At 42.6% G+C, this 288,358-nt stretch overlaps 1 protein-coding gene across 1 annotated transcript; it reads left to right on the top strand.

Annotated features, from left to right (window-relative positions):
- The first annotated feature begins 46,480 nt into the window (after positions 1–46,480).
- Positions 46,481–163,893, top strand: LOC125439411. Its single transcript, XM_048508516.1, has 10 exons — positions 46,481–46,673; positions 54,054–54,133; positions 57,144–57,262; positions 106,631–106,849; positions 107,989–108,241; positions 111,275–111,438; positions 118,645–118,804; positions 152,099–152,305; positions 161,918–162,065; positions 163,471–163,893. The coding sequence occupies exons 1-10, from the start codon at positions 46,481–46,483 to the stop codon at positions 163,488–163,490; spliced, it is 1,563 nt and encodes a 520-aa protein (XP_048364473.1). The 3' UTR covers positions 163,491–163,893.
- Positions 163,894–288,358: the final 124,465 nt, after the last annotated feature.

Raw genomic sequence — 288,358 nt, forward strand, 5'->3', positions numbered from 1 at the left:
GGTATTATCACTTCTTTCCAGCTTTGTTATTGAGGATACAAGGAAGAAGATGCAGATAGGCAGTGTCCATGTGTCACTCCACATGGTTCAGCTTGGGGCCATAGGTCAGAATAGGATATCTTTATTCATCTCTCTTAGTCCAAGATCAATTAAATAACTGTTTTGTCCAGGATTGTTCTCTCTGCTGGACTGAATTGTAGAGAGACTTGCAGTGGATTGTAAGCATGAATACTCAGAAGTCAATCCCACTGAGTTCAATAGGTTTTACTCTCCAGTAAGCATGCTCGGGATTGCACCCTTAAGGCCCTACACACAATCTAAGACTGCACGTTAAGGGATGTGACTGAAGCAAATGTTAATTATAATTCCTAATCCCAACTATGTAACCCCTTTTTGTTATATTTGCCTTTACTCTGGCTGCTAACCAGGACTTCTGTATGTTTAGTGCTGTCAAATTTCTTCCAATTTATGGTAACTCTATGAATTAATGACGTCCTATTGTTAACAGTCTTGCTCAGGTCTTGCAAATTGAGAGCCATAGCTTCCTTGATTGAGTCAATCCATTTCACGTTGAATCTTCTTCTTTCCCTGCTGCCTCCAACTTTTCCTAGCATTATTGTCTTTCCTGATGACTCATCTTCTCATAATGTGGCCAGATTATGATATCCTCAGTTTGGCCATTTATCTTCTAGGGAGAATTTGGGCTTGATTTCCTCTCTACTTATTTGTCTGTCTGGTGGTTCATTGTATCTGTGCTGCTTTCCTCCCCATTTCAAATGAATCAACTTTCTTCATGTGTTACGGCCTTAACAGGGGTAAGGATTTTATTAAAGGGATTCTCCACCAGCTGCTAAAAATATAACAGCACAAAAGTAGCAAAGGGGAATGAGCTCTCACGTTGGCAGCGAGAGGGGCCGAGAGGGGATCTTTTAGACTGTATCTACGGGGAGTGAATTCTGGCAATGAATATTCCACAGAGAAGCAAGAGTCCAAATTGAATTTAAATGTTTTATATAAATTTGTTTAAAAATACACACACCCAGTAAGACACAAGGGCACATACATTCAAGTTCCTGAGATATAGAAAGGTGTTAAAAATATAGATTGGAGATAGAAATGGAGGGGGGTTTTCAGGGAAATACGTTACCTAAATTCAGCTGAAGAAGATCTTGTAGAAGGCAAGGATTTCAACTGACCAGCATCTGAATCCAAGTGAAGGACCTATATCGTGTCTCGCTAACCACGGTGAATATGTGGGAGGTACAGGCTACAGTAATGAGCACATGTGTTGGGGTGAACTGACCTCTTATACTCTTTTGCCTTGGTGAAGAGGCGGGAACTAGTGCAGTTTTAAGTTTCCTTTTTTCTAAATTCTCTGGAATTTCCCATGCTGGGTTTAAAGGTGCTGAGGTAATTACTCAGCTCTTTTCTATTGTTCTACACCTTGGGACAATGGGAGCCACTTGGTCCTAGATTAAGTCAGGAATACACAGAATGGCTTTATGCTAAAGTAACTCTGATTTTTGGGCTGAGACATTAGAACGGGGAAAGGTGGGTGCTTTAGGAAAATTCATAACAATGGGAAGAGAAGATGCAGAGAAGCAACCATCTGTTGATGACTTGGTTTCCAGAAGAGATAGGGAAATGACAGTATCTGATAGCAAGTTGGCTTTAACAGTTTCTATAGCAAGGTGTGGTAATCAAGCATTCTAGTGACTCAAATGAGGCCTCCAAGTTATGCTGGAGTAACTCATTATCTTAGCTTTTGTTAAAGTAGTTTTGACCTTTTGACATGCTGCTACCTACACCCATAGGAGTGCTTTTGGCAACTGGCTTTTGCCAATATGATTTTAAAGCAGAAATATATATAAATAATATTCTGGGGGTCCTTTGGGTCGTTACACATGTCAGCTTTCTCCATTGTCTGTAATGGGGAATACTATGGCAAGAACTATCTTGATCACCAATGACACATCCTTACACTTAAGGATTTTTTTCTAGCTTTTTAATGGCTGCCCTTCCCAGTCTCCAGCTCCTTCTGATTTCTGCGTTGCAGTCTCCCTTTTGGTTGATGATTGAGCCAAGGACTAGAAACTCTTTTGGCAATTTCAGTTTCTTCATTGTTATCCTTAAAGATGTATGATTCTCCTGGAGTCATTCCTGTATGTTCAGCTGTCTTCCAGAAAAAAAAAGGGGGGGGCGGTATAAATGTAATGTAATGTAATGGAATGGAATGGAATGGAATGGAATGAATGAATGAATGAATGAATGAATGAATGAATGAATGAATGAATGAATACAAATAAAACAATAATTCTGCTTAGGCAGTTTTTGCTTTAAACTTCATCAGGAGCCATTTCAAGTCTTTACTAACTACTGCCAGTTATCTGGAATCACCAACATATCTCAAATCGTTAATGTTCCTTCCACTAGTGCTCATTCAACCTTCAGCTAAAGCTAATACAGTTTTCCTTATCTATTCTGCATACAGACTGAACAGATACGGCTGGCCTCCACACGGGCCAGAGCCTTTATGGCTCTGGCCCCAGCCTGGTGGAACACTCTTCCTCCAGCTGTCCAGGCCCTGCAGGACCTTGGTGAGTTCCGCAGGGCCTGTAAGACGGAGCTGTTCCTCCGGGCCTTTGGAGGAACCGGCCGTTGATGGTGCCCCCCCTTCTTTGGCCCTGACACCTGGGCCAACTGTCATCTCAAACTCACCATTCCTCCCTTTTGGAGGGGGAGGGAATTTTTAGAATTAGAACATTGGACGCCATTTCTCCCCCCCTTTAGGGGAGGGGAGGGAATTTTAATAGTAGACTGCTGAACACCATTTATCTTATTGTGATTTATTATATTTATTAGAAATGTTTTTACGGTTGTCGCTGCTTTTAAATGTTTTAGTTGCTTATATTGTTTCCTCTTGTGTTGTACACCGCCCAGAGCCCTCCGGGCTATAAAAGTTTAATAAATAAATAAATAAATAAATAAAATAAATAGGGAGATAAAACACATCTTTGTCCGACATCTTTGCCTGATTGGACCCCATTCTGTTATTTCATATTCTGTGCTAACAGTAGCCTCCTGTCCAGGATATAGGTTGCACATCAAAACAACCAGAAGTCATGGCACATTCATATATTTTAAAACCAACCATCATAATCTGTCAAAAGTTTGGCTCTAATCCATGTTCATGTTCAAACTGATTTTCTTCTGAAATTCTCTCATATGCTCCAGTAGCCAACGCAAATTTACCATATTATCTGTAGTGCGTATTCCTTTTCTGAATCCAGCTTGAACATCTGACTTTTCTCATTCCATAAATGGCATGTCTTTGTTGTAAGATTTTGAGCATCCAATAGTTGCTGCAGTCTTTGATGTTTTTTTCTTTCTTTATGTAATTGGAAGGTAGCTTGAGTGTTTCCAGTCTGTGAGCCGTTGTTTTGTTTTCCATATTTGTTAGCATATTCTTGTTAAAATTTTCACAGGCAGGCGCAGTTTCTGTGGTTTGCAATAGCTCTATTAGTGTCCCATCTATTCCTGGTGAGTGGTTTCTCTCAATTGTTTCAAGTGGTGCTTTCACTTCACTTTCTAAAACTGCAGGTTCATCCACAAAAGATTATTCTTGGAATGAATCTGTTATCCTTTCATCTCTGCTGTATGGTTCTTTAGTGTCTTGTTCCCCTCTTTTCTATATTTTGTCCTATTGATCTTTCAGTCTGCCTAACCTTGCTCTAATTTTTTTTCCCTTGATTTCTTGGTTTTTGTAGAACAGATCTTTTTTTCTTCCTTTTTTGTTATTCTCTTCTATGTCTTCACACTCTTTGTCTCTATGTGCCAGTTGCTAGAACATTGATTTTAGACTTCTGGCTCTATTTGTCTCCTTTATATCAACTAGGAGTCCTATTCCTATATTTTACTCCTCTTTTAATGCTCAATTTCCCCCCTAGGTTGACTGGGAAAAAATTCCTCAACCCGTTCAGATCCAACTGAAATGCTTACGAGGTATCAAGGACAAAGTGCCTCAAGGGAGCTACATCCTCAAGGCTTCTCTCCATGAACGGCTTGGCGATAAGGTCCTTCGTTGGGCCAAAATGGAGGGGCAGCAGTGGTCTGGATCAACACCCCCCATCAGACATAATGGGAACTTCTATGACGTGGAGATCTGTTTCGACCAAAGTGTGCACACAGTAAGCAACATTTCTGAAATCTCCTTTTATTTGCTCTGCTGGCTTAAAATACAGCTACACCCTTTGGGCTACAAATACACTTAATTGCCTCTATTGACATGAATAATCTTCTTCAAGAAGCCGTGTGCATAGGTTGAGGCTTTCCTTGCCCCTGCCCCAACAAAGCAACCTTCCTTACTCCTTTTTCTTTAAAAAGTGCCAAATATACAATGGACTGTCTCATTACCCATTGCCATCCAAGTTTAGATTTTGCTTGCCTTTTTCTTATCTATGCAGTTTGTCAGCTATGTAATTTGATTTGGGTAAAGTAGCTTTAGAATAATAAACGAACGAGGGGGGTGTATAGAAATACATGAGTGCCCAAATCCTTGTTTGAGTTTTTAGCTTCACTGACCCCCACATTTGCTAAAAAAGCAGCATTTGGATTCTTTTGGAGCACATCCAAGCACACTCGAGGCTGTGTTTTGCGACTGAAGCATGCACGTTTTGTTTCTAAGCCGTGCTGCATGGAGCAGGATTGTTGTGTGTCATTTGCTATAGTCTTAATGGCATTGAGGCAAAAGGCCTGCAACTGGTTGAATCGTTTGGTTTCGAAGAAATGTGTGTGATAAGCATAAATCTCTTTGTTCCAAGCTCATTGCTGCCTGAGGAGGGGAGGAAGCAGTCCAAAAAGAAGCAGAAAGAGACACAGAAAACCCCATTGGGTGGGTAAAATTTGGCCACAGCCGTTTTATTGGTGTGTTTGGCAAAAGGAAGCCGAGGCGCAGCATAGGGGACCAATCCAGCACGGGGCAGTGCATCTGCTGTCCCCCAGCAATAACTTTCCCCCAGCCCGATGCATGGGGGAAAACACCAATGCCTGGAGCAGCAAGATAGTGGGAGCCATCTGGGCATTGGCCTCTCTCCCCTTGCTGCCAAGGCGTGTGAGCCACCAGCAGTCTCTGCCTGGGCATGTGGTTCACCACCCTCCAGGCCTGTTATGGAGGCCTCCATCAAATGGGGAGGGCCAGCACGCAGGCTCCTCCTCCCCTGAACGGATCAGTCGCCACGCGCAACCTCGCTCCCACCAAAGTTTCCTAAGCCAACAACCAATCACACACAAACAATCTGATGCTGTGCTGCCAGAGGTCCATACCCCACTCCGACAGATGGATGCCGTCATTCCGATACAGAACCGGAAGGCAAAACGAAATGTCTAGGTGGGCAATGCGCCTGACCCCCCAGAGGTTGCACAAGGTGTGCCACTGTCTTATTGGTCCCGCATCTGGCTAGATCCACAGTTTCTGGGGTCAGTGCTCCACAACATACTTGACGCTCCAATAGGTGTGACCAGAAAATAGTACTCCCTGACAACCAGCGTGTCATGAATTCCGAGTCCAACACCATGAGGTGAGCCAGCAACGTGCTCTTTTCTGCAGGCATATCATTCTCTCCCAGCAGGGTGATCAAGGTCTGTCCCTTGCAGCTGCTCCATCCAGTATTGACAGCAAGGTTCCCAACGCATCCCTCTCGGTCCCATCCAAAACACAGTTGCATGCCTAGCGAGGCCAAGGTCTCTCTCCCAACCAGCAGATGAGATTTACTTGGCAGCCCAATGGACAATGCTGTCGCTGACAATCCAGATAGTCCTGCAATGGCCTGAAAGGACTGAAAGATGAGAAACATTAGTTCTCAAGCCAGGGGAATATATCCCTTGTATGTCAGGGGGTGCCAGAACCCGATGGCGCAGATCTGCTCCTTGGGGCAAACCCAGATGTGCTGCAGTGGTAGTTGCACCAATATGGAAGGAGTGGGGGCCAAACTCGGATGCCAGGAGCCCCATGTGGCCCAAACAAGTCCAAATGATGCTGCTAAATTGGAAGTGTGAAAAGCATGTGATAAGCACCCAGGGGCCCTGGGTCAGTGGCCAAGCGGAAAGGCTGTGTCTCTGACTTAAAAGGGCAATCCTAAGGGGGAAGCCCCAAGGACTGTTACAGTCCCAACACATACTGATGTGTCTTGGACTGGCAAAGTCAGATGCATAAGGAGACCCAAAGGGGCTTATAATCTTCTTTCCCTTCCCTCCCCCACAACAAATACCCTGTGAGGTGGGTGGGGTTGAGAGAGCTCTGAAGAGCTGTGACTAGCCCAAGGTCACCCAGCTGGCATGTGTTGTAGTGCACAGGCTAATCTAGTTCCCCAGATAACCTTCCACAGCTCAAGTAGCAGAGCAGGGAATCAACCCCGGTTCCTCCAGATTAGAGTGCACCTGCTCTTAACCACCATGTCACTGCGTAGTGGTCAGATATCTCTACTGACAATGGAGAGGTGATCCAGTTTACAGTTTCCTCAAGCAGAGTGTCTGGCCTCATTGAAACAAAGATACTCAGAGAAAGGAGGAGAAATTGCAGATCTTGATTTTTCCTAAGCATTAAACACATTTTTTTAAAAGCATACACATATGCACAGCTGACATAGGCTGTGATAATTTACTGACAGAAAACAGGGGACTAGAATACACTTCGACTTTACTTAGGATTCTCTGAACTGTGTTGTGTACTTTAATTGTATTAGTTAAATAACAGACAAAACTAAAAGCAATCCTGGAATAGAACAGAGGCATTCTGAACCATTTAAAATGGGAGGACTGTGCAAAAATATTTCAGAGCTCTGTTGTAGGTCATCATGTTGTGTAGTTTTAATGCATACAGGCAACTTCAAGTGGAACCTAAGGGAAGACGTTCCCATGAACAAATCGGAGCTTGCTTCATTTCGTTGTTCAGGAAGTACATGCAGATGGAAATCGGGGAAGTGCCATGCTAGGATCTTGGGATTTGTTACAAGATTAAATACTAGACAGTTATGAAGGGCTGAGTTTTGTTTTCATTGGCCCTAATGAGGAGATTGGGGGACACTCTAAATAAAGTTAAAAGAAAACATGCATGCCTGACGGTGAAAGACAGCTTACTTGTAACTAATACATTAGAAAGACTGTTCCAGAAGGCTCCATTGTTCCAAAAATAATAGCTCTCTAATGTCGGCAAAGCTAGTGTCAGCATGGGTTACCTGCTGCATACAAAAAGTACTGGTCATGTAAGCTAGTTCTGCCTTGAGGCAAGTCTGACTTGAACATCCGAGCTTTCCAAAATATTTTTTGTTCATTAGTCAGTGTTCTGTTCTTTGGCTTGTTGGTTTCACTTCCCTCTTCCTCACCTTCACTGTGTTCTTGCATCGCTTGTCAGGTTCTCATGCAAGGTGGTAGTAAAATCATTTTTAATGGTTTTCTTTCCTTTAAAATCATATACATACAGATAACATATTTTATAAGATCAATTCTATTAACCAATAAAATAATAAAAATGACACAAACAAATCATTTAAATGCATTTAAAGAACAAAAACCCAAAATATCGAACCTCTGGTTCATACATAATTATTTATCATTGATTTCTAATCAACATAATCATTCACTTCCACCCAAGTAGCTTCAAACTCTCATTTAGTATTATTATTAATTGCTTTGGCCTTTTTGCAAGACCCAAACTTATCCAATTATTATATGATATAGAGTGGTGTCCAGAATATATATAGATGCTTCGGCACACATGGGAATTCCTTGGAATCCTGCGGTTCTTCAAATCCTGCTATTAAACCTCAGGGATTCTACTTGGCCATACAATCAGATTTGAAAATCTTATAAGAATCTGCTGTATGCCCCATTCACTTGGGGAAATCATCACTGGGTATTCTCTGAACATTTCATGGTTGCTGAAGTACCACCACAGGACTTCCTAGTCTTCCATTGAAGTTACTCCCTTCACGCTACTGTAGCTTTTTATGGATCTGTACAGGGTGTTCTCAATATTGATGTGCCCATCTTTAATGCAATGAAAAAGTGATAAATTAAAAAATATTGTCAAAAGGCATGTGTTATCGATCAATAGAAACCCAAGACAATCACACCAAACAAACGTCTGTTTCACAGTGGTGACGGTGACATGCCTTCAGACTGACTCATGGTCATTGGAATTGTCAAGATTCTAGTAGTTCTGCATTGAAATAATCACCTGTAGGCTGGTCAATACCAAAAAAAATTCGGTAGACCTTGATTTGGGTATTTTGGGCATAAAAAAAAACATGCACTGAACTGAAATCATAGCCATCTGATATGCCTGAAAAATTCGGGTAAATCCGAAAGTACCCGGTCCATTGCTCTTATTATTTTGAATTTTTTTTTTAAGTGTTTTACACGTTTTGGCCTGCAGGTGCAATTCTTAGCTAGCAGCTACCTTTAAACTGCAGGTATCATCTGGAGACTGTCCTGGATGATTCTCCCCAAGTTTGGTGCGTTTTGTCTAGGGGCAATGTTATTGACTCCCTCAAAAGGCACCTAATCCCACTGTTTCCAAATGAAGCTACCAGGAAATGGGGCTACACTTTGAAGCCAGTCCATAACTTTGGACCCTGAACCAAACTTCACTAAACTTGGGGAGCATCATAGGGACAGTACCTGTATGATACCCTGAATTTTGGTGACAGTAGCCTAAAACTGCACCCCATATAGTCACCCAAAGAAATTTGCCCAGATTCTGTGCTCTGTAGGTGGGAGAGCTGGTTCCATTGAAGCTAATGTCAGGAGTGCACATTGTATAAACCCATTAAAATTCAGGGTCTTCAGGAGAGTTCTTGCTGACACTATCCAGGTTTGTGACCTGCTTCAAGGGGTCTAATGTCATGGTTAGGTCCATCTCCCACTGCCCCCCATAAGCAAAGTCTCCTCAAACCCGGATGGTGTTATCCAAAGACTCTCCTGAAGATACCCCTGAACATTTTGTGACAGTACCTGGATAAATGTGGCACCACAGCCTCCACCAGAAATTCCCATTGATGTTATCGGTAGGTGTCATTGTGTAGAATAGAATCTTAAGGCTTAGGTGTTTGCAGGGTGCATTCATTTTAGACATATCAGCATCAATTAAAATATCAGGTATCACTCAGAGACTGTCCTGATGACAATCAGTTTCTGTGCAGTCAGTTTGAAATGTTAGGACCTCAAAATGGTAGCCACCATCTCCTTAGCCTCATTGGAAACCAATGGGGATAGAGGCCCCCCTTTGAGGGTCCATAACTTTGGCCCTGAACCAAACTGCACCAAACTAGGGGTGTCATCAGACAGTCTCCTGATGATACCCTGGAAATTTGGTGCCACTAGCTTTAAAAATCTCGCTTTCATGTTTCACCGCCCTGCACATGAAGCCTCCGTTGGAGGAGTGAGCCGTGAAACACTCTAAACCAGCATTTTGTTAGTGACACTCAGTTAGGTATCATCAGGAGATCGTCCTGAGGATATCCCCAAAGCTGTGGCAGCTTGTCTAGGGGAATAAAGTTATGGACTCCTCAAAGGTGTAGCCCCATCCCTATCAGCTCCCATTGGAAATAATGGGGATAAGAAGCTGGGCACCCTTTGGAGGTGGCCCACTTGTCCAAACTGCACCAAACTTGGTGGGCAACATCGACAGTCACCTGATGATACCCCTGATAATTTGCGCCGATACATCTCTCAAAAAATGCGGCCCTGCAGGCACCCCCCCAGAAATTTGCCTCCAAGATTCTTTGTTCTAAGTGATTTCACCAGGTTTCCTCTAGCAAGAGACATCCCCCCAAAAAATAAGACATAATAGCGGTTTTGCTGAAGTGTGAAATACAAGGCATCCCCGAAAGTAAGACATAGCAAAGTTGGTTGTGCCATGCCCGACAAAACAGAACACAGAAAAATAAGACATTTCCCTGAAAATAAGACATAGCATCTTGGGAGCAAAAGCCAATATAAGACACTGTCTTCTATATCCAAAACACGGTAGCTGCATTGCTGTCAATGGGGAATTTCTGTAGAGGGCTGTGAGGTACATTTCTGAAGGTATGGTCACAAACTTTCAGGGTATCTTCTAGGAGAGTCTCTGGATGACACCATCCAGGTTTGGGAATTTGCTTCAGGGGTTTAATCTATGGACCCAGGTGCTGGGTAGGGTCCATCTCCCACTGCCCCCCCCGAAGTAAAGTTCCCCAAACCTGATGGTGTCATCCAGAGACTCTCCTGAAGATAAGCTCCTGAAAAGTTTTGTGGTGGGTTACCATGAAAATGTGCACTCCACAGCCCTCTACTGTGAAATTTATTGACAGCAATGCAGCTAAGTCACTGCAGAACAAAGAATCTTGTGCAAATTTCTCAGGGGTGCCTGCAGGGGTGCATTTGTAGATGTATCGGTGGTCAGGCCAGTGGTCATCAGGAGACTGTCCTGATGATACCTCCAGTTTGGTGCAGAAGTTTACTGGGGGGCCAATGTTATGGACCCTCAAAAGGGTAGCCTCATCTCCTTAGTTCCCATTGGAAAGAATGGGAGATAGGACACCCTTTGGGGGGGTCCATAACTTTGGCCCCCTACAATTCAAACTGTACTCAAACTTTGGATGGGCATCATCAGGGCAGTCTTCTGATGATTCTGAAAACTTGGTGCCAGATATGTTTAAAAATGCGCCCCTGCAGGCCGAAACGTGAAAACAAAAAAAAAAAAATGTTCATTCAGCTGGTGATCCGAATCCCATGGATTCGGATCTGTTAGGATTCAGACAGCTCAGATTCGGTTCCTGCTCGTCCGAATCCGTCCGAATCAGTGCAGATTCGGTAAAAATTCGGATTTGGACTGTCCGAATCTCCAACCCTAATATCACATATCTCATAATCTGGGTCAATAAATCGGAGTATACTGCAGAACTGGTTAAATGAATTCTATGGGTCAATATAAGACAAGGGCAAGTTTTATCCATTTTCATCAGATATTTGATAGGCTATTGTAAGTGAAATAGGTTAGTAGTATATTTATTCTGGATTAGGTTCTTATCACTGAAGGTGTGAGTTAAGGTATTGAATATGTTAAGTTATCAGATGAATAGGGACGGGAGAAGTTGTTCTTGTTGAAAACATGTATTTATTTTTTATAATCTTTTAGTCACCCTTTCTAAAATAGCCCAATGTAAACCATCAACAAAAACTCAAAAGTGTAATAAAACACAGTAATACGATGGTACAGTAAAACTTCGTTCACTGACACTTGTGGGGAATAGGAGATGCTGGTTAGTCAACTGTGCCAAGTACTTGAACTTTTTGTTGTGCCACACTTCTTAACCAAGGGAATCTGAAACAATGTCCCCCACCCCCAGTGGAATATGAATTAGATTCAAGGTTTGGGTTTTAACTGTCAAAGACCTGAGCAGTCTGGGTCTGGGACCATCTTTGGGACCTCCCCTCCACATACACCCCCCCAGAAAGCTTTATGCTGTGCCAGCACCAACTTGGTGGTGGTTCCTGGCCTTAAGGTTATCAGGTTGTCCTTGACCTGGACCAGATGGAACTCTCTGTCTATTGAGACCCAGGCCCTGTGGGATTGATCACAGTTCTGCAGGGCCTGTAAGACACAGTTGTTCTGTGGGGCCTTTTGATGAGAGCAGCAACAGCATTCCATCTGGCTGGCCTCCCTCCCCTCCCCTCCCCCCCCCCTCCCCTCCCCTCCCCTCCCCTCCCCTCCCCTCCTCCCTCCCTCCCTCCCTCCCTTCTCCCTCCTTCCCTTTTCTCGGCTTTATGTGGATATTGTAGATATTGTAGTGGATTATTAATTCCAATCGTAATTCTGAAATTTTTGGCAGCAGAGTTTTATAGTCCTTTAATCGGTATTTTAACGTTTGATAACTGATTGGAATTTTAATGGTATTGTATTGTCAAAGGCTTTCAACGGTTTCCGGAATAGTGTCAGCCTGGCGGTCAGTAATTTCAGTAGCAGTTTGTCCGATATTGCCAGAGTTTGTGGTTGGAGCCCTTCAGGACTTACGATACCATCAGATCCTCTGAAGATGCCAGCCACAGATGCAGGTGAAACGTCAGGAGAGAATGCTGCTAGAACACGGCCATACAGCCCGGAAACCACACAGCACCCCATTTAATGGCATTATTGTTGTAACTGCCCTGAATCCGAAAGGGGAAGGGCAGCTTAAAAGTCCAATAACTAAATAAATAAACAACCCATATGCCTAGTAGATCCCTCTCGTCTCAAGTCATAGAACAATCCTACGCAGTACGTAGACTGTCCAGAACCAGCTGTCCAGAGCCCAATGGGCTTTATTGATTCCTGACAGCTCGAAACAGTGCGAGAGGGAAGGAGGCACCCAGGGATGATGTCATCTGCCTGTCAGAAACCCAGGTAGGTGTAGAGTCATCAAGCTGACTGGCTGGAAAAGTGGAGTGGGGCACATATGCTTGAAATCATAGGGTATGGTGGCTGAGAAAGAGAGGTTGGCCTCTGGGCAATACCAGTTAATGGAGTGTTCTGGATTATCAAATCCTGGATAATGAAGCTTTTACTGTGTATCCTTTATATGGTGAATATAGAGAAGAGGTAACATACTGATATTTTTATTTTCATTTAATTTTTTTTGTTGCTTCGGAAAAATGAAAGAGATCGTGTCAGTGTTCACACACTATATCCAATGTCCGCTAAAAGCAATGATCCCTCTGCCATGCTATCTGCTGTACAATTTTGGGGGGAAAAAGCTACAGCTTGGCCATTTCATATGCCCATAAAGTTCTCTGATAGGAAAAAAAATGCATATATCTTTTAAAAAAAACCCTCTGATATCAATCAGAGTTAATATTTATGTGCCAATATGGCAAGGCAGCAATGCTGCAAGAGTAGCTAGGTACCATTTTGCTTTACTTAAGGGAAATCCAGTGTGAATAAAACAGCAACTTTTCAAACATGACATTTAATCCATGCATGTAAATCAAACCGTGGGAGGAATCTATTATTCATTATTAAAAGGGCACCATATTTTTATTATACTGAAAATGTAACCCAAATGCTGTGAAAAATTTAGTGGCTTCTCTTGAAGTTTCAGTGACACTTATCATCCAGTCATTTGGTGGGGGGCGGGAGGGGGGCTTGTTTTAAATAATAGCTACCCAAACAATAAGTTAAACTTTTGTGGTCTTGGAAAGAGTTAGGGAGAAGCATGTTCAATTTCACTGAAAAATAGGCAAATTTATTTTTAATGTAAGGCTTCCTAAATCCACATCATGGCACGGTTCCTCTGTAATGTTTGGTGTGAGATCGGCATGAGAAATATGGTTCATATCTCTTGTCATTATTAGTCACACCCACAGTTTTCTTCCCCGAAGTACTTTCTGAAAGCTACATATATCAGAAAACTGATTAACATGACCTAAGGTATTAATTCTTAAAATACGATGACACCAACATTTCCCGAGCGTTCTATTTTCTCTGTGTCAGCATCTGACTAGGAGCTAAGATGCTTTTAATAGCAGCACAATGAAATGTTGTTTGTTAAGCTAGAGGGGGGAAAACTTTTTCAACTGTTACTTCTTTTGTACAAAACTCCAACTGCTTACAAAATATGGGCGTGAAAGACTCACATGAGACTTAACTCAAACATTTGAAAGGCCGTAAAGAAAGTGAGCAGGCAAAATAAAGTTTTAAAAATGAGAAAACTTACGTTTCCAATGAGAGACATTAGTTGTTGAGGGGATAAACATTACTTGTTTGGTGAATGGAAGTATTAATCTTATGAGGAACATCTGTAGTACAGGAAAATCCAAAACTATTTGCCATTATCACGAACATTTTCAGCGGAACCTGCAAAGCAGAAGCTTTTTCTTGGGATTATTTGTTTCCCCACTGTCTGATGAAAACATCGCCTTACGTACGTATGTCCATGCTATCGAGTCACAACTGACTTGTGGTGACCCCAGCAAGGGGCTTTTATGACAACTGAGAAGCAGATGTGGTTTGCCATAAGCCTTCCTCTGCAGAATCCTCGTCGATGGTCTCCCACTTGACTTGCTTGACTTCTGAGACCTGACTATACCACGCTACCTGCCCTCCAGACATGGTGTTGATCCTTCACAGCCGAACAGGCTTGCCCTCATATTCCATTTCCCTCAATTATGTTAGACTCAGTAGTGGTAAGTAATCCAGCATGACTTTGAAAATCCAGACCTAGCCATCCCTTCTGCACATGCAGAAGAATAATGATCTTTTCAATGTACTTCTCAACGTATCTTTCAATGCACTTTGCAGCTGGATTTTTACTTTCAAAGGGAATAGCAAAATCCACCTGCAAACAGTTGTGAAAGTGGTGGGATTGAGAGTGCATCATTCTGGGAGACATGTGCAGAAGGGCCTCTGCTTAGAATTAAAGTGTTGGCTGGATCATCTACAGACCAAGTGCCCAAATTGTCTCAAACCCGCCTGGTTTATTGCCGCCAACCCAGCAACTTTAACCTGAATGCTGAGGTTTTGCTATAGGAAAAAAACAGTTGGCTCCCTCTTCCTCCGCCCCCACCTGCTCAAGCAGGGGCCAGCCTGCTCTATTCTCCAGCAAGACCCATGCGTACCGCTCTGTGCCTCTTTAGCATCTCTGCCTCCTCTGCCCCCCCCCCCCCAGGCAGCAGCCACCCGGTGCACAGGCACCAGGCCCGCCAGCCGAGTCCTTCCTCCTCACCGTGGTGGGCACACGTCGTGCTCAGTGGCCCCGGTGGCCAGCCTAGATGTCTGTATGTGTGTGTGTGTGTGTGTGTGTGTGTGTGTGTGTGATTTTCCGCCCCCCACATGACAAACTCTGTGTGCGAGTGCCCACAGAGAGGGCTCCGAGCGCCACCTGTGGCACCTGTGCCATAGGTTCGCCATCACTGCTCTAGACCATCAAGCTTGAGACCGTTTTGCACCCTGCATCCTCTGCCTGATTTCTCATCTCAGTTTCTAAAATTCAGGGCTTTGCTACATTGCAAGCCCACAGCACAGTTAAATTCCACTCTTATTATTTTAATTTAGGTCTTAAAGCCAGTCACGCCTTGAAAGAACAAGAAACCGTTTGAAGTAAACTTATGAAGCCCAATCCCCATGGTCATCATCGGGGTCACATGGATACTCATACCTGTAACAACCAGATTTCAGCAAGAACTCCCTACTGCCTGATCGCCGAACACGAATTCATCTGGTGCTCCCTCTCCCCCGATCGCATGTTTTTTCAAAACCTGCATGTATGTGCACCTTTTAAAAAAAACACGCACTGAATCCAGATTGGTGGGGAGGATCAGGGTTTCAATCTAGATTTCATTTCCTGCCGTTGGTAGTGACATGGAGTTTTCTAGCCAATCAGAGCGCAGTGGGGTGTGCGCGATTCGTGCGTAGCCCTTTTTTTTGTTTCGCACCGATGGAGGCTATGTGGAAACGAAACGTGACTCTGTGGAAAGTGATTTTTGGCGCAATTCCCACTGAAAATTTAATCGAGATACAACCAAGTTTCAAAAGAATCGGCACCTTTTTATCCAGGTTCCAACATCCTCACTGCAGCATGTTTCTAGTGAAGGCATCTAGGCCTGCCACTTGGGGGGTGCCTGCTGTCAAGGGTGCAATTGTTAAGCTAGCAGCACCAAAATTTCAGAGTATCTTTAGGAGACCCTCCTGATGATACCACCCAGGTTTGGTGAAGCTTGGTTCATGGAAGCCAAAGTTATGGACCCTCAAAAGGGTAGCCCCCATCTCCTATTAGCTCCCATTGGAAAACATGGGGGATGGGATACCCCTTTTGGGAGTCCATAGCTTTGGACTCCCTGGACCAAACTTTATAAAACCTGGGTGCTATTAGTGGGAGACTCACATGATGATACCACCAAGGTGTAGCCCCATCTATTAGCTCCCATTGGAGTGTTTTTTTCAGAAAGGTGCATATACAAGCACCTGGAAAATCCCATGATAAGGGGTGGACTGATCTGTGTTCCACAGTTAGGCTATGAAGAGATCTCGAGGGAATCTGGATATTTTGGGTGACTATCCCAGGATTAATCGCTACTGAGGAAAGCACCTCTATGCCAACTGTTAACGAAGGCTGTTTACCAAGGCATGCTTCATGCTACCAGCAGTTGTAAGGCGTGCGTCGGCGCATATGATGCTGGTGCATCCCCCCGGACTATTTGCACGATCAGTCCCGTTAGGGGTGGGGAAGACGGCGCAACCTGCACAGAGGCTGCGCCGTTGCCCAAACGCCTTACCATCCCTCAGACCTTCCGGCGCGTCACCCAGGCCAGGGGACACGCCGCCTGCCCTGCACAATAGCTCTGGAGTCGCAGGGCGTGGGGGCGTGGGGGAGCAGCAGTGGCGTAGTGGGTAAGAGCAGTGGCTAAGAGCAGGTGCACTCTGATCTGAAGTAACCGGGTTTGATTCCCAGCTCTGCCACTTGAGTTCTTGGAGGCTTATCTGTGGAATTCAGATTAGCCTGTACACTCCCACACACACCAGCTGGGTGACCTTGGGCTAGTCACAGCTTCTCGGAGCTCTCTCGGCCCCACCCACCTCATAGGGTGTTTGTTGTGAGGGGGGAAGGGCAAGGAGATTGTAAGCCCCTTTGAGTCTCCTAAAGGAGAGAAAGGGGGGATATAAATCCAAACTCTCCTTCTTCTTCTTCTTCCCCTGGCCTGGGGTTGGAGGGATGGTAAGGCGTTTGGGAAAGGGGGGAATGGTGCCTTCCATCCATTGCCGTTCGCACGGCAGCAGCTTCGCGCCGCTCAGGGGTTGCGAGGCCGCTGTTGCTGCAATGCAGCGGCGGCAGCCATGTGAACCCCTCCCCAGGGATGCTGTTTTTAGCTGACGATGTTTCAATAGTGTATTTTCAGAATTGTCCTATCATAATGCAGAAGCAAAACAGAAAACTACACATGGTATTTTACACCATGGTAAGGTTTTGCTCTCATGCTATTATAATCCAGAGACTCTATACCCACAGATGAATTAGGGCCTTTTTCTGATTCATATCAGTTGGTCGGGTGCTTTCTCTGAGCAATCTTGCACATCTGCCAGAAAGTACAAACAAATAATTTAGTTTTGTTACCTTCGCAGGAAGTCCACACTGCCTATTGCTGGAAAGGAGAAAAAACTGAGTGCTTTGCCTGTTATTTCTCCTCCCCGGACCTACTATAGATAGTGGGTATCTTCCAGAAAAAGAATTTGTGCTTACATAGTATCAAGAAAATCCTTCCAAAGGTGTTGAGACAGTGCAGTAATTAGAAAGTGGAGATACTTTGCACAGAAATATCAACTGGGATGGTCCTGTTTGGTGGGAATATTTGCTAACTGTTTTGGCTGTTTTGTTAGTGTTGCACCTCCCTCAAAGGTGGTTTTCAGAGCAGTGGATCCAAATTACAGCAGTGCACAATTGTCTGTTATTCTGACATTTGTATCATGTGCTCATTTGTCTTTTCCTGTGGCTCTGGGAGCAGCAGTGGCGTAGTGGTTAAGAGCAGGTTTAGTCTAATCTGGAGGAACCGGGTTTGATTCCCTGCTCTGCTGCCTGAGCTGTGGAGGCTTATCTGGGGAATTCAGATTAGCCTGTGCACTCCCACACACACCAGCTGGGTGACCTTGGCCTAGTCACAGTTCTTCGAAGCTCTCTCAGCCCCACCCATCTCACAGGTTGTTTGTTGTGGGGGGCAAGGGAAAGGAGATTGTAAGCCCCTTTAAGTCTCCTTACAGAAGAGAAGGAGGGGTATAAATCCAAATTCTTCTCTTCTTCTGTGTGTGAGTGCAGTCACTGGACAAAGTTTGTGCTTGATTGCATCAATTCTTCATTTTTTCCTTCCATACTTCCATTGCATTAGTTTACATGGTGAGTTTCAAACAGGGATCTGCTTTTGTTTAATCATACACAGTGTCGTATTCATTGAAATAATAACTGCCTATTGCCTCTCATTCATTAGCGTTTCCATTTTACAGATCAAAGATATGGTCCCACGAGATAAATTGTCTGCCTAAAATCTTTATTTGAATGCCTGAAAAATTCATCATACTTTTAAAATATATAATTAGGAACAATTGGCCACATTTGGTAATATTGAAATTTGATTGTATTGTTATGCTACATAGGTTTGGGAGTTGCTAGATGCCTAACTAATTGAATAGCAGATGTTCAAAAATCACATCTTTATGTGTACTGGGGCTTTGTCATTTTGGGACTGTAAAAGTAATGGGCTCTGTGCAATACTCTCCTAAGTTCAACTCCTGGGAAAAAAAACAAAGGGAAAAAAAGTAAACATTTATCTCTCTTTTAACTGTGATAAGCCCAAGAGCAAGTTGGACTTCTTAGTAGTTCGCTCGGTGGAAAAATCCCCAAACTGAACCTGCTAATTTGAAATATTCAAATAGATCTCATTCTCTCTCTGGAGCATTTCTGTGTTGAAATTCTGTAGCATATGGGGGAAGTAAAATATATGACAACAAAACTAATATAAAGCAGTTGATTTCAGAAATATTATCAAGAGATGATTTTAGCTCAATATGTTTTAATTCAATTAAATGCAGAGCTTCCCAGTACTGAACAACAAAGACATTAATGTGCCTTTGTAGTCTGTTCTTGCACAACTTGTGGAAGGTCTGGAATGTGGACCAACTGAGTGTCTTACACAACCATAGCAGCATTTCATGCCCAATTAATGCAGGTATATGTAACTACACATGAAATAAAGGGCGATAATAAGAGATGGAAGAAGAATAAAGTAGAGGAGGGAACATATGGTGGTGGAACTTATGCTTTGCATGGGCAAAGAGGCATCTCATATCACTTCCTGGTGAGAATTTCAGGTAGCACTGCTGAGAATGACCTCTTCCTAAGGTCAGCTTGAGATACTGCAGCGCCCGCTTGACTGCCCTCTAAAGCAACAGCTTGGCATCACTTCAGCCTGCCTCCCAGGAAATCTTGTAATATAAAATGTGTGATGTGACACATATACCGTATATACTTGTGTATAAGTCGACCCACATATTTTACCACAAAAAACTGGGAAAACTTATTAACTCGGGTATAAGTCGAGGGTCGGAAATGCAGCAGCTACTGGTAAATTTCAAAAATAAAAATAGATATCAATAAAATTGCATTAATTGAGGCATCAGTAGGTTAAATGTTTTTGAATATTTATTTCAAAGAAAAACAGTAAACTAGTTCTGTAAGCCCTGATTCTCCCTTTAAATCCACTCAGAAGCGGGGGTGATTTAAAGGGAGAATCTGGGGAAAATTTGAGGGTGCCTGTCAAGGGAGGAATGTTTATGTTAGCAGTACCAACATTTCAGAGAATCTTTAGGAGACCCTCCAGATGATAGCGCCCAGGTTTGGTGAAGTTTGGTTCAGGGGGTCCAAAGTTATGAACCCTCAAAAGGGTAGTCCCCCTCTACTATTAGCTTCCATTGGAAACAATGGGGATGGGAACACCCACTTTGGGGATCCATAACTTTGGATCCCTTGAACCAAACATCACCAAACTGGTATCAGTAAGAGATTATCCTGATGATACCACCCATGTTTTGTGAAGTTTGGTTCAAGGGGTCCAAAGTTATGGAACCTCAAAATGTAGCCCCATCTACTATTAGCTCCCATTGGAAACAATGGGGGATGGGACACCCCCTTTGGAGGTCCATAACCTTGGACCCCATGAACCAAACTTCACCATACCTGGCTGGTATCATCAGGAGTGTCACCTGGTGCCACTAGCCTAAAAACTGCGCCCCCTGGAGGCCAACAAAATAAAAACCCTAAAATATTTTTAAAAATACACTTCACTTGCGTGTAAGTTGAGGGGGGCTTTTTCAGCACAAAAAATGTGCTGAAGAAATTCGACTTATATGTGAGTGTATATGGTAGCTATATATATTTATAAAAATTTCCTACACTGTGTGGGGGTTACACTAGATGAACCTTGAGGTCTCTTCCAGCTTTATAAGTCTTAAAAAAAACCTGAACATCACTTGCCAGCTGTGCCTCCTTCTTTCACGCACAAACAATTTATTCTATTATTTTGGTTAATAGTGTATTGTTTTTAATTTGTTTTTCTTATAAATTGCTTTGGGAGCCATTATGTCTGAAAGAAGGTCTGCATATAATATTGCATGTAGTAAGTAAATTGCATTGCAAGTTCCACCTCTTTCAAAAGAATGGGAGGTGGGAAAGTCACATCATGATGACATCAGGTTTTTCTTAAAATGTTACGAGGAGGAAGGAGGCAAAGGAGAAAACTCAGGGCTGCTTTCCGCACCGGACACACACATAACCGCATAGAGATACCATTTCAGTCTAAAACGCCTCAGAACTCTTGAGCATCACAGCAGGTCTCATGGTTTGACTCAGTGCATTTCCAATGAAGGAATAGTGATAAGATATGAAAGTCCTCTCTTTGAAACCACTGCTGTTTTGGGAATTTGATTCAAAGCCTGCACTTATTATTATTATTATTATTATTATTATTATTATTATTATTATTATTATTATTATTATTATTATTATTATTATTATACACATAACAACACAGCACAAGTGTCTGGAATTCATCTCTGAATATCGAGTCCTTCCCAAGGACCTAGGATATTAGAGGTATTTGCGTGGAATGTGTGCAGTTCCTAGAAGTGCTGCTTTCTGCAGCATGTGGACTGATGTTCTGTCCAAGTTTAGGCTTTCCAGATGTTTTTCAAGATTTCTTTGGGATTCCTCCTAGGAGCACCGACTCTACTTCAGTGGGATTACTGTTGTTCTTTTTTTCTGCCACAATCGATTTCAACTTCAATTTGTAGGTCCTTGTACATTTTTGTGATCTTTTTCCCAGCCTCTTTGTCCTCTACTCCTCAGCTGTCAACTGGCACAGCAACATACCTTATGATCCAAACATGTTTTTTTCTCTATCACTGTTATGTCTGTGGGGTGTTGTGTGCCAGGAGTAAGTCTGTCTGTTTGTATTCTAAAGTCCCAGAGTATTTTTGCTTCTTCATTTTCTGTGGTCTTCTTGGCTTCTGTGCTCGCATTCAGGAGTCTTTGCTACAGGGCAGGCTTCCGTACTTCTTTTTTGCAAAGGTTCCAGTGCACCATTGCTGCTAGCCTATGCTGTGACGCCGTTCAAGAATATAGTCACGTTTGGGCTATTTTTCTTACAACAGCAGATGATGGTACCACAGTTTCATCACACCTTCTTTGCAGAGACGGGCACTTTGGGTCATTGTAAGACTCTTTCTCGGGATTCGTGTCTTCTATTGCATTTGTCCGTAACTAGCTTGCTGCCCTGGGCAGCAAAAAATCAGGCCTTCAGTTTCCCTTTCTTTAGAGTTCCCCTTCTGAGCCACTTCCCATGTTTTCTTGCTGTCAACCTTCCCTTCAATGTTCTTAAAGTTACTGCCCATGGAGTAGCTGCTTGTTTTAGCCACTGCTCCTTTCGATGTTTTTTTAAACTGTTGGACCTCTATACTCTTTTGATTCCTTTTTGGCTTTCCAGCATCTCAGCCTTGTGGACTCTCTTTTCAATCTGCTGGCTCTTGCACTTTCTTTGGATGGTATTCTTTCAGGCCTTCTTTTTTCTTCCTCTACTGAAGTTGCTTGATGTGGAGCAGTCCTCTTCCTCCTTCTGACCTTTGCTAGGGTAGAGAGTCTGTCTACATCACTTCTTGGATGCAGTGCTCGATTGATGGTCAAGTCAAGTAATTTTTCCTTGTTTTTTCTGTCCAGGATGTCCAATTTGGCTTCTGTGTCCAGTCAATTATGCCAGCAGTGCTTAGACATGCCACTACAGGCACCTCCACTTCAAGCATTAATTGCCTTTTATTGTATTTCCTCCATTTTAACTTTTGATTTCAAAATTTTTCTTACTCCTTCTAAGATATTTCTTCCTTCCTAATTGCGCCTTTTGACTTCTGCATGCTTAATGTTCTCTGCAATTGCAGTATCCCCTAAGTATTTGTAGCTTTCTATCTCACTGGTAAGCTTCTTTTATTTCTATGTCATTTCGGCATATTCACACCTTCGTCAAGATATTGCAGAAGTTTACCTTTTCACTGAGTTCCAAAGTTGCACACTTGTCAAGTTCCAAAATCCATTGCAGGAATGTCAGTGCTAAAGCACTCTCACGCCTGTGTTCAGTAGTGACTCAATCTCTGCTTTTGATTTTCCATAGAGCTTTTAGGTCATCCATGTATAGAAGGTGTAAAGAAATTTTTTTGGTGAGTTTCTTGCTGTCTGATATCCTTGACCTGTTTTCTTCAGAATTATAGAGAGGCGGAACTTCATGTAGCAATGATGAAGGAAGTAGTGGGGACAAGGGGAGTCTCCTTGGAATATTCCCCTTCCGGATGTTGATTTCCCTTATTCCTGCTCCATTGACTATTGATTAATTCTGTTCTTCCCAAGGTGTGCATTGCATTCTTTGACCATGAATTTCTTTGATGTTTTCACCTCGAGCTCCAATTATCTCCAGGCAATGAAGTATCCAACTGTGTGGCAGTGAATCGAATGCTTTCCCTGTAATCAGTCCAAGCTAAGCATGCAAGATTGGTTTTCCTTCTTTTGCAATTCTCAAGGATCATTTTATCTATGAGCAGTTGATCTTTTGTTCCCCTCACTGTTCAAGCGTTTTCGTTTCCTTTTTTGTTCTGGGGCAGCCTTAAGTTCTTTCCTTCCAGGTGGTCTTGTATTGCATCAGCTAATATGCCAGTAAAAAGCTTAAAGGTTGTTGGTAGGCAAGTGATTGGCCTGTAATTGCTAGGGATTGCTCCCTTTTTCTTTGGTCTTTCTTCATTATCAGAAACGTTTTTTCCCTGTTGTCAGTCCATTCTTCAATTTGGCCTCGTTTGCAGCACCTGATTCAACTGTTGGGCAATTCTTTCATGCAAGTTGGTCAGTTTCTTCAGCCAGAATCCATGTAGTTCATTTGCCACCGCCTGGGGCAGTCCAGTTCTTTTCTCACCTTTTTTTGCTCGTTTTCCAACCATATTTTTAGTTGTTATTACCCAGGTTGTCCATGTTGTTGCTGCTCAGTTCAGCCTCCACATCTTTTGGCCCAACTTGCATTTTTTTGCTGTTGTAGTTCTTTTGGCTGTCCCAAATGTTTCTCCACAACTCAATCGTTTGTTCCCTGTCTGGCTCTCCTGCGTTTCGTTTCACATCTCCTCTTACACTCTGGTAGAATCAAGCTTTCTGGTTGGAGTAGAAAAGTTGATTCTGCTTGAATTGGAGCAACCCTTGCTTCGAATCTTGCAATCTTCTTTGGAAACTGCCACCATCTGTTGCTTCCTGACCACCTCTATTGCCTCTCATTGAGTTTCCTCTTGTCCAGGTGGTACCCTCTCTTTTAACTAGGGTCTGCTTTTGATTTTGTCATTTTTCAGCTTCTTCTCCTTCATATGCTTTTCAGCTCTTGCTTTGGCATCCCATCGTAGTTTGCTGATTTTTTTTCTTCCCAGTCTGATTCTTTCCATACTTTTGGAAAAGTACCTCTATTTTCGGCCTTCTTTCTGGGTGATGAATCTTTACCCCTAGCTCTTTTAGTAATCACTACATTGCAGTGCTGTACATAAAAGCTGGTTTTGTTTCCATGCAGTGACATTGTTTGGATTCCAGCAATGACCTTTGTTTGGCATCCTTCAGGGAATTGAGCAGATCCTTCCTTGGAACAATTCCTTCAATGGTGGCAGCAATACCTTGTACTGTTCGTGCTTGTATTGCTCCACAAGTGTGTTCTAGGATCTTCTCTGCATCAGTTCTTCTTGCTTTTTTGTCAATTGGGAACTTTGGGTTGTTTGGGTTGGCTCGCTTTGGAGGTGTGAGGATGATTGTTGTTTTCTTCCTCCTCTTCCTCCTCTGTCTCTTGCCAGTCCTTGAATTGTTGCCAATTTTGTTGTAATTTCTTTTGAGTGTTCCTTGGTATGTTTTCAATACCACTGTCTTGTGCTTTCTGCTGGATTTCTGCTAGCTCTAGTGCACTAAAAAACTTTGTTCCTTTCTAATAATATATCTTCTTTGATCAAGCAGAGTCTTTGCTCCAGTAATTTCTACTGCATGTCTGGGTGAAGTTCTTTTCCAGGACTTGGTACATTCAGCTTATTGAGGTGCATCCACTTTTGATGGGTTACCCGATTTGTAGTAGCAAGCCATAATTTCCTCTATTCTCCTGCTACACGATTTTAATATCTTTTCGACGTTTGTTCCTGGTACTTCCAGTGTAGTCTCTGGCAGTCTTCAGCCCCTGGTTTCTGCTTCAGCTGAAGCGATCCACTGAGTCCTGTAGCCCATTTTCCGCCAAATGCTCTCAGGGTACTCCAGCACTAGACGCCGGGTCCTTGTTGGACCCGGCTAATTGACCCTAATTTCCATCCGGGGTATAAAAGTTTCTTTTTCTTGGTCTCTCACCATGGTTTTGGGGTTTTGGGCACATTTAGGTCTTTGGCCTCCTCACTTCCAGAGGCCTTCCTTCTGGTTTGGGTGGGTCCCTCCAGCACAGCCCTCTGACTCATTGGAGCACACAAGCCCCACCACCACACCAAGGTAGTGCCCTTTGGGGGGGTATTATTATTATTATTATTATTATTATTATTATTATTATTATTATTATTATTATTATTATTATTATTATTATTATTATTATTATTATTATTATTAAAATTTGATAAACTGCCCACGCCCGAAGGGCTCTGGGCGGTGTATAGCAAAACCACAACTAAAACAATGTGCATAATAAATAAGTGATAAATAGTTAAAATGCATAACTCAGAATAAGCAGCATTCTAAAACCCAGTAAAACAATATTAATAATACTAATGATGGCTCCCAGTCCCAAGGCCGGGAGGGGACAGACAATACCGAAAGATGTCACACTGGTAGTGCCAATGATGGTACAGCACGCAATACAGGGACATTCAATCTGCGGCTGGCCTCCCCAAAAGCCCGGTGGAACAATTCGGTCTTACAGGCCCTGCAGAAATCACTAAGATCCCGCAGGGCCCACACCGCTGATGGAAGTGTGTTCCACCAGGCAGGGTGCACATACGGTAACATTTTTTAAAATTGTCTTTCACAAAAATAAATGTTGTGTGCATGTATGTAGGAGATTCTCAAATGCAGCAGTAGAGCATACTCCCCAACCACCTACTGCTACAAATAAAATTTGACCTCAGTCTTGTGTAGAGGTCTGATTGTACTTTGGAGCCGCTCTGTTATGACCATTAAACCCCCATTTTCTTTCACCAAAATAGAACTATAAATGTTTACTCAGTTATTTGGAAACTTACTCCTAAGCTGTAGCCTAATACCATGAGCATAATAAGGAAGAGAGTGAGGGATGAACTTAGGGACATGCCAGCAGCTTTTGCTTATCTTTCCCTACTTTTCTCTCTTTTGTGAAACACAGCTAAACACCTTTGATGCTCACCCCTTTTTTATTTAAAAAGACAAAGAGTCTTTTCAAATATTGCACTGAAATCAGCGAAGAGACTCACGCTGGATTTAATGGGAGCTTGTTGCACATCAAGGCAACTTTTGGGGACTAAGTAACTGGATGCGTTGCATTCTTTTTTCGAAAGTTCATTTGCGTGTAATTTAGAAATTATTATTTTGATTTTCTCATGATTTGCTGGTTGAAAATGGTAAATCTGGCTTACATTTATTTGTTTGGGTTTTTTTGTTCGTTTTTTTTAATAGACTGCCCTCCTTCCCCTTGTGGGTTCAGGGTGGCTTCCAACATAAAATAACAATAAAATCCATCCAATATCTCAATAAACCTATAGCAATCTAATATAATTCCAACCAGATGGCATTAAAATTCAACAAGTTAGAATAAATTCCACACACTCCCCATTTTATACAATGTAAGAGGAAGTAGAAGAGAGACCCACTTGATGAAATGCCCTAGCTGCCTCAACCATAGGTCTGGTGGAAAAACTCCATCTTACAGACCCTGTGAAATTGCGTCAGATCCTGCAGGGTCTGGGTCTCATATGACAGAGCTATCAGCAATTTTTGATAGCACTTACTGCAGGGTCATGGCGTGTTTTAGCTAATACTTCTTCATATGTAAGTATTCCCAAAGCATGCTAGAGGAATGGTATAGCACAGTGGTGGCGAACCTATGGCACGTGTGCCAGAGGTGGCACTCAGAGCCCTCTTTGTGGGCACACGTGCCGTCGCTCCAGTTTGGGCACTCGGCAGTGGCATAGCACCAAGGGGGTGAGGGGTGCATGATCCACTAGGTGCGCACCCCTGTGGGGGCATGGCAAGGAAGTTCCGGGGGCATGGTGACGGTGTTTCAGGGCGTTCCAGGGGCATTCCAGGGCAGGGTGGGGCGGCAAGGGCATGGCAGGGGCTCAGGTCACATACGTGCCCCGGGTACAGTTTCCCCTTGTACCGCCCCTGGCACTCGGTCTCTAAAAGGTTCGTCATCACTGGTATAACATGTACTTTGAATAGAAATTAGCTTCAAAGTGTATGCCTTCAGTTATTGAGGCTTTGTTACAATTCATACACAAAAAAAATCAGTTTTAATGTTAAAAATGCTATTATTGCTACTACAAACAATGGGTATCCCAGGTTCCATCAAGCTTCAGTGTCACATGGCCATGTGCTAGGAGGGGCTGCCTCAAAATCGTGGACAACTTCAGTCATGGATCGACTGTTCCCTTGCCTTCATGGAGCATTCCTTGAACTGGAAGAGAACAGGCAGTTGATGCTTACACAAACATTCATCCCTTTGTGTCTACTGTATATTCAGGATTGGGTGAATGTTCCCATATCACAAACATATGGGATCCTACCAGTTTTTCACTTGATATCTTCCAATTCTGTTCCTCGTTGTATCTGCCTACTCCCATATGAACCTACTCAACAGCTTCAGACATCTTCAGAGGCCCTGCTTCAGGTACTGTTATCATCTGAAGCTAAATGTGCGACAACCCAAGAAAGGGCCTTCTCAGTTGTGACACTGAAACTTTGGAACTCCCTCCTCAGGAAGACTCACCTGTCTCCATCTGTCGATATCTTACACCAGCAGGTGAAGGCTTTTAAAAAAATGTTTGCTAGTCCTGACTAATTCTTATGTCAGGTTCCACTGGAATCAGATCTAATTATGGGGCTGTCTCACCTTCCAGGGTTGCTTTAGTTTGACAAGTATCCCAGGATAGACCCTGAGAACAGAGCAAGAAGAGGGGAATTCTCTTCACCCAATGTCCATACTTTGCTCTACCAATTACCTGTTCCCACCTGCCAAGTAATGGGATTTGCTATTCTTCCCCAGCTGCACTTGGGCATGCCTTTTAAATGCTTCCCCAAGTGAGGGCCATCCCAGGCTTAGCCAGTCCTGCCTTTGCAACCTGCAAGAGAGCAAAATAAATCTGCAAGAGAGCAAAATAAAGTTTAACAAATTTATTTAAGGATAATACGGGTACACAAGCACACAGTAATCAAAGCAGCAGAACATAGAAACAGTCTTAGGGACCCTCAGGGTTATGCAGAGTGGCCCTTCATCTCCCAGGACAAAGGGGAGCATTTCCTTTCCAGGAAAGACAAAAGGCAGACATCAACCTTAAGCGTTGAGTCGTTAAGCTAATGGTTTGAGTGCTTAGCCTGATGTGCTAAGCTGGGAGCGCCTGGAGGTGGGCAGAGTGCTGAGTCAATCATAACTATAAAACATTGGCAATGTAAATATGGTAGTCATTAGAGAGATATTAGTCAGATGAAAAAGTTTTGGGTTAATACAATACTGGCAGGAACACTTGGGGCAAACACATTAACAAGACCTTTGTTTTCGCAGGGTGGATAGTCCAGGGCTGGAGATAGGAATGCTTTCCAAGACAGGGCATTGTATTCTCTTAATCTTTTTAGGAAGCATATGAGACAGGCATTGACAATGAAGATATTGGATGAGGGCAAGTCCAGACAAGCTATTACTTTGTCCTTGTGGGTACACTAGCCAGTGCAGAGAATAGGGTCCTCATTTTGGCTTGGCGCTGCTAGGGACCCTATGGGTTGGCAGGATGAATATAGATACTGTTGTATTAAAGCAGAGCTCCCCACCCACCATTGGTCAGTCTAGAAACACTAATGTTGGTGAATCGTCCATGTATCTTAGTTGGTACCTCATGCAGACTAATTGGAAGAGAAAAAGGAGCAAGAGGATAGCAGCACTGTCAAGGTCCATAGTGGTAGCATTGATACCTTCCAGTTATGCAGCATGCTGACACTATGCCTAATTTAGCAATACAAGGAATGAATTCACTAACATTCACAAAACAAAATATACAGAGAAATTCAACAGAGTACATTATCCTCTGGTGTGTGAATTATTGCAGCATACCCTGCAGAGATCCAGATTCTCATCTCTTGCGGGAATTGCTGTAGATGGAATCTCCTCATAAGGTTGGAAATAAAATATTGGGGGGTAAAAACAGTGTGGAACTCAATGGAGGAAACGTTTTATTTCCTGTCTCAAAATGTTTTAAAAGATGTGTGTGGAAAGGGCCTAAAAGAATCAACCCAACAGTTCAACATTTTTCCCTGAAAAAGGGGTGTCCTAGGTGGGTTTTGTTTATTGCTGTGATGGGCTGTGATTGGCCGAAGAATTATTCAACATGCAATTCACTTTAAAGATAATGTAGGAAGAGTGGGAGAAAGTGAAGAGTCGTACGATGAAGTGCTTGTTTGCCTTCACGCTGAATTCAGTAATAGTATTTTGACTTGCATCATCTTTGGCTAACGTCATACTATAGTATTGTTGAGGGTAGAAGTGATGGTCCCAACATTTTTAAGAGGCTATTTTTCACATCCCTTGCCATGCCAACAGTGTTTCCCAATCTTTGGTCCTGCTCTGACCAAGTTGTGCATTTGAAGTCAACAGGCCTCTCCGTATGACTGTGTGCTTTTGCCATCAAGCCACAGCTGATTTATGCAGGCTCCATGGTGTTTTCAAGGCAAGAGAATAACAGAGATGGTTTGCCATTGCCTGCCTCTGGATAGGCTGAGAGCATTCTGAGAGAACTGTGACTGACCCAAGATCACTCAGCAGGCTTCATGTGGAGGAGTAGGAAGCAAACTCAGTTCACAAAATTAGAGGTTGCTGCTCATGTGGAAGAGCTGGGAATCAAATCTGGTTCTCCAGATTAGAGTCTGCCACATGTAACCACTACACCAAGAGTCTGCAAACTGTGGCATCAGATGTTCATGGACTACATTTCCCATCAGCCCCTGCCAGCATGGCCAATTGGGCATGCTGGCAGGGGCTGATGGGAATTGTAGTCCATGAACATCTGGAGAACCATAGGTTGCAGACCCCTGCACTACACCATTCTGGCTCTTAGAAGGCTTAGAAAGATGTAACTCTATTTAAGATTAGCATTCCAGCTGTTCTCCATCTAGTGTAATTTAAGCACAGAACTGCACCTCAATAGTGCAATCCTCAACTGAGTTGTATTATCTATCTATCTATCTATCTATCTATCTATCTATCTATCTATCTATCTATCTATCTATCTATCTATCTATCTATCTATCTATCTATCTATCTATCTATCTATCTATCTATCTATCTATCTATCTATCTATCTATCTATCTAGTTATTTAGTTATTTAGTTATTTAGTTATTTAGTTATTTAGTTAAGTTTCTGTACCACCCTTCCCCTTTTGTCTCAGGATGGTTTCCAACAAAAGTACATACATCATAAATTCACACAATCAATGGACTTAGAAGAGGATAAATGTGTTTAAAATTGCACTTTGAGTCTTGTTTATGAATTTGACCAAAGTATCAGTTGCCAATATTGGCAATAAATGCTTGCCTGTTCAAGAAGAAGAAGAAGAGGAGGAGGAGGAGGAGGAGGAGGAGGAGGAGGAGGAGTTTGGATTTATATCCCCCTTTCTCTCCTGTAGGAGACTCAAAGGGGCTGACAATCTCCTTGCCCTTCCCTCCTCATAACAAACACCCTGTGAGGTGCGTGGGGCTGAGAGAGCTCTGAGAAGCTGTGACTAGCCCAAGGTCACCCAGCTGGTGTGTGTGGGAGTGTACAGGCTAATCTGAATTCCCCAGATAAGCCTCCACAGCTCAGGTGGCAGAGCAGAGGATCAAACCCGGTTCCTCCAGATTAGATACATGAGAATCAAACCCGGTTCCTCCAGATTAGATACAAATACAAATACAATACCTTTAATGGCATATAAAAAGTGGTAAAATGCAAATTATGTTAAAACCAATTGACTAAAATTTACACAAAGGTTTCACCCTTGATCCAAGTGCCTTTGTTAAAAACCTGGCAACTGATTCAGTAGTGTTGGGATGATGGTCACTAAGCAAGTATGAAACTATTTCCTTGTCTGATCTCACTGAAAATTTCTTCAAGATGGCCTCGAGAAAAAGCAACCGATAGACTGCCAAATCTTTACAATGAAGGAGCACGTGTTCAGTTGTTTCGGGTTAGATTAGATACATGAACCTCCTACACCACTGCTGCTCCCATTTATTCTTTTGAAATCAATAGTCTCCATGCTCAGGAATATATATATAAAAATAAAATCAGAATAACGTAAATCAGATTTTTTTTGTAAGCATTATGACTTTGAGGTATTTAATTAAAACTCTCCTCCTCAATTGTGTCAGCTCTAAAATAAGCTGTGTATTTTTAAAAAACGAAACAAAATTGGACCATAGTGGTGTTGTTCCAAATAGCATATTGCCAATTTTTCTTTTTCACCAGGATGTTCCAGCTAGGAAGGATGGGAAACCTGGAGAGATTCTTCTGTTTGAGCTCTTTCTTCTTCGAGGGATCAATACCAGCATTGACCGAGTAGTGGGATGGGGAGCTTTCCCTCTGTGCAATAATATGTTTCACACGGTGGAAGGGAAGTTCAAATGTCCCCTTCTCAGGGGGCACTACAACTCCAAAATTGACCGGTTCAAAAAAATGGAAAATTTGATTTCCTCTGATTTAGATCACTGGCTGTGCAACCTCTATTTTCAGGTTAGTATGAAAAACTTTTAATAATCCTCTTGGTGGTCCTTTAATCATGCCACTTTTGCTCTTACACATGTGTTAATAATGCCTTACCTGATGAAGACCTGAATTAGCACACCAATGGGGTGAATCTTATACTGCAATGTTTGGAGTATTGTGTGCAGTTCTGGAGGAAACATCCGTAGCAAAGACAGCCCTGCACCTTGAACCTGGTGGATGCTGCCCTGTGGCAGACCCAAAAAACGGTGGATGGGCACAATCAATGAAGACCTACGGGCAAAGAACCTTACCCCAGAAGGCACTCGAAATTGTGACCTTTGGAAGAGACAGTTACAAAACTGACCCTGCACGTACAGGAAATCAGTTCAGGAGAAGGAAGAGGAAGAAGAGGAGGAGGAAGAAGAAGAAGAAGTAGTAGTGGTAGTGGTAGCGGTAGTAGTAGTAGTAGTAGTAGTAGTAGTAGTAGTAGTAGTAGTAGTAGTGTGCAGTTCTGGAGGTCTCACTTCAAAAAGGATGTGAGCAGAATGGAGCAGACGCAGAAGAGAGTGAGGAGAATGATCAGGGGCCTTGGGACAAAGCCCTACAAGGAAAGGCTGAGGGACTTGGGAATGTTTAGTCTGGAGACTAAAGGGGACATGATGGATCTCTTTTAAGAGTTTGAAGGCAGTGCCACATTTAACTACAGGCTTGGCAGGCTGAAGCCTAGGACCTCAAAATGTAGGAAGCCTCCAGCCAAGGTGAATAATATTTTTATACACTGTAGTCTGTAAACAACCTTTCAGTAATTTTCCTTTCACTCAGTTTCAGAAAAATACTCCCTTAAGCTGATAACATGGCACTAGCATTAATTTCTGTACTGATTTTATCCTTCCTGGACTTCACTGTAGTGGACCTGGTTTTGTGAGAAAGTCCCTTCATGTTTTCCTTTCTAACAACTGTTGAAGCTTAATTTTATTTTCAGATTCTAATCTAAGTATGAGCAAAAGAGGAATTGTGAATGGCAGAACACACTCTTCCATCTTCCTTTAGTTGTGAGGGTGGGGGGATTGGGAGGGACGTCCCAAGTGGAATAGCCTCTCTTCATCTAAATCCAGGACTGTTTGAAGAGATGTCACTTAGAGCAGGGCATAGAGCTGTCCCTGTTGGCAGCAGAGGACAGATGGGTATAAATTCTGGGGAGAAAGATTCCAACTGGCTATTAGGAAAGTGGTTTTTTTTAACAGTCAATCCTCTTGCAACAGTGGAATCAGCTGCCTTGGGAGGTGGTGAGCCCCCTGCTCCTCACTGGCAGTCTTTAAGCAGCAACTAGCAAGCACTAGACTGGAATGCTCTAGACTGATCCTACATTGAGTAGGAGGTTAGACTAGATGGCCTGTATTGCCACTTCCAACTCCATAATTCTATAATATACTACTACACTTCAACCAAAACTCTGATGAAAGCACCATCTCTTTGCCCTTCTAGTAGAGCAGGGTTCCCCAGCACGGTTCCTGATGGTGCATCATGGCACCCACTGATACTTTTAGTAAGTGGGTGAACCAGGCAGAGCTCTTGACCGGCAGGGCCACTGGAGATCCAATGGGTTGTACTGATTTTTTTTAAGTATTTGGTGGCAGATGCCAATGTAGTGTTGGTTTTATTCCCCATCTATTTTCTTTCCCAGCATATTTTGTAAATTACCTGCAATTGGGCTTCCTATTGTATGTGTGGCTCCATTTTGTGCAGAGGCTGTTTTAGAATTGGCCACCACCTCCTCCAGCCACTATTTTGTGGCTGCACCCTCACCCTATGTCAGAATTCCTAATATGCCCACAGACTCCAAAAGGTGGGGGTACTACTCACTAGGTGCTGGCAATGTGTTTGCAACTAACGGTGCAAACCTAAACAGGTTTACGCTATTCTAACTCCATTCAAAATGTGTGGGTTCAGCCGATTGTAATTCTGCTTCAGATTGTACTGTAAAGCGGTCCTGAAATTGTGCAGCACCTCGATTTAAGAACAATGTAGTATTTAAAACTTGACAATTATTTCCCTATTTGAATTTCAAAGTCAGCTTAGAAGATCCATTGAGGCTTATGGCTATGAGGAATAATTGATTTCCCGGATTCACAAATTGATAGACAGTTGTGTTTTTTAAATTATTATACTGCACACTGAGAGCATTTAGGGTATGAATTATGAGAATTAAGGAAAAACTAATGACTGAGGGGCCCCCTGCGGTGGAAGTTTCCAGAGAATCCAAGATCAGCCTTTTTGATTGAAAGTTTGAGGAACATTAGAAGAATAATTTTGCATATGGCTGACCTATTCATATAACAGGGCTTTCCCTTATCAGATAATTAAACTACCACGGTATTCAGATGAGCAGAAAGAACACGAACCAGTTCTGCCGCTTTCTTCAAGTGCACTTGTATATTCAAGCATTACTGAGAAAAATGGAGTTCTGAGGAACGAGGCAACAGGCGGACTGCAAGAGGATGGGTTGAAATGTCCAAGTCTAGCACAATGTCACTCAGGGAGCTCTCATGGATCGCTGCCAGGTTAGTGCCCTGCTTCTTAATCATTCCTGTATGATCCAGCCCATTTGTCTAGAAGAGCAAGCTGTCTTCCTTTGTTCCCATTCTTCTTCTTCCACTCTTTGATACTGAGAAGTTCCACCCTGGTTAGTGAGCAAAAGGGATTATTAAATATCTTTACAGGCACGTGTGTTTAGAGTGCAGTTTCTTCCTCAAGGAAACATCTGAGTTTGCAAAAACGGAACTGACCAGGATAAAATCTGCTTTGGCTAAAAATTCTCCATCTCTTAATTCATTGACAGAGGTTTTGGGGTTTTTTTTACTGGATTGTGGGGGAGAAGGGGACCCAATCCTGAATATCAACCTTATTTACGTACATTGTTCTTTGACGAACTCTAGCACATATTCTTCCTCTAACTTCAAAAGTGGAAGTAAACTTGTTGAGAATAAAAATGCTGGGAACATTTCATAGATTGCTTGCCTGCACATTCCATGGGTTTTTTCCGCTCTTCCTCAAGAGATTTACTGACCATCTTTGCTACTTATTCATTGTAACAAAAAACATAATCTACCAGGCAATTCACTGTTTTAAAGTGAATCTGTATTAGCAATCCAGACATGTGTTGCCAGTAGCAGAAATCCTCTAACCTTGTGCCTCTTTTGGATGTCAATGTTGTTTCCTGTTCATCTCATTTCCCCCCAAAAATCCTATGTAATAATTTATTTATTTTAAAAGCAATCAGATCAAGATACAAGCTTTTACATGTTTTACTAGTATTCCCTGTTTATTTAAAAATAGACACACCCACTTAAAGTGATACCAGAAAGAACTTTCTCATTTTTCTCCACAAAGTGTCCATGAGTTTGGGTTTTTTAAAAATGATGCTATGGATGCTTTTTAAAAACCCAAACTCATGGACACTTTGTGGAGAAAAATGAGAAAGTTCTTTCTGGTATCACTTTAAGTGGGTGCGTCTATTACTAAAAAGTGCTTCTATGGATACTTGGGGCTGTTCAATTATGCTTCTTTCATGTCTGAGGATACCTGCTTTTGCTGGCTATTGGCATATTTATCTGGATATCGCTACATTTTTAAATTCCCAAAACGTTTCTTTCATGGAACTATCAGTTGTTGACATTCTCTCTGTGTGTTGCGTTCTGAGCCATCATGCTCAGAGAGCCACTAAACACAATACTCTTGTGAGAAGGGAGGAGAAAGGATAAGACGTTGGGTTCCACTGTACTGGCAGGAGCATTATGTCTGTGGAGCGTGGCTTTCTCGTCTCCCTTCTCTCGCCTCACCCCAAAATGCCCTTCCTGCTGGTCCCCTTCCAGTGGAAACTCTTCTTGGGATCCAAGCCAATGTGTTGTATGGTATTCGACGATACAATATGTTCACAATTCTTCATTACTCTAACTCAGGAAATCAGCTTTGGAAGGGAGAGGGGAACTCAAAATCCCACAGTCCTCCTGGTTGCCCGCAGCATTTCATTCCTACTCTGTTCAGTGAATGTTTATAATTCATATTAAGCTGGTCTAGAATAAAAATGCTGAGAACATTTCATAGATTACTTTCAGAGAAGATTGTGTGCACCCTGCGCATACTACAAGACATTGACTTGCAAATTCACATACACAGAATTATAAGCAACTAACAGTTGAGCTTCTATGCGCTGTCCTGTTTACAAAATCTACTTGGTAGCTTAAGCTGCTTCCCGAAGCCCGGCAACTTCCAGTCTGCAAAGACTGCCGCCGCAGAAATCCTTCGGAATAATTTTCTATATCATTTGTATTTATTTATTTACTTGGAGCCTCCTTTAAAGATATTATTAGCAGTTAATATCCCCTGTGGGTTTGTTTTCTAATATGTATCAGCGCCGTGCTACAGTATGCTGTTTCTGCTGGTGATATGTTGCTAAGAGATTTAATAATGGGCAAACAAACACAACATGTGGTAATCCATTTCAAATTAAAAGTTTATTAAACGCTAGCTTGATGACTTTCTGGCTATTTACAATTAAAGGAGCAAACCTTAGGGAACTGGGGACCACGTGGTGAAACTTGTGGCTTTGCCATTTCGAAAAGAACGAATGCATCTAGGATCTACAGCAAGCTGTGGCCCATTGATAGAGTCTCTAAATACTGTATTTAATCTCTTAGGACACAACATAAAACTGTGCTAAAGTGACACTAATGCTGACGTGCAAGTCAGACAGCCTAAGCCCATTCTAAATAAAGATTGTGCTTACTGTTAAATCTAGACTCAGTGAGATATGGTAACACTGTAATAAAAGATTATCGTCACATGAAAGGTTTTGAAATAGTTGCTTTTAAAAACATAGGCCTATTGTGCATGGAATGTTTATCTCGGGGCTCTCTGCTGCACAGTGGGAACTCCTCGCATGTCTCCGTTTACGTGCAAGGAGGCACCCCACTGCCTGGTGTGTGGTTTGTTTGGTGAACTCTCACAGGTCTCTGCTTTTCCTGGCTCTCTTAACTCCACCCATCAACTCATTCTTAAAGGTGCAGATCTCATCACACTCGGTACTCTTAAGATTGCTGGCTTTGTCCAAGCCACTTAAATTACTGTTATATGGATATTGCTGTTATTGCAGTTATATCAATATTGTAGCCCCACGAAAATGAAAGAGTTCCCTGAACAGCACTCGGCTGAAGATGGGGGACATATCTAAGAACTGATATTCTCTCCCTCCTTCCCCCTACACACACACACACACACACACACACACACACACACACACACACACACACACACACACACACACACACACACACACACACACACACACACACACACACACACACACACACACACACACACACACACACACACACACACACAGACAGACAGACAGACAGACAGACAGACAGACAGACAGACAGACAGACAGACAGACAGACAGACAGACAGAGTTCCTGCTGCTGCTGCTGCTGCTGCTGCTGCTGCTGCTGCTGCTGCTGCTGCTGTGAGAGGAGAAAGAGGCTTGTTATTTCAATATTCCTGTAACAGAACTATCATTATTTCAATAGCTCTGATTAGGTACAAATGCTTGAACTTGAAATATTTTTAAAAGCCCTCCTAATCATGGAGAGGGCAGAAGTAGAGCAAGGAAGGCGGGTTGGAGCCAAAAGACAGGGCCATTTACACAGGGCCATTTGTTTCATCTTCCCTGCAAAGCAGGGGAAAAGGTCGCTCTTTGCCCATTCTTACAAAGAGTGGAAATTATAGGAACAGCCATGCAGTGAGTGCGAGAGGAGGGAAAAGGTGTGCATAACAAAAGCTTCAGCTCCTTTCAGCTGAAGAATCTCTCTTCAGCACAGGGCAGAGCACCAGTGGATAATCAGCCATAATTTAGGGCAGCTATGCTCTGAAAATGTTTGGGATCTATTCTCTGCTTGGGGCACCAATATGGATGATTATATAATGCCACCTCATTGTAACAACAGGTTCTATGAATGTGGAGGAGCAGCAGTAAGATGATTGTCAGGGGGGAAATGGGGAGGGTGGCACTGGATGACCTAATCTTTAGAGGAGGTTTACATTCATCTCATGATGGGCTAAGGATGTATGGAGAGTTTGTTTCCAGTTTTCCAGCCACCAATTATGAACCAGTGCTGACCCTATAAATATATTTTTCCACAATATGATATAATTTGCTACAGGATTTGTTTTTCTTTATGTGATTTTTCTTCAATTTAAACATTTATAAATCTGCCTTTCTCATGGGCACCTGAAACTTAGTTGCCTAGATAGGATTCTACCATATTGCACTTTTTGACTCTTACAATGCAATGCTAGGGAGAGTTACACTGGCCTAAATTCATTGATTTCAGTGGGCTTAGAGAGAAGGAGAGTTGCATAGGATTCCACTGTTAATTACCTACCATTTATGCATTTTTACCTAGAATAAGTCTCACTGAATCAAATGATTTATTAGAAAGTAAGGCCCTTTCTGCACGGGCCATTTACAGCACCCTAGGGATGGCAAAAACGCTGTCCCTAGGGAGCTGTTCGCATGGGGGGCGCAGCTGCATTGCAGCCACGCTGCCCTCACTCCCCCCCAGCGGTACGAAGCCGCTGTTTCCAAACCTCGCTCCCCGAGTGAGGTTTTCTGGAAACAGCAGCTTCCAGCCGCTGCTGTGCGAACGGCAGCAGCTGGAAGGCGCCATCCCCCCCTTTCCCGATCGACATACCTTCCCTGCGACCTTTCAGCGCATCGCCCAGGCCTGGGGACATGCCCCCCCTGCCCTGCAACTCCAGAGCTGTCGCGCAGGGCAGGGGGCATGTCCCCTGGCCTGGGCGATGTGCCGGAAGGTCACAGGGAAGGTACGTCGATCGGGCAATGGCGCAGCGCTGTGCCGTCTTCTTTGCCTTTACCGGGACCGTTCGTGCGAACGGTCCCGGGGGTGTGTGTGTCAGCATTGTATACGCCAACGCACCCCCCAGCGTGGCCCTGCGGAAACGGCCTAAGTAAGAAGTTTGCCTCTGCTCTAGATGGAAGCTCCCTGCATTCATCATGGCTAGTAGCCACTGATGGACCTCTTCTGAATGAATCTGTCTGACCTAAGCTTCTTGAGTCAGCAAGAGGGTGACAGTAGGGTGCCCAAATTCAGGTGACCCTGGCCACCTCAGAGACCCAAGGAGCACGACATCATTGGATTTGCATTGTGTCTGGGTTGGGTCTGGGTTGTGTGAGGTGGCAGAAGGGATCTTTTTCAGGGCAAGGGTTATATTGGTTCTGAGCAAACCTCACTGATTCAAGAATTGGAAGATGGCATTTGGGGAGAAAATATGCTTATTTTTGTTTTGGACACTTCCCCATGTTACATGCTCCAATACCTGATAGGGAGAGTAGGACATTTCCAACTAACCAGCTGCAGAAATATAAAACCCACATGAATTTTACCACGAGCACACAAGAGATAATGTTTAAAAGCAACCAATTCCAATTATCCCAGTAAATGATTTTTAAAAACCTGCCACCAACTTTCATAAGATCTGGGTGGTGCTAATTACCTACTTCTTATCAAGACACAATGAATACTGAAGGCAGAAGGCAGTATAGACCCTAGCAGCAGATGCCTTGGTTGTGAAAAAGGCATTGACAGCTCATTCACACTTAGAAGTTCCTGTGAGTTGAAAAAACCTTCCCACCTCTGAAAGGTAATATGATATTTGGAAAGCCCCTGCCCCCCCAAAAAAAATATTATCTTGCGTATGTTATCTTCCCTGGCTCCTATTTGGTCTCTGATTCAAATTCTGTACGGTGCTGATTTGATATTCATCATATAATAATTTCAGTAGTATTTCTGAGCCATTAGTCCCTTTGTAAATATGAAAAAAAACATTTATACTCAATTAATTTCTAAATAAACAGTAATGGTAGGGAGTGCAGGGGGAGGATGAACCAGGAAGTATCAGTTGATTTCTCAGATTGTATCAGGTTCACACACTCACCTTTGGGCTAATAAACTAGCAGAAGCATCTACAAACCAACATTTTCTTCCTTTTTTTTTGCATCTTGGGGGAGTTCTGTGGGCTTGCCAGACTGCTTCTGACAGTTTCAGGGTTCTTTGTCAGTTTCAAGAGGGTTTTTTTTCCCATTGCAAGAGTTGCTTTGTACTCCCTTCATGGTTTTTATACTGTTGCTCACTGTTCGGTGCTTGCATCTGTGGGACCAACATTACTAAGGCCCCTTCCGCACACGCAAAATAATGCGTTTTCAAACCACTTTCACAACTGTTTGCAAGTGGATTTTGCCATTCCGCACAGCTTCAAAGAGAACTGAAAGCAGTTTGAAAGGGAATTATTCTGCATGTGTGGAAGGAGCCTAACATAGTCTTGCTTGACCTCTGGATTATATACTATAGGTTTGTTCTTCTCTGGTTTGGTGTTAGTCCTGTTGAGCTTTCACTGTCAGAGTGCTTCTGGGTTCTGCTGGACATTCTGTACCTTGCCAGTCCTTCTTGCTCCCGCCCCCTTCAGTTTCCATTCCAGAGCTTTTCTGGTTTGCTGTTAGTCCTTTTGAGTCTGCACTGCCATAGTGACCCTGGGTTTTGCTGGGTTTGAGTACATTTCACTGGTTTTGCTGGGCTTGCAAAAATGCCTCCCATCTTGAGTATTCACTGCAGAGATTCTCTGGTTTGATATAAGTTTTGTTGAGCTGATATACTGGTATTGAGCTCTGATGGACATTCTGCACATTGCCATTCTTTCTCCTGGGCTTGCAAAAGTGCACGCACGCACGCACGCACGCACGCACGCACGCACGCACGCACGCACGCACGCACGCACGCACGCACACACACACACACACACAAAACCAGTTCCACTTCAGAGATTCTCTGATTTGACATTACTTTTGTCGATCTTGCACTGGCAGGGTGATGCTGGGTTCTACTCAGCTTGTGCACAGTGCAGTTGGTTCTGCTGGGCTTGCAAAAGTGCCCCCCTCCATTTTCACCAGATTCTTTGGTTTGATTTTGTTTCTGTTTGGCTTGGCACTTTGCCTTTTTGTTCTACTGGGATTACTGGGTTCTGCTGTGGTTCTGTTGGGCTTGTTGGTTCTTCATAGGAGGCATGATTTTCCCAGTGATTGATGCTTACATGCATGGCGTTTGCCTGGAAGCAGCTTGGAGGAGTTTTTTCCTCCATAGGAAATAATGGAGGATGATTGAAAGCACCTTGTTCGGGGGGGGGGGGGGGGTTATAGAATTGGACCCCTTTGTCCAATCTACCTGAAATTTTGGGGTTGTTTAAAGGACAGACACCAGTAGTTCTACTACTGTGCTTGTACCTTTAAAAGCAGCCCCCCAACCCTCCAGAAAAGTTCCCCATAGGAAACAATAAAGCCAATTTTTTTCAGATTTTCCCCTCCCCCATCTGAATTTAAATCCTATATCAGTATTGGAATTCAGGAATATCTGTAATATTGGTGGTTTTAGGTACAATGTACCTGAATTTTAAAAATGCCCCTAGTTAGAATACAGGATTAGAACCTGGGACAACGGGATTGAAATCTCCCACTCTGTCATGAAACTCTGCCAAGTGCCCTTGGGCCCATCACAATCTCTCAGCTTAACCTACCTTCACAAGTTTGTTGCTGTGAAAATTAAGTGGGGAAGACAATTTGAAAGACTCCTTCGGCTCTCCAATCAATGTAAAAAAGCTGGATACAATTAAAATAAGCAGAAACAATTATATGCTTCATTGTCTTCCCTTGGATTCAGCAGGATCAAAAAGAGCTCAGCTTTGGCTAAATTCCCTGCCATTTCTCCCATGTAGCCTTGCTAGTAAAAACCCGGTTGACTCACACTCCCTTTGGGTTCAGTAAATAATTTTCAGGAGGAGAAGTAAAAGCTTTAAACCGTTGTGTGGGTCTTTAATTGTGAATTTGTTTTGACAGAGCTGTTTTGCGAAGAGACGCTTGCTGACAGTGCAGAGCTGTTCTTGGAGCAAGGAAACATGTGGAAGGAATTGTTCTTTTCCATTTCACAGCTTGTCATTTCCTCCACAGGGCGACCTCCGACCTCTCCGAGAGATTCTGACACCCAGAAGGGAAGTATTCCCACTGTTGAAAAGGAAGTGGGAAAGCAGTTTAATTCCGTGAAAGGTTGGGAACAGTGCACGTCAAAAGAAACTCCGAGGGAAAGAGAGGATCAGCTCTTGAAATATTTCCATCAGGTTAGAGCTTTTTATCGCACCACATAATTTGCCAACGCTTCAGAAACAGATTTGCTTTACAAATTTATTTAGATTACAAAAATACACAGCTCTGCCCCCTCAATGATAGAATCTGTCAATTATTTCACCAGACTGATGAAGCCCTGGATGAATTTAAATCACATGTGAAGGATCAAACGAAGCCCTGCGGAAAAGGTAGAGAGAGAGAGTACATTTCACTGGCCTCAATGTGTTTGCAATTACAAGGTGTATGTGGAATATACTGACAACATCAGATTAGGGCTGGTGTTTCTATGACACTTTTACATCCCTTATATTTTATTTGGCTATTTATATTCAGGGATCAGGGCAACCCTCCCCCCCTTTTTCCCTTTCCCACCGGTAGTATTAGCAACATCTCTTGCTAATAGAGGTCTCCTTCCTTCTTAAATTGGTTTTTCCCTCTTCGTGCTCTACAGGCAAGTTTGCTTATTGAATTAATAGGCTAAAATCTTGGTAAGTGTTCCAGTGGTGAAGGGTGTTTCTTAAAAACTTTAAGATTCCCACTTTTTTCTAGTAGCAGTTGGGACATATGTTTCAATGTAGCTTGTAATTAGGACTCCGTGGCAGTCGCCTTTTCTTTTTGACAGTCTTCAGAATCTGGTATGCAGAGGTAGATTCTCTCAGAACATGACAGTCTCACCTCAGCCCCACCTACCTCACAGGGTGTTTGTTGGGGGGGGGGGGAGGAGTTTATAAGCTCCTTTGACTCTCCTTACCAGAAAGAAAGGGGGATATCAATCCAACTCTTCTTCTTCTTCTTCTTCTTCTTCTTCTTCTTCTTCTTCTTCTTCTTCTTCTTCTTCTTCTTCTTCTTCTTCTTCTTCTTCTTCTTCTTCTTCTTCTTCTTCTTCTTCTTCTTCTTCTTCTTCTAACTATCATGCTTATGAGGCTTGAAGACTTACATCCCAAATCAGCCTTTTGGCAGCAGATAAAGACAGGGCAATTTTTGTCAGTTATCCCTTCCCAATGCAGACACCCTCTTCACCTCCCCATCCCCACACTCAATATTTTTGGTGGTCTAATAAACATCAGAAGATTGAGATGGCAGGGAACATATCTTCCCCTAGTGCAGTGATGGCGAACCTATGGCACGGGTGCCAGAAGTGGCACTCGGAGCCCTCTCTGTGGGCACGCACACACAGAGTTCATCATGTGCGGGGTGGAAAATCACCTCCCCCACACACACATCTAGGTTGGCCTGGGCCACTGAGCATGATGTGCGCGCACCACGGTGAGCAGGGAGGACTCGGCTGGTGGGCCTGGTGCCTGTGCTCCGGGTGCCTGCTGACCGAGGGGGGGGGGGGAAACAGGCAGAGATGCTAGAGAGGCACAGAGCGGTGCACATGGGACTTGCTGGAGGCTAGAGCAGGCTGGCCCCTACTCAAGGGGTAGGGTGGAGGAAGAGGGAGCCAACCATTTTTTTTCTAAACTAAAACCTCAGCATTCAGGTTAAATTGCCGGGTTGGCACTTTGCAATAAATAAGTGGGTTTTGGGTTGCAATTTGGGCACTCGGTCTCAAAAAGGTTCGCCATCACTGCCCTAGTGGGACTCTTGTACTAGTTAGGATCCTAGCTTGAGGCTGTAGTCTACCATTTCTCCTTATCTCCTCTTCCCTTGGTTTTCAGCTGCAGGCTTTCTCCCTAGGGCTTCTCATATTTTGTGACTAAGAACTACTGAGCATGCTCTCCTGCAAGACAGCATGCACACCAGTCCTATATTTATCTCCTTTTATCCTATAGCCAGTTTAGAACAAATATGAATGGCGTTATTTTAAAGCAGGTGCTTCTGCTAATAGATCATGATAGATCGTGTGTGTTTGTATTTTTAAATGAATGTGTATGACTTTTTATTACTTTTAAACTGCTTTGGGACTATGTTTTTAGGGAAAGTCAGGAAAGAAATCAATTATAACAAACATTGTTTAAAAAAGGGAAGAAGTTTTCTTGTCTTTCTTTTTTTGGTTACACCTATTGCTGTATACTGATCCACCAAGATAGACTTAAGAAGCATGTTCTTAAGAAGCATGTGAAAGGACTTCAAGTCCTTTCACTTAACATATATCAAATAGAGCTTTGCTTTATTCTGTTTGCAATGACCCTGCTTTCTATGAAGTCATCCTTGAGGGTGGGAGCTGTTAGGGTAAACTTTAATTCACTGGTTTCCTGTTAAATACATTGTTCACCATCACGGGTACAGGAGAATCAGTGCCCTCACGATAAAAGCCCACCCAGAGTTGTGAGGCTAAAATTCAACCTTTCATCTTACCCCTTCCCATCACCATGTTTTTAGTTTGATCTTTTCAAACCTATTGGGATACTTTATTCCAGGCTTTAGTAGGCCAGCTTTTCTCATTGTTTTTAGGCTTCTGCTTTTCCTGCTTCTCGTTTTATCTTTGTTTTTTAAAGCTTCTCTTTCATAGGTTTTGGTTTTTCTTTGGTTCAGAAAAGTGGCATTGAGGTATAAGCAAAAGCATAAACCAATCACTTTTCATTTCACATCCACAACAAGATAATTTAATATTTCCCTCAAAATATGGACGGCCTTTTTTGTTTATAATTTTAAAAATATGCTTCATTCTAAAAATCAGTCAATCCACATTATGAAGGATACACGTCACAGTGTACTGATGTCCCCTAGTACTCCTTTCCCCACCAGAACCAGCAGAGCCAAACAAAAAAAAAGCCCTAGTAAATCCATGAAGATTTGAAAACATATAGGAACTGTATTGGCCAGCACTGGATCTTTTTACTGGTTTGAACAGCTACAGCAGATACTAGTTAGGGACAAGTCAGAGGCAATAACAGCATTGGTACAAACAGGTGAAACTGACCTATATTGTTGTGATAAACAGATGCTATGGAATCTTTGGCCATTTCCACGCAGCCAAAATATCCCGGGGGTGAGCAAGAAAAATATCCCTGTGCAGCAGAGAATTCTGCACGGTTCCCAGTGCTAACGCAGGCCTGCCCTGGTGTTGCCCTGCAATATTTACCTCAGCCCGGGATTTTTAAAAATTGCCAGTTTAGAGATCTTGGTGTGACCCTGCTTGTGCCTACTACCGTGCAAAAACCAATCGAGAGCAGGACCAGTTTATTTTTCCTGCCCAGCCTCCTGATCTCCCCGTCTGACATTCATTCAAGCTGCCACTCAAAAACAACAGCCAATCAGGACACAGGTCACCAGGCACGCTCGGAGGTGGTTTCAGCTGCCACTCCAAAACCACAGCCAATCAGAACATTGGACATCAGACATGCTCAGACATACTGAAGTCCGGGCTCGAGCAAAGAAAACTGGAACATTTCCTCCTGGTCCTAACTCTGTTCCTGGGAAGAAGAGGGGAGCCATGCAGAAGAAGAAACAGGGATAAATTGACGTGGGATATAAGACCCCGGTTCAAACCTGGTACAATTGTGCCATGCGGAAATGGCCTTTGAGAGCCAGCATGGTATAGTGAATATCCTATGAATCAAGGAACTCCATAAACAGTCTCTTTCTTTTTAATATATGTTTGGAATCTAAACACCCCTTTTTAGAAAAAGGTTCAGAGAACTATCTTTCCTCGCAGCAACATTCTGCTGCTTTTTGAAGGACAAGTTCCCCTTTTTTCTTTATTAAAGTATCAAAAATATCAGTCTTATGCTACATGTGATCCACCAAGCTATCTATTGTATTGTGTTGTAGTATGAGTGACTTCATTCTAAACAATTTCTTTTTTCCTCTTTTCCCCTCTTGGGAAATAGCTTTCTCAAGCCCCTAATGAACTACCCTACATGGCTGGTGGGTTGCATTTGGTTCATAAGCCACTGGTTTACAGGCCTGGGATAGAGCATAACTGGTGCCGGAATGGTTGTATTGTGAACCCAGAGCGAACAATGTGAGGTTTGTGTCATCTGGAACAGTCCTAAGAGAGATGACATTTATGTGCACTGGCTGACTTATGAAGCAATTGCTTTGAAAATACAGCAGGCTTTCCTTATATCACTTCCTACTCTATACAGCAGCAGTAGCGCTATGGCTTCTGGCTTGCAGCATCCTTCGTTGTATCTGCTATATGTAGGATGTAAACGTAATTACCTGATAAAATCCCAGAAGCTTCTCCCATCAATAATTCCTTACAGGCCATGTTTCAAAGGGAACTGTAACATTTGTTAAAATAAAGAGCACGTGGCCCTTCTTTCTCTATGCCTAGTCTTCTTTGTGTCTAGGATCTTGCAGAAGGGCTGGAGCTTGGGATTTTGGCAGGTCGTATGACTTTGTGCCATGAATATTCTCCAAACTCGCCAGCTTGTGTTGGTGAGATAATGGGTGGTGAGTCTGCAAAAATCAGCAAAACAAGTGGGCAGCACAATCCGGGGTGCCAAATTCCTCTCTGGAGCCAGCGCACCCATGTGCCAGCATGGGTGTCCAGAAAAGGGGCAGCTTGCCCGACCCAAAACCCACTGCTCCTGCCCAGGCCCACCAGTGCAAAAAGCAACACAAGTGTGGCCGGGGACATTCTGGGGTTGGGTTAGGGGGCTAAGCCAACCTTAACCAGCTTCCTCCTGGCCTTTGCCCACTGGAACGCCAGCACAGGGGATTTCACCACCCTTTGGGGTGGCGTAAGGCCATGCAGCCCGATGGAGGGAGGCTTTTTGTTTGTTTGTTTTCTGCCTTCCTGCACTGCTGAGAAGTCCTCTTGGAGACAGTGGGGCAGTGCCAAAGCAATACTGCGTCCCACTGCCAGGGCCTCTGGATAGGGCTGATAGAGAATGGGTAGGCACTGCTGTTTTTGTTTCAGTTTTTAAAGGAACATTCATCTCTGGAATCTACCTCCTGAAGTGGTGTGCAAGTCCATTCCCATAAATCTGTATATGCATAAACTGTACCATGTCAAACTGCAAGAGGGAGGTACCTTGTTTGAATACACCTCCACATTAAACTGCCCCTTGGTAAGGGAGACTTTGGAATTCTCAATAGGCAGAGCCTGTTGAACAACTATTGTAACTCACTCTATGGCTCATTCCGCACATGCAAAATAATGCACTTTCAAACTTCTTTCAGTGCTCTTTGAAGCTGTGCAGAATAGCAAAATCCACTTTCTAACAGTTGTGAAAGTGGTTTGAAAATGCATTATTTTGTGTGTGTGAAAGGGGCCTATGCTAGGTTTCCCTTGAGGCTGTTCAGGACATCCCAAACTGGTTCAGAATGCAGAGGCATGGGTTCTTACTGGGACCCCATCACAGGAGCCCATTTGACTTGTGCTCTGTCAGCTACGTTGGTTGCCAGTGAAGTACCAAGTGAAATTCAAGCCTATGGTCTTTACCTTCAAGGCCCTGAGAAGCCAGAGACCATCATATCTGCAGGACTACCTCTCCTAATATACCCTCAGGAGAGTGCTTTGCTCCATGGTTAGCAACTTGCTGGTGATCCCTGGCCTGAAGGATATCCGGGTGTCCTCAATCAGGGTCAGAGCATTTTCAGCTCTGTCCCTAGCCTGGTGGAATGCTCTGTCAAATGAGACCCAGGCCCTGGAAAATTCTCAGTTCTGCAGGTCTGTTAGATGGAGGTTTTCTATCAGGTTTATGATTGAGCGCAACAATGGTATTTCCCCATCATAATTGGCCTTTCTGTCCCTATCCTTTTTTCTTTCCCCTTTTCTTTTGCCTCATTTTATCTTCCTTCATTCCTCTAGTTAGGACATTTTAAGGCATTATTGAACACTGAAACTGGGATTTTAAACTTTATTGTGAGTTGCTCTGAGCCCACCATGGGAAAGGGCGGAATATAAATCATTTTTTTAAAAAAAATTTGTGTGATGGGCTCTGCCATATGGCAAGGGTAGGGCCAGCTTTTGACTTACATTTGTGGCTACTGCAAGTTTGCATTGGCTTCGTGATCAGCCTCTCCCACTCCCCAAGCTGCCCAAATTAAAAGACAGGGAGAGTCCTGATTCCTAAGAGTATCCCATTAATGCAGCGAGAAAGCACCTTGAATGACAACAGTCCACTGTGCATGTCTCTTTGCCAAGACTTAGTTCTGATACCAGCATGTGCCAGCTCTAGAATGTTGGTGCAATGTCTTCAGTATATGAATCGAAGCATCATGTCATATACTATTTGGAACCAGTGATTGTGATCTCTAGAAGCTTACTGGGTGGGGTATTTATGCCATGAAAAATGTCAACCTCTCATTTCCATATACGAAGTCTCTATTACAGGAACAGGAATCCCCCCTCTCCCAAGGCTGTGGGTGACCCTAAGAATCTGTCTTTACAAGAGAAGAGCAGGGGCCCCTGTTCTCAAATCAGTTGGAGCCTCCCAGAAGGCATCCAGGAGTTGTGTAGCTACAGCTGTTCTTCACTGATTTGTAGTTGTCAAAAATCTGATCTGGCCTTTGGGGTGGTAGCAATGGCAAGCCGTGGGCTCCAGATCAGAACTCCAGACACAAATTATATTTTAAAAATTGTATTAAAGAAAGAAGGTAAAATATAGATTTAAAGACATAACAGTAAACACAAAATCAAAGTGTACTACAGTTACACAATATAACAACAAAAACTAAAGTCTATATATCAAAAGAAATACTTGCAGGCAAAAGGTATTAGATATCTTCAGTACAGTTGCAAAGTTCCTATAGCATTTCAGGCAGAGTAAACGGCAAAGCATAGGACAAAGAGAGGTAACGTGACTGCTAACACTGATAGAACTAATTTATAGTTGAGGCTGGCCACATCAAATCATCATTGATTACAAACAGGATCGGTCTTGACCAGAAAGTTCCAGATGAGAGTAAAACCTTTCCAGTTAGCCTTCAACTGACCAATTCCAGCTGGAATGAATGAAGATGGCTCCACATTCTCTAACAAGCACTACAACCTTGGAAAGATATCACGCTCATTCCCAACTGACAAACATTTGTTTTCTGAACCCATTGAGCTCATGAGAAAGGAAAAGGGATTTTTTTTTACTAAGCCTTACAGCAAACAAAATGGATTCTCTCTTGACAGTAGCTCTCTTGGGTATTTATATAATATATGCTTATGAAATATGGCTTCAGTTATAGTAGAGTTGCCAGCCACCAGAAGGATCCTGTCGGTCCCCCAGAATTACAGCTCATCTCCAGACTTCAGAGATCACTTCCCGTTGAAAAATATGGCCAATTGTCCATGCTGGCAGGGGCTGATGGGAATTGTAGTCCATAACATCTGAAGCTTGGACAGATTTATGGAGGAGAAGTCCATCTCTGGCTACCAATCTTGATCCTCCTTGATCTGAGATTGCAAATGCCTTAACAGACCAGGTGATCAGGAGCAACAGCCGCAGAAGGCCATTGTGTTCACATCCTACATGTGAGCTCCCAAAGGCACCTGGTGGGCCACTGCGAGTAGCAGAGAGCTGGACTAGATGGACTTTGATCTGATCCAGCTGGCTTGTTCTTATGTTCTTATGTTCTTAGTGCCAAACATTCACCACCACTGTGATAGGCCCTTCCCAGAACTTCCTGGTGAGCCAGTTGCACCAATGGGGATAAATGATATAGTCCATTTAAAAATATATATATACAAATTGTTAAAACTTTAAGGACATGCAAATAAATAAAGGGAGACAACCTCCCTCAAAATTCACAAAAATGCATAAAATAAAAAAAGACTTTTAAAAGGGCTCCTGATTTTATCTGTACCGAATATAAATTCACTAAAAAAATCACTATTTGTTCTCTAGTTACAATTAAAAGTAAATTCTTAGTTATTCTTACTAATAAGGTTCATGCCTTTCTCTGTTGTATTTATTTACTTGTACTGCACCTCAAAACTGCAAACCACTAATTCATTCTTTTCTGTTTTATGCAAAAAAAGTCTATCAGGGGTTTCCAATGGTCAGTGAATATAGATAAGTCCGTTTCTCTGATCAAAGAAGTAATTTTGGCCTTCTCCACCAATTCCAATTGCTTCACAAACCATTCTTCTATTGTAAGTATAAACACAGTTTTCCACTGTTGCGCTCACAGTAAACTCGCTGTGGATGTCATATATACCCTGTTTCCCCTAATATAAATCATCCCCGAAAAATAAGACATAGTAGAGGTTTTGCTGAAGTGCAAAATATAAGGCATCCCCCTAAAGTAAGATATAGCAAAGTTTTTGTTTGGAAGCATGCCCGACGAACAGAACACAGAAAAATAAGACATCCCCTGAAAATAAGACATAGCGCATCTTTGGGAGCAAAAATTAATATAAGACACCAAAAGCTTTTTCCCCGAATATAAGACACTGTCTTATATTCGGGGAAACACGGTAAAAGCAATGCCCCCTACTTTTTCTTTCAACCTGTTTATCCATAAGACCTAAAAAAAAAGCTTTTGGTTTCAATTGTATATTAAAGTCGACCATAAAAGTCCTCTCATGATGCTGAGTTTTCCAACACATTTGAGATGTTTTCTATACATTTTTGCCAACTTCTTTGGCAGCAGTTACCAACAATATCTCCTTTTATAAGAATTCTCTTTAAGATTGGAACTTAAGTCCCTTTAATCACATTTTCTCCCATTGATCGATTTGTATGCTGTGCCCAAAGTTAACCGCATTGCCACAATTTAGCCCTTATGAGATGGGATGGTTTCAGAATGTAGCTGTAACATATCCTGCTTGAATAGTCTATGACATCAAAAAGTCCTTACATGTGGGACTTTAGCAGACTGGAGTGCAAACCAGGTTAAAAACATAATTTGCTAGTTTTTAAGATGCACATCTTTTAAAAATCAGGGGAATGTTTAAGCATGCAGTTTGCTAGCTCTGTTATGAAACAATGTAGTTAGTTCATGGGGAATCTCCTCCATTCTCATCCAGTTGAGCTGTAAGTCAAATGCAGCAACATTGCATTCTTGTACATTATTTATTTTCTTATTTCATTGATATTCCACTGTTCCTTCCAGGAATCAGGATGTCATAATATGGTTCTCTGAAAGACAGCAGGGCTAAGTGAGAATCTGAACCTTTTTCTTCTCCATCCTGGTTGAACACTCTTAGATGTATACCAATTTAATTCTTGTTGACACAGGCAGTAATCTCAAGTACTCTTTAAACCCAGTGATTTCAAAGATAGAGGCTGAACTGCAAATATTTAAATATAAGCACATTCCCTGCTTCCCCCTGTAGCCAAATAGCAGTTTTGATGTATGTGACTATGTACAGGTATGATCTGGAAAACAATGCAGAGCAAAGAGTTGAAAAGCTCTTTCCCCCAGAACCACAGCCTCAAAGCAAATTGCTCCCATCCCATACATCTCTCCTGTTGTCTCATCTGTGCTCCTGGAAGTAAGAATCGTTGATCATGTTTGGATGTAAATACAGAGAATGGAGAGATAAAATAGTTACAGCTAGCTGGGGAATGTTGGCTTTTTTAGTTCTTGACTGAGAAATAAGGCATGTTTATGCGTGGGCTATGGTTTCCAGTTGTACCTAGACATGTCAGTAGGATTTTCATTTTAATTACAATTTCTAGTGCAGCTGTTCTACTCTTTCCATCATCTCATAGTTGATAGGGCATCTAATTAGCACTTTATAGCATTTTGCGGTCAATTATAAAATGTTATAAAAAAGAGAGAGAATGCAGTTTAGCAAAGACAAACTGTGCAATTCTCATTTTTCCCCTCCAAGCTAATTTGCTGCCTATTGTATATATGAGAGAGAATTTTTTTTTACATAGAATTTTATAAGTCACATTTCCTCTCTGCTAACTATGAAAAACTCTTATGATTAAAAAAGGAATAGACTGGAGCCTTTAGATGTTTTTTTCCTGATTGCTGGCCCTATTAAAAACTTCTTAAAGTAATAGATAGGTTTAATTCCTCAAGCCAAAGAAAAATCATGGCATCTTAAGTATTTTTCCATATTTATTATATTGATGTGCCTGTAAGAAAGAACAAAAAGAAAAATCCAGGAAAGAAGCAAAATCTCTTGTATTGCAAGTTTTAAATGTACCAAGCTAAGGTTTACTTAATTAGAACCTCCAGGCAATAAAGGAAGCCTTTTTTAAATTCTGTGAATCTTAATATGCTAAATAATGCAAAGCTTCAACTCTTCAAGCATGAGACACACATCTGGCCGCTTAACATTTGAATTACAGGGAAAAAAAGCCCTCCGCTCCTGCAGTAATTTTCACGAAGAAAAGAATGGGAAATGTATTACAACTACATTTAATTTCATTTTAGATTTTCTTCCTGTTTAATTGCAGAGCATTTTGTGTGTGAGCATTCCCTTTATTTTATTTATGACACGTATTCTTTTCCCCTCCTGTATTTTTTTATTGATCTTTAATTTAAGCAGCTCCTCACTGTTTATAGCCGCTGAAGAATTACATTGTGTTTTACCAGGAAATCTATCTAGAATTAAAAGTAATGAGCTCAGTGATACAGAAAATAAAGAGAAGAATACAAGCGCAAAAAAACCCCCTTTGAAATTAAAGCACAGCGGCCCACAGGAAAATTATTAAGCAGCCGTATTTAATTTGTTGTCATCTTTTCATTCAGGCAACCAGGTCCAATTTATCTTCTTTCCCCTGCTTTTAATATGGGGCATATGTACTCTACTACTACGTAGGGGAAACACACTTCCTAAAGGGGAGTGAAAGATTCAGAAATGGTGGCATGGTACTGAATTGGAGGAGGAGGCTATGTTTAGAATCCTGTAGGGAAAAGGATGTGGGGGGGGGGGGGGAACCTGCCACAAAAAATGTTGCAGTCCGAATCTTGTCCCATCAGTGGTGATACATGCATTAAAAGTGGTCCAAGTGTATCTGGATGAGTATGTGTGCATGGTCATGTGTATCAGATGTGTCAGTTGTGCACACAAAATGTCACAAAATGCACACAAAGTGGCACACGTATGTCTGGATGAGTCTCGCTGTACAAATAGTTATGGGTATCAGGTGTGAGGGGGAATATGATTGAAGTCTATAAAATTATGCATGAGGTAGAAAATGTTGACAGAGATAAATTTTTCTCTCTTTCTCACAATACTAGAACCAGGGGGCATTCATTGAAAATGCTGGGGGGAAGAATTAGGACTAATAAAAGGAAACACTTCTTCACGCAATGTGTGATTGGTGTTTGGAATATGCTGCCACAGGAGGTGGTGATGGCCACTAACCTGGATAGCTTTGAAAAGGGCTTGGACAGATTTATGGAGGAGAAGTCGATCTCTGGCTACCCATCTTGATCCTCCTTGATCTCAGATTGCAAATGCCTTAGCAGACCAGGTGCTCAGGAGCAGCAGCAGCAGAAGGCCATTGCTTTCACATCCTGCATGTTAGCTCCCAAAGGCACCTGGTGGGCCACTGCGAGTAGCAGAGTGCTGGACTAGATGGACTCTGGTCTGATCCAGCAGGCTAGTTCTTATGTTCCTTATGTTCTTATGTGTGCTCAATGTCAATTGTGCATACTGGGGCAAATGTTTTCAAAACAGCATAGGTTTTTAAACAGTGTAAGTTATTTTACTGATTATAGCAATGCCATGGGTACTAACCAGTACTCATGTTGTGTGTACAATCCCATTCCAGGCTATTAACATTGATAGAATAGTTAGAAAATAAGCATTTTTCCTAGATTTTTAAAAATCAGTTCTTGCTGGGGATTTGTGGCTTTTTAAACAGAAGCATTAAATTTACTGAAGAAATTTGTGCCCTCACCTAACAACGCTTTTAGAAAAGAGATGTGCAACTACCGGCTAAGCGTTGCACATTCAAACACAAAACAAATAATGCAGATCAATAGATAGGCTAGTATGGTTCAGGTCTTCCATGCTAGCACATTCCTCAGGTGTATGGAGATTCTGTTGATGCAACAGTGGGGAAAAACGGGAGGACCCCAGTTCCCATATCTTGAAAACCCCTGAACCAGTTTGCATTTGGTTCAGTTCTTGGAGATCAGCGACAGAGGAGCCCACCAACGTTGCGTTCATTTGATCGCCAGTTTCAATCTCCAAGCATCATTGACAGTGTCGTATATGGCAAAGCCGTGCCCTTAACTGTAAAGACACAAATGTTTTACGGCAAAATCTGAAGTAGCATTACAATCTTCTAAGGCCATCAACTTCAAGGGACACAGAAGGGTGTACCAGTAATTCTGTTTAGGACTACCCTGATGAAACCTTTTAACATGGATGCAACAATGGCCAAGCTAGCAAACTGTGTGAATAGAAGATGGAGCCACAAATTCCAAAAGAAATTGAAAATGTACAATGCATGTTATTCTTCAAAATAAGATTGACAAAGGATAAGGTTGAAGAGATTTAAATGAAATAAGTGTGTAGAATATGATGAATTTTCAAAATGGGAAAAGTGCATTTGAATAATCAAAATAAGTTTTAAAAAAAGATGAAAATGTGATAGTATGTACATATAGCTTATAAGAATTGTGACCAGAAACTGATAGTAACCATGTGTAAATGTTCATCCTGTATTAATGTACCGGTATTTGATTATTAGAACAAGCTCATGATTTTATTGATCATCATTTATATAAATGCTCAGTGAACATCCATGTTCTTTTTTGTTGTTCTGCTTTATTGTCTTATTTTCTAATTGTTCTATCTTGTTATCCTGTATTTCTTTTTATATTCTGCTAATATAAAAATAATACTGAAAAAAATATAAAAATATTTTTATGAACATAAAATAATACTGAACATAAAACATAAAAATAATGCTGAAAAAATAAACTTCTTAATATGATTATGGAAAACAAGTGTCTTTTGGATAATAAACAGCTTTCCTCTCCCTTTTCTGGCTCAGGAAATGACCTGTATAAAATTAGTTCTGGTTATGCTGAAAAGTATTGTGATATGGTGCCTGTGAAAGAAGTTTGTTACAAGGTAAGAGTTACAATTCAAACTTTTCCTCCCCTCTCCCATTGTTTACTATTATTCTTTGTGGAATATAAAAATACGGAAGTGCATCCCTTAGATACTGATAGGGGGTTATTATGCATCAAAGTAGAAGGAAAACAGACATTTGCAAACTTAGCAAAGCCAGCACAACTTTTAACAACTAGTTACAGGCCTTCTCCTGAAGAGACTGCTAGAGACTTTGGCAAAATAACAACACAACCGTAAATGCAATCCTACTCACAAATTTATTCAGGTTTATTCAACAGTGGTTATTCCCAGTGCCTGGCAAATCCATTTAAACTGTGACTCTTTGAAGTGGCAATTCGATGGTTATTTTATGTGCTAATTTTCCTGTGCATTTACAAATCATTCACCCTTTGGCCCTCTTCTGTTGGCCCTCTTCAGGTTTCAGGGTTTAAAACCATGACAGAGAATCAGTTGAATGTCCTGGGAATATCTGGAAAATGCCTGAACCATAAACTAACATATCTGAACTACCATACTTAATCCTAGTTGAAAGTCAATTATTTTTTTGCTTTCAATTCACTATTGTTATCATCAGGAGGTTCCTGAATACTTAGCTAATAAACATGACATTGAAATACTAACAGAAACCATTTCAGAGGGTGCTCCGTTCAGAACGTTTTTGCAGATGACCCTCTGGGTGCTGGGGCCCAGAAAAGATTAATGGAAGAGCAGAGAGTATCATTCAATCATCAATTCCCCTCTTCAGAATAAGGGTAGTCTTGTGTCAGCTCCTTATGGAGTTTTTCCTTATCTTTTGTGAGGTGTTGGTAGTGAGGGTTGTGGAGATGAACTTGTCTGCTGTGAGAAGGCCTGCTCTTCATCATGTAACTTCTGAAAGGGTACAGGAGAGAAGCATATGGAAACAATATCTGGCAAGATAAGTTCAAGATCAATACATTACTTAAACTGTTTGGAGGGAGGCCTTGGTCTACATATCCTATTTACAGTGCTTCCGGAGGCATCTGGTTGTCTATTGTGGGAAGCAAGATTTTTAATAAGTTGGACCATTGCTCTGATCCAGCGAGAATTTTCTTAAGTGCTTATATCCCTTTTCAAGGATTATTCAGTATAACAAACAAATGAAATATGAAAGTAATCATAATTTCCTCCAAAATAGTCTTCAGCAAGCTAAAAAAAGATAAAATATCCTAAACTGCTTTTATTCAGAAAACCTTTCATAACCTAGAAAGTTTTCATCTGCTGGTAATAAAAATGTATGAAATTGGGAGATAAATGTGTCTTCCTTGGAAAGGGGTTTCATGAAGCGGGGGCCTTCTAAAAAAAACAACCTTTCTCCGTGTACATGATTCACATTTAATATGAAACACTGTGATAAAGTGAAATGGTAGATTAATTCAAGTTGATGGCAGTTCTAAATATTTTTATTGAGGTTATGGACATTTTCTTTTGGTCATACACACGGCCTCTAACACATTAAAAGCAAATTGTTCTTGTTAGATGGACGTATAATAGGTTACATTTGGAAGACTGATGTTTGGAGCCAAGTGGGGAACTTCCATGCATCAACCAAATTACTGCTATTTCTGGTCTTGTGATGTTTTGTTGGCCTGAAGAGCAAAGCAGTGACATCTCATTTGATGTTGTTCAGAGCATTTGTCCTGCATGTAATTAAGTTATTAACGTATTGTTGTTAAGGGGCGCAAAGTGCTTCTGCCCATGCAATCCTTGTGAGAAAGTGAATGCTTCCTGGGATCACACGCTCATGCCTTTGACAGAAGGCTTGCTTTTGAGTCATGTACATGATCAAACGCAGCGTAGTTCATGTGCAATCCATTTTAATGCCATTTTGTTTTGCATCTGAAGTGCTGTAATTTTGATTCATTCACAACAGCTAAACTTGCCAATTGTGCCTCAGCACAACTTGTGCGCTTTGCGTACACACTCAGGCTCATTCCGCACCTGCAGAATAATGCACTTTCAAACTGCTTTCAGTGCTCTTTGAAGCTGTGCGGAATGGCAAAATCCACTTGCAAACAGTTGTGAAAGTGGTTTGAAAACGCATTATTTTGCGTGTGCGAAAGGGGCCTCAGTTTTGAAATTTCAGTTTTTTTTAAAAAAAATTCAGTACTGATCAAGGAAAATTAATATAGGCTAATATAACCCACCCAGAGCAAGACTGGTATAATGGTTAAGAGCAGGTGGACTGTGATCTGCAGAACCGGGTTTGATTCCCCACTCCTCCACATGAGCAGTGGACTCTTATCTGGTGAACTGGATTTGTTTCCATGCTCCTACACATAAGGCTTCCTGGGTGACTTTGGGCCAGTCACAGTTCTCTCTGAACTCTCTCAGCCCTGCCTACCTCACAAGATGACTGTTGTGGGGAGAGGAAGGGAAAGGAGTATGTAAGCCATCTTTCGACTCCTTACAGAAGAGAAAGGAGGAACATAAATCCAAACTCCTCCTCCTCTTCTTCTTCTGCAATCCTAAGGACATGTTCCTGGTTTCCTGTGGAATAGCACGTGACTTATTTTTAGTAGGTTTTAGTCGGCTTCTTGCACCTTTTTGACCCAAGAGCACCCCCATTATCAGTGTAGACCTATATCAGCCAAAAGGTAAGTCCCGTCCACAGTGCTTCATGAAACAGTTCCATGTTGCTTCAGAGGAGGGTTCCTATTGGCTCACTGGCCAAGGCACAGCAAGCTTCTTTGGTGGCAATGTGGCTGTGCTGTCTCTAGCCATGGCAAAACTACCCTCCTTAGGATTGCACTGTCCATCAGTGAAAAACTGATGGACAGGGCATAAGAACCAGATGATGCTAACTGGATTTCCTTGCTTCTTATCAGCCAAACCTCGATGCTCCATTGCAGAGTTAACCTGATTCATTTGCATGTACATTCTCTGAAGTAATTCTCAAAAGTGGTAATTTAAATTGGAGTTGTGGAATCTTCATTGCCTTTGGCTACTTCACTGTCCCTATTTTTCATTATTATTTGCAATGAACCAGAATGACCGACCCAATAAATATAGCCACAGAAGTTGTGGGATTGGGCTTGATGTCGATGACGTTCCTTCACATCGTGCGTCTTACCTGGAGGAGCTGGAGGAACATAAATTCTCTGTACGGTGAGCAAATCTGTGCCTGAATTTATTTTTAATTTACTAATGTGAAACTATGTAAACTTTACTTGAGAAAGAGTGAAATTGAAACCAAACTACCTGAAAGGAAGATGACAGCGAGAACAAGGGCTGTTTTAATACTGCGGCTATGGATAATTTCTGGAATCAAAAAATACATTTCATGTGTTGCTGAAAGAGGTGCCATTTGATTGAGCCATAAAAATGAGTTTCTGGCTACTTGCGGTTATTAAAGACCCACAAGCACTTTTTTTTTCAAAAGTGTAGTAGCAGTTGTAACCACAATATTCATGCCTAGTGCTACTTTTCTATTTTCACTACCTCAACTTTGTCTTTGGTTGTCCAGTTAAATCCAATGTGCCTGCTCTTATAGCTCCTTCCTGATGATTCCCAAGTGCTTGCCACATGCCTCACCTGCTACTGTGTTTCTCCGAAAATAAGACAGTGTCTTATATTAATTTTTGCTCCCAAAGATGCGCTATGTCTTATTTTCAGGGGATGTCTTATTTTTCCGCTGTGACAAATGCCCATACCAGGCTGTGACAAATGCCCATATTTGGGAAGTGGTTTCCAGTGAGAGACTGCCCTGAAATAGTTAAGTCCTGCCCAGTCCTGATTGGCTGGAGGAAATTGCCTGGGAGAAGAAAAGGAGGCAGCTGGAGTGCTGGGGGTTCTTTTTTCTCTGGGGAGAGTTGGAGTGAGGGAGACTCGAGAAAAGGAGTCTGAGCCCAAAACCCTGTCAGGGCTGCAGCAAATATAAAAATTAGGGTGACCCTAGGAAGTTTCTAGGCAGGGACCCATTGTTGGTCATAGGACCATTTGAGAGCTTAAGCGAACTGTCTGCATGACAATAAGTACTTCTGTTCTTTTTGGTTTTGTTTTGTTTAAGTTCCTCAACCCTACCAAAGAAATGTTTGATGTTACCGTTTATTTTAAATAAAACCTTTTGTTGTGGGGCTATAAGGCAATACGGGCTCTGGTGTTTATTATTAGGGAGATCCTTAAAGTCAATAAGGAATAATTCCTGAGGGAATAACTCCCTGGGGCTTGGAACCTGAGAAAGGGGAAATCCTTTCTTTCCTTTCCCTCCCGTTTGGGGATTGGTGTTACACAGGCCCCTCTTCTGGTATACTCTAGGACAGGGATGGCGAAACATTTTGAGACCGAGTGCCCAAATTGCAACCCAAACCCCACTTAATAATCGCAAAGTGCCAACCGGGCAATTTAACCTGAATGCTGAGGTTTAGTTTAGAAAAAAACAGTTGGCTCCCTCTTCCTCCGCCCCACCTGCTTGAGCAGGGGCCAACCTGCTCAAGCCTCCAGCAAGTCCCATGCGCACCGCTCTGTTTCTCTCCACCATCTCTGCCTCCACTGCCCCCTCCTCAGGCAGCAGCTACCCGGAGCACAGGCACCAGGCCCACCAGCCAAGTTCTCCCTGCTCACCACAGTGCGTGCATGTCGTGCTCAGTGGCCCGATCAGCCTAGGTGTGTGTGTGTGTGGGGGGGGTGATTTTCAGCTCCGTACATGACAAACTCTGTGTACGTGCCCACAGAGAAGGCTCCGAGTGCCACCTCTGGCACCCGTGCCATAGGTTCGCCATCACTGCTCTAGGAGGCTTTACTCACTGTTCCAAACAAGTGACTGTGTCATTTTTAATATAGAAGTGTCCAACTGTATCCGGTTCCTCCCCAGTATTCCTAGGCTATGCAAAGGCATTCATAAAAGATTGCTCCAGTAGGGATGCCACTATACCAAAACAGATACAAAGAGGAATGCTATTTCCAGAAGCAGTGGGATCAGAGTTTCCCTATCCTATAATTTCCTCCCATCTCTCCACTGCCCCCCCCCCCCCCCGCATTTCCTTCAGCTATATTCAAAGGGGGCTGCTCCCTTCTTCGGGTCCCAGATCTTTCTAGATTAGGCTTCATTCCATTAAAATATAGTATACAGGATGATTAGCTGGGACAAAAACTAATTAATGAGCTTTAGGTCTGCTTAAGTTTCTATAAACATCAGAGTTTTAGATACGCTGAGATGCAATCTGAGCAACTTCCTTGATCTTTTATTGGAGCTGGTAAATCATTTATTGTGGTAGCCTTTTTTTATAAAATCCTGCTTAAAAATGCCTCATAAAGTCTATTTATCATAAAATACACTGCTACCAGCCATCTTCAAAGTTATACATGTACTGTATTAATTATCAGCTAATATTTGCCTTGAAAATAGTTTGGATTTTGCAGTATCCTGGCGCCCCTCTATCTTTACCTTGTAAATAAATATATAGAATACAGGAGCCAATATGTGTTTAAGACTGGACTGGACTGCCCTGTGTTTTGGGGGTTTTCAGAATTAACAATTACCACTATTCTCATTGTTACCAATCTATGCCCTCATAATACTCTTATTCAATGATAGTTCAATAATGTTTAGCGTCTCCACTAGTCAAGGCACTGAACCTTAGTGAACAGAAGCTTCAAGTCCCAGTGAACATACAAAAATCAATCCATCACCTTCTTACTTCACTGATGCTACAGACCTTATGATTTCCCATGTTTTGACATAGGGAAATTTTTTCGTGCAGGGGTGGCCAACCTATGGCACTCCAGATGTTCGTGGACTGCAATTCCCATCAGCCCCTGCCAGCATGGCCAGTTGGCTGATGGGAATTGTAGTCCATGAATATCTGGAGTGCCGTAGGTTGGCCACCCCTGTTTTAGTATATATTTAGTACATTCGTGTCTGATCGTAGAGTCAAAGCTACTCTGAGGAATCAGTGGTGTTGCCTGCAAGGGAAAGGGTTGGATGTATTCCCTGTCGCTGTTGCTAAGACCCACGTGGGAGAGGACTTGGCCATTATCAGGGAGTGTTACTTGATGGTAATGGAACTGGGGGGTAGACAGGGCAGGGCTGGAACCATGTTCAATTTCATAGGCTCTATAAACTTGTGGGGCTAGGAGTTAGGAAGCCTGGTATCAAATGGCCACTGTACTATGGAGCTTAGTAGTTGACCTGGAGCTACTTAACTCCATAGTAGACTGTCCATTTGAAACCAGGTCTCCCATCTCCTAGTCCAACACACGAGGCATCAAAGTATCATATCACACTGACCCACTCTTCAACCATAAGTGGGTGCTGCTAACCACTTGCTGATTTAGACCCTGTGAAACTGCACATGGCTCTAGCTCAGGGGTCTGCAACCTGCAGCTCCAGAGCCACATGCAGCTCTTTCATCCTTGTACTGCAGCTCTGCATGACTTGGGTCCTCTCAGCCTCCTTTGGAGAGTTGCCCTAAGGGTTAATGGGAAAGAGTCCCCGTTCCTAGAGAGGCAAAGCCCGAGACAGGTATCCCAAGCCACTTCCGGGTTCCCTGTCCCAGCTGCCTGGTTGACTGATGACGGTCCAGGGTGGAGCACCACTAGTGGATCCCCTTGAACAGGTGAGCAGCAAAGGGTGGGAAATGGGAGGGAGTTGCAAGAGTGCAGATTTTCAGTGCAATCCTAGCCTCAATCCACCCCCCTTGAATGGGGGGTCAAGGGTCGATCCTGCTTTGGGTGCCCTCATTTCCCCCTCCCCCGGGTCCTTCTTGGGGGGCAGGACCACATGGGGTACCCCAGCAGCATCACCTTGGGTTGCAGACCCCTCAGAAGCCCCACTGAGCTCCAGGGGCTTTCCTGGCGGATTGCAGTCTGGCTGAGTCCAGATAAGAAAGATGGTGTCAGGTTTTAAAGGAGTTATTACCTGCAGCCCTGCAAGGTTGCACTCATCGGGGCTGTTTGATAGGGAGGCGGGGGTGGGTGGGAATTGTTTGCTTCTGCATTGCCAAGGAGGGCAGGACCGCATGGGGAAAGCGTTGCACGTGGATCTTGGAAGGTTTACTTCAGAGTAAGCCAGTGGAGGGTAAGCTTGTAGATGGTTGTCGTGGGTTGTCAACTCCCGGCGGGCAAATCCCAGGACATTTGGGGGTAGATTCTCAGAAGCTGTGGTTTTGGGGGCCAGGGCAGGAGCCATGTTCAGTGAGGAATATGGCTGTCGAGTTCACCCTCCATGGCAGACATGGAGTTCTGTTATTATTTTTTAAGAGTTCAAAATGTTCAAAATGTGTTCTTTACATAAATAAAATATAATTTTCTCTGTAGCACTTCATGGATTTCATAAGCAACACACTATAATTGTTTATACAAAGCATGAAGGTAAAAAACAATATATTCAGTGTAATCGTCATTTTAAATGTCAAAAAGTCTTTGCGGCTCCAAGTGTTTTCTTTTACATGGAAAACGGGTCCAAATGGCTCTTTGGGTGTTAAAGGTTGCCGACCCCTGCCCTAACTCTACCCATGTGAAAACTCATGTGGTGAAAAGATGTGGTAACTGATGATCACATAATGAACCGGCACCTCCACAAGCACCAGGTACAAACTGAAGAGGAAAAAGTCATTTTGTGGTAACTTTCTAATTTTCAAAAAAAATGGCTTCAGGAACTGGATTTTAAGATACATTATTCAGTGTTGCAGCTCCATTAAATCATGTGGTGGTTGTCGAGGGAAAACACTGGTTTAAGAGACTGGTCTCCCAAAATAGCCTTTTTCAAAAATAGGATCGTATTCCATGTGATGACCAAAAAAAACCCAGGAGAGTCTGAAGGAGAATTAATTGTAAAAGGAGCAGCTGTAGGTACATTGTTTTAATACAAACAATAAAATTTGCCTATTTTATAACACACAAGTGATTCGACGTTGAAATAAATGCAGATGTTTCTTTGCACAGCATATTCCCTGTTGTGCTTCCTTAAATACCTTCACATATGCCTCATCCCTCTGAAACTGCTTGTCGTTTATGTCATACAAACAGAACAGATTGATTGTACACTGAGTAAGTAAGGAGCAGAATGAATTACCCGCTGGAATCAAATAATTGCCTGGGAGTTCAAAATATTTGAAATTAATCTTGGCTGCTTGGGAAAACGTCTTGTTTCCATGCCACGGCTTCACTGCAGTTGAAAAATATCCATTGCCACCATCTCTGTGGGGATTCAAACCTGAATCTCCAAGATACTAATTTGATACTCTTAAATGCTATACTGTACTGGCTCTGAAATCTGGGGTCCAACACTACTAAATAAATGGATAGATAAACAAAAATTACCATCGGCAATAAAAGGTTAGACTCACTGAACTTTCCATTTCTGAAAAGGAACTTGGGAAGGTACATAGATCTGTGTGTGGATTTTGGCCTAAAATAATAATGATTATTGAGTGGGATTCAGTGAACAATGGGCCTTTCCCCACTTACCTTAAGCCCCGTGCTGCTCTCCTCAAGTAGCGCGGGGTCCCCCGGCACTCCCCACGACAGGGGTGGTGACAGCGCAGCCACCCCAATGCTGCCGCTGTTGCGCCCCTTCAGCACGTGGCATCCCTGGTGCTGGAGAAAACGGCGCCTTTTGATGACCTCGCGCAGAGTCGTGGGGACGCCCGGGCGCGCGCCAGGGATGCCGCGTGCTGAGAGCAGCGCACAGCATAGGGGGGATCCTGGTCAGTGGGGAAATGCCCTATGAGAACTATGGCTGATAGAAAGTGGCTGGTCTGGCAGAAAAGGGAAGAGAGGGTAATGTTGCCTGACCCCTTCCGTACTGACCTCTGTGACTTTTTGTCCACAAATTTGCCCTGATCCCTGGTTATGCCTTGGGGAGGGGGAGGTTATAGGGAGCTGCTGGGGAAAGGACAAGGCATGGAAGATGAGTGCTGGTGCTCACAGTTCAATGTTAATTTTTGGCTTGCAGTCCACATTCACACACGCGCCTAAATATTTCATTTTCAAAACCCACTTTCACAGTGGTGCAGCTTCAGTCCTGCAGAAGAGCATCCATACAGATGTTTTCCACACACTTTGCCATCATTTCTTTTCCTGGAGGACTTTTTAAAGCCTTTTAAAAAAAAACTGACTCAGGTTCATTCCGCACATGCAGAATAATGCACTTTCAAACTGCTTTCAATGCTCTTTGAAGCTTTGTGCGGAATAGCAAAATCCACTTGCAAACAGTCGTGAAAGTGGTTTGAAAACACATTATTCTGCATGTGCGGAAGGGGCCTAGGTAACAATACTGAAATGGCGTCCTAACAACTTATTGCTGCCATTTGAAGCAAGAGGTGGAGTTATAGAAAAATGTCTGAGAGATTAGAAGATCTAGGCTGCATTTGTCTCTCTTGTCGTAGGTTCTTGGCCATGGTGGGGGTACTTTCAGCAGGAAGATGACTGACAATTTGTGAACCCCAGGCTGTTTTTTTCTCACTCTGATTCCAATTATTGGAGGCCTAGATATAGCTGGGATGGTGCTTTCAGCAGGAGAGGGAATTGTGGGAAGATGGCTGCTAGTTTCTACAACAGACTGTTTCTCATAGGTTCTGCCTGCTGCTGCTCAGCTGGGCAGGAAAGGAGGGAAGGGGGGATATCAGCCTTTTATTGACATTAAGTTGCTTCCAACACAACCTGAAAGTGACATCATCACATTGGGCAATGCTCCAGAATTCACCCAAAGGTTTGCTGGTGCAATACCAAAAAGGTAAGTCTTTACCCTCTGTGATTTCCCGCTGGTTGCCAGCTACAATCCTGGTTTATCTCTTTCTTATTGCAATTACATAAGGCCTGGACATTGGTGGGGCATGAAAGAGATGGCTCTGCCTTTGAAAGCTTGTGTATAAGTTAAGTGAGGAAAGGGGACAAAGCTGAACATTGGTTTATCTGGAATTCTAGATGATTTGCAAATGACCACAAAATAGGTAAGGGGTGTGTTTCAGTTGCCTTTCTCTTTGCACAGGAGACAATGGATTGGATATATTTTGAACTTGGAATTGATTGACAAAACCCATTTTCCGTCATTACATTTCTAACACTTCTCCTGCACATACCAGCAGAGTATGCAATCACCATTCCATCTGAATAGGACAACGGGTGTATGTTCTTGCTTCGGTACGCAGTGAGAAACCCGTATTGTTCAGGGTACATGGTTGCATATACCGAAGTGGAAATATCAGCCCGTTGCTCCATTCAGACAAAGCTGTGAGAGCCGCAGTTCATGAATGCACCCAATCAGAGGGCGTTTCCCCACTCACCCCGATACCCCCTATGCCGCGCGCCCGGGCGTCCCCATGACCCCGCACTCTGTGCAGGGTCATCAAAAGGTGCTGTTTACAAGAGCGCCAGGGATGCAGCGCGCTGAGGGGGCACGACAGCAGCAGTGTCGGGGCGGCTGCGCTGTCGCCACCCCTGTCATGGGGAATGCCCCGGGACCCCGCGCTACTTGAGGAGAGTAGCGTGGGGCTTAAGATAAGTGGGGAAAGGCCCAGAGTCCAACACTGGTTCAAATCCCTCAATCAATGGACATTCAGAATTTGTCATCCTCTGAATTGGGTGAGTGGATCGTTCTCAACTGCAGTCACTCAGTCTGGGAATGAGGAACTGTTTTGCTTTACGGGCTCAGGGCAGAGATCGTATCTCCTGTCCTCAGGATATCCAGGGAGGAGCTGGGCTGTCATGGCGACGTGAAAGCTGATAGTTCTGCTCGGCAAAGGCCATTGGACAGTTCTCTGCAGTTTGCTCATCAGCGCTACTTTTAATCTTATCTTTCCTCAAGGAGTTCAGTACGTTGTAGGTGGTTCTTCTCTTCCCCGTCTTATTCCCACAACAAAGCTGTCAGGTGCGTTAGGCTGACCCAGGGTCACTGGCAGTGTGGTCCTGTAAAGAGTTTCTCCTGTCAAAGCCCATTGATTTTGTCCAGATGTATCTTTCAGGAGATTGTCCATCCATGTTCTCCTCCATTCATGTTAGTGGATGCCGCAGAAAGCATAAGAAACAAAGTTACTACTGGGGCGATATCAATACTCAGTAACAGACCATACGTTTCCACATGAAGTCAGGGGGGGATATAAGGTAGGCAAACAGATTTTATGAATAGGATGCTCAATTCCAAAATAAAACTATAATGACTCTATCGGTCTCTTGATTTAATAGGAAGTCCTGTAAACTGGGAATTTGTTGCAGTTGTTCGTGAGTTCTCTGTAGATGTGAATTACATTCTCTGGCTGAACTTTAAAGAGACGAGGGAGCACTCTGGTGTGATTTAGGCAGGGGGGGGAAATCTTCTAGTGCTTGTTGCTAGATCTCGCCCCCTTTTGCCTTTTACTTTTCCACTGAGGTATAATGATTGAAACCACTCTCCACAGTTTGGTTTTGCAGGGTGTCGCTGGACTGTGTAAGACCCAGTCCTCTGGTTCAATCATTTCTATTTGCAGCATGAGATGACCTCTTTCCCCTGACAGCTTTTAATCAAACTGTAAAGAAGGAATGTCTCCAAATCAGATATGGATAGAGAAGTTTTTTGCCGAGCTTTTAACTGGTCACTGATGCATACCTTTGATATTGTTTGCCTGTAAATCCTAAAATAACAGTTCCCTTTGAAATTCACTCTGCATTAAGGAAGCAAGATCCCCTTGGAGCAGCAGTGGCATAAGAGGTTAAGAGCTCGTGTATCTAATCTGGAGGAACCGGGTTTGATTCCCCGCTCTGCCGCCTGAGCTGTGGAGGCTTATCTGTGGAATTCAGATTAGCCTGTACACTCCCACATACGCCAGCTGGGTGACCTTGGGCTAGTCACAGCTTCTCGGAGCTCTCTCAGCCCCACCTACCTCACAGGGTGTTTGTTGTGAGGGGGGAAGGGCAAGGAGATTGTAAGCCCCTTTGAGTCTCCTGCAGGAGAGAAAGGGGGGATATAAATCCAAACTCTACTCTTCTTCTTGATCAGCTGCATAAACCATGTGAATGATGGTTCCCCTAGTTTTGGTGCTCCATTCAAAATGTACTTTCTGAATCTAATACTTTTTTTTTTTTTTAGGGGGAAGGGGATTTTCTCACCGGAATTTACAGATTCAGATTTCTTATTCGAAGACTGGGCTAGCCGTCATTTTGCCTCTTTGAATTTGAATTCATTTGGTTAGCTGAGGCCAAACACCACGCGAGAGCAGCAGACTCCTGTTTTCAAAAATCTGTTTGCCTCAATCACGTATTAGCATGGGATATGATTTGAAGAGATGTGCAAATGCAGAAGTTAGATTTTGGGACTCTCTCTTCACCCGTGGATTTGTCTCCTGCAGTCCCTCCTTCAAGGTTTTGCTGCTTGGCCAGGTTTACTTTGGGCTGAGGGAAAAGACGTTGGGGGACAAACGCAAAGGATGTATTGTTGAAGACTTTCACGGCCGGAGTCACTGGGGTGTTGTGTGGTTTCCAGGCTGTATGGCCGTATTCTAAAAGCATTTTCTCCTGATGTTTTGCCTGCATCCATGGCTGGCATCTTCAGAGGATCCTCTGCAGGAGAAACATCAGAAGAAAATGCTACTAGGACATGGCCATACAGCCCAGAAACCACACAACACCCCAACTCAAAGGATAACTGTGAAGAGTTGTGGGAGACAGCTGAGTCTGCACTGAGAGGCACGTGCTCCTGGCCTTTGTAAAATTGTCCCGACCCCCCAGTTTGAAATTTGGAAGGTCTTTAGCATAAAAATAGGACTGTGTTGTGGGTAAAATTGGTGGCATTATCTTTAGCAAGAACTGCCCCAGACTCTCATATACAATGGTCCCAATCTCCATAACCACATGGATTTGAATCCAAAACCAGCAATTGACATTCAGGCCTTTCCCTCCCCGTTTCCCGCTTTTCCGTCATTCTTTTTCCCTTTCGCTTTCTTTTCATCTTCCTTTTTCCCTCTCCTTCCTTCCCTCTCCCTTCTTTTCCCATCCCATCCCATCCCTTGCTTTTTCCTTTTTTCTCCCTCAGATAGGGTTTAAGGAGTTGAGGGCCATCTTGGAATGAAATGGTTGGATTAAATTTTAATCTGCTATGTTGTCATTGTTGGAAATTTGTAATTGTTGGAAATTTGTAGTTAGAATTATATTTTAACTGATTACATGGATTTGATTGAAATATTGGAAACTACCTTGCACTTGTATGGGAAGAGACAGTATATAAACTTAATAAATAAGTGAATGTCCTCCCTGAAAATATCCAGCAAGTAAATCTCACCCCAAAGCCTAAATCTGGAATGATAATGGATTTTTTTCTTAGCAAATGTCCCAAGGGGAAAGTCTCCCATGTTGGATTATGTGCTGAAAATATCCTTTAGCAGCATAGCCTGAACACTCCAACACATGCCAGCTGGGTGACCTTGGGCTAGTCACAGCTTCTCAGAGCTCTCTCAGCCCCACCTACCTCACAGGGTGTTTGTTGTGAGGGGGGAAGGGCAAGGAGATTGTAAGCCCCTTTGAGTCTCCTGCAGAAGAGAAAGGGGGGATATAAATCCAAACTCCTCCTCCTCCTCCTCCTCCTCCTCCTCCTCCTCCTCTTCTTCTTCTTCTTCTTCTTCTTCTTCTTCTTCTTCTTCTTCTTCTTCTTCTTCATTGTTCAATTAATTATCTGCTCCTAGTAGGCAACTGGAGGAACCATGCCTCTTGGTTTTATCAGGATTCCATAAAACTTGAATGCAGATCTTTCTCCTGGACTTGCAGGAGACTCTGAAAGGAAGAATCAGACAGCAGACTTATTAGGTATCTGCCCTCATATGCATGGCTGTATTTTGGTCTCCCAATCCAGAGTAGATGAAGAAGAGGCTTTTAATGTGTTATAAATATGGTTTTAGACTTACAGTTTCAGATATATATTTTTTTATAATTTGCAGCCTGATCCTATGTTTTAGTACTGGGGTCTCCAGTATTACTGAACCTATGGAGATATTTGGAATCTTGAGCACATTGGGTGCCATCCAAAAAGGAGATGTTTTTGGGACCAGTCTGGGACCAGTCACAAAATACTGGGTGTTTCAAGGAAACATGTTATTTTATAATGGGTGCAACTGTTTCTGGATGGCTTCTGTTTGCAGACACAAAGGTGATTCCTCCTAAGTTCTTCTTGAACACCATGTGTCCCAATGAAGTGCAGGAAAGTCAGGACTGGCTTTGGGGAAAAGGCGCCAGGGTCCCCACAATGGAGACCACTAATTTAATACTTCTCTAGAGCACTCTAAAAGATAGCTATAATATGTAATGGTATGTTATTGAATTCAAACCAGGAAGACCACATCATTGTTGAGTTGAGAACATCCTTGGACCAATCACTGTCTCTTTACCTAAGTTACCTTTTGTAGTTGTTGGGAGAATAGAAGAAGAGTTGAATTTATATCCCCCCTTTTCCTCCTGCAAGGAGACTCGAAGGGACTTACAAACTCTTTTCCCTTCCCCCCTCACAACAAACACCATGTGAGGTAGGTGGGGCTGAGAGAGTTCAGAAGAACTGTGACTAGCCCAAGGTCACCCAGCTGGCGTGTGTGGGAGTGTACAGGCTAATCTGAATTCCCCAGATAAGCCTCTACAGCTCAGGTGGCAGAGTGGGGAATCAAACCTGGTTCCTCCAGATTAGAGTACATCTGCTCTTAACCACTATGCCACTGCTGCTCCTAGAATGAGATGGTTTTAAGGAAGCAACTTTGAGTGGGCAATGCAGCCCAGTAGCTCCCATTTGTGCTCCCGTTACCCCTCTTCACCACGCACAGCAGTCATTATGTTTCTTACTTGGAAGATACTGGAAGAAAATGTTGGCTCTTGAAGTATAGGGTACCCTCATGTGACCTGACATTTTCTTAATTCGTCTCTAGCCACACAGGGAAAAGCATCATTTTCAGCCAGGAATGCATATTCATTCTTTTTGTTAACCTTTGCTTCAGTGCGTTCCTGACAAGATTGTATGGGTATGTAGCTGCGTTTTAACAGTTTTTTAATTTCAGTTGTTGCTTGAAGCACTGTGCTGGAAATTAGACATTTTTAGTACTTCAATTATTGTTGATTTATTTGCCGTTCTTGTAGATACAGTGAATGTAGTTACTCAAGTAAGGTTATCTAATTTGGAATGCCAGGCACCAAATCTCAGTGTACATCTTGGCAACAGCAAGAAGACTTATTGACTTGAAATTTGTCATGCCAACAGGAGTGCCTTGTAGCATTTTGTTCACTGCTTTGCATTAAATAGGAGAAGATAGGAAAGAAAAGTAATTTATCGTCTGGTTTAATGCTGGACCGTAAGGAACTCTAAATTATGTGACATCTCAGCTCTGAAATGGACACCCTTCCAAAGCCCTGTCTTGGATTTCAACTGATTCTGTTGGAGCGATATATGATTCTTCATTCACTGTCCTTTTTCCTTGTCTTTATTCGTTCTCTCCCCCTCCTCTCCTACCAACCATCAGTCAAGCAACATACAACTTCAGAACCAGATTGCTGAATGATAGTACATGCTCTGGGGAATAGGTACTGCTTCAGATTTGGGTTGGATTCTCTTCCTAACTGGCAGCAACACCTTACCCTGGATGGCTAGAAAAGATTATATCAAAACTTAGACAGTGTGGTCTTGATCCAATGCAACTTTTGGAGATTGGAAGTAGCAGAGCAATGGGTATGGTCCACCAACGTCTTACTGACATTGAGATGCAAACAGATTTTCCCCAGCTACCTGTTCTATATAAACCACTAAAATCATGGATAGGTATTTCAGCTGCACCTTATCTATCTGATATAACATCAGCAAGAAGCCGATGGGCTTTTTCTAGGGCTTGCTTCGATGCCTTCCTGTCAGCTAATCTGATGGGACGATTCCAAAATATTCCAAGGCACGGGAAAACCTGTGTGTGCGGCTCAGGGGAAGTAGACTCAATGTCACATATCTTACTGCATTGCAAGTTACATGAAGGTGAAAGGAAGCTGTTGATCCAACCATTGTTAACTCGTCATGTATATCCATTCATAGGTAACTCAGATAAGAATTCTGTAAGAATATTATTAGAAGATCGTGTTTCTGCCATTTCACAGAAGGTAGCTAAATTTTGTATATTGGTACACAACAAGCGTAGTTCCTTACTAAGACAAAGAGCTGCACTGTGTGATGAGGACTGTAATAATGCCTGAAGCTAATGTTATTTATTAATAGATTTTATAATGGATTTTAATTTATATTATATTTTTGTATAAGTGGAGTGCTATGTATTCACATGTACTCTGATTTTAAACTATTGGCTGGCCAAAAGGCCGTAATAAATATCTATCTATCTCTTCCTAACTGGATTTGGATTCAGCTTCAGTTTAAGATTTCATGTCAAAAAAATTCAGTTTGCTATTCCAAGGACAGCTTTCTCCCATACATACCAAGCTCTGCTACCAAGACCTTTCAGTGTCTTCCTTTAGAGAGTTATACCTCTCTCTTATGAACATCACTGAATGTATTTCTTCAACCAAGATGGCTATTTTCAATGGCATTCCATCCAGCATCACAGATCTTCGCTATATGTCCCCTCTCCATCCCAAACTTAGCTTTTTTGTACGTGCCGTATGTTCTTCGTTAGATTTTACCATTTTTCTCTTCCTTTTCTACAATAGCTGACACAGTTATCTCAGGCCGTTTCTGCACGGCCCCCTCTCGCCCCCACGCCGGCAGGAGTTCCGTCGGCGTGGTGAAGGCTACTGCGCCGCAAAGCGTCGCGAGCAGGCAACAGGCTTACGACGAAGGCAGAGGCTGACTCCGCCTGGAGCCGCCTCTCTCCTCCGCCCACTTACTGTGTCTTCCCCTCATTAAGCCCCTGCCCGAGGCGTCGCGGCCATACGCTGCCCTCCGACCCTGGAGGTCGAGGAGGACGAATGAAGCGAGAACTTCTTTCCGAAGCGTGGGCTACAATGAGGTGAAGAAGAAAACGTCTTCCAGCGGATTGCGCACAGCGCCGCGGAAGCGATCCTCCCAACAACAGCGCACAGGGTTATTGTTTAGAGCGACTTGGCCGCCTGGAAGATCAGGCAGCTGCTGCGTTGCCTTGGCAGCACCTGTCGTGAAACGATGCAGATCACGACCTCTGTTAGCGAGAGAACAGGAAATGAAAAGTGACAATAACCAACAACCCCACAAGAGCTTTGCTTCCAACCAAATTATATATTGATGGTATAGCACATCTCTAGACTTGCATTGTTATCTGTTCGATCATTACTTCCAGTCAGTAGTGTGAATGTGACTGGCATGTTGCATGGAATAAAGAGATGTTGCTTGTTGAGAATGTTGGCCTGAATGTTGATGGGATTGTATATTTCCCCCTGGACTCAATATTTAACCTAAGTAATTGCCTCGATAATTTGGATGAATCAGGCTTTTGGAGAAGGAAGGTTTTCACCTTTCATTATCTCCTGTGTTGTTTACTATAAAGCCTTCTGAGATAGGTAGAAAACAAATAAAGAAGGAATCGGTTTGGGATTTCCCCCCCCCCCCCCCCCACACACACACTTCTTGTACTTTGAAGAGAAATTAAATCCAAGAGAAGCATACAATACAAGGTTGCATCCATAATGACTCAGTAGGCCATTCAATTTCCCTCCCCCCCTACATGCTGTCATTAAAGTTGTGGGCTTTTCTTGAACTCTGCCCTGTTAATTTCTTTCTGCTCCTACATAACCAAATGCTGGACACTGGAAGCAGGCAGAAAAAAATAGTTCAATTAAAAATAATGTTTGATAATGTAGCTTCTATGCCACTCAGTGGAGTGCTGCAATTCTCTGCACCTTCTGCGGTCCATCCTTTGATGATTAGCCCCACTCCCATAAATAAACCTACAGGAAAAGCTTGCAGGAAAAACAGACGAAAAGCAAGAAGTGAGCTGAGAAAATGGCACCAATGAAAAAGTGCAGGGAAGGCAGAGGGGGAGACATCCCAAAAGGACTGCACAGGCAAATGAAGCTGTTTTGAAAATGTTTCGACTAAAGAAACATTGTATTGTCAAAGACTTTCACGGCCGGAATCACTAAGGTGTTGTGGGTTTTCTGGGTGGTATGGCCGTGTTCCAGTAGCATTTTCTCCTGCATCTGTGGGTGGCATCTTCAGAGGATGCCAGCCACAGATGCAGGCGAAACATCAGGAGAAAATGCAACTGGAGCATGGCCATACAATCCAGAAAACCCCCAACACCCTAATTAATAAAATGTTAATTTATTTGTTCTCCCCCACTCCTCTCCTACCAACCATCCGTCAAGCAATATGCAATTCTGGCACGGAATCTTCTTGCTGTTCTGTTGCCAACGTCATTTTATGCAGAAACAGGACTCAGCTTCTTGCTTCTACAGGGAAGATCCAGCAAGAGATGAGAAGATTCCTCCTACACAGTAAAAGTGGGCTGAAGTTGTCCGAGATGGTCAGCCCAATCCACTCAGAGCAAACAAGGACAAGAAAGCACAGGCATGTCTACTATTGCCATAGTCCAGGTCATAAGATCTCTGTTTATATCCAGCATTCTCCTCTTCAACAATTAAATAGACTCACAGTGATCTTCAGCCATGGGTCACTCAGCTGCTGAATTGCAAACCCCCCTAGAGCAATCATGTTTTTTGGTAGGACCTGTTGCTAATGTGCATAAACATAAAGAAAGGGTTCCATATCTTTAGACTAGCACACATTTTTTGGAGCTGATAGAATTTCTTCATGGCTCTGACTTTTGACATGTCCCTGGTTCTCTCAGTCTGGAGACTGAGGTTCTGGCCTTGGTACCAGTGAGGTCAAAACTCTGGTTTCTCTTGTTCTTCCCACATGACTCTGAAGCTGCTTGCCTGCCTGTCAAATGCTCGCATCTCAGAGGGGTTCCTGGTCTGGAAAAGTTGATCACTGCTGGTAATAGAAAAATACCCCCCCCCCTTGTTCTCCTAATCTCACATATGAAATCTACTGAAATGTAGATTCCAAAGTAATTCTGCTCCACCCATGCCAGTTTTTGTAATTAGAGATGACTTCAGTGGTGGGATTCAGCTGGTTCGCACCACTTCAGCAGAAACGGTTGTTAAAATGGTGCTTGTAAACAACCAGTTGTTAAATTATTTGAATCCCACCAGTAGATGACATCATAAGTTCAAGTGATTAAAAAAAACCCTTCTAAATCGTTGAGAATATTTTAAGGAATATAGGAAGCAAAATAAATTGCCTTTTGTGCACTGAAACACTGTCAGACAACTTCAAGAAAGGAATTTGGCTAAAATATTATGTGTGCATTAAATACTGTCAAGACATTTCCCACTCATGGTGACCCTATGAATCAATGTCCTCCCAAACATCCTATGGTTAACAACCTTGCTCAGGTATTGCAAACTGAGGGACATGGCTTCCTTTATAGAGGCAATCAATCTCATGCTGGGTCTTTCTCTTTTCATTCCGCCTTTGACTTTTCTCATCATGATTGCCTTTTCAAATCACTCAACTTTTCATAATGTGACCAAAGTATGATAGCCTCACTTTAATCACCTCAGCTTCTAGGGACAGTTCAGACTTGATGTGATCTAGAACCCAGTTGTCTGTCTTTTTTGGTCCATGGCATCCGGGAAACTCTCCTCCAACACCATATTTCAAAATAAATCTGCTTTCTTCCTGTCAGCTTTAAGATATTATGCAACAGCATAATAATAGCCATACGCTTGGGATAGGATGGAGTGGGCAAGTTTGCACACGCTGCAAATGAAGATGGCATTGGTCTCTGTAAGAATATTACCTGGGCATTTTTTTTTTGCATCTAAAGAATCATAACATATTAGTGTCCTCCCCTGAATTCCTGCTTAGCTTTAAAATTGCTCTTGGATGAAGGCTGGAGGCAGGGACACAGCTCCTACTTAAGAATCGTCTGCCTAAAGCATCAGTTTTGCAATGTTTGTGGTATGGGCAACCCACACAGAGGCCGATCTCTAGAGTTTAAAAGAAACAGAAAGGTGACCACTGCATATTCCAAGTGGAAATGTACAAAAATAAAGTTACAGTATAATTAAAAAAATACCTTTAACTGTAGTCCAATGTAAGGATCAAGATACTGGTATGTTTCACACCTGCTGTGAATTTCAATACATAATTTCATGATGGAAACACAACATTTTGTTTTTGTGCTGCAGAAATCGCCAACTACAGTGATTTATCATACGATTACTGTGTCATTAATTCTGTGCCTATACCATAGGAGATCCTTATTGCTAGCTTGTCATTTTGTTTAATGAAGAAACAACATGGCTGCAAGCCTTCTTCATTGTGCTTGGCCAGGAAACTATTTTCATTTAAACATACCATAATTTGCTAATTGCTTATGTTCTCAGTATCTCAAACATTGCTTCTGGCATAAAGACTTCCTATTTAAAAAAAAGAAGCAGACACATTGCCAACTAATTAAATAGAGGCGACTATACCCATATATTTAAAAAAAAAACCCTGCAGAAGCTAGGTGAAACCTCATCAAACAGCAAGTACATTTGTATTTGATGGTTTTTTCACTGACGTGTAGAAAGGGGTTTGCTTCTTATGTAAACACCAATTTGTATGCAAAACTAATTGTGAGCTTACATAAATGCTGAAAAGTAGCATATAACTGAGGGAATATTGCTCTGACAAACCATAAGAAACTTTGGCTCGAAATGAAGCTCTTCTTTGATTTCTCCAGCAGAAGATGGTCTACCTCATAGCATGCAGGTTTCCTCCACAGAGTCATGAGTCCTCCCGGGGGTGGGTGGAGTAATCTTATTAGGACAATAGTGCTGACAAAAGGGTTGAAAATAGAAGCTCTGAATTCACTTGAGCCGAGGTTCTGAAATGACTTGAGTCCTTTTTCAAGGGAGATTTTCATGACTCCTGAGTCCCATCTAATTTAAACCTCAATTCATGAAAGGCCCTAGAAATCTTAGTAGCACCACACTCATCAAATGTGTACCCTACAACACATCCCAGAATCTTCTGCAATCTCCTTGGATTCCATATTAGACAATACAAGTGGGGACTCTTGATACTTGCAAAGGGGAGATCCTTCCCCCTTTAACATTTTTTACCCTCTGTAACTACTGAAGAGCATTCCACATTGCTGCTGATCCTGGAACAGCTGCTAGCCTTCACCTTTGGTCTTTCTGCATCTCCTGACTTCCCGCACCCCTGCCACCATCAAGTCTGACATGGCTCCCAGCCTTTGACATTGGGCCCACTGTGACTTCCAATCCCCACACCACCACCACCACCACTGGTAAGCATGGTATGGTTCCCCATCCCCAGTTATGAGCCTACTGTGACTCACATTCTTTTCATTGCTGCCACCAGTAGGCCTGGAACAGCTTCCAGTCTTTGCCACTTGACCCACCATGACTTCCTGCCTACCATCACCAGAGGAGGTAGGTTTGTTGTCTCTTCATGTGCAAACAATGCTGTTGTTTTGGGGGTTGGGTTTTAAGCTTCCCAATGTATTTTTAATGTTTTCGGATTTTTTTTTTGCAAAGTTAGGGAGTTTTCCAGCTTTACAAAAGTGTCTGTTTTATGTCAGTGTGGGCCCAAACTACAGATGGACCCGCACTTGACTATTAGGTACATGCAGACTGTCCTCACTAAAAACAACAACAACAACAACTCAAGATGGAAAGGTCTAAAGCAGCCGGTACACTGCGTTGGCCATGAGTGACTGACAGAATGGGTTAAAATATTCTAAATAATTAACAACATAATAATAAAAAATAGCAATAGAACTATATTTGACAATGCCTGTCTCGGGGGTCAACTGCCCCCCACCCTTGAGCCCCCACTTAGCATTTTAGACATTTCAACCTCACATACCAGAACAGCATGCCTACCCATCATCCTCTCAAGACTGAAAATTGCACGTTTAGATGCCCCTTGGTGGTGTTTTTAAAAAAATCTTTTCCTGATCTCCTTAATATGTTATTTTTGCGTACCGGGGCTGTTTAAAAACACTAACAGCATACAGGTCAGTCACAAGCCTTTATTGGCATAAAATAAACATACAAAATCAGCATACAAAATTTGCCCATTATTGCTCACAATTATAGACGCTGGTACTAAAATACTAAATACTAAAATATATACATGGTCCTTCTGTAACTATAGGACATTCCTTCAGCTAAGTTAACTCACTTAAACGTCATCGGATACTGACAGAAGCTAGCAAAATTACTGCTGGCTATATGTGGTCATAATACATGGACATTGGTTGATATTCATCTAGGCACCCCGTCTTCATTATTGTTAGCAGAAATTTTGCTACATTCTCACACACTGTGGGATCCATGTTGTTCAAAAGCATAGGTATCTTAAGAGCATCAGTTAGATTGTTATACAGAAATGGGATAAGTGCAGATTGTGACATTCTGATTTTTGCAAACCTTACACAATGAAAGAGGGTATGATCGAGTGTCTCCACCTGACCCATATTGCATGGACATAGCCTCCTCTGTTTATCAATTTGTTGATATCTGCCATAGAGCAGCATAGAAGGCATTAGATTGAATCTGGCCAGTGTTAAAGCTCTTCTTAATTTAGGGTTGGTGATCCACTGTAAATAATTGGCCATGTGTCCTTGTTCAATTGGAATAAGCAGGGTCAGGGGGGAACACGTTTTCCTCGCAGCTGTTATCATATCCCGATACTCTTGTTCTAATAGCTTAGTTTTCAAGCAGCTATATGCTTCTGATAGGGAAAGAGGGACTAACGACTCTAATGAAAAGCCATTCATGGAAACCTCCACCACCATTCCAGTGTTCCATAGTCTCACAACATCTGATTGTGCTGTTTTTGAAAACAGCTTTAGGTTCTAACATTAAAAAGCATGCAGAGAGGTATTCTCAGCCCAACTTACGGAACTTTTATTGAGCTTTCAGACTGAACGTGTTTTTTTTAAAATAATACTGCATTTGGGTGCATATTTGGCACACTGGAGTTATTTATTCCCTGCTAAATTTTCCATCCTTTTCCCAAAGGATCTTCACTTCTCAGATATTAAACTGCAGGAGACCTGACTCACACAGAGAGCACCTTCAAGAATGTTTCCCTTTCTGCACAAATACTTGAAAACATTTCGAGGCAGGAAATAAACGTTTCCTCCATGGAGCTCTGCACTGTTTTTACCCCTACATGTTTTATTTGCAGCCTCAAAATGTTTTAAATGAATGCCCTTTGAAAATATTTATTTAGGGTGTTGTGGGTTTTCCGGGTTGTATTGCTGTGTTCCAGTAGCATTTTCTCCTGATGCTTTGCCTGCATGTGTGGTTGGCATCGTCAGAGGATCTCTGAAGGTGCCAGCCACAGATGTAGGCAAAACATTGGAGAAAAGGCTACTGGAACACAGCAATACAACCTGGAAAACCCACAATACCCTCGTATTGACAATACATTTTATGAATTGGTACTCATTAACGGCCAACGTCTGAATCTCTTTTTCTGATCCATTGCTAGTTGCAGCTCTTCTAACTCACTCTCTTGAGTAATGCTGATTTTTTTTTTTTAAAAAAAGAAAACTTTGTTATATGTAAGGCTGATTTTAGTCAGTGCAATATAGGACTAGTCTTCCTTTTTATTTCTTAATTGGGATCATTTGAAAGGAGTCAGTGTGCTCTGGTGTTGCAATTAATCTTCTTCAATACTGTATGCTGCAGGACTCCTTGTGCTTTAATTTTTATTTCCGTTAAAACACGTCTATATGTAACTTTATTGTTTCTGACACTTAAATGTGTAGGATTTATTCTTCTGAGCTGGCAGCGGTCGTTCAGCGCTGACATTTTAACTATGACAATAATCCAAGTAATTGTCACTCATTCACTTAACTGGAGACATCTTTACTTCCTGAGAGAACTAATTAGAGTACAGTGTTACTATCTTTTAATTGCAAAAGTGTTTGCCTTTTCCCCCCTCCAGTTTTGCATTATGCTACTATTCTTCACAGCTCATGAACCTTAAAGAACCTTCTAATAAATAACACTGTACTGCCATCTTCTATACCCAAACAGCTCTTGAACCCTAGTAACAGAGCATCATCCTTATAACAAAGATCCCTGGTTGACTTCTGTGCAGATTAAAAAATCCACACGGTGGGGCCAACCAGGGCTAGAATATATAGGTTTCTCAAGACCCAAAGGGATCATAACACTTGTGAAACAGTCTGAAATGTTATATAAAAAAAGGCAGAAGGGAATTCCCAGAAAGGTAAACAGTGGTGTTCGCTTGTGAAACAAGTTCAGGTTCATTGTGTAGCTGCTGTAGTGACATCCAGTGTCATCTGATATTAAAGCTGAGAAGAGCTGAGAAGAGCTGAAGATAAAGGGTGGGGGAACAAAGGCAACAGGGATGGAATGGGAAGGGAAATAAGGGATGAAACAGTGGAGAAAAGGTGGAGAAACAGGAAAAGAAGCAGCAAAAAGATTGGGAGGAAGGTGAAGATGAAGCAAGCAGTCGCTGAGAGATGGAAGAGGGAGGCAGAGGCAGAATCAGTGGGAAGAATGAGTGGAAAACCAGAAGGGGAGGAGAAGATGGAGCAAGTAGCAGTGGGGTGACAAGAGGGGCAAACAGGGCTTGGGGTTAGAGCAGTGAACTCATGGATGCTTCTGCATCTGCATCCATTTCCCCTCCCTGTCCCCATTACTCCACTGCTGCTTGCTCCCTGCACATTAAAAGGAAGAGCTACCCTTTAAACCACAGGTCTCAAACTTGCGGCCCTCCAGATGTTGTGGACTACAGTTCATGCTGGCAGGGGATGATGGGAACTGTAGTCCATAACATCTGGAGGGCCACGAGTTTGACACCTATGCTTTAAACTGTTTGTAGTCTTGCCAAGGCAGACACAAATTGACTGCCATGGTGCTTCCCTCCAACATTCTACCCCTTCCAGAAAGTGATTGGCTACTGGAGCAGCGCTCCCATAGGCTCAGGTGCCAAACAACTGGTTGGTTGTTCAACCTTTTAAGAGCAGGGCAATCTCCTACCTATTACAGCCAGCTATGGCTGTTCCTTGAAAAGTGTTATCTGGCCACAGTGATCCATGCACTGACTGTATCCAAGTTAGATTACTGTAGTGCACTTTATGTGAGGCTGTCCTCGCGAATGGTCCAGAAACTTCAGCTTATCCAAAATACAGCAAACTGGCTATTGTCGGGGGGCAGGATCATACCAAGAATCATAGCTCCTCAGTGCTGAAAGATCCACAGTGGGTCCCCTTTTTTTTCTGGGCACAATTCAAAGTGCTGGTTCCAGGGGTGTAATGAGGCAGCCCTGGGCAAACTGTAGCCCTGGGCAAAACCTGAGTTGGATGCCCCCCCCCCCATGGGCGGCCACTCCACCACGACCAAAACATTTTTTGCACCAGGACATTGGTGACGTTTTTAGACATATCAGCACCAAAATTTCAGCATATCATCAGGAGACTGTCCTTATGCTACTCCCCAAGTTTGGTGAGGTTTGGTTCAAGGAGTCCAAAGTTATGGACTCCCAAAGGGGGTGCCCCATCCCCCATTGTTTCCAATGGGAGCTAATAGGAGATGGGGGCTACATCTTTGAGGGTCCATAACTTTGGCCCCCCTGAACCAAACTGCACCAAAACTGGGGGGTATCATCATGACAGTCTCCAGAGGTACCCTGAAATTTTGGTGATGATACAACCAAGAATGCCCTCCCTGCAAGAACATCCTGAAATTTGCCCAAAATCTGCTTTGAGTTTTCTGCATTGCTGTCAATGGGGTTGCAGGCTGGGGGGGGGCACATTTTTGAAGGCACAGTCTCAAAGCTTTCGGGGTCTCATCAGGAGACTGCCCTAATGATTCCCCCCAGGTTTGGTGCAGTTTGGTTCAGGGGGGCCAAAGTTATGGACCCTCAAAACTGTAGCCCCCATCTCCTATTAGCTCCCATTGGAAACAATGGGGGATAGAGGCACCCCTTTTGGAAGTCTATAACTTTGGACTCCCTAAACAAAACTTCACCAAACTTGGGGGGTAGCATAAGGACAGTCTCCTGATGACATGCTAAAATTTTGGTGCTGCTAGCCTAAAGACTACGCCCCCTGCAGGCCATAAATGGAAAACCACTAAAATACCCAAAAACGAACCCAGTATTTTGATGCCATGGGTTGCCCTGGGCAGCTGCTCACCTTATGCCAGTGGCTGGTTCTTACCTTTTAAAGTCTTAGGGCCAGGGTACTTGAATGACTGCCTCCTCCCATATTGTTTAGTCCACCATATCGTATGGGCTTGTTCCAGCTTTCTGTACCCTCCTCTTCAGAGATGAGGCAAGGGCCATTAAAGAAAGGGCTTTTCCAGTAGTGTCACTCCATATGGGACACTTTTCCTCTGGAGTCTAGTGTGGCACCTATATTGCTTTCTTGGAAGAGCTATTTTTATTTACCCAATCCTTTAATTAATTTCACAGGGCCTGTAAGACAGAGCTGTCCCATCAGCCTTATGGTTGAGGCAGCTGCAGTTACCTTACAGACCTCCTCCATTTACCATCAGCTATTATTTATCAATTACTAACTTTCAACTAGTCCCTGTGGTGTGGTAGGTTTTTACTATTTTGTAGAATTGAGAAGGAATTCGCCATCTGGGTTGTTGTATTTTTTCTTGGATATTTTAATTAGGCACGTAACTAGGTTGGTTGTGACATTACTGTTGTTATTGAAATGTCTGTGTGTTTGTTGTACATTGCCCTGAGCCTGAAAGAGGAGGGATGGCCTATTAAATGTAATATATAAATAAATAAATTTAATGAAGCAGATTGTTCCGATCCATTCCAGTCTTGTTCTGGGCTGGTTCTGGGTCTGGCATGACCTTGGTCATGCTGGTGGATGACATGCTTGGAGATGGACCGGGGGAGTATGATCCTGTTAATTCTCCTGGACTGCTGCAGCTTTTGATACCCTTGGTCATGGTATTGCTTTGGATCACCTTTTGTGAATGGGACTAGAAGGCACAGTTTTGTGGTGACTCGAAGGCCGTTTCTGCATGGCCACAGTGGGGGTTGGGTCGGCGTACATGACGCCAACCCAACCCCCCTTGGACCGTTCGCACAAATGGTTCCAGAAACTACCGGGACGACGGCGCCGCGCTGCGCCGTCGCCTGGTCAACCTACCTTTTCTGTGTCCATCTGGCGCGTCACCGAGGTCAGGGGACACGCCCCCCTGCCCTGCGCGACCACTCTGGCATCGCAGGGCAGGGGGCGTGTCCCCAGGCCTCGGCGATGCGCCAGATGGTTGCAGAGAAGGTAGGTCGACCGGGCACAGGGGGGAGGGATGGCGCCTTCCAGCCACTGCCATTTGCACAGCAGCGGCTGGAAGCCACCATTTTCCGTAAACCTCGCTGGGTAAGCGAGTTGGGAAAATAGCGGCTTTGCGCCGCTCGGGAGGCTTTGCGCTGCCCCATGCGAACAGCTCCCTGGGGACGGCGTTTTTGCCATCCCCAGGGCGCTGTATTAGGCCCGTGCGGAAAGGGCCTTTGTCTTCTCAAAGGTTGGTTTCAGAGTGTAATGCTGGGGGACTGTTTTTCCACCTCTTATTTTTGGGGGGCTTGTGGGGTTCCCCAAGGTTCCATCTTGTCCCCTACATGCTTTCTAACTCCTGTATAAGGCAGCTGGGAAGGTCATTCATTGATTTGGGCTGAGCGGCCTCCAATATGCAGATGACACTCAGCTCTACGTTGTGCTTTCAGCAGATCCCAGGGAGGCTGTGAAAATGGTGAACAGTAAGTAAAAAGATGCTAAAAGTCAGTCATAAAATAGTGTTAATCACTCTGGGGACATGAGAGCCAAAACCAGGATATGAATCTTAAAAAAAAAAATCTAAACCAATGTTTTATCATTCTCTGCCTGTTTGCATGCACTCCTTAACTGGGAAGCTCCACTTGCATTTAACATTTATTTAAAGCTTTTATATCCTCCACTATTCAGAAAATGACTTTTAAAAATGAAATCATGCAACACATTAAACATAATAAACACCAGCAGGATAAAATCAGCAGTAATATTCCTATAAAATAAAATCCCATAGCATAACACTGAAAATCTTATGTAAGACTTATTGTTATATTACACATCCCCAAGAGTTGTTATATTACACATCCCCAAGAGTTGACATAGAAAAGCAATTCGCAAGAAAACAATAAGCAGTTGCAAAATAAAATAAGAAAACAAAGTAATATAAACATTTTGTCTCCAAGCTTTTCAGCCTAATAGCCATCATCAAATCACTGGGAATAAAAATGTCTTCAACTGGTACCTCAATGTCAGCAAATTCCATACCAGGTGAATAGGAAGAGGTAAGATGGCACCATCCCAGAAGAAGCGCTGTGTATGGTAGTCAGCCATCCAGCCTCTGAAGAGCTACTCTATTGTGTCTGATCATTTGGGAGTGGGTGGTCTTTTAGATTATCTGGTCTAAGATAATTTAGGGCTTTAACAGTTCAGTCATAAGTAGAGTTCCATCTTTCCCAGACCATTCAAGTCAGTGGGTTGAGTATAGGAGATGTAATTCTGGGCTTTTCCACATGCCTTCCCCCTTGCAATCTGGTCTGGTTCCATACTGCTTCAATTTATCCCCTAATTTTCATATGCATTTTTATGCCTTTAGTTTTCACTTCGGTATTTTTGTTTCCCCTCTGCAGTTTTTCCAGCTCTTTTGAGGCCACTTTTACACCGATGTTTTAATTAAACCACTCTGCCAAGTCAGTGATTTCATTTTTTAAAAAAGCACTAAAATAGTAATATAACGCTGTAGTGTCATTTCCTACCTGTTTCCCCGAAAATAAGAGTCTTATATTAATTTTTGATCCAAAAGAAGAAGAAGAAAAAGAAGAGTTTGGATTTATATTCCCCCTTTCTCTCCTGCAGGAGACTCAATGGGGCTTACAATCTCCTTGCCCTTCCCCCCTCACAACAAACACCCTGTGAGGTAGGTGGGGCTGAGAGAGCTCCGAGAAGCTGTGACTAGCCCAAGGTCACCCAGCTGGCGTGTGTGGGAGTGTACAGGCTAATCTGAATTCCCCAGATAAGCCTCCACAGCTCAGGCAGCAGAGCTGGGAATCAAACCCGGTTCCTCCAGGTTAGATACATGAGCTCTTAACCTCCTACGCCACTGCTGCTCACCGTTAGGACTTATTTTCAGGGGATGTCTTATTTTTTCCATGATTTTGCACCCCCAAATGACAAGATCAGCTGAGTGGGGAAATCTGTATGTTTGGAGTGGGGCTTATATTTCAAGCATCCTCCAAAAATCCTGAAAAATCATGCTAGGGCTTATTTCCAGGGTAGGTCTTATTCTTGAGGAAACAGAGTAACATTCTTTTTTTTAAAAGCCCCATCCGACAGGGAAGGCCAAATCTACTTATGGGAGCTATGTATGGCCACGCCAGTGGATTTGCCCTCCCTGAGGAACTTGCTCCAGCAGAGGGGCGAATCTGCAGGCGGGCGAATCTGTGGCCCTCCCCTTGCTAAGACATAGCACCAGATGTGGTGCCAGTATCCCAGCACCCCACCACCAGCATGGCAGGGATGGGCTGGGGGCATGGCAGGGGAGGAGCCAATAGTAGTCAGCTTCCTTCCAGCCATTAGTCACAATACACCGGCTGCCAGTACATTAGACCACCAAAATAGTACCGTAAGTCTATTGAGCCCAGTGGGGTTTCTTGCAGCGGGGAGGTTTTTCCCCTTGAAAGCCTCCCCACAATGCCAGGAAGTCTCTATGAGAGCGGCAGGGCATCACAGCTGCTGCATCACAGCGGCCACCTGATCGCTTGGACGAGGCTGCTCATCTCTATTCCTTTCCCTTATGGCGGTTTGCTTTCCCCCCTTATATCTCCATGACAAGAACAAAAGGACATAAGTACTAGCCTGCTGGATCAGACCAGAGTCCATCTAGTCCAGCACTTTGCTACTCGCAGTGGCCCACCAGGTGCCTTTGGAATCTCACGTGCAGGATGTGAAAGCAATGGCCTTCTGCTGCTGCTGCTCCTGAGCACCTGGTCTGCTAAGGCATTTGCAACCTCAGATCAAGGAGGATCAAGATTGGTAGCCATAGATCGACTTCTCCTCCATAAATCTGTCCAAGGCCCTTTTAAAGCTATCCAGGTTAGTGGCCATCACCACCTCCTGTGGCAGCATATTCCAAACACCAATCACACGTTGTGTGAAGAAGTGTTTCCTTTTATTAGTCCTAATTCTTCCCCCCAGCATTTTCAATGAGTGCCCCCTGGTTCTCGTATTGTGAGAAAGAGAGAAAAATTTCTCTCTGTCAACATTTTCTACCCCATGCATAATTTTATAATTTTATAGACTTCAATCATATCCCCCCTCAGACGTCTCCTCTTTTAAAAAAAATGAAAGCTGGGAATTCAGAGAACCTTTTTAAACTTTTTATTATAACATATTCTTCACTATACATAAACTTATGGGATACCTTTTATAAGGATATAAATGCATATAATAAATGCACATAATGTAAGGATATAAATTTCTGAATTGCAAAAATGTTGTGTTATAAATGGAGTCCATTCTCCATTCGAAAGGAACTTATTTTCACCAATCTGCCATGGGCACTGTCTGCATTTACTTCATGGAGACTTTTGTGTGGGTGTAATACTTTAATAGTTGGGCCACTGGAGTGATTATTTTTACAGGCCTCTAATGCACTCTTTACTTTCCGTTCTTCCTATTAGAGGTCAGCAATTTGGAGACAATACAGAAAGCACATGGAAAAATTCCAGCAATTGTAAATGGGTTTGCTCAGTTTCTGTGGGAAAGAGAGTCTTTTAGAATTAATGAAAAGAAAAAAGCAGAAGTGACTCAGTTCAAAGTGACAGAAACTGTGAATATTCTAGTCCAGGAGTCTGCAACCTGCGGCTCTCCAGATGTACATGGACTACAAATCCCATCAGCCCCTGCCAGCATGGCCAATGTTCTAGTCTAAGCTCCAGCTAATTCAATTCAACCCCCCAAATTCACAATTCCGTAGCCATGTTTGTTTGTGGAGGCAGGAGGGGAGGAAACGAACATTTTCAGCATGTATTCCAGCATAAGTGTTCACAAGAGCTTGCCTCATCAGATGTGCGAAGTCTTGCAACTTCACTGGATAGATGTTACGATAGTACGATGAACGTAGGGGCATGCACTTCTTGTAAATTTTGGACCTTTTTAAAAAATGGCCTGACTTTCAATATGCTGAAATTTTGAGAAATTCTTGTAATGGAGCGGCAACAGTATTTGCTTCAAAATGTTCAGCATCTGAATCATGACCTTAACAAAGATCATGATTTTTTTAAAAACACCCTTAATACCATTCCCTCCATTCCCCCTCCCCATGCATTTCACAGTGGTATGCTCTGATTCTCAGAAAGATTGAAGCAATTGGCTTGCCTTTGGAATCACTCCTCATGCTTACGAATGTGAAAGCCTGCAGGTCAGTCAAGAACAGACTCTTGGATCTTGACTTTCATAACTCGATCCTTGTTCCCCTGCCACATTATTAATTCCATGTGAGCGTGGAGTTATGGCAGCATATCTTCGCATCTTGATTAATCCCACCCAGAGGAGAATCTTGGCTACCACACGATGTAATGTGTTGCCATCAACTCTTTTGGATGGGAGATACAAAACCGTGGAACGTTCTAAAAGGGTTTGTTCTTGTGATTTGGTGACTGTCGAAACACTTGACCATTCTTTGTTTGTATACCCCAAATATGATAAGATATGGATGAAATAGATGAACTCCATTTTTTTGCAGTGTTCCCAATGGCAAGATTCTTATAAAATTCCATATCTTCTAGATAGTTCTGATGCGCTTTTTTGTGAGAATGTTGCAAATTTCAATATTGAGATGAGTAATTTCTAATTGTTTTTTCCTCACTTGTAATTTCTCTTTATTATATATATCTGTTTTGTAAAGTTTTGTCTTTATATGCCAATAAAGGCCGTTGTTGTTAAATGTGCCCTATTCATTCATTCATTCATTCATTCATTCATTCATTCATTCATTCATTCATTCGATTTATAGGCCGCCTCACCCCCGAAGGGCAGTATTTTTTACGGTCTAGACCAAAGGTCCCTAATCTTTTTGAACCTGTTGGCACTTTTGGAATTCTGACAAGGCATGTGGCCACAGCCACAAAACAGGTGGCATAAAATGGCTGCCACAAAAGTTGGAACCCACCACGAAAGGGCTGCTGCAGCTTACCTGTAGTCACACAGGCCATTTCCGCACGGCCACGCTGGGGGGTGCGGTGGCGTATACAACGCCGACACAACTTCCCCGGGACCATTTGCACAAATGGTCCCGGTAGAGGCAGGGAAGATGGTGCAGCGTTGCGCCATCACCCGATCGACGTACCTTCCCTGCAACCTTCTGGCACGTCTCCCAGGCCAGGGGACACGCCCCCTTGCCCTGCGCGACAGCTCTAGAGTCGCAGGGCAGGGGGGCGGGTCCCCAGGCCTGGGCGACGCGCCGGAAGGTCACAGGGAAGGTACGTCAATTGGGAAAGAGGGGGATGGCACCTTACAGCTGCTGTTTCCAGAAAACCTTGCTTGGGGAGCAAGGTTTGGAAACAGCGGCTTCGCGTCGCTGTGGGGGGAGCGAGGGCGGCACGGCTGCGATGCAGCTGTGCCCCAATGTGAGACATCCCTGATCAACGTGAATATCTTTACCAGCATTTTTGCCGTCCCGAGGGCGCTGTAAAAGGCCCGTGCGGAAAGGGCCACAGTGAAGATCCTTGTGCTGTGGTGGCAGCTGCTGCCCAAGCCAACTTTTTTTTTAAAAAAAAATCTGCATAGCCAGTCAGATGGTCAATCAAAAGTCTTGCTGAGCAAAAGCCCCACTTGGCCCCATCCATTTTCTACAAACATTTGGTGGGCACCAAGAAAGGTGCTCTTGGGCACCACATTGGGGAACGCTGTTCTAGAAAAAAACAACCGATTCAAATTTAGAGGACACAAGCACCAGGAAAGAGCTGAGGAATGCTCTAATTAATGGGTAATAGGCCTATCCTGAGTCTGTAAATGGACATTATTTTGAATGCTCTTTCTCCCTCTTTTCTTGTTGCACCTGCTGTGTACAAGTGGTGGTGGTATAGCTGGATTGGCTGCAATTACAGGCATTTAAAATAATGTCCCTTTAAACTACGCAGTAGTGGTTAAGAGCAGGTGTACTCTAATCTGGAGGAACCGGGTTTGATTCCCAGCTCTGCCGCTTGAGTTGTGGAGGCTTATCTGAGGAATTCAGATTAGCCTGTGCATCCCACACACGCCAGCTGGGGGACCTTGGGCTAGTCACAGCTTTTCGGAGCTCTCTCAGCCCCACCTACCTCACAGGGTGTTTGTTGGGAGGGGGGAAGGGCAAGGAGATTGTAAGACCCTTTGAGTCTCCTACAGGAGAGAAGGGGGGGGGATATAAATTCAAACTCTTCTTCTCTTCTTCCAAACTTTAAGCTTTGGCTGATAGAGGGCAGGATATAAATATAATAAACCAATATATTATTTTCAGTGGGAGGTAAATGTAGACATCTAAACTCTTGAGATAAGGTCTACTGCCCATTATTTGCCAGCAGTGCTCCTGGTCTCTCCCTGCTCCTTTGCTTTCTGAAACTTAAAGCACTCCCAAATTGACAGGAGACAAGGAACTTCTAGAATATTGGTACTGCTTCAGGTTATTCTGAATATCCTCAATACAGCTGATTTTCATGCGCCTTAAATTGTAATTCTGAATTCTGATAAGTTATGCTGGAATAAACATTCTTTAAGGTGCCAGTGGACTTATGATTAATGAGTATCACATAGATAAATCCTGCTGATGAACACTGATTTGTTGAGACATCCCTGATCAACGTGAATATCTTTACCAGCAAATAATATGTGGAGGGAAATGGTTGTGTTGGTTGAGCACGATTCTGAATTTCTTGCCCCCACTTTCTTGCAGTGCAATATAATTCTTTGCTCCATGCCTCTTTGCCGTGGGAACTGTGGTATCACATGTGACCTCCATGGAATGCTATACAGACAATGTAGAGTAGTATGTTTTGTGGGGGCACCCATAAGCAGAAAGCCTTACAAATCATTGTCAAATTGTCACCTTCACCCCTCTTTTTCACATGTCGTTTCCCACTCTAGGAATGTGCTGAGTGATTCAAAAACTACAATAAAAGTGTACTGCTATAGGCATAAAATATGGGGGGAGGGGGGGCTTCCCTAAATGAAAATGAGGCATGTTTATGCAAAATGAAGATAAGTATTCCAGGCTTTCTGTGTTCCCTTTCAGGAAAAAACTGAACTTCATCTGGGAATCAAGTTTGGAGGGCAAGAGCAAATTTAAAAAAAAGGTTTTGATAGCCCTTTTTATTATACAGAGTGATGGTTGAGTTTTCTGCAATTATTTATTTATGGGAAATGACAGTTTAGTTACACAAGATCCTTCACAACCCATTTTTCAGGATGGTCTCTTAGAGCCAATTTCTTCCTTTGCATAAATTATATTTATTTTCTTAGTATTTATATAACGTTTTAAGTGTCTGAAGTGCTCCATATACATTATATCAGTGAGGTCTTATGGCAAGTGGGTGACTGGGAATTAGCAGCTTGTTTATGGCCATTAAATGGTGGAATCAGGTGAGATTATGGTAACAGAGGTTAGATCACTATAGGATACTCTGTGTGAAGCTGCCATTGACAGTGGCGGTTTCTGCACAGGCTGAAAGCAACAGCTTCAGCCTGGTAAAACACCATTTTGGTGGGGACCCTTTGCACAGGCGCTGCTGCCAAATCAATGCAGCAGCGCTCGGTGCCTGCCCAAACGGTGTTTTTGAAACTCACTTGGGGAGGGAGTTTTCTTGCAAACGCCGGCTTCCATCCACTGCCATGCGAACGGCAGCGGGTGGAAGCTGGCGTTTTCCCCTCCCCGGCCCCAAACGCTTCTTTACCTTCTGCTGGCAGCTGTTGCTCTGTTGTCACTCTGAGGAGGGAAGGGGACACGGCCCCTGGCCTCCGGTTCTTCAGCCATCGCTCTGGCCATGGGGGCGTGTCCCCTTCCCTCCTCAGAGCGACAACAGAGTGATGGCTGCCAGCAGAAGGTAAGGAGGCGTTTGGGGCCGGGGAGGGGAATATGCAACTATGTGGAGCTTGCTCCAACAGCTGCGCATCCCATGGGGCCGTTTGTGCGAATGGCCCCAGAGCCTGCATCGGCATGATTAATGCCAATGCAGGCTCTCTCCCTTGGCTGTGCGGAAACAGCCAGTGATTCAGAAAACTCAGCCCACAGTATAGAAGCAGGATTATTCCCGTGTTGATCCTCAGGCACCATATAATACCTGTCCTTCAAGATCTCCATTGACTGGCTGCTTATTTCTGGTCCCAGTTTGCCGGCTTGTTTCAACTGATAAATAGTTTAATAGCCTGGGCTACTTAAAGGCCTGTTGCTGTCGGCAGGAAGATTTGAACTGGAAGAAGATGTGACTAGATTGATAATTAACAATGCACATGAAGAAACCATGCACCAATCTTGCTGCATCATATGCATGCAATCATAAGCATTAAAGGAGAGGGGAGGAGCATTTGCAGTTAAGAGTCCTTCTGGGGGAAAAAAACCCTATTCTTCCAGCTCATGTGGGTCCGATAACTGCCTATTTATTTCCATGCCATGTTTTTATTAATTCGTGAATGGCTTATTGAACCTGCCAAAGAATAAGTTTGTGTCTTGTGGACCAAAGCCTGCCCTTTTTCACACAAAAAAGTGTCCCTTCAAAACTAGCCAAGGAAGCTTGTGCTACTAATAGAATCTGAACACTTTAAATCCAGCTAGTATCTTTAATGTTATATAGTTTCACTGGCAAACAAAAAGGACGTGGCACGAGGGTTTCCCCAGTCTTCCTCCCCACCCCCAACTTTTAATGCCGGAGTTCTGATTTCTCTAAACAATCCCCTTAAGCTATTCTGCAGCAATCCTAGTCCCCTACAAAAAAAAATGGAGAAGGTTCTCATTATGTATCCACCATGTCTTGATCATAATTTCTATCATGGGTGACATTGTGGTCCAGTTCTATCAGGTACATTCTATGTGAGTTCTTTCATACTGGGATAAAACCATGCAGAATATAGGAACAGGATCATTTTGCCTTGGGGGGAAGAGAGAGACAGAGGACACACCGTTCAAGGTGAATTTCTCGTCACATTCTGCAATACTGGGACATGCTAAAAAAGATTTTTTTAAAAAAAACAACAACAACAACCGAATAGCTCAAAAGGAATTAAATTAAGTCTTTAATGGCTGGATTTGCTCCAGAGCCATCAGCACAAATTACGCTCTGAAAAGAGGTGACTAGATACAATAGAACCCTGTAAAATGGAAAAGGAAATGGAATGCTTGCGTCACATGATTCATTTTGATGTGCTAAGTTATTCTAAGCCCATTCATCTTTCTCATATCAGTTGCATTTTTGTCTAAACAGCATGTTTTACTGTAACTTAACCCATGATTGTTTGTTTGCCATAACTGCATCGCTTCAGCATATTTGTAGTCTTTGGCAAAAACGTGCCCCCCTATTTTGATAATTCTTTCATATTTAATAGTTCAGGTTTTTCCATTTTGAGCAACATGCAGAATATTTGCTTTCAAAGGTTTTCAATATTTTTCCAAATAGTTTTTTCCCCCTGTAGTGTATTACAGCACTGTATTGTACATTCATTGAAATCTCTTCAGCATCAGTGATATGTCTTTGGAAAGATGCTGAGCTTTGATTGCCAGACTAAGTAAGTAGAACCACTCACTTCTAGTATTCTGTACCAATTCTTAATTAGTTTTGCTTTTTTTTAAAAGCCACATATAATTTATCAGCATAAGGCTTGAAGTGTATATTATATGCATGTTATGCTTCATTAAGAGGAACGTAGCATAGTAAATAAAAGTGGAACTGGGAAATCCCCTCTAGTTCAAGTAGCTCCTTAGCCATGAATTCATATTATATGCACTTTATGCTTTGTAAAGAGGGACGTAGCATAGTAACTAAAAGTGAGGCCGGGCTATCCTCTCTAGTTCAAATAGCACCTTAGCCATGAATTCATAGACTGACTTTAAGCAAGCCACTCTTTCAGCTTCAGTCTCTTGTCTGGAATATAGCAATGATAATGACAGTCTCCTGCCTTAATGGGGTATCCTCAGGTTGTGCAGCTTTGATAACTTGGAATATGCTGTCTTGAAGCCTGCCATGCCAGAGGTCTTCTGGAGCAGAGCAGAGGCCCGCAAGCTGAGTGTCGGGCATCAGCCCAGGCCAACCCTCTCATCCCTGAGGGTGTGGGGAAAGTGTCTTTAAAGGGAGCCAGACAGGAAGGGCTCAGCCCCTGGGGGTAAGTAGGACAGAGGGAAGGAATTTAAGGCCTAGGATTCTGGTGGGCCAGGGAGGAGAACACTGGCAGTCTGTGGCCCGACCTAGGGCCTGGCAGCCACTGGGTAAAGCAGGTGCCAATGCTTACCTCAGTAGTAGTCTGCTCTGAAGCTCCGTTAATGACCCTCAGACCTAGGGGGACAGGACTGGCAATCAGCTGGAAGGCAATGACCCCACTTGTGACATACCTACATAATCTTATCAGAATTTTGTAGGCGTTTTTCAAACATTGTTCCGGCAACAGCTATAGCTGTATCTTACCAATGTACTGTGTAGTTCCAATTATTTACCCATGGGAAATATACATTTTGAGTTGGATCCTAGAAGCCCAGTGAGTTGACATTATCATAATCCTGTGGTGTCAGGAGCCTTTCACCAACACAAGGCTCTTCTGCCAGTGGAGGAGGCTGTTCCATCAACAGTTCATTCGTTGTTGCAGGAGGAATGCCCCAGCACTGGCAAAATGGGCCAGCATGTTGGTTCCAATAGGTTAGTCTGTTGCAGCAAAAATAAACAGGATTCCTGTGGCCTCATAAGGAATGACCTGTTTTTATTGTAGCTTTAGCTTCTGTGAATTACAGTCAACTGTAAGGTGCATGCATTGAGCAGAAATGCTGAGAACGTCACGCCAAATGTGTTTGGCAGGCGAACATACCCTTTCTGACAGCCATGACCAACGTCAGCCAAGCTTCGTCTCTTTCAGTCATCTGACTTGAACAGTCAGGGAATGAAGGATAGAAATATTTTGCCTTGGTGGTCGCATAGCAGCTATTTCTACGTAACATTTCACAATGCAAAACAAATTGATATTCTTTCTTTAAGAACTGTTTGAGATCCTGGAGAGACATTGTTTCCCACTGAAAATGAAGTATAGGAGAACTGGGCACAGCCCCATAAGCCATGATAGTGGTAGTGTGGTAGTGACTTGAGAAGCCTCTTCTGATATGACCTCTGTATCTTAAGAGCAATGGGTTTCCTTCTGCTGAGGCATATCTAGGGAAAATGTAGCCTGGTACAAAATCTGACTTTTCCACCCCATCCTGAAGGGCAGCTGCCCTCCCCCCACCACAACCAAACAACTTTTTTTTTTGCACGAGGTCTTGAAGTCAGTGTATGGACCCAGAGAGGAGGAGGGGTATGCAAGGCGATTTTCTGCTTCCCCGTGTGATTAAATGGTCACACCCAGCTCCTTATGCTTCCCCCCAGTGATCTGCGCCACCGTATTAAGGAACGGCTATTCGACCAGGAATATCAACTCCTAGTTAGCAAAGCAAGGGCTCATTCCGCACATGCAGAATAATGCACTTTCAAACTGCTTTCAGTGCTCTTTGAAGCTGTGCGGAATGGCAAAATCCACTTGCAAACAGTTGTGAAAGTGGTTTGAAAACGCATTATTTTGCGTGTGCGGAAGGGGCCAAGTAGCCTGTTTCCCCCCCCCCCCCTCACTTTGAAATCATGCCCGGGAACTGCAGGACAGCTGCTTACTTAAACATCTTGCTCAACCCTAAGGCCCCTTCCGCACACGCAAAATAATGCATTTTCAAACCACTTTCACAACTGTTTGCAAGTGGATTTTGCCATTCCGCACAGCTTCAAAGAGCATTGAAAGCAGTTTGAAAGTGCATTATTCTGCATGTGCGGAATGAGCCTAAGTTTGGTGGTTATTCAAGAACAAGAACAAACACATTCACTCTTACCTTCTCCCTGGAGAGATTCATGGCATACTCACAGAAAAAAGCGTACATGTCCATATTGCTCAACCTCTGAGGAATCATTGGAGCATGTTCTATTAGTCTGCCCAAAATTCATAGATCTCAGACCTAGTTTGTTTTTTTCAACACCGACTTACTTGTGCCCTCCATATTCCAAATTGAACCGCCTCTTGAACAATGAGGATCCCAGGCAGTTGAAAATGGTGGCCAAGTTCCTGCTCAATATTGTGAAATAAGTTTCTGGCTCTCCTTATTTTCTTGAAGTTTGTACTGTATGAACTATGAGCAGTTGTTTTACTCTGTCAAACTCTGGATCATACTATTGCACAGTTTTATCTGTATTTTCTCTTGATGCCTAATAAAGGTCTTTGAATTGAATTGAATTGAAATGGTCACAGCCCAGGGACATTTGACCCCCTGTCCTTCTGTATATGAGAAAATCAAACCCATATGGAAAGAGTCCATTCATGGTGTTGCTCCTTTTCATACCAGCATTGCCTCATTTCTGGGAGGGGCCCCATTGCCACGGGAAGTAAACATTTGGTCAAATATTGCCACATTGATGTTACCAGAGCTGTGCAAAAGGGAGATAGACTGAAGTGGTTCTCATAATCAGTAGCTACCATGCGAAACAGCCGTCAGTCACAACAGGCAGCTGCACCATTTTGCCCAGTGTGACCCTCAGGCTTCTGTATGGGTGCAGCTCTTAAGAAGCCAATGTCTGAATTTTATGTAGATGCTGCTATGAACATGTAAGGGTTTTATAATGTTAATGTTTATATTTATATTTATTGTTTTGTCAGCCTAGCCTAGCCCTCCGAGGGTTGAGTGGTTAATGAAGGATGATGATAAAATAAATAAATAATTCTCCAACACCGGATGCTTATTTAATGCCCAAGATCACCCTAACACGAACCTTAATAATATAGACAGCACCTGGAACAATTGACCAATCATAATCTACATTAAGAATTGGCTCAAGGAATGGGTGCCCTATCAACCCCTGCTTGCATGACAGCAAACTTTTATTTTGACCTGGATAGTTTGTAAAACAGTGGTTTTGAAATAGTTATTTTCCCCATCTCTAGATAAAAGCTGCACTTAAAACAAAACAAAAGCTTTCTGGCTGTTTTCTTTGTAGAATTAATCTACTTGTGATGTGAGACTCTGACTAAGGCTTAGTGGGTCCCTTATCACAAGCAATCCTAGAGTCTCCTTCCCAAATGCCCTGCTTGCAGGAATGTGGATACTCTAGCTGAATGCACTGGTTGCAGTATTTGAGTTGATAATAGTTTCAGAATTTCAGACTGTACTTAGTCTAGAGGAAGATTACAGTTTTCCTTTAGATAAACCAAATGTCCTTGGGGAGATTTTCTGTGTCAAGGTGGGTAAGGTACCACATATCAGATTTAAGGGATTCTTGTAGCAGAAATCTCTCTCTCTCTCTCTCTCTCTCTCTCTCTGTCCCCCACCCACCCTGTTTCCCACAGCATATTTCACCATTATTTTTATTTAAAAATGGGGGATTTCCCATGTTTTACCCTCTAGGATATCTTTTTTAAAACTAGGGAAAGACTTCTCCAGACCAAATGAGATTAAAAAATGTGTTTCTTGACTTGTTTCTTCCATAAGCCTCTTTTCCAGTGCTTGATGGCACTCTTTTCTGTAAACAATATGTTTAATGTCCCACTTGTTTTTCGGTCATGGTTTAAGTCTTCTGGGCACTTTGGCCCTTTCCGCACAGCGGAAAGGGTGCTTCTCCACCGGCAGAAATTATGCCGGTGGAAGGGAGGGGGCTGTTCACATGGGAGCGTGCAAGCGGCCCCCACAGAGGCCAGCATAGAAGAGGCGGCTCCACATGGAGCCGCCTCTTCTGCATCCCCCCCTCACCTCATCCTCCAGCGTCTGGAGGACTGCAGGGACCCGTTCATGCTGCCCTCCGACCTCCAGGGGTCAGAGGGCAGCGTGGGCGGGTCTTAGCAGCCCTCCAGACCGACGATGGAGGATGAGGTGAGTGGGGGGGATGGGAAAGCGACGCCTTTGGTGCGGTGAGGTTCACACCGTGCCGATGGGAAGGCGGCGCTTTCCAAAAACCTCCCTCAGGAAGGGAGGTGGAAAGCGGCACCTTCACGTCGCTCGGGGCCTCACAGAATGGCACTGCTGTGTTGCAGCAGCACTGCCTGTGCGAACAGCTCCCCAAGGACCAGTGTTTTTCCGTCCCTGGGCCGCTGTTTTTGGCCCCGTGCAGAAAGGGCCTTTGAGTGGCCTTATTATATCCATGACCCCAGTTCACAAAATTTTGTTTACATTTATTTAAAATATGTATATGCCCGCCTTTCTCTTCATAGGGCAGGGCTCCTGGCAACTCAGAAAAACAGGCTGCGGGTTTAAATTCCAATGAAACTGAGCATACGGAAAACTTTGCTTCAAGTGAACGTGGCTTCTTTGACAGTTGTGCCTTATTCTGATTTGAGCCTCAGATTTCTTTGTCTTGCCAGTCACTGTTGGCCATCCAACTTCAGGCTTAAGTTGGGCAACAGCTGTGCAGCAACCATGCTTTTTAACACTGATTTTACGTATCAACCATTAACAAGTATGAAAGTAAATAGACAAACCTTTTCAGATAAAAAAAGCAAACAATTTTAATCTGAATGTAGACTGGATCTTGATATTTGTTACATTCTGAATTTCAAAAAAAGCTTTCCCTATCAATCATCAATTAAAATGACATTATTTTATTAAATTTAGTTTTCTTTTACAAAATACCGACTGATCATTGTGTATACTAACTATAATACCTACACTGATAAATAATAAAATACCCTAAGCCAGTGATGGCGAGCCTTTGGCACTCCAGATGTTATGGACTAAAATTCCTATCAGCCCCTGCCAGCATGGCCAATTGGCCATGCTGGCAGGGGCTGATGGGAATTGTAGTCCATAACATCTGGAGTGCCAAAGGTTCGCCACCACGGCCCTAAGCTATACTGGTTCCACCATTAAAATATTTTAACATCAATGTTAATATAAAACACTACTCCACATGTAGTTTAATTGACCAGTTACTTTTCTAACCTGTAAAAGACATCATTTAGACATATCAGCACAATATATAAAATATAACTTTCACTTACCATAAAACTCCTGTTTCAGTCACCTGTTTACAAGGCTGGTAAACTTTGCCATTGTACCTCTATGTGGGGCTGCCCTTGAAGACAGTCCAGAAGCTGGAGCTGGTGCAGCATGTGGCATCTAGACTGTTAGCCAGTACATTTGGCCTCACTTTCCCTATGGGGACATATTTTTTAAAAACTCTTTTGACTTCCCACACAGAGGGAAAGTCCTTGGAAGGGGCAGTGTCATGCTGGAATGGTGTCATCCCTTCCTGTCCAATAGCTCTGGATTGGGTTGTTAGTTTTTTATACATTTGTGCCCAAATATTCAAAAGTCTACTTCTTATTATATGGGCATCTTTTAAACTTGAACGTTTCATACATCCCATTTTTTCTGCCCATAAATAGCTCTGTATTTCTACATTTAAATCAGCAGTTTCCAGAACAAAGAATTGTTACTGGACTTTTAATCTAATCTGAAATCCAAACTAGTCCCACTGCCTGGTAATATTATTTAATATTAGGTACAACCAGCCCACCTCTCTTTTTTTTTATCTTGTGAGTCTTTAAATCTGATTCTTTATCTGGGTTTGACACTTCTTTAGAGTTTGGTCTTTTATATAAATTGGAAGCAGTTGAAACAAACAAACAAACAAACAAAAAGCTTCGATAAAACATTCATTTTAACAGCAGCAATTCTTGCAAGCTATGAAATTTTTAATTTAGTCCATCTTTGTAAATCTTGTTGCATTTTCTTCCTTGTTATTTCCTAATTGCCTTTAAATATATTGTTGAAGGCTTTCATAGCCAGAATCACTGGAGTGTTGTGTGGTTTCCGGGTTGTATGGTTGTTAAATAGTGTGTTATTTTAAATAGTGTATCATTTTCTCCATTCAAGTTAATTCCAAGGTATTTGACTCTATTTGAAGGGATATCACAACTTGTAATTTTACTGATGTCCATTTCTTCCTGTTTTGTTACAAATTTCAAAAAGAAATTGTTTTCTTAATTTTGTATCCTGGAAAATTTTGTATCCTGGAAAAATTAATTTTGTATCCTGGAAAAAAAAGTTGTTCTATTTGCTCCATCAAGTATTTAAATTATATTTGTGGATTGGTGATGGTTAATATTACATCATCTGAATAAATTTTCATCTTATATTCTTCTCCATGGACATTTGGGTAGCCTGATCCAGGGGGGAATTCCTCTCTGGAAGCAATGCAGGCCTATACCAGTAGAAATGCCATCCCCAGGGCACTTACCCCGGTGGAGGGGCAAATCCACTGGTGCACAGTTGCTGCGTCATCCTGCAAGGCCCAGCTGCAGCACCTGGCCTCATGTTGTGCTCCTGCGCTGCCCCCAGTCACATTGGCATGGAGGTGTAGTGGGAGTGTTCCCAGGGTGGAGCCAACCTTGGCCAGCTTACAATTTGGGTTTGGCACCAGTTGTGCTGCAGTCCCATCCCTATACTTACGTGAGTGTCATAAGTGCATATGGCTCCACTGGAAAAGTCCCAGTGGTGGTGGGGAGGTTTTTGAGTTTCTCCCATCCCCTTTCCACTAGGAAGGCTTCTTGGAGGCACCACAGCACCACCTCCAGAATGCTGGCCCTGCCATCCCAGTCCCTCTGGATTGTGCTGTAAGTTTAACTAACTGGTGGTGGTACAGCAGCAATGATAGTTTACTTCAGGAATAGAGGTCACTGGCTGAACAGAACATAACCCAGCAAGCTCAATCTATTGAGGAACAACCCAAGCTTCCTCAGGTCCACCACAGAAACCGAACCAAAAGAAATGAATGAACATTAGAGTAACCTTATGAGTTTGCAGAAAAGCAGTTTTGAACTTCAAGGGTAATTGTAGGAGATTTCTGAGAAAAAGAAAAAGCAAGCAATTTAGTGATGGACTTTGGGAAGGTTTGTGGGGAACATCTCACTCTACAATTTGTCATTATTACGTTTATCATCCTACTTTTGGATCAGTTCCCACAAATGTCTACTGAGGCCCCATTGGCACTAAGCAAAATCTAGTTGTTGTCTATGTGGCATGGAGTATGTGGATCTTGGATCCCATTAAAGAAATCAGGACATTTTCTTTCCTGAAAAGAATTCCTTTTCACTCTGACAGGATGGATTTTTTTTGGTCTCTGTCCTGAGATATTTAGTGGAGATCGATAAACTGTCAGACTCTCATATTTCTAGTTTTTCATTTTTAAACAGGGAGAAAGAGAAGAGCAATAGAAACAGTAATGACTTATGGCTGCTATTGCTCGTCTAAAATGCTTCAGCTACAAAAGATTTATTAAATAGTTTGCATTTTAGGGCTACCAGCATCCTCCCTGTGCTCTCGGTTATACCTGTGTAATTCTCCTTTAAGACAACTGAGTTGCTCAAGTATAACTGTAGACAGAATTTCTCCTGAAGGATCTTTAACAGAGCTGATGAAATATGAGCTAGAAATAACACAGCTTGAGTTTTAGATTCCATGCTGAGTTTACATGCCTGGCATTTAGGGGGGAAAATGTACTCGTAAATTGAGAAAATGCATTCTAGAAATCACTGGGATGCATTAAATGTTGAGCCCCATGATACCAGTTTTACAGAACTACTTTTTCAAAACGCATTTGCACTTTAAACAGTTTCTCCATTAGCTTGATAGGACGTATCCATATTTTACCTCAGTTTGATTTCTTTTCTAATAGGGCACATTTTGGGTTACATCCTCAACTGTAGCATTATTCAGTTTATCAGAAGTATGCCATTTTAGAGAAGTTGGACTTGACAATGTAGAGCAAATTTTCTAGGCATTCCAGTATTCCTGGCTTTCCTCTAGTTTTTTTCCCCCCTCAGGGCACATCCGATTTGTGGCGACCCCATAGCATTTTCAAGGCAAGAGAAGTTTGGAGGTGGTTTGTCATTGCCTGCCTTTACATCATAACCCTGGTTTTCCTGGGAGGTCTCCCTTCCAAATACTAGCCAGGGTCCGGACTGAAGGTCATCCAGCAAGCTTCCATGACATGAATAGGAATTTGAACCTATCTTACTTGAATGAATTATGTAATAACTTTTCTATTGTAATGGAGTACACTAGTACAGTAATAAGTCATTGTGGCTGGAACAATTGGTATCTTTTAAAACATGGTGAAAATGGCCTCAGCCATCCTCACCCCTAGACCTGGAGCCTGCTACTAAGCAGGCATACCCCCATATGCCAGGTAAGAAACTATCTGGCATCACAATCCTAGCCTTTGAATGTCTATGGTCCTTCTCCCTTGCCCTGTCACTTTACCATATCCTTCAACCTAATGTAGACTTTTGGAGTCCAAAGTCCATGGTCCATCAGTATACCCTATGTTGCTTCATCCTATGATCCCATCTAGGTGCCTCATTTCATGTGGCTCAGGATGCAGTGTCCCCTCTTCCCAATGCCTTTGGGAAGTGGGCTTTATGCATCTGTCTGTCTCCTTGTTGGTGTCATAGGGTTACTCCTCTCTTTCATTATGGTTCTGACCATCATCCTTCCTGTCCTTCTGCCCACTTATTCAGAATGACTGCATGCTGTGTCAACAGTGCCTCTCTTCCTGACAATATCATGACACATCTGACTAGGGTTAAACATCTGTCCAGGTTCTTCACATTATTACTGTGAATCATTCCTGAAGGACAAAGGTGGCAATGGAATAATGCTATGAAGGTGTCTTCTAAAAAGTCCAGCATCCAGAAATGTAGCTGGTTCAGAAATCAGTAGCAAGATAGTTTACTTACACACCGCATATAATACTCACTTTAAAACAGTTCCTCTGACTCCCAATTAGTTTCTGGGTGCAAATCCAAGGGAGGATGAGCTCCAAGTTCCCCCAGCTTTTTAAGTTAGGTAGATTATTGCAAGAATCAGGGCCCTCATGGTTTTAACACCTTCCTTGTAGAATTCTGTCTATGGAGTCTCACCTGACTAGCTCACACCCTGTGCTTTTAGGAGAGCAACCAAGATATTTTTTAAATTGAAAAGACCTTGGAGGTGAGCCTGAAATTAATTTAATGGATACTGGTTTCCTGCCTCATTTATGGTGTATGATGCATTGTTGTTGTGATGGTTTTATGACTGGATGCTATTTTTTTAAAAAAAACATATTAAATCCAATGCTGCTTTGTGAGTCCAGTTCCAGTGAAAAAGGAGTGCCTGTGTGCAAATAAGAATTTGGATAGAAATTGATTTTACCTTTGGATGCATTTTCAAGGCAGTCATTAAATAGTGAGCTACAGATAGGGTACCAGCCTTATCTTCACCAGATAGCAAATACATTAAATGATAATCGTGTGAACACATTGGAAAGTGGAAGATCAATGGATTAATAAAAGAAGACGTAGAATATGAATCACAAAAGGGGTAAGTTAAGTGTCTTTGCCTTTCGACATGGCAGATTCTCTGTTCAACCGGACTATCTCAGAGGCTGATTCTGCATGGGCCAAAAACAGTGGTGTGAAAACGGAGTGAAAACAGTATAAACCCTTTTACACCATTTTAAACCCATTTATACCATTTTCACACCATTTTCAAACTGCTGTTTTTGGCCCTTGCGGAATCAGCCAGAATCTGTCAAATAAGTCATTCAGGGGTAAGGCATTATGTCTGGCCAAGAAGAAAAGTCTTTGAAAGGTTGGAAAAGCTTTGTGAGTCTTTTTGAAGTGACCAAGGAAGATTGGGTAGAAAATTTTAAAATAAATATTAGGCTCTTCGTGAAATAGCTGTTGTGTCAACCAAGTGCCAAATTAAACTCTAGCTTTTTTGTGCTAGAGATGGATAATACAGGAGAGCTGTATTTGAAGACATTCTTTTGCAATTAGCATATTAAGGAGGTTACTTTGTTTTGCATCTTCTTGTGGCTTTCCAGTGCTGCATTCCTATACACTATCCCTGTAGCTAGTTGTATGATGTTTGAACGTACAAGTGAATTACTTATAGCAATACAAGCCGTGCTGTAAAAAGAAAAGCAGAGGGTTCTCAGTTATTAGGGGAAAGTAGTCTTATAACATGCCTAGGCCCGGTAGTTTGGATCTAGACCAGTATTTCCACAGGCACAAGTATTTCCACTCATATAGCATGATTTTTCCACTTCCTTCTTCCTGTGGCACCCCAAAATGCCCTCCAGTCAAGTTCCTGGAGGTCCTATGTCCCCCAGAAACAAGATTTAGGAGGATTTGGATTGGGAAGAACAGATGTCATTCATTGAGATTAGAAGTCTTTGCACACCCAGAAATACAAGTATAGATCCAAGGTCAAGTGTGGATCTCCAAAAGTTTACTGTTGGATTTCTGGATGCACATCAAAGATGCTGGAACTGCCTCTATGTGTTATCATCAAGATGCCACTGGCTCCATCCAGGCATATTATCAAGTGTACCTCAGCAGGGTCTACTCAATCAATTGTGCTTCTCCATCAAGTGTACCTATATGGATTCATAGTGTTCAAAAGCTCTGCTTGTCACATTCACTCCTTATAATTTTTGCTGTGTGCTTTTTAAAAACTTGGGGTTGCATAAGCAGCTATGGAATGTATCCATCATGCTGACCTTCCCTTTCCCTGTGTGAATGGGGATTTCATGGGAACTACAAACTTGATTGGTTTATCTAACCCTCTGAGGTGATTACAGCCCTGAGAAATTGATAACTATATTTTATTGATTTTACTTTAAATGTTGTAAACCACCCTGAGCCTATTTGGGGAAAGGTGGCCTATAGATTGAATGAATGCATACAAATACCCCATAACGTTTGAGGAGGCCCAGATCAGAAGGACATAGTACCTTCTTGTTTCACTAAGGAACAGACTTGCATGCATTTCAAGAAATTGGAATGAATAATTAAAAGTGGGAAATTGTTGGTTGTTGGATGTTCTAGTAAGATATCTTTTTGAAGAACAAAGTACTTCCACCTGCTTCAATGTTTTGAACTTTTAAAACAGCTTCTCAATATAAAAAGGATGGCTGGCATCATGCGTTGGCATCATGCTTGACACTTTGAGCCGCTCAGTCACTTGAATCAATGGGGAGAAGGATAAGCAGTTAAAGTTTTCAAAGGTCAAAGAAGCAACTGTCTTTTTAGCTTTGAATCAGCAAAGATTTTCCAGTTTCTTGCAGACATAATGCCAAGCTTGCATCCGCGCGTCTGTCTTTTCCTCCTCTTTGAAGGAGCACAGTAATTAACTAAAGGGCAGATCGCGCCACATTGAGCAGTAAATGATTGCACCGTGCAACTTCCTTTCTGTTTTCTCTCTGCTATGACAACCACTTTCCGAGCAGCTTTCGGGCTGCTTGATGTATAAAAATGTGCCAACCGGCAAAGTAGGACCATTAAACGTGAAGCTTTTTTTCATAGTAAAACAGAACTCTAGAATTGCACTGGTACCAATCCCCACACCACCTTGGATCTTGTTGCGGAGGTAAAATTCAAGGAATTTAAATAAGTCTGTGTCCTTTTAAAAAGCATTTTGTTTCTTTTATTATTGCCATTATTTTAGGTTTGGCTTTTCATTTGCTCTTGCTTTTTTAAGAAAAGAAAAAATGACATGCAACAGTCTCAGTAAATGTAATTTCAAAGATGACATCTGACCTTAGATATATGAAATCAACTGATGACTAATCCTAAACTTTATGTTATGTTAAATTTAATTTGTATACCGCCCTCCCCTGGAGGCCTCAGGGCGGTGAACAACATCAAATAATAGTACAACCACTAATACATAACATTACAATGCACCAAAACAAAATAAATAACAATAAACTCAGTAACTCTTAACAATATCCAGTATCAGGTTATCAATTATACAGTTAACCACATTTCAACTTGATAACCATCATTACAAAGATTTAGATCTTTGAAATCAGCAGTTGGTTAATCTGTGCTTCCTCAGTTATCTCATCTTTTAATAAACTGACTTACATCAGCTGTTTTTTCATATGTAGCTAGCTAGTTGTTTTCAAATTATGCTTTCTATTCAACCCTATATGTTGATCTTCAGTTCAATTCAGCCCTATATGTTGATCTTCAATTCACGGACTGATCTTTTAAAGGACCAAACTACAAGTGACGGATTCCACATGTGCATCCTCTGGCTATGAACACCCTTTTAGAAGCACTTGTATTTCTTCATGAGACCCTTGTCTAAATGAGGTGCATGGTGCAGCAAACCCAGGAGATTATTTCCTTCCCCATAGAAGAAGAGTTGATTTTACACCATACTTTTCCTCCACAATAAGGAGTCTCAAAGTGGGCTTACAACCACCTTTTCTCCCCATAACAGGCACCTTGTGAGGTTGGTGGGACTGAAAGAGTTCCAAAGAACTGTGACTAGCCCAAGGTCACCCAGCAGGCTGCACGTGGAGGAGCAGGGAATGAAACTTGATTCTCCAGATTAGAGACAGCCATTCATGTGGAGGAGTGGGGAATCAAAGCCGGATCTCCAGATTACAGTCCACCGTTCTGAACCACTACACCCCATGGGGTGGCTGCTTCTGCACTCAAAAATGCATGGGGAGAGAAACAAGAGCATCTAGAGCTTTCCTTACAGCAATTTTTAAGGAAATGCTAATGTTTTTGAAATGGTGTTGGTGGCCATGGGATGGCCACCATCGCTTGTAATTTGGCTCACAGAGCCGCCTGAGTCCCTGCTGGGTTTCTTCAGTTCTCCCCTGTTTCAGCCATTGAACTCCGCATGCCCAGATGGGGTATTTTAAGGTGACACCCTAAGCAATCACATGAATGCTGTTATGTCAGAATTGGGGGACAGCTCCACATCAGAGGTATTCAGCTCCACATTAGTATTCATATAGACTGAAAACCTGGAGCCTATCTTTTGTGTATTGGTGACTGCTTACAAGGTCTCCTACCCCAAACACATTTAAATGTAATGGAGCTGCCAGCTTGCAGTTCAAATTAGCTCTCATTGGAAACAATGGGTGATGGGGGCACCCCCTTTGGGGGTCCATAACTTTGGACCCCCTAAACAAAACTTTACCAAACCTGGGTGGTATCATCAGGAGAGTCTCCTGAAGATACCCTGAAATGTTGGTTCCGCTAGCTTTAAAATGTACCCCCTACAGGCCACAAACGAAAAAGACACTAAAAATACCAAATGCTAACGAACCCGAATTTTTCGGGTATATATTCGGATATCAGGGATCTGGCTGACTTGGCTATACCAATAATTTTACAGCAAAATCAAGCCAAATCCAAATTTTACTGGATTTTTTCAGTATTGTTCAAGCTTAATTGAAACTAGGAAAGGTGCTAAGCAAGGATGTATGCCAGCCTCGCTTTTATGTAACTTTTGTATTAAAGATATGGTGAAACGTCTTCATAACATGAACTTTCACCCTCCCAAAATTTGATGGAAGACACATTTCTACGGACAATGCATTCATCCTTTCAAGAACACCTATTGGCCTTAAAAGAGCACTGAAAACACTAGCACTGTATTATGAGCAGGACAAATCAGAACTTAATTATCAGAAAACCAAAATCATGGCATTTGCCAAAAGGCCAAGTTCCATTAATGAGCATTGATGGTCATAATAATGAGCAGGTTTCCTGCTTTGACTATCTAGGGGTAGTCCACTGCTTCTTCTTCTTGATCTTGAACTACCTAAACAACAGAGGACTTTTACTCTGGCGTGATTCCATGCCTCCCTTCAGCTGTCCTTGAAAGTTGATATAGGAAGATTTCTTACTGGGATAGACAATGTCCTTGTGAATCTGGACACGTAGAAACAATAGAACATGTGTTTCTCCAACGTCAGTAATATAAAAATATATGTATTAGTTTTATTTCACTACTGCTGCACTGATGTCCATGTCACACAGGACTGTTTTGTACTTCCCAGTGCCTGGCCAGCCCCGGTGTACCAGGACAGCTACTAGCGGAGATACACCACGAAAATTGTGGCACTTTTGTATTATCCCCTATGGGGAATTTTAATTATTATTCCCTGTGGAGGATTTTCCACAGGAGCTTATAAAAAATGGGGGGGAGGGGGCTTCCCAAACTGCAGGAAAGCTGTTTGGAGTGGGTGGGGTGGCACCGGACCATTATGGATGGGGCTGATAGTCTTTTATCTGCCAATATCATCATTCCCTGATGCCTACCCCCTTCTTAGTTTTTAAGCCTGTTGTTTCTTTTTAAAGTTTACATTTTACCTCACTTCCTTTATGTGCCTATACCCTTCTTGTGTTTCCCATCTTATCCAGAGGATTCTTTATATAATCCAGAAGTTTGCTTTATGTAATTTTTTAATTGGTTGTCTTTTATCTACCTTGTGCTGGTCCATGACCATAATAAGAACATAAGAACATAAGAACAAGCCAGCTGGATCAGATCAGAGTCCATCTAGTCCAGCTCTCTGCTACTCGCAGTGGCCCACCAGGTGCCTTTGGGAACTCACATGTAGGATGTGAACGCAATGGCCTTCTGTGGCTGTTGCTCCCAATCACCTGGTCTGTTAAGGCATTTGCAATCTCAGATCAAAGAGGATCAAGATTGGTAGCCATAAATCGACTTCTCCATAAATCTGTCCAAGCCCCTTTTTAAAGCTATTTAGTGGCCATCACCACCTCCTGTGGCAGCATATTCCAAACACCAATCACACGTTGCGTGAAGAAGTGTTTCCTTTTATTAGTCCTAATTCTTCCCCCCAGCATTTTCAATGAATGCCCCCTGGTTCTAGTATTGTGAGAAAGAGAGAAACATTTCTCTCTGTCAACATTCTCTACCCCATGCATAATTTTCTAGACTTCAAGCATATCCCCCCTCAGACACCTCCTCTCCAAACTAAAGAGTCCCAAACGCTGCAGCCTCTCCTCATAGGGAAGGTGCTCCAGTCCCTCAATCATCCTTGTTGCCCTTCTCTGCACTTTTTCTATCTCCTCAATATCCTTTTTGAGATGTGGCGACCAGAACTGGACACAGTACTCCAAGTGCGGTCGCACCACGGCTTTATATAAGGGCATGACAATCTTTGCAGTTTTATTATCAATTCCTTTCCTAATGACCCCCAGCATAGAGTTTGCCTTTTTCACAGCTGCCATGCATTGAGTTGACATTCCCATGGAACTATCAACTAAGACGCCCAAATCCCTTTCCTGATCTGTGACTGATAGCACTGACCCCTGTAGCGTGTATGTGAAGTTTGGATTTTTTGCCCCTATGTGCATCACTTTGCAATAAATAAAGACCGACTGACTGAATGTTCATGACGTCGCCCTTTATTGCTACTTATTTGTGTATTCTCAGGTGTCATCCTGCTGTTGACTCACGAGTGACTAAAAGGATCACCAAGCATATCTCTTTTGGGGTGCACGCAGCCTTTTCTGAACTTGGGGATGGACACTGGCACTCCTGGGACTTCTGGCTCATGATGATGCTGGCGGTTTTGTTCTGGTTTGTCCGACTGTATCTCCACTATTGCAGTCAATGGATTTTCCTTCAAGCTATCGCAGTTCCTGTCACAAAGTGAGTATTGATTTGTTCATTGTACTGCACAGTGTTTACAAGGAGAGGGGCTGTAACATGCTCATCCTCTTTGGATCTGTGATCAGCCAACCCAACACCCATTCACAGACTGAACAGTGAATGCTGTAAGTTGAACTTGCTGTTGTAAAAGAGAACACTTATTGATCCTCATGTCTATTCCGTTCACTGGATCTTATCCATTCTCTTCAGGGTCATATTGGGGGGACAGGGTCCTCTGGCCAGGGCTATCATGGCCCTGGGCTATCATCCTGTTCAAGGCAGCCAAATGAGCCGACTGCTCTGGCTTCATACAAAAACAGATGAGGTGGAGTTGGGACACAGATAACGCAACAAAAATCAACACCGTACCAATTAATGCAAAGCACTAGTAGACAAATAATTATAAACAATCGACTAGAGATTTGCTATTAACTGGCTCCATTCAAGGCAGGCGAGTTTCATCCTTCCCACATGGGGGTGTATCAGCTGGCTCACTTGCAGGGGCAGGTCACCTGCCCCATACACATCAGGTCTGGAGAAGCCAGTTCACTTGCAGGAGCAGCGAGAGATCTGTCATTTGCTCCTTCCCCTTCCACTGTTGGGGCAGGGGGTGAAGCAGTGGGTGGCCTACAGAATGAGGCCCTTTCCTGGGCTGTCTCTGTTTTTCAGTCTGTCTGGTCTTTCTATATACTTTCTGGTCTTTTTCAACACTTCATGTTCACTAGCCAATGGGCATATAGCTTACAACATGGCTGTTATGTGCAAGTAAAGATTCCTTTGTTATTGTTGCTGATGGTGCCAAAGCACCCATTGCTCAGGTAAACCAGAAATCTTGATGTCTACTCAAGGGAACAACACTCACATGGGAAAGTAGTGAAGGATTTAGCACCTAACGGTACATTCCAGTTGATCTCTATCCCATTGTGGTCATTGGACTACAGCACTTTTTTTTCGCCTTAGCATACCATAGGAAGCACAGGCAAAAACGAATCATGCAATTCTGTTTACGGCAGTTATTCTTGGATAACAAATCCAGTGGCTACTTCCTTTTCTTTTTTTGCTTGAAATAAATAATAGTACAGTCACACAGTATAAACATCAAGAAAGATAGCTTACCTCTCCCTCAACCTTGTTTTCAGATTCCAGTTCTTCCCTCACACAGTGGATTTGTGCTACCAACATTCTTTGGTACATACCCGTGAAGAGATGGCTGTCGTCGTGGTAGGACCTTTGACCTTGAACACAGTGATGCTTCTTATGGTTTTGATGAGATGGGCCTGTCAGCTGTTGTTTGGCTCATTCCCTTCTTTCTTGTCAAAGCTGATCATGACTTGGGGACTGTGGACAGTACTAGACCCCTTGGCAGTGTTTGTAGTGGATACATTCCTGGGGGTAAGTCACTTAAAATATCTTGAGCATGAGTCCTTGCTGTTAAGCTCATTTTATTCAGTGACTCCATCAGAGATATGAAATTTCACCCCTGGCAACCACAAACTAAAGGTTTTTCTTTTTTAAAAAAAAAATTAAACTACTTTTATATTATCAATCACAAAATTTGATTGAAAGGTGTATGATTTGTCTTCCTTTTTTAAAATAGACTGAAGTATAAAGTTGATATAGATACAGAGGTGGTATTGAAAAGCTTCCAATGGCCTTGAAGATCATAGCTATCTCTTGGAAAAGCCATGGAATATTTTTTAAAGACTGCGCTTAAAATGCAGCATTGCAGAACTGCTTCGGACGACAAAATATGTTGACAAATTTCCTATTTTTGTTCTATTGAACACACCTACAGCATTGTTAGTGCGCAAAATCACTTAAATTGTTGAGGTCTACAACAGATCTCTAAGGTGTTATTAGTATGACCATTTTCTAGGTTTAGATCTAAGGTTAACATACTAATGCACAGAGGGACTCTTTTGCTGATTCCCCTATACCTTCCCCACCCCATATGTCACGATTTTTGTGAGAATGATAAATTATCCAGTTTGTTCCCCCGTTCATGTGATAACTAGCACTGCAGTGAAGGCATGTGAGTGTAATAAACCATGCTAAAATGAGCACTTCCCATGATAACATAGAAACCCAGTTAAGATAGCCATTAAATTTCTAATGGTTTTGGAAAGATGAGGAATGGGCAGCAGAGGAAGCCAAGCTTGGAACACTTTGCAATGTGCATTAGGTTGTAAAGGAATTGCTTTGTGGGTACATAAGGGATTTGGGACCAAAAGGAATGCAGTAACAATAAGAATATTGACCTTTTGAAAATGTCCACAGACCTTTCGCTGCTGGTATCTGTATAGCAAAACGAAGCGATAGGACTCTTGATGTGGTAGAATGGGCTGGCCGTATCATTTCAATTTTTGAATCCCTCCAACCTCAGTAAATGACACCACATATGGGAAACAAAGTCGCGCAACAGAAAGTTTGAGTTTTGCCTTTTCTTCTCAAGTGCAGGGGAGTTTGAAAAAAATTACGGAAGCATTTAAAAATGCAGTCCCTTGTCGGACCGTTGAAGTGATATTGTCCACCCTGCTTCCTTACAAGTCTACCATCTGCATCCCTCACCGGACTGAGTTGGTTCTTTGGTAGAATCTTGAAACTTCAGCCAACCAGTCACGACAGAACTGTAGTACTCTAAACTTTGGAAGTCAGATTCACTCCCATGTGCTCAAGCGGCTAAGAATTACACCTGGAGGTAATAAGAATCATTTTCCCCACATCTTTCAGATTTATTCAAACAAATACAGGCCATACATCTTCAAATTGCAGTTGATGCTAATAAACCAGGTTTTGCCCTATAGATATTGCATTCACTAGGAACATGTTCTAAATACTTAGCAGAACATGAATCCTCCTGCTTCTGCTGTGTTTTTTTTTAAAGGAAAGCGAACATGAGGACTGATATTGCCTCTTCATCTGCATCAGTTACTGGTGAAGACCCAAACCAACCTGAAAATTAGACGTCTGAGAGCACTTATAATTTGACTTTGATTTGAGGAGTTATGAAAGATACGTCTTCCTCTGTACTTGAAAATTGGCAATATTTTCGACCAAAATTGCTCTCACAAGGAACACATTTGACTGGCTGAATACCAAGTGGAAGGGCAGATCCCATTTCAAAATGAAACGGAATCCCATACATGTGTTTCCCATATTCCTTCTTGTAAGCCCCCCCCCTGCCCCGCACCAGCCAACTTTGGCATTTTTTCAGCTGCTCTTTCAGATTTACTTGCCAATCAATTTATTTTAGATCAAGCATTTTAAAATGTTATGTTGTGGTAATGTGACATGAGTTACTTTAATGATCTAATATCTTTTAAAATTTCTAGGTAGCTTTAGTGCTTATGGAAGTTGGCAGATTGATAGCCCTGGAAAATAGGGTCCTGGGTCAACTCAGTTTCATTTTTTGATTATTAAAAGAAAGAGTGCAGATCACTTGACACTGCCCTAACAACGCCTCCCCCCCTCCTACCCTTAGTGACGTGAGGCGGTATTGGATACTAAAGAGAAGGCCTTGTCCCACAAACATCTGACATATTGCTTACCAATTGTGAATGGCAAAAATATGCATAGAGGGTTAGGGCATAACAGAGCATAAGCTAGCCACCAGAGCAGAGCCAAGTCAGAATTAGGATGCATGATAAGCTTTATTTCGGATCTGTTCATATGGAAAGATTTTCCCCATGGTTAATGTATCAAATGACTCTTAACCTTCTGCTTGTCAATCCTATTGGATTATTAATAATATTATTAATAATAATTATATTAATTATTATTAGTATTATTAATAATTAGTAATTATTAATACTATTATTGATAATAATTATATTAATAATAATATTCCCATTTTACAGCAGAGAATTAAAGACAAAAAGTAATGGCCAAGCTATGAAATGTAGTTTGTTCAAAGCTGACTTTAATATTGTATCCAGTGACTCCCCCAGTTGTCCCTACCATGTTAACTTAGTTACTTCTTTCATACTCTGCTTTTTTCTTTTCAATGGGGACCCAAAGCAACCCAAAGTTGAGTGTTATCTACAAAAATGAGTATTGACCGAAGAGCTTGTTCCTTTGAACTCTCTAGATTTTGGCACCAACATTATACAATACACAAATTGTTTCTATTTGGATTCTTGTAGAGACTTGCTGTTTCTGCTTGGATTCTTGAAGTGGTATGGGAAATTGTTGAGTCTAACATAAATGTGCATTGCCATGTATTTGCATGTCACATATTAAAATCCACATTTTGTACATATGTGCTTGCTTTAAGGAGATAAGAGCATCTAGTATCCTGGGTATAGGGGTTTGTGGGCTTCCCTATTCAGTTTATTACAGTCATACAAATGGTGATGATTGATGATGCATACTGAGAATTTATTTTCATCTTTGTTAACATGGTTCTTTTAAAAAATACCTTTTCAGCGCCTTCATTACACTCCAGATAAACCCATTGCTGATTGTGCCAAGCTGTACTGGCTGTTTTTAAGAACAGAAGGATCTGGAATCCCCGGCATATTGATCACCCTCCTGCTTTACACCATTCTGTTCTTCATTTCGGCGACAGTGTGGTACCTGTATTTTGTAAGGTGAATTCTTCTTTCTTCACTATTTAAATTCTCAGAAACTGCGATCATTATGACCTTGCAGTGCCAATGCTAGGAGATGCCAAGCTGGGTAGATAAATAGCATAGGGCAGTGGTGGCGAACCTTTGGCACTCCAGATGTTATGGACTACAATTCCCATCAGTCCCTGCCAGCATGGTCAATTGGCCATGCTGGCAGGGGCTGATAGGAATTGTAGTCCATAACATCTGGAGTGCCAAAGGTTTGCCACCACTGGCATAGGGTGTATAAAGGCATTTCAGCCAAGCCTCTCTTCAGAAGGAAATGAAGTCAAACCACTGAATGGCAAACAGGAATCATAAGAAATTTTCTAAATAGGCAGATTTTTTTTTTCATTTGGAGCATTTATTAACAAGGCTGGGGCTATGCACAAACCAGCAAGGTCTTTTTTTATTTCCATATGTATTTGGTTAATATTTTCATTTTGATATTTCTGTGGACTTGGGATGCCATTCAATTATGTTTGCAGTGAAAGAATAATTTGTATCGGCCGCTGATGGTTGCTGCAGAATTCTGTTGTACGTTGTTGCTGATTTATGTTTATGATATTACGCAAAAACTGTATCTTAATTTTTATTGATTTTATTTTTCGAGTACATTGAAGGCACAGGGTAGAAATGATTTAAATGATGAAAGAAATAAAAAAAACTGCCACGAAAAGATCAGCTTCCTTACAAGTCTACCGTCTGCATCCCCCACCTGATATTTTTTGATGGCTGTTGGATCACAACTTTGCTCTAAGTAGGCCTGTGTCTGAATAGTGCTTATCTGGAAAAGCTGAGAAATCTCATTCACATCAATAAGGATGAGCTGAAAATATATGCCCTAAATACCTTGTTTTTCTTTGTTTCTGTTCCTCCCTGGAGTTTCTATTTGCATGTCAAGCTGCTTCTGTCAGTTTCAAGTCTGTCAGTTTTGAAAGTTTTTTTTTCTTTGCCAGGGTTGCGGCTTGTGCTTGTTCTGCTGTGATTCTCCAGTCTGACATTAGTCCTGTTGAGCAATGGGTTCTGCTCTGCTTCTGCACATTGCAAAGCCCCGCCCCCTTGAGTTTCCACTGCAGGAATTCTCTGGTTTGATTTTGGTTCTGTTTGCCTTGGTACATTTACTTTTCTACTGGCATTACTGGGTTCTGTGGTGGTTTTGTTGAGCCTTTTCTGGTTTTTTCCCATCAAAGGCATGATTTATTTATTTATTTATTTATTTATTACTTAAACTTTTATACCGCCCCATCCCCAAAGGGCTCTGGGCGGTGTACAACACAAGAATATAAATACAGTTAATTAAATTACTAAAACCATTCAAACAGCGATAGCAGTAAAAGAGGCGTCCGCCAACCCCAATTTTAAAATTCTCCCCGGGGAAAAGAGAGGGGGAGGCGGCGAGTCATGTTAGATGATAGGCCCAGGTATAAAAGCCAACTAAGGGCCAACTGGGGGGGCACCGTTCAGCGGCTGGACCCTCCGAAGGCCCGGCGGAACAACTCCATTTTACAGGCCCTGCGGAACTCGTTAAGGTCCCGCAGGGCCCGGACAGCCGGAGGAAGGGTGTTCCACCAGGCCAGGGCCAGAGCCGTAAAGCCCCTGGCCCATGTGGAGGCATCATTGAGGGGCCAGGGACCACTAATAAATTGGCCTCCGCAGAACGAAGAGGCCGTGCCGGGACATACGGGGTGATGCGGTCTCGAAGGTACGAGGGTCCCAGGCCGCGTAAGGCCTTGAAGGTCAACACCAATACCTTGAAGATGATCCGGAACTCCACCGGGAGCCAATGCAGCTGGTGCAACACAGGCTGAATATGATCGTAGATGGCGCTGCCTGTGAGTAGGCGCGCTGCTGCATGTTGAACCAGCTTTAGTCTCCGGAGCAAACGCAAGGGAAGGCCCGCGTAGAGCGAGTTACAATAGTCTAACCTGGAGGTGACCATTGCGTGGATCACAGTGGCTAGGTCCGCTTGACCAGTGATTGGTGCTTGTAGGCATGTCTTTTGCACTAAAAGCAGGGAAAGTGTTTTTTCCCCCTCAATAGAAAATAATGGAGGATGGCTATGTGTATCCTCCATTCAGGGAGCCATAGAATTGGACTCCTTGGTCCAATATACTTGAAATTTGGTGACTGTTTAAAGGTCATACACCAAAATTGCATCCACTTGAAAATTTTCCCCATAGGGAATAACTTCCTAAAAAATTCAGAAGCCTGGAGGGGGAAAAACGTCAAATACTGTACTTGTATTTGGTACTATCAGGAATACTTATATTTTTGTGGTTCTATATACCAAAATCCAAAAAACGCTGGGTTTTTTTTTGCACAATCCCATGGCCCTTTCCGCACAGTAAATTTAAAGTGGGTCGCAGGTGGGATACATGAACCCATCCTCACCTTGGGCTGTTCGCATGGCTGACCTTCCCATGGACTTCCCATTGGCCGGGGTGGGGCTGGCCTTCCCATTGGCCGGGGCGCGCGCCTTTGCATGGAGGCACGTCTTTTTTTTAAACTTACTGCCCATTGATGTGTAGTTATGCAGGGGCAGGCACGCATGAACCCCCAGAGCCTTGCTGACATCTCATGTCCCCAGAAGTGTCTGCATGGCTCTGCAGATGGGAGTTAAAGAAAAGAGGAAAGTGCAGCCGCATAATGCGCCTCGTGCCCGGCCGTTTGCTCGGTCGCAACTGCGAGGCGCATTAAAACAAAAGAATCACACAAATCATGATTCTTGAAAAACCTGGGTGGGAGGGACGCAGAGCGAACTTGCGTTAAGAGCAAAGTTCCATGGTTGCAAAGTTCCAAAGTTGCATGGGATCCATGCAAAGTTTTCCCCAACCCGAGTTTATCCCGCCCTTAACCTGTGTTTATTGGCCTGTGCAGAAGGGTCCTGTGCAGAAGGGTGGGATAAACCAGTGGTGGGATTCAAATAATTTAACAACCGGTTCCGATGGTGGGATTCAAATAATTTAACAACTGATTGTTTACAAGCACCATTTTAACAACCGGTTCTGCAGAAGCGGTGCGAACCGGCTGAATCCCACCACTGGGATAAACAGGCAATAAATATTATAGCCTCTGTTGAAAGGACATCATTTAATGCAAAAACTTTGACAATACTGACATTAACACTCACACTCTCCGATTTCTCTGTGACCCAGTGAACGATATTGATGAAAATGAATGGTTTGCTTCCAGTAAATTCTTTTTTTTTTTTGGTCTTTGTATTGCAACAAGCAGAAGGGAAAAAAATATTCAATCTAAAATGCTACGTTTCTGGAAGCTGTACACAAGTCCAATGTACTGGTAGTCTAGTTAATTAGCTTCTGAGATGTTAATGCTGCCTTAATCATTGACTTAATAGTTTGGAATGGCTTCATAAGTTTTAGCTGCTGTCGTTTATTACTCAGGAAAATTAATTTAAATTAAAACATTTGTAAGGCAGATTTTTATGAGAATATTATGAACATCTTCATTGTCTGGGGAACAGGTGTGGGCTCATCAAGGATTCTTTCCCTTCTGGATCAATCTTTCCGTAATGTTTTACAATAAAGCAAAAAAGGTACTTCATTGGACAATGTATCTTGTCGAATTCTTCATAACAAAATAATAAAGCAAAGCATGCAGAACAGAACTGGTTACATTACAGAAGCTTTCTCGAGCAGTTTTCTTGGCAACAAAGACAAAGCACATAGCATAATTATACCTGGATTCTGAAAAAGAGCCATTGTTGTTTTATTGAGCGCTGAAAGGGCTATTGACGAAATCCTTTGAGTGGCTATCACTGGCACCTGGTTGCATGTTAAGATATTTAGGATTAATGTGTACAGGTACCTTTTTCGTACATAAACTCTGCATCTTTTATACAGATCTCATTCTGATACCTTTTTGAAGCCTTTACATTTTCTGTGGCAAACGAGTATCCGTAGAAATGATTCCCCCAGACAGAATCAAAATTTATTATTTTCTATGTGACCTGTGGTGTGTTCAGTTTCATACCATTCATTTGCACTCCACCTGTCTCCCCAGTGGAAACCCAAAATGGCTTGCATCCTTGTCTTCTCTGTTTTGTCCTTACAACAACCCTGTGAGGTAGGTTAGTCTGAGAAAGAGCGACTGGCCCAAGGTCACCCAGTGAGCTTCTGTGGCACGAGTTAGGATTTGAACCCGAATCTTCCAGATACTAGTGGAATACTCTTAACCACTGCACCACACTAGCTAGCATGTAATTGACATTTACAGTACAATCCTTACTAGGGCTACACCCTTCTAGATCTTCAATGGGCTTAGCAATGTATAACACTAGGGTTGTGTTGAGAGATGGTAGATGAAAGCAGGCACTCTGCAAGAATCCAGCTGCTCTGCTTGGCAGTGGAGTCTATCTTGGAAAAGCTTGGTTTCAAATATGTTAAGATCTCAGGCAACAAACAGAGGTATAATTCATCTTCATAGTATGAGAAAGTTTAAACACTTTTGCTCCTGATAACATTGTGTTCTCCCTTAGCTGGGAGAGCTTTAGTCATAGCTGTATGCATTTTGCAATTCAGTGCAGATGCAAAAAAACCCACAAAGTGAGCAGACTCCCATTTATAAAAGCAAAGTTCTACGGGTATAATATTTTTGACCCTGTCAGAGACCTTTCATACATTCTGTCACAACACACCATAGTCTCTAAACAACCCTTTTGCTTGCACTTTATTTCAGAATGCCTTAAGCCAGTGATGTCAAACCCAGGCCCTCCAGATGCTCATGGACTACTATTCCCATCAGCCCCTGCCAGCATGGCCAATGCAGGGGCTGATGGGAATCGTAATCCATGAACATCTGGGGGCCCAGAGTTTGACACCTGTGCCTTAAGCCAATAACTTGATCCTAGCATTGATTTCTCTATTGATTTTGTTCTTCTGGGCTTCACTGATATGGACCCCATTTTGTGGACCCCCCCTTTCCCTAGTCATGAAGGTGAGAGATTGGGAGGGGCCTCATGAGTGGAATAGCCTAGGGCCTCTTTTCATCTAAGCCCAGCAGGTGGGACAGAGAGAGTTCTGAGAGAACTGTGACTAGCCCAAGGTCACCCAGCAGACTTAATGTGTAGGAGTGGGTAATTAAGCATGGCTCTCCAGATGAGAGTCTGCCACGGTTAACCACTATGCCATGCATATATGCAGTTTACTAATGTGCTGTGGGAAACAAAACTGAAAATGTAGCACAAGTTCCAAAACTGTAGATGTATCCTTAGAATAGTCCATTGCCGGACAAGGCATTGTAAACCTTGTAAGACTCAAATGTAAGCACAGGATTATTTGCCTTATCATTACAAACTTCAAATAGAAAATGTTTGTGGCAACAAATTGACAGTAATTAAACAGCATTAAATTGTACATAATTAAAAATGTTCGGTTAACCAAGCAAGTGTAAACTGCATGCTCCATCTCATAGCGGGTACAATAAGTGGCAAATCTTTTGGAGCAGCTAATAGACAAAGGTAGTTACAGCCGTTATGTTTCAGAGAGCCATACCAGCAGGCCTACTAAGCAAGCCCTGCTTTTTGAGTCAGTGAATGAAAAGTAGTATGGATTATGAGGGGGTTCCGGTTCCGGCATCTCTGAAGCGGCTGCTTGAAAAAACTGCTCCAATAAGGCTTGTTAAATTTTCCTTATTTTGACTATTTACATTTCTATATAACTTGGTGCGTTCCACAGGGCCTGTAAGACGGAGTTGTTCCACCGGGCCTTTGGGGGGGCTGGCCGCTGATGTGCACCCCCTTCTTGTTCTCCTTTACACCTTGGGTCCCTTAACATCCATGGGGCCCACTGTTCCCTCTCTTGGGAGGGTTTTTACGAGGGTTTCAGGTTGGACGCTGCTAATTTTATATCACTGTATTTTAATGGGGTTTTAATGTATGGTTAATTGAGCCTATATTATTTATATTTGTAATTGCACAAGTGTTCCACTTGTCTTTTTGTTATTATGTTGTGCACCGCCCTGAGCCCTTTGGGGGTGGGGTGGTATATTAAATAAATGATAGATAGATAGATAGATAGATAGATAGATAGATAGATAGATAGATAGATAGATAGATAGATAGATAGATAGATAGATAGATAGATAGATAGATAGATAGATAGATAGATAGATAGATAGATAACCCTTAACTTATGCAAGTAACGTTCCAGCTGCCACAACTGCTCTACCCAGACTAAAATTTATGATGGGGAGCAAAAAGCAAACAAGAGATGGAAGAAAACTCCCCCCCCCCCCGCGTCTGCCAAACAACCAAAAATAGTGGACTTTTTCCAGGTACCAACAGCTGACCGTTTTGACATAGTACAGGTTATGAGGATCGAATGGCACCACAAGTGACTGAGACTGAAGCATGTCAAAGCAGATGTATTAGTTATATAATTTCCCCACTGGTGAGCATGGATCCTCTTGGGGAATCTCTTGCATTAAAAGTATTGTTTCCTGATACCTTCACATTTTGACTGATGGTTTGCATTGTGGCTTTCAACTTTCTTGAGCATTCTGTTTCCGTGACCATCACGAAGTGTGGCCAGTGGAAAGCAAATTTTGGGCCTATCATTCTTTGGCGGTTCCTAAAGCCTGCCGTTCAACTCATCCCAGCTTGTTTTATGTTCTCTGAGTACTTTCCCCCCCTGGATTTACTTCCATGTTTGAAACATTTCATTGTTTGATTGCACTTTCCTCTAAATGGCTAATTTTTTTTTTTAACATTCTGCATCCTGCCTTCTATTGCAGTGGAATCCCCAGATACCATCCTCTTAACTTCCAAGCACGATTTCCTCCATCTACCTCACAGTCCGTGCTACCAGCTTTTTAGATGTAGTTGCCTTGTGTATATGTGCAAAAGAAGAGGCGCTGTGATGTCACTTTGCCACACACACGCAAGCGTAGATTGCACATAATTTGTTCTTTCCCATTTTTTTCAAGCACATCTGTGGAAATATATGCTTTTTAATGTGCCACTCCTTCTGGCAATGCTACATGGAAAATTAATGTTGATTGATTATTTTTAATGTGGCTGCTTATAAGATTTTTATTGTAATGTTTGTTTTCTGCCTTGAGGGTCCTTGTTGGGCAGAAAGGTGGTATGTAATGTTAATAAATGAAAGAATGAATGGATGGCTAAGAGAATGAAAGAAAATAAGACTAGCATGCTTTCCATTTCAGAATGCACAATGAAGGCTGGTTGTTAGATATATACCAGCGGGTTCAGCATGAAGAGGCCCATTGCTTTGTTCCTTTTGACCTGGAAGTCTCTAACCAAGAGCTGAGCTACATTGTTAAAAAGGCAGAACAATGGAGAGGAAGTAGCGGTGAACGAAGAACTGTGAGTACAGGTCTCCAAGACCCTTGTACTATGCTGGTTATTTTATGGGAATTTTAGAAAGGTTGATTTACCTTTGTAGATGCCCCTAATATCCTGGCAAACATAACCAGTGATTCCTGCCTGTCAGTTTGATATCATGATCTATTTGATGGGAGAACAATATACAAACAGACCCACTAGCCATGAACGTTCTTCAAGAAACTTACAGTTTTCAAGTACAGTTTATTCCAGCAAGTGTTTTCCAGGTCCTTTCAGATATTGACATGGTTAACAGGAGTCTTTTTGTGTCATTAAATGAATGATCATTTGAGATGCCGTGAAGCTGTTTTTTTTCTGTCCACAGTACACTTTCTTTGAGTTGTGCAAATTATTTCATGATAATTCGAACCTTATGGATGAAAGAAGGGGAAGCTTGTTCAAGAAAATATTATTGAAGCTCAGAAACTGGGTGATACTTATTGTTATGAAAATGGAATTTGATTGCAAGAAGAGGCTTTGGATGTTACAGGGACTCCCGGGAGCTCTAAACTTGAACCACTGGGTATGGAGTACATGAGTGATAGATGGACTCCCCCACACTTACAACTGGGCATGGCTGAGCAAACTAAAAGCGGCAACTCTGTAGGTGTCCACTAAACCTGCAGACAGCTCGTCACCTTCTACTCATTAGTCATTACCAGGAAGGCTTCTGGATTATCTTCATAGCTAGTTTAGTGGGGAAATCAGTTAGGCCATTGAGCTGGCTCCAGGAGATCCCCTCTTAGGCACTGATGAGGTCAAGCAACAGCGATGCTTAAAGAAGCACTTGAGATTATTGAGGCCGTTTCCCCACTTTAATGACATTAGTTTTGTCTGGTCCAGGACATTTTTAGTGCAAGGGGTGTGTTCCCCGGGCTTCCCCACTGCCCCGCGCTCTGTGTGGGGTCATCGGAAGGCGCCGTTTTGAGCAGCGCCAGAATGACCCGCGCTGAGGGGGCGCAAGAGCAGCAGAGTCGGGGTGGCTGCGTTGTTGCTGCCCCTGTAGTGGGGAGTGCAGTTGGACCCCACGCTACTTGGCGAGAGTAGCGCGCAGCAAACGGTGAGTGGGGAAAGGGCCTGAGAGAATCTGCCATTTTTAAAGGAAACCTCTAAGGTTAACTCATAGGCCAACTCTTCAGCTGTGCTTTTGTTGTGGTAATTGGGGAAATGTGTTTCCCACTCTGTGTGTGTGTGTGTGTGTTCAATGTCATCAAGTCACTTTCAACTCACAGCAACCTTACGAATCACTGTAAACAGCTGTAAACTGCTGGGCAGCCCAATCTGGGGAGGTGAATGCCCCTCTGAAGGTGGTGTGGACCTATGCCAAAGAAATGTCACCAGGGGACTTGTCCTGGTGAAGGGACAAATTCTGTAGTCCCCAGCTGCTGTGGCACCCTGTGACGACCAGCCACAGCACCCAGTCTCGAATTGGCACTTCCATGCCACCCCTTGCTGCGTCAACATGAAGGGGGCATGGTGAGAGCATGATGAGAACATCCCGGGGTAGAGTTGACCTTGGTCAGCTTCCACCATTGGTTTGGGACAAATTGCACCATGGCCCCAGTCCTGCACTTATGTCATCCTTTTCAGTGGTGTAAGTACGTAGAGCTCCATTGGGGACATCCCGGAGGTGGGGAAAGTTTTCAGGTTTCTCCCCTCCCTGTGCCACTGAGGATGCTTCCTGGAGGCTACATAGTGCCACCTCCGGCCCACTGCACCGTCTGTCAGGATTGGGCTGTTACTCAGGTTTTGCAAACGGGGGGGGGGGGGCTTCCTCTTCTCCTGCTGCTTTCCACCTTTCCTACTATTATTGTCTTTTCCGGTGTGTCTTGTCTTCTCATAATGTGACCAAAGTCTGACAAAGTTTAGCCATGTTAGCTTCTAAGGAGAGTTCAGGCTTGATTTCCACATTAGGGTTGGTACATATGAAGACAGGGATTACTCCATGAGAAAGAAAGGTAAAGGGGAGAATCTTTTATAAAAGAACATTGGAATAATAATGATCCGTGTAAACGTCAAATCTCAAAGGCTTTGTTTGAAGGAAATTGGCAATTTGTATAATTATGCCACAGTCCGTACTGTAAACTATTAGTGTAGTTATTTTATTTCAGTTTCTTTTTGGATGACAGTTCAGCCCTGAAAAAGTATTTATTAAAGATAATGAGGCTTATCTTAATATGCTGTCACAGGAGGTGCTGATGGCCACTAACCTGGATAGCTTTAAAAAGGGCTTAGACAGATTTATGGAAAAGTCGATCTATGGCTACCAATCTTGATCCTCCTTGATCAGAGATTGCAAATGCCTTAGCAGACCAGGTGCTCGGGAGCAGCAACAGCAGAAGGCCATTGCTTTCACATCCTGTGTGTGAGCTCCCAAAGGCACCTGGTGGGCCACTGAGAGTAGCAGAGTGCTGGACTAGATGGACTCTGGTCTGACCCAGCAGGCTAGTTCTTATGTTCTTATCTACAGGAAAGTGTATTTAAAAGTCCACTTCAACTGGACTTATACATGTGCAACTAGCATTTAATGGTTTCTGGATTTCAGCAGATCATACCTGATCTAAGGCCTGCACAGGCCAATTAAAATGGGTTGAGCCCTTTTTTAAAAGTGTTGGTGGGGGGAGAGTTCACACAGAACTTGCTCCCAAAATGCTGCTAACCCACCTTAATGGCCAGAACTCGGGTTTAATGAAACTCACTAATTCTGCAAGTGTTTTCATTAAACCTGGATTGCAAACGCTTCCTGCTTGTCTGTGCGAACTATGGCAAGCAGGAGCACTCAATCCCCACCCCCTTCCCTCCACCGTTATGGTGGATTCCCTAGGCAGTCATCATTAGAAGGGATACTCTAATAGGCGGATGACAAGCCACGAAGGTTGGGGGGAGGGTGTTCTCAGTGGGAGGGATTCTCAGGTGGGGGCGGATTCTCGGGTAGGAGGATTCTCGGGGGTGGATTCTCGGGTGGGAGATTCTCGGGGGGTAGATTCTCGGGTGGGGGGATATCTCATCTACACGGTTTGCACAGTAACACAGCATTTCTATGTGAACCATGCTGCTTTCTGCCTCCAGGATCCCAGAGATCCCAGCTGGCTCCTACAGCTGCTGTACAAATGTGCAGCAGAAACGGGTTTCACAAACCCATTGCTGACTCTGCAGAAGGGGCCTTTGCTCTTCATTTCTCATTTTTCTTCCCAAGATGGAAAAAAAAAGATCCCATAACGAAATAATTTAGAATATGCCTAATCTTTATTGAACTGCAGCTGTAAAAGATACTCTTATTGTATAACAAGACTTGGGTCAGGCTTTTACATTTTATAATGTTTACATTGTTCAGATAAGCAATTTGTCATTGGTGGAAAGACAGTTATATTTTAAAAAGTATTTTTAGCCAGGCAGTTCATAGGGGGAAAGATCACTTTCTGTAGGCAAGAATCATTCTATTAATTTGTCTGCATGAAAATGATGATATTTTCCCATCATTAACAATTTATCACAGACTTTAAAAAAATACAAAATATTAATACGTGGGCTGCTAGGAGTCTGGCAGAACTAGAACAAATGCTTTTCAACTCTATTTTTTTAAATCATTAATTAGCATAAGGTTGATAAGATTAGGTCAGGATGTAGTGTTTTTCATTAAACCACATTTTTAAAGTTGTATTCATGGCTTGCTCTTGCAATTAAATAATGAGACAATGAGTTTTATATTATTGACCCAATTATTCCCCCATGGAAAAGTATGCATTTAATAAATGTGTGCCTTAGGACCTTCATTAGCAACACAAGGATAATAAGGTTTTGAAGTACACAGATTACATGTCAGCAAATATATTTATGTTATAATTGTTGGCGAGTGAGATGTCAGTGCCGGACCAAATTCATTCACTTATTTTGCTTATTGGTTGATCTCCTGTGTGACATGGTGGCTAATCATGTGGCTAATCAAGAAAGACACGTGAATCCCAGCTTTCAGTTTGCCCTGACTGTCTTATTTTAACCCTGATCCATACATTGTTACACTCTGTTCAGTTGTGCACACACAGGCTCCCCCAAAAGGTGCCGCACATTATTGCATAAAGCCCCCCTCTTCAGTCACACCTCTTACTGTGTTATCTGGATACCAGTACCAGTTCCACTGGCTTGGCCTCACAGCTGTGTGTTTTTGCCAGGGGGAATTCTTTCCTGAGTCCTGGCCCTTCTTTGGGCTGCTATCAGTTATCCGTTCGAAGAAAAGCAACAGCAGTAGCCCATATCAATGAGAGCAAGAAAGAGGTTAAATCGAAAGCTAGGAGTTTCTGATTCTCTTTTGCCAAAGCAAACAAATGTAATGGTGTGACATGATCAAAATGAGAAGGAGATGGTTTCAGGAACTCTGTCTTTGACCATGATGCTGGTCAGTGAGAGGGCTGGGATGATAAAAAACTTTCTGTGGGACTGAATGTAGCAGTTTTGAGTCTTGCTCAGTTTCTGGGAAAGTTCTTTATATTTAGTAAAGAACACAGATAAGTTAAAATTTAGGATCCAAACAACATAGTAAGTACAATGGGCTATTCCATTCTAAAAGTGGATGGTTAATTATCATGGAGTGTCATCCTCCCAAGGATAAGTTAAAGGCAATGAGGACTCCTTCAGTTATGACTTCCAGAACTTTACTAGTTGTACAGGGAACTATGGCTGTTTGCCAGAGGTTCTCTGTTATGGGCGTTTTCGCACACACTTTTTATTCCAGAATAAAAGCGAACCGCATTGATTCCTTACCTTTTTAATGTAGTTTTGTCGCTCGATGGCATTCACACATGGCCCGGTAGTCACACATCTTTCACTTGCTTCGCAACTCCCGGGTTTTTGCATTCCTCAGGAATGCGGCGCAAACGACGAATCTGATTGGCTGGCGTGCAGTCCTGGGGCAGTCCGGGGGTGGGGCCTAAGTTACCCTGTGAGGCGGGTGGGGCTGAGAGAGCTCCGAGAAGCTGTGACTAGCCCAAGGCCACCCAGCTGGCATGTGTGGGAGTGCCCAGGCTAATCTGAATTCCCCAGATAAGCCTCCACAGCTCAGGCGGCAGAGCTGGGAATCAAACCCGGTTTCTCCAGATTAGATACACGAGCTCTTAACCCCCTACGCCACTGGCCGGGGTGTTTTCTCAGTGGTTCTCTTCTCCCACTCTGGGAGAAGGCACAGGAATACCTTTGTTCCGTTTCCCAGGAGGACTTTTCAGCACTGGATCCTTGAGAAAGAGAGGGGGACGAAAACAGTGGAATGCCCTCTTCTCTACCCTACTTTAGCAGGATGAGAAGGGAAACGGGGGAAAAACCCACACGCATCCCACCCCACCCCCAAAGGAGGTCTGCAGGCAAATAAGGCACCCGTTGTGCATGACAGCACAAGAGAATATTCTCTGCTCCTCTCAAAGATGCAAGCCGGGCCTCTTTCCAGCCCTCCTTGAAAATCCGCATCCTTTAAGCAACATCTCCTAGGCTCCGCCAAAGCAAGCAGGCTTTCGCTTTCAGCCGCCCTCCATTCAGTTCCGGACAATGGGAGGGACAAAGAGAAAAGCAGAAAGGGGTGGTGGTTTTTAAGCACCCTTCAAGAGGCCATCTGTGGGTCGAGCTACAAGGGCATTACACGCATCGAACGATATGAGGGGGGGAAGTCGAGTGAGATGCAAAAGGAACAAAGGAATGTGCGCGCGCAGCCAGCACGCCCCGTCGCACTCCCATTGGATGGATCAAATCTCGTCACACGGTGGGCGTAAACCCTCGCTGCTGCCTGATCCACTTTCGCTCCACTTTTGTTTCGCAACTAGGCACCAAATTCTGGGGGGAAACTGCGTTTTCCAAGAAAGTTGCACAAGTATCGAGCGACAGGAAAAATGCGGAACAACGGCTGGAATGTGGAACAGAAAGGGGGTCGGGACACATTTCGGCTTAAGTGTGTGCAAAAAAATGTGTGATACGGCGACGACCTCACATGCCAGATCTGCAACATACGGTGTGTGCGAAAACACCCTATGACAACACTTCACCTTAGTAATGAGTGAGAGGTTCTAATCTATTCGGGGTGTATTTGTTTTTTGTTTTTTATTATCCAGAAGATCAGGAACTAGAATTAAATTCTTAGCAGGGCAAAAATAAAAATGAGCCAAAAATCCTGCCCTATTTATAACTAACCTTTATACATTGAAATGCAAAGCATGGTAGATTCTGTACAGAACAAATACAACATCTTTAGGACGTTATAAATACTGTTTGGGGGCAGAACTTCACACATGTCTCTTCTCCAAAATTAATTCAGACCGTTTTATTTCTTTCAACCTAATTTTTTCAAAAATCGCTCAACTAAATGATTCCTGCCCACTGAGAAAATGCCAGTAGGCAGGAAATGCTTTATTTCTCTTGCCCAAACCTCTTATTTGCATTTCCTCCACTTGTGTCTGCCATTTTGTATGCTGCAGGAGATTCTCTGTTTTGTTCTGAGGGGGCTGTCTATGAAGCTGCAGCAACACAACTAGAGAAGCTGCAATATATAACTATTTGTGTTGCCGTAGCTTCGTAGACAGCCCTCTGAAAACAAAAAAAGGAAAAATAACATGTGCACAGGATCACTAGGCTAAACAAACTTTATTCATCCACTTTTTACAGTGGAATAGCAAACAGATGGAGGTCGGAGGGCGGCATGGGCGTGTCCCTCCAGCCTCCAGAGCAGTGCTGGACAGGAAGGTGAGTGGAGGGGGCTGAACAAGAGTCAGCTCCGTGCAGAGCCACCTGTCCGGCTGGGGAGAAAGTTGGGGCCGCTCACACAATAGTATGCAAACGGTCCCCGAGCCTCCACCGGCATAATTTATGCCGGTGGAGCTGCGTTTCCGCCACCGTGCGGAAACGGCCTTTGAGAGAGCTACCCGAAACTGACTTCCATTGGGATCCAACTCAGATTGTGAGCAGAGCTTTCACTGCAGGACTACAGCTGACCACTCAGCGCCACAGAGCTCCTTTTGAAACTGTCAGCCTGCAATTAAAAATAAAAAAACACTCTCTGTGTGAAGAATTTTAAATTCTTTTCTCTGGAACAATAAAGCTTGAGTGTTGTATCTATGAAGATGACATGAGGCTTGCTCTTGAAATTGAGACTGATTCATGGCAAAATTTATTTTAATTGGGCCAGGGCTAATTTTCTCTTTCTAAAATGATATTATAGCAAACCATAAAAATTAGCCGGTGGTAGTTTTTTGAAAGGGAAATATATTTGTAATTAGCTTGAACACACAAAATTACTTGGGGGGATACTATCGATACAATTTTTGGCACTTTACACTAATTTGCATGCATTACTCTCAGGCCAAGTTATTACTATGTTAATAAATAAGGCATTAATATGTTTTATTTAATTGCCATCTATTTATTTCTCCTCAATAATGCATTAATTACCTGTTAATAGTTTAATGGTGAAATTTCTCTATTGCAAAGGGTGGCGTATTGCTTTCCATTTCCTGATAACAAGGGGATCCCCATTCTCATGCATGAAAGCATTTTAGCACCAACAAGCAAATGTGGAGAACTATTTAGACCTAAAATCCCAATGAAAGCATTATGGTTTCCCAGTGATGTTAAAGTGTGGCTGGTAGATTTTCCATCTTTCAAAGAATGTGTTTCCCAGCTAGTCGGGCAGCCCAAGTAACCCGTTGCCATCCTGCTGCCACCCGAGGGCTTTCTGGTAGCGCAGAGAGGCAAAAAAGCAAAATGATTTGTAAAAATGTTCAGTATAATTACTAACATTTGCACCACTGCAGCAAACAGCAAAGCTCTAAGAAATGCTGGCAGCTCTGTGATAAATCCATTTGGTAAAACCATTAGAGTTTCTGGCAGTTCTTAAAAGAGCAGTTGGTTTTTACACCCCACTTCCTTTTTCTCATTGGCTGATGTTGACAAAGTACTACCATGTGTCTTCTGGAGCCATGCCTATCATGACTGGTGAAAGTTGGTGTTGATGAGGAACAAGGCCCCCTGTTGGAAATCATCAACTGCTCCCTTCAACAGGGAGTCTTCCCCGGGGAGGAGGCAAAAGGAGTCAGTGGTTTGACTGCTCCTAAAGAAACCGTCTCTGGATTCTTTAGATACATGCAACTACTGCCCAGTTTTGAACTTATCATTTCTGGGTAAGGAGCAGCAGTGGCATAGGAGGTTAAAAGCTCGTGTATCTAATCTGGAGGTACCGGGTTTGATTCCCCGCTCTGCTGCCTGAGCTGTGGAGGCTTATCTGACTTATCTGGGGAACTAGATTAGCCTGTACACTCCCACACACGCCAGCTGGGTGACCTTGGGCTAGTCACAGCTTCTCGGAGCTCTCTCAGCCCCACCTACCTCACAGGGTGTTTGTTGTGAGGGGGGAAGGGCAAGGAGATTGTAAGCCCCTTTGAGTCTCCTGCAGGAGAGAAAGGGGAGTATAAATCCAAACTCTTCTTCTTTTTCTTCTAAGGTGGTTGAGAGAGCAGTCACGGGTCAGCTGCATGTATTTTTGGATGACACATTCATCTTAGATCCATTCCAATCTGAATCCCGCCTTGGCTATGGGATGGAAACTGTGCTGGTCACTATCATGGATGAGCTCTGTTGACAGATGGACTGAAGTGGGTCAGCAATGCTGCTGTTTGTAGACCTCACCACAGCATTTGACACCGTTCATTATCATCTTTTTACCCACCACCTTGCTGTTACCAGAATACGAGGGACAGCCTTAAATTGATATGCCTCTTTTATCTGGGAGAGGGGTTAAGCGATAGCACTGAGAGATTCCCTTGTGTGGGGGGTGCTGCAGGGGGCAATTCTTTTCCCAATGTTATTTAACATCTATATGTGACCCGTAGCACAGCTAGTCCAGAGCTTTGGGCTGGGTTGCTATCAATATGTTGATGATACCTAGTTTTTTTGCTGATGGAGGGCCAACCAGCAGCTGGCCCAAATATTTTGGCCAGTGCTTAGAGGCCAAAGAGGGATGGTTTAGAGGAGAGAGGGATGGTTTGGTTCTCTGCAATACTGGTGCAATTTTCTTGACAAACACCCACTCCAGAACCCAGAAATATTGCCTATTTGCCCCAATTGGAAACAGTGGAGACCAGGGTGGCTGCGAGTACCACAAATTTGGATGCCTTTGGTCAATCCCCTTAAAACTTGGGAGCTCTTTAGGGGAACATGAGGACTTATTTCCCTTAAATTTTGGTGCCACTGGCTCTAATAGACAGAGCTCCAGAAATATGTTCCTTCTGCCTAATTTTTTCATTCAAATTGTGAGATTTTTCCTAATTCCAGAAAGTTCCATAATTCCATTGTTTATTTTGTAAATACATAGAAGAACCCAAAAAGGCATTTTCGGATATTTCAAGAATTCTTGTAAGCACATCCCTAGTGCTATTAGTACTGCATCATCATCATCATCATCATCATCATCATCATCATCATCATCATCATCATCATCATCATCATCATCATCATCATCATCACCACCATCACCACCACCACCACCACCGTCATCATCAAAATGCAATTTAAGGATTAAAAAGCATTAAAATCCTAACACTAACATCTCATTTTAGCTCTTATTATTTATACAGTAAACAATACTACAATAGGATTGAGAGAGGAATGAGAGCCAAATTGGTAGAAAACCATTGCTAGCTGCCTCAACCAAAGACCTAGAGCAACAGCTTCATCTACAGGCCTTGCAGAATTGCATAAAGTTCCACCAGACCTCAATCTCATCAGACAGAGCATTCCACCAAGCTGGGGCCACATCCGAAAATGCCCCAGACTTGGTTTATATTTAGAATTGTCCTCCTTCAAGTCATACAAATCTGTCTGTCATAAGCAAAATTTTCTTTTCTAAGTTCAGAGTAGCAGCAGAGGCTCCCTAAACCAGAATTTAGTTTTGAGTCTTGTCTTCAAATGCAATTATCATTTTTTTTAAACCAGTCATCCAAATCTACTATTTGGCACGAGGAGGTTAAGAAAATGTTTATATGATACTTCAGACTTGTGTGTGTGTGTGTGGGGGGGAGAAATAGCTGTGCTGGGTGGGATTTATCTTGGGAAAGAGAGGTAAATCCTAATCTCAGATCTCATACATCAATTTGCCTTAAATTAGTCACAAGTAACTTCTTTGATTTTCATTGGGATTTAAGCATGATTAATTTCCTTGATGGGGATCACTGTTGATGTATATGGTACTTTATGGAGTAACAAGCTCCCCCCCCCTTCAAAAAAGAACTGATTGTTCATTATTATTCATTAACTTTAATATTCATTATTTTGGAGCTTAGAAATTGGGAAGAGTGAGCATTAAGAACCAGCTGTTAGGAGCACCTTGAATAAACTAGACCAGTGTGGCAATACATGTACAATTAAACATTGGTTAGTAATCCAAATTTTCTATACATTTGTGTGTGTTTGTGTTGTGTGCAGGGAGAAAGAGATTAGAAGGAGAAAATTAAATACAGGCTGGACAAAATGCGAGATTCATTTGTCCATAAAACAGCCTTGGAGGTTGTTGTTTTTTTAAAAAAAAATCTTTTAAACAGATGTGCACTCACTAAGGATTATTTTACAAAATTATAATAATGTAGAATGAATGTTACCCACCAGTAAACTAATGAAAACCATCTTGCAGGTTGCTTCTACGGTGTAATATATTGATGGCTTGATTTTCTTTTTGTGAATTAACAAAAGCAGAATAAAGTCTTGATGCAGAATGGCTGCACAAGCTACTCAAAGCTATGGATCCCTTCATGTCTGGATCTGAAGATAACATGACAATACACTTGGTGAGTGGAAAAGAGAGAAAGAGAGAAAAGACAAGCAACTTTCATGATCAAGTCACCTCATCTTTTCCTTTGCCAAATGACAGCTGATGCAATGGCCCCTTCCGCACACACAAAATAGTGCATTTTCAAACCCCTTTCACAACTGTTTGCTATTCCGCACAGCTTCAAAGAGCACTGAAAGCAGTTTGAAAGTGCATTATTCTGCATGTGCGGAAGGAGCCAATGTGAATTGTTCCACACTACAAACTCAAGCAAAATGAAATGTCATGTTGAAACACCATGGAGTTTTCTTTAGAGGAAACATTTATGAATTTCACTGTGCTTTCATGGGACATGTTCCCCTTATGCCACCCATTTCCGTTTTAATGAAACAATATGAACATTGGGGAGGGGGTTGGGGGGGGTGTTGCATGTATGTACAGCCTATTTCAACCCAAGAACATGGATTTATTTAGGTTTCTAAAATTTGCCAAAGATCCTTGCAAACTAATACTTGAAAACCCATCATGAACACATTAATTATGGAACGGCACTGATGCGGAAAGACCTAATTAATTGTCGTCTTGTCAGACTCCTGATTCCTATACCTGGAAGGGAGGTGTTAATTTCCACAATACTTAAACAGATATGCAAACTGTTTTGCTATATCACTTTGAACAGTGGAGAAGGAAAAGCACATGCTGCTGATAATTTTTGTAGTAATTAATGGGAAGCTTCAGAGTCATAGACTGTGAAGGAGTGGCCTGTCCACTGGGCCAATGAAACATTATTTATTGTTTATTTTGCTGTGGATTTTTTTCTGCCCTTCCTCTGAGAGCGCAGGGTGGCACAGAAGGAGAATAATAATTTGGATTTATACCCTGCTTTTCTCAGCCATAAGGGGCCTATAAGCAGCTTACAAGCATCTTCCCCTCCTCCCCTCTACAGACACCTTGTTAGGTTAGTGGGGCTGAAGAAGAAGAAGACTTTATTTACAGTCAATGACCAGATATATTACAAATCTCCAAAATATCTACAACAAAACAAGAATGCAGATCTCTCTCCCGTATTCCAGCACTATCCATCTATATATCATTATACTTTGTAAACACACCCAACAGCATAAAAATACTAAACAAAACAAAAATATCTAAGGGGGATACCATATTCAGATCATTTTTTTCTTTTTCATAATGAATAGACAGAATTTTGCTACCCATTTAGTAATATGGAGCAGCTCCTTGCCCTTCCCCCCTCACAACAAACACCCTGTGAAGTAGGTGGGGCTGAGAGAGCTCCGAGAAGCTGTGACTAGCCCAAGGTCACACAGCTGGCATGTGTGGGAGTGCACAGGCTAATCTAAATTCCCCAGATAAGCCTCCACAGCTCAGGCGGCAGAGCTGGGAATCAAACTCAGTTCCTCCAGATTAGATACACAAGCTCTTAACTTCCTACGCCACTGCTGCTCCTGAAGAAGGCATGAGAGGGCCCTGCAGTGGAAAGGGGGAATTGGTGGAAATGGTCGGTTAAGTTTGGATCCAATCCATTGCATTTTCCCTGTTGAGAAAGTTTTGGGGCGTTTGAATGGGGGCTGTTGACCTATTAGTTGTTACGTACACAATGTGAGCTGAACTGGCAGGTGACTGAGAATACTGCTAATGTAGCATCCAACACTAGAACCAGTCCTGAGAAAAGAAGTATAGCTACTCAGTCAACAAACCTACAATTGGACCATTTTCATGCCAATGGGAAACCCAAGGAAATAAGCCTGGAGAAAGAGAGAGAGAAAGAGAAAAGTGTAGTAGGTCTCCGTGCGGAATGGTGGACTGGGTATCTTCTAATCCTGTTAAGGAAAGGATGGGGCATGGGTGTCAGGGAAGGGAAGAAGGGGTATGGCATAGGGGGAGAAGAGTCCTTTGCTGTCAGGGTGCCTGTATTCCTAAAGCCATTCATATAGTTGATTGCCCTCAATGTACGTCTACAGCAGGATTTGGAGAACGCAACAGGCAATTTTTTCAACTGTGTTGATCTTGCATGTAGACAGTGAATATTCATGAGCTGATTGAAAAAATCCAAGTTGTATTGTTGAAAGCTTTCATGGCCAGAATCCTGATGCTTTGCCTGCAACAATGACTGGCATCTACAGAGGCATGTCATGGGAAGGAGAAGTTTATTTGCATTCCCACTTGAGAAGAACACAAAGCAGATACCCACCACACCAATCATGCCACAGAGAGAATCACATCTTATTTATTTTATTTATTTATTTATTGTTACAGCTTCTATACCGCCCCATCCCCGGAGGGCTCTGGGCGGTGTACAACAAAAAATATAAATAGACGAATTATAAAATCTTTAAAACAGCGATAACAATAGCAGTAAAAGTAATAATAGAGGCGTCCGACTAACCCCATTTTTAAAATTCTTACCATGAAGATGCCAGTCATGGATGCGGTCAAATAGTTAGGAACTAAAACAATGGCCACATTGCCTGGAAAAAAACCCCAATAGCCCAATCCAAGTTGATTTGAACTTTATAACCATTTATTGAGGCATGTTTCTCACCAGATGCTGTGAAGGAGTAGCCCAGTGCACCGAAGAGTAGACATTTGTCTTCTTTGTGGTCCTTGCTGTGCAAACAATCCATTTCTTTCCACGCACCCCGTATCCATTTTATCCCATGTAATCTAAGTTACATTATGATTTGATTCATAGCTGTTCTGTCTACAGAGATTAATTAGCAAGCAGGTTTGAAGTGTGCAAGTGAAAATATGATAATTAGTTTTCTGACAATGCTAACATTTCAACACTTCAGGTTGCTTGATAGTTCTGCATTTAACCAAAAGCACGATAAATCCTTTCAAAGCAGACTTCTGGCACATGTGTATAGATGAGCACAACCTATCAAGGACTCCTCCAGGGCCTGCCCTTTTGAAAGGAAAAGTAAGAGAAGTTCCTGGTTAATTGTGCTCTTTTTGATTTGGTCAAATAGCTTCCAAGTATAAGTGATATTATGAAATATATCTAATGCTGTGTTCCAGTGCCAGGAGAGGGTGGCAGCACCCACACATCAGCGAGATCACCCACATTCCGGTGTTTGTGCCCAGTGGTGGGATCCAAAAATTTTAGTAACAGGTTCCCATGGTGGTGGGATTCAAACTGTGGTGTAGCGCCAATGGGGATGAGCGGGGCATGATGGGGGCGTGGCTGGGCATTCCGGGGGTGGGCATTCCTGGGCGGGGCTGTGGCAAGGACACAGCCGCTGCGCCGGTCCTTGGGCGGGAAACGAATGCATGCAAGCGCAGGCTGCCACACACACCGGTGTACCTCCTGCTAGACTGCTTCAAGTACTGCGCACTACTGCTGAGAGGAGGGACGTAACTAAGGCAAAAATCACGTGGCAAAATCACCAATTAGTAACCCCCTCTCGGCACACACAAATAATTAGTAACCTCCTCTCGGGAACCTGTGAGAACCTGCTGGATCCTACCTCTGTTTGTGCCCCAGAGAGTGTAAATCCACTGGCAAAGCCTGCTCACCACTCCCAAAGTGGATTCATGCCCCCCCACCCTTTGGATGGGGCTCTCAGTGCCCTGTAAGTAATCAGCTGGCATACTAGCACTTAATGCAAACAAGGTTATATAACTTACAATGGCCTTCCCTTCCCACAACAGGCATCTCGTGTGGTAGGCAAAGCTGAGAGAATTCTGAGAGAACCATTACTGGCCCAAGGTCACCCAGCAGGCCTCATGAGGAGGAAGGGGGAATTGAACTTGGTTCTCCAGATTACAGTCTGCTGCTCGAGTGGAGGAGTGGGGAATTGAACCTGATTCTCCAGATTAGAGTCTACAGCTGTTAACCACTACACCATGCTGGCTCCCAATAGAAGCAAGAGAATGCATTCATGACTACCACACAAATAGAAAATACATGGAGTGTCTGCAGAAAAGAGAGCGGAAAGGTTTGCTTAGCTTTTCTGGAATAGAAGCAAGAGAATACATTCATGACTACCACACAAATAGAAAATACATGGAGTGTCTGCAGAAAAGAGGGGGGAAAGGTTTGCTTAGCTTTTCTGGAATAGAAGCAAGAGAATACATTCATGACTACCACACAAATAGAAAATACATGGAGTGTCTGCAGAAAAGAGGGGGGGAAAGGTTTGCTTAGCTTTTCTGGAATGTAGGCGCTATAAGGAGAGGCAGAAGCAGACGACGTTCCATCCCTGCCCCTCTGCAGTAGTCACTGCACTAGAAAAGAAGGGAGAATAATTTATTGCTGGGAAAGGATAGGGCCAAACACATTTCTTTTTCAAGGAAAGGAGACCCAAATTAGATGAATCCTGAGACAAACATGATTAAGAATCTAAGATCACTCTAAGAAATCAGTGGTGAGGATCACATTTCTGAAATCTCTCAGTATTTTTAATTTTATTTGAACATTTTGGTTCTATCTGCTGGTGATGGTGGAAGAAGAAGAAACATATTTTTGTAGCTGGTAGTCAGACGGGCAATCCTCATGTATGTGAGTTCGCTAATTCACATGGGTGGAAAAAGTAAGGTTAGGGGTCTGTCATTAAACTCTCCCCACGTATACCCTTCATTTTGCATGTTTGGCTATTTTCAATATTCATATTTCAGGACAGTTCTGAAATTTTGAGTTGGCTGATCTGGAATAAAAATGCCAAGATCAACTGGGGGCTGCACAGTAAGGTGGTGAGGAGTGGGTTTCTCTCCTTGCTTGTGTTCCATGTTTTTATTAAAAACAGTCTCTCCCTGCCCAACAAAGATTTCAAAAAAGGTGGTAAAAGTAACTTGTGTGCAATATGGCCAGACCTCCCTGAGTCTATTCTGCAAAGGATAATTTTAATTGTCTGTAAAATGAGGGTGTTTTTCCTATTTGTCTAAAATTCAGCAGGAGGGGAGGGGATACTCTAAATGAAGGGTTTGATCCATGTAAGTTCCATTTCAGTTGGATATTGAGGGAAAATGTTACAGGTGTGTTTACCAATGGAAACCTAAAAACAAAGAATAGAACAGAATGAAGAAAATGAATTGGCATGGTTAGCATAATAAACTAGAAGTGTATTTAAGAATCAACAAATCCAAAATGATTTAAAATCACCATGTCCAAAATGATCCCAAAACATGTTGCCACCTTCCTATGACATTTTATTTTCCTCTCTCACCTTTTCTACCTTTCAGCTTGTATCTCCAATGCACAGTTGGCTGACCATAATCTTAAAGTGCGTTTATTTCATCTTGATGGTATTACACTTCCTTACACCAACCAGGAAGTCTCCGTGTTTGTGCAGAAACCAGCCAAGAAAATGCCCCATCGAATATCTTACTAAGCAACTTCATTCACGTTAGAGACCGCATTCAACTTGTGAGGCTCTTTAGATGTCTGTGCCTAATATGAGCCCATGGGTTTGTCTGGGGTCTGGTTTTAATGAACCTTGAAAAAGTTGCCTGAGGTTGGTATGTCCCCTGACAAATATTAAACAGCTGGAATAAACAAGCAGCTCCATTGAATGCAGAACTCACTCCACATTTTGTTCTCAAAGAAAAAGAGCATAGCCGTTTATTCAGACTGACTGGCTCTAACTGGAAAACATAGTCACTATGAGTGCCACAGTCTCGAGCCAAACAAGTCTGATAGACTGGGGGGAAAAAATCTCCATTTAAAACAAACTGCATTTTGCTTCTATAAAGACACAGTGTGGAGATAAAGTCTTGAGTTTAAACTGTTCTGTGCTGGTTAAATATATGAATTAGGATGTTAAATATATAAATTAGGATGGTTAAATTCATAAATTAGGGTGGTTAGATATATACATTAGGATGGGCTACTTAGTAAGATTTAAGAACGTCTACAAAATGTCTTTTAAGTTTGGTTCCCACAGTCTTCAAGGACACAGTGGACTACCTTTGTTCTTGGGAGTCCAAGCTGGAAATTGTAATATCCAGCTCACTTCTGGCCTGTATCACAGATCTTGATCATGTTTGGGCATTCTACTGAAAAAGTCCCTAACATAGATTGAAGTAGCTCTTGGAAAACTGCGAAAAACAATGTGCGTTCAAGAGAACAGACTCAAACCCGATGCTGTTGTTTGAGAAGTCAAACATTTTTACAAAGTTTCTTGGGTCCCTAATTATTTGCTGTTTGCGTCTATCAGCTCTCTCTCTTTCCCCGCCCCCCTCCAGTTGTCTGCCAGATTGCAACCCCCTTCCTGAACACATGCCATTGATCAAGGGTCTTGTTAGCAGGCTGGGCAACTAGTGTGGTGTGCATACTTGTAAATTACCCCAGGAGTTAATTAAGCTCCGGTTTCCCCATCATTGTAACCTAGTCAGAACTTGAGCTTGGATAGTTTGTGAATGTTTCATACGAGAGCCTTAAACAATTAACACTTAAAGTTACACCTTTTGCCTTCTTTCTCTGCAGAGCAAACGCTCGGTTCTCCAGTGGAGGCCCAGATGCAAATGTTAACAGTTACATTGGATTATGTTACTCGCATCACACCTAGGGGTGAGAGACCCTCATAAATCTTCACTCCTGAGCGCCTGAGAGTGATTAAACAGTTTTGTCTTGAAGTGATTTTCAGTTCCTTCCTGAAATTCATTGTCCCTTTCCAAAACAAAGGCAGTGTACCAGCAGTCCCTAATAAGGCATCCTGGCTGGTCTTTTCAAAACACAGTGTTAAAACCAGGAGAAATAAGGTTACTGTACACAACGGAATGGTTTGTCACGAACAGATGTTCATTGCCAACCGTCAAACTTCTCTTTGGTGCAGTGGTGTGGTGGTTAAGAGTGGCAGACTGTAATCTGGAGTTTGATTCCTCACTCCTCCACGTGAGCGGTGGATTCTAATCTGGAGAACTGAATTTGTTTCCCCACTCCCACACATGAAGCCTGCCAGGTGACCTTGGGCCAGCTACAGTCCTCTGTGAACTCTCTCGGCTCCACCTACCTCACAAGGTGTCTGTTGTGGGGAGGGGAAGGGAAGGCAATTGTAAGCCACTTTGAGACACCTTACAGGAGATAAAAAATGGTATAAAAACCACCCTGTTCTTCTAAATGAATCCAGTTGCTGTGGCGAATCTTCAACCTTTGTTTGCAAGAAAGTTATTTGCATATGTGACTTTAGATCCTGACAGTGTTGTATGCAGGGAGTACTTCCACAAACAGAAAATGCGGGGCATTTTTGCAATTTTTCCCTTTTACTACAGGCACCCCCATTGTCCCTCACACTGTTCCTAGAGTCCACTTACTCCTAGAGGCATTTTTGATATAGTCCAATCTTGTCAGATCTCTGAAGCTAAGCTGGGCTGGTACTTGAATGGGAGACCAGCAAGGAAAGCATTGCAGAGGAAGGCAATGGTAAACCATCTCTGGGTAATCACTTGCCTTGAAAGACCAGGGCCAGATAAAGTCCAACTGATGCTATAAGCACAGGCCAACCTTGGTGCCCCAGCCCTTCCATTTACAAGAAGAAGAAGAGTTTTGGACTTATACCCCACCTTTCCTCCTGTAAGGAGACTCGAGGGTCGAATCCCCATTACCGTCTTAGCCAGGTTTCAGAACACAAACTAACCCGGTGAGGGGAGATAAATTACTGCTAAGGATATTAGCAACACAAAAGTGCAGTCTGGTGGAATAACAGGACTAACAGGAGCAGCAGTGGCGTAGGAGGTTAAGAGCTCATGTATCTAATCTGGAGGAACCAGGTTTGATTCCCAGCTCTGCCGCCTGAGCTGTGGAGGCTTATCTGGGGAATTCAGATTAGCCTGTACACTCCCACACATGCCAGCTGGGTGACCTTGGGCTAGTCACAGCTTCTCGGAGCTCTCTCAGCCCCACCTACCTCACAGGGTGTTTGTTGTGAGGGGGGAAGGGCAAGGAGATTGTAAGCCCCTTTGAGTCTCCTACAGCAGAGAAAGGGGGGATATAATTCCAAACTCCACTCCTCCTAGTGGAATCGTGGATGCCTCTTCCTAAGCTCTACTGGTTCCAAAATGGTCCACTTTTAACAGGATACTGGGGACTGGTAAAATAACTGCAGTCAAAAATAATATTAATATTGGAATATTTACACTGGGATATAAATGCTAGAAGAGATGGCCTCTGGTCCACCTCAGCTAGGTGTGTGTAACTATTCGAGAGGATATTGGGCTCACCCAGTTTCTTGTTGACTTCCCAACCCGCATCCATTTCTTCCCATTGAAGTGTAGGCAGGTTACGGTAGGACTGCCTGATATCTGACTTAGCGGGCATATGGACTGGAGTCGTTTATCGAAAAAGATCCCAAGGATCAGGCACTTCAGTTTCGAAAAGAGGTCTATTCCCCAAAACATCTAATTAAGCAGGAAGCACAGATAATTAGGAAGTATTTTACAACAGAAGACAATATAACAGGATGGGCTGGAGCGGGCAAAGATAAAACAGTGCTAGTCAGAACTAATTTACTCCCTACTGAGCATCCCCCGTTCTTCTTGTGTTGAGTCATTGGTTATTGTCTGCCCCACCTCTGCATAAGTTTGCTGATTCTCATTTTCCCAAAGCTCCCCTGGACAAAAGCTAGGCTGACAGAAGAGCATGTTGCTGTGCACCTCTGCTTCTTGGATTGTGAAATAGGGAATGCCTCCTGCTTCAGGCATAATGTTCCCAGTTGTCCATTAGAGGTTTACTTGCCCCCTGCCCCTCAATTTGGTGTTTGGGCAATTTGTTATTGGTGCTTTTAAGGTTAGAGCTGGCCTCTTCCATCAGAGAAGAAGCACCAGTTTAAGGATGATTTGCTATCTATTTGAATTTTTTTCAGGTCGTGCACCACCCTAAAAAATGCCCCTCTGCCCTTTTAGTGCCACTGGGGTGTCTAATTACCCATTCCAACAAAGAAATTCACATCATTTGGGGACCAGAGCAGCTCTCATTCATTGAAACAAATTCATCTGCCCCGAAGAACATCAGCATGTTCACCTTGCAAGGGTAATTTTGTGATACAGGTGTGAATGGCAGTACAGGTTTTAGATTACAGCTTGTTTTGGGTTGTTTTCAGGGTCAGAAAACAATCAGAGCATGAAGAGAGGAACAGGTGAGAATTAAAACTGGAAATGAATAAACAGGCTTTTAGGCCACGAAGACTGGAAACTTTTGAAACAAAAGGCTGGGTTTCTCAGTATGCTCTCAGTTTTAAGCACATAATTCTAAGCGTTCCTTTATTTTGCATAAAGGGGAACAGCAGCTGTATGGAACTTGTAATTAGACCAATCCCTCAGGCAGGAGCCTGAAATTAGATATTGCTGGAAACATAAATTCCTGGGGAGAGCCCATTGCCATTAAGGGCAGAGCTATTATCACCTGTTCTACCCTTCTCCACTTGTGGAATAGTCTGTTGATGGGAGATAGATTTGACGATCGGTTGTCTGTGTTAAAACATACGTATTGGATCATTTTCTCTTGTCTTTGACAGTGTCAGCTGCTTTGAGCATGCACTAGGAGCAGGAGAGCAAATTAAAAGGATCCAGATGAATGAATGAATGAATGAATGAATGAATGAATGAATGAATGAATGAATGAATGAATACATTCAGGACTGCAAGCAGAGCTGCCTTTAAATGTAATCTGGAAGCTGCAGTTAGTGCAAATGTGATTGATCGCCCTTTGGCTGATGTTGTCCACCATATTCTTATAATGCTCATTTTGAAATAGATACATTGGTGGCTGTTGGCTTCTGGGCTTAATTAAAGATGCTGCTTCTTACTTTTAAAGCCCTTCACATCCTGGAATCCATATGCCTGAAGGAATACCTTTCCCTATGTGAATCCACTCGGTAAGGTTGGGATGTAGTTGTGTTAATTACTATCCAGCCATACTGCCACCAAAATGTCAAGGTAGGAGAAGGTTATTAGGTATTTTATATATGAAACTTTTTTGTTATTTAATCTGACACTATGCTACCACCATGTAGAAGATGAAGAGAAGAAGAGTTTGGATTTGTACCCTACTTTTCTCTCCTGCAAGGAGACTCAAAGCAACTTACAAACTCTTCCCCTTCCTCTTCCCACGACAGACACCTCGTTAGGTAGGTGAGGCTGAGAGAGGTCTGAAAGAACTGGGACTGGGCCAAGGTCACCCAGCTGGCTTCATGTGTAGGAGCAGGAAAGCAAATCCAGTTCACCAGACAAGAGTCCATTGCTTATGTGAAGGAATGAGGAATCAAACCTGGTTCTGCAGGTTAAAGACCACCGCTCTTAACCACTACACCATGCTGACTCTTAAAGTAGTGCCTGGGCAGCCCAATCCAGATAGGGGGACTGAATACACACAGGGAGTGGCACGGGGCCACTCCAGCACATCCCCCCCACTGCCATGTAAGGGGCATCTTCTTTTTCCACAAGTGGCTTAAAGTGCACCATGACATTTTTGGAAAATAGTAACGAAGGCAACTTCATGCAAATTGAAATTCCTTACAATCTAGAAAAGGCCTGCGATGAATTATAGACTCTGTAAATTGTTTTTTTATTTAACTGAACTTATTTATTGTATAGAATGTTGTTCTTGGCCTGTTGTGGGTAATGTTGTTGTGTAATGTTGTTGCTGGCCTGTTGTACACCACACAGAGCCCTTCGGGGAGGGGTGGTTTAAAATCTAATTAATAAATAAATAAATAAATACATACATACATACATACATACATACATACATACATACATACATACATACATACATACATACATACATACATACATACATACATACATACATACATACATACATACATACACCAAAAACAATTCATAAATTTGTATAGCAGCACATTTAGTACTTGTTCAATATTGGGGAAAAAAGCTTAAGTTCTCCCAACCATTTAGTGCAATCAAAGAATCTATACAGGCTACATTACTCATCAGTATATCTGTGGCACTCTGATTTGGATGGCCCAGGTTAGCCCTATCTTGTCAGATCACAGATGCCAAACAGGATCACCTGTGATTAATTTTTGGATGGGAGACTATGCAGAGGCAGGCAATAACAAACATTTCTTGCCTTGAAAAGGCTACTGTGCTGTACATTCAGCAGGTGCAGACCTATTCAACTAAATGGTTCAGGTCTAGTGTTTGGAATAGCCAGAGGAGGCCCAGAGAGTACTCTCATAGCTGGTTTTCAGTAAAATGTGCAAATCAGCTCTGCAGGGTGAAATATAGCTAATTTGATTTTGTATTGCGGGGTTAATTGTTTTTAATATTTTAGCTGTGATATTGTTCACTGTACTTTATAAATATATACTTTATAAACTATATAAATATATAGAAAAGACGAGATGTAAATTTTTAAAGAAATGAAGTTACTGTTGAAAAGTTCTATGTGAAATTGACAACGCTGATCCAGTTGACCATGCCGGTTTGTATCTCTGCTTCAACATTAAGATCACAAGTTCTATGTGAAATTGAGAAAACTGATCCAATTGACAATGCTAGCTTGTATCTATCCCTCAACATTTTGTCACTAGTTCACTATGGCTCATTACGCACATGCAGAATAATGCACTTTCAAACTGCTTTCAGTGCTCTTTAAAGCTGTGCGGAATAGCAAAATCCACTTGCAAACAGTTGTGAAAGTGGTTTGAAAACGCATTATCTTGCGTGTGCGGAAGGGGCCTATGACAAAGATATATTTTTAATCCCTTTTGAAAATGGAGGAGGAGGGATAGGAAAAAATGGCTGAAGGAGAGCTTGGGCAATTACATAGGGCATGGATAAAGGCCAAGTGTTTGCAAAAACAACTTCCCTTGTCAATTTCTCTTGCTCCAAACTGTGGACACAATGTATCTTTGTCTTAACATTACATTACTAATTCAAGGTAAAATTGATAAAGGGAAGTTGCTTTTGCAGGAGGAAATTGACAAGGTATTGTTGCAGTAACAATCTTGTGCTACTGTAGCTCTAATCATGATGTGTTACTGTGCTCTAATTTGGCTGAAAAGTGTGGTTCTTTGTGTGTCAGGGTGGGCTACCTGTTTTTTTTCCTTTGGATAATGGTACCTGCTCAAATAGTTTTGTTGGCTTCCATTTTGTTCAAACTCTTGGCCCTTGTCCATTTCCTGTGCAGTTGTCCACCTCCTTTTAAGCCACTTCCTCCTCCCCCTCCTCCTCCATTTTCAAGAGGAGTTTGATACAATCAACCTGGTTTGTGTCTGTGCCCTTAGATTACATTTCTAGTGCAATATGACAAAGAGGAAAAAAATTAAACATCTTTTTGCAAGCAGAGGATAAGGGAGAGGAGAAAATGGCTAAAGGGGAGGTTGGGTGATTACAAAGGGATGTGGATAAGAGCCAGGTGTTTGGTAGGTTGGAGAAATTAAGGCAAATTCCACATGGGCCAAAAACAGCGGTGTGAAAATGGTGTGAAAACAGTGTAAACTCTTTCACACTGTTTTTACATTACTGTTTTTGGCCCATGCAGAATCCGCCAAAGACTGTTTCAACATAATCACATGCACAAAGGAAGTTGACTCAGAAACATTGGAAAAAATCAAGGTGAAAGTACTCAAGAAAATAGTGTGTGTGGGGGGGAGATGATGAAGGAAAAAGGTTTTCATAACCAAATGGGGGGGAGGACAATGTGGAATTAAAAGGGAAAAATGTAGCATTTAGTTGGCAAGATATGTTGCAACAACTCATGCAAAAAAGGCCCATGTCAGACATGTTCTCTTTTTCACACATTACTATGAAACTCTGTGCAATTCCACTTTCCTGTGACATTGGGATCTGACCTGATATCACAAGAGCAATAAGTCTTTTTAGAAATGTCAATTGCTAACTTGGTTCTGTATTTAAAAAAAAATAAACTAGCCATTCAAATTGTGCTTAAACATTTGTCAAGTCTTAAAAAAATAATATAAAAGTAGAAAGGAATAGCAAAAAATAAGGCTGGGTCTCACATTTGGCTTTTGAGAATAATACATATTTCACCAAAGACTGAGCTACAGGCAAAAAAAAAAAAATACTTCCATCTATGGGGTGTGTTCTTCATCCTGCATCACTGCAGCTGCTCTCCAACATTATAATTTGTCCAGGAAATGAAATGGTGTTTTCTGTAGGAAATGGCCACTGTTTCTCCTTCTCTTTCTGTTCTTTATGTTCAAGCCATGACTACAAATAGTGTGGTCAAGGAAAGGCCTGTGATGAATCTGCTCCGAAAAACTGCAAGCTGACACATTGTGAGGCCATTTTCTCCCAATAGCTAGTACCCAAAATATTCTGACATTGATTGAACATTGTAGCTGAGTTCATGTAGTGGAGCTGCTGGGTGGATAATGATGTCGACTTGGAGCAGAGTCACAAAGAGATGGATTTGGACTCACTTGCCCTCTGAATTATAGTTGTCATTATTTTTTTGCAGGGTTCTCCAAATCTTCCAAGGCAGTTCAGAAAATACTTATCCCTTTGTGGCAAGAGCAGTTCAACAAAGTTCATTGACAAAATCTCCAAAAGGATGCTTTTACTAATATAAACAATCAAAATCTAAATAGAAACTAAGTCAAATTCAGATTATGGTGGCCTAAAGTCTTTCTCAACCTGAAGAAAAGCTCAGCATGCAGCTACAGTTCCGGCTGTTTCCTTCTAAACGGTTTCTCCTCAGAATATGTTTTTCATAGACACACATCTCTCTCCAAACAACTTTTAAAACTCTCCTGAGTTTTAAATAAAGGCAGAGGTGGGATCCAACCAGTTCTCACCACTTCTCTAGAAGTGGTTACTAATTTTTTCTGAGTGCCGAGAAGGGGTGACTAAAGCAACCTCCCTGCCCAATAGGGACTGGAGGTGCGTGTGTGAGCGGCGCCACTGTTTGAATCCCACCACCATCGGAACCTATTAAATTTTTTGAATCCCACCACTAAATAAAGGTACATTGGCACAAGAGTTGTTTAATAGAGGGGATGCTGTTAGGGTGTCAAGCATATTTGCTAACATTTCTTCTTTAAAACTGCTTACAGCAAATCCTCCAGTGCTTTCAAAAAAATCTTTTCCCCCCACTCCATAACATAAGTACAACCTACTTGCCTTATAACGTCACAACATTCCGTGTTTCTCCACCTGTTTCTACGTTACTGCCAGCTGATTCACTGAGCGGTGGAGTATTGTGATATTGCCATAAGAGATAAGTTGCACTATTTTTTATTGAACTTGTTTTTTCCCCTCTACATTGAAAAAGTATGATAAAGTATGATCTGGGCCCTTGGCTCAATATATTTGTCTATATTTCTGGTGTCACCACATTGTAGTTTTCAAGTTCTACCAGAAGTTCCACAGGATTGGAAAACTGGATATCTGGTAGTTGGGTTCGTGTCGTTGCTACATATTTATTGTAAAATCTAGTTTGACTCTCAGTCTATAACAGATTTTCCCCAAGAATCTACAACTTATTTATTTACTGTTTTTCTAGTAGTGTTGACTTTAATTTTCTGCTTTTACAAAGGCAGCCATTAACAGTCCATCTGACTCTTCTTTGGAGGTCTGTCTATAGTGCCAGTCCTGAAGTTTGGCATTGCAACTAAGTATTGCTCATCTTTTGAGTAGCGAGGGAGAAATGGAGTGCAGTGGGCACCTGCCAAGCCAAGGACTAGAGATGAATAGCGCCCACATTGATTTTGGTATAATGGAGTGTATTAGAAAAATGTACCGGTTTTGTCTCAGGTATTTTCCTGGGGTATTAAATTGGCGGATTAGTTGCAAACAGCAGTCCTGATAAAGTCTCCTGTCCATCTTGATGGTTGGGCCTTTCTATTAAAATGACACATAAATAACCTATTATGTCCCCCACCCATGGAAATTCAAATGCACCTGTCAACTTGATAAAGTGCTCGCCTGGAGGGAAGCATTGTTTACATTTTCACTCCATTCTTCAGGAAAAAAAAGGGGGAGATTCTAATTATTTTTCCTACTGTAAATTAATGCTGACTATGATGCTTAGCATCTCTCTTTATTGTTATATCTTTGGGAAAGTTAAATAATAGAACTGATCCATCATGTATTATGCAACATGCATTTTATGACAGGCTTCCTCCTGATCTTATTTTGCCACTCTTCATAAATAATCACTTTCCGCCGTCTTCTCCAGCAGCTGGAGGAGACTTTGTTGGCTGGGGGTTCAGAATGGGGAGACTGTTTTGTTTGTTGTGGAGAATGGAAATGAGGCATGTACCCCATGCGCCACGGAAGCTTGCCGGGTGACCTTAGCCTTGTCACATGCTCTCAGCCCTGATCCTGGCTAATATTTGGATAAAAGACCTCCAAGAAACAAAGGAGCATGGGGCTCTTGTGTCCCTCTTCTCATGCAAAGCATTGCATATGATGTGTCTCTATGTACGTATGATGCATCTACCAGAAGAAGACATGGACCATAATGTTGATGGGGCTGATATTCATACATATCCTACCAGATATGTACATTGCACATATAGCCACTTTAGGTTAAGAGGCACGTATCAGCAGGAGGCACCCATCTAGTCAAACATTATGCAATGTAGACTTAAAATACTTGGGACTTCTGTGTAGGAGCCCTAAAAATTGCTTTCCTCTACATGAGTTGCACAATGAGTTGCACAATTTTCAGCTTCTGGAATCCATGTCATTGTTTAAAATGTCAGGAGGAGGGGTATTCATAACTGGTATTTCTCCAATAATCATTTCAAATGTGTTGATTCATGAATTACAGTCTTCTTTACGACTATATTTCTCTTGTTCAGGCCAAAAGTTGATAGCAACAGACAACCAACATGCCAGTCAATGAAGGAAAATGGTGTCCCCCACTTCCAGTCTGGAACTTTCAGTGTCTCTTTTTGAGAAATATACTTCGAGGTGAATTAAATGAGAGCACAGCTGTGCTTCATGAGATCAGGCCCTAACCACAGAGTCTGAACTTCTGTTGCTTGGAAGTATAAGTGAAACTTTTAAATAGCAAATAAATGAATGTTATCAAATAAACACACATTTTTATTTGCCTCTAGCTAACCTCGGAAGCTTATAACCATTTATTCATGAATAGAAGTGCCATTCCTCAAATATTTGTATATTGTTTGCATGAATACTTGCCTGTAGTGAATAGAAGGGATAACTTAACTCTTGCTTGGAATTGATAAATTGGGTACATTGTTTATCATAGTCTAGCAGACCCAAAGAAACTACTATCAAGAAGCACACGTGCACATGACCTTATCATGTCCCACTTTTGAGCTTGGGAAATATAGGAGGGGGAAAGCTGTGAGACTTAACACTCACTGAATGCCAAAAAATGCTACTTTCATGTTGAGAATTCGATATTAGCGTAATTGGAACTAGTGAGATAATATCATTTGTTAGGCTGCTTGTTAATTACTATCAGCACATGATGTCAAGAAAACACTGACAAGGTACATTGTAATTCACATCTTCAGAGCCTACACGATTGACATTCCCATGCTCATATCTGTAAACAATGAAATTGCACGGGCTGTGTGGGTAAAGTTACCTAAAGCAAAATACCCTCGACTCTGTTTTTCTTATTCTGTACTGCTTTGGAGTCTTATTTTTGGATTTCAAAGTGTTACCTTAAGATGCTTCCATCTTAGAAGCATGTCTCTAGGACTTGTGACAGTCATCAGGCTTGGATAGTTTAGGGGAGAGGTGTGGATGTTCTGGTCTTCCTGGATTATTTCTGTATGAATTATGTATTTATTTATAATTTGATTTCTAGACCGTCCTTACCCTTGACAGACTCAGGGCAGCTGACAACGAAACTAACAGTTGAAAATATGCAACAGGACTTTATAAAAGGCACCATAAAAATCCCTCACCAAGAAGTATTAATTAAAGGAACAGAGGAAGGAAAAGGGGGAAGAAAAGGGGAAGAGGAGGCCAGCTATAATGGAATGGCAGCCTATAAGAGGCTATGCTGACAGAGATCGGCCTCTTTCTAGGCCGGCGGCTGAAAAGGCCCTCCCATCACTCTCCATTATAAGGTTTATTGTATTGTTTCTTCATTGCTATGCTTTGTCACAGTTTACTGGGCGGTTGGGCATAAGAGCACATCCTATTTGGGAAGGCAGTAGCTTGCGTGCTGGACCTTCCCACATCGGGGGCCTCCTTATGAGGTCCGAGGTGGTGATGAGCTCATGTGGGCAAGCCTTGGGGCTGTGCCGAGAGCTCGCTGCCCGGCAGGAAGGGGTGTCACAAATTGGGTTTGTGTCCGTGTGGCACCTAGTAACTTCCTGTTCCAGTTCCCTTGGGGGATGTGCCGGACAGCAGTGCTGTCTGAAGGGCCTAAGGGGTCAGCTGGGGCTGCCCTATAACCAGGTTCAGCGGCTTGCTGCCTGGGGGTCAGGATGTGCTCTGTTATGCTCGCCCAGCTTCAAGGTTATCATTATATGTTAAATAAATTTGGGCTGCGGCCGATTACTTTTCCAACTAATATGTTGTGGTGTTATTAATGGAACGAGTCTCCACACATCCGCACGCAATGGAATGGCATTGCTGCTCTTAACCATAGGTCTAGTGGAATAGCTCTCTTACAAGCCCTGCCAAACTGCGATCGGACTGGAAGGCCCAGGTCCCATTGGATAGAGCATTCCTCCAGAGCCTTCACAGGCCATAGCCATGCCAGTCTGTCAGGATGCTTGAGACACCAGCTCAATGTTCTCTGTCTGCTGTCAATGCAGTGCCCTTGTGTCCATTGACAGATCTGTGGGAGCATCCGCCATTTTTCACCCAGTGCCTAGGCAAAGCATCAAGCATCCATGAGGCTCATAATCCTTCTCAGTGGAAGAAGGAAGGGAAGAATTATAATTGAGAATCACTGCTTCAGGGGAAAACTTCCATCAATTATATTTGCAAACTAGCAGTACAGGGAACCGGTTTTGATTCCCAGCTCTGCCACTTGAGTTCTGGAGGCTTATCTGGGGAATTCAGATTAGCCTGTGCACTCCCACACATGCCAGCTGGGTGACCTTGGGCTAGTCACAGCTTTTCGGAGCTCTCTCAGCCTCACCTACCTCACAGGGTGTTTGTTGTGAGGGGGGAAGGGCAAGGAGATTGTAAGCCCCTTTGAGTCTCCTGCAGGAGAGAAAGGGGGGAATATAAATCCAAACTCTTCTTCTTCTTCTATTAATAATTGTTTATTAATAGCGGAATAAAAACCTTTTTTGATGCACCTGTTACAGGGACAAAGTTTGTGGTCCAACAAAAATTGATACAAGGTAGGATTTTCCCCCAGTCCAGTTTTTACAACCCAAGTGGTGTGTAAACGGTGGAAGAAGAAGCACCTTGCTTGAATTGTTCCTTTCAGTGTAAATCCTGGGGACACGAGTCATCCAAGAGTTAGAACAGAGGATGAAACCTGGCTGTGGAAAAATTTCTGTTGCAGAATTATCTCTGTAGCACTAGAGCCGTGGTGGCAAACCTTTGGCACTCCAGATGTTATGGACTACCAATTGGCCATGCTGGCAGGGGCTGATGGGAATTGTAGTCCATAACATCTGGAGTGCCAAAGGTTCACCACCACTGCACTAGAGCATATATAATCAGTGAAAATCTCTTCACATTTCCATGTCAATTCAACCATTCATGGAACATATCTTCCCAGCATTTTATATATTCTATAAAAGGCCCTTGTTTTACATTGTGGAAGAAACCAATGATTTTTTTTTAAAAAAATGACAATTAACAAGATTTTTAAAAAAATTCTAAGCATATTAAATGTATGAGCTTTCCTCTTCCCACAAAATTGGCTCAAAGATGAGAAAGCTGCCAAATGGAAGAAGAGACAGAAGGTATAGATTGGGAAACCTCATTCAAGTGTTATCTCAGTCTTCGATCCATGTAATATTTTGTAATTATAACAACTTAAATGAGTCAACTGTAAAGGCATTCACATTCGGCTTAATTTCAAACGGAACTGTTTCCAAGCAATTAAAAGCATCATGTGTCTCTTTTAATTAAGCAATGCTGTGAAATATTCAACATTTTGAACTTGTTCTGGCCTGCCTCTTATCAGTGAATTATTGCCTTTAATTTGGTTTTCTGCCAAATGATGGCATTTCCTTAAGGATTGCTGGATGCTGTTGTGACATTTTTCAGTCTCCTGTTGGCTCTTGCAAATCCAGATCATCGTTGTCTTCAGTGCCTCTGACATGGCACATATGCACTGACTGTTCTCTGTCTTAGCAGATTTGTAAATCTATATTTGGCCTATGAAGGGATGAGTGGACATTTTGGGTTATTTTAAGAGATTTCAGATGACAGCAGACTCTTTTATTGTTTCTCGTTTTGCACTTCATGTTACTCAAGGCACATTTGATAGAATCCATTCTAGTCCTTAACAGAAATACATTCTGAATACCTCAATATGGAATGGACATATCCGCTTAAATTTGGAATGAGGAATTTGCCCATTCTCATGCAAGTTCATGACTCAAATATTGCTTTAAACCCCAGCTCTCTCCTTTCCCAAGAATGACCTATCTTCTTTTCTAGTGCAGTTTAGTGGCTTACAGAACAGTAGCTTCTGAATTCAGTTAGGCAGGTGTCAGTTAAAATTGTACCTCCTTCTTGAATTGACTAGCAGGTCTTAGAGATACCAAAAACATTCAGCTTCTGCTTTTCATCTACAATATGGATGGAATAAAACTGATTTACTTCACAGGACTGGAGTGAGAATTCAGTCAACATAATGTATGTGAAATGCTTTGAATGTTCTAAGGAGCATTATGTAACATTGAGTAGGTACAGCAAATAATGCAGAGGTTATGTTCCAAAACATATGGCTGAATTCCCACTGAAAATTTAATCTAGATACAACCAAGTTTCAAAAGAATCAACAGCTTTTCATCTAGGTTCCAACATTCTCACTGCAGCATGTTTCTAGTGAAGACATCTAGCCCTGCTCCTTGGGTGGGTGGAGGGGGTGCCTACTGTCAGGGATGCAATTGTTAAGCTACCAGCACCAAAATTTCAGAGTATCTTTAGAAGACCCTCCTGATGATACCACCCAGGTTTGGTGAAGTTTGGTTCATGGGGGCCAAAGTTATGGACCCTCAAATGTGTAACCCCCATCTCCTATTACCGTGGTGGCGAACCTTTGGCACTCCAGATGTTATGGACTACAATTCCCATCAGCCCCTGCCAGCATGGCCAATTGTGTCCTATTAGCTCCCATTGGAGTGTTTTTTCAAAAAGGTGCATATATAAGCAGGTCCAGGAAAATCCCGTGATAAGGGGGGGGGGAGTGCCAGAAACGGGATTGATCTATGTTCCGCTGTTCGGCTGTGAGGAGATCTTGAGGGAACCTAGATATTTCGGGTGACTATCCCAGGATTAATCGCCAGTGAGGAAATCACCTATGTAAACAGCAAAGAAAACGAAAATCAAGTTCTAATTTTTCAGTTGTCTTTTTGAAAACTGAAATAGTCATACAATAACGTGTGTGTAAAAAGTGCCATCAAGTTGCAGCTGACTTACAGTGACCCCTAGAGTATTCAATGCAAGTGATTAATCAGAGGTGGTTTGCCACTGCCTGCCTCGGCAAAGTCTTCCTTGGTGGCCTCCCGTCCAAGTACTGACCCTGATTAGCTTCCATGATCTGACAAAACTGGGTCTTACATTCCACATCCCATTCTTACGAATATTTTTGTGTATATGGCAACTAGAGCTGGGCAAAAATAAATAAATAAATCAGTTTTTGTTCAGGTTTGGGTTTATTTGATCCGAAAATTTTCAACAACCCAGGAAAAATGTTAATACTACGCATAGCCTTTTCCTGTTTTTTTCCAAAAAAAATTCAGGTTGTTAAACTTGAACCTGAACAAAATATGCATACCTCTGGACTCCATGTGGGTTTGGGAGGCATCAGGCAGTGCACAGCTGGTGCCTCTGAGACCCATGTGAATTCAGAGGCAGGCACATAGTTGAATGCTGAGCTCAGCCAGACTGAACCCACCATTGAACAGTGGGCTCAGCCTAGCTGGGTCCATCTTTAAACTATGGGCTTCACTTCCAAAGCCCACAGGTCCCAGCCACAGGACCTGGCCAGACCAAGCCCAGCGATGAACCGTGGTCTCTGCCTGGCCCAATCCAGGTTCGGCTCAGCCTCTGAAGTGCATGTGGCCTTTGAAGCCCTCAGTTTGAAGCCAAGCCCACCACTGAACTGTCAGTCAGGCCAAGCCCAGCATTTTTAGGTTGAAAAAATGCCAACAAGGAATTGCGGGGTGGTGGGGGGGGGGAGGGTTGTTTGGGTTTACCGAATGCCCAGTCAGGCCAAGGCCAGAATTAAACTGTGGGCTCAGTCTGGCCAGCTCCATTGTTGAACTTCAGAGGCAGAGCCTGCAGTATAACATTGGATCCAGCCAGGCTGCAATTACGGTAAGTGAGGGAAGGAGGGAGAGAAGAAGAAGAAGAAGAGTTTAGATTTATATCCCCCCCTTTCTCTCCTGCAGGAGACTCGAAGGGGCTCACAATCTCCTTGCCCTTCCCCCCTCACAACAAACACCCTGTGAGGTGGATGGGGCTGAGAGAGCTCCAAGAAACTGTGACTAGCCCAAGGTCACCCAGCTGGCATGTGTGGGAGTACACAGGCTAATCTGAATTCCCCAGATAAGCCTCCACAGCTCAGGCGGCAGAGCTGGGAATCAAACCCGGTTCCTCCAGATTAGATACATGAGCTCTTAACCTCCTACGCCACTGCTGCTCTCAGAGGGGTTTTCTTTCCTTTTTTTTTTAGTCTGAAAAATGGCAAACATTTTTGCATTTTCCAGGATCTGATTTTTCGGCTCATTACTGCCTTTTTCAGGTTAAAAAAGTGACAACAAGAATTTTTTTGGGGGTGGGTTGTTTGGGTTTACTGCCCACCACTATTGGCATCTGTAAAAAAAATCAGTCTCATAGTAAAATTGAGTGTTCCTAAAACAGTCTTTAGGCTAGCAGCTGGCCATAAAAATTACTCTTAAAAAGATGGGATGCTTTGGTTAAAAACCTGGGCCAAAGGAAATGTTTGAGTCTGGTGCTGAACAGACAATACAGGAGTTGCAAGGTAAGCAACAAAGGAAAGTGCGTTCCTAAAGCAAGGCTCTACCACTGAAAATATGTTGTAAAATGTAATTTATTTCTTTTTAAAATATTTTTATTGTATAGTTTGAAATAATCGTTCTATTTACATCTTCCTGATATAATTTCCAAACAACACATTTTCCCTTTTTTTCCTCCCACCCTCCCCTAATATTATGTTTTACTTTTCTTTAACCAAACAGCAGTAAATTCATTCGTTGTTGTCTTCTTATCTATATGTCTTTGACTCCCGTCTCCTTCATCCAATTCTCATAACTTGTCCATATCTTCATTCTTTCATTCTGTTTTTCTTGCCATGTTTTATTCTTTGATAATGTAATTTAATTTCTGACCCATTATTGTGACTGAAGTCTTTCTAGGAATGAATTAACCAAGGATCTGTTTTTTACTAGGTGGCAGTCTATGATTATGTCTGGAAAGATGGTACTAAGCAGCCTGATATCTCTAACAGTGACCTCCATCATCACGGTGAACAACAGAAATCAGTTAAAAACTCAGAAGGCATCACTGTTCATGTAGTTATATACACTGTTCACCTTGGGGGCTTCCAAGAACTGTACAGGCACTTTCTTCGACTGCCCAATGGTGCTATCACTGAGGTATGTCCAAATGTCTCCTTTCAATATTTTGAAAGAAATGTTCATATCAAAAGGATGCTATAGCCATTCATCCATATGTTCTGGGACATACTGCACTGTGATTTCTTAAATTAATTGCTTGACACCATTTAATTCCACACAAAACAGTTTTGGAAGAAAGGCCTTTTCTTTCACTAATATATATCAAGATAGGTCCAAATATGCAGCTGATAAGAACTTTAAGATGGAGTATTGAGCTTGCCTTCTCCTTTTCCTGTTTCCGCATATTGTTGGCAATGGCAATGTGATCTGTGGTGCAGCACGTTGCAGGAAGCTCGTAAACATGGTGCCTATATCACATCATACCTGACTGCAGAAAAGGGCCCAATGGGAGAAAGCTGAGTAGAGAGAGTTGAGTAAAGAAACTAAAATGGTGACCAGTTGCGTAGCTGAAATGGGATGGGGGCGCTACGCCCTGGGTGCCCTGGGCACATGCCATTGGGGTAACGTGGGGGGGGGGAATCACCACACCTCTCCCCCTTGCCCGCCCCACTAGGTCCAGCAGTTCGGAGCAGCCTCTGGTGTGGCAGGAGTGGAAACCACAAAGGTGCCCTTCCCATCCCCCAGGGAGGCCTCTGCAGGAGTTGGAGCTCGCAAGGTCTCCTGGGAAATGTACTTTCCCCCCCTGTGCCCCCTCCACTTGCCTTAGTTCAGCCGGCTGCAAAGAGCAGCAAGTTGAAAAAGCCGCCTGGTGGGAGCTGCACTTCCCAGGAGACCTCACGAGCCCCACTCCACCTCCAGGGAGGCCTCTGCAGGAGTTGGAGCTCGCAAGGTCCCCTGGGAAGTTTAGCTCCCACCAGGCTGTTTTTTCAGTCAGCTAAGGTAAGTCGGGGGGCAAGGGGGCAGGGTGCTGCGGGGGGTGGGCACTTGTTTAGTTGAAATCCCTATAATTTCAACATGATTTAGCTGTCTGACAGTTGTCTGCATAGTTCTCTTTTGTTTTGGTCTCCTGATCCATGAGCTGAGTTGAGGAACAAGGAACAATGCCCTGAAGAAAAGTGAGAAACACTTTTGCAGGAAATGTAGTTCTCGGAAGAAATACTGGGGAGGGAAAACAAACAGAAAAACAAGTTTGGGCTCCCACCCCTATTACTTTTTTGGTTGTTCCCACTACTAAAGTTTAAGAACTTTGCCTATTCCAGCAGTACATTGTGCGATAAATTCATGCCGTGTAGAACTCTACTTTTTTAACAATAATGTGTCAGCACTTTATAGGCTATTTATTTTAAATGCATGAGTAACACTGCATCGTACACAATATGAGGAGGCAAAGGGTATTGCTGAAAGGCAGTTTTTCAAGTTGGAGAAAAGCTAACAGTTGAGTTTTTGGGGGCGGGGGGAATCTTTTTATTTCAACTGTGTAACAGTCGCAAATGTTGAACACTCAACTTACTTTTAAACTTTCTTCCATTATTGAATATAAAAAGAAAAAATATCCTTTTCATCATGACAGCCTGGCATCTTATAGACGAGTGACTGCTCCAACCTAGAATCAGAAATAAAGAGCAGATTGAAATGTTTAATACAAGGTTTTTCTCCTCCCCAACGGAGATATATATATATATATATATATATATATATATATATATATATATATATATATATATATATAAAATAAAAGTTATACAGTTCACTCCTAAGCAGAGTTATATCTTTCTTGAAGTAAATTGGCTTAAAGAGATTCTCCAGAGCTCTTCTTCAGACTTGACATTTGGTAAAAAAAATAAAAGGATGTGCTAAAATGGTATTTCAGGCCATGATAGAAAAGCTCAACGCTCTATTGTTTGTATAAATCTTTTTTTAAAAAAAGATTGTGGTCTTTTCTGCACAAATTTCCTAAAATGTTTGTAAAACATTTTAAAAACATTTTCAATCTCCCCCCTGTTTTGTTCGCACTAATCCCTTGAAACGGTTCCAGGCCCCGCCTCATTATTTTTCCTTTTTAAAAAAGTTCTATGTTGAATTAACGCTTCAATACTTTTCACAATCTTGTGCTGAATTCTATACACCTCGTATACTCGATGCCTCGAGGACTGGCTGCCCAAAAATAAAAGAACTAACAGCTAAATACTGGCAATAAACAGGCTAGGGGGGGACCGAGTGAGTTCAGATGGTGCCAAGGAGGAAGTTCAAGGATGCAGAGAAGCATGGGAAACAGAGGGCTTTCCCCCACTTGCCACGAACCCCCTATGCCACGTGCTGCTCTCACCTGGGCTTCCCCATGACCCCACGCTCTGTGCAGGGTCATCAAAAGACACCGTTTGGAAGAGCGCCAGGAATGGCACGTGCTGAGGGGGTGTGACAGCGGCAGTGTCAGGGAGGCTGCGTTGTCACCGCCCCTGTAGTGGGGAGTGCCGGGGGACCCCGCGCTACTTGCCTACAGTAGCGCGGGGCAGAAGGTAAGTGGGGAAAGGCCCAGAGTCAATAGATTGCATAGCAACTGAAGACGTTTTCAAAACACTGAAGCCAGAGAATCACTTTAAAAGGAAATTCATTAAAAATGTTTTGAAGCTGGAAAAAAAACATTTTGGGGTGAAAACAATGTGGAACTCCATGGAGAAAACATTTTATTTCTGGCCTCCAAACGTTTTAAAAGGTTTGTGTGGGGAAAAGCCCTGCAGTAGATCTAGGGCTGCCATCTTTCAGGAGGAGCTTGGAGTTCTCCCAGAAATACTGCTGATCTCAACCCCCCTGCCTGTAAATCTCCCCCCTCCTCCAGCAGATGGATTTTTGCCACTGTGGCTCTATAGGCTACACACAAGCCTCTGCTTAATGTGATCTCTGCTTAATGTGAGCCTCTGCCCCATCTTTGCCATTTGCATTTCCGGCTCACACTTTTGACGTGGAAAGTGTTGGCCGGGCAAGAACGGCGAGGTGGGGAAAATACAGGGGTATTTTGATTAGCAAGCCTTTATTGGCATAGACAACAGTGCAACAATAATAAAAAACAGATTAAAAAACATATACAATACAGGAAATAAATATTAGGTCGAAGGAAACCTACTGGCGTTTAGTAATTTCCGGGAGAAAGTCTGCCACTATCATACAGAGAGAAGGATCAGGATTGTCCAACAAGTAGTGTAATCTAATTAAATCGGGGAGATGGGGTAAATGTATAGGAGTAAGATTCACATACTTGGATCTGATTTCCTTGAATCTGAGACTGTGTAGTAATTGGTGGGCCAGAGATTCAACTGAGCCATCGTTACATGGGCACAATCTTTTAGCCTTTTCTTGCTTCTTGAATCTGCCATGTAACAAGGCAGAAGGCATAACATTAAATCTAGCCCAGGGGTATTTAAAAAGTACCCCCTTGCTAGCAATTTCTGAAATTCATGAAGCAAAGGCAATACCACGTGGCGGTGCCGAGGAAACAGAGGGGCAGACATGCTGCTGCTCTGGGAGCCATGAGGAATCCTTGAATGCACAGGTATATTCCCCGTGCTCACACTGGTGCAATTTCGCCATGAAAAACCAGCCTCTGATTCATCCGACTACAAATGTTTCCTCACCACTCATCCCTTATCTACATGAACAATTTCAGATGGCAATGAGAACTAGGGGATAGAACAGTGGTGGCACATAGGTTTATGGCACTCCAGATGCTCATAGACTACAATTCCCATCAGCCAATTGGCCATGCTGGCAGGGGCTGATGAGAATTGTAGTCCATGAACATCTGGAGTGCCATAGGTTCGCCACCACGGGGATAGAACAACAGTCTTCATGGAAAATGTTGTGTTTGAGGAGGATTTGAACAAAGAAAGATGTGACACCATGAGTTAGATCGGAGTTCCAAATATCATCACCCATATAACCTTCCCAAAGTAAATATTTTCGTATTCTTCCTCATTCCTTAATTGTCTGATTTAGTAATGGATGGGATATTATTAAGTTTTAGAATTCTGCATTTTGATTTTGCATTTTGAAGTTATAATACTATAGATAAGTTGTCATCTGTACAGAGATAGAACTGGGGCAATGATTTTTATCTCGGCTTTGGCTGACTAGAGTTTATTTCTTATTAAGAGGGCAAAGATAAAGTCACTTTAACTGAATGAGAAATCAGTTCTTTAATAAAAGGCAAGAAAAGTGAAAGTAAACTTTGCACAAGAAACCTTTTTAAAGAGGATGATTTTTATCTTAAACGAATAAATTAAGCCAAGATTAAGCCTTTTCTAAACCCGGATAGGATGAAAAAGAGGTCCTCCCTCCACCCCACAAACGCTTGAAATGAAGCAAGTGTAATGAGATCAGACAGTTTAGGTAACTAACCTATTACTTTGTGACGCTATTTACATCCCTCCATATGCTGTGTGTGATGCTTAAGCTCTCTGGTACGTCTTAAAAAGTGAATAAAATCATCTGGGCGTATTTGAAATGCAAGATCAGATATGGTATGCCAAGTGACACTTAAAAAGAATGAAGCTGTAACTGTAGCTTATTTTCCGAAACACTCTTGACACTAATGCTAAATTGTAGCTTGGAATCATCAAGCATTTTTACCTTTATGAGGAAAGGCTTTTTACATATTTAACATAATTCTAGGGAAAATATACTGGCATTAAGTATAAAGATATGTACACTGTAACCAAAGGGCATGTATATTCCCCAGTAGAACACTTCTGGGATGTTATTGCCATTTGGTGTCATTTCCTAACAAATATAAAATACAATCGGTAAACAAACTAGACTTTAGATTTAAGCTGACAGCTGTTCCTTCAGAAGCAATATTCAGATATTTAATCTTCAGAGCACTGAATATTTTTGTGGCTGCTTGAGTAAAATATACTTTTATAAAATGCTGGGCGGCACGCTTTTATGCATTGTTGTTGGATCTGGGAATGACATATAAACAGCCTTCAAATAACTTGCACCAGCCTTTGAATAACTTGCGGCTCGTGAGCGTTTCCTGGTAAAGATAAACCAGTTGCCTAATGTTTAATCTTGGGAGGGGACCACCTTGGGGCATCTCCACCTCCACCCGCCTGCCCTTTTAAAAGAAAGAAATGTTATTCCATATACTGTGAACAATACCATTGATTTCGCTGGGATTGTGCATGTATGAAGAAAGCAGAGCAGAGTTTGTCAAAGATGACATTTGCTCATTTTCGTGCAGATGGTGAGACCCTTCTCTGCCAAACATCACACAACAACGACGGGCTTGGAAATGGATTGGGCCACAGCCCAATTTATTAATTATCAACAATAACCATATACATAGAAGCTGGGCAACAAATGGGTCGCAACATCAAGCAATCCCCAATCCGTATTGGGGCCACCTGCAGGAAGCTGGGAGCTCCAGGGGCAACCCCCCGGCTTCAACCCTTCCTGCTGCTTAGGGAAGCGGGCACCGGCTAAGCCTGCCGGCTTGCCTACCGGCCCACCTTCCTCCCCTCTTTGCTGGGGTGTCAGGCACCGGCTAAGCCTACCGGCTTGCCTACCGGCCCGCCACACCCCCCAGCCCTATACAGGGCACAAGCATGGAGAAGACCGGCCGCCTGGCTCGGCTTCTCCCCAGATGTTGCGACTCCCGCCCGCCGGGCTGCGACGAAATATATAGCAAAGCAGAACATGTGTAACAATTCAATTATAACGAGAAATAGGGAGGGTGGGAGGGTCACGCCGCTCCTGAGTCTCGGCAGCCAAGAAGGCCGAGCTCAGGGTGGTGGCTTCTTTATATAACTCTAGCTCCTGGCCCATGCCTTTACTTCTTGGTTGAGCCAATCGAAATGCACGAGATTTCTGCCAAACCTTCTTGTAAGCATTGAATCTCGTACAGCAACCAATTCCTTTGCCTATTTCTGCTCCACCACAGCCACAATACCGAAAACTGCCCCCGTTGAGTCGGTTGCTGCTATATGCATTAGATCTCTACATTAAATGCTTTTTGCGTTAGACTTGCACTTTATCCAGTCACAAGAGAGATAGTGAGCCTTTCCACTTCTGTCTGGACTAGATAGAGATCCAGCTGGCAGTGGTCCATCCCAAAGCACAAGGATATGCGGAGAGGGAGGAAATGAGAATAAGAAAACGTTGTCCCAATTGGAACCAAGCATTAATATAATGGTGGAAATGAATGAATATAGTGAGGCATGCAACAAAGATACATGAATGTTTCATAAATGGGATTGAAACATAAATGGAAAAAATACATATTTTCAAATTTGACGGTGTATTTAGAGGCTGGGCATTTAGAGACTTTTGAACCACTGAGGTCCATTTGGGCTTTCCAGCTGCTCGATCGTTGCCTACATCTATAGTTTAGTATTTTATGTATTTTAGGTAAATTATATATACGATGTTTTAAACTTTTATTGTTGATGGAAACCGCCCTGAGCCTTCGGGGGGGGGGGGGGATATAAATATAATAAACAAACAAACAAACAAATAAATAAATAAATAAATAAATAAATAAATAATAAAACGGACTAGAATTATTGAGGGAACACCTTGGGAACCGATACTTTCTGTCCATCTTTCTGTACTGTCTTCTTCCTTCCACATCTATTCAAAGTCTGCATATCAAAAGCTAACTTCCTCATGTATTTCTGCATCATTTGAATTGAGAATTTGTGTTTGAAGGTTTGTTCATAGGAAGTACAAATAATCTGCACTTCTGAAGAGACTTTACTCCACTTGAGTGAAATGAGTCTTCTTTGCTTCGGGCATATCTATAGTACATAACAAAAATAGGTGTGTCAAGATGTTTAATTCCACCAGGTTCCTCATGTGACTTTCTTTGAGAAGAAGGGAACTTTTTTTGACCAAAGCTAACTTCTTGTCAGGACTCACTCCACGTATATACTTAATTTCACATTTTAAACATTTAAATCTTTGCAATAATGTTTGTTTAGCATATCTTCTCGCTGATTCAAGTGAAAAACACATACGTGCACACTGTAAAGTCAAAGATAATTACCAAAGCAATATTAGTTCAGTTTACCTAAACAAAAATATAACCTTTTCATAAAGTACCTTGCAGCTACACAGATTGACAAAATGCATCAATTATAATTTTTGCTTACTTTTATAATTACACCATGAAATGAACTTTTGGACTAAGTTGATTAATTAAAAGGTTACTGTTATTGAGTCACTTTCAGAAACTACCACCTGTGCTTTAATTGCTTTAGTATTCCTACACTGTCCAATAATATCTTGGCACAATTGAGATCTATTTCTATGTATACATGTTACAGTTAATTGTATGCAAATTTGTTACAGCATTTAAAATGCTATGTGATTATTAGGGGTATGAGAGCAGCAGTAGTGGCATTTGATATATTACAAGTGTGGACCCACAACAAAATGTTGCAGATTGTTTTTGTTTTAATTGTTCTTCATGTGCCCCCTAAACTCATTCTTGTATTTGAACTGCACTTTGGAGCATGAATTATGCAAATGATGTGGAACAATTTAAAATAAATTTTCTATTAGCTTTACATGTCTCCTTCCCTTTTCCCCCCTCTTGCAATCTATTTCTTTACCACCATCACCACCCCAGTTGATTTTTCTTGTTGGTTGATTCTGTTTCCTTGTTCCTTTTCCACATAGTCACTTTACTGTCCCCAGTACATTCCTCTCCTCAAACCCATTAGTGTTCCCTGGCAGCATTACCTTTTCTCTGTCCCTCAGAGGGCTCCATCCTTTTCTCCCTGTGTTCCAGATATACCCTTCACCATGCAGATACATTTTTTATTTAGTCTATTGGGTTATGTAGATCATAAATGGGGGCATTATCTAGTACAATTTTCATATTTGTGAGTTCCATTATGGTAGAGTTACCTATATACTGTATCCATTGAATAGTTTACAGTCGTGTATATTGAAGTCCAAGGATGTGTCCCATCCTATCATTGACCAGCCCCAGACCTACTTAGCCTCAGCAAGATGACTATATTAAGTACTTTCAAAATATTTTGTGGAACCAAAAAGAAATAGTCTGTAACATAGGTCGTTTCCCCACTTAACTGCTGCTGCACGCTACTCTCCCCAAGTAGCGCGGGGTCCCCCGGCACTCCCTACTACAGGGGCGGCGACAACGCAGCCGCCCCGACACTGCCGCTGTCACGCCCCCTCAGCGCGCGTCATTCCTGGTGCTCCTTGAAACGGCGCCTTTTGATGACCCCGCACAGAGCGTGGGGTCGTGGGGAAGCCTGGGAGCGTGCCAGAAATGACACCCGCTGGGAGTAGCGTGCAGCAACCTTTGGTCGAGGTAAGAGGGGAAACGACCATAAACAAAAGAAGAAAGTATCTAGCAAAGGGAGGGATTTGAAGAAAGCGGGTTTGATTCTCGAAATCTTATATTCCAAAAGCCTTGTTGGTGTTTAAGGTGCTACTGGACTTGAATCTAGTTGCTCAGCTGCAGGCTACTCTTAGAGAAAAAGGAGGAAGTGTAACTGATGTAATGCTGGAAGGTAAAAAAAATGAAGCTTCCAAAAGTTCATAAAAAGGATGTTTTCTGCGATGAAAAATGCATCTTTAAATCAGTCCCCATGGTTTGGATCCAACCAACAGTATTAAGGCACTGGTCAGTCTGAACAGAATGGCATAACCATGAACCAAAGAGCTGGAGGAAACTCAGGCCTGAATTTAAATACTGATCTTTCCTATTCGGACCTGGCTTTTGCCACTCCCCCATGTTGGTATAGGCTCTCTGCTGTGTTCTTGGCCCAGCTTTGCCCAAATACATTTGGACTTTAAATCAGTACTGGCCTTACGGAACCACCCTCTGATTTAACTTGTGTCATGGTTGCATGTTCTGAGCAGGGAAACAAATTTCTGGCAAGCTGTTAAGATGCATCTGTGAATTTGAGGAGGACAATTTGCAGAATTACCTTAGTTTTCTCACAAAATTAGCTTGCCACCCTACGCCACTCGTTTGCCTTCTCTTCAATTTTTTAAAAGACATAAAGCAAAAAAGTGGGGAAAGTAAGCCTGAATTTTTCAAATTGAGGCATTTCTTGGGGGTATCCATACCCTTTCGGTGATTACCTATAAATCCAGCTATTACCTATAAATTACCTATAAATCTTGCAATCAGTTCGTATGATCGCTTCTTGAATGTTATTGTCCATGCAGGTGCAAAAGTAGTCAATGCAATGCAGTTGCTTTTTCTTCACATATAAGCAATGTAACATACAGGAGGCAAAGCTGAGTTCAAGTATATTCATGTTCTATCACTTTTATTTTCAGTTAAAGGCGGGAAAAACCCTAGGTGGATTCACCTTTCATATGTGCTTATTGCTTTGATCCTACTATTGCATATATTACTGAAGAATAATCTGTTCATAATAGCTCTCCTGTTATAGTGTTATTATGGCAGTGCTGTTTTAAAAAATTGTCACAAAACCCAGGAGAGGAATTCAACCATGAAACCCAAATTGTACATTGCCACAAAACTGGGTTATTGGCATGACAGTACCGAATTTCACACACAAAAGATCTGTTAATCTGTGGTTTCATTTTTTTTATAAAAAAGCCCAAAGTCTGCTTGCTTTTGTTTCTTTTAACTTGAGATCTGCGCTGAGCTGTGCCACAAACAATGTCTCCCGATCCCGTATTTTCCAGACTTTCTGTGACATTAATGGAATAAATTTTGTATACAATGAAGCTGGCTCAGTCATTCAGGAGCACGTAAGTGAAATGGATAATATGCTGGGAACTTCTTCAGACATCAAGATAAGGGAAAGAAGCAAGAGAACAGCAAGGTGGAAAGGTATTACTTTCAGTGACTGCAGCTGGCTTGTAACGATGAAGCAGAGTAAACACTAAGTGATAGTAAGGCAGAGTAAACACTAAGTGATTGTGAGGAGCGTTATGTTGAACAAAAAGACCCCTCTTGTTTTAAGTGATAGTTCCAGGGGATGTTTGCCTTTTTTTAGAGTGGAAACTGATGCTATTTTATCCCTATGAAGGAGGCGATCCATTGTATCTCCTACCTGGCATAGCACTTGCTGAGGGAACGGGAAGGAATGTGAATTCCACAGCAGATCATAACCTTACAAGTAGCAGTTGCCTGTTCAGAGGCTATGATCGGTAGTATGATGCCCAGTGTGATGCCCTCCCATTGTTGAGGCAAGTGGTTGAGGTGTCTTTGTTAAGAGCAATTGCTTATGATGGAGCTGCCTTTCAGTGGGAGCTTTTCTTCTTCAAAATGTCAACTTGCATGCCAAAAATAAGAGTGTGGGACCACGGATCAGTAGTATGTGTGTGGAAGGCCCCAGGTTTAATCTCTGCCATCTCCAGTTAAAAGGCTCGGAGCATCTGCAAGGTCTTGTTCTGAGACCCTCAGAGAACATCTGCCAGTCAAGAGTAGAAAATACTGCCCTTATAGTCTGATGTTACAAGGGAGCTTCATGTCATGTGTCTCTATGTATAATCAAAGCCCATGAAATTTTGTGCAACACTAACAAGGGTGCAAACCAGAGGTGGGATCCAGCAGGTTTTCACAGGTTCCCGAGAGTAGGTTACTAATTATTTGTGTGTGCTGAGAGGGGGTTACTAATTGGTGATTTTGCCACGTGATTTTTGCCTTAGTTACACCCCTCCTCTCAGCAGTAGTGCGCAGGACTTGAAGCAGTCTAGCAGGAGGTGACCTGGCATGCGTGGCAGCCTGCGTGCATTCGTTTCCCACCCAAGGACCGGTGCAGCGGCTGCGTCCTTGCCACAGCCCTGCCCAGGAATGCCCCGCCCCTGAATGCCCGGACTCACGCCTCTGTCGGTCAGCCCTCTGCCTACCAGCCGCCCCATTGGCGCTACGCCACAGCTTGAATCCCACCACCATGGGAACCTGTTACTAAAATTTTTGGATCCCACCACTGGTGCAAATCAAAATCATATGGAAAAAGGGCCCATAAGCCTGCCTGTGGCTGGCTTCATTTAAAATTGTCCCAACCTCAGAACATACTCCCAAGAACCTTGCTTTGGAAGCTTTTTAATCCCACAGCAGAAAGGGTGATGTCCTGGAATAACTGTAAGGAAGTAAGTGATGGATCCTTATGCCCTCCACACAGAGAGACCCAAAATTTTACTAGAGGTATAGGCTTGTTGCAAAGGGGGGCTGGGTTAGCTTGTAATATTTATGGTCTAAATAAGTTGATCATTTTCTTTTTCATTTTTAGGCAATCTTGGCATGAACTAATTCATCAATTTGAGGATGCACATATCATCAGGCACCGAACAGTCTTCATCATGATCAAATAAGATTTTTTTCATCTTGCATGTTTGCCTATACTGGATGATACAGATGACTTCAGACTGGGTTAAAATTGCAAAAATTTTTTGCTCTTTTTGACTTCGCTGTTTTGGCTCCTGGAACATGTACTGTGAACCACAAGAGAAATGTCGATTTTATTCCTAGGCTGTCCACTGATTATTAGCCTGTTGAGCCCTGATACCTAGTAAAACCAGGTTTTCTTTGGTTTGTTCAACACACACACACACTTACTACTCCTCACACAAGTAATAAATATACCACTACCAGTACATCTAGGCTACTGCCCACTAATGGGATACTGATCTCTGCACTCAGTAAATAAATAACAATCAAGGAGCTGTGTTGGATATTTTTGCAACTTTGAAAATTTGCTGTTAAAATTCCTGTAGACTGGAAAGACCTATTAAATATTTTAAAACCAGAATCTGGTTTTGAAGGATCCTTTTAAAAGATGTAATTTTACAAATATTGTTGTCTAAAAGTATTTATCAACCACATTATCAGCTTTCAATATTTTATATCTGTTTTATTACCGAATTGGTGTTCTGCCTTCTAATAGTTAATTTTGGGGAATTAGAGGATTGAAGGCACCAAAGCGAGAGGCAGGCAACAGCAGAATTCTCCACCAGTGTTTAGCGGTATCCTTCTTTGGAGATTTCACCCAGAAATAGCAAGGAGAACTATTGATATTGAAAAGGGGATTTTAATTTAAAAAAAACAAAAGAAATTACTAACAAACAAGAGCATTTCAGGCACTCAGAGCCTAAGAAAGCAAAGAGTGGAGTGAAGGTTACAGGGAGGAAATTGGTTTGGGTGATATGCTACCAAATCTAGAAAGTCAAGGAGCAGAGAGCATTGGACAGCCAGTGCATATTGATTTGAGAAGGGGACACACACTTGGACAGTCTGCTACCTAACTTTATAGTCTCTATAGAAACACTTTTTAAAAATTTCTAAGGCTTTACGGGATGTATTTCCTAAGGTTAGAACATGTGGTGATGATTCACTTCCAACCACTTTTCACGCAGGACTCAGTTCCAGCCAAGCCATGCGTGGAAGTGAGTCCTGCACAGTGATTGGCCCCACTGCATTCCTCACAGCCCAGCCAGTACCCCAGCAGCCCTCCCTCCAGCCCAGGAGTAAGCAGGGCCCATTGGTGGCAAGGTGCCCTCCCATCTGACCTGGCAGCAATTTCTTAGTCAATCCCCTGCCTGCTCTCCCCCCATCCCCAAACCAGGACCTGGTGGGGCGGCAGCAGCAAGGTGCCTTCTCACTTGGCCTGGCAGCAGCCCAGCCAGTCTCCCCTCCCAAACCCAAGTGCAGCAGCCTGTGCCAGTACTGTAGGGGGTGTTCCTGGAGGCAGAGCCAGCTTTAATCAACTTCTTGAGCCTTTTGGCCCCAAACACCGCCATTTGCCAATCTAGTAGTGGAATTAGGGCCAATCTTTTCTCTTTGTTCCTGCAAAGTTCAATTAATGCTCAGTACCTGGGAAGGTTATATTCTTATTAAATAATTCTTCCCCTTTGGTTGTAATTACTGTTAAATTCTGGCCTCACTTACCATATTCTTCCCCAGCTTCAGGCCTCTAGGTGGTGGTCTCTAGTTGAAACAAAGATTCTTTCTCTGGGATTCTCTTGGGATTCCCTCCAAACGTTATCTGCTTCTGAAATCTATTTCCAACTGAAAAGATGGCTTCTAGATCAATAATTCCAAACCTTGCAGGACAAACTTTGGGCGTTTTCCCACTTACCTTTTGCTGCGCACAAGTAGCGTGGGGTCTCCCGGGGCGGCGACAACGCAGGGCCCCCGACGCTGCTGCTGTTGCGCCCCCTCAGCACGCGTCATTCCAGGCGCTCATTGCAACGGCGCCTTTTGATGCCCCCGCGCTCTGCGGAAGCCAGGGCGCACACCTGGAATGACGCACATTGAGAGAAGCGCGCAGCAAAGCGGAGGGGAGGTAAGTGGGAAAACGCCCTATGTTCCCCCCTCCACTACAACATTAAATTTAAAATTAATCAGATGGCAGATTATTTGATCCTGACTTTCTGACCCTAACCAGAGGTGGGCAATTACCAGGGCACGTTGTAACTCTTTCCCTTCTTCAGTATTTCGAGGGAGGTTCACTAAGACTGCCCAACAAGACTGAAAATGCTCCCACTGTATTTCTGAGGTCCAGTCTATGGAACATATTCTGCTTCTTTATTCTAAATATGAGGAGTTTAGGGCCAATCTTTTCTCTTTGTTTCCTGCAAAGTTCAGTGAATACTCAGTACCTGGGAATGTCATATTCTTATTAAATTATTATTCCCCTTTGATTGTAACCTCTGAAGCCAAATTTCTTCTCAACATATTGGAATAGTTTACTCTGCATTGGTCTTTCTGGCATAGGAAATAACCTGATATGATTTGGTTTGTTAATGTCTGGTCTTTTCCCTTTTCTTTTTTTTCTTTTCCTTTCTAATGCCTAATAAAGATTTGTTGAGTTGAGTAGTAGTAGTGGAATGTATTGAATTAGTTAATATATGTATCTCCCACTCTCCCCACCCTAAATCTCAGATGGTCTGGTCCACTTCTGTGAGTGTCATCAAGCAATGTCTGACTTATGGCAACCCTATAGAGTTTTCAAGGCAAGAGATGTTCAGAGGCTGTTTGCCATTGTCTTCCTCAGTGTGGACTGAGAGAGCTTTGAGAGAAGTTTAACTGACCCACGGTCACCCAGCAAGCTTCATGTGGAAGAGTTGGGAATCCAACTCAGTTCTCCAGATTAGAGTCCACCACTCTTAACCACTACATGCTGACTCTCTGATTCACTTTTACATCTTTTGTACTCAACATCTTAGGAATACCAGTTCCCTCCATTTGAACAGAGTTCTTGGTTATTTAAGCCTTTCAACATTCTCTTTTGAATTATCGCCTTGCACAGGTTCCTTAACCATGAGGGGAATTAAGGCAATATTTTGTGAGAGTGATGTTTCATAATGCACATCAAATTTATCATGTAGAGATTCCAACTTTTCTCACAAGGAATCCAACCGAGCTACCAACATTTTACAACTTATTGTTTTTTCGAACATGCCTGAAATTTAGCAGCATTCCTAACTAGGAATGCTGGAAGAGTCAGAATATAAATCTGAATTTTTGCACAACACCTGAAGCTTATTTAATGGTACTTCTTCTATCATTCATGTCCGTTATAGGTTAAACTAATTTGATTCATAACCAGTGGGTATGACTGGCTTGACTTGGAGGCCAAAAGGACCAGCACTTGGAGCAGCTGTATCATATTATTTCAATAAATTTCCATTCAGCTTGAAAAGCACAATGTTTAAAGACAAGGTTGTGGTATGGGTGCTATTTAGTCCAAGATCAAAACTGACCTAGAAGCATTTATAGCAAGCTCAAGGAAAGTCAGTCAACTGCTTGTATGGATGTAGCATGGGAAGATATTATCCCCAATCTGAGAATTTTCTGTCCAATCATCAGAGGCAGGAAGTAGAATAGGGGTCAGGGCAGAGTTACCAACCTCAAGGTGGAGTCTAGAATTCTCCCAGATTTTCAATTGACCTGGAAGTAATAGCTTCATATGGCAGACTCTATGGCATGAAATCCCCATTGAGCCTCCGCATTCTCCATCTTTCCCATTCACTGCCCCAAGTGAGGAATTTCCCAAGCTTGCATTGACAACTCTAGTCAGGAAATATCCATAACTGCATGATTTTAAAGGATTAAATTCATGTTCCTGGAACAACATGATGTCCGTAGTGCTGATAGTCACTTGATCAGAATGGCAGCAAGGAGCCTGCTTTCCAGTAAGATAGTCCCACAATTATCCAGGGCTGTTATCCCTTATTTATTCTTTCAGTTGATGAATAACGATAAACACTCTTTTATGGTGCACTGAAAAGGCATCCATTCCATCTAGGGCAAGTTGTAATGCAGATTAATTTTTTTGCATTACCCTTTCATAAATCCTCATTGGTTGGGTTTTCATTGATAAGTATGGAATAAAATTTGGCTCTTGAACAGATTGTTTTCTCCTCTGCAGTTATTAGCAACCTCATCCATATCACTTTAGTTATAGTCACATAGTAATTGCCTGCCTATGGTGGTATTCCTTTTACAATTTCCTCTTGTACAGCTGAATATATGTAGTCATTACTGAAAAGTGTAAATAAGGAACCCTTTTAGTAGCATAGTTTCCCTAGGTACCCACTGTGCTCTTATTATCTACAACGTACTCCCCCATCTGTAGTTCTGGTCTATTATAGGATAAAGACATAAGTATGAATTAAAAATTAAATGCTTGTGTTGTAGACTGGAGAGCAAAGCCTATTAAAACATACCCGGCACACAAAAGCTCCCACTGCACTTAGATGGATTGCAGTGAGCGCCAGTTACAGCAAGCGGATGAAAAATTAGAGATTTTCATCATTCGGTTAAATATAGTGCTAAGTGGTATGTGCTAGCATTAAAAGCAAATTACTTAGCACTTCACCAATCACAGCATGGGATCGTTCTATTGGAAACAGTATTTTCAGGAATGCTAAGGCATTGTTTTTATTAAATATATCAGCTGGTAACACTGAGGGAGTTAGCTGAAAGAGGACCAACCAAGAGAGAGAGTGCGTGGATTATAATCTAAGTGAAAAGGAGATGGAAATGCCCAATCAATTGACATTGTTATTAATATTTCTGTCTACTGGAACTGTGTCACACATTTTGCTAACGTTTTGCAAAAATAATCTATAACAGTAGTAAGACGATTTTCAGGTGTGCACCAATCAAAGATGGGTTGCATCTGGTTTCTCCAAAATGCTATCTTGTCCCTTGTCAATAATATTTCTGGATAATCATTTGGCTGGGTTGGGAGGTAAAAAGTAACCAAAAAAGTTCCATTCCATTGACAAAAATCCTTTCCATTAACAGATGCAATTCATGGGCTGTACTGATGAACTGCCTGCAGTTGGACATGAAGCCAGGTGGAGTATTGATTCAGGTGCTCCACTTCAAAAGTTATTGGCAGTGCCCAAATGTGTATGATCAACTAGAGCAGGGGTCTGCAACCTGCGGCTCTCCAGATGTTCATGGACTACAATTCCCATCAGCAGGGCCTGATGGGAATTGTAGTCCATGAACATCTGGAGAGCCGCAGGTTGCAGACCTCTGAACTAGAGGATGTGGAAGCCGATACGGTTCAGCAAAGGAGAAGCTGCCATTTCAGTAAATAAAGATAAAACTGCCTTGCAAAGATGTGATAACTTTTCTGCATTCCATAATACTAGCAATTTTATCAACAAGGGTCAGCCACATGGGTTTGCCCTTTTTAAGGATGTGTGACTAATAAGTAGCTCAATTTGCTATTAGTAATATCAGCAGTCCTGTCAATTGGCCAGATTACTCCCAAAGAGATTACTCCCAAAGAGGGAGATTAGAATATCCTGTCTCCTCTCAATAGTGCCCTGCAGCAAAGATAACACAAATCATCCAAGATGCTGAGTATAAGCGCTTTAAAAAAAAAATAAAAATAAACACCCTTCCGTGTATTTGAAGATGCTTATGGAAGTCAACACTATAGGACTGTGTCAAAACAGTTTCCACTCTCACTTTAATTTCCTTCTCTGAAGAGAATTTTGGCCATAAATATTATATATGAAGTGTGTGGGATGCAACTGTTTATTATGGTATCAGTATACCCAGAAATTGCAATTACATACCTAGGCTACTTGATTATAGCTTGTGTTGTGAAATGCGCTACGCATTCCACATTTTGATAAACATATGTTTATTCAGAATTTATCAGGGATTTCTCACATAAAAATAATATGTGAAGAACACCCCTTCTTTCTTTCTTGTAAGGAGACTTAAGGCAGCTTACAAACTCCTTTCCATTTCTCTCCTCACAACAGGCCCCTTGTGAGGTAGGTGGGGCTGAGAGAGTTCTGAAGAACTGTGACTAGTCAGAGGTCACCCAGTAGGAATGTAGGACTGCGGAAACACATCTGGTTCACCAAATAAGCCTCTGCCACTCAGGTGGAGGAGCAGGGAATCAAACCTGGTTCTCCAGTTTAGAGTCCACCTCTCTTAGCCATTATACCACTCTGGAGAAGCTCTGTCATGTGATTCTTTAATAAAAAGGATTCAGGCACCTTTGGAAGTTTAGATGGGGGATCTACTTTTTCAATTAAGTGTTCCAAAGCATCATTTGCAGCCATTTGCCCTCACTGACAGCTTTGGGCTACAAACAGAGCAGAAAAATGGAACCCAAAGCCAATTTCCTCTGCTGGTAAGTGGAACACTTCTCTCTTTTGTGCTGGCTTTCCCAACGGTCAAAATTGACATGTTCATATCTGTTCACATATTGCAAATAAGAAAAATGAGTGTCACATTTCTAATTAACACACCTGGTCCTGTCAGTCAGGGTTCTAGGAGCGAGTTGATAGCAAGAGACTTCCAAATTCTGCCAATATGTTTTCAGCATATCCTTCCCTACTAGGCTTCTTGCACTCCAACCATCCTGAAGAATGTCACTTCAACTTTTCTTTTACTGCCTCTATTTGTTCATCACTTTGTTGGCTTAATGCCATTTCCTCATGCCTCACTCGCCTAACTTTCTGTCACACTCTGTTGTGACCAGAACATCGTGGTTGAGACACAACATTCACCACAGTGATATTTTTGTTTCTGTGTGGCACGTTTCATTCATGAGAGTCAGACATTGAGCGGCAATGGGGACATCTGGGGCAGTTTGTCCTGGCTGCGGCCATTACGTCACATGTCGGGGCAGGGGTGGGGCATTTGGGGGTGGGATGGGGCATGTTGGGGCCAGAGCGAGGGTGGGAGGGGACGCGTGGGCAGCTCATGCCCCAGTCGCGGTTCCCCCTCCCTTCATCACTGATTAGAGTTACCAGATGTATTTTGCATGATGAGTTGGCAGACTGAAATCTCCTTCACAATTTTTTGTGAAGATTTCAAATGAACTTTTTGTAGTCTGTAACATTTTGAATATTACCCTGACCTGAGACAAGCAATGGCAAACCATGTTTGTTTGTCTTTTGCCTTGAAAACCTTATGGTTGCCCTAGGCTACTTCCCCTATTTTGAACATTTGTACCAAGCTCACAGGTATCTTCCAAAGTTTAGTATCTACCATGTGGAATCACCCTTCTCATGTTCTCTCAGTAAGACCAAATTTAAAGATGAGGCTACTGAGGCAGAAAGAGCAAGCAAAATGGCTATGCATGCTTAACACAATATCCACAGGGCTGCGGTTCTTTAGCTTAGCTGTTTTACACAACTTGCTACACGTAGCACAGCTTAAACAAGGCCCTGAGACCAGGCATTGCCTCACTATCCCAGACGTTTAAATCAGACCTAAGAAGTAACTTAAAAAAGATGAAAAGTTGGGAAACTTCAGGTTGAAACAACTGAATGCATCAGAAGAAGAAGATGACATTTTATTTATCTCTGTTTTGATATTACCATGGAGCATATGTGATTTTTTTGTTGTTTTCTTATCTAGTTCTGCCAGTTCTGTGGCTTACACTAGTAGAAAACAAGTGAGATAACAGTGAATTAACTAGGCCTAACAGGATACTTCCAAATTATGTTCAGAGTGAACCTAGTTACTTGATGTCCCTTATCTGCACGACCTTAGCTGTAATTCAGTGCATCAGCTTTCTACTAAGGATGAGACTTACCTTAAATTCTGTACATCAGATGAAATTAGTACATTTCTAACGATAATAAAGAAAAAATGCCTTAAAACACCAAAACACAGTTATTTGTTGATAAATATTACAGAGTTCCCTCTGGAAATAAAAGTTTTCTGCATGAGAGTTTTCTCAGACTGAAGAGGAAAATGGCTGCCAGGGAATCCCCGGAAAATAGTCACACAGGTGTGGGAGTGCAGATCTGAAACCCCCTTTCGCATGAATTTCAACATGCATGAATTTCAACGTGTGATACCGCAATGGGTTATTAGATTACAGCTGTAACAGTTTGAGTTTTCTTTTATCATCTTTATGGAGATGACATGGATTTATTTTCCTTCATCTGCAGACTCAGTTGTGCAATTTCATGACTGATGGGTTGCTTATCAGAAGTTAATAATTGGCTGCTCAGACTATTTGTTTGATAACTCAGAACTGCTCAGTTTTGGTTTCTAGAAGCTAATAGGCATAGCTGTTTTTCTGACATTTGATTTTAATGGATGTTTTGTTGCTCCTGTCTCTTCAGTTAAATGTCTGGGTGTTGCATATGAGACCAGGTTTTCTCTTCAACAACATGATTTTAACTCCCTAGATGCTGGACTGGGATACAGCCTTTTCTAACTCTTTATGTTCTTGTGCTTGTACTCCTAGATAAACTTTGCATTGTGGTCTGAAGAATAAATTAAGACAGTCAGTCAATCAATCTTTATTGTAGTCATAGACTGGCAGAAGGTAGGTAAGATACAAACAATTTTTTGAAAATAAGATATAATAAAACAATAAATATATATCTAAAAGAATCTGCTGGAAAAATTGGGTACACAAGAAATATATAGAAACATAAAGGCCATGGGATAAGAATATAAATATTAAAAGGAAACAAAAATCTTAAAAACTTAAAAGGGGGATAGGCCTAGGGGAACGATGAAACTGGCAGATAGAAGACTACAACTATCAAGTCACAGTCGATTCTAGTAAGACAAACTTAACATTCATTAAAACTGATTTATATCACAGACCATCCTGCAATGTATTTCACGTGCTGCTACACAAAACCTGGTAACACTGTATGCTATGTTAGGATTGGTGTCTGTATCAACAAGGAAATATAAAATTGTCCCATGTGACCTGGAAATCTATGCAGCAGTGGCGAAATAAAACTGGCACATATATTGTTTATAATACTGACACTGGAGAAACACATGTTCTATTGTTTCTATCAGTTGACACAGATTATCAGACTCCATCAAAGCATAACAATGCCAAAACATACTATATAACCTGTCAGATTTGACATTAGTCCTGTTCAAAGGTTGAAAAATTGTACTGACTATAGGGAGGAGTGGAATTGAGCTCTCTGCAGTTATGCGTCCATACCTGTATGCATATAAACACAAGATCAGACTTCTTCTTTAGATGTTTTTATCCTACTTTTCCCTCACTGGAGATCCTAATCAATTGATTTTTTTAAAAAATAGAAGAATATAAGTTTTTTTTTTAAAGTACAGGCTGTGAGCCGTAAGCAAAGCCAAGGACCAAGAACTGCTTGGCTTGTAGCAAAGATGCATGCCTTTAATAGGTGTTTCAATCACATAGACAAGTCTATGCACGTATGTTGTATAGATGCTTGCTGCACACATATATTTATAAAAAAAATATGGCCCTTTCCGCACACGCAAAATAATGCATTTTCAAACCACTTTCACAACTGTTTGCAAGTGGATTTTGCCATTCCGCACAGCTTCAAAGAGCACTGAAAGCAGTTTGAAAGTGCATTATTCTGCAGGTGCGGAATGAGCCTATGCCACATTTCTACCCAATTTAGGGTCCCCAAGGCATTGAACAATTAAAAATATTAAAACTAGCATTACAAATACATATGTAAAAACAAAAATAGAAGGGAGGGTCAGTGAAACAACAGCAAACAAACAGGAAATTCTTCACCCTCTGGTGGAAGACAATAATATTGGGGAACAGACAAATCTCTCTGGTGAAGATGAGTTGAAGAGTAGATTTATATTCTCAGACATAAAGTCTCTCAAAGACTTACAAATGCCTTCCTTCCTCTTCCCACAACGGCCACCTTGTGAGGCAGATAGGGCTAAGAGAGTTCTAAGAAGACTGTGGCTAGTCTAGCAGGTCTCATGTGGAGGAAACAAACCCGGTTACTAGATTAGAGCCTGCCACTGATGTGGAGGAGTAGGGAATGAAACCCGGTTCACCAAATTAGAGTCTACTGCTCTTAACTACTACGCCACACTGGCTCTCAGTTTCAGGGTCATGACTGAGAATTCATTTTTTTCAGACTGCCAGAAATGTAGCTGCAAATGAGTGGGGCGGTTGGACCAAATGCCCTAAGATGATTATAGTGGTCAGGTAGATTAATAGTTAGCAGGTTCATGTGGTTGTCTCAGACTAGGTCAGTAGGCATGATCTTTCTATGTGTGATACTGAATCCTGATGCCATCGTGATGTCTCAGACAACAATTTGACAAAAGGCAATTTGATTAAATGGGCAGACTTTTTTTGAAAGAGGGCCAAGAATCGTGTGAAAAAAGAGATGATAACGTAATACTTTTGCTCTGTATTAGAAATGGTTAGAATATATCTGGGAACAAGTGACACTTGATATTTTCGATATACTAACCAAAAATAAGACGTGGCAAGATAAACAGAATGAAATTTTGAAGATATGGACAATATACGTGGACTGGATGAAAGAAGCTCAAGTCAATGAAGAAATATGGGAGAGGAGGCTACAGAGAATGAACTTACTGCTGTTTGTGTGACTAAACTATGAAGAAGAAGTAATGGGGGGAGGGAGAAAAGGGGGAAGAAGTATTGTTTGATAATGTATAAAGAAGGAAATTACTATAAACTGTAAAATTCAAATGATACAATAATTTTTTTAAAAAAAACCTTTTGCTCTGTATTATACATCTAACATTCCTATGGTATTGTCCCAGATCTAAAAATATTTCAGCTACAGGTATTGATTTTTTTTTTAAAAAAAAGGTTCTTCACTGAAAGCTGTTCTTAAGCCGGCTATTTCCTAATTGCATCTTGGTTTTATTGTTGGAACCTTTTCTGTCCCAAGAGATTTTTTTTTGGTCTTGCCATGGGAAACTTTCCTTTTAGAGCGCTCACCTTGTGAGAAATATTCATACAGCAATTATGCATAATATGCTGCTAGCTGCATTATACCAACCCTGATGGAACAATAATAATTTGATGCAATGTGGCATTTTCTGATTTCCAAGGTAATGCATGTAGGGCATACAAAATATTGTTATGTAGAAGTGTTTTAGAGCAGGACTGACAGCAATTTATACAGAAAACAGTCAACTAAAATAGGGCAAGGAGAAATTAGTTGAGGATCACCATTGTGGGTTTATCTCTTTGTCCATATATAAGCAAAAATATTTCATTCCATTTCCTCTCTCTGGCTGAATATTTATTGGCTCAGTTCGGACTCTTCTAGGCAGGAAAATATCTGTCTGATCTTTCTATTTCTCATAGATTAATTAATAGTGGAAGTTCCTGTCAAGGTCTTTGCCATTTTCTGTAACTCAACACACCCTTGCTTTTTGCAGAACTTTTTGGTTCCCTTGTTTAGTGAGGAACTAGAAACAATGAAGCAAGCTAGAAAATTGCTACAGTGTGAACAGAGGAAGTTCATAGGCTGATTCCACATGGGCCAAAAACAGCAGTGTGAAAACGATGTGAAAATGGTGTAAAAGGGTTTAAAACAGTGTAAAAGGGTTTATACTGTTTTCACACCGTTTTCACACTGCTGTTTTTGGCCCGTGCGGAATCAGCCATAGTAAATACTGCAAATGTTTTAAAGCTGGAGAAAGACCAGAATAGGGCAACTGAGGTCATTAAGGAGTTGGAGCACCTTATCTATAATTTATACAAGTGATATAATTTTAACGCAGCAGGTATATACTGACCCCCTTTTGTGTAAAAAAAATCTTAATACCGCCTGTGATGTCCTTTCAGCACATTCTATTACAGCTGTACAATGTGATGTATTTGCTCCGGAAGCCTGGAACGCTATCCCTAAATATTGGACTTTGGTAACCTGTTTGATCTCATTACCATTTACTCGCCACTTTCTGATTTTTGGGTGACTGCCAAAAGCCATTATTTTGGTTTTATTAACATTAATTACAAGATGTTCTCTTGTACAGTATGCTGCATAGATGTTTAAAGCTCTCTTTAGACCAATAGGTGTTCTGGATAAGAGGAGCGTGTCATCAGCATAAAGTAATACTGGTAAACGTCTAGTTGCAAGCTTTGGGGAATGATTCCTCTTATGTTCTACCATTCCATTTATATAATAATTAAATAGGATAGGCAGCAAGACACAATCCTGTCTCACTCCTCTGGATGTTTTTACTGGGTCAGTAAGAAGGCCCTGGGGGTTACATCTTACCCTAGTTGAGGAGTTGAGTTTTTCCTCTTCCTTTTGTTTTGTCCTGCAGTTGACATATTTCAGGAGATCTACACTGTCATTTGAGCTTCCACAGAATGTCACATCCATGAGAATTTTCTTATATTCCAGTTGAGGAGTTGAGTCATTCCTCTTTTGTTTTGTCCTACAATTGGAATATGCAGAGTCATTGAAGAGGGCTTCTTGCTATCTATCAGTTCTTGGATTAATGATTTTAGACTCTTAGTTATATTGTTTTGCTCTGCACCAATAAGAGTAAAAAGGATTTCTTGAGGTTTTCTTCCAAAACTTGATTACTAATCAATCCCTCATTTTCCTCTTTTGCTTCAGTGATTGGCCCCAACTGATTCTTCTGATCCATCTGATCAGTATGACTAAGAAATTCTTCATGAAGGTCATTATGTTTAAAGGTCCCATTTTTTGATCCTTTCCCCTTGAAATCTGAGGTACCACAGCTGTATTATGGAACACCCGAGTTGGCATGATCCCCTTCGTTTTGAGGTACCTCTTAAACTTAATAAAGTCGCTGGTATAGCAGCTGTCTTAAATGATAGAATCACTTTTATAGTAGTCTCTTATATCTTTCAAGGTTTCCACTGACCCCAAATCCAAATGTTTTACTTTCCTTTTCAACAACATTCTTTAGTGGCTTCTGGCTAATTGCTTTGGAATACAGTCTCTTTTATTTCCCAATCAGCAAACATACTTTATTAGAAGTTAATACAAGTTGTTGTGATTTTCCTATTTCATTAAAAATTAGGTTAGGGACTCTTGCATCTGAGCTACCATTTACTTCTCTAGACATTATCATATCTTTCTAATCTTGCAGCAGTATCTCTTTCATTCCTTTCTGCGTAATAATAGTCTCCATTTTACAGTTTAAATCTCTTATTTCTTTAAAAAATAAATCCTATAGTATCAGCAATAAAATACAACAATTTGGAATACTGAGTATTCTCAGTTACATCCATATTATTTCCTTTCTCAGTGTTTTCCAAAATAACATTGTTACAAGTTCCCAAGGTTTCCTCAATTACTGAGCATGAGCCTCAAGATAGTGCATAGATAAAACATGGAAACTGATGTGTTCATGGGAGCAAACATATGGAGTTGAAGAACCTGGTGGGCCACTGCGAGTAGCAGAGAGCTGGACTAGATGGACTCTGGTCTGATCCAGCTGGCTTGTTCTTATGTTCTTATGTTCTTAACCATAGTCTTGAGAATGCAAATGCAGCCAAACCATCAGTGGCATACTTAACGTGGAGTGGGTTAGATCCAGACCAAATTTTCCAGTGACACAATGGGACTTTCCTGCTTCCTTGTTCCACTGCAGACCACTGAGCTCCACAAACTGCAGATGAATGGCATGGGGAGAGTTTGCAGCCAGGAAGGGAGAATTGGTGGAAACTGCCACTTTAGTCTGGATCGAATCTAGTGTTCCAGCTGTAGGTATTGTCAGAAAGCTGATGGTGGTACATAAAATTTCCATTGAATTTTACCAGAACAGTTAAAAGTATAAGAGTAGTGGTATGTGCCATGGTGCCTTCTGACATCTTTCCTGGTGCCCACCAAATCTTTTAGAAAATAAGAGGGGCTAGGTAGAGCATTTGCCCAGCAGGGCCTCTGACTGGCTATGTAGATTAAAAGGCATGGTATTAAACAGGGTTTCTGCCTGAAATCAAATTGTTACTATTGGAATTATGTATAGCCTCACTCTTTGACATTTCACGATCCTCCTTGTGGCAGCCATTTTGTGTTTCATTCCAACTACTGTGCCAGCCATTTGTGATTGTGCCCAGCTTCCTGTTTTAAAATCCTAAAGGTGTCTACAGGCCCAACAAGTTTGGGGACCTCTGGGTTATATTTGTCCTAGTGCTCCAAATGACTGGACATTAAAGATTTTGCTTCTCTAAACTGAAACCCAATGGCAGCTTAGATTAAATTTTGCTATTACAAAATACAAGATACTCACCTGGAATTATCATTCCAAAACCTAATATTTCAACCATAATATAAAGTGATCCTTAGAGACTTACCACATGGTATAGCAACTATAATTGGGATAACAATGCCAACATTTGCAAATTAGACTCCCTGTGATGACCAAACTATTGTGTGTCCATTCTGTACCTAAATGAAGAGATGTTTGGCTAGAATTATGACAGAAATCACAAGATAATTTAACCAAGATATGATGCAAGAGAAAATGCATGAGAAATAGTATCCTGTAGGTGATATCCCCTTAAGTAGTGCGTGACAAATTCTTATTATGTTATGTCTTTGGAAATCCATATGGACCATTTAAAATTCATTGGTTTATCAATGTAATGCATACTGGAGGAATGTCTCTATACCACTTTGCTGATTTCACTACATGCACACAAAGCTTATATTATAGAAATATGATTAACTACATGAGTAATAGTCAGTTACAAGTAAATAATGAAGATGAATAGTTTCATTAAGAGAGCAACGTGGGGTCATTATGAGGTTCTGGTTGCTGCCCCGGATCTTTTGAAAAAATATAGTTCTCTAATGCCACCAATGTGAAAGGGCGATAAAATATCACAAGTAGACTCACTTAAGCTGGATAATATGCAGGCTGCTTGATTTGTATTGAATATGTGTCTGGTGGCTGAAACCCACTGTAATGAACTTGCCCACAAATCACAGCTTAATGGGAATCTACTTATACATATTGCTTAATTAAAAGTTGTGAGCTTATTAACATGTGTCTTTGGCACTGAGCTTTGGGGATGTAATCTCTGTGCCAATAAGACTAGGTTGTAAAAGTTTTATAGATTGACAATGATATTAAATTCCACACCCTAATAAGCTGTTATTTTCCCAAATAACAGTTCAAATTCTGTATATATATATATATACCTAAATGAAGAGATGTTTGGAAGAGATGTTTGGAAGAGAGGCAGCATACAAATATATATATATGTGCTGTTCTGGTGTGAACTGCCTTGAGGAGGCCTGGAGAGGCAGCATACAAATGTTAAAAACCCAAATAAACTCTTTTGAGAGCATATGTAACCAAAACATTTTAATCTTCAGGAAATCACAAAATGGAGCCATTTTCTAGGGCTATGCAAGCTCTTTTGGGCACATGGCACCTTCTTTGTGCACTAGTATCTTGATAGTACGTAGCTTGCTCTTAATTTCTCAACTGCAATATAAAACCTTGGTCATCCCACAGTCTGATATTGCCTGAGAAGTCATCGGGGGTGTCTCACAATATGAGTGCTCTTGTGGGAGAACAACCAATCTTTTCCCTTGACAATGCCAATAACAATTTTGATTAGTGAAACAGAGGCAGATATGAAGGGTTTACAGAGTCATTCCAAGCAGCGTTTGCACCCCTTTAAGTACATTGAAGTCAAAAGACTTTTAAAAGCATGTCTCAGTTCAGGATTACACTGGTTACCCTCTCCCTGTCCTGCACATGGCTGCAATTTATTTATTTATTTATTTATTTATTCATTCATTCATTCATTCATTCATTCATTCATTCATTCATTCATTTATATCTTAGATTTTAAACCGCCCACCCCCAAAGGGCTCTGGGCGGTGTACAGAAGGCCAAAACAATATTATACACAATAGGCCATTACATTACGCACCATAAAATACATTAAATAAGTTAAAACAATGTAATGATTTCTTAAAACCTAGCAGCATCAGACAGCATTATAAAATACAATATAAAAGTGTGACGCCCGATCCTAAGGCCAGGCAGGGCAGCAGTGCACTTTAGATATTATATTGGGCGTGCCAAGAGCGGAACAGCACGCAACACAGGGGCATCCTATGTTGTCTCTTAAAGAGAAATGGAGAAATCGTCTCTTAAAGAGAAATGGAGAAATTGTCTCTTAAAGAGAAATGGAGATCCATGACCTTCACCACTTTTCTTGTAACTCTGGGCAAACTTTTCTTTGAGCCTGATATTTTATAAAATTTAAACGCCATCATTTCAAAGTTGTTTTTTTAATATATATATTCAGTTTTAAATGGAGGGATTATGTATTTATTTTGGAAATGTATATGCCGCCTTTTCAATCCTGTGGGATGCGGCTTACAGCAATTAAAAAAAATCCAAGCAGGGGGAAGGGGCACACGTGCTGCAGAATAAGCCAACTCTTCTGTACAATTGAGCCCCCCCCCCCCAACCTCCTAGAAGCAGCCCAACTGGGGAAGCAGAGCACATGCTGCAGAATCAGCCATTGGGCAACTGAGCCTCCTCCCCTTCCCAGCAGCAGCCTGATTGGAGGAATGGGATGCACACTGCAGAATGAGCCATTTTTTCTGGGCAGTTGAGTTGTCCCACCTCCTGCCACCATCCCCTTTCTGCTCACCACCCAGGGTGCCTGCCCCTTGCCCCACCACCAGGATACAGCCCTGTGCCCACGACTGCTCAGTTCAAGACCTGGGGCCACCAACTCTGAAAACACCATGTTAACAACTTCTTTATAGCACTGCTCCCATTCCTTAGGTGTCACCCCAAATCACAGAGGTTCACTGCTCTGTGTCCCTGCTGTCACTATTTCCCAGAAACCTTTCGTATTATTTATTTCAGTCATTGTAATTAATCTTACCCAAGCCTGAACTACTGCCTGCCATTTCTGATGTTTGAGCATCCATCTCCATTCCTTTTTTATGCCTGAGCAAGCTTTCTAACTCGACAGGAGAATTAAATTTTCTGTATTGTCGCGCTGCCTGAGTAATTAACCGTTTTTCCTTTTTGCATTCTCGATCAACCCATGAACAAGAATGAAAGCCAATAGAATTCTTTCATTTTTAACCATAACCAAAAACCAATAAGACATTTTCATCCGAACAAGAAAATATTCTCATTTACATTGGAGGCTTTTTCAGTCTGGTTCCTCAAATTCTGAGCAGGTGATGTCGCAGGTAATGTTTAATACTGGGGAGAGTGGGGGTCCTTCGTTTCTACTATTCTGTCAGTTGATGTAAGTGGATGGGTAGACTGTGAAGTCTGAGGTAACATACAATCATATTTAACTAATAAAATTATTGAATCAGGAAGAGATCAAACAATACATGTAGGGAGACATTCACTACCCATAAAAAAGAGAAGAAGAAAAGTTTGGATTTATATCTCCCCTTTCTCTCCTGCAGGAGACTCAAAGGGGCTTACAATCTCCTTGCCCTTCCCCCCTCACAACAAACACCCTGTGAGGTGGGTGGGGCTGAGAGAGCTCCGAAAAGCTGTGACTAGCCCAAGGTCACCCAGCTGGCGTGTGTGGGAGTGTACAGGCTACTCTGAATTCCCCAGATAAGCCTCCACAGCTCAGGCGGCAGAGCTGGGAATCAAACCTGGTTCCTCCAGATTACATACACGAGCTCTTAACCTCCTATGCCACTGCTGCTCCCAATCCCATTTCTAAACAAAGACAATGTTTAATAAGGGTTGGTGAAACAATTATGTTATCTATAATACTCATTTCTTTTAGGACGTCCTGTTAATTTGTCTATTCCATTTTAAACAACTAAATTATTTTCAATAAGAAGTAGGAAATAATTGTTTTCCCCACCATATTTACCTTTTGGTCTCCAGATTTCCTCCCAAATAAAAAAAGGGAATGTCTCAATCTATCCAACATTAACTTTAATTTCTCCCAACTATTAAAGATGTCTTTCTTTATTGTCATCAAGGACATTCAATAATAAGCATTTAAAAGATTCCATCTGCACTAACAAAACTAAGACAAATGACAACTAGCATAAAACTCGCACTTTCTCAGTCACTTGTAGCCAAAAAAGCCCATATCAGTAAAGGCATAGATGGGGGCGCACTCCGTGTTTTCTACCGACTGAAACCAGTTTCACCAAATGGTTCTGAAGCGCTGACAATCTTTTAATTACATTATCTTGTTTACTTCCAAGAAGTTCCCAAATGAATTGAACAGTGGCATAGGAGGTTAAGAGCTCGTGTATCTAATCTGGAGGAACCAGGTTTGATTCCCAGGAATCCCAGCTCTGCCGCCTGAGCTGTGGAGGCTTATCTGGGGAATTCAGATTAGCCTGTACACTCCCACACACACCAGCTGGGTGACCTTGGGCTAGTCACAGCTTCTCGGAGCTCTCTCAGCCCCACCCACCTCACAGGGGGTTTGTTGTGAGGGGGGAAGGGCAAGGAGATTGTAAGCCCCTTTGAGTCTCCTGCAGGAGAGAAAGGGGGGATATAAATCCAAACTCTTCTTCTTCTTCTTCCCATTAGGTCAGGACAAATTCCTCTTTCTTCATTAAATAAGGGTTTTCCCTCTGAAGCAATCTCTTCCCTTTCCTGTGTGTTCTTTAATATTGGGGGGGGGGGAGGTATCATTTGCCCTCTTTGATTTTGAATTCTGTCCCATAGATCCACATGGCCTGCTCTGTATTTCACCTTGTTTAAAAGAAGATTGAAACAATAAATCATCTTTTAATCTTCCATAATCTACTTGATCCTGTCTAACCAATGGTTTCCTATATTGTTTTCATTACATAATTAGAATAAATATTAAAGTGAAAATAACATTTCTGGGTCACAATTTGAAAAGGCAAGTTAGCAGAGAAGAATTTAAGAATCCACCTCTCCCCATTAATTGGTCCATATACCCTTTCAATATAACACAGGTCAATGTGTCTGGATGGCAAGTTTAATATGTATGCCAAATATGTCTTCACCTGCTACTTTGTACTCCGATTTATAAATCTTCTTTGATATGGATACACTAAAACAACAATGTTTAAGGGGTCTTTTAACATGGGGCTAGAGTTATACAAAACCCCTGCAGAGGTTGAGCCATTCTATAAAGAAACATATTTTCTTGAGCTGTTCTGTAATGAAAAATTGTATTTTTAGAGGCCATTCTGTGATGAAATATATTTTCTTTTTACGTTGTAGCTCTCTTCTTGCCTTCTTTTTCTATCATCTCTATTTGGATCATGAGGAACGCTCCCTGATATTTCACTTTTATTTGAACATTAAAATAATTTAGAAAGTAATTCTAAGTAATCTTGCATTTTCAATGTGGAAGTGGCCTGTGAAAGAACAGACTTAAGTTGGTTCCCTGATATTCTTACCTCCTCTAAATATCATCTCTTCTTATTTCATTATTAGGTCTACACCCTTTGGCCCTTTGGCCCTTTCCGCAAAAACACCATCCCCAGGGAGCTGTTCGCACGGGCCGCGCCGCCCTCGCGCCTCCCGAGAGGCACGAAGCCGCCGTTTTCCGAACTTGCTTCCCCAGCAAGGTTTTCGGAAAACGGCAGCTTCGAGCCGCTGCTGTGCGAACGGCAGCAGCTCGAAGGCGCCCTCCCTCCCCCCTTTCCACTGTTCACCTACCGTTTCTGTGGCGGTCGGGTGCGTTGCCGAGGCCTGGGGACACGCCCGCCTGCCCTCCAACGCCGGAGCAGTCGCGCAGAATGGGGGGGCGTGTCCCCAGGCGACCTCAGCGACGCGCCAGACGGCCACAGAAACGGCAGGTCGACCAGGCGACGGCGCTCTGCGACGCCGTCTTCCTGGTTGTTTCTGGGACCGTTCGTGCGAACGGTCCCAGAGGGGTTGGGTCAGCGTCATGTACGCCAACCCAACCCCAATCGTGGCCGTGCAGAAACCGCCTTTGTTTCCTCCATTCTCTCCCTCTGATATTGAAAATCTACTAGTAGATTCTGAGATGTTTCTCAATTGTGGGGGAGCTGGAAGGTTCAAAAGATTCCTCCTCTTTTTGCTCATATTATATTCTTTCCACCTTCACTAGCAACAACTACCTGTTTTCAAGACTAGAAGTAAAATAAAGGCAGCTAAGCTTATAAATCAACCTACCCTTCCCTACCTGGGAGGAAGAAGGAGAAAATAAATTGGCTACTAAGTGTGCTATGGTGAAAAATGAAGCCAGATGAAATAATAAATACAGGCAACCCAGTCCAGGGGGAGGACTCGCCTTAGAAGGTGGTGCAACTCTGAACCGGCACAATTGGCCCCTCCACTGGCCCAGGTGGAGGGAGGAGATATGCAGGCAAGCAAGCCTCAGCCCCAACACTGCAAAGCCAGACATCCTGGCCATTGCATAGCTGTTATGGCATCCATAATAGATGTGTCATGAGGGAGGGGGAGCAGATCAGAGCATTCCTGAGGATGGAGCCAACAGTTGTTGGTTCTCACCCAGGTTTGTGCCCAATAGCACCACAGCCCTGGCCTAGGACTTACACCTCCCTTTTGGATGGGGTAAGTCCATTAGCCCCAATGAAAGGCTTTCTGGCAACAGGGAGGGTTTTTGCCGATTTCTCTCTCCCTGCATTACCAGAAAGCCCTCTGAAGGTGGCGAGGTGGCACGGCAGCTGCGCCATCCCCGGCTGCCTCCATTGTCTGGATTGCACTGTAAGTAAACTGTATGCTCTCCAACACAAAACTCAATCTGAAATCATCCCACAGTTCAAAGAAAATAAATGAACTGCAAAACTATAAAATGGGCGTAAGCATCCCACCACTACACTACACAGCTAGCTATTCTAAATAGTTTCAAATACACAGAACTTATGAAGTCATCATTTCAAAGTTATTTTTATATTCATTTTTAAATGGGGTGGAGGAATTATTTATTTAGGAAATGTACATGCCAGACCATTATCCATAGCATAATCAACCTTTGTCCATGAGCCTCTAGAAACACCACTGCTGCTCATCTTTTAGTGATTCTGACAAATACCACCTGGTCTCTCACCACTTTTGTTTGCTAGTACACCAACATTTTTGCAGGTAGATGTCAAACACATATGAAGCTGCCGTATGCTGAGTCAATATGGATTAGGTCTGAAGTAGAGGGCTTTAACGGCTCTGGCGCCGGCCTGGTGGAACACTCTCCCTCCAGCTGTCCGGGCCCTGCGGGATCTTGGGGATTTCCGCAGGGCCTGTAAGACTGTTCCACCGGGCCTTTGGAGAGACCAGCCGCTGAGGGTGCCCCTGCCCCCTCCTCTTTACCCCCATGGGCCCTAATACCATCAGGACCCATTATTTCGTATTAGGAGGGTTTCGTAAGGGCGCGGGCGATGTTTTAAGATATGACTGTTGTTTTAATTATATGTATGTTTTTAGCTGATGTTTTATCTGTACACCGCCCTGAGCCCTTTGGGGATAGGGCGGTATACTAAATTTAATAAATAATAACAACAACAACAACAACAACAACAACAACAACAACAACAACAACAACAACAACAACAACAACAACTGGCAATGACCAAGATTGAACCTGTGACCTTCCACAACAAATCAGATGCTGTTACCACAAAGTCATGGCCCTTCTCTGCTCGACACTGAATATTTTGGCATTCAAGCCAAAAAAAGTTGCTTATCTCTGATATAAATATAACAAGAAGTACTTCCACTTTGGGGTCCTACCTGCCTGTTTTCATTGACTGTAGCATAACATAAAGTGAACTCATATAGGAGCATACAGAAGTGTCTGGACGGCTTTTTCTTGCATATGTATGAGATGTCTCTCCGATGTAAGCTATTAATATTGTAGTATACGAACACCGCTTTTTTGCTTGGTAACATTGATATTCATGCTGAATATCATTCACATTAATCGGACTCCCATACTTCAGGGAGAAATCAGCATATTGCTTAATCAAGTCTTTTTCAATTTAATTTACTCACAATAATGTAGTTACGGTGATTTTCTCTCAAAAAATCTTTGTCTTATTATGGTTAATTTTGACACAACTATAGCTGATTAAGAAAGAAAAATCAATGAGGCTTTTCATAATATATTCTTAGTCCATAATTTAGATAAAATGAAGCACTCAGCTTTTAAGCTATTTTGTGTGTGTATGTGTGTGTGTGTTAAGTGCCGTAAAGTTGCTTCTGACTCATGGCAACCCTATGAATAAATGTCCTCCCAAACATCCTATTGTTCAGCTGTGAAGCAAGCCTTGATTGGCATAGACAGCAGTACAACAATAATAAAAACATATTAAAAAGCATATACAATACAGGATATACGTGTTAGGACGAAGGAAATCTACTGGCATTTAGTAATTTCCAGGAGAAAGTCTGCCACTATCATACAGAGAGAAGGATCAGGGTTTATTCCAACAATGATAGGTGTAAATCTAATTAAATTGGGGGAGATCGAGATTAGAAATGTAAAGGGTGAGATTCACATACTTGGATCTGATTTCCTTGAATCTGAGACAGTGAAGTAATTGGTGGGCCAGAGATTCAACTGAGCCATCGTTACATGGGCACAATCTTTTAGCCTTTTCTTGCTTATTAAATCTGCCATGTAACAAGGCAGAAGGCATAACATTAAACCTGGCGAGCATTGTGGCTCTCCTTTGAACAGGGTTTATTAAGCAATACAGGTAGTGTGCCAAGTGGCCCCGTTCAAATGGGAGAGAAAAATACAGGGGGGAGGTTGTTCAGCTGAGGGACATGGCTTCCTTTACAGAGTCAATCCCAGGGGCGTAGCTGGGGAAAATGGAGCCCGGGGCAGACTCTGAGTTTTCCATGCCCCCCATGGGCTGCTGTGCCACCACCCAACACCCCACTAACCTTAGCCAATGGCAGGGCCTAGCAGGGCGAGGCTGGGCAGGGGTGCCCAGCAGCAGCCTCCACCAGGCCTGACCAAGCAAGGCTGGCCCAGCAGTGGCCTCTGCCGGCCCTGGCGGGGTGGGCTGAGGGGGGAAGGAGGAAGGGTGTGGGGCGATTTTCCATTCCCATGTGACTCAACGGCATCCACCTGGGGCGCCTGTCCCCAACCTGCCCCATGGTCGCTATGCCACTGGTCAATCCATTTCATTCTAAGTCTTCCTCTTTTTTTTTTGCTGCCTTCAAATTTCCTACTTTAGTCCCATTAAATTGTTAGGGATAAATCAACTTACATCACTTTGGTGTACCTGATTTGTGGGGTCACCAGACCATGTGTGATGTTTCTTACAGGATTAGAGAACATCCCTGCACCTTCCACATCTTAGGTGTGGGAACTGATCTTAGCCCTCCTTTTCTTTATCGAACAAGCCATGAATCTGACTCACATTTGGTTATAGGCTGCTGTGAGGATGGAGAATTGTGGAATCAACTTCTTGGGCAAGATGAGTAACTGCCCACACACATGCCTTCTCTGTAGTAGCCCTCTTCCTCTGGGATGGCCTGGCTAAGAAGATCAAGATGGCTTCTGGAGGTCTGACATTTTACAAATTATGTGTAATAGAAGCGTTCAGAAGCGTGTTTTACAAAGGAAATGACAGAAAGTGCATTGTTTTTCTTTTTATACAATACCATGTTTCTGCACTGTTTAGTATGTCCTGTTTAATACTTATGCTTTGTTCCAATGACAGCTTTATTTCAAGTTTCTGCGGTTCTCGTCCCTTTCATTGCTTATTAAATAGATCAGCCCTTTGATTGGATCGATTTACTTTCTGGATTCTGCCTTAAGTCTCAGTGAGAAAGGCAGACTCCAAATAATGTAAATAAACAAATAAATAGAATCTTGCATTTAGACCATAGGTGTCAAGCTCGTGGCCCTCCAGATGTTTTGGACTACAGTTCCCATCATCCCCTGGATGATGGGAACTGTAGTCCATAACATCTGGAGGGTCGCAAGTTTGACATCTGTGACTTAGACTATCGAGAAATTCAAGAAATGAAAGAAAGATGGCAATATTGGCTCCCTTCTCACTGACCCATCTGGGGGGTTTTGCCCCCAAATGTCCCTTGATTTCCAGGGTCAACTTTGTGGGATAAGATCCATGTCTATAAACAGCTTCTGCAAATAGTGCTTAGGATCTAAATTATATATATATATAAACCTTTATTAGGCATAGAATCCATATAACAGCAGGATCTAAATTTATGAGACTTTAATTCTTGAATCAAAATATAATCCAGGATTTTGGGTGACATTCTCTGTGTTAATTCGCATAGGAGTTTTTGAGCTAGGCTGAACATTGTCATACATGGACACTTGCCTTTTGCTCATGAAATAGCTCCTGAACTTGACTTTTTACCCCAGCTGCAGACGGAAGATAAAAAGGATTGCTTGCTGGGTGCCAGCACAATTGTTTTCATTTGGTGGCTTACTAAAGCCAGTATTATGGTAAATCAAAATCCATCACGGGAATCCAAAGGCTTTGATCAAGACACCTATCACGCACACACAAGAGCTAATGACATCCGTATAAACAACCCATCCAAACATTTTAATGCTTCCTCTCCATTCCTGGCACATCTGCCTATTGAGGCCCTAATTGTTTCTGAATGAATTTGAGTTGCATCTGTTTTGTAATAATGGGCACACGAGTTTGGGATGCAGTGAGAAGCATTTTATTATATAAAAATTTTATTCTGTCTGTGCTTGGGGAAAAAAAAATCTGAGAGTTTCTTAACCTTGGACTCCAAACAACAAGACACGCAGTGCTGATGGAAGGCTGCTATAATGCAAAGAAATGTTTGACTAACAACCTATATATTTTGTGTGTGTTATGCCAACTAAGAAAGCCAACATGATTCTGGACTGCCTCAATAGGAGCATAGTGTCTAGATCAAGGGAAGTCATAGTACCACTCTATTCTATGTTGGTCAGACCTCATCTGTGCCTGGTTCTGGGCACCCACAATTCAAAAGGGATATTGACAAGCTAGAACATGTTCAGAGAAGGGCAGGCAAAATGGTAAAAGGTCTGGAATCCACACCCTATGAGGAAAGATTTAGGCCCCTTCCGCACGGGCGGAATATGGCGGCCTGGGGATGGCAAAAACGCCATCCCCAGGGAGCCATTTGCACAGGGGGCGCAGCTGCTGCGCAGCCGTGCCACCCTCGCGCCACCCGACCGGCGCAAAGCCGGTGTTTCCAAACCTCGCTTGGCAAGCGAGGTTTCCTGGAAACACCGGCTTCCAGGCATTTCCCCCCCACTCTCACCCTTCACTTACCTTGTCTCTGGCCCTCCGGCACGTCGCTGAGGCCTGGGGATGCGCCCCATGCCCTGCGATGCTGAAGCAGGCGTGCAGGGTCAGGGGACGTGTCTCCAGGCCTCGGCAATGTGCTGGAGGGCCAGGGACATGCCGGGTCGGCTGGGCGACGGCGTTCCGCAGCGCTGTCATCCCGGCCGTTTCTGGGACCGTTTGTGCGAATGGTCCCAGCAGCGTCAGGTTGGCGCGGAAGGCGCCGACCCAACCCCTTCCGCCTTCGTGCGGAAGGGGCCATAGGGAGATGGGTTTGTTTAGTATGGAAAAGAGAAGGTTAAGAGGTGATATGATGGCCATATTTAAATATTTGATGGGATGCCATTTTGAAGGTGGATCAAGCTTGTTTTTTGCTGCTCCAGAGACTAGATTCAAACTGCAAGAAAAGAGATTCCACCATAAACGTGAGGAACAACTTTCTGATGTTAAGCCTGTGCGACAGTGGAATACACTGCCTTGGAGTGTGGTGGTGTCTCCTTCTTTGGAGGTTTTTATACAGAGGCTGCATAGCCACCTGTTGGGAATTCTTTGATAGTGTGTTCCTGCATGGCAGGGAGTTGGACGGGATAGCCCCTTGTGATTCTCTGATCCCAAGTAAGGGGAATTCTGTGGGGCAAGAATTTTCAGATTTGTAGCTGCATACACACTTCTATCAACCAGGCATGCAGAAGACCCTTCCACAAATTCTCATTCACTGAACTGGATGGAGTTAGCATCTGTCCATTTGGATTCACTGAGTAACCCATAAGTCGTTTTCGTCCATACTGACCACGAGGTGGGACACATTCTTATTGAACTTTCCTCATGCATTCAGATTCCAATGTCAAGAGTTATTATCTCCAGTCATTTGATGGAACTTGAGTGTGATCTTCTTCTCCCACTCATTTTAATAACCGTGGATCACACTCCTTTTCATGCGCTTAATGTTATTAAAATGACAAAGAGAGAAAGACAGATTAAGTAAACATTACAAAATTAGTTCAAGGATGAAATCAGTGGGCGCTTTTTTTTTTAAAAAAAGGGAAATCATATAAAATATAACATTAAGGTATCCAACTGCCGTGAAAATCCAATACCCGCCAATGCCTTTGTTTAACTTTGAAGAATCCTACGTGCCATTTCAGAAGATCCCTTTCTAGCAGCAGCTGCATTCATTCTTAAAATGGGAGCTTCCTTAGCCAGACAGATGTAGCACTCATCAGAAGTTAATTTGCAGGGATATTCACATATGCAAATCATGTCACAATCCTGAAGTGCAACCACGTAATGAGTGGAAAATATTATATCCATAAATCATATGACCACAATCATCAAAATTTCCATTGAGGCAGGACAAATTTGACAGCGTTTATAATGTTGCTGCTTTTCACTCATAAAAAGCCTCTGTGTTTTCGGAGAGTATTTTGTACTGGTGATCTTAAAAGCTCCCCAGGTCTGGTGCAATGCGTTCTCAAGTGCATTATAACTTACCAGTAATTACCTTTCAACATTTCTGCTTTCAGCAGTTGCTGTTTTATTCATAAACATTTAAACATTGAATCAGGCATACAATAAGAATGTGAGCAACAGACTTAATTTCATTAACTATTAGGTAAACTCCGGCTTGCTTCTTCAAATAATCCTTGGTTTGAATGCTAAAGATGTAATGAACTTCATGGTTCATCACATCTGACATTGCTTAATTAATGGGTGCATTTATAGTACATAGGCCTTGGTAATTGATTTATATGCATGATTTGCCTATACAGCTGTTAGTTCCTGTAGGAAAGTCATAATTCAAATGTAGACATATTTTCTAGATATGGGGATGACAAAAAAAAAACCCTCTACCAACTTGACAAGTTCCTTTCAGAAACGTTCTACCAAATTAATAGCACAGGAAAAAAAATGGTTAATAGCACTGGGGGAAAAACCGTTGAAACATTAATGTAATGGCTTTGAGTTTTCACAGATCATTCATCTCAAATGGAAAACATTTCATCATAGCAGTGAAGATCATTTGGTTTTTAGGGCCAAAAATGTCTGTGAGATGATTTGCACCCATAGCAGATACTATAGATGTAGTGTGAGTGTAAGATGCTGTTTATTGAGCAACTATGCACCCGAATCTCAGTCATTTATAGTCAGGGTCTGATTCCAATAGTAAACTGAACAGGCTGGATCTCCAGTAATCCAAGAGGGGAAAGGGAGACCTTGACCTCTTCTGATCCTCACTTACATCCCATGTCCTATATGGGTTCTTGTCCATGTTCATCCCACAATCCCATCTTTTCTGGGGTCAAAGGGGTCCCCTCTTTCCTAAATTAGCAAGAAAAAAAGTTGATAGGTTCCAATCCAATGAGAGTCAATGTACTCAGTCATTTAAGCCAAACTATTAAAATGTACAGACATATGCATACTTTTCTTGATTTCTCAGCAGTTGTAGGTTAATCTATCGACGTGTTCCATGTATGTATGGCCATTTCCGCCCAGCCATGCTGCAGGGGTGCATCAGTATAAATGACACTGATGCACCTTCCCAGGACCGTTTGCACGGACGTTCCCGGTAGGGACGTTCCCGGTAGAGGCTGTGCCGTTCCCCGAATGCCTTACTGTCCCCTCTGGCCTTCCGGCTTGTCACACAGGCCAGGGGACACACACCCCCTGCCCTGCATGACAGCTCTGGAGGGGACGGTAAGGCATTCGGGAAAGGGGGGGAATGGCACCTTCCAGCCACTGCCATTCGCACGGCAGCGGTTGGAAGACGCTGCTTCCAAAAAACCTCACTCAGGGAGCAAGGTTCAGAAGCAGCATCTTCACGCCACTCAGGGGTTGTGAGGCCGGTGCTGCTGTGATGCAGCGGTGGCAGCTGTGTGAACCCCTCCCCAGGGACGCTGTTTTTAGCATCCCTGGGGCGCTCTTTACCGCCTGTGCAGAAAGGGCCTTTGAGAGAATATGAGATGGTATGAAAATTGTTCTGGGTTGGTTTGACACAGGTGGCTCATTCTTTCCTGTAACACTCTGTCTATGTTGCAGGATGTGTATAGACCTTCATGTATGAACCATGCTTCTGTTCCACTGAGTTCAGAGCTAAATATTTAATGGTTATTAGACTGTAGACTGGGATTATCAGTGCTCAGAAGAGGTCAGGGCTCAGTGACAGAGCATCTGTTTTACCCACAGAAGGTTCCAAGTTCCATCCCCTGGTTCAAGTCGTAGGTGATGTGAAAAAAATTCTGCCTGAGACACTGAAGAGCTGTTGACAGAATAGACAAGAAGGCTCTCGATAGACCAATGGTCTGGCTCAGTTTAAGGCAACTTCATGTCTGCTCAATATGCCAGTAAGAGATTTGTGTGGGTCTCAAGTTCTCTTCAGATGGTCAACAGTTATGAGTAGTTGTTTTTTGCCCAGGGGGTCTAAAATCCCTATCAAAACATTCTTCCCTGTAGCTACACAAAGCAAAAATTGTACTAGATTCCTTGGGTTTTACTGGCAGTATCACCAGTTGATTTCAGCCACATTAGAGATGTTGCAGGAAGGCTTTGCAGGAAGGGAGAATGAACCATATTTGGAAATAACACTTAAGTAAAAACTCCTCATGTGAAATGGATTTGCAAACTTATTTTTTTGCTTAACATTTCTCCCCAGTCTTTTCCATTTTATATGCTGATATTGGATTGAAAGAAGGACTGCCATATTATTTTGTATGCGGCAGCATGTAGTATTACCATAGAAGTGTTATTAACAATTACAATTCAGACTGTTGGAAGATACCCTTGAAAACAGCGCTTCAACGTTCATAGTATTACAGCTTACAATTAAAACACAAAACAATCACATTTCAAATTTGCGCAATAGTTGCAATTTGCACCAAGAAAGGAAAACCTCCAAATTCCAGAAAGGAAGAGTACTTGCCTTAATCCCACATCTGCTGTGCACAACAAACACACCCAACTGCATGGATATGTTTTTTGAAAAAATCCAAGCAGTTTGGTTAACAGTGAATGTTCTGATTCTTGAAGGCGACCTTCCAATTTTATAGCAAAGATTGTGTGCAGGCCATGGGAATTCAACAGACCTGCCTCTTCCATATTTGAAATCCCAGTTGCCTCTGTTGAAAAGTTACTTTTGAAGAATATCTGGATTTCAGGTGGAAAGAGGTCATCTGTGACCATTTTTTAAAGTGCAAAGAAGAAAAACAGCTGCTTCTGGATTAACCATTATTGTTGAATGAAGACTGCATATTTCCTTGTTCTTTTCACGTTCTTCGTAATGATCCCCGGCTGGATAACATACCAGCAATTGCACAAGACAGTAATCCCCTTACTGAAGGTTTTTTTCCCCTTTCCTTAAACTGTTACCTGACACTGAGCGTGTTAGCTGCTAAACATATTTGGAGCTGTTTAAAGGAAGAACTCACCAGTCGAGGGCTATAGGAATCAGCTATCAAAGCAATTTTATTTTATCATATACAATCCAGACGGTTTGATGGTGTTCCCAGTGTTGGCTGCCTTTCCCGATGCTCCAAGGCAATAGTTAATCTTTTTGCTTACTAACTCCTTGTTTGCTCCAGCTGCATTTCTAATGTTTTCATTCATCAGTACATTAGCAACAATAAATTTTCACCTTGCTTCCCTTCCCCTGGCTACCTTGTTCATATACATGCCATTGTTATTGCTTCCTCGTTGAACTCTCCCTGGGAGATTGCATGGCAAAAGCGATTCAGAGGATAGTATTTCCAAATGCAATCTGGTTTCTGTCTTGGCTTCTTTGCATGTGCATGCATCCACTTGTTGCTGGTCATAAATTGTCCACAGGCTATTCATATTGGTCAGGTCTTGTTCAAGAAGCTGTTATAGGCCATAAATTCTCTTTCCTTGCTCCCTGAACACGTGGAATCTGAAAGGATCCTATTTCAAAGAGTGGGGAATCTTGTTTTGTTAGCAGCATAGGGGGCTTCCATAAATCCTATTTCTTGAAACCTTTTTGAGAAGAAGAAGAAGAAGAAGAAGAAGAGGAAGAGGAAGAGGAAGAGGAAGAGGAGGAGGAGGAGGAGGAGGAGGAGGAGGAGGAGTTTGGATTTGTATCCCCCCTTTCTCTCCTGTAGGAGACTCAAAGGGGCTTACAATCTCCTTGCCCTTCCCGCCTCACAAGAAACACCCTGTGAGGTGAGTGGGGCTGAGAGATCTCCGAAAAGCTGTGACTAGCCCAAGGTCATCCAGCTGGCGTGTGTGGGAGTGCACAGGCTAATCTGAATTCCCCAGATAAGCCTCCACAGCTCAGGCGGCAGAGCTGGGATTCCTGGGAATCAAACCCGGTTCCTCCAGATTAGAATGCTCCTGCTTGGAAGAGGATACAAACCAGACAGCTGATTTTTCTTGAGTGAAAAATATCTCCATGTGTGTATAAATTCTCAACTGGATTATTTGGATACGAATTTGCTTCAGGCAAATTAGATTAACCTAAACCAAGTTTTCCACCCTCACTTTCTCAGGTATTGGGCGGAGAACAAGATTTAAAAGTGTTGAAGTAAAGTTGATATTATATATTGCTGCATCCCATGCTATGAAGACTGGCATAATGAATTAAAAAATACATAGACATTGTAACGTCTTTTAATGTTGGAGGAACATTCACTCTCTCTCTCTCTCTCTCTCTCTCTGTTTCCCATAGAATCTATGCATATGTTTCTGTTCTTTGGCTTGGCTCCAGTGATGCAGAACAGTCACATAAATAGAATTTGGTCACTCCAGTATAACCCCATTGAAATCAAGGGGTTAGACTAGAGTTACTTTGCACAGGATGGCACTGGTTGTACTGTGTCGCTCAAGATTTTGTGATGCATCTGGCACATTCATTCCTACATTTGCTGACTCTGAATTGCGTGGAAAGGCAGCATAGGTATGTTTAAAATAAATACATACTATGATTATATATATATTATATACATACTGTGATTATATATATATAATATATATATATTAAAATGCCCAGTAATCAGTTGCACAAAAATTTTACAAGCAGAAATGCAAACATTTATAACAAGTGGAAATTTTGGCTAGATCCAGCCCTTTGTGTTTAGCTGCTTTGAACCATAGAGGATGGCAAGCCACAAGCACCGGTTTTGCCCTTCTTCTTGACAATGTCACTTCTTGACAATGCTCCATGCTTTCTGTAGTGAGTGGTGTTTACAGGCAGCCTGTCCCTTTGAAATATATACAAGTGATAAATGATACAGAATCAGACCAGCATTTACGAGTGCCATTTCAGACAGTGCCCTCGGCTTACATTTAGGGCAGGTATAGCAAAATCTTAATTCTAAAGAATCTCTGAATCTTAATTTCTGCCCATGTACCTCTAACCAGGTAGAAGACCTTGCCCATTACTCTTTCCTATTGGGTCTGTCATTCAGTCTAGTACTCAGCTAAGTTATCCCACAATCACATCTGTTTTCTTTTGGCCAATGTAAACCCAGCACTTACGTACAGGATTGCTTCTTTCATGGATTTATCAAATAAAGGAAAAGGTTTGTGCTTGCTAACCCTCAAAAGTAGATCTTTTAGTCCTGTTATTGTCTACAGAATTATTGTGGATCATATTGTGTATTTTGATTTTCATATAACTCTTTTATTGATCTGATTTTAGGTTATGTTGTTAAGGCCTGTGGCTATAGCACTTAATAATAATAAATATTCACATTTACAAATTGTCTTTCTATGATTCCCTTTCAAGTAAACAGGTTCCAAGGGAGGTATTCTCCTGCCTTCCGCGGAATTACAGTTAATTCTATTTAATGCATATTTAAAAACTATTAAAAGGCAATCATATTAGTGATCCTGTAGATGATTAAAAAGCCATTTTCTGAAATATTCTTACTAGAGGGTCCTTTAAAAAAAATAATGACTGCTGCAATCAGTCACAACTAACTTTTGCTTGTTTGTGGTGCCATCAATATACACTGATTACAATGTGGGTGGCAATAGTGTCATAAATGTAATATGGATAGTATATTTGCATATCTTTAGAGCAATATAGAGCATGCTATCTTCAGAACAATACAGCACAATAAACATTAAAACCCTAAGGATAAAAATGAGAGAAATAGTAAGGTAATGAAGGTGGGTGTTCTGCTTCTTGTCGGGAATAGAAAAGAGATCTCAGGTCTTGCCCTTTTTTATCCTCTAGTAGAAAAACTCTACCTGAAAACTCCCTGACCTGGTTGACCTCGGCCAGTGATTCCCAACCAGTGTTCCGTGGTACCATGAACACGTCCCAGGTGTACCATGACAATGCTACCGCCTTCCCCCTCCCCACCGGAATCAAATGGATTTTGAAGGCAGGGTTGGAAGCCTCATGGGCTCCCTTTAAACAACATTGAAAAACAGCATTGTTTTATTTGCCTAAATTCGGTGTGGATTGGGGGGGTAGATTCAAAGGGAGCTCTCCTGGGCATGTCTCTCCAAAGCCTCGGAGTGAAGACAAGGTAAACAAAACATGCAAACAGGCAGTGCCTGAAAGCTGCACACTCCTGCCGGTGCCCTTTGCATATGGTGAGTTTTGAAAGCAGCATTTTCCCGCTGTTTTGTGGGGAGAGCAGGCAGAGGCAACTGTGTGAATAGCACCCCAGGGACAATGTTTTTACCGTCCCTAGGGCGCTGTTTTTGGGCCATGCAGAAATGGCCTAAGAGAGTGACCTTCGACCCAGGAACTAATCAGGGTGGTATCTAAGTTCATCATTACCATAAGTATAGTTCTTCTTGAACTGGGGAAGGTTGCTAAAATGTGTGATTCTATGTCAAGAGTCAATGGGTAGCTCACTCAATGCTGCAGAGTAGCTCCTACACCCCAGAACCTGATATAACCAGCATGACTAAAATTACAGTCCAGCCTTTCCCCATGAATTAATCTTTGGATATTTGTACTCTGAACTTTTGATCCATTATAAGCCAGCCAGCTTCTTGTTCCTCTTCTGTGTTATTCATGCATCCTGCATGTACTTGTATAATCGCATCAGTTAAAAATAAGATACAATGATTGCTACAATTAAAGCAAAAAAGAGAGAAATGGGTAATGAAACAGCAATAACATGCAGAGAAAATGGTATTTATCCAGTTGAAGAGTGCCCATTCATCTGCAAAGGAGCAGAAGACTGTAATGAGGAGAACTCAACAGCCTGGCATTTAGCATTGTAGAGAGTTACGTTTTACACCATTACAATAAGTGTGTTATTAGAGAATATGGTTTCCTTTTTAATTTCAAACATGTACATATTTCTCAGTCTTTTCATAAAAATGACCTTTGGGATTCTAGTAATGTTTGTATTTATTGCGCTGCATCAGCTTACGCTTCCATTTAACCATAGACTATATTGGAAATTGTGCGGAAATTCTTTGAAGGTACTTTGTTTAGATTTCTTATTAAAATCTATGAAATTAGAAAACCGAAAGCCCTCTTCATATCATTACTTCAGATGCCATCACTGGAGTCAAGGGGTAGGCTATTCCCTTTTTTGAAGCCCCCTCCCCCAATAACTTCATGTCGTTTTCTCTTGGCTTCCTTTGTTTCATTGACTGAATGTGACAGGTCACAGTCTACCACTTGAGTCTAGACTCACTAGAATTTTGATAATAATATAACAACATCAGCTGGAAAGAGTCAGTTTCTTGAGAATAAGAATATTCAGATAAGAATTTAAGGCTGCAACTGGGCTTCAGTCCTTTGACGTCTGTCATTAAATAGTGAGGAAAAACCATACCTTTGATTCGGTTTTCTTATTCTGTTGTCCTTTGCATCATCTGTTTCCAGGGCACCCAATCTACACAGCAGATGATTGAGAGCTTTTGTGTTAGCTATTTTCATTGGGAGAGGAAAGAAAAAGAGCTGGTAAGCCACCTTAAGTCTCCTTACAGGAGAGAAAAGTGGGATATAAATCCAAACAACTCCTCCTCCTCCTCCTCCTCCTCCTCCTCCTCCTCCTCCTCCTCCTCCTCCTCCTTCTTCTTCTTCTTCTTCTTCTTCTTCTTCTTCTTCTTCTTCTTCTTCTTCTTCTTCTTCTTCTTCTTCTTCTTCTTCTTCTTCTTCTTCTTCTTCTTCTTCTTCTTCTTCTTCTTCTTCTTCTTCCAAAGCAACTTCAAGCACGTGACACTGCTGCGAAGCGGACATCTTGGTCATGTCCACTTCTTTGATAGCTTGAGTGACTTCTATGCATATCTTAAAGTTCTAGAATAATTTTATGTTCACTATTTTAATAAACCTCTACTGGAGTCATTGGGTCACCAAGATGGAAAATCCATCTGCAGTGTACTCAACAATGCATCCAGGGCTTAGTGTCTTCATTTTAATCAAGTTTCTCTGATTTCAAACCATTACTCACAGAGATTATGCTTCCACTTGCAGACATTGCATTCCTGAAGAATAATTTTACTATGGCAATTCTGACCTAGTAACACACACACACACACACACACACACACACACACACACACACACACACACACACACACACACACACACACACACACCTAGTAACACACACTCAGATATAACAGAAAGCTACATTTGGCTCAGTATCACTGGTGTTTTTGAAATTATTGAACATTCCTGCAGTATGACCTTTAAGTAGACTATCAAAGAATCTAGTTTTGTTTGTGTGAGATCCAAATTCATTAATATCCTATGGTGATCACTGAGATATACTGCTAGTTATCCGGACAATCTTTTCTCCCCCCATGCTATGGTTGAGAATTAGCCAAGGAGATAACATATGTTCAGCTTTTTAATGCAGCAATAATCTTCACATCAATCTACAAAGCATTTTAAAGTAACATTGTTGCCTTTTCCACAACGAGTTTTAGCTCCAGTTTGGCTTCCTAACTGCATCATTTTTCCCTTCGCCAGTTTTTCTAGTTTTTCCTCCTGATATTTTTTCAGACACCAGATCTGACTCCCCCCTTTGTTTCCCTCCCATATTTGATCCTCCCTCTGAATGGTGATTAGATGCTGGAGCAGCACTCCTATAGCCAACTGAGCGGTTGTTTTTCCCTTCAAGGTCTGGACAGCCTCCTGTCAATCACATTCACATTCGCATCCACGTTTTCTGTTCCAAAATCTCTGCCTGGAAACATCCCTACTCCATTAAAATTATTCTAAGCTGTCTTTATTACAGAGAGAAGTAGCACATAATTTTTAAAAATAAATAAAATAATGAGCAGCCTAATCCTGAAGTGGGGGACCAAGTAGCTTTAGGAGATGGTGCGGGGCCACACTGGTGAATTTGGCCACCCCACCAGCAGAAGTGGCAAACTGGGAGGTGGTTGGGCACTGTGGAGGTCTGTGTTGTTGGGCCCAGGATAAAGCTCAGCCACCAGAACTGGGAACATTCCAGGGGGCGGAGTTCCACTGGGGGTGGAGTTCCACTGGACCTTTGCATCAGAATTGCCCCCTAGCAGGCCATCAGATTTATGCTGCAAAAGCAGTGGTGTAAGTCTGTTTCTTCAATGAAGGTCTTCAAGTGGCAGGAGGGATTTTGAATTTCCTTCCTGTTTGCACTGCCCAGAGCCCCTTTGGAGGCAGCACCACCTTTGCCACCCCGCTGTTGTAGCACTCCCTCCCATGTCTGGATTGCACTCTTAATCTGCTGGTCCCCTCCCAAGAGGGTATGGAGTAGGGAGTTTTGAGATTCAGACGCCTCTTTTAAAATATGGGGCTTTGCGTATTATGATGTTGCTATTGTTTTAATGGATTTTAATGCACTTTTGCTTTTTGTTGTACTGGGTTATATTGTCTGCTGTTGGTTTTATTGTACACCGCCCTGAGCCCTTCGGGGATAGGGCAGTCTATTAAATATTTATTATTACTATTGTTGTTGTTGTTGTTGTTGTAGATTTCACAGCTGCCAGATCTTTAGCTGGTTGTTGGCCTTCATTACAATTCGAGTCTCACCCAGAGGTCTAGGAAGTTGTAATGTATCGACATATTATTCGTGCAGATCCCAACAGGGCTGCCTTCTGAATTTGACAGATGTTAATTTTGTCAATTCAAAGATGTTTCAAGTGCTGCCCTAGTGTTTTCGGGATGGCACCCAGCGTGCCGATCACCACTGGGACGACCTCAGCTGGTTTGTGCCATAGACGCTGAAGCTCAATTTTCAAATCGGGGTATCTAGTAATCTTCTCATGTTCTTTTTCAATGACCCTGCTATCACCGGGGGCTGCTATGTCGATGATGGTCACTTTCTTGTCCTCAAATCACCGCGGTGCTGTCCTAGGTGTGCACTGTGTTTCCAACGCACATCCGTTTGGATTCGAAAGTCCCACAGGTTCCTGACCTTCTCATTTTCCATTACTTTCTCTGGACAGTGTTCCCACCAGTTCTTAGCTGTTTTGATGTTGTAATTCTTGCATAAATTCCAGTGGATCATCTTGGCCACTGAGTTGTGTCTCTGTTTGTACTCAGTCTGGGCAATCTTTTTGCAGCAGCTGAGGACATGATCTACAGTTTCATCAGCTTCTTTGCACAATCTGCATTTTGCATCTGAGGATTTTTCTATTTTGGCCTTGATCGAATTTGTTCTAATGGCTTGCTCTTGAGCAGCTAAAATCAGGGATTCATTATCCACCTTGTCCTTGATTTTCTCCAGAAATTGGCCATGCAGTGCTTTGTTGTGCCAGCTTTCAGCCCTCATTTGAATCACATTTTTTCTGTATTCTTGTTTGGTTTTCTGGATCTGCAGCAAATGTCTGTTCTTCACTTCAATCTATGCCTATTCTTGACTTTCCTTCACATAATCAGCCAGTGCATGCTTCTCCTCTTCCACTGTTTGCTGTACTTGCAGTAAACCTCTGCCACCAGATCTCCGGGGAAGATATAATCTATCAGTATTATCACTTTCGCGTGGGTATAAGGCATGTTCGCGTTGTCATAGAGCTTCGAGTTTTTTCTATCCAATGCTTCAAGCTCAGCTTGTGTCCAGTTGGTGGTGGGATTCCCGCGGTGTACAATGATGACTGGTATATGCCCAGGTGTTGATAGCTGTGATGGTATTCCCCTCCGTTTAATTTAAATTCAAAATTTTCCTGACCCTCTGGGTATACTCTCTGCTGACAACAGTCTTCACTTGCCCGTGCCCAGCGTTATCCAGCTGCAAAGATGCCCAGGTATTTATAAGAGCTGCCTCTTAGATTTGCACTTGATGGAGTTGGCCATCAGGCATTTCAATCCCATCTTCTCGGTGATCTTGCCTCTCTTCAGCTGCCACAGTAGCTCACTTTTCCAGGCCAAACTCCATCGAAATGTCTGTGCTGAATATTCGGACTGTGTTTACTAGTGACTGAATTATTATTATTATTATTATTACTATTACTATTATTATTGTTGTTGTTGTTGTTGTTGTTGTTGTTGTTATACACATAACAACACACAGCACAATGTCCTAGGAATTCATCTCTGAATAGCGAGTCCTTCCCAAGGACCTAGGATATTAGAGGTATTATTATTATTATACAAAAACAGTTAGACACAACAAACAAGATCAATATGCTGGATGATTATTATTATTATTGTTGTTGTTGTTATTATTATTATTATTATTATTATTGAGGATGATGATGATGATGATGATGATGAGGATGAGGATGAGGATGAGGATGAGGATGAGGATGATGAGGATGATGAGGATGAGGATGATGATGATGATGATGATGATGATGATGATGATGATGATGATGATGATAATAATAATAATAATAATAATAATAATAATAATAATAATAATAATAATAATAATAATAATAATAAAAATGTCAGTCCAAGTGGTAGCCAGGTGAAGATTCTTTGCTTTCTTTTTTTAAAGGCAGGAACGGGCCAATCTCAGTCTCATGCGGTGTATATCCTTTCTTTTCCTAGATACTCCATGTTCCCCTGCTGCAGTTTAAATGAAGACTGTTACTCAGCATTGCCCAGGAAATTGGGAAAAACTGATCTGTATTCAGGATCTCAAGGACACATTCTTGCATAAAATGTACGTTGTGTCCTTTGCCAAAAGCCCAGTGGGGCTGTCAACCAGAACCCGGTGAATGATCCTGTGGTGGACCAGGGTCTGATCAGCAGCCCCTGGAATAACAAGCTCCTGGCTGTGAGCATGAAACCAATAGATAAAGTCTTTTTTTCCCTTGATGCTAAAGAAAAGTGTCCAATCACCATTTACTTTCATACCAACAATAGCATTTTCTATGGAACAGGACGCCAAAAGACCAAACATTTCCAGAGGGCTGTTTTGTCATCACTTCTGCAACAGCTAAGCTGGAATTTCTAAAGTGTTGACATTCATGAGTTATGCGTTATCATGCTGGATAACCACATACAAATGTCCTGCAGTTCTCCAGCGGCTGCACATTTCAAATGACTCAGCTGGCATTTGTGACGAGAACGTCACATATTCCATAAAACGAACAAATAAAAAAATCAGGGCACATTTTAATAGACCAGTAATTTTTGTGCTGTTTTGTTTAAAAGAAACCACTTTTGCACTCAATATTTTATGCCGGGTCTGACTTGACTGCACCACATTTTCACGAGTGGATTTTTTGAGGCAAAAGGGAGATAAAGGGACCCATGACGAATCTTGGCACACACTGTTTAACCTGGTTGTAGTCATTGTTTCCCTAACTTTGCTAATATTTCAGTGCCACGACTTTGATTTTAAAATTGCCAACAATAGTCAACAATTTGCCAACCCCCCAAAATGGAAATAAGATATACAAACATCTAAGAAAAGTTTCAGTCAAGATGGTCTACTGAATGTTCTCATTGCCAAAACAGCAGTCACCGCAAACAACTAAAATGAATGAAGCGCTATTAGTTTCCCTAAATTCAGAACAGACATATAAAAATGAACAGTAATAAAAATAAATAACAAACCATTACAGTAAATAAATAGAAATAGATTCAAAATAGATTAGGTAGTAATGACATCCTTCCAGACGGATTCTGCAAGATTGGAAGCCTTGTATTTGCTGAGCGCTTTATTTACATAGAAAACAAAGAAATACCATTTGGTAATAAGTGCCTCTGGCTTGACTAATTCTTTTGCTAGCTTAATTTGATGAGTGAATTTGTCCCCATTATTGCAATACTTCAAATGCTTCTCTGTTGCCTGATCTCAGCCAAATAGGGATGACACGTTAAATATTATGCTACCTTCTTCTTCATCATCATCCTTCATTGGCATTTAAATATAATATCATATCGACAAGTAGTTAGTTAGGTATGATTAAGCTTTTTTGGCTGGGTGATCTGAGATTGCAAATGCCTTAGCAGACCAGGTGCTCAGGAGCAGCAGCAGCAGCAGAAATGCTTTCACATCCTGCATGTGAGCTCCCAAAGGCATCTGGTGGGCCTCACTCTTTGCAGGTAGCAGAGTGATGGACTAGATGGACTCTGGTCTGATCCAGCAGGCTCTTTCATATGTTCTTATGGCATCACTGAGAGGCAAATGGCCTTCCAATAGACTCTCTCCAAAATGGGTAGAAAGTAGGAGTGATCATAAAAAATTTTATTCAGTAAATGTTGGGTTTGAGTTTTTAAAAGCTGGAAATTTTCAGTAAAGCTGGAAATTTTCAGTAAAGCTGAATTTGGCTTTTACTGAAATTTTTGGGTTTCTAAAACCCAAACCCAAATATTACCAAATTTTAAAAATGTGTTTCTCCAGCTGTTTCCCAAGTCCAGGTGGACCTGAGAAACCGTGGTGGTGGTTGGCGGAGAAGGAAGCTTCAACTGAATGCTGGTTTCCAGTCATGCACTGAGGTGAAGCTCTGTGCTCCCTGAGGTCACTTTCCAAGTCCACACAGACCTGGGAAACCACAGTGGAAAGAGCTTTGACTGGATTCCCCCTCCCCCCAACCAAAAAAGCTAAATCAGTAAATTCCAAACGTGGAAAAAGCAGAAATCCAAGAAATAAGTTAGACAGATATTTTTGTTTAATACTAAGCGTGGGCCCAATGCCATAGCGTTGCCTGGTAACAATTGTCCTTCTCATCACAGATCCACTTAACCCACACAGTTGTCAGGTCCAATGATCCCCAGCATAGCCTTTTGGGGTAATCAAATGGAATCCCTCTTTCCCTTTCCAATGCACATTGTTATATGGTGCTGTCTTGTTTTTTTAGTATAAGGTAACCCTTCCCATTCCACAATAGAGAGCACTGTCCAGAGTCACGAATCCCACACTGTCCATGAAGAGGCTGGATTGTGCCACAGCAGTCCTGGCTTAGGTAAAAAAGGAGGCAGAGACACTGGGGCAAGGAGGCTATCCCAGTCAGGCAGCAGGCCTTGAGGTGGTGGTGAAGTGTTCAGATCGAGGCCAGCCCCTGGAGTTCGTTGCAAGGGGCCATATTACCCATGCAAAAGAAGCAGAGCAGGTAGTGTGGGTTAAGCCCCCCCACCCATGGTTTTCTTAGCCCAGAAGAAAGAGCAAAACTCCAGCTGCAGCTTTTTAGTAAAAGAGACCTGTGAATATGGGTGGGAGAAGTGGGTAGAAGTGGTGGTTGGATGTGAGGGAGGGCAAGAGTGTGAGGGTGTGTGAGGATGAGAGCTGGATGTGTATTATGTGGTAGCAGTGGGTGAGGCACAGAGAGTGAAAGTTACCTGCATGTGAGGGGGGGGGGAACCCCACCCTGACATCTCACAGTGTGGCAAAAGTGTGTATGTTTCACTTTCACTCATTATTACACCTAACAGTATTACCACCTATTTACTGCTTTCACTGCTCTCATCTCTGCCCATCTGCACCGAACCTTCCTAAAGCCCTCAAAGGGCCACAGACAGACAGGCTGCCACGAACATTCTAAAGGGTGACAGTTAAACAGAGGGAGGCAGCTTCATGGCCTGAATGTGTAGGAAAAAGACTTTTTACCTGGCTCAGGTATGGACTTTTGGTGGTTTGAAGGTCCGAGTACCTGCCAGCAACAGGGAGGGACGTCCTGTGAAAATTTGGGGGTGATCCATCCAGCAGCTTCTGAGGGACAAACACACTGTTAGATTTTATATATATAGAGATGAAAAGGATAGAAATATGAGTAGCTTTTTTAATGCTAATTGCTGGTCTAGATTTCAATTGTAACAATACAATATTAAAGGTTAATTCTGCAGGGGGGGGTTGGAGTGGAAAGTCAAGTAGGGTTTTTCTTGGTGTTGTTCTGTAAAAAAAATTTAGTGTTAGGGTGATTGGATTAACGTAGAGTTGTATGAATTGTTTTAGTTATAATGTGTAGTTGTTAAAATTTAATTAAAATTATTATATATAAAAAATAAAATAACTGAAAATGGACAAATTTCACCACAGTAGATTTCTAGAGATCAGGACATGGTAGAAACAGATTGGAAAATAACAATTTTCAGAATTACACATCTAGGTAGGAAAATATTGGAAGGGAGTAAACTAGTAGAAATTTAATAATATGCTATAAAGTTATAGAATGATCTCAAATAGTCTAACTTCTATGAAAATTAAGTTCTATCTTTTTGGTGTGCAAATCCTCACCTAGAAGGCTTTTGTGTACATAATACATTGCAGTGGTGTATCTGAGTTTTACAGGAAAATCAATAGGTGGGCCGACAGTTTATGTGGGGGGAGGATGGAATTTGAATCTGTTTTAATGCATGTTAAGTGGTGATTGAGATTAATTTGAGAAATGATGTGATCACAACATAACATATGCCACCTTTACCATTCCAAAAGGGTGTAAATATTCTTACTTAATTCTACAAAGTACCTCCTTTTCTTTTACAAAAATGATCTACTTTAAAAAATGAGTTCACGTGGTCTTTTTTTAAATGAAATGGTTTATGCGCACAAACACCTCTGCCATTTTCTGTACTCCTGATAATTAAAGCAGGATAATTAAAGATAATTAAAACAAGAATTCAAAATTGAGTTAAGAATCTTTAAAGTAAAAAGAAACGCTAACAATGGATGGAAACATAAAAAAGATGTAACTACTTTCTGGAGAGATTAAAATGAGCTAATAATTGAATGAGGGCAGGCATTTCTCCCTTTGGAAGGACTTCTATGACAGCAGTGCGACCAGATTTCTGATTTCTCAACTCTGACACAAAGAATGTGTGGGGGCTTCCAATGTATTTGTCCCTATATTACATGATCTATCTCAGGGGTAGGGAACCTGCGGCTCTCCAGATGTTCAGGAACTACAATTCCCATCAGCCCCTACCAGCATGGCCAATTGGCCATGCTGACAGAGGCTGATGGGGTGGATTCCCTAATTTATCTGGAGCTAATCTGACACAGGTGTCAAACTCGTGTCCCTCCAGATGTTATGGACTACAGTTCCCATCATCCCCTGCCAGCATGATCCTGGCAGGGGATGATGGGAACTGTAGTCCATAACATCTGGAGGGACACGAGTTTGACACCTATGATCTAGAGTTTAGAAGCAATAACAGAATCCTGAGCATTTAAGTAATTTGTTTTATTCAGAGCTTCTAACTATATGTCAGGTATAGCAATGGGTTTATTGTGCCTTCCACTTATGTGAACAAAATGACCGCAAACGTAGTCTGCAGGACACTTTGGGTTGCCCCATAAGAAATGGGGAAATCTTTTGCCAGTAAAGTTTATGTCGGAAAGAGTCATTGAGTTCCTTCAGTGAAAGATTATTTGCTATTTATATCCTAAAAGTTCTTGGTTAATCTTCCAGAAAGGTTCCACATTCAGAGAAATGTCAATTAAGAAAACAGCCACATGGTTTTGGAATGGCCAAGAGAACGTGAGGGAAATATTTCTCTAACAGATCCTGAAAATAGCACAGTCATGAATTATTTTCAGAGCTTGTCCACTGAGCCAGGGGTTGACAAGATGATGATAGCAATACCATTGTTCTTTTCCTTCTAGATTTCAATTTAAATCTCCCAGTGTACTTGTAAATGCTATGGGAGCCACCTGCAGAGAATCCAGTAACTCCTTTGAAACATTATGCACAGATACATTGAAATGGAATAAGGCAAAATCAACTGTCCAGTTTCTCATGTCTCCTGAGTAATGAATATGATTTTCTGCTAATGACCACGTTACAAGAAAAAAAGCCCAAAAGGGTATGCTTAAATGATTTCTCAGAACCAACTCAGAGGCATTCGTCACATGACTCCACAATGGCAAGTTATATTAATATTCACCTAAAGAAAACTAGTTTGTTGACCTAAAGTATGACTGCTTGCTATTTTATTCTTCTGAAATTATGTAGATCCTGAGGGATAACTGTACTGAGCTTTTGATGCAAATATTAAAATTCTATTTAGATGTACAATGCTTTAATGCAAATTTTTAACCATAAAACCAAACGCTCCATTCAGTTAAATTAATAGAATTACAAAAAAAAAGATGTAATGATAGCAATTAAGTCTTGAAAATGCAGATTTTATAGTCAAGGACAATTACCTCATTTATAGCATACTGGAATGATGCCAGATGAAGGTAATTTAGGTTCTCCCCCCTCCTGCACAGTTATATCATGAAGGATATCTTAAATTTCATTAGCACAACAAAAGGGTGAGAAGTTAGACAATAAAAAAGAGATGAGTGAATTTGACCTTTCTTGTTTCATTGCAGGCAGAAAACATACATCTTCCTAAAGTATTAGTAATATTTCTTTCTGCTCTCATCTCTGAAAAAAAACTTTTTTTTTATTAGTAGCTATGGAACATTAGAATGGAAAAGGTCAGATACATTCAAATATTGAAAGAGCCTGCCAGCACCATCAGACTTGAGAGGGCAACTTATAATTTCATTGGTAGTGATTGTTTTGGCGTAGGGGCCCAAGAGCAGCAAGGAAGGTCTAAGGCTTCATCTCCAGAACATATTGTTTTGAAGCACACTGCAATTCAAACAGCTCTGGAAAATCTGACATACAACTACATTTTAATGAGTACATTAAAAAAAGAGATGTTGTTAATGAAACTCGATGACTAGGTTTTGATTGCTGTATTAATGATGCACATTAGCATCGGAGGGACTAACTTTTGATTCCGTTTGTCAACAATCTATGGAATGAGGATTGAAAAGTGTGGAACGAGTGCAACTAGACATTTTTTGAAATAACGTCAGGGAATAAATTGCGGCAAGATAAACAGAGAGAAATTCTGAAGATATGGACAGTGTTTGTGGATTGAATGAGAGAAGCCGGAGTCAATGAAGAAATATGAGAGAGGAGGCAACAAAGAATGAACTTACCGCTGTTTGGTTGAGAAACCGAGAAGACATAATTATGGGGGGGGGGAGGGAAAAAAAGAGGGGGAAATGTGTGGTTTGAAAAAGTGTAAACAATTATAATTAAATGTATTGAAGATTCAGACTATACAATAAAAAAATATAAAAAAAAGAAAATCACTTGAAATTCCAGAGCTCAGTGGGTTCTAAAGTCGATACATGAACCTCCACTCCAGTTTCTTAGGGGAAATCCTGATAAAGCAGTCAAAAGTAGGACAATGCCAAGGGCTTGGCTGCTACCTTCTGACTGCTGCACATCATCTGTGGACCAAATCTGGCTGCGCAGGCTACAGCCCCAATGATCTTCACTTATGGCTTCCTTCTTAATTCCTGCCTGAGCATGAATTCAGTGTGGGATTACAGTTTACACTGCTGATAGTGTTTTATTCCCCTGTATATAATGTTTAATGGTGCTGAGAAATGGATGAGATTCATTGACTGATTTTATTGTTTTACTGTATTGCTTTATTGTTATTATTGAATTAATTGTTGTAAGTCACTCTGAGCCCATATGGGGAAGGGTGACCTATAAGATGGGGGGGGAGAGAGAGAGAGAGAGAGAGAGAGATGTGATGGGGTCTGTGTGGTCAACACGAGGCTGCTGCCACCATTTTACAGCTTTGAGGAGCTGATCCTGATTGGGCCTCTGTGTGTGTGGCTGTTCTGGCACTTGATGATGCAAGAATGCCTCAACCCACATGCTGGGGGAATGACTTTAATATGGCAGCAGTGTCCTCATGGCAATCACGAGGATGCTGTCAAATCAGCAGTACCTTAGGGATGTGATCACCTACCCGGAGAACTTGGAATTGCTACTTAAAAATGTGGACTAATTTTGGTCTTTCAGATTGCAACCTCCAAATTCCTCAAATACATATACAGATACCCCCTCCCCCTCTACCCAACTGTTTGCTCTCTGGCATCTTAGTTTAGGTTCCGGTTGAACCGTTCTACTATTAGGCCACTATATGTCAGCTGCTCTGCCAACATTTATAACTGTTATTATATATTACATTACATATTACATTATATATTACGGGTGGCGGACCCTCAATGACTTACATGGAGGAATCTAATTTTCTCCTCCCCCATTTTTCATCTTTCCCATCCCTGAAAGCCCCCAAAGTCCCTTCCCTCTTCCTGCTCCCATCTGTCCTTCCCATCCACCAACAAACTATCTTATCCCCCCCCCTTTGGTTTTTCCTCCTTCTTTACCCCTAGCAGCCCCTCCCAGGAAAACTTTGGCCATGTTGTGTAGTGTTAGCTAAGCTAAGCTTAGTTATTCAGTGGGGAACCTGCAAGGACTTGATTGGTCACATAATTTTCCCTATATCTCCTTCCTACATTATTTCCCTTCTGGTAGCCTTCATATCATCATACTCACCAGCCAATCTACCTTCCAGCTGCTTCCGTATTCTCAACTAAATCTGCTAAAACAACTGGTTCCATTGTGGTGGTGTTGGTAGAACATTTGATTAAGATCTAAAAGTCTCAAGTCTCAAACTTATATACCGCCCAACCCCCGAAGGGCTCTGGGCGGTGAACAACATAAAGTTCAAATACAAATAGACATAAAATCAAATACAAGAATCTTTCAATAATATAAGTTAAAATGCAGCAATTAATACATAACAATGCCCGCTAAAATCCTTCTTAAACCCTCCCAAGCGGAGAGAAGAGAGGGTGGGTCCTGTAGATAATAATGGACCCAAAGTTCTGTGGGGATGAAAGGGGGGAGGGGGCACTTTCAGTGGCTGGACATTCCAAAAGCCCGGCGGAACAAATGCGTCTTACAGGCCCTGCGGAAATCACCAAGATCCCGCAGGGCCCGGACAGCTGGAGGAAGAGTGTTCCACCAGGCAGGGGCCAGGGCTGTAAAGGTCCTGGCCCGAGTGGAGGCCAGCCGCATCATTGAAATTAAACAAATAATTTCAATATAACTATTTTTGAAAAGTGAAAATGGCAATTAGTACCCCCTTGGGACCACTTCAAATTAAGAAGATGTGATGAGGGAGAAGCATGTGTCCTTCCTCTCCCTGTACCATGGTCCCAATCAAAATTATGCCTTTCCAGCACTTTTAAATGGAATTTCCACTGGGAACTTCCAGCTGCAAGATGGCGGCAAACTTTGTAGCAGACTCAAGTATGTTGAAAGTTGTGGTTTAATTCTTAACTTAGACTGAAGCCACTCACATTTTCTCTACTGCTGCCTTTGGGATGTTCAGCAAACTTCCAAAGTGTGTGTGCGTGTTTGTGTTGTGAATCTGACTATGCATATGTCTCTCAAGGCCATCTATCCAACAAGATCCCACTAGACAAAGGAGTTGTAGCAGTCCAGCTCCCTATTTTTCTACTATTATATTAACTCCTGGGTGCAGCTAAAGAATCAAAGCGTCCACTCACCAAAGCTTCTTAGCAAAACAGTTTCTGCTTCATTATATGCTGATGATGTCATGCTGTCTCACTTGAAGTGAGCCTCAGGAGAGCCCTCCGTGCCTTTGCCACATACTGCAGTGAGGGAGAACTTATAATAAACTACCCAAAAAAAGAGAGGAAGTCCTTGTCCTTACAAAAAAAAACCAGTGAATGAACAGATGACACATTGAAGACCATAAATACTGAACAAAGAAAACCTTTAAACACCTCAATATGGTCTTCCAGTCAACTGGTCATTGGAGAACCCAAGCACAGCATGCTGCAGAATCTGCATATAAATCATCCGCTGCAATATCAAAATTCTACTTCACAAAATAAGCTTCCTTTATTCCTGGAGAACTCAAAGACTTCCAGGGAAAGGTTGTATATCAGAATGTATATAGTGTATATAAGGAAAAGTGTTCATCTAAAGCAGTTCAATCCAAGTTTCTTTGAAAGATTCTTGGAGTTCCACGGTCCATCCTGAATGCCCTCTTCAGTCTAGAATCTGTCCTTGAGACCCATATGTGACTTTGTACAACCAGGTATTGGTTAAAACGTATGTATAGAACCCCTAGTTGACAACCATAGTGCAACTTGGCAGAGCACATTTGAGAGGAAACTTCAGAGACACGACTGCTCTTTTTAAGCCTTACTGTACCCAGAGAACCAAAAAAGCAAAACAAATAATAAAGCAATGACTTTGGGATCATACCCTACAATCAGGTAGGGCCCAGATACACAGTTTTGCATCTAGTCTGCAATATACAAAAATTTTTCCACCCGTGGACTATCTCAGATCCCTTGAGATTCCCAAATATTGAAGAATTTTTACCCTTGCATGTTTCACTGTTCCACCATCAGCCCTCCTGGAAGGCAGATACTATCATATTCCTTTCCTCCAAGGAATTTGCCCATGCGATACAGGGGAAGTGGAAACTAGAGGACCTGTCCTCCAGCACTGCCCACTCTATAATGACCTTCAATCCCAGTATATAGCTACCACCCTGCCAGCTTTACCTGGGAGAGCCAAAGAACCTTACATTTCTTTTTTACTTGAAAACACTTTCTGGGAGGTAACCACGAAGTTGAGAAATGCTGCCTTTGGACAAGTGAGTCACATAAGCAGTGGATCGAGACTAATATTTCTACTATATCACTGGCATTATACTGTTATACTAAAACTCACTCTTCTGATTTAATTTTACTATTTTAGCATTATTATTACCACTGATCGTTGTATTTTATTTTTACTACTATTTCCTTTTTTATTTGGGGGGTTGATTTTTGACTGACTGACTGACTGAGTGTGCATATTTTAGCAGGCTAAGAAATATAACTGTGGATTTATGAGCCTTTTGGAAAGCCTGAATATCATAGCATATCCAGGATGCTTTTGAGATACAGTGAACTGAGGCATACTCCAATGTAATGCAAAACATCTGTCAGGTTTAAAAAGACTATCGCTGTTCAGATGGCATCTTCAAAAAGACGCGTAAACATGGTGGACTTTGGTATGCAAAGTAATGAAATGTATTGTAACAACAATAGCTGCTCTTTGTTTAGCGTTCATGTCAGTTTGACATGACTATGAGCAAAAGAATCAGGCTTTCCTGCCTCCACACAAATGTGCAAACAAATGCTGGAAACAAGAAAACTGCTTCCAAATATTCTTCTGCCAGAGCAGCAGTAAGTATCAAAATAGCAGTAGAAGTGCATTGAGATTATATTTATATTATATTTATATACTTATATTTGAGTTATATTTATCAAAATAATGACAAAGGAGGTTGTTAGTGAATTACATGGATAGCTAAGTAGTGAGTAACAGTGTCTTGTCTTCAAAACAGCTTGGTTGCTACAGCTGTTCAGTAATTTGGGATGACTGAAGTCATGAGGGACAATTACGAGAGAAGTTTCAATGTCAACTCTATCATTTCCCCTCTAGACTTGACACAGTAAGTTCCCATGTTGTCTAACCCATTCTAGGATTTCAGTCATTGAAGGCAGTGGGAGATACATCTAGAAGAGAGCAACAAGCACTTTGCTCTGTAAATTTGTTACAGACCTTTTTGTGTTGACTTCAAAATAGCAACTAGTGGCTTGTTAAAGTTTGGTGGCCATTTGGCAGAGCTGTAACAAGGGGGGAAAGCGCCCAGTGCACCAGTGCGCTCTCCACCCTGTCCCTCCCCGGAATGCTCCTGTCCTGCCCCGGAATGCCCCCAGAACGCCATGCCATGACACGCCCCTGGAACGCCCTCGCCACACCCCCACAGGAGGTGTGCCCGGTGCGTCATGCCCCCTGTCCCCTTGGAGCTACACCTCTGCCATTTGGTACCCTCAGCCATTCTCAAGAAGTCCAGTTTCTACACTGGCCCAAGCCCCTAGAAGACCCCATATGAAAGTTACAAGCAGTTGGTTGTTGAAATAAATAGTAGGCCATACCACAATGTGTTTCATGCCCAGACAAAATGGGAGCCAGTTTGTCTAATAGTATTAAAGGGTGGGATAAAAATAAGTTTTCTTTTAAATCCCATTCTTTGTAAAGCAGTGAGGAAAGAAAACCAAAGATGAGTTGCGTCCATTCCTGGCTGTCTCTGAACTTGTCTGTTTCATAAAACATTTGTATCCTTTTAGCAAAGTGCCTAATTTACAATTTACTGACAGCCATAAAACTCACTAAAAAAGACAAACTAAACCAGTTCAAATAAAATAGCACGACAAACAGATCTAACAGCAAATAATGAGAGAAACCTCAGATAGTGGGAGAACTAATTAAAAGCTTGAGACCAAACAAAGGTTTTCAGCCCTATAAGAATGTAAATTTGACACCAGTCAGGTCTCACTGGGAAGGGAAACCCAGAGTGTTGTTGCCATAGTGAAAAGACACTGACCTTGGTGTTCACCTACTGCTATCTTATACAACAGGAGGAACACAGAGTATAACCTCTTATGAAAGTGTGATTTAGTAGGCAGATTTCTGTGGGAGAAGAAATCTTCTCAGGTAAATTTTCCCATCTATTTTGTTAAGCTTATAAGCCTTTCAACTAGCATGGTTGCACACCTAATATCATCTAGGACAGTTAACCAAAATTCTAGCAGGTTCTTTGCCACAGATGCTACATTCCTTTCTCCAAACTTTCATCACTATTGGGTTGTGAACTGGAGGTCAGGAGATATTCTTTGTGTTTCTTTGTGGCCCAGAGATCTCAGCTGCAGTTCCTTAGGGCAGAAACAGTGTTGTTATGGAAGCTTCATGTTAAGGGAGTTTGGTAAACCTCTTACTGTGCTTGGAACCTATAGCTAAATAAGTTCACCTTGACTTTGAGATATTTGTGGTAGCTTTATCATCTGCATAGAGAAAGCAAATTCTCCTGCAACATAGGAGGTGATTATTTTGATGTAATTCTTAATGCAACCCAACAGAGTTTTACAACTGCCTTCTTCAACAGTTTTATACAAGGCTAATTCACATTCCTGTGAGGACTGAAACAGAAGGCCATCAATTAACTATTCTCTTTCAGTTGCTTCTCCTTCCTGCCTTTAGTGGAGACTTGTCACATGGGATGCCCATGCCTGAAAGAAATGGCAGACAAATGGTGCACTGCAATTTTAAGAATGTATATTGAGAAGTAAATCCCACTAAGTTCAATAGAATTTAATTCCTAGTAGTCCTTAGGAGTGCAGGTTTATCTCAAAAGAAATACTTCTCTCTTCTTGTGTAGTGGCGTAGGAGGTTAAGAGCTCGTGTATCTAATCTGGAGGAACCGGGTTTGATTCTCGGCTCTGCTGCCTGAGCTGTGGAGGCTTATCTGGGGAATTCAGATTAGCCTGTACACTCCCACACACGCCAGCTGGGTGACCTTGGGCTAGTCACAGCTTCTCGGAGCTCTCTCAGCCCCACCCACCTCACAGGGTGTTTGTTGTGAGGGGGGCAGGGCAAGGAGATTGTAAGCCCCTTTGAGTCTCCTGCAGGAGAGAAAGGGGGGGATATAAATCCAAACTCTTCTTCTTCTTCTTCTTCTTCTTCTTCTTCTTCTTCTTCTTCTTCTTCTTCTTCTTCTTCTTCTTCTTCTTCTTCTTCTATGGCCCCTTGCGCACGGCACAGAGAGAGTGGTTGCAGGTGAGATGAAGTAACCACTCTCCTGTTTTCCCATTTGCATGCCTCCATGCAGGCAGTGACCGGAGTCTGCGGAAACAATGCAGGTTGCTGCTGCATTTTTGCATGGAGGTGCAGGGTTTTTCACCCTTACCTCCCTTGCTGTGTAGTTACGCAGGCAGGCTGGCATGAACTCTCACAGCAATGCTGCCACCTGTGACCCCTGTGTGGCTATACAGCCGTGAGCTGGGGACTGCTAAAAACCAGGAAGCGCAGCTAAGAAAAGAGCTTCCCGCGGCAGCTGTTTGCTCAGCTGCAGCTGCAATCCAGGTTACAACTAAAGAATCACTGATGGTGCGATTCTTGAAAAACCAGGGTTGAGGGGGAAAACACGGAGCAGACTTGTGTTAAGAGTGCGAAGTTCCACCCCCTCACACACATACATACATGGGTTTTATCTCGTGGTTAGCCGGGTTTATTGTCCCCTGCAGAAAGGGCTTTGGACCTTTCTTATCTTTCTGGATGCTGGACCAAAACTAGACAGGTTCAAGAGGCCTAGCACTTTGAAGCATGGCTATACACCCTGGCGATAGTGACAGCAATCTTCCTTGTATTGTCGAAGGCTTTCACGGCCGGAATCACTTGGGTGCTGTGTGGTTTCCAGGCTGTATGGCCGTGTTCTAGCAGCATTCTCTCCTGTGCCAGCCACAGATGCAGGTGAAACGTCAGGAGAGAATGCTGCTAGAACATGGCCATACAGCCCGGAAACCACACAGCACCCAAGCAATCTTCCTTTCCGGTGCTCAGACAACCTTAGCTTTTGCAAGCGTATTTTGCATGGTCCTGTCTGTAAATCTGTCCAGCAGAAAGTCTTTGCCATCTAAGTTTCACAGACTGTCAACTGAATTGTAGCAGTCTATGGAAAAATACAGTTTTATTATGGTGGGTAATGTTGCTTTTTGTTTTTGCTTATAATGGGAGAATACACAGCTGCTTTGTAGTGGCAGGTGCCATTCATTCCATTCCAATCCATGTATATAAACATCTTTATATATTTTTTTCTGATTGAAAATCATTCTTCAGCGTGAAATAACTGTTGCTATTTTACAGTTTCCAAAAAGTACCAAATTCCGCTGTAAAAATGAAAGCGACTGCATCGCTCGGCACCTGCAAAGCAGTTTATTGCAGGGTGCTCAACATCACTGCGGTCGACAGTTTTGAACAGAACTGGAATGGGGGCGAGGGTGGTTGTTGTTGGATTTTTTTTCTGGTTTTGCTTACTGTCTTTTTTTCGTAGTTTAAAAAACATTCAAACCATGACATTAAGAGGAAATTTTATTATACGATACTTATCACCTTCCTTCTCCGTGAAGAGGCAAGCAGCGTCGATATTCTTGTGGTACTTTTTAATCATTTTCTCATGCACGTAAACCACCAAACTATTTTTATCCTCAGTCGTGAAATGAGAATGACATGACATATCCCATGATATGTTGGGACCACGAATTAAAAATATAAATTTATGACATACTCAATGCTTTTCAAAAAGTAGGGTAGCAACATTGGCCAGCAACCCATGGGGAACACCAATGATTCCATTAATTGCTGGATTCTGTAGGCCTTTAAGGGGCCATTTTCAGACCTTATACGATGCTGGGTTCAGTCCAAAATAGATTCAAAAAAGGGGAGGGGAGGTGACTAAAATATGGATTAAAAAAAATCTTTTAAAGTTTTCTATAATTTACCAGCATCTCTAGAAAATGGTGGTAGAAAGGGCCATCAAATCACAGTCAATTTATGATGACTCTGCAGGGCAGTGGTGGCGAACCTCTGGCACGGGTGCCAGAGGTGGCACTCAGAGCCCTCTCTGTGGGCACTCGTGCACAGAGTTCATCATGTGGGAGGGGGGTGGAAAATCACCCCCTCCCCACACACACACATCTAGGCTGGCCTGGGCATGATCCTTTACCTGGGAGTAAGCTCTCTTGCTGGCAATGGGGCTTGCTTCTGAGTAAACCCTCCTAGGATCGTGATTCACCCATTTGAAGCGTTGCATGGTTGCTTCACTAAGCTTACTCCTGAGTAACACGTGCCTCGGAGCCAACCGTTTTTTCTAAACTAAAACCTCAGTATTCAGGTTAAATTGCCGTGTTGGCACTTTGCGATAAACAAGTGGGTTTTGGGTTGCAGTTTGGGCACTCGGTCTCGAAAAGGTTCGCCATCACTGCTGTAGGATTTTCAAGGCAAGAGATTAGCAGAAGTGATTTGCCAATCCTCATTCCTTATAACTCCCAGCCATAGGCATTCCTTTACGTTAGGCAGACTGAGGCGGATTCCAGTGTGAACAACGGAATGCCTATGTGAAAAACAGCAGTGTGAAAACAGTGTAAAATGGTTTAAAGCAGTATAAAAGGGTTTACACCATTTTCACACCTTTTTCACACCACTGTTTTTGGCCCATGGGTGGTAGTTGGAGGGGCAAGAGGAATCCCCCCTTTTTATAGATGGGGACTATAATAGCATCCACCCAAGCTTCTGGGACTCTCCCTGTCTTATCAACAGCCGTAAATAAAGATGCAAGGACTGTGGCCCACCATCCTTCAAAGTGTTTGAATAGTTCTGGTAGAAGAAAGTCAGGGCCAGGGAATTCATGGCACTTAAGACTGTTGATGAGCTCTTTTACTTCAGAGGTGGTAACTGGAGGCCATTCGGGGAATTCAACTGATTGTACTAGGTTATATGGATTTTGGACACAAGTGGGTTCTTCAATTGTTGTATTTCCAATTGTTGATAGGTCAACTATTGATAAGGCTGCAAGGTCCTCAGTCCACCGTGTTACTGGAGGTGGGCATTTATCTTTGCAGTATTGTAATTCCCTCACATCAACTTAAAAAGGGCCCTTCTCCTTAGCAGCAAGAAGCCGCTTTGTTTAAAGGAGAATTAACTTTTAAAAACCGAATATTGCGAGAAGATTGATTTATTCATTTATTTGGCTATACAAGCCAATGTTTAGTGTTGATCGATCTTCTAATGCTGCTACTGTCGTAAACGGCACTCCCTGGTGGTGTATTTTTTTAAAAGGAAACTGCTTACGATTGCCATTTGCAGCCATATTCTCTTTAATTAGACAGCCCCAACGGTGCTGCAGGCACCCTTTTTTTTTTTGCTTTCAAGATTCGAGAATGTTAATAGTACAGTAGATCATTTTAATTATTATTGGGTTAATGCAGCATCTCAAAGACCACCCCATGCAAATCACAAGGAAAACGGCCTGAAGTGACCCAAAAGGTTGTGCTGTATCATAAGCGCTTATAGGTCCACTGCTTACATTTAAGAAGGTTTACCTTCTTCAAATGTCACTCTGCTTTCCCGGCAGGAGAAAAGAAGAAATCTTCACAGAACAATTCTGAAGAATGGCCTATAAGAAATGGCTGCCAAATAGATTTGCCTCTGGATTTTGTCTACATTTGAAGGAGGTTCAGAAACAGGGCATATATTTTGGACACCAAGGCCCCTTCCGCACATGCAGAATGATGCACTTTCAAAGCACTTTCATAGTTGTTTGCAAGTGGATTTTGCTATTCTGCACAGTGAAATCTAGCTGCAAAGTACATTGGAAGTGGATTGAAATTGTATTATTCTGCATGTGCGGAAGGAGCCAAACTCTCAAAATCTGTCTGTCTCTGTCTCTCTCCCTGCCTACCCAACTACCTATACCTATCTATCTAGGCTACCAAGTCACAACCAATGTATAGTGATCCCTCCATAACCCTACTGCAACTGCAAAACCTGAGAGTCCCAAGTACCAATGCCTCTCCAAGGTCTCTCAAACTCCATGGTCACTCCCCCAAGACACTCCTCCCAGACCTGGAGACCTCCCTATTGGCTGGGGGGAGGGGCTGATAGGTGGGCGCTGCCAGGTCCAGCTCAGACACCACCTCCTGGGCCCAGAGTCCTTGTCCAGCCTGGACATTTGGCCCACCCAGAAGCTTAGAATCCTCCTCTCCAGGTGCCCTCACTCCATGCTGCCAACTCAATCACACTCCACCAGTTGTGCACAGGTGCACCCCTGTGTAGCAACACAGGGACGACATGCCAAAAACAAACAAACAAAGGTGGCCCTGGGACTGCACTCTGGGCTGCCTGCTTAGCCTGTCAGCTACCAACCCTGCCCAGCAGCTTCTCTAGCGGGAAGCAGACTGCAGGGCAGCCGACTTATTAATCAGCATGGCCGCCAGGAGGGTTCTCCCTCCCCAGCATGGCTGCTACCAGTGGAGTCTCCATTGCTGGAGGTGGGCTTAAAAAACTCGCCTCCTGTTGGGCCCTTTGAATGGCGGCACCTCGCTGCTGAGTTTTTCTAAAAGAACTGTGTTTTCAGCAATTCTCAGAAAACCCGGCTTGGATACTAAAACACGACCCTTTTAGTGGAAGGAACCACGTGAAGTTCCCGCCCAAAATGGGTTAGAAAGCGGCCATGGCCCGCTTTAAATAGCCCATGCAGAATGGGCCTGGGTATTTTGTGCCTGAATAATAGGTCGAATCCCCACTACCGTCTTAGCCAAGTTTCAGAACACAAACGACCTCAAACCTGGTTAGTTTGTGTTCTGAAACCTGGCTAAGATGGTAGTGGGGATTCGACTGGGGAGGTCGTCCCTCAAACCTGGTTAGTTTGTGTTCTGAAACCTGGCTAAGACGGTAGTGGGGATTCGACCATAGTCAACCTCTCAGTGTTAGATTTGGTTTCTATTTGCTGCATTCAGGAATTCTGCTCACAATTTGAGAACAATTGCTCTTTCCTCGGTGGAACGTTTGCCCATGATGGATTCAAATTTTCGTAGTGTTTGCTATGTTCAAAATACTTCACATACATTCAGTCAGCAATCCTTGTAACAACCTTGTAAGTAGGTTAGAAGTAGTATCCTTACATAGCTGTTGAGGGAACAGGCAGATAATAAGATACAGTAAAGCCATATGGGGAACTCCTTATGAGGAGGTTTGAACTGTGATCTTCCTCACACGCAATTCACACTTAATCATGTTGCTCTCTCAACCCAAGGTGAACAATGGCTGGCAAATGGAACTCATTCCATGAAAAAAAAATTAAAAATGTTTTTCTCTTTGTGTATGCCTTCTGTCCATGTTGAAGCTGGTGAAAATGAAACCTTTTGTGGACTTGAATGTGTGAGAGAAGGGAGGAATTGATGTCAGTCTGAACAAAAGTTATATTTTTTACTTCCTTTGGTGAGTGGGGATTGAGTGGAAAGGGGGAGTGTATAGCCATTCAGCTTAGCTTGAGGCTCATTAGTATCCAGTAAGTTTCTACTCTAAATGACAAAGAGTTTCACTGTCACCAAAGAGAAATTGCTGCTGACCTTAGACCTCTTTTTGGAAAGTAAAATAATGGAGCACAGGAGCAGGGTTTGATATTTGACCGAATCCTACACAATTATCATGCATGTGTATATAATAAAATTAATTCTGTGTCTCTGCCTTGTAGCCTGGGGCAAGCGACGTACAATCAGTTTTGTATGTATAATAGATCACAGAGTTGTTCATGAATAATACAAATGCACAGAGCAGATACTGGTGAGAGAGGATGTTTGTCTTTGCATGGAATCGAACTGAACATGTAATATTGTGATAATATATATTTGATGAATTCAGGTCTGACTTGCTTTTGCCATAGCCTGCTAATTCCTCAACAAGGGTTGCCACAATAATTGAGTTTCCAATAACATTATGATTATTTCCACATGATAATTTAATTGTGGGTATTTTTTAATATTGTAATATCATAGATTTGTGATTATTATGCATTTGCATGCAGATCTTGGTGGTGACTCGGAGCACATCCCTGCATTTATAACTTAATTTCCCATATCATTGCATATATTTTGGGGGAACAAACTCATTAATGAAAAGTAAAAAAAAGAGAGACAGAGAAAGAGAGAGAGAAAGAGATCTTTTTAGTAATTTTGGCTTTGTTATAAATGTCTGAAAGCCCTGCTCATTTTTTTAGACTAGCTGGTTGTAAACAAACAAAAGGCAGTCCAAATTTGTTGCTGGCTTTGTTTAACACAATAATATAATTACTAAACATGGCAGATTTGTCTAATGTAATTGGGACGCAAACTAGCACAAATCTCTTTTAACAAGAAACTAAACTTATGAGACACTAACTTTGCACTGTGCCATTTTACTTCCCCTGTGACCGCAGCCTCCTGTATTCATGCGCCTGGGGGGCAGCCAAAAACATTTCAAAAAATCTGAACATAGGAATGCCAAATGGACAGAGCTAAACAAAATGGTAAGAGCCTATAGATGCATGCAGCATTAAAATAAATGGACAAAACTGAAATCCGAGGCAGAGCACTGCTAACTCCATTGGTCTGAGTCTATTGGCTTCTTGGCTTCATGGTACTCATGCCCAGAAAAGTTCAGACACAGAACTGGCTAGTTCAATTCAGTGTATGAAATTAAGATATTTTCCCCTCCAAATTCTCCACTTCTTTGGCTTCTCCATCCCCCCCTTTAGACACCACATCCCAGAGTGCCCATTACTAAAGTTATAATGCTCTCACTTCATAGTGACTCACTGTAAGCATATTTTCATTTGCCCTGATGTGTCCCTCCTAGCATCTCTTTTTAACTCTGCCTTCCATAGACTCCATGCAGTTGTCTTCCTTCAGGCATCAGCCTGTTCTTCTCAACTTTCCCTTAGTGCTATGGTTCTACTAAGCTCCTACTTCCGGTAGCCATCCTACAACACCAGAGCCACCAGGCTTCCCATTGGAGTGGCAGAAGGAGAAATTTATTGTAAAACCTATCAACTGCATCACTAGAGAGCCAATGTGGTGTATTGGTTAAGAGCAGGTGAACTCTAATCTGGAAAACCAGGTTTGATTCCCCGTTCCCCCAACATAATTTTTTAATGATCTAGAACTTTCCAGTATACTTAGATTGATAGAGGAATGTAGCATCTCCAAACAAGTTTCTTCGGAGTCTTCAGGGGTCACAGCTCTAGTAGGCTTATGTGAAAGTACCATTTGTGTGACGTAAGAACATAAGAGCATACGAAAGAGGCTGCTGGATCAGACCAGAGTCCATCTAGTTCAGGACTCTGCTACTCGCAGTGGTCCACCAGATGCCTTTGGGAACTCACAGGCAGCATGTGAAATCAATGGCCTTCTGCTGCTGCTGCTCCTGAGCACCTGGTCTGCTAAGGCATTTGCAATCTCAGATCAAGGAGGATCAAGATTGAGTCAAAACAAGGAAGATCAGTTTCTTTCTGTCTAATCTACCTTGCAGGGTTGTAGTTGGAAGAAGAAGAGAAGAAGAAGAAGAGTTTGGATTTATATCCCCCCTTTCTCTCCTGTAGGAGACTCAAAGGGGCTTACAATCTCCTTGCCCTTCCCCCCTCACAACAAACACCCTGTGAGGTAGGTGGGGCTGAGAGCTCCGAGAAGCTGTGACTAGCCCAAGGTCACCCAGCTGGCGTGTGTGGGAGTGTACAGGCTAATCTGAATTCCCCAGATAAGCCTCCACAGCTCAGGCGGCAGAGCTGGGAATCAAACCCGGTTCCTCCAGATTAGATACACAAGCTCTTAACCTCCTATGCCACTGCTGCGGTCTTATACACTATTTTGGGTCCCCATTGGGAAGAAAAGCAGGGTGTAAATAAATAAATGAAGGCTTTACCAACCACACGAGGCACCCTTCAACTACCAGAGGTTTTTTTTAAGATAGGTGTAATTAAAAGCATTCATTAAACAATGAGAATTGGTTGTTAGAACAGAATATTGAATTTTCAAATATCAGTAACAGCTCGTTCCCCAGCTTCTCCGTGCAGTTCTGTGTGCGTGTGACCTGCTGAAAGGATTTTTCCCCAAGATCACTATTGTTCTAATTCCTAAATAATGCTCCTATATGACCAAGCATGACAGGATGGTTAAAACGGGGTCATAAGTGTTAGCTGGCTGTTTACATCAGGATCCCTAAAGCAACGTGACACAGAGGGAAGGGAATTGTTTCCTCAGCTTTAAGGTCGTCATAGCATGTTAATTATAATATTGTAAAAGCTCCCTAGCAATTCATAAAACCCTAACAACACACCCAGGCACTTGGTCGCAAGGTACAGATGCTGCTGCGGATTATCTCTTATTTTCCATTCACATCTTTGAAGACCCCACCTGGAAATATTGCAGTTCCACCAAGTTGGGACAGAATATGCAAGGCTTCTTGCAAAAAAAAATTAGGAAATACTTAAGGCTATATGTTCAGGTCTGGAAAATTATCTCCTCCTGGGTATTGATCTAAATGCAGAGTAGTTCCCTTTTCATGCATTTTCGCTCTGCACATTTAACAAATTCTTTTTTTATTATTTACAAAAAATTTTACAAATTATTTATTATTTACAAATTCCTGTTTCCCAAAAAGTAGTCTAAAATACAGCGACAGAGAAATGTAATCTAGGTACATTTTTGGTCACATGTCTTTCCTGCGTTGGAAATGCAAAAAGGACCCATTCGTAGAAATTTTACAGCGAATGTTTTAAGTATGGAATGGAGATTGTTATATATAATGCCAGCACATTATATACTGTACAGAAGCATTTCATCCATGCTTACAAAACGTTCTGTTAATTTCTTTGGGCCTGCTTCCTAATGATGATGATTAAGACCGTAGGTGGGGTGGACAGTAAAAGGAAAAAGTCTATCTGAATAAGCAACAAACTTTATAACACTGAGAGAAATAAAAAGAGCAAGGGGGAAAATCCATCAACAGAATGGCATAGCTCTAGCACAGTCTATCTAATTAGTGGTTATCAATCATTGTCAGTTAATTATCCTTAAAGCTGCTTTTTAAAACATTTCCCTCCTGAGAGGCAGGCATTTAGTGACCTTCATTTTTTTTAAAAAAAATTTATAATACCCTAATTACTTTTGTTGTTCAGTTTGGGAGTTTACATGCGGAGAGAGAAAGAGAGAGGGAGAGCAAGAATTATCCAGATTGGTTTAAGAATCACAAGAAGAACCTTAACAACGTATTGTCGAAGGCTTTCACGGCCTCAACCTTAACAACGTATCATAAGAAGAATCTTAACATTTCCAGCATGGATTCTGAGAATCACATGTTTAGAGTCATTGGTTTAGTTGGTTAATTCAGATAATAGTTTGCAACATGGGCAAAAGAGTAACTAATATCAACTGAAAGGAATTGATTGGTCAAGTCTGGAGGCTTTCGGAATGTCCTATCATTCCCACTAAACTGTTTTTAAGAAGAAAAGAAAGCTCTCCAGGAGCAGCCTTGTGCAGGGCCAGCGTAGACAAAATACGGAACATCTGCTCATTTGCAAATACACAAACTGAGTGAGAGGGTTGCTAAGGAAGACAGAACCTACATCACTTCCTCCAAACGGTTGTCATAAACTTATCCCAATCAGTTTGTTCACTTGCCAATGGCAACACTAGAGTTGCCAGGCCATGACCTTCAACTGGCAGGAGACTTGTGGATGAGAATGAGGGGAAGCTGCAACATGCTGTGTTCCTCTACATTGGTTCTGGTCCTAGGGTTTTACCATAGAGTTGAGGTTTTACCATAGAGTATTGGTGGCTCCTAGAGTTACCCTAAGAAGGAGAGCAGAATAGTAAGCTGTAGTACTGCAGTCAAAGCTCTATGCATGCCCTGTGTTCAATCCCAACAGAAGTCAGTTTCTGTTAATTGACTCAAGGTAGACTCAGCCTTTCATCCTTCCAAGGTCAATAAACTGAGTATCCAACTTGCTGGAGTTGAAGGGTAAACAACTGGGGAAGGCAACGGCAAACCACTACATAAACATAGGCTGTTTCTTCACAGGCTGAAAACAACACCCTAGGGATGGTAAAAACACCATCCCTGGGGCGCTGTTTGCACAGCTGGTGCACCATGCTTGCCCCACTCAAGCGGTGCAAAAACGCCACTTTTGAACCTCGCTTTTCGAAAGCAGTGTCTTCCACCTGCTGAGCAAACTGCAACGAGTGGAAGGTGGCATTTTCCCCGCGTCAGCCCCAAACCTCTCCTTACCTCCTCCTGGCTTCCATTGCTCTGTGGAGGCCAGGGGGACACACCTCCTGGCCTCCGTCCCTGCAGTTGTCGCTCTGGCCATGGGGGCATGTCCTCTGGCCTCCACAGAGCGACGGAAGCCAGGAGGAGGTAAGGAGGCATTTGGGGGGCTGCATGGCTATGCAGGCGAAAGGCCCTGGGGATTGCATCGGCATGAATCATGCCAATGCAGCCCCCTGCTCTGGCTGTGCAGAAGCAGCCATAGTCTGCCTAGTGAATGCTGTGATGTGACATCACCCCATGGATCAGTAATGACCTGGTGCTCGCACAGGGGACTGCCTTTACCTTTACAGTTACCCCAAATCACTCCCAGGTTCCTACCAAAACTGGCAAAGATGCACAGGATATTGACTCCTTTATCATTCTTTTTCCTCTTGTTTGGATGGGTGGTAAGGAAGATCCACTACCAGCAGGACGCCTGGCAGCCTGATGCAGAGCACAACCTTCTGTCTCTATTGCTGACAACATCACAGCTGCCAAACTATTTTTTTGTACCCACACCCTCCCATACATCAGCCCTATCCACATGCTATGGCGAGCACACATTGGCGTTCACCCTGCGTATCTGAAAAAGCCAACATGTACACGTTTTATAAATGAAACTGAAAACCAGTACTTGGATAAATGTTCATTTGTGCACACATTGAATGCAGAGAATTACTTAATGCATGTACAAAGAAAAATCCAATGTCCACCGTACATGCATTCATTGTAACTTGTGAATGTGCAGTGTACATGCATTCACTTTAACTTACACAATTCACAGGCGGTTGTGCTTAAGAGGCATTAGTGGTCATCATAAACTATTATAAGAAGTATCCCCAGTTATCAGTAGTATCAAAGTTTATAAATGACTGATCTTTCCCTTTACACAATGCCACAACTGGATTTGCTGAGAAGTAGCCTACTTTAAGTAAGACTGTTATTACTATCCTCATACGGCAGGATGAGGACTGAAGCTGCTAGACCATGAGATGAGGTCTAGTGCATTTATGAGATCTAAACCAGCAACATCCTAAGCAGTGGTGGGATCCAAAAATTTTAGTAACAGGTTCCCATGGTGGTGGGATTCACACTGTGGCATAGCGCCAATGGGGCATGGCTGGGCATTCCGGGGGCAGGGCATTCCTGGGCGGGGTTGTGGCAAGGACACAGCCGCTGCGCCGGTCCTTGGGCGGGAAACAAATGCACGCAGGCACAGGCTGCCACGCACGCCAGGGCACCTCCTGCTAGACTGCTTCAAGTTCTTCATGCTACTGCTGAGAGGAGGGGCGTAACTAAGGCAAAAATCACGTGGCAAAATCACCAATTCGTAACCCCCGCTCGGCACACACAAATAATTAGTAACCTACTCTCAGGAACCTGTGAGAACCTGCTGGATCCCACCTCTGACCCTAGGCCAATCACATTGGGTTTCTGCTTTGCCCAACGCAGCATTCTTGTGTTTGTATTTCCTCCCTCTTCTTTGTAACATTTAGGATCTCTTACCCTATGTGGTAACATCATCAGCAGTAGCCAGTAACTTGAGTCGAAAGGTAGGTGCAACTTGATGACCTCAAACATGAGCAGGCTAGTGAACGGGCAAAAGGACCACACCGGAAAAGGGGGCTTCACATCTCCAAAGGCAGCTAAGGAGAAAATCCTCCCTGCCTCTCATTTGCATATGGTGACATTTTGCAGAAATATTGTAACATTAGCAGTAGCATAATGAAATTCAGCCTATCAGCCATGGAAGGAATAATGTTACTGTAAAGGTAACTTGTTCACAGTTTGTTATCAAAAAAATATTCATGCCAAGAAACATACATTTTAGAAGGAGTACAAGAATAGAGTGTTGGGGTTGTTGTTTTTTTGTAACCTCCCTCCTCCTTGTAATTTTTTTTCCACTTGGGCTATCCGTCTTCCCCTACAGATTTACTGCATGATCACTCCCTTTACATGCTAATTATGTGCAGGTCTGGCGAATTTGTTAGTGGTGACACTTCAGAGACCTCGTGGGACTGCTTCTCATTATGTAGCATTGTCCAGATATATCAGATATTATTAGCTGTCATTAATCTGCGGTGGAAACATCGAGCGCACAACCTGAGAGAGACCAGGAAATCGAGTACAAATGAAGTCTGGCACAGGCCTGGCTCCCGAAAGGTCAAAGGGCGAATCCGCGGGAGGGAGAGGAATACCCCTTTTAAACAACTGACACTTGACAGCAGATTTTTATCCTCCAACTGGCTGGAGTTTTCTAATAGAGGAAATTGACAGGAGAAGGATAATGCTGCTAAAGAGACATTTGGGATTGTGCTTGATAGGAGAAGAAGGAAGAGGAAATGAAAGTATCACTTTTTAAGTAGGCAGGGCAGAAATTCGGTTCGGCTGTCAGACAAAGGGATTAGGGACAAAATGTTGCCTGTTCCTTAACAGTTGGACTCCAGGCAGCATCTTCTCTCAATAGCAGCACCAGAGGGAGGGTTTGAGAGATGATTCACAGAACTGCGCCTCTGACTCCGAAACTATATCTCTGCGGCATAACTGCTTATGTACTTAAAACTTTTGTCAGTATAGGCAGGTGGAGAATTTGTAGCCAATTTATGGCAAAGTTCAAAGGCTTGCTTTCGAATGTATTTAAAACTGCAAAAGAGCAACACATTTTTAAAAGCATTTGTTGTTTTTTATATATATTGTGAAACAATGGTAGATTCTGCACAGCGTATTTATAATAAGTTGCAGTCATTAAAAATGAACCCATTTTCCCTTTTCCGAATCGCATGTGTGCCCTTTATGTGTTCAGGAAGAGATTTGAGCCCATGGAAACAATTCAGGTTGTTTTCACGCCTTTGCACAGAAACACGTCTCCTTTTTTAAAATTTTCATCAATGCACGTGTAGCTGTGAAGGCATACAGAGATGAAGCCACACAGCCATGCCGATTGTCCCACAATCCAATTGGCTGCACCTGTGTAGCTTCATATGTTCCACACACAAAATGTTTTTTAAGAGAAAAGGGGACTTTTCTGCAATGACCAGGCAATAATTAATATGTTGCTGTAGATCAGTGAGTGAAATGGTGGTCATACTCACGGCCCCAGAAAGAAAACGTGCTTGGGGGACGTGTGAAATGGCGGTCTCTCAGAGAATCTGCCTTCAACATTGCTGGGCAAACTGTATAGAATGAGGGGCAGGCAGATTCTTCCTCAAATGGCAAATGGTGGCAGAACTTAAAGTGAATGGATGTAAAGGAGGGAAATAAAGTGTCTCCGGCCTTTTGTGTTCATGCAGCAGTGCCTTCAACCCAAGATTTTGCAAAGTGATAGCTGATTTAGCAATTTTTGGAAAATCTAGGTAGAGAGAAATATGACAGGCCTGAGTCATTTGGGGAAGAAACCAAGGTGAAATGTTAACAACCCTACATGTAATGTCCTGAAGACATTATATTTGTGCCATGTGGAATCCACCAATAACCAAAGGACAAAGGACACACCAAAGGGTTACTTATGAGCAATAATCACATGTGAAACAATGGGGGAGGGGCAGAGGTGTAATGGGGGAAATGGCACCTGGGACAAAACGGCACCCCATGCCCCCCCACACTTCATGGTAGCTACGCCTCCCCATGCCCCATTTACCTGAGCCAACAGTGGTCCCAGGCAGCCTTGTGGGGTGGGGCCAAGGGGTGCTCATGTGCAGCCTCCACCAGGGCTGGAGGGACAGGTCTGGGCCCGGCCAAGGGGGAAGGGGTGTGGGGAGATTTTGCACCCCTCCCCCATGCCAACTCAGACAAGCCAATTCAGTGCAGGTGAGGCATGGGGGCACAAAATCACCCCACGCTGCACACCTCTCCTCCCCCCATTGACCTAGGAGCTGAGTCTATGCAAGGGAGGAGGGGTGTGGGGGTGATTTTGCACACCCCCCAGTGACAGGATGGAATGTGCCCAAGGACATTTGATAGGGGCCAACTAGATGGTTTCAATCCATTCATAATTTCTATGGCTTGTTCGTTATGTCAGAACCCCTCTTCATAATACACAGAAAACCTACCATGGATGTCACTGACTTGGTTCGTGCATTCCAGACTTCTGCTACAGTCTTTTGGGGCCAGTCTTTCACTCCAAGAGCTTTCAAACTCTGCTTTGATTTTGAGATTACCATTAGTTTATCCAAGGCTGAAATAGACCTTTTTATTTATTATTTATTTATTTCTCTAAAAGTTCTTTATAGACCGCTTCCTAACCTCAAGCTGGGCTCTGGGTTACAAGGTGAACAACATAAAATAACAGTTACATAATAGACTGTAAATAATTTAAGTTAAAATGCAGCAATTAAGAATGACTAATAACAGCAATGCCCGCAACAATCCCTGTTAAACTCTCCCAGAAGGGGAGAAAAAGAGTGGGCCCATAGATAGTAATGGGCCCAAAATGTAGGAGGAGGCGTGGGGCACTTTATATCAGCGCTGGACATCTTCCAAAGGCCCGGGTGGAACAATCCTCTGTCTTGCAGGCCCTGGGCGGAACTCCTCACCAAGATCCCGCGAGGGGCCCGACAGCTGGAGCGAAGAGTGTTCCATTTCAGGTAGGCCAGGGCTGTAAAAGTCCTGGCCCGCGTGGAGGCCAGCCGCATCATTGAGGGGCCAGGGACTACCAGCAAATTGGCCTCCGCTGAACGTGAGGCCTCAGTAGGGACATATGGGGGTACGCGGTCCCGGCGCGTATGAGGGTCCCAGGCCAGCTGGTAAGGCCTTAAAGGTAAGGCAACACCCATACCTTTGAAGATGATCCGGAATTCAACCGAGAGCCAATGCAGGTGGCGCAGTATTCGTTAAATATGATCACGGGAAGGCGCTCGCGGAGCAGCCGGTTGCCAAGTGCTTAATTTTGGGACCAGTTGTAAATCCTCCGGATCAACAGCAAGGGCAGGCCCGCATGGAGCAAGTTACAATAGTCCAGCCTGGAGGTGACCGTTGCATGGATCACAGTGGCCAGGTCTGTGTGGGAGAGGAAGGGAACCAGCCGCCGGGCCTGCCGAAGATGAAAAAATGCAACCCGGGTTATATGGGCCACCTGGGTCGCCATCGAAAGAGACGAATCCAGGTGGACCCCCAGGCTGCGGACTGAGGGGGCCGGCACCAATGAGGCCCCCTCCCACACCGGCGGCTGGAAATTCTCACCCTCCCCCCCACGACCAAGCCAGAGGATCTCCGTCTTCGATGGATTAAGTTTTAACCTGCTCTGTTGCAACCAACCAGCAACCGCCTCCAAACAGTGCTGGAGAGCTGCAGGGGCGATGACCGCTCCCCCCTCCATCAACAGAATGAGCTGAGTATCATCAGCGTACTTATGACAGATCAGCCCAATGCTCCGTACCAGCTGAGCAAGGGGTCGCATGTAGATATTAAATAACAGCAGGGACAGTAGCGCTCCCTGAGGCACCCCACAATGAAGTGGGCACCACCGGGAGGCTTGGTCCCCACACCACACTTGCTGACTCCGATCCCGGAGGAACGAGGCAATCCATTGAAGGACAGTGCCCCGTACCCCGGAAGCGGCCAGGCGGTGGGTCAAAAGGTTGTGGTCCACCCTATCAAACGCTGTCGTTAGCTCTCACAATCCCAACAGCGCCGATCCGCCCTCGTCAAGCTGCATACGGAGTGTATCTTTGACGGAGAGGTGAACTCGCTCCGTCCCATGCCCAGCACGGAAGCCGGACTGGAAGGAATCGAACGCCGATGCGTCATCCAGGAAACCCTGAAGCTGCTCCAACACCACTCTCTCAATTACCTTCCCCAGAAATGAAAGATTCGAGACGGGGCGGTAATTGGCCAGATCGCCAGGATCTAAGGATGGTCTTTTTAAGAGTGGGCGGACCACTGCCTCCTTCAACCCACCGGGAAAGGCTCCTTGCTCAAGGGAGTCATTGATGATCTTCAACAGGTGGGGTCGTAACTCCTCCCGGCAAAGCTTAACAAGCCAGGAGGGGCACGGATCCAGAGGACAAGTAGTAGGTCTAACAGCAGCCAAGGCCCTGTCAACAGCAGCTTCGGAGAGCAGGGAAAACTGGGCAAAACATGGGCCTGAAGACGGCAAGGGAGCCTCCAGTTCACTAATTGTAGATAAAGAGTGGGGAAGGTCCTGGCGGAGTGATGCGATTTTATCCGCAAAAAAGCTCATAAATGCCTCACAGCTAATAGTCAATATGAAAAGGCAAGGGCATTCTGGGGCGGGACGGCCTGATAGTCTAACTTAGCATATCAGAGGGATGGGAAGAGATCGGCAGTATCTGCAATGACACTGAAGCTTTCCAACTAAGTCAAACATACACTACAACAGAAGAGGATAGATCTTCCTTTCATTTCCGACCATCAGTGGTTTGATGCAGGCCTTCTTTACTTACTATTATTACCAAGGATTCTGCTCCAAATTGCCTCTATGCCTGAGATAGCAGACATTTTCGGGTTATTTCAGGTGATTTGCTATTTAGCTAGTGTAATTTCATTGATTTGTTTCCTTTATCTTAGTGGTTAGCTAGTTAATGTCTGCTTATCTAATTGAATGCCAGAGGCGTAACTCCAAGGGGACAGTGGGACGCATGCGATGCACCGGGCACGCGCCCCATGGGGGTGTGGCGAGGGCATTCCAGGGGCATGGTAGGGGCATTCTGGGGACAGGGTGGGGGCATTCTGGGGCGGGGTGGCGGCGGAGGATGCACTGGGTGCTTTTCCCCCTTGCTATGCCTCTGCTGAATGCAGTGCATATAATTAATGTATACATTACAAATACTGGCTGGGATAGACACACATCTAGTATTGTTTGTTATTGATTGCAATGCACACATAGACATGTATATTCAAGGGACCCTTCCACATAGTACTTCCTTTCTTTAATGGAGTAACCAATGTTTGCCACCACCCATTCTTCCATGTGAAAATCACCTTGTGGGTGCAAATTCTCCCAACATAATTGGATGAAATAGCGTTCTAGCTGTTATGTCCAAGGAAGCATATAAAAATGAATCAAATACAATTTTTATTTTTAAATTGTACATCCATTTGCTTCTAGAATTACAGCAGCTAGACTTTAGGGCAACTTTCAGTAAAGAAGAGGGAATTCCTCATTTGTGGAAAAGCCAGTAAGCGGATTTTCCTCACAGGCCCTTTCCCAAATAAAATGTTTTGAGACAGGAAATACATTTTGTCCATGGAGTTCTGCATGTTTTTTTGGCCCAAAGTGTTTTAATTCCTACCTGAAAACATCATATTTGCATGTTGTTCCCTAGTGATTCTTTTTTGAAAGTGTTCTCACTGGCTGTGCAATTTGTTAAAAATGTTTCACACTCCTCTCTGCAGACCCCAGACTTCCTGGCAGCACCATTTACTGAGCTCACACTGGCCATCTCGTGCTGTATTTCTGTCAGGTTTTTATCAATTGGGGGGCTATGTAGCTACATAGACATGAACCCTTGAGAATTGCAGCATGAAGCTTTACAGCTTTGTAGCTATGAATAAGTTGGTTTTCACATGGGCCCAAAACAGTTGTGTGAAAACAGTGTGAAAATGGTGTGAGAGTCTCAGTTTGAGCTGTCAGCCAGTCACAGCACACAGTGGCCTGGGCATGCTCAGAATGGGTGACTCAGGGCGGGCAGGAACGCACCTTTTTAAAAATGTTTTCTTCTTGGATACGAAGCTACTACCATGCAAAGGAAAAAAACTGGAATGCACTTTTTTTGTGTGCTGTTCTTGGCCACAAAGCTCTATGCTTTGTGATGGTGTAGATACATAGCCGTGACGGAAAAAAAGGGAATGCTCGTTCACGTTCCCGCCCCAAAGCAACAGCCAATCAGAGGACTAGCAACAAAACAGCCGCTAAGCTGATCCTGGGCTTGTGGAAAGGAGGTGGACGTTTTGATCCTGGTTTCAACTCGAGACCTCGGCTGTGGTGGGGAGGGACAGACAAGGATAAAAAGATACTAGTATTTTATGCTCCTGGTCCAACCCCAGGATATTTTCCCCATGGGGAATCAACCATGGCCCTCCAAATTAGAGTCTTCTGCTCTTAACCACTACACCCCACTGACTCTCACATAACCATTACATTGGTAAAAACTGATTTTTTAAAAAATATATATGTTTCAAATACCTATTGTGAGAGACAGTACAAATGAATAGATTGTGAGGGATGTATTTTTCACTCTTCCCTTTTTTCCCTCAGAGGAGGTGGGGAAAAGGCAAGCAGACAAAGGTTCTACACCCCCGTGGCCTAAGCACAAAGTTTCAGTGACTCATTATGAGTAATCCTAGGTGTTGTTTATGCATTGACGAACCCTTGGCCTCCTCGCTCCTCCTTTGGGAGGCTGACAGAAATCAGGCCAATTGAGTAATTGCTATAATGCAGTCTTCCCTTCATGAAATCTGTGTCACATCGTCCTTCGCTGGCACCACTGTCTTACACCCCAAGTTCTCCTAATGCCAAGTGTGCTAACATTTTGTCCGTGCCTTCAACTGAAAACACTGTGTATCGGGATGGGTAGGTGGGGGTGAGAGAGAGAGAGAGAGAGAGAAGGAAAGGAAGAAAATCAAACCCTGAGCCAATTATCTGTCTGTCCTCGCAAACGGAACTGAAAGGAGCCTAATTAGAATGGCTGCAGTCCCCGTTCAAAGCAAAGGAAGGAAACAAACTTCAGATTCTTGCTTTTCAGCACACTTTAACTTTATCCGATCTACACCTATTGCTTTCCAAGCCAACGAATTGTAAAAGCCCCTTGATGTAGCCATGCACACATCAACCTTTACTCGAATGGCATCTTCATCCTTTGGTGCATGAAATTAAACGGCCACTAAAGTTAACTGAGGAATGAATCAGGCTCCACAGGATGTAGCAGCTGAGAGGCCTAGGAAACGTACACAGATGCACACGCACCAAAGGGAAATTGTCCTTCACAAGTCTTTTTCTGCAAATGATCAAGCACTGGGCAACAAGGAGCTACATGAATTCCTAATAATTACACATGTTTGAAATAGATGCCTCCTGATGACTTGATTCTCAGCTATGGAATATTGTACTTGCAAATAACAGTTTAGTGCTGGGTGGAGAGGACAAGGGCCCTGTGTGTCAACAGCTTGTGTGTGGATTATGCTGATGTTGGTATCTGTAATTGCAAAAAGGCAAAAGGCATATGATGGAAGTTAGGCTGACAGGAGATGGGGGCTGGACAGCTAAACTAGAATAAGCAGGGAGGCAAAATAACTGAATGGAGAGGGGGCAACTTTGGCTATGAACCTCAGAAGGAAGATTGGAACCCAAAGCAAAGATTGGTGCTTGAGGTAAAAACGTGTCTGACTGCATGTTGTGTATGGTATTGGGAGGAAAGGGGACAGAGAGAGATAGCAGAGCTCACTAAGAAGCCGAATCAAAAGAATGCTAAGGAAGAAAGTGGAAAAGACTAGCCGATGAAGTAAAAGGCAGATATGATATGAGGGAACCAGGTCTGAAGGAGGCAGAGGTTCAAGAGTAAAGAAGAATGAAAGAGGCACAACGTTCAGAAGCAGAGAAGAAAGCTGAGTAATAGCCTCAAACAGGGCCTGAGAGTATAATGTATACCTATAGCCTACACCATCCCAAAAGTTCAGGACAAGTTTCAGGATGCCTAGTGGTTGCTGGGAGCTGCTTCAGCTTTCTTGGTTCTTGGGGGGGATGGGAAGGGTTACTCTGAGTGTACTGTGTGATGCTACCACCAGGTAGCTGTTTCTACCACCAGGTGCTGGTCAAAGTCAGCTCCAACGGCTTACTGATCCTTTCATACTATCTGCATATTTCTTTGTACTATTCACATGGGGGTGGGGTGGGGGGTGAAACCCTCTCAGATATTACTGCTGTATGTGCGGGAAAAGTCAATTCTGGCTTTTCCAAGCTGTCCTCAGGATGAACAAACCTCTGTTCTCCACAAGGCGTTGTTTCAATCATTGGGGATCTGACCAGTAACAAAGCGAAATCCAACAAAATGGAGTATGAGTTCAGCCAAGTTGAACTAACCCTCGAAGCCAACCTTAGTACAGATCAGGAAATAGGAGTTACATGAGCAATCGATGGCAAGGGAAGACTGGATCTAGTTGCCAACTGTGAAATGGGAAATTCCTGGAGATTTGGGGGAAAAGGGCGGAGTTCGGGGTGGGACTCCAGCAAATTATAATGCCATAGACCAGTGGTGGCGAACCTTTGGCACTCCAGATGTTATGGATTACAATTGGCCATGTTGGCAGGGGCTGATGGGAATTGTAGTCCATAACATCTGGAGTGCCAAAGGTTATGGATTACAATTGGCTATGTTGGCAGGGGCTGATGGGAATTGTAGTCCATAACATCATTGTAGTCCATAACATCATGACCATAGACCCGTGGTGGCGAACCTTTGGCACTCCAGATGTTATGGACTAAAATCCCATCAGTTCCTGCCAGCATGGCCAATTGGCCATGCTGGCAGGGGCTGATGGGAATTGTAGTCCATAACATCTGGAGTGCCAAAGATTCACCACCATGGCCATAGACTGTATCCTCCAAGGCAGCCATTTTCTCCAGGGCAACTGATATTTGTAGTCTGGAGATCAGCTGTAATTCCAGGAAATCTCTAGGCTCCACCTGTAGGCTGACAGTCCTAGGCTGCATTGACTTTGTGGCTGCATGTTTCTTGTACATTTATGACCCACCACCATATTTGTTTGTGGGTCACAAGGCCACCCAATGCTTTTGGAATTTCAGGGCATGCCGATCTTACAGTATTCTGATACCAATCAAACTGAAAAGTCAGCATATTGAACCACACGCAGGAAAGTACAATAATTGTTAAATATATTGTCAAATAGGATTTTTTAAAAAAATAAAATAAATACCAATAAACAAATGAAATACTTGGACACATTAAAACTACCAGAGAGATAGGCAATGGACTATTTTTTTATTAGAATATATACTTCCTCTGAAATGTAATTAGATTTTTTTATGAACTAGTAAAATATAGTAAATAAAGGTCTCAAGGGATTTCCATATAGCCGCATTTACTTTCCACACATGTCTCTGTGAATCTGAAATGGTTATCTTTCTCAGAAATAGATGAGGACAAATTGCATTAGAACAAGATTTTGAATCTGATTAAGGTGGACCTACAATCATTTTTCCCCTTTTTGGGTGACCATGTTTCCGTTACACCCGCCAGATGACAGGAAAAAAGCCTTTGGCAAGATGTTTCAAAGGCATTTCTCATATGCACATAAAAGAAATTTTCATGCTAATTCAGAAATTGGTCCACACCTATAATTTCTTTATATAACCAAGATAAAGCTTTGGGCAAAAATTCTTGCATTATATGTCTCAGCGACAGAGTTGTGGTTTCAGTAAACGCTCGTAAAAAGGAATTTCCATGCATAATTTCCTTAGAGAGAAGAGTCAACGGCAAGTTGCATGTAAGATTACGCGCTGAATTTGAGCCCAGTGCAGAGAATCACAATTGCAAGAGGATTGTAAAAGAAATAAACAATCCTAGATGCAAATATACTCTTGTGCCTGATAATAATGTGCCCCAGACCATGGGAAGCTAGTCTTCTTGTTCTGAATTTTGCCTGCACAGGCTGAAGAGGTAGCACTGGAAAGCTGAAAGAGAAAAAAAAATAACAGATTGTGTTGGAGGAAGAAGATTCCAGCATTGGCCCATGGAGGTTTATCTCCTTGTAATGCAAATGCGATTGAGACAACCACCTACATTCTATTACACTGTGAATTCTACAAGGACATTAGAAATCATTTAATCTTGCCCCTGCTGACTAGGCCTTTTGGATATTCCAGTTATTCTAGCTACCCTAGTGATTAAGTTTTCACTCAAAGATACAAATTCCATGATTTCATATGCAGTGTCCAAGTCTTGTTACATTATTATTATTATTATTATTATTATTATTATTATTATTATTATTATTATTATTATTATTATTATTATTATTATTATTATTATTATTATTATTATTTTATTAGACTTAATAGACCACCCAACCCCCGAAGGGCTCTGGGCGGTGTACAATGAGACATAAAACAAATACAATATAAGGTCTCATAAATACAATAATAACGCATAAAAACATTAAAAATTCATTAAAATGCACATTTATAGCAGCAATTCCAAAAATTACAATATAAAAATACATGCCCAGAGGCATGCACAGATGTATGGCTTCAACCCAAAGCTGCCAGGGAGGGACCAGCATTGCCCAGAAATGGATGGTATCAGCGATCAGGCAATGTTGAAGATGGTAAAACTGTCAATGAGTGCGGGGCTAAGCAGGGGCGCAAGAAGTCTGGCGGCTGGCATCCCTAAAGGAATGGAATAACCTCGGTCTTACAGGCCCCAAGCGGTGGAATAACTTTCGGTCTTACACGAGGCCCTCGAGGAACTCACTCAAGGTCCTGCGAAGAGAGGCCCGGACAGCAGATGGTAAAGCATTCCACCAGGACGGGGCCAGGGCTGTAAAGGGCCTGGCCCGGGTAGAGGCCAGCCGTATCGATGAGGGGCAGGGGACTACCAGCAAATTGGCCTCTGCTAGCATTGCTAGCAGAATGCGGAGATTGTTGGTGTCATGTGATATTACTCATGAACCATTCATTAACATTATTGCTGTGCTTGTATTTTAGTCTTTTTACTGGTCTGTGATTGTATTTAATAAAGTGAAAATGAAAGTGTAAACTTCTAACAAACCCTAATGCGGAGGAGCCATGTTGCCTGGAAAGAGCCATGGCCAACTGGTGTAGTACATGCTTTGCATGCAGAAACTTCAATCCCAAGCAGCCCCAGTTACAAGATCCAAGGTAGCAGGTGCTGGGGAAGACTATTGTGTGCCTGATACCCTGGAGAACTGCTGCAAATCCAAAATTATGGACCCTCAAAAGGGTAGCCCCATCTGCCATTGGCTTCCATTGGAAACAATGGGGGATGGGAGCACCCATTTGGGGATCCATAACTTTGGATCCCATGAACCAAACATCACCAAACCTGGCTGGTATCAGCAAGAGATTATCCTGATGATACCACCCAGGTTTAGTGAAGTTTTGTTCAAGGGGTTCAAAGTTATGGACCCTCAAAATGTAGCCCCATCTACTATTAGCTCCCATTGGAAACAATGGGGAATGGGGCACCCCTTTGGGGGTCCATAACTTTGGACCCCCTGAACCAAACTTCACCAACCTGGCTGATATAATCAGGAGTGTCTCCTGATGATACCCTGAAATTTTGGGGCCGGTAGTCTAAAAACTGCACCCCCTGGCAGCCAACAAAGTAAACACCCTAAAATATTTTTAAAATAGACCTCACTCGCATATAAGTCATTGCCGTATATACGGCAATCAAAACTATCACCACCCCAAGTTGTTATTAGCCCCTTAAAGGAAACAAGATTGACACTCATCTGTTTAAGGCCATTATTGGAACTCCAAGAACCTTGTCTGCTCGGATCCCAACTTTTCATAAGGGAGTTTCATGTGTACCACTGGGGAAAACCACACTACAAAGGAGAAAGTGCACAGAAGCCATTGTTACTCATGTTTTACATATATCCTACTTTACTTCTCTTATACCTTTTGCCTCTAGGTGTATTCTCCTTAGATCCAGGGAACAATACTCCTCCTGCTTTCTCACAGTCCTCTCTTTTGTATCATTACGTTACTGAAAGTATATACTTTCTTCCTCCTTTTACATACCAAATGAGGCATATGCTCCGCACTAATATTTCCCGCACCCCAACATATTTCAGAGTTTTGGGCCATTGCTTTCTTTAATCTTCTATCTGAATGGTTGTAATGACTTTGGTGGCTGGAAAATAGGAATCAGTGACTGCATTTGTCTTAAATAAGTGTCATCACTCTTCTTGATGATCTTGGAATGTTCAATATTGGGTGATCTCCTTGAGATAATCTGTGTAGACAAGCCTTCAGTCATCATTTCCTCTGAGAAGATCACAGCCTTTTGGATTATGTGAAGTGTGAACACAGCTTGCCAAATGGAAGAAACCAGCAGTCATGTCAAAGAAATGGAAACCAAGAAAACAAAACCTACCGCCGCTTATAGTTTCAGTGCTTCTGTTTAAAAGCTGGATTTAATGATGAGAAGCCTGAGGTTTTGTCTGTTCTCTTCTTGCCCTTTTTCTCAAGGATAGACTGACCATTTCACATTTAGTAGGCCACTGTCTTGAAGGGCTTCTGGCAGCTGAGAGCACGCCCCATTAGTTCTGTCAGTGCTACACAACCCATGCAGCTTGGGACCAGCAAAGTAAACAATGAGTGCTTGCTCAATCATGGCTTCCTCCAGAGGTGGGATCCAGCAGGTTCCCACATGTTCCCGAGAGTAGGTTACTAATTATTTGTGTGTGCTGAGAGGGGGTTACTAATTGGTGATTTTGCCACGTGATTTTTGCCTTAGTTACGCCCCTCCTCCGCTTCTCAGCAGTAGCACGCAGAACTTGAAGTAGTCTAGCAGGAGGTGCACCGGCGTGCGTGGCAGCCTGCGCCTGCGTGCATTTGTTTCCCGCCCAAGGACCGGCGCAGCGGCTGCGTCCTTGCCACAGCCCTGCCCAGCAATGCCCTGCCCCCCCGGAATGCCCGGCCACGCCCCCGGAATGCCCTGCCCAGCCCCATTGGCGCTACGTCACTGTTTGAATCCCACCACCATGGGAACCTGTTACTAAAATTTTTGGATCCCACCACTGGCCTCCTCCTACACCATTGTAACTGAGGACCATGCAAGATAAGCCAAGGGTAAACCAATAGCCATTGTTAGCACCCTTGACCCATTTTGAGCTCAGAGGTTCATGCAGTGCTAGCTTGTGGTGCTGCAGGCGTCACTCTGGCAGTCCTGTTCCTTCACCCTTTGGGGGTGGCCAGTATAGTAAGTCTGAACTATAATAAACAAACAAACAAACAAACAAACAAATAAATAAATAAATAAATAAATAATAAAATTTAACTTCCCAGGCCGCCCCTGTTTTCCCTTTTCTCTTCATGTGCTCCAATTTCTCCTATGTCACAATTCAAGATGGATATTGACAAGCTGAAACAAGGTCCAGACAAGGGCAAATGGTAAAAAGTCTGGATTCCATGACCTATGGCAAGTGGGTCAGAGAGCAAGATATGTTTAGTCTGGAGAAGAGAACGTTAAGAGATGACATGGTAGCCATGTTTAAATATTTGAAGGGGTGTCATGTTGAAGATGGAGCAAGCTATTTGCTGCTGCTCCAGAGACTAGGACAAGGAGTAATGAATTCAAGGTGTAAGAGATTACACCTGTATATTAGAAAGAACTTCCTGACGGTAAGGGCTATTTGACAGTGGAATACACTGCCTCGGAGGGTGGTGGAGTCTTCTTTTTTTTGGAGGTTTTAAACAGAGGCTGGATGGCCATCTGTCAACATTTGTTAATTGTGTATTCCTGCATGGCAAGGGGTTGGATTTGATGGCCCTTGTGGTTTTTTTTCCAACTCTAAGATTCTATCTGAACCAAGTCCAGAGTTTTCGCGCCAAGAATAAAATCACAGCAATATGTTTTATTTTTGCAGCATATCAGGGTAAAAATGTGGTCTCGTGGACAAATCAGATAAACAAATGAAGCAACCTGCATTTACATCTCTATTAGCCTTCATGAAACAGATGCGGAACATCCAGAGATTCTGTAAGGCAGTTGTTTTGAATAACCAAGAGGAAGTAGAAGCCAGACGTTACAGATACAGTCACATCTTTAGCTTCATTTAAAAAAATAAACACATTTAATTAGTTACCATTGATATACACTAGGCCGATAATACAATTCAAGTCCATCATTCAAAAATCACATGTGGCGCAGTTGCTTAAATCCAGTACCTTGTGGGAGAGACAGTGGGTGCATGAAGCGCCTACATACACAGGGTTCTCCATTCATTTCAGTGGAGGTAGAAGGACGATTATGCATCCTTTGACGTACAAAGCTATGCCCTCGGCTAAAGTGAATGGGAATCCCTTGGTGGGAAGCACCACTGGATTAATATTATAGAATCCAAAACGTGCACAGAAAGCCACTGGATTGATGGAGCCTTGCATCAGACGCAACCTGCTGCGATGGAGAGGAAAATATTCTAACTGTGAAGCTAAATGACAATTAAAATGCCAAAGGTATTAAGGAAAGGTGATTGGTGGAAACCACAAAGCCACCCAGTCTCCCAGCCAGTGTCTTAATTCAATGTTATTTCTTTAACAAAATGTGCTGTCTGCTCTCATTAAATTGTTTAATTTAGCACAGGCAGTGTTCTTGAAACTGTGCACGTGCAGTGATTCATATGCCAGTTGGCAGTAGCTACTTGAAGAGTGAGGTGGGGGTCTAACGCTGTTGCTATCACTTGCCCTTGAACCTTCTAATCTACCTTCCTTCAAAAGATCGGTTGTGATTTTTGCTCTTCATTCTTAAAAAATTATTAGGAGTAAAATACTCTTTTACATTTTGTACTCTGAAATTAAATGAACTTCCAGCGAATGCATATTTTGATAAGAATCATAAGAGGATCTGTGGGTTTGGGGCAGAAGAAGTGTATCCTTCACCCCAAGCCATAATCTCAAAGGTAAAAGATCTTTGAATTTTCACAAAATTCAGTAGAAGAATCTTAGTTCAAAACCTACTTTGTTCTCATCCTCCCTGTCCATCCTGTTTCTCCTTTATTCCCCACAGCAAAGTCTCCTTTGGACAAACAAATGTCCAACACTTTTGCATTTGAACATAAGAACATAAGAACAAGCCTGCTGGATTAGACCAGAGTCCATCTAGTCCAGCTCTCTGCTACTCGCAGTGGCCCACCAGGTGTCTTTGGGAGCTCACATGCAGGAGGTGAGAGCCTTCTGCGGCTTTTGCTCCCGAGCACCTGGACTGTTAAGGCATTTGCAATCTCAGATCAAAGAGAATCAAGATTGGTAGCCATAAATCGACTTCTCCTCCATAAATCTATTAGTTGCCAACTTGAAATAGAATTATGGACAGTGAAGACCAGAAGACATCACATTCTGGCTGCTTCCTATGAAAAGTGGTTCCACCTCTAATGATGATCAAGTATGGGTTCAACTAATGCCTATTAAAGGTTTCTGAAATCTGAATATGGGTAAATGTATTCTGGATTTCCACATCACACCTGAAAAATCCAAACGTAACATTTATGTAAAAGACAACAACATTTTGGTCAGACCTCACCAAATGCATTTGTGCATAAAGTAGTGTTTGATTCCCATTAAATATGTCTACATTAGTACTAAGCTGGGTTACACCAGCCACGTCTGCCCTTACTGGACTCAAACCAGTCAAATGAATATAGGGCAGAGCAAGTCAAAGTATTTATAGGCATTACTTTACATATCACAGGCCAGAACAACATTCAGCCCACAGGCAAAATGCAGTCCTGTCTGTGTGAATTAGCATGCAATTGTCCTCATCACCATAATATGCAACCCCATAATGTGTGGCCCACCGAGTTCACTATATCTGCTCTATCTCTGGTGCAAGGTGCTAACCAGCAGCTGCAGCAACAGAACTGAGAGATACATCACTTGGCTACCTTCTACCAAAGCAGGTTCTTGAGAAGGCAGTGGTGCTTTTGTGCCAGAATAATTTCAAAGCACATTAATGACATTTAAACAGTAGTGGACATAGTAACAGACACTGTCATAAATGACTTTAAAGCAGTTGCATAGCGCCAGGTGGTGAGGGAGTGTGACACACCGGGTGCGCGCCATGCATGGCAAGTGTCCTAGGGGCGCGGGCGGGGCTGCTGGGGCTGGGCAGGAGCGCCAGGGACAATTTGTGCCCCAGTGGGCTAAAGTTCCCCCTCACTATGACTCTGCTTTAAAGGGAATTAGATTCATGGAGATCCCTCAATGGATACTAAAGAGTACCTCTATATGCATATCAGAGCTCAGAAGCAAAATTTATGTATGTATGTATGTATGTATGTATGTATGTATGTATGTATGTATGTATGTATGTATGTATGTATGTATGTATGTATGTATGTATGTACTTATTTACTTATTTACTTATTTACTTATTTACTTATTTACTTATTTATTGTTTAGATTTGTAGACCGCCCCATCCCCCAAGGAAAGACCAGTTGGCCAATGCAGTCTGATCCAGCAAAGTGTGTCTTATTTTATTCTAGATGTTATTCTGGATAGACATACAGTTTTATTTAGGACTGCATTTTACTAATTACATTTTAATATTTATTGGCAGTCCTAATTAGAAATTTTAACCCGTGGTCTTTTATATGTCTTTTATAATGTTTTTAATATATATTTTAAATATATATATATTTAATATATATATTTTAAAATATATTTTAAATATATTATCAGCCACCTTGAGTTCCACCTTGAGTTTGAAGTCGATGGTCCATTATGTAAGGGGGCATTGTGTCCCATGTCATCATGTAATGATTCAGAGTCTTTTTTCCTTGTTCATAATGTTCGAAAACACAGATATAACTGGAGTGATTTCTTTTTAAAAACATCTTTATTAATATGCAATTTAAAAATACAGTGTCAACATTTCATATTTTCATTTTAACAATTATCTACGCTAAATATAAAGATTTCCCACTTCATAAAAACAGAGTTAATCTCTTCTCTATATCCTCATTTACTTTCACCATATTAATATACTTATAATAGTATTCTGTTTCTACTACAACAGAGTCTACACACTGTTGTCTAATATATAAAGCCTATAATTAACAAATCTTATTTACGTTTCATCAGGTAGGTGATAAAAGGTTTCCAGGTTTTAAGATACCTTTCTGGGTCTTGTCCTCTTGTTCTATTTGTTAATCTGTCCATTTCAGTGAAATCGATCAATTTCTCCATTCATTCTTCTTTCGTTGGTAGTTTGGATCCTTTCCATTTCTGAGCAATCAAGGAATGATTTCTCAGGCTCTTCTGTCATGACACTGCTTACTTCCATGATTTAAGAAACCATAATCAATGGGGAAAGTTCCTTTGGTAAGTGTTTTAAATGTCATATCTAAGATTAATTTATGCATCACTTTAATACAAATGTCAGAATTCTCGGCTAAACTATCAATCTAATCAGTACTTCCCATGCATTACTTTGTCCATCCAAATAGATATCCCTCAAACTCTTTTTTTTTCAGTACTGCTGGCATTTTTACAAAATATTTGCAATTCTTTGAGAAAAGAAGGGGAATCCTAAAAACCTAAGCAGGATTACTCAGAAGTACGTCTTATATTATTGAATGAGGTTTACTTTAAGAAATGTGCCCTTAGGGTTGTAGCTGTAGTCTACTCACATTGTCTCAACTGGCTAGTCCATTTGATATCCTGTTCACCAGTCACAAGCAGGGAGTGGAGCATTCAGCAGACAGCTCAGGTCATTCGCAAGCAGCTCCAGCCCATTTGCCAAGTTGCTTTCAGCACTGGTGGGCAGCCTCTGATTGCACCACAATTGTCACTTCCATTGACTGCCACCCCCGTGTACCACCATCAGTTGTGTAAACACTACAAGTGCACTAAAAATAGTCTTGCTGTTTGATGTTCATCTGATTCCCTCTGCCACAGCTATGAAAATGGCTGATTTTCTACATGGATCTGTAGCAGTCTGCTAGTGCATGCTGTTGCACAGCCCCATGGGAGTGGTTATTTCACTCCTGACATCACTGGAAAAAATGTTTTCAATGTGAATAGCAATAAATGTTATTAAAAGACCTGTGTGGAGCACGAAAGTGAATTGGAAACGTGCAATGGCCTTAATTCTCTGCCCAGTCATCAGCTTGGGGCAAAATGGGTTCCCCCAACTGTACAGATGTAACAGCAGCTGCACAACAGGAGGGAATGCAACAATTGTTATCACTGTGCCTCTGCAAGGTTGCTCAACACAGTGTTTAAATTGGGCAGGTAACAGCAAAGAAACGTCAGTCCAATACAGTGCTGAACTCATGGGTAATCAGAGCAGGTTAAGAAGATGTGGTTGCTTGGTGAATGGGCTCACTACAAAGTTTTCAGCACATCTATGCACATTTCACTAACGTCAATATCACTGATGGCCAGAATTATGAGCTTAAGTCCCACTGTGTGAAACTGGATGTCACTATTACCTTGGCTATTGGACAGATCCTAATAATGTCTTTCAACCAGAGGTGGGATCCAGCAGGTTCTCACAGGTTCCTGAAGGTAGGTTACTAATTATTTGTGTGTGCCGAGAGGGGTTACTAATTGGTGATTTTGCCACGTGATTTTTGCCTTAGTTACGCCCTTCCTCTCAGCAGTAGTGCGCAGAACTTGAAGCAGTCTAGCAGGAGGTGCACCGGTGTGCATGGCAGCCTGCGCCTGCGTGCATTCGTTTCCCGCCCAAGGACCGGTGCAGTGGCTGCGTCCTTGCCATAACCCCGCCCAGGAATGCCCCACCCACAGAATGCCTGGCCACGCCCCCATCGTGTCCCACCCAGCCCCATTGGCGCTACGCCACAGTTTGAATCCCACCACCATGGGAACCTGTTACTAAAATTTTTGGATCCCACCACTGCTTTCAACTCACATTAAAATTATACTACATCATATTTAAGAGTCAGTCAAAATTGTTTCCCTCATTTTGTATTTGTTTTGATGAGTCCTTTGCATTTTTACAATTTGCAGCACTTATGGCAATTTGATTTGTGCTGTTTGTTGGCACTGTTTTCCTTTGCCATCCCTGCTCTAGGCCCTATGTGTCCCAGCTTTTATTTACTGTGGTGATCTACATGAGTTTGTCTGGATGCTACTATGTCATAGATGTCCCATGTGATCCAATGGAAGTGGTGTGAAGAAGTGTGGTGCTCAGAGCTCCTGAGAAAAAACCTAGATGTTCAGAGAGATATTTTTGAGTAATTCCTAGCCTTCCTTGAGCGTACTAATTTTGATGCGCACATTTAACTGAGAGAATATTTGTCATAGACCTAATGATAACAACTAAACTTAATTCCAAAATATACTTATGTTATGCTATAGAGTAGACTCACATAAGAAAAGGGGGTGCAACAGTCAATATTAATAATAATAGAACTACCACTACTGTTGCACTCTGGCTATAACTAATATTTCAAATACGTATATCTATATACATGAGTTTATATCATTGTTCATATTTTTTATATATTTCATTAGTTGTAAATACAATCATTTCTTGTTTTTAACAATTATAACAAATAAATTCAGGGTCATCCGTATTAATTCAGGTAAGTATTTAGTTCATACTCTCCCATCAATTCAGCATCCTTAAGGTAAGTATTCAATCAATGCGAAAACATGTATATACATAAGTATATTCAGTCCATCTTGGTTCATCAACGTTTTATGTGAATCCACTCAGGTAAGTATTCTGTATGTATTCAATGAAAAGTCCAAAATTGTGCACAGACAGAATTCCAAATTCTTTTAAACACTTTTAAACACAAGGAGGAAAACGCATTGCGCCTAATCCGCGTTTTTCGATGGCTTCATCAGCCTCACAGGTTGTAGATATAATTGTATTGGCTTCATATGGGTACTTTTCTCTCAATCTGAGCTGACATTTCCCATCACATTCACATAAAACGTTGATGAACCAAGATGGACTGAATATATTTATGTATATACATGTTTTCGCATTGATTGAATACTTACCTTAAGGATGCTGAATTGATGGGAGAGTATGAACTAAATACTTACCTGAATTAATATGGATGACCCTGAATTTATTTGTTATAATTGTTAAAAACAAGAAATGATTGTATTTACAACTAATGAAATATATAAAAAATATGAACAATGATATAAACTCATGTATATAGATATACGTATTTGAAATATTAGTTATAGCCAGAGTGCAACAGTAGTGGTAGTTCTATTATTATGCTATAGAGTAGACCATAACAACACTGACTGATGAAAAAATGACACAGAAGAAGAGGAGGAAGGCCATGGATTTATACCCCACCTTTCTCTCCTGTAAGAAGTGTCTAAGAGACTTACAAACTAAGAGTGTCTAAGAGACTTACAAACTTCTTACTTTCCTCTTCCAACAACAGGTAGGGGGTGGGGCTAACAGGGAGAACTGATGAGCCCAAGGTCACACAGTAGGCTTCATGTGGAGAAGTTCTTCATGTGGAGAAGTGGGGAATCAGTTCTCCAGATTACAGTCCTCTGTTCTTAACCACTACACTACGCTGGCTCTGACCAACTCCACCAATAAAGACAATTGTGGTTTTCAATGTATTGCTGAAGACTTTCACAGCTGAAATCAACTGGCTGTTTTGGGGTTTCTGGGCTGTCTGGTCTTGGCCTCATAATTATTGTTCCTAAAGTTTCACTCAAATTTATGACTGGCATCTTCAGGGGCACATCAGGGTAAGATGTGTTTCTCTCCATGACATGCCTCTGAACATGCCAGCCATAGATGCAGGCGAAACATTAGGAGTAAAAGGTGCCAGATTGCAGCTGGACAGCTCAGAATACCCACAACCAATTATGCTTTTGTTCAGTAATCTTTGTTAGTCGTAGTAGAGCTTCTCTTGTGAATTAGGGAACATTCTCATATACTTTGGGTGAGACAGTGCATCATAAAAAGAAGCAAGCAGAGCAGCTCTGGGAATAGATGTACTCTGGGCATTTCTCATTATAATGAATGCATATCATTCTTTAATTAGCCCAATAAAATAATTAGAGATTCCCATGTGATTGCCATCAAACATCAGCGTTTGAAAGGAGTGAAAAAAGGGCTATGCATGTGAGCTAAGTATTTTGAGGACACATGATATTTTGAGAACACAACACATCATGAATGTTAATTATTATTTAATCAAGATTGATCTCAACATGTGAAGAGTATTAAGTTGGTTTTATCACCTTTGACTCCTTTGAAATGTGCCAGGGTGGTGTAGTGGTAAAGAGTGGCCACTGTAACTGTGTTTGTCCTTCCTCTACAGGAAGCCTGCTGGATAACATTGAACCAGTCACAGTTCTCTCAGAATTCTCTCAGCTCCACCTATCTCACAAGGTGTCTGTTGTGGGGAAAGGAAGGGAAAGAGTTTGTAAGCCACCTTACAACCTCACAGGAGAGGAAGCTGGAGTCTAAATCCAAACTTTTCTTCTCTTCTTCATCTTTAAAACACTTTATTTCCTGGATTGGATTTGAGAAATGCTGCTTTGGATGGCATATGTTGATCATTTGAAAAACAAATTAGCTGAGGAGAGGGATTTCTTAAAGAAGAGGTATAAAATTAACTGGTCAACACTATATCAGTGGCGTAGGAGGTTAAGAGCTCGTGTATCTAATCTGGAGGAACCGGGTTTGATTCCCAGCTCTGCCACCTGAGCTGTGGAGGCTTATCTGGGGAATTCAGATTAGCCTGTACACACCCACACACGCCAGCGGGTGACCTTGAGCTAGTCACAGCTTCTCGGAGCTCTCTCTGCCCCATCTACCTCACAGGGTGTTTATTGTGAGGGGGGAAGGGCAAGGAGATTGTAACCCCCTTTGAGTCTCCTACAGGAGAGAAAGGGGGGATATAAATCCAAAACTCTTCTTCTCTTCTTCATGGAAGAATAACAGCACACCTTTGCATTATACATCAGCTACTGTTCTGTAAAAGGTGCCATCTCTATTCTGAGTGCTAGAGATCAAGAGCTGCCCTGTTTAAGAGGGGTGACCTGAGACCTCTGTTCCCACTTTCAGGTTTCCTCAGAGCCCCTTTTAGTGCCCCTAAGTGCACTGCTATGGTGGTGCTCAGGCAGGCTGGACTTATAAAAGTAGAAATTAGGGCCTGGTTGATAATTACTGACTATTGGTTGAAATTACATCTTTCTCCTGTAGGCCTTATTCCTCTTTTTTGATCAGATGATCCACAGCTCAAATGGCATTTAAGGATGATTAATAAACTACTTTCCATTGGTATAGCCTCAGACCAACTTTTGGAAATGGGACTGAAGAATACTGTTTTTGTATCCCCCTTCAACTTTTATAATGAGGTTCACCAGTGCTGTTTGAATATGGAATGGCCCTGCTTCAGTGGTGGGATCCAAAAATTTTAATAACAGGTTCCGATGGTGGTGGGAATCAAACAGTGGCGCCGCCGCACACACACGCACCTCCAGTCCCTATTGGGCAGGGAAGTTGCTTTAGTAACCCCTTCTCGGCACTCAGAAAAAATTAGTAACCACTTCTAGAAAAGTGGTGAGAACTGGTTGGATCCCACCTCTGCCCTGCTTCCAACTCTATATAGACCATTAAAATCATGGGTGGGACTTGCTACTTCCCCATATCTAACTTCTGTTACCTTCTCAAAATTTCAACGAGCTTTTTTTATTTTAATGCTTTTCCGAGTGCTTTGCTTACAAGGAGATTCCAACGTTGGCCGGTGGAAGCCCACATACAACCCTGTAGAGCTGGTGTGGTGGAAACACTCACTCATGTTCTACTTTACTATGAGTGGTACAGAGATGATAGTAGCAGAGGCATAGCTGGGCCATACTGCATCCAGTACGCACTCTGTGTTTTCCTCACTTCACCTTCTCCACACTTACCCCCCCTCATGCCATTCTGACACACTTACCTTATTGAACACGTAGGTTGAGTGTTCGTTCCTCTCAGGTTGAACAGCCTGGTAGAACTACACTTCCATGAGACCTTGGGGGCTTGCATGTCTCCTAAAGTGTAGTTCCCACCAGGCCATTTTCAGCCTGAAGGGAACAGGCCACTTCTCCAGCCTGCACTGCTTCACGTAAGTGTGGGGCTGGCACTGGGGAGCAGGGGATGCTTAGGGGTGATTTTTTTGCCCTTAGGCTTATGCCCAGTGCAATTTCCACCACTTCAGTAGCTCCACCACTGGATAGTAGTTGTTTAATTTCACCTTTGCTGCACAGAGCCTCTGGCTACCTTGGACAACCAGATGACTTCATGGCAAACAATGTGCTTGCTGATAAGGATGACACAGTTTCATATACAGTAGTGAAGTTTTGCTACAATGGTTATAAAATTCGGAAGGTTTTGGCTGGCAAATCTATTAGCTCAATGATGTTATTATACTGTTGCATTGCAACATTATTTGTTCTGATGTTTTACTATGCTGGTCTATGACTGTATTTAACAAACTGAAACTGAACTTTCTGATGTCCTCTGAAAGAGGAAGTGCAGTCGAGTGAAATCACGGTGAAAGTAGATTCAATTACTTTTTTCTTCAGTGGGGTTCAGCAGAAATTTATTTTATTTATTTATTTATACTTTAGGCTTATACATCACCTTCCCGAGGCCCCGAAGGGCTCTGGGCGGTGCACAATATATAATAAATACAGTCATAAAACCAGTATAATCGATTAAAACTTATCTGTGGAAATAGCTGTGGTCCTCTCATTGAAGACATGTAGGAGCCAGCCAGTATGAGAACACATTGAAAGGTGCTCATTATTACTATTCACAAAATAAAAATAGATTAAAAACTAGGTTTTATCCTCTATGCATTGAAAAATCAGGAACAGGGTTCCTGATCATAGTAAGTGGTTGTGGAAAGCAGTTTGTTTTCTCTGCCAAACACTGCGAGGTAAGGTTGTACAATCTTGGACTTTGTAACATACTTTTATCAAAGTAGGGGTTTTGTAAGATATGCCAGGGAGGACTAGGGCTTTTAACACTGAGCTCTGCAGGTTTTGCCAAATAGCCTATTTTCTTCATCAAATGATTCTTGGGCAAAGTAGGAGCAAAGAAACAAGCCAATGGAATTTGGCCGTCACCAGTTTTGGTGATCAGTTCGCACCTCCATCACAATAAGATCAACCCTGCAATTGCTTTAATGACCCCAAATCTCTAAATGCAAAGCAGATTAGAGAAGGGATAATATGCTGTAAAGGTGCTAATGAAAAGGAGGGAGAGGGAGGGGTTGGTGTCGTTCTTTGGAAAGCCATGGCGTAGAGTTTAAAATGAAACTTTCTGTCTTGGTTTTGCAGTGAGTTGTGTTTTCCGGCTGCTGCCCCTTTTCAATAAGAATCGCATTCAGAGAAGGCACATGGAGAAGTAGGGTTTTTCTTCCTTGTTTTCTTGCTGTCAAGACTGGAGTGGGGGCTGAGGACCATTATTAAACAGAAATGGTGAGGGCTGCCAAACTCTGCACACATGCAAAATGAATGAAACTTTTGCTAGGTCCATTTATTTCTGCACTTTTTCTTTCAGATCCTATCCAACTTTACACATTCCCTACTGTTTCCTGAAAAGCAGGCCAGATTGCTTGAAGAAAAGTAAGTCTGTGGAGCACAGAAACAAGACATCGAAGGATGGGGGAGCATGACCTTTAGTTCTGTTCTCTTGCATGGTCCATCTATATTTGAGAAAATATAGGCCCTTTGTGCACTTACTGTTTGTGGCAAGGCTGCTGGAGTTCCCCACCTTTCTCATTTTACACATGAAGAAGGAGGAGGAGGAGTTTGGAATTATACCCCACTTTTCTCTCCTGTAAGGAGACTTAAGGTGGCCTACAAGCTCCTTTCCCCTCCTCTCCCCAGAACAGACTAGCCCAAGGTGATTAGCCCAAGGTCACTCAGCAGGAATGTAGGAGTGCGGAAGCACATCTGGTTCACCAGATAAACCTTTGCCACTTAAGTGGAGGAGTGGGGAATCAAACCTGGTTCTCCAGATTAGAATCCACCTGCTCTTAACCACTACACCACACTGGCTCTCATGAGGAATGCCCTACTGAGTCCAGGTGCCATTTTTGCCTGCCCCTGCTTCCAGGGTGGAAGGTTTATTATTTATTCGATATATTTACCACCCTTCCCTTGAAGGTCCAGGGCAGTTGACGATAACTAATAAAACAATACAGAAAACCACAACAAATACTTGAAAGCTGTTGGAATTTTCAGCCTTGTTTGCACGCAGCAGCAGCAGCACAATAAATACTTCAAAACCACATCCACAAAAGTCTCATTTAAAACCCTAAACCACCCCCCCCACCCCCAAAAAGTCAGCAAGAATTCTTACAGGTTCCCATTCTAATTTAGTACACGGGTTTAATTCAGTAACTAATTCAGTTACTCAGGAATGAAAACACATTAAGCAATTGCCGCGTCCTTCCTCCCCTCAAGAGCTTTGACAAAGAAACAATCGACCCACTTCACAAACGTTTTTCGGTCTCGAGCCTGCTTCCCTTGGCTTGTGTGATTGTGGAGACGGGCTCGGAAGCATGGGCTAGCGTTGCCGCCCCGGGGTCACCTTGCCATGACAACTTCCAATGACAAAGCACTAATGTATGCATACATGTGGGGACTGTTTTAAGCCATGTGCCGCACTGCTACTAATCAATTCATTGGTTCCTAATAAAAAAAACCCTCAAGAGTTCACTCCCCCTTGTCCAGCTGCACCCGGGCAGAGCAGGAACATATGCTAGCATGAAAGGGGGGGAGGGCAAAACACTCTCTCCATCAACCAAACAAAGCAGAAGGGGGGGGACGTCTTTGGTGAGGCGGGGAATGACTTAAGCACCCTATTGTATTAAATATGAATGAGCTCTGATTGTGCAAAAGGGATGCTCTGTGTCCTTGATTAGCCACATGATTAACCAGATTACATGGGGGAAGCCGGGAAGGTAAATAAGGCAGGCCTTCTGTCACTTCCTCCCTGAGGCGCAGAAAACAAGGTGCCAGGAGCCTGCCCTGTTGTCACCCAGCGAAAGAGGACAATGTTCGGTATAAATGGTGCGGTTATGAATGACAATACGCCTCAGAAGGGGAGCCGGCTTGCTCCAAATAGCATGAAAATATCTATCTGGTTGGCCTCTGTGTAGGCATTGTTTCCACTTAGCACACAGCACATATGTAAAATCCCTTTGCCTAAAGAGAGACTTGTAATTCTTTCCCCCTCTCGCTCCCTTTTTTTTTTTTTTGTTATTTGAAGGCAAAAATTAAGGCAGACTGGCTGAGCCAAGCTGATTAAGCATGCAGGCCAAGAAACACAGGTCTTTGAGTCTTTCAGCGTATTAACCCCTTTCTGCTATTTTTTTCCTGGGTCAGTGAGTTTTCCAGCATTTCTTCTCCTTGCATTTTGTTCTTGTAGACAAATGATTGGTTTGTTAGCAACATGACTTGGGCTAAAGCTGTAATGAAAAGGGAGGAATAGAAAATATTCCAAAAGGAGAAGCAATAATTACAGGTGGACATTACCGATATCACATGGCACTGTCGTTTCCGTTTCTCTCTGCCAATCTGAATGTTTGACCAGATTCTTTTATCTGATTTGTTAACTCTGCAGCTGATATGCAGAATGATTCATCCGTAGCAAATGGTGAAATTGAGCTGGGACTCTGCCGCCTTTTGTTTGTTGATTTGTTTATCCATAAAGATTTTTTTAAACACATATTCCTCCCTATCCTCAGATTCAAATCTCACTAAACGTGTTGCACATTTACATTGTGATTTTGTTCCTAACATTTTTTTAAACGCAGGATGTTATGCTAAGTGAATCCCCACCACCACCACCCAATCGAACATTTGACAAGGAGGCTTTTTTAGTTAAGGCCGTTTCCGCACGGGCAGAAAATGACGGCCTGGAGACGGTAAAAACACTGTCTCCAGGCCGCCATTCGCACGAGCGAGCTGCAGCGCGAGGCGCCGCCGCCTCGCTCGCCTGGCTCTGGAGCCGGGCGTTTCCCGAGCCGCAATTTTGGGGAACGCCGCGAGTGAAGCCGCTTTCGCCGGTTTAACGGCAGCGGCTTCACCTTAACTCCCCACTCCGCCGCATCTCACCTTGTCCCTGGGCCTGCCGCTGAGGCCTGGGGACATCGCCCCGCGCCGAGCAGGCGCCAGGGCCAGGGGCGGTCCCCAGGCCTCCGCCGACGCTACCGAGGCCCAGGGATAAAGCCGTCATGGGCGCCGCCATGGCTCGGGCTGCCTCGCCGCCCGACCCTCCTCGCGGCGGACGGTCCCAGCGTTTTGGCTCTATGAAGCGCTGACCCAGCCGTTTCCGCTGCCATGTGGAAACGACCTAAGAGATTAAATCCCGAGTTGTTTTTTGCTAAGGTGGAACCCCTACGTACACTTAAGAGCTGCTAGCTATTCTAGGCCTACACATTAGAGAAGGTCGGATATACATCCCAACGAATGGTGCTCTTTAAGATCCACTGAAACTTGTCCGCTTCTGGCTCAACAAGAGTGTCAGGCAGCAAACATTTCTTTTGAGCACAGTGCAAAGCTCTTGCTCCATGCTATACTTCGGGATCATTCCCCAGAAAACAAGCCTGGCTGTGCATTTGGAACAACTAGTTGATTACAAGAGTAGATGGGCGCAACTCCTTTCTCTCAGTCTACCTCCAAGGGCGCTTTCTCAATATTCCACACAATGAACATCGCTGCCGGGACTGTCCCTTTACATCAGACCCAGGTGGTTTACAGGTGAAGAGATTATTCCCAGGTGTGATCCATTCACTTTAGAGATTACAACTCTGACCCATGCTTCACACATTCTCACAGCTACAAGGAATAGCAGAAGGGATTCTTGAGATTCACTGTTATTACAGTTTGGTAGGAATGATTCTTTGTATGTATATTAATGTATGCATATTGATGTGTAATATACTTCCTGGTGTATTCTAGAATTGTCAATCAATTATATATATATATATATATATATATATATATATATATATATATATATATATATACATATATATATATATATATATATATATTGATTGATTGATTGATTGATTGATTGATTGATTGATTGATTGATTGATTGATTGATACTTTTAACTTTCAAATACATTTGTAATAATAATAATATTTACAATATTTATAATATTTATTATAACAGTCACATGTATTAATTTTATGATTTTAAACATCACAGGCAGTTGTCTAAGAATAATTGACTGCTATTTATTGGAAACAAGAACTTGCATTATGATGAATTTACATACACACTGAAGAAGATTCACGGCTCGAAAGCACACTTTCAGCGCGCAGGCGTTCTGCTGCTGTTACTATTGTGTAGTGCCGGGATGATATTGGAGAGTGGATTGCTCCCCTGTAACACCATTTTTTGCTTATATCTTGTTTTCCATTGACTTACCTGGATGACATTGAAGCAATTGTGGACTCATTACATCCCTGATATTACTTACCTGCATGGAATATTCATCATTGTAGAAACCTATGGATTTATGAATGGATGATTTCCATTGATGTACATTTGATATTTTGTTATTATTGACAACCTGCACTCTGCTATTATTGTACATTCCTATAGAATCTCACTAAAATAATGTCTAATAACATATTCTCCTTGTCATTTGGCGAGTTATTGGGTTTTGGCCAATCCTTTTGCTTTACTAGTGTTTTACTTTTTAAAAAAATAATTTTTATTGTATCATTTGAATATTCCATTTTATATTAATACTCTTCTTCATTCGTTTTCAAACAATACATTTTCCCCTTTTTCCCCTCCCCCCTATATTTTCTTCATAGTTTTATCAAATAAACAGCAGTAAGTTCATTCTTTGTAATCTCTTCTCCCATATCTCCTCATTGACTCCAACTTCTTTCATCCAGTCCGCCTATATTGTCCATATCTTCAAAATTTCACTCTGTTTATCTTGCCACAGTTTATTTTTTGTTATTATATCGAAAATGTCCAGTGTCACTTGTTCCCAGATATATTCCAACCATTTCTGGATTGTCCATTTTTTCTGCTAGTGTTTTACAATGTAACAATGAGTGATTTTTTTAGTGACTCTCTGAAGATGCTAACCCTTACTGAGACATTTGCCCTCATCAAAGAGCGGCTACTAGCAATGGATTATCAACAACTGCAGAGCTTGGCCAACAAATCCTGCTCGCCAATGAATGTGGCAATTCCATTTATGCAGGGAAACCCAGCCTACTATATTGCAGCGCTTACCAACCCTATATATAGGAGAGCCTACATGCTGGCTAGATTTAATATTATGCCATCCCCGCTCCATAGAGGAAGACTCAAGGGTCTACCAAACAATAAGAGGTTTTGCCCCTGCAGCCCAGGGCAGTTGGATTCCATTACACACATTCTCCTCCACTGCCCACTTTACCAGAAACCAAGATCCAGCTTATTAATACAAATCATTGACTCTATGAAAATCCTGACAGAGCTTGATAAAGTAAATATGCTCTTAAACTGTAATGACGTTGACTGTTGTCTCGCAGTGGCAAAGTTTCTGGCTGAGGTTTGCGAACTGAACTTATGATCCAGTGTGAAGTTTTATCTAGTAATTTTAACGGTGTTTATATTGTATGTTCTGTATGCCAATAAAGGCTTATTGAGTGATTTTTTTAAAATGTATCTGGAGATGTTTGTCATTTTCTTGATTATATGCCTATGAAAGGTTCTGGACTGGACTGGAAGAAGTTTGGCAGGGGCCTTGCTTCCTTTGTCACCGCGCTGCTTAACTTTTCCCTGCCCGGCAGCTATTGGGATGCCCGGTGCATCTTTTCAGCCTGCACACTGACAACCCCCGCCAATTGTCAATGGTATAACTCCAGAAAGTTCCTTCTGTGAAAAAGATGCTTTGCTACCTCAACAGGTTGCCTGTTAAATCTGTATTGTCAGGAATGCTCTAAGTAACACTAAAACTGACACAGTGCAAGCAAGGGGCTGACAGCTTCACTCCAGTTACAGCTGATTAAAGGCTGCCAAGGCTGGAGGGCTTGTCTCGAAAAGAAGAGGACCGGGCAGAGCGCTGCCAGAGCACTTCCAGCTTGCATATTTTACCTAGGTTGATGTGGAAAAGCTCCAGGTGAAACACTGGGTAATCACCTGCATAGCTGGGTTTGGAAATGGTTGAAAGGGAAGAACAAATAAAAATTCCAAAATGCTCATTGAAGGGTTTTTTTTCCCATCTTTGCAGAAAATAATAATAAGGAAAAGAAATCTGGCTGGTTAGTTTGAATGGCACGCGGAACGAGCAATCACGTTTTTTTTTTGAGACAGAAGAGTAATAGCCACAAATCATTCGGAATGTAGAAACTCAACTGCTCAATGTAGAACATTTAATCTGCAACAAATGGCAACATCTGTGAAACAATGTTTAGTGTTGACAATTGTCTGCGTAGAAGTCATTCGGGGGAAGGGTACTCAAAATGTTGTATAATCAGAGGTTTGGGTAAATGGGGTTTTTTGTGTGATAATAATGTAAGACCACTAAGACATGCAATAGGACGGTCTAAAACCCATTTTGGCAAATAGGAGACTTGAGGCACTTTAAAGCCACACATCAGAAAGAGCTCAAGCCTGTGAAAGTTTATGTCTGTGCTGGAACAAACACTTCTTAAGCTTTAAGGATCTTCAAGGCTAGAGGTAATAAGATCAGTGGTGAAGAACATAGCACTTTCAGTAGCCACAATCACTTACAAACTGGGCCTTGGGTCTCCTTGCCTCGCCCCAATCCAAGGCCCCTTCCGCACACACAAAATAATGCGTTTTCAAATCACTTTAACAACTGTTTGCAAGTGGATTTTGCTATTCCACACAGCTTCAAAGAGCACTGAAAGCAGTTTGAAAGTGCATTATTCTGCATGTGCGGAATGAGCACAACTTTCTTTCTTTCAAACCCCCTGTTCTAAGGCTGCGGTCTTAAACAGTGACCAAAGGGAGCAGGGACATAGCCTGTCTGAAAAAGGGATCTTTAGCAGATGACCCAGTAAAACTATTGAAAAAGGGCAATTAAATCTTGCGCTGATGGAGGCCATGTGTGGGAAAGGGACCCCCTGGAGCCCCACTGCTGTCTTACTGCACTGACTAGGCTCCTTCCCCAACAGACAGCTCTCCCTGCTGATGCCTCCCAAGCACCCTCAAAGGTCTCCCAAATTCCCTGGTCACTCCCCCAAGACACTCCTCACAGACCTGGAGACCTCCCTAGTGGTTGGGGGAGGGGTTGATAGATGGGCGCTGCCAAGCACAGTTCAGACACTGCCTCCCAGGCCCAGAGCCCCTGTTCAGCCTGGACATTTGACTCATCCAGGAGCCTAGAATCCTGCTCTCCAGTTGCCCTCACTCCACGCTGCCAACTCAGTCGTGCTCTGCCAGTCACGCACAGGTGTGCCCCTGCGTAGTAACGCAGGGACGACATGCGAAAAATAAAAAAGAAGAAAGTTGACCCCAGGGCTGCACTCTGGGCTGCCTGCTCAGCCTGTCAGCTGCTAGAGCCAGTGTGGTGTAGTGACAAGAGCAGGTGGATTCTAATCTAGAGAACTGGGTTTGATTCCCCATACCTCCACCAGAGTGGCAGAGGCTTATCTGGTGAACCAGATGTGTTTCCACACTACTACATTTCTGCTGGGTGACCTTGGGCTGGTCACAGTTCTCTCCAAATTCTCTCAGCCCCACCTACCTCACAAGGTGTCTGTTGTGGGGAGAGGAAGAGAAAGGAGCATGTAGGCCCTTTCTGCACTGTGGAAAGGGCGCCCCTGTACCGGCAGGAATCCTGCCGGTGGAGGGGTGGGGGACATTCACACAGGAGCATGCGAGTGGCCCCCGCAGTGTGTTCCCGCATGGAGCCGCCTCTTCCCCGTCCCCCCACACTCACCTCATCATCCTGTGTCGCCCTGCTGGACTGCTAAGACCTGCCCACGCTGCCCTCCGACCTCCAGGGGTCAGAGGACAGCGAGGGAGGGTCTCAGCAGTCTGGCAGAGCGATGCAGGACGACAAGGTGAGGTGGGGACGATGGGGAAAACAGCATGTTCCCGGCGGTGCCGTTCACACCGCGCCGGCGGGAACACACTGTTTTTCAAAAACCTCTCTCCAGGGAGGGAGGTTTTTTGGGGTGGCCTGACACCACTCTGGGGGAGGTGGAGGGAAGCCAGGTCGGCGCTGCTGCATTTCAGCAGCGCCACCTGTGCGAATGGCGCCTTAGGGACGGCATTTTTGCCGTCCCTAAGGCATCATATTTGGGCCGTGCGGAAACGGCCTGAGGTTCCTACAGGAGAGAAAGGTGGGGTATAAATCCAAACTCTTCTTCTAGATCTGATTGGCCATGATGCTGTACCACAGCCCAAGAAACTTCACTGTGTGACTTAAGAAAAGTATTGTGTGCATGCAAGAAAATATGTTTAAGCAACATCTTCATTTTAGAAAAGGCATCCTGAAGCAGTTTCTGCCTGAAATGTTGGAAAGTTACTAACAGAGATATTTTGTGGTTGGCTCCACCTCCATCAGAGCCATTTTGTAGTTGTGCTCATACTCAGTGTTAGAATTTCAAATGTGCCCACAGGATCAAAAGAGTAATTTTTCCTAGTTTAATCCTAGTTTAAAATCCTAGTTTAAGATATTATTTCACCCTCCGTGTATACCAATGCACACCGTAACTTTGGGCTCACTTATTTGTTAGAAAGCCAACCAAAATCACTCAGGAGTGGTTGTTTCACTGATATAACCAAGGACTTTCCACTAAACTACACAAGCACAGCTCTCACCTCCTAAAATTCATTTCTAATTTATTGGTGCTAGAGGCTGGATTTTCAAAACCATGGTTTTTTTTAAAAAAAGGAAAAGGGGTGGGAGGGAGGGATTGAATTGGCCCAAATAGTTTTGAAAACAGTTCCCGAAATGGCAACTTGTGGTTCGAATCAAGAATGGAAAACAGAAGTACATGTCAAAAAGAAGCAAACGTTTGCATTGAATAATCCAGTGCTATGCTTTTAAAACGTTACTCTGAAGCTTTGTATAAAAGGTGATTTCTTTTTTTTAATTAATCTTAGATAATGCTACCCTAGCCACTTTGATTTACATAATTGGAAATCAGACTTTGAAACACCCTTGAGGAGTGCTTACCAGATATGTTGGTACCTGCAAATGAAAAAGAAAAGATCTTAAAAAAAAAAAACCTCATACTTGCTTCGGAAGATCCTTCAATGACTAACTAGGTTTTCAGTAATACAATTTCCCCAGTCTGATGAACATGGGGTTTTATAATATCTGTTACTAAAGCTCCAGTAAAAAGCCAAATAATTAAATGTAAATTATAGTATTGGATTATAAGAATAATATAGGTGTAGTTCTGATAGACCAGGGGTAGGGAACCTTTAACACTCAAAGAGCCATTTGGACCCGTTTTCCACGGGAAAAGAAAACACTTGGAGCCGCAAATAATTTTTGACATTTAAAATAAAGATAACACTATATATATTGGGTTTTTTTTACCTTTTACTCTGCTCATTCTGAGAAGCGCATGGATGTGCCCGTCCTGCTGCCTGCAGGGCGGGCAAGGATGGGGCCAGCGGCTCGGCCTCACTGGCCGCCGGGAAAGCGCCCGCCCCACTCCAATGGGGCGGGCGAGAGGGGGAGCCCACGGCGCGGCCCAGCCGACCTTGGGCAGTTAGTGCGCCCGCCTGCTCTCGAGCCGCAGGTTCCCTACGCCTGTGATAGACTGATTAAAAAAATTGATAGTATTCAAAAAGTTGTTTGATTTTACACGCAGGACTTGCTCTAGTCCAGTGGGAATTTATACTTATTTTACTTACGCTCCGGAATACACCACAATGGTTTTTCAAATCTCCAGTCACTTCTAAAACCTATTTGCCATGTGGCATAGGGAGAACAGAGAAAAGGAAATCAAAAACTTCTTAAACTTATGGAATTAAAAAAATATCTTCCAAGAGTCTTATAAAACAGTAATATTCAAAAGCATCAGATTGATCCCACTGGGGATGAGAATGCAGGGTCCAAACATACTTTCACATGTCTCCCAAAATAGATGAAGTATATTTATAATCATTATAGATGAAGTATAATGATCAGCCCAAATCAGCTGATTGTTAGAGAGGTCACTTTTCAACATGTCTACATACCCGCAAGAACATTAAACACAAGGTTCTGAAGATGTCACATTTTGCACCAGGTAGCTCAGTGATGGCGAACCTTTTCAAGACCGAGTGCCCAAACTGTAACCCAAAACCCACTTATTAATCGCAAAGTGCTTGGTGGTAGTCGTTGGCTTTGCTTTGAAGCAACTGTGCAATGCTTCGAACAGGTGAATCACGTCCCTAGGAGGGTTTACTCAGAAGCAAGCCCCATTGCCAGCAACCGAGCTTACTCCCAGGTAAAGGATCATGCTTTAGTTCTTCCCATGAAAATCAGTAGGGTTTAACAGTGCTTAACAGGGTTACCTACACTGCTTCCCCCAAACTAGGTCTTAGGTTTAATGCTAATAATCTTCCTGAAATAATTACACTATTATCACATGACGAGCTCTGTGCACACGTGCCCACAGAGAGGGCTCTGAGTGCCACCTCTGGCACCTGTGCCATAGGTTCGCCACCACTGAGTTAGCTGATGCTGAACCAGAAGTTGAAGGCCGCACATACATGGCCCTTGAATTTAGTAAAAGTGTGATGGGCCACACCCGTGCTTTAGGTAGAACTGAATTCACAGGACCAGCCCTACCTTTAGGAAAGCAGCCATCTTAGTTGGTAGACTTTAGGAGCAATTCCGGATCATTCGACAGCGTAGCCTTAAAGAATGTTATACCCTTCTAAGTCCATTGAAGCCAATAGACTTAGAAGGATATAACTCTGCATAAGACTGTTCTGCTAATTATTTAATTTGGACAGACCTGGCCAATACTTCTGCAAGCAGTGCAATAGGAACTTGTTAGCAGTATTGATCATTTTCTACTATGGCCTTAATTCTGCTGTTGGAATAGCACAAAGCAGCAGTTATGTGTTGTTTCAGCTGTTCTTAGCATAAGGTCACGAAATGCCAAATTGCATTTTCTTTTTGGTTTATACTCTTTAGAATTCTTCCATGGAAGCCACCTCGTTGCAGTCAATGGATTTGTTTCAACAGAAACGGATAAAACAAAAGTGGCTTGGTGTTGTCTCACAGGCGGACTCCGCATGGGCCAAAAACATGGGCCCTTTTACACCATTTTGAACCATTTTACACCATTTTCAATATTTTTGGCCCATGCGGAATCCGTCACAGTTTGATTATAGTTGAGGTTTCAGCCTCTAGGTTTATGCACCTTCAAAAGCAATTAAACCACGGAACATGATGCTTTGGATTCTATCACTCTCCTCAACCAAGTTTGAAGCCTTCCTCCAGATCCAGGAGACATCCTTTGATATAAGTGACTCTTCTGCTTGGAGCCACTAACATTGAAGGATGGCTCCTAGGAGTATACTAGAATGATAGGATGCAAATTACTATCTAGGATTTTCTCCCTTATGGACAGTTGTCCAGTTAGATCCAAACAGAGAAGATGGAAATGGCCCCATCAAACTCCTTCCAGCCACACAAAGGGAAGAGAGACACCAAAAGTGGTGGGACTGGATTCTTGGATCAGTCTAGTAGTCCATCTAGTCTACCATCTCATCTCACACCATGCCAAACAGTTATTCTGCACGGCCAACAACAGGCCATAGAGATTGGGGCATTTCCTTGATTTTGCCTCCTGGAGCTGGCATTCAGCGGAGCACTACCTGTGAATGTGGAAGTTCTCTGTAGTCACCATGTCTAGTAGCTGCAGCCCTTTCTTCCGTGAATTTGACTAATCCCCTTCAAAGTCTATACCTGCAGCCATCGTTAAACTATCTGGAAGCAGATTCCACATTTTAATCCCTTGTTGAGTAAAGAAGTGCTCTTTTCTGTGCAGCCTGTATCTACTGCCCATCAGCTTCATTGAATGCCTTTGAGTTCTAGTTATTTGAGAGAGGGAAAATACAACACTACACAAGAAGTTCTGCCCTCACACTGGCACTGCAATCAGCATGAATAATTGTATGAGCTACCAAGTCAGTGTAGTGTCTCATCCAAGTGGGCCATTTGTGTGATGCATACAGTCACTGTTCTGTGAAGAAAGCATTACTGACCATTCCAAAGCCAATCTCCAGCATCTCCACTTAAAAGAATTTATAGTGGGGAAGACTTTGTCAAACCTCTGCCAGGCACAGCTGACAATATCACTGACAACTTCACATGAGACTGGAAAAACCAATGTAACATCTTTTTGAAAGATGTTACTATGCTCTGTCTCAGAAAAAGATGTTAGTATGGTCAGTTGAGGTGCAGCAGTTGAGAAAATAGTAGGCTTCCACATTAGAATATAGTCCCAAACGAATATGAGAATTATCCTTCATGTTTATGTGCTGCCTTTGTAAAAATTATTATTTTGTGCATTATTGAAGATGGTACTTTGGTAGAACAGCATTTATAGTTCATTAAATGACAGCGGAAAACTTTCAAATGGGTGGGGGAGAAAGGCTAGGTAGGCACAAAGGCCCAGGTGGAGCATTCTAAAACAAAGAAGATCCAGCATGTTGAGTTCTGTGGTGGAGGAATATAGAACCCTACTAATATCTTTTTCTGAGACAGACTATGACTGAGAATATTCTCTGCAGTCAAGAACTGCTCAAGAATGAGTCCTCTTCAAATTTCTAATACCAAAGTATTAATAATTTGCCCAAGTTCATACAGTATATTTAGCAGTAGTTTGCCACACATTTACCTTTCTGCTTGTCTCCCTTGCCTATAATCTAGATTTATGGAATGTCTACCCTTTTCCTTCATCTGCAAGGTCCTGGGACATTCAAGTAGCCAATCTGTCCTTAAAATATGTCTCTGAGGAGCTGGCGCTAATTAGTATTGGAATTTACAGCCTTCCATTTTATTGACTTGTCCTACTTTCTTCAATAATTAAGTAATGAGTAAAGTAATGAGCTATGTTAGTCAGTCATGCTGTTCAATTAAACAGCAAATCAATTATTGAAAATAGTTTTGGACAGTTCTTATGTCGTCATGATGAGTGTGACACTGTGTTTGTAAGTATGCCTGTTTAAAATGGATGTACTTATGCCCTTCATCTTACCAAGTCAGGATCTAAGAGAAGTTATGTCCTTTCTTCTGGTCATTCACAGATACTAAGCATTAACTATTGCATATCATACCTTTTCAGTCCATTTAAGTCAATTTCATGCATACATTTCTGTTTTCTTTAAAATCTCGTGATTTAAGTATTTTTGAGGTACTTTATCAGTGCTCCCGTTGATTCTGATGTGCCTATATATAGAACTTCTCTCTGAATTGTGCCCCATTTGTTCTGAAGGAGACTCTACCTGGAATTTGAAGAAATAAATATTCAATTCAGTATGCATTTCTGAACTCTTTTCTGCTTTCTCTCAAAGTTAAAATTATGGGAATGAGAATATATATGGTTGCAATACACATAGGTGTATGCATACGCTGTTTATATATTGATTTTTGTGGTTATGGGCAACTGTATTAGAACTCATGCATATGACCCCAGATGGCCACTAGAGAGCAATAAATCAATATTAATTTTAATGAGATCTTCCATTCCTCATAGCGCAGCGAATGAGAAACATAAAGGAACTCATGAAAGATGGCCTGTGATTCCAGGACCCTGGTCATCTAGATTTAATCTTGGTTTAGCATTATACAGACCTTACCCCTAAAAAATTACTGCTGGGATCTAAAAATTCATCTTCGCCATGCTCAATGGCATTTTACTCCTTTGTTCAAAATGAAACTTGGTTTCCACATTGTTAATGACATGTTCACAAGCTTATTTTATCCCAGTGACATAATTTGCTGAGCACTTACGAAGTCCTGAAAATCATTCTAATGTACTAAATATCAGTTCTGGGTGAAATTTTGTGGTGAAACATAACTTATAAATCAGTTAAAATAGGAGTTCAAGTAAGACTGGAAAAGATAAAGTAAGAGTTAAAGTTAAGTATTCTGTTTTATTCCTGAACAGTTTGCCTTTCTGACTGCTTGAGAACAGGGCATGCTATATTGCCTTCTAGAATTACTGAGAGAAAGACCACTTCTTAGCAGTGTAGAAATATGGAACCTTCTCATATTGTGGGTTCACTGCCCATGATCCAGTTTGTGAGGAAAATCCACACAGCTACACATATGAGCAGTAAAAGAAAGAAAAACTACTGAAATGAGAAGGCAGCAGGTGTAAGGATCCTTTTTGAAGGTAGCTACTCTCTACTCCTAAACGATACCAAATGAGGACAAACTCCACCATTCCCAAAATGTAGACTTAACCTTCTCATCTCACAGACTAAAAGGGCAGAATCTTGGGTTGGTAAAGAGCGTACCTCTTCTTGCAAGTGCAGGACACAATGTTTGAATGCTTCCCTGTGTTTTGTTTTCAAAACCCTTCTTGCAAGTAACATTGACATCATGGGAAAAGATTCTAGCCGAAGAAGAAGAAGAAGAAGAAGAAGAAGAAGAAGGAGAAGAAGGAGAAGAAGAAGAAGAAGAAGAAGAAGAAGAAGAGGAGGAGGAGGAGGAGGAGGAGTTTGGATTTATATCCCCCCTTTCTCTCCTGCAGGAGACTCAAAGGGGCTTACAATCTCCTTGCCCTTCCCCCCTCACAACAAACACCCTGTGAGGTAGGTGGGGCTGAGAGAGCTCCGAGAAACTGTGACTAGCCCAAGGTCACCCAGCTGGCGTGTGTGGGAGTGTACAGGCTAATCTGAATTCCCCAGATAAGCCTCCACAGCTCAGGTGGCAGAGCGGGGAATCAAACCCGGTTCCTCCAGATTAGATACATGAGCTCTTAACCTCCTACGCCACTGCTGCTCCCTTTCCACCTGTAGAGAGCATTTATCTCTCACTACCTGTGTAGGATCTGTTAACACGGCCATCTGGCCATGTGTAGATCAAGGTAGCATCTCCAACGTTGACATGGCTCCATCTCCACCCGTGATACTGCTCTTGCCCCCCCCTTCCCCTCACACATTCATTGTGTGCTAGAGGCTCATTCCAGGACCATCAAATTCAGGTTGACGCATGAAGTACAACCAAACAAAATGCCAAGCTGTAGCGAATCCTCAGTTTGGAGATGACGTCAGCCATGACTTTCAAATTAAAATGAGACATGCCATTGCTGTACAAACAATGAGCCAAACAAATCAAAGACCATTCAGAAATCAGAAAGGCAACATGAAGTTTTAATTTCTACATAGTTCTAATTCAGTGTTTGTGCTGTTAGCTGAGGATATGCAACAAACGCCCAACATGCCCATATGAATTAAATTACAATTTACATATGAATTACATTAGAAATACGAGCCACACTAAAGAGATAATTAGTGTTATCCTGGGTTACATGAAGGCTAGCAAAATTAAATAAGAACAGCTTCAAAGCCATGTTAGTTTTTGCCTTTGCAACAAAGGCTGGTCTAATCAGGGATAATGAACACAAAAACACTCAACATGTAAAAAAAGATGAGCAACATATTGCAATGTGTAAAATGCTGCATTTAAGTGATGTGCTGTTCTATATTACAGCATTACTCAAAAGGAAAAGACCCTTCGTTTGGTTGAGTTAGTTAGGACCATTAAACAGGACTAAAAGTAAGAATATGCAAAATAGAGCAGTATTTGTTATTAGTGACCCATTCAGCGACTGCAGAGGCTCCAACTTTCCTTTTTCCCTAACCATCATAATTAAACGTTTACAAATGATTGGATAAAGCAATTGTGTAGAAAAATAATGTTCCCTTGCAATCTTCTTCCACGTAATAGTAATCACATTGACATGACCCTGCCAAAACACCAGCATTTGGGTGTTCATTCATTTCAGTAGAAGATTTAGGAAAATGCTAAATTTCTCCCATTGAAACCGAAAGGGGTTTTAAAATGCCGAATACCGGCTGCCCACTGATTCTAGTTGTATTAGCTATTTGATATTTTATTGATACGATATTTTATTGCTATTGATAAGATATTTTCACACTTCCAAGCTGCCTCATGGTTATCATGGCAAACCACCTTGATTCTGTCATAAAGTCAGCATGGTATAGTGCAGGGGTCTGCAACCTGCGGCTCTCCAGATGTTCATGGACTACAAATCCCATTAGCCCCTGCCGGCATGGCCAATTGACCATGCTGGCAGGGACTTGTGGGATTTGCAGTCCATGAACATCTGGAGAGCCGCAGGTTGCAGACCCCTGGTATAGTGGTTCAGTTGGACTGGGATGTAGGATACTCACCATCATGAAACTCACTGGATAACCATGAGACAGTCACTTTCTAGCCTAACCTATCTCATTGGGTTATTGTGAGAGTAAAATAGAGGAGGGGGGGGCAATGCTCCTTGAAGAAAGGGCAGAATAAAACTGCGCCAAGTACATTAATAGTCTAGAGCAGCATTTCCCAAACTTTTTTTCCCCACGGTCCGGTTAGTTTAATTCCTCTCCTCCGTGACCCTCTAAAATTTTTATGGTCTATTTCCGTGGTGGTGAACCTTTGGCACTCCAGATGTCATGGACTACAATTCCCATCAGCCCCTGCCAGCATGGCCAATTGGCCATGCTGGCAGGGGCTGATGGGAATTGTAGTCCATGACATCTGGAGTGCCAAAGGTTCACCACCACTGGGCTATTTATTAGTAAAATAAAATAAATTGGAATGTCACCCTGCCACGCATCTGCCTGTGCTGGCTTAGCAGGGGTGAGCCCAGCCCTGAGCTTGGTCTCATCTGCATGCGGCAGCATCAGGGAGGCTCCCCGGGGTGCCGCTTCCACCCTCACTTCCCTTGCGGCACCAGCGTCTGCTGCGAGCTGCGGCTCCATCCCTGTCCCCTTTCTGGGTGGTCGGCTGGCCAGGGAGGAGACCCAAAGCTGCTGTATCATCCCAGCCGGTCTGGTTCCAGGTGGGTGGTGCCCTCCGAGCAAGGATGGGGGTGGGATGGCTGGCCCCAGCCCCGAACATTAGGTGACCCAGGGTTCTGCTTTTGTGATCTGGTGCTGGGTCACAACCCACCATTTGGGAAACGCTGGTCTAGAGGTCAAGAGTGTGTGCAACTCAGGTGCTGCTGTTTTGCATTAGAGTTGGAGAGGAAAATGTCCATGCGAACAGAGGTGTTGTTAAAGACTACTTCACTTACCATCAATCTCAAGCAGAATAGTTGGATTTATACCCTGCTTTTCACTTCTTCAAAGAGTCTCAAAGCAGCTTAGAACTCCATTATTCCCCCTCCCCACAACAGATACATTGTGAGGTAGGTGGGACTGAGAGAATTCAGAGAGAACTGGGACTAACCCAAGGTTACCCAGCAGGCTTCGCATGAAGGAGTGGGGAAACAAATCCAATTCTTGAGATCAGAGTCTGCTGCTCAGGTGGAGAAGTGCGGAATCAAAGCCAGTTCACTGGATTACAGTCCACCACCTCTAACCACTGCACATGCTGATCCTCAAAAAAATCTTCTCTGGCTGCTAGGTAACCTTCTTAAGCAGGAGCAGCAGTGGCATAGGAGGTTAAGAGCTCGTGTATCTAATCTGAAGGAACCGGGTTTGATTCCCCGGGCTTGCCACACCTGAGCTTTCGTGGAGGCTTATCTGAAGGGAATCTCATAGATTAGCCCTGTACACACTCCCACACACATGCCAGCCTGGGTGACCTTGGGCTAGTCACAGCTTCTCTCAGGAGCCTCTCAGCCCCCCACCTACCCTCACAGGGTGTTTGTTGGAAGGGGGGAAGGGCAAGGAGATTGTCAGCCCCTTTGAGTCTCCTGCAGGAGAGAAAGGGGGGATACCAATCCAAACTCTTCTTCTTCTTCTTAATCTTAAGAAGAGATCCTTGGAACCGAACCTGAACCTAAATAGACTTACAGACTCATTGAGCAGTCCTGAACCCGTGATGAGTGAATACCTGCCATAAGTAAAGAAAGACGCAGTCTGTCAAACGATGTCAATGCACATGCAGTCTCCAGGGGCAGTGGGAGGTGAATGGCTAGATAGATAGATGCTGCCTTAGGTCTACACTGATTAAAGTACTATCCTTGGATGCCTATAAGGAGGCAGGTGCAGATTATAGCCTGAGGTCAAAGTGCTGCTGAAAGATGTCACAGAGGGGTCTGCTAAGGATGTATCGACAGCTTGTATTATTTATTGTGAAAACCTTATGCATAAATGGAAAAACTCTGAGGAAAAAATGCCAGGTTTTTTGCACTGTTGCAAAAAAAAGAGATAACCAGAGGTTGTGATGCACAAATTATGAATCCATTTGAACTTTAGCACAATTTGGCTGGTATGGCCAGCAGCTACAGGGGAGAACGGGCCATTCAAGGATGCTTCTAGACTTCATAGGTTTCAGATCTTTTAACGTTATGCACAGTGGACTCCCCTGGACAAAACACGGCAGGATTTGAGATTTTTTTTTCTCCCTTCACCTATACCCCTCTCATTCCTTGAGATCTATTTGATAGAATAAAAGGATTAAGAGGGAATCCTCTAGAGACTCATTCCTAGAAAAGAGGCTCATTCCGCACATGCAGAATAATGCACTTTCAAACTGCTTTTAGTGCTCTTTGAAGCTGTGTGGAATGGCAAAATCCACTTGCAAACAGTTGTGAAAGTGGTTTGAAAATGCATTATTTTGCGTGTGCGGAAGGGGCCAGAGAGGGGGGATTCAGTTTCCACCACAGCCAAAGAACATGGCTGAGGAAACTCACCTATTGAATTTTAAGTGCTTTATTCTCAAGTAGCTTGTGAGGTGCTGCACTGGGAAAGCAGGTCTGCACAGACGACTTGGAATACGATTTCCCTCACCAATCTTATTGGTGAAAATCACTTCTGTTTCCCTCAAAAGTTCTATAATGTTTTGCCTGGTTAGAAACTTCCAATTCCATGTCCCCTTTTTCACCTGAGAAGAAATAGGACGACCACTCTACCCGTAAGAGATCCCTGCTGATAAAGGTGTTGGGGTTCCACTAGCTCAGGGCGGAAAGCCCCAATTTTTTTCAATCCTGTGGACACATTTTGAAAGTCTAACAAGCAACAAAGTATAACAAGTGACGAACAAGCAGCAACAAAATGAGTACTACACAATGGATGCCTCAGGAAGAAGAGTCTACCAAAAAACTATTCTGACAGAGTGACTTCAGTCACACAGTGAACATTTTAGGACTGTAGTGGCAGGCAACAGTTGCCAAAGCAACATTTTAAAAAAAAAATCTGCAAAGCCAAACAATCTTCAATAGCCAATCACAAGCCTTGCTGGGCAAAAAGTCCTATTTGGCCCTGCCCAATTTCATAAAAAACACTTGAAAGGTGCCAGAAATGATACCAGAAAGAGCCATGGGAGCAATCGGTGCCATTTTGTACAGACCCCTGCGCTAGCATTTATGAATCTCTTCAACATGCAAATTTAAATTTGAACGAACTCAAGACTTAATTCTAAAAAAAAGAGGTGTTTGGTGGGTAAACATCATACAAAATATGGTTCTGGATATATTGCATATGGACTGCAATGAGAGCAAATGCCATAATTTTCCGGCCCAAGGCTGTATTGTGAGCATTCAGCATTTGATCCCCTTGTGTGACCATTGACACTTACAGACTGCACACACTTCCTCAGGCTGAGAAGTCAGTTACAGGAAGGGAGACATTTTAAGTGCTCTCCATCTCGAAGCCCTCTACCTGTACGGCCCCACCTCACCCAGCTTCTCTGCAGTGATATAGTTTATGAGCGCCTGGGCTAATGAGCTAAAACTCTGGTGACCATAAAACTGAAATATAATTGTGACATTAAAGATGCCTATATTTGAACTTAATTATTAATTAATTTAATGAGAGAATAGGAGGGTGGCATAAAACTGCTAATTAAAGGGCTCTGTAAAACTGCAGACGGCAGGAGGATTTACCAAATGATGAATCCCACAATAGTATTTTGGCTATATCAATATTCCGTTAATATACTGTACGCCAGAGGTTTCAGCTAGTGAGATGCTCTTAGTTAAGCTGATGTGTCAGGCATGTAGTGTGGAAGAAAATGAAAAGTGTAAACATCTCCATTGATACCACCCTTGAAGATGTTATGCGAGCTGCCTCCTTTTCGGCAGCACTTGCCCAAATCAGTTGAACAGACTTTGAAGAGCAAGATTAAAATAAAATCCATTTTATTCTTGCAAACATTGATAAATTGGCTGACCTATTCGCCTTTGGTTCTGAAGCTTTTTAGTTTCGTATTCTTGTTGTATTGATATGGAAAAATGTATTTCTTGAGTGTGAAGGTCACAGTTGCTTATAACTACAGAAAATGAGATAGAGAGAAAAGAGGAACTAAAGGGAGAAAAGAACAGGGAACTAGGCCTGTGGTAGCCAGAAACACAGGATATTGACGCATGTTTGTGCTTACATATAGAATTAATAGCTTGATTTCCTAATTTAAAGTATTCTATGCCTCGGCTTTAGGTAATGCCCCTGCATGTGGAAAGCACCTGGATGTAATCAAGGGGATATGTGTTAAAAGCTGATTGGTCCAGATTAGAACTCTAGAGTGTCCACTCTATAGGTGGACAAGAAGACAGATGGAGGGCTTAAACTTGAGCTTTCAAAGGCGCCATAGACTTTAGAGAGCCGCACCCACCAAGCAAGGTGCCCTCTCTCAGCTGACTGCAGCCAGCTGACTTCCCCAATAAACCGCTTTTACTGCTGACCGCCTTGTTCGTGAGTATTTTTGGACCGAAAATATTCCATAACAGTAGTGAGTTTTAGAAAAACAGTCAACGGTGCTGCAGATTTAAAGGCACTGTTCTAAGAAAGAGAGGCTACAACAGCCCAGGGGCGAACCTAGGCAAACTGGAGCCCGGGGACAAAACCTGAGTTTGCATGCCCCAGCGTAATAACGGGCTGCCCCTCCTCACCATGAACAAACACTTATTTTTTTGCACCAGCTCACAAAACATCACCTCCCACTCCCAGCAAAACTTATACATGGCTCTCTCCCCACCAACTCTTTTCCTCCTAATTTCCCTAATCACAACAACCCTATGAGGTAGGTTGTTAGCCTGAGAAAACAACTCCAAGACAGTGCACGTGGGCATTAAGCATGTAACAATCTCACAAACCACCCCCAGCACAACATTTACCAAACAAATGTCAGCATCATCTCTCACAAAACACTTCCTAGTGGAATCCACCTCCCAAACAGCATCACTTTCAATGAATTGTTTTTAAACTAGGAGCCTAGATTCTTCTTTTAAGAAATCCACCTTTAAAGGAGAATCCAGGGTCCCCGAGATGCATTTAAGACAATTGAAAGTGATGCTGTTTTGGGGGTGGATTCTCCCCCCACCCTGAAACAACATCACTTTTGAGGGGTTGGAGATTTAGATGAGTACATGTGTCACCAGATTCAGCCGCCGAATTCGGGGCACATTTGGGACAAAAAAAGTATCCACTATGTCCCGCCCAAATACATGAACAAATGTGAATGCAAGGTATTTGGGGCTTGGGGGGGGGGGTATTTTGGTGTTTCTTCGGCCTGCAGGAGGGCATTTTAAAGCTAACAGCACTATGATTTCAGGCATCATCCAGAGACTGCCCTGATGATACCTATCCAAGTTTGGTGATGTTTGGTTCAGGGAAGCAAAGTTATGACGCCTGAATGGAAGCTCCCATCCCCATTGTTTTGGATAATGGGAGCTAACAGGAGATGAGGGCTTGAAGATGTTCTATGGTGGGAAAATACTTTATTTTTTCCCACCATAGACTTCAATGGGCTTTCTTGTTATGCTCAGCTGGCGCTGTGGTAGAGGTTTCAACAGGAGGCAAATGTGGTAGTGGTCTTGCTCTGGGTGGGGCACTAAAGTTTGCTTGGGATGGCACAGGAATGCTGTGGGCATCAGGTTCACCTTCAATTGGGTGCCCACAGCATTTAGCAAAGTTGGCTGGTTCCTTTCAGGAGACTCACACCAGCAGCCCTGCAGGAAATGCCCCTACCCAGAGCAAGACCCTGCCACAGTGCCTCCCATTGAACCTCTACCACAGGAGCCATCTGGGCATAACAGAAAGCCCTATTGAGTCTATGGGTGGTAAAAGTAATTTTCCCACCACAGAACTTGCTGAAGAGCCTGGCAGATTCTTGGGGAATTTCCTGAGTGCTAACTGACCACACATTTTTTGAAGATAGAGGCACCAGACTTCTGCTGTAATTCCAAGAGGTCTTGGGCACAGCATCCAAGCTTGTGAGCTTTGGCTCTGGAGTGGGGGGGGGAACGAGCTGAGAGAGTTCTGAGAGAACTCAGCCCACAGGCTTCAAGTGAAGGAGCAGGGAAACAAAATAGCCTTTGGGGCCCTATAAAATTGGACCCCTCAGAAGCAAAGGTCTCTATGCCTGGATGCTATTGGCCATTCAGGAGGCTCCCGAGCCACCTTGAAAAGTCTTGGCGCTCTATCTTCAAAAAATGCACCTGCCTACACACTCAGAAATTCCCATTGGCTACAATGAGCAAAGTCACTGCAAAACAAAGAATCTTAAGCAATCCTTTGGCCTGTGGGCAAGTGTATTTTGTGTTAGTGATTAATTAAAATTTCAGGGTATCATCTGGTAACTATTCGCCACCCAGGTTTGGTGAAGTTAGGGTTCAGGACCAAAGCTATGGTTCCTCAAATGGGTAGCCCCATCTCCCGTTAGCTCCTACTGAAAACAATGGGGATGGGGGCACCCTTTAAACGTATAACTTTTGGTTTCCCCTGAACCAAACATCACTCAAAACCTGGGTGGTAATTACTCAGGACAGTCTCTGGATGGCACCCTGAAAATTTGGTGCTGCTAGCCTTAAAAATGCGCCCCTGCAGGCTAAAGCTTAAAAAACACTCAAAAAAATTAAAAATCACACAAACGTAATTCTTCTGAAATGCCCCACGTGACCTCATCAGCGCCGGGGACATAGGGTACCCCCTGTCCCTAGGCAGGAACGCCACTGCAACAGCCCTATGTTTACAACTGAACATCACATGGGTTTGCCCTTCAACTCAGAAACTCCGTTTGTTACAGCATGTCCCAGTCAAGTGATTATTGGGTGCTGGGGGAACCTGCACATCACCCCCATTCTGCATCACTTCACTGACTATCAATCAGTTACCAGGTCCAATTCAAAGGACTAGTTATCACCAACAAAGCCCTTAATGGTCCTCGACCCACATACCTGCAGGACGGCTTCTCCTGCTAAGCTCTCTCATGATAGTGTAACCCATGTCATTTTAGTCTTTTTGTTTTGTTTGGATCTTAAGGCCCAGGGGATAAGCGCTCACTGAGCATGTGCAGTTGGTAAGCTTGCTTACTTATTACCAACTGCAAGAGCGCCACCCTCCTCAGTTGATTTGGCCTGCAGGAGAAGGAAGGCCTACAGCTCAATTGAGGGAATTACTTATTTTTTTACAGGCCCAAACTGAAGAAAGACCTGCAGCAGCTACATCAGATGCAGAAGGCCAGATGAGAGAAAGAAGCCCTGCTAGATTAATAGTTTGACTCTTTCTGCTATTCTTCATTATTGACATTGTTAGTGGTGGCAACTGTCTGAGTGTTTTTTTTCTTTAAAAGCACTGAAGATTTTAGAGTCTATTCGAGTTGTGCTGCATATATATATATATATATATATATATATATATATATATATATATATATATATATATATATATATATATATATATATATGCAGCACAACTCAATTGAATATATATATATATGTTCACTATATGTTCACTATTATTTATCCTTAAATGATAGAAATTTGTGTTAAAGATTAAAGGTTTGTTGATTTGTTCAAGCAATTTCATATTTGTTTGTTAAGCCACAGGGTGCTGTCATATATTATTTCCTAGGTCTCCAATGGAGATTGATGTGGCCAAGGATAAATAGGTCACAATAGCTTTACACACCCAAGCAAAGTCTTTGGAAGGTGCTGCCTTGCAAATGTGTCCGATCGGCAGCTGCTCATTCAAGCACATTCTCTACCGTGTCTCCCACACTGTGGAATGGCTTGGCTGAAAAGGCCACTCTTTTTATCTGCAGAATGTTCCAAGCCAAAAGGCTCAAGAGGAACAGTCCCAAGAGGGTACTTTTATAATAGAACAACACAGAGGGTACTTTTATAATAGAACAACACAGAGCTCCCAGGTTCTCACCAGGGGATAGGGCAGTGATGGCGAACCTTTTTGAGGCTGAGTGCCCAAATTGCAACCCAAAACCCACTTATTTATCGCAAGTGCCAACGCAGCAATTTAACCTGAATAACCTCCCCTGAGCAGGGGCCAGGCTGCTGTAGCCTCCAGCAAGTCCCACATGTGCTGCTCTGCGCCTCTCTAGCATCTCTGCTGGTGACTGGGCCGTCATCACAGGTGCACAGGCACCAGGCCTAACAGCCGAGTCCTCCTTGCTCGCTGAGCTGCATGAACATCAAGTCCAGCAGCCCAGGCCAACCTAGATGTGTGGGGGGCGATTCCCCCCCCACATGATGAACTCTGTGTGCGCGTGCCCACAGAGAGGGCTCCAAGTGCCACCTCTGGCACCCGTGGGATAGGGGGTGGGGGTGGGGCAATAGGGTTGTCAGATTCAGGTTGGAAAGCTCCTGGAAATTGGGGGTGGCACCTGGGGAGAACAGGGCCCTCAGTGGCGTACAATGTCACAGAGTCCATCTCCCAAAGCATCCATTTTCTCCAGGAGAACTGACCTCTTTAATCAGGAGATAAGCTGTAGTTCCAGGGGATTCTCAGGTTCCACCTGGGGGCTGGCATCCCTAGAAGAACATTAAATTCCGCCACACTTAAGCATCATCTTGCTTCTATTTAACTGCCTCCTACCTTTGTGATTCCACTGCGCCTAGTCTTGGGAGTCGTGTTTCGCACTGTTTACCAATCCCTTACTGCTTTGGATGCAATTGATCAGTTCATTGATGTCTGATGTATAATGTGCTAATATTTTCAAAATTCCACAAACCAAAGCTTGGAGTCCCAGTTGGAGAAAGGCAGGCTATAAGTGATAATGACAAATAAATATAACAAACTAGGTTCAAACGGGTTCTTACATACTCAACCCTGATTTTTTGCTAAAACTGCCTACTTTAAAGCCATCAGTTTTATACCTTCCAGCAATAAGGTTCACATTACCCTTTCCTCGCCATCTTCCCTTCCCCAGCTGCCACTTTTCTTCCTACAAAAGGGAAGTCAGTGGCCTTGTGAGATTTTCAGCTCTCACAATTTACTGCTTGCACAAACAGTCTGCTTGCGTGAAGGATTTTGAAAGAAGATGGGGTTTATGCCACTAAGCCGCCCAAAGTTGTGGGTTCAAAACTGAGAATATTATCTTACACAATCCATTAGGACTAACCAAAATGATACATAACACTGTTCTGTGTCACTTCTGTGTAGCCTAGTAAAAGAATGGATTGTGCTCATGGCTTTCAGTTTCTTTCTTATACAAATTCAAAAACAAATCAAAGCATCCTCATGTGACTGATAAGAGTAGCACAAGTGTACCTTTGGTGGATCAAACTGGACTAATTTTTGTAACCTATGATTTGTTCCTATGGAGCCCTCTGGATCAATGAGTGTGTGTGACATTGCACTGTATGTGCAGGGGGGTGGGGGTCAGTCCTCTCATTATAGAAATAATTCAGACTGGGAGGAAATGCTTTCTCTTCACTATTTAGCCTAATTTGGATGAAAATGTCAAAATAATATGTTCAGAAGGATACTTCACTCCAAGTATGGCCAATGATATATTAGTGATCTGCAGAGATAAGGAGGGGGGAAAAAAGGTGTATTTTCTAAGAGGAGATGACACTTGGAGTACATACATCTCCCAGCTTCTGATCACTAATGGTCACTACCATTTCATTGCAACTCAGGTGAAATGGCCTTGCTAATAAATTCTTTTGACATCTGCAAGCAAATGAGAGCATTGCAAAGAAATATTCCAAGGAATAATAAGGACAGGCCTTGGAGGTATTCCTGGCCATTAAGGACTCTTGGTTGTTTGTACATACATGATGGCTTAACCTTATCCACAGACCATCAATTTAGATTTCATAAGACAATCCTGGTTTACGGCTCAGCCCAACATTCAGAATGTTTGACTTTTATCCCAAAACATATCCAGTTTGCGTTTGCATGAAATGCTGTCAAGTTGACGCCAACTTATGGAAACCCTTATCATTTTCAAAGTTAGTAGCTAACAGAGGTGGTTTGCCATCCTCTGCGTACCAGCCCTGGCATTCCTTGGTGGTCTCTCATCCAACTACTAATCGTAGCTTAGCATCAGAGATCTGACAAGACCAAAGCTAGCCTGAAACATCGAGGTCAGACAAATCCATTTTAGATAGACAATATATGGTCATACAGTACCCAAATACTTGAAAATGGAGGGGGTGTGTGTGTTTTCTAAGAATCATTTCATTTCTCCCCAGTGTCTTTTTATACCACAGTAGCTTCCTCATATAAATCAAACATGGCCACTCCTCTATAATTATTCCTATACTCATACAAATACACAGGGCCACAGAGTTTGGAGACTCACATAAGTCTAAGATAGAATACTAAGAACATAAGAAAGAGTTTGATAATTAGACCCAGAGTCTATCTAGTCTAGCATTGTTGTTACCACTTGGTGGCCCAGAGGGCTCATTGTGTTTTAGTTTCATTATGCAAGATGTGAAGCAATGCTATCCTTCTGCTGCTGCTGTTGTTTCCTACACTTGGAATGCTAAGGTATTTGCGGTAATCTCAGATTTCAAGGAGGATCAAGATTGAGGTAGCTATAGATCAGGGGTAGGAACCTTGCGCCTCTCAGATAAATTAGAATTATAATCCTATCAGTTCTGTCCAGCATGGCCACTGGGCCATGCCAGAAAGGATGGGAATCTGTGTAGTTCCTGAACATGCTGAGAGCCGCGAGGTTTAGCTCTACCCTGCCATAGATCAACTTCTCCTCCATAAATCTGTCCAAGCCCCTTTTAAAGCTATCCAGGTTAATGGTCATCACCACTTCCTGCGGCAGCATATTCCAAACACCAATCACACGCTGCGTGAAGAAGTGTTTCTTTTATTAGTCCTAATTCTTCCCCCCAGCATTTTCAATGTATGCCCCCTGGTTCTAGTATTGTGAAAAAGAGAGAAAAATTTCTCTCTGTCAACATTTTCTACCCCATGCACAATTTTATAGACTTCAATCATATCCCCCCTCAGACGTCTCATCAGAAATATAAAGCTAATAGAAACAATACAAAATGTCATGTGAGTTCCTTAACAAAAAGGGTAGGCAATTTTCAATCACACCAGGGACTGCTCCAAAAAAATAAATATTTCCATCTGTTAAAATCATGGTTATTTTGGGGGGAAATATATTCTGCGTTTCAGATAGAGTATACCACATTATTGTCTATTCTGGGGTTAGTTCTCTTCCAGGGACTGAGACATATTGTTGGGTCTCAAGCCAGCCTGAGCAGACAATACCAACCTTAGGAAGCAATGTTTTGTTTCAGTATAAGACAACTTCATATCTTTGTGTGTGTGTGTGTGTGTGTGAATAGACTGGTTGATAGATTGATAGGCAGCGAGATAGCTATCACCAAGGAAGATAATGCAATATAAAATAATACAAGACATTTCTTCTGCTCAAAGATATAAGGTCTACAAGCACAATAAATATCAAATGAACTAACGCTTTTGATCCCAAATGCTAGAAAGTGCTTTTTTACTGCCAGATCTGATTTATTAGTAAAATAAATTAAGACGAAAAGAGCTAGACATAATTCTTCTGTTTTACACAAAGCTAAGTTACTGAAGTCATTCCTGCCCTTTTGGTTAGCTTTGCATTTCTCCAGAATCAGAACAGAACCAAATTGGTCCAGGTATTCCTCTGACACTATTAAGACCTGGGCAATATATCTGTCGTCTTCAAGACCTCTTGGAGGATGGGAGATGGAGGAAGGGTGAATGTTATCCCAGTCTTCAAAAAGGACAGAAGGATGACCAGAAAACTACAGGCCAGTCAGTCTGACCTCTGATCCAGGGAAGATATTGGAACAGATGTTAAAGATGTTAAACTATGGGCAACTGAAGGACAACTTGGTGATACAGGGAAGTCAGTTTGGATTTGTCCTCAACAGGGCCTGCCAGACTATCTGACTGAGTGATGAGTTGGATGAGTTGGATCATGGGAAAACCATCAATGTTTGTTTCTTTACTTTGTTCTTGATACCATTGGTAAAACTGAAGGACATGCAAATTGGACTCTAGGAGCTGAAACTTCTAAGAGCGGCGGGTGGCTCCTCAAGAATCTCCCCGAGGAGAAGTCATAGCAGCCTCTACCGCCTCTGGCCAGGTTCAGAAACAGCGGCTTCAAACTGCTGCCATGCGATGACACCAAATTGAATGGAGTAGTGAACTCACTAAAAGATAGAGATAGAATTCAATGAGATCTTAATGCACTGTAAAAGAGGGCAGATGTGAACAAAATACAGTTCCACAAGGATGAGTGCAGAGTTCTACATCTAGTTAATATAAATGAGAAGCTCCCATACTGGATGGGGAATATAATTCTGGGTAACAGTGTATGTGAACAAAATACTGGGGTATGTGTGGACTGTCATTTAAATATGAGTAGTCAGTGGCCCTTTCCACACAAGTAAGAGAAAACATTTGCATAATGTTTTCAACCACCACCACCCCATTTGATTGCACTCATCCCCTTGTAATATTTCCTGGCCACCATTTTGTTCTGGTTCCATTTTTTAACTTCTCCATGGATCTGATGTTTCAGTGCTTCAAAGACTTGTGAAGTGATTCTTTATAGGTCATGTACTCGGAGCTTCAAAGGTATCAACCCTCAAAAAAAATTAAAAACCTTGATAAAAATAAACAGACGAAACTACAGAGCAAGCTCAGAAAATTGCACCAAAGGAAGAAGTCTGGGGTCTGCAGAGAGACACACGGGAAACATCTTCAGGAGATCGCACAGCTAATGAAAATGTTCTGAAAACAAGAATGAGAATTGCTGAAATCAAAGACGCATTCAAAACATTTTCAGGCTGCAAATAAAATGTTTTAGGCTAAAAATGTTGTGGAACTTCTCAGTTTTATTTCCCACCTCAAAACATTTTATTTTGATTGTGCGGAAAAGGGGGCATTCATTGAAAATGCTGGGGGGAAGAATTAGGACTAATAAAAGGAAACACTTCCTTTCACGCACATGCTTGATTGGTGTTTTGGAATATGCTGCCTTACAGGAGGTGGGTGATGGGCTACTGAACCTGGCTACAGCTTTAAAGGAGCTTCTGGAGCCTGGACAGATTTTATGGAGTGAGAAGCTCGATTTATGGCTACCAATCTTGATCCTCTTTGATCTGAGATGTCGCCAAATGCATAACAGACCAGGTGCTCAGGAGCAACAGCCGCCAGAAGGCTACACACATTGCTTCTCTTACATCCTGCATGTGAGCTCCCCAAAGGCAACTGGTGGGCCACTGCGAGTAGCAGAGAGCTGGACTAGATGGACTCTGGTCTGATCCAGCTGGCTTGTTCTTATGTTCTTATGTTCTTAAAAGGCTGGTGTGATACAGCAGCAGCAGCAGCAAAAAAAAAGGCTAATGAGGTCTTGGGTGTACCAACAGAGCCATAGCATCCAAAGCATAATCACAGTCCCATTGTACACTGCATTGGTCAAACTGAACCTGGAATACTGTATATAATTCTGGAGGCTTCACTTTGCTGGTGGGAAGGAGGAAGGGGCAAAGGAAGGAGCACTTTGCCTCCAGGAAAGGAAACACAATCCATTTTCCTATCTTTCAAAATATTGGAGGTCATAGAGGTGCTATCATCCACAGCCAGGTAGTCCTCAGATACTAGGCAGGGAATGTGTTGATTGTCAGGGTCCAACAGGTCAACCTTAGAAATTCTAATTGACTGGAGTGTCATCCAGTAGGTCTCTAGTTCAAACAAAATCATCATTCTTACTTCTTTTTTGCTATAGTGTAATGAAAAGGTGAGAAAGGGGGAAACCATGTAACTATATCACTGATAGAGGATAATGTATGAACTTAACTTTCAATATCTGTGAAATAATCTTAGAAATGTATCTTTAGATTTATAACAGTAACCACAACTGAAAGTTTTTTTTATTTTATATAATCACAAATGACTCTATAATATCATTAAACACAGTAATAATGTTAATCAAGTATTGTACAATATACTTTATGTAAAACACTTTTTTCCTTCTTTTATGGAAAGGACCGGTGGTTTTTTATTTTCTATTTTAAATCTTTTCTTTTCTTTTAATTAACAACATTTTCTGTAAAAAAAAAGATTTGGAACATATGATGCTCACCCCTTGATGACTACAGGCATAAATGGGCCCCCGCAGATATTGGGCTACAGGGTCAAGATAGTTCTTGATCCCACAGAGACCAATGGGGCTTCTTTCTGTAAAAAAAAAAACCTGGTTAGAACCATGCTGTTCGATTCCAGCTCCCCTTAATATATCTCAGTGTAGATTTTAGTTAGTGGTTTTTGCGTCCTTGTGCTCCTCAGATTCATCCTGAGTACATTAATCCCCCATAAAAAATAAATGACTTCTATGAGAAAGCACTTTTATAGTCAGGAGTGTTAGTGCTAGCAGCTGGAGCATGAAGCATTCAGAATACATGTGCGCCAGCTTTGCATAAACAAACTATTTATGTTGTTTCCTCTCTCTCTCTCTCTCTCTCTCCCTCCCCCGCCCGCAAATTATGTGGCTTTTGAACTCATGCCAATTGTGTGTTCAATGCGAGTGACGTTCTGGTTAGTGAACGCTCCGTGAAAGGAAAGGGAAGGAGCAAAGAAATATACCTTATATGCCTCCCAGCAGGAAATGAAGGAGCAGAGCAAAGATACAATTACAAAGGTCCCTCTGATCCAAGAAGGCAGACATTTCACTTTTGATCCTTGGCAAATAAAATCTAAAAAGGCAAACAAATAAAAGATAGTTGAAAGCCGGGGTGGGGGAGGGGGCGGACCCATCCTATCTTTCCCAACATATAGCATTCACCCCTAATGTATTTTCTGAAAGCCGCCCAAGTAAAACTATTTATTTCAACCAAAGTAATCAAGATTAATGTCAGCAGTTATGACACACGCTGTTTGCTAAAGAACACATAGAACAATTGCTCAAGGCAAGCTTCATTAAGAAATCAGCTAAAATTAGTAAAACTGATTATATTTCAAAACTCAGCGGCAGCAGCGGCAGCGGCAGCTCAAATTGCCGTTCAGGAGGCTCCAATTAGCACAATTGGTCTTGTTCACAATCAGCTTTTGTAATCTCATTAGCCTATTATATTTTAATCACTGGGATAACTGCACAACCAAACTTATTCCTTTTGATTTCCTCCCCACCCCCGCTCTCCAGACAACCGATAAAAAGTAAAAACCCAAGCAATTTTTTGCACGGTTTCACTCAGAAACCTCAACACGAGAGGGAGTAAAGCCGGAATCACTTACTGTTGCCACCTGGGCCATCCCTGGATGCCGTTTGCACAAGGGCACGCTGACAGCAGGCATCTCATTTGGTATTAATTGAGAAGGGATTCTTTGCATAACCCACACCGTGAGTGGTTTTGCCGAGGCAGCGTTGCAGTTACGCCTTGGGACATCGAGGCGAGCAACACTCCGCATGCAAAAAAACCCCACACCCACACCTATGTTTATACCACTCCATGACACGGTGCCATGTTGTGGAGATTTTTCCCCTTATTAAAACACAAAGGTTTCTGACAATGGGTACCTGAGAGCTGGCAAATTCCTCGTGGTGCTAGTGCGGCATCCATATTACAAAGTGCACGGGGCAGCAAGGTTATATTCTGTTGATTAGAACTGGGGGGGTATCACCAACATCATAGGAAGCAATCTACGATTTTTCCAGCTGCAAACACTCTCTGTTTTTATGAACTGCCTCTATCTTTCCCACCAGCAATGCTTCTGAGGCAATGCCACAAACAGATTTTTCTAAATGATACAGAAATACCAATACCCCAACAGAGCATTTCTCAATCCCCGTTGTCTCCTTTGCTCGTTTAACCAGTCAGGATTTTTCTCCTGTCTTTCGAAAAAGCCATTTTCAGTTTCCTGTTCTCCCTTCTAAGCACTTCCTGCTAAGGTGTCGGTAGCCACTAATTGTGTTCTGCTTGGCTCGTTGGTAAATCAAAGCAGCAAAGAGACTGGGCTAATGTGCATTCAAATCCCTTTACTTGCTAGCAACAATCTCAACTGGCAAGGATGTACCAGGGCAGATATCTGTATGCTGGGAGAGTCAGGACTTCTTTTCCTGACCTCAAAGAATACCGATGTTAATACTGTATTCATTTGAGACTTGTATTTTCTGAAGCGTCATTGCTTTCTTGCATCTAATACCCTGGGAAAGTTTCACTTTAGAGAACATAACAAGAAGCAACCTTACCATGCAAACAGAAAAGGAGATATTATAATCACATTAAGGGGTTGCTAAGGCAGACCTCACTAGCACCAAAGCAAATCCAGCACTTTATGTAGGCTAAAGAGCAGAAAATATCCTTGGGGGTGCTCTATGCTTCTAGCCAGAGCAAATAAGAACTAATAATTCAACTACTTATAGAAGGACATACCAAATATCTAGGTATGTGCCTGTGTGGGGGGAAGTGCTATCCAACACTGCAACCAGATCATTTTATGCTGATTTTAGCAGGTTTTATGTGTTCTACTTCGATTTGGCCAGATCTTGTCAGATCTGAGGAGATGAGAATGGTGGGCCTTGATTAGAACTTGGATGGGATATAGGGTTACCAACCTCCAAGCGGTGGCTGGAAGTATCCTGGGATGACAGCTGATCTTTAAGTGACAGAACTCAGTTCACCTGGCATTATATCTCATTGAAGTCCCTCCTCTCCCCAAATCCTACCTTCCTCAAGCCCCAACTCCAAAATCTCCCGATATTCCCCAACCCAGAGTTGGCAAACCTAATGGGGGAGACAACCAAGGAAGTCCCAGGTTGCTACAAAGAGGCAGTGCTGTTACCCAAAAGAGTCCAGATCTGTCCCTTTTGAGTGGGGAATTAGTGGGACAGACCTGCGTTGCGAGTGGGTGGCAACCACAAGATCTTTTCTACCGTTGTTGTTTTTCTCCTCAGAAGTGTGCAGGAATCAGAAGTAAATGTTTAACAATTTTATTTGGAAAGTTAAAAAAAATACAAGTGCACAAATATAATGCACATGGAGAGTTCACACTGTCCTAGGATTTAGATAGAGATGAGGGGATAGGTTTGGAGTAGGTCAGGATTGGGGGGGGGGGAGGTGATCATTACCTGATCCTGAAGAGGACTGGTCCAAAGAGCAGAGTTCAATGACCCATGTTGAACTCTGATAGAGAGATGTTGTAGAAAGCAACACTTGGAACAGTATATCCAAGACAGAATAGTTCAGGAAATACTGAACACTGACTGCCAGTGGGCAACTAATTTATAGGAGAATCTGGCTCTCTAGCAATGCTAAGAAAACTAAATCTTCCTGGAGAAAGGAAGCTCTTGTCCTCCATAAGAGAGGAAAGTAAGTATTTTGGCTTGATGGTTCAAACCCAGGGAGTGTCTAGAGATGATTAGATTTTAGGGTGAACTGATACAATCCCAGTGCAGGCGAAGGGGGTCTTTCCCAGAGGTTAGTCAGGAAGAAGGAAAGTGGGATTATTAAAGCAGAGAATATGACAAAGGACCGCATTACCCCATATGTCCCTACTAAGCCTCTGCGTTCAGCAGAGGCCAATCTGCTGTTGGTTCCCGGTCCCTCAGTGATGCGGCTGGCCTCCACTCGGGCCAGGGCTTTTACGGCCCTGGCCCCTGCCTGGTGGAACACTCTTCCTCCAGCTGTCGTCCGGCCCCTGCAGGATCTTGGTGAGTTCCGCAGGGCCTGTAAGACGGAGTTGTTCCACCGGGCTTTTGGAGTGTCCGGCCGCTGATGTGCCCCCGCCCCACCCCTCCCCTACTTTAGCCTTCTGTGTTTAGGGTCCCTTTACCACCTATGGGACCCCTCCCCCCCTCTGGGAGGGTTTTAATAAGGATTTATTGCCAACGCTGTTTTTATATGCTGACCGCTGTGTTTATTTTAAATGGGTTTTAATTGTATGTTGTATCATTATGTTGTTCACCACCCAGAGCCCTTTGGGGGTAGGGTGGTATAAAAAACTCAAAAATGAATGAATGAATGAATGAATGAATGAATGAATGAATGAATGAATGAATGAATGAATGAATGAATGAATGAATAAAGGAAGTCCTAATTGCATTATTGGCTATCTGCATACTCTTTGTTCACTGGAGGCAGGTGTGCTTCTTCCCTGAGGTGGAAACCTGGTTCTCATGCTTCTCTATTGTCTCTCCTGATTGCTTCAGGAAAGGTGAGGTTGGCAACTTTCCATTTCAATGGCTGGCAGAAGACATGTCCAGACAGTTATATATTTTTTCCTTATTGGTATCACTGAGCCAACACAGGCTTCCATCTTTGACACTGTATTGCTAGGTACCTCCAAGGCTAGCAGGATACAACGGAAGAGAGGATACTGATGTAAGCCATTCTGGGTCTCCACTAGGGTATAAATGAAACAAATAAATATGTAAATAAACATTCCTCCCAATGTCACTTGAAGAACGAAGGTGGGGTTAGGTTCTCTCCTCTTTTATGTGATGCAGCAGAACCATCCTTCTGAAACCATATACTCTTCCATAGAGCTGGAATCCTAATTTAGGGCATAGTTTGCACTCTTGTTAATTCAACCCAGTCTTCAGAAGTCAGCAATTTTCTTCTGGACCCTAACCAGCTATTCAATATGTACCAGATTATTCACAAAAGTTTCTCAAGGGACATCAGAAAATGAAGGTTATCCATTTCCCCCACTGACCTGCGCTATGTTGCATTCTCTGAATTTAAATTGTATAAAATCTGTCAGCAGGATGTATTTTTAAAAGAACACTCAGATTAGACATTCCTCAGCGAGAGGACTGGGGAAAACATGACGAAGGCTTAGGATCCCACGGTCCCATTTTCCAGGATCCAGCTTGCGCTCCACGGTTAAGCACCATCCATAGTAATACCTAATCGTTTTCTCTAAGCTCAGCCAGGGAAAGAAAATGGGGTTGTTATCTATCAAAGCACATTTTAGTTTTTGACAAGTAAAAAGCAGCATGGGGAATGCGGTAAGGCTGCAATGAAAGCCTAAAAGAAAACTCATATAACATCTGGTGTCATTTATCCCCTGTTGGCCTTTCATAGTGTGATATGATGAGCTTGTTCTGATTTAAGATCAGATGATCTGGTTTGAAAGAGGGGAGAAAAGTGGGGGCAGGGGGGGACGGGAGGGAGATGCAGTCAGTCTCGCAGCAAATGGGGGATACAAAATCTGCTCAAATAATTGGAAACCCAACAGATTTCCCTTCGCGGATGCCACCGGCATCTTAGTTTATCCATCTCTCTCAACTGAATTTGTTAAGTGCATTATCTTATTGGTTTTAAAGTTTTCATCTCACTTATTTGCAGGGAAGAAACGTGAACAAATCAGTCATGATGGATTGCCTAATTTTCCTGGGTTGAATAAACCCAGTTTTATAAGACTGTTGATTCCTGGGTTATTAGTTAATAGAAACATTTATCAATTTCTGTACCAAAAAAGAAAAAAGAAAAAGAAAAGAAGGAAGAAAACAAACGTGCGCTCACACACAACCAACCAATGTGAAATCAATGACTGCATTAGAAACTTTCCTTCAGTGTTCCAATATAATAACCAGTGTTGGATATTCTTACGGCAATTGCATGATTCCAAGGAAGTTTGAGTAAACAATAGCAATGGTTGGGTTCTTTTTCACTCCTTTGTTTCCTGTACAAATGGGAAACCTGGTCAAAGGGAAAGGGTATCATTAGATCAGCAATTACAGTGAATAACCTTTGATCAGGAAATGGGGAAAAAGGAAGGAAAAGACCATTTCCTACCAAGTTAAGTATGGTGAGAGTTTATCCATTACTAATTTTTCTAACCATGAATGAGGTGGAAGATTTTATGAACTCAGGTGTTACTGTTACTAGGCACGCAACAAAGTAGTATTGCTTACTAATTCATTGGATGAAGGGGTTGGTCATCCTTGTTTAAATCAATTGGTCCAATTCGTCACCTTTTATATGTGTGGCATTTCAAACTGAATAGGTCCATCTGGCAACGCATTTCTTAGAAACTGGGCTCCCCCCCCCCCCCCCCCCCGGTTCAAGAAATTTGTTCAGTGCATGTTATTCCATGAATAGTACTTTTTTCTGTTTTATATACATCTTTTAATTTTCTTAACACAAATTTAAAGTAAACAATAAAAAAACTTAAAACAAGAGGGGAGAGAGCTGTAAAGGTTTAAGAATCAGAACATAAGAAGGGTCTGCTAAGATCAGACCAATGATCCAGCTAGTCCAGCATCCTGTTTCCCACAATGGCCAGCCAGACATCCCTAAAGGACCACAGCAGGGAAACAGAAGCAAAGGCTTTCACTTTTAGCCACTGGCATTCAGATGTATACTGCCTCTGAACCCAGATGACCCATTTGCTCATCATGGCTAATGACTATGGATGGACCATGTGAGTATGCATAATTCCATTTTGCTGTGCCCTGGGTAGCCTAATATTATCAGATCTTAGAAACTAAGCATAGTTATCCCTGGTTAGTACTTAGAGTGGAGACCACCTGACAGAAAGGGCTGTTCAACAGCAGAATACACAGTCTCAGAGTATGGTTGAATCTCCTTCTTTGGAGGTTTTCAAATAGAGGCTGGATGGTCATCTGTCAGGAGTGCTTTGATTGTGTATTCCTGCATGGCGGGAATACTTAGTGGCCCTTGTGGTCTCTTCCAACTCTATGAGCGTTTCTGCACAGCCAGCTGAGCGAGGGTGCATCAGCATAAACTATGCCAATGCACCCTCTGGGACTGTTCGCATGAACGATCACGCTGGCTGTGCAGCCAGCGGCACAGCCTTTGCACAGGCTGAGCCACTTCCAAACAGCTTCTACCTCCTGTCGCTTTCTGTCGCACTGTGGGGGCCAGGGAACACAACCCTGGCCCAAAGTGATGTCTCTGGGGTTGGAGGCCAGGAGGCATATCTCCTGGCCTCCAGAAAGTGAGGGAAGGCGGCAGGAGGCATCTGGCAGGGCTGCAGGAAATACTCCGGCTTTCACCCAGTGCCGTTCGCTTGGCACCAAATGGAAGCCGGCGTTTTCCAAAAACCTTGCTCCCCAAGCGAGGTTTAAAAACATTGGCGGTTTCTGCATGGGCTGAAAACAACGGCTTCAGCCCAGTAAAACACCGTTTTGGCAGGGACCCTTCACACAGGCGCCGCTGCCAAATTGATGCAGCAGTGCTCTGTGCCCACCAAAACAGTGTTTTCGAAACTCGCTTGGGGAGCGAGTTTTCCTGCAAATGCCAGCTTCCATCCGCTGCCATGCAAACAGAAGAAGGTGGAAGCTGGCATTTTCCCCTCCCCTCCCCGGCCCCAAACACCTCCTTACCCTCTGCTGGCAGCTGTCGCTCTGTCGTCACTCTGAGGAGGGAAGGGAACAGGCCCCCTGGCCTCCGATACTTCAGCCGTTGCTCTGGCCATGTGGGCATGTCCCCTTCCCTCCTCAGAGCGACGACAGAGCAACGGCTGCCAGCAGAAGGTAAGGAGGTGTTTGGGGCCAGGGAGGAGAATATATGGCTGTGCGGAGCTTGCTCCAACAGCTGCTCATCCCAAGGTGGCCGTTTGTGCGAACGGCCCCAGAGCCTGCATCGGCATGATTAATGCCGATGCAGGCTCTCTTCCTTGGCTGTGCAGAAACAGCCATTGTTTGGGGAGGGAGAGAGTGCCACCGCATCGATTTGGAGGTGGTGTCTGTGTGAAGGCTCCCGCCCAAAACGGTGTTTTACAGAAACAGCCTATGATTTTATGAAT

The sequence above is a fragment of the Sphaerodactylus townsendi genome, linkage group LG09 (assembly GCF_021028975.2).
Source record: "Sphaerodactylus townsendi isolate TG3544 linkage group LG09, MPM_Stown_v2.3, whole genome shotgun sequence".
Classification (NCBI taxonomy): Eukaryota; Metazoa; Chordata; class Lepidosauria; order Squamata; family Sphaerodactylidae; genus Sphaerodactylus; species Sphaerodactylus townsendi.

Excerpts from the sequence above, each read along its gene's own strand:
- LOC125439411 (XM_048508516.1), top strand. The coding sequence starts at position 46,481 with ATGGGTTCTTACTGGGACCCCATCACAGGAGCCCATTTGACTTGTGCT. Across the intron at positions 106,850-107,988 it reads ATCGCAGTTCCTGTCACAAA|ATTCCAGTTCTTCCCTCACA; the intron begins GTGAGTATTGAT and ends CCTTGTTTTCAG. Across the intron at positions 152,306-161,917 it reads CCAATGGTGCTATCACTGAG|ACTTTCTGTGACATTAATGG; the intron begins GTATGTCCAAAT and ends CGTATTTTCCAG.